Source organism: Pteronotus mesoamericanus, unplaced genomic scaffold (genome assembly GCF_021234165.1).
Source record: "Pteronotus mesoamericanus isolate MK-2021 breed Mesoamerican mustached bat unplaced genomic scaffold, CSHL_Meso_final contig_105, whole genome shotgun sequence".
Classification (NCBI taxonomy): Eukaryota; Metazoa; Chordata; class Mammalia; order Chiroptera; family Mormoopidae; genus Pteronotus; species Pteronotus mesoamericanus.
The window spans coordinates 8486166-8774523 of record NW_026555006.1 but is presented as its reverse complement, the minus strand read 5'-3'; the positions used below and the strand labels follow the sequence as shown (position 1 = coordinate 8774523).

At 41.7% G+C, this 288358-nt stretch overlaps 1 pseudogene; it reads left to right on the top strand.

Annotated features, from left to right (window-relative positions):
- Nucleotides 1-90018: 90018 nt before the first annotated feature.
- LOC129069371 (40S ribosomal protein S18-like) lies at nt 90019-287187 on the top strand (annotated as a pseudogene).
- Nucleotides 287188-288358: the final 1171 nt, after the last annotated feature.

The following is a 288358-nucleotide window of genomic DNA, read 5'->3' as shown; positions in this document are numbered from 1 at the left end:
TCCCTTCCCACTCGTAGCCTTTTCAGTGCATCACTGGGTAACATGCGAGTGAGTAGAAAAGTACTGATTTTACCCTGTATTCACCTGAAGCACCTGGTGACCTCCTTCCCCACCTCCCACCCTAAACCCTTTCACACTTTGAATTGTTGTCACCCTGGAATCAACCCTGTTCTTATTTCTATGCTTTTTCATATTGTTCTGTTTCTCACATCTCTGATGGAGACCTCCTTGTTGTTTAAAACCCAGCTCAAGAAGCCCTTTTGCCCCAGAGTTGGTAGTTTCTTTCTTTGTTCAACTGTTCCTTTAATATTCCTCCTTTTATTGTTTACCCAGCTATATATAAAGGCATGTTTACTTTTCTCCCTTACTAGAATGGACTCTCTGGGCGAAGGAGTTATAGGCTGTTTTCTTCTTCATCATCAGTATCTAGCAGATGTTTTTCACATAGCAGGCATTCAGGACCCATTTGCTGAATGGTTGCACAAATGAGCACCTGAGCTCCTAAGGCAATGTTCTGGCCAAGGTATATGGACTCAGGGCAGCCACTGCTCTGATGGCTTTTGAGGTCATTTTATTTTCTTCTGTAGAAATTATCAAGAAAATGGATCCTTTTTGGTTGACTTAGAAGTGCTTAGCAAAAGCTATGGTCTTCGTGTTCGAGATCTGGCGGCACTCACCTTGGGCCTTGCAGCCTTGTTTCGTACAGGAAGGGAGGCCTCCTAACCCAGCTCCCTCTTTGTCTTAACTTTCTAGATCCTTGTATTTTACCTGAAGGCAAATTCAATGTCTTGGAGAGTGTGAGTCCAGGAGCAAATCCCTTTGGGCATCGGGCCACATCTCATCTGTGCTCCTTTTCCTGTTTTAGCCTGTCATGGAGGTACTTTGGCTAAAGTACTGCTCTGGGGGGAGAAATTGTGAATGGAGAATAGAAAAGAGCTATGAAAGTACTTTGCTCAGACCAAGGGGACAGCTTCTTAACTGCTGAATTCTTTCATTTCATCATTGCTTTTGGGTTCTGTAGGATCTTAGAGGCTATGAGTGTAAGACCTGGGCCCTTAGAAGTCTGGGGGTGGATGCTATGGTCTGAATGTTTATCCCTTCCCAAAATTCATGCTGAAATCTTAATCCCCAAAGGTGATGGCATTAGTAGGTGGGGCTTTTGGAAGGTGCTTAAGCCGTGAGAGTTCCACCCTCATGAATGAGATTAGTACTATTATAAAAGGCTCCAGAGAGTTTCCTAGCCCCTTCCACCACGTGAGGACTCAAAGAGGAGTCCGAGACCCTGAAGAGAACCCTCACCCAATCATACTTGCACCCTGATCTTGGACTTTCATCCTCCAGAACAGTGAGAAATAAGTTTGTTGTTTATGAACTACCTAGTCCGTGACATGTTATAACAGCCAATAGGGATTAAGACACAGGTTGGGGCTTAGGGGGGATGGGAGTGTGGGGGGCATAGTAGAAAACCCATGGGCCCTAGAGCCAGACATATTTGAGTTGAAATCTTGGCTGTACAACTTCCTGGTCATTAAGCATGGGTAAGTTTATTAACCTCTCTGAGGTTCTCTTTTTTCATCTGTAAAATGGGGCTGCCACCACTTATTTTGCAGTGATACCTAAGACTGAGAGGTGGCACGATTATAATGCCTGACTCACAGAAAGCCTTCAATAAATGGAAGCTATTTGATCATTGTCTCTCTCCCACTTGTTTTTGAGCAACCATAAAAATATGCCCTGAAGAATATTATAACCTTGCTTTGTGGCTGAAGGCATTGCCAATGAACGGTTGACTTAGAACCACTATAAAAGGAGTTGTTGCTGCTTCAATTACCCTTTGTGTTAGCTACCTTGATTTCAAAAATGAAAGTGTGGCATTTGATGATGAAAACCCTATTTATCAGTAAAAGCCTGCAAAATAGTAGTGGGGGCAGGGTGAGGAAGGGAGCAGAGAAGCAGGCTTTGTGAAAACTCTCTTTGGTACAGATCACCTCCTACCTTGTAGCAGGGTGTGTGTGCATATGCACAGCTGTTGGTTTCAACATGCTATAGTCAACCTAAGGTTCCACGGGTGCTGTTTTGCCCTGGGGAACTACGTGAGCTGTGTCAGGTTGATAGTTCAGGGCATGAGTATGACTCTTGTCAAATTTGGGATTCGAATCCCCGTATGAACCCAGTTTAATATTCAGGAAATGTGTTGAGAGCAGCTGCTGTCAGGGTGACTTTCACCACGTGTAGACAGTTGATGGCTTCCTTCAAGCGATGAGTCTCTCCTAAAGCCTTAAAAATAGCACCCTTCCCCTATCACCACCTATTTGGAAGACAGAGGGGAAAAAAGTCTTTCCTCATCTCCTGTCGCCCAAATTATTTGATGTAATCAGCACCTGTGTTCTTCCTCCTCCGAGAAGGCAGCTGCTGTTAGATTCTCTTATTCAACAAAGCCAAAGTGGGGAAGGATTGAGGGTGGGAGGCGGGGGTGGGTGGGGCAGGGGAAAGTGGTGGCAGGAAAATAGAGACAACTGTACTTGAACAATAAAAAAGTTAATTAAAAAAGAAGTCTCTTATTCACATCCATTTCATAAAACTCGTAACCCTGGATGCTTACGATTTTTTGACCAGAGAGAGAGAAAGTAAATAAGTAGGCGAATAGACAATATACTTTTAGTCAGTGAAGAAAATGAAAGAGGTGATATAATGGGGAGGGATGGCATGGGGGCTGCTGCTGTCTAGGGTGCTCGAGGAAGCACTCTTTGTTGGGGGACATTTGAGCGGAGCCCTAAATGAAGAGAAGCAGCAGCCCTGTGAGGAAGTGGGAGGAGGAGTATTTCAGGCAGCGGAACACCTGGCCCCTTGAGGCAGGAGAGAACGTGGTCCATTCGATGATCTGAAGGAAGGTTAGTAATCGAAGGGTTCAGCACAGGGGAGAAAAGGTAGCAAATGAAGTCAGAGAGGCAGGAGGGCCAAATCACGTAGGACCTGGAAGGCCCTAATAGAGAGTTCAAAATTTATTCTAAAGGAGTGGGAAACTGATGGCAGGTTTAAGCAGGGAAAGAGTATCATCTGATGTATGTTTTGAAAAGATCATCTGGCTGCCACGTAGAGACTATACTACGGGGCTGAGAGAGCAAAAGAAGAGACCGCGTGGGAGACAGGCCGTAGTCCCGGTGCTAGGCAATTGCAGTGGGATTAAGGACAGTGGTGAGGCTTTTTTTATGGATCTGATAACTCCACAATATTTTTCCCAGCTTCCTGAACTTTGAACTCTACTTGTCATTGGGAGCAAAAGCAATAGTGACTGGGCTTTCTTCAGCACTTAGAACTTTGCTTTGTTGCCTCCAGCTAAAATGGTTCTTAGTGAAAGACTATGGGCTTTGGAGAGAGATAGACCTGGACTGGAATCCTTTCTCCTACACTTATTAGATAGTTGACTGGGTAGCTTTTTAATTTAGTATCTCCAATCTTCAGTTTCTTCAGTTGCAAATTGGACTTAAAGTCTGCTTTTGGCCGGCTTATACTGAAGTGTCAAATGAGATGGTACTTGTGAAAATATCTAGCACATAGTAGGCTTTCAGTGAAAAGTTATTTGGCCTTGACTTTGAATCATCTCTGTCAACACTCCACCTTCCTAGACGGGAATCAGAGGCCGGATGTTTCTACTTAAGCTCCATTCCTCTGTCAGGTTAGCCCTTGTCAGCAAAGACAAACATAGCACTAGGAAGTGGTAGGTAGGCTTGATTTTCCATTTCCCTTCTTTCAAAACCCTGAATAACTTTGGTTAAGCCCCTGTCCCTCTCTTGGCCTCAATTCCTTGTCTGTAAAATGAGTAAACTGGGCTAGGTAGTAGATAGTATAATTATAGTAGATAGTGACATGACTTCATTTGCTGCCAACATTAACAGCAACCATCATGCATTAGGGAACACCCCCTGCGGGCTAGACAATGAGCTACATGCTGTATGCCTTACATACGTGTCATACATAACCTCTAAGATGGTCAGTAGAGGTGGTACTATCATTGCTCCCATTTTACAGATGAAAAGCCAAAGTAGAGAAGTGGAAGCATCATATCTTGCTAACAATAGCAACCAGGCTCTGTGCAATTCCATTCAACAAAACTCTTTGGGAGTTCCAAATGTGCCAGGTCCTGAGCACACCGTGCAGCTGCAGGCAGGAGCCGGGCCCTCAGAAAGCTCATGATTTAGAAGTCAGGGGAGCCATGCAAAAAGCTGGTTATTCTTGCATCTTCCTGCAGGAGGACATGTCACTGTGATGAGGATGTTTGCTGTGGCATCTCTTGGCATATGAAGCTAGTTTGGGCTGCTTCTGTGTTGCAGCACAATGTGGCCTTTCTGACTTGAGCAAGTACAAAAGGTCTCCATCTCCTGTCTGCGTTCTCACGCTCCACCCCGAGCTCCCGCCTCCTCACTGACTATTGCTTTGTTTCTGTTTCTGGTCTTTTGCAGTAGCACTTATTTCTTGTTCTTCACAATTTTTTTCTCCTATTTTTTTCCTGTGTTAATTATAGAAGGAAAGTTCAACTACATACAAGGAGCTCTGTGCAGAGGAGGCAGACTGAAGTAACAACAGAGGCCCTTGTCTCGCTTGGGCGTATGTGTGGACACTGTGCAAGGAGGTTGCAGGCTCTGTCTCTGAACTGGGAATCAGGGCACTTGGCTTCTCAGTTAATGCTCTGCTACTTACTGCTTGGTGACCCTGGGCATATCATCTACCCAAGCAGAACCTGAATTTCTTTCCTAGCTAGTTCTGCTAGCAATACTATTAGAATTGGAGTGCTTGGGTTTACTAGATTTACCACTCACTAGCTGTATGACCTGGTGCAAATCACTTAGCCTCAGGTTTTGTTTATGTAAAATGAGGACATACATGAGGACTGTTATGAAGATTAAGTTACGTAATCCATGCTTGGTGCCTGGCACAATGCCTGGTATATTATAAGCTCTATATAAATATTAGTTATTAGTAATGACCATGCTGGTTAACTGACTTAATGGGTGTAAAAACATTTTATAAACTGTAAAGCATTGTACAAATGTTAGTTATTATTTTGGTGATGATTGCTATTTTGAAATAAGAGAGAAAGGACTTTTGATAATCTTTACTTGCCAAGTCAGTTTTTTAAAAAAAATTTAGTTTTATATTTATCTCCCTCAATAACTCCCTATTAATATTATATGAACTCCTTCTAGGGCATTATTGTTCCAGAATCCAGGGCAGCAAAGGCCATCCTATGCCTTTATATACACAGAAATGGGAAATCAGCCAAAAGGCTGTGTAATTTCATTTTACCCTTTGCTTCTTGCATTGAACTTGGTAGTTCACATCTAAATGAACCGAGTGGCTGAGCTTTGAATTCTTCCATCAATAGCTCTAGCAAGCCAGTGTACATTGTGATTAAAATGAACCGACCCTCCTTAAAGAAAAAAAATGCAACTCAATGGAAGGAAGGAATTAAATAGAAAAAAAGCAGTATGGAGAAAAAAATACTCTGGCAAGATGCCATTCTATTTGTCATTAAAATCTGGTGATGTGAAAAGAAATACATATATAGCTATACAATACTATCAGGGGGGAAAAACCTGTGGTAGAAAAGATCTGGGTCATAGGACTCTAATCTTTTGTTTTGGACCTGGAGTCTTTCTTGAGGAAGGGAAAAAGTGAAACCCTTTGAATGCTGAAATTGAAAGAAAATAATAATAGCTTTTAGGACAGCTGTGTTATTTCACACTCTTCTTCTAGGTGGTTTTTGTGTTCCGTGGAAGAGGATTTTGACCTGCTGTATGTTGGATCCATAGAATAATAAGCACTGTTGTTGCCTGCCTTCTGTGCCCGGAACACGGTAGCCTCCATCCTCTAAGTCTGTGAAACAGTTCTGCAAACAGAGGTCTCAGGACTGCCCGACCAAATACCACCCTCAATGATGAAGAACTCCTGGCAATGAACGTTCCAGGAATGTCTCAGAAACAAAGCAGTTATCAACTGAGCTTGATTGAACACCTGCTGTTATCTGGTATGATCTTTTGAAACATTTCATCTGGTTTAAGACGCACTAGGGAATGGAGTGCTGGCCAGTTCCATATATATAGGTCATCTCTATTCTTGAGTGAATGCTGCTACTGCTTCTTCTTCTTCTTCTTTTTCTTCTTCTTCTTCTTGTTTTTTTTTTTTTTTTTTTAAGATTTTACTTATTTATTTTTAGACAGAGGGGAAGGGAGCAAGAAAGAGACAGAGAGAAACATCAATGTGCGGTTGCTTCTTGCATGCCCCTTACTGGGGGCCTGGCCTGCAACCCAGGCATGTGCCCTGACTAGAAATTGAACTAGTGACCCTTTGGTTCCCAGGCTGGTGCTCAATCCACTGAGCCACACCAGCCGGGGTGAGTGAATGCTTCTTTATGTACCTTCTTTTCCACTATAGATTATAATAACATGTTAGGGGCTATATCAAACAAATTCTACTCAGCAAAGCACTGTGTGGGTGGGGACTCTGCCAGGTGCTATGTTTTCTGTCCTGCCAGTAAAACAGTAGGTCTCAAACCTCAGTATGCTGTACAACAGGCGTGGCCAGACTGCAGGCTGTGGGCTGCATGCAGCCCAGGGTGGCTATGAATGCGGAATGCGGCCCGATACAAAATCGTAAATTTGCTTAAAACTTTTTTTTTTTGCTCATCAATTTTTGTTAGTGTTTGTGTATTTAAGGTGTGGCCCAAGACAACCCTTCTCCTTCCAGTGTGGCCCAGAGAAACCAAGTCTCCTGGAGGGCTTGTTATAGCTCAGATTGCTGGGCCCATGCCCAGAGTTTCTGACTCCGTTGGAGGCTGGTGTGAGAAGAGAAATGGCAATAATTTGAATTCCCAACAAGTTCCCAGGTGGTGCTGATGCTACAGGTCCAGGATCCCTTTGAGAACTACTGTCATAAAGAACTCATGGTACTTCTCAGGGTAAGAAGTACAGATGATGGACTCTAATAAAAATCAGACTATTAAGACAGAGACATAAAGAAAAGGCTCCGGCTGCGAGAAAAGGGAGCAATTTATGCACAGTGGGCAATCAGAAAAGGTGGAGAGAGGTGGGGGCCTGAGAAGGAGTCAGGCAGGCGGTAAAAGGTGCTGGAGCAAGTTTGAAAGAAAGCAGGTTAGGGGGACAGAAAAGATTCTATAAAGTGCCCTGCTCTGCCTTTCCTTTCCTGACCCAGGGGAATGAGAAGGAGCAAAGGGTTAGATCCAAGGAAATCTCTCCCTTTGTATTTAAAAGCTCCCATTTCTGCTCTTATGTGGGCCAGGAATGAGACTGCCATTTTAATGGCAGTGCCCATCTCCCCGAGATCAAGGAGGAAGAAACTCTATTTCCTGCAGAAACAAAAACACTGTCACTCAGCCCCCCAGGGAACCTCAAAGGAATTAAAAATGGAATTAACAGTTCATCTGGAAACCCTCTTTTTAAAAATCATATGCTTAGCTCACTGTTCCATGAAAACTGTTTCTGAAACACCAGCTTAATGCTCCTGGCATCATATTTCTGATTCCTCTGTCTGACTCAAGTACAAAGGGAAGCCTAGTGGCAGGGGGCTATGTGGGGCGTGGCTGGAGCTTGGCAGGGGAGATGAAGAGGGGTGAGGGCAGGACCCCTGCCCTGCTACGGGCAGGCCAGCTGGTGACGGGGGTGTCCATCCCCACCAGGGGAGGGAGCCAGCAGAGGAGGTTCCTGAAGGAATGGCTATGACATTGGCTTGTGAACGTTCGTTAAGATTCAGACAGGCAGAGAGGGGGAGAGGAATCAACATGTGCAAAGATATGGCGGTTGACAAGGGCCGGCCTGGGCTGAGAACTAAGTGGAGGTGTGTCTAACTGGAATTGTGTAAAATCAAGTAGGAAAGTCCACAGGGGAAAAAAGGTGGAACGCACTTTCTCTAGTTCAAAGGAATTGTCATTCTCTGAATGTGACATTAAATATATTACACATCTGCACCTTTGTGCATGTTGCTCCCTCTGCCTAAAATACCCTTCTGTACCATTCCAGCAACACTTTGCTACACTCCTATCATGGCTTTTATTTCCTTCTAGCATCGTACTTAACATTGGAATTATCTATCTGTCTCCTTCATTAATCACTTTTTCCTTCAATCATTTACTCATTTATTTAGCAAATACACATGGAAGACTTGACTGTATGCCAGAAATTCTGCTAGACTTTGGGAATATGAGACAAACAAACTAAACAAGGTCCTACTTCATAGATTCATAGGGCATTGGGAGAGATAAGTAGTAAATAGGAAGTACCAAAATGGGTTTATAATTAAAATTTGTCTCAGTGCTCCTGTGAACTCCTCAAGGGGAACAGTGGGGAAAGCAGGGGAGAGGCATCAGGTAAGAGGGAAGAGCATGAGCAAAGGGAAATAGCTTCACTTGGTCCATGGTACCTTCCTATTCCATGCTTTTAAGGATTATTTCATTCTTTTTTCACTATTGTGATATTGTTCAAGATGGCGGAGGGAGACAAATGCTGCAAACACCAGTCCTTTACAAACACATAGATACTTGATCATGACATTGGCTTTTGCAAGCTCTATTAAATATGACACTTTCCTTTGCTATCGATGCTAAGGTTATAGTTTTGACACCAGATTCCATTACAGAACACTTGAGAAAGCTAGAGAGTGTAATTCTTATCCATATTGATGTGGCATCTTAACCAAATGGTGAAGCAGATGGAGCTGCCCATTGTTAAATATTGAAAAAAAAGTGCATTAGATTTGTGGATTTATGATAAAGAGTGATGGTGGTGCCTTGGGAGAGACTCATCTCCCAGATGTTGAGAAATATGCCATTATAGAAGGAGTCTCTGTGTAAAAAACCTGGATACCCAATGATCCTCGAGAAAAAGGAAGATGATAAAAAGAACCCTATTATAAGAATTAGAAGATCTTTTTTATGATACAGTTTCCATTTACTCAGCATCCACTATGTACTGGCCACTTTATAGGTATTCGCTAATGTATACCATATCATCCCTGTAAATTAGTGTTATCACCATTTTATAGATAAGTTTGAATACAATTAAGTGTCACTTGCCCAAGGAAGGAGGGGTCTGGCCAGGTTCAAATCAGATTAAGCCTGATAGTGAAGCTTAGGCTTTTCACAGACTTCATATCATAGCTTAGTAAAGTGTCCAGTAAATGTCGTGAAATGACAAAACAAATAACATTTTTTACAAGATGATGTGCATAGGAGATGAATGGAGAGCTTTACATGTTCTGGCCTTTTTACCCAGAAAATGGGATGATGTGGAGACTGCTGGATCTATCGATGACTGGTTTTTACTGCAATGTCACTAGGGAAAAAGCCTAAAATTATTCACACTGTTGGTGGAGTTCAAAGGAAGATAAATGTACTCCTATAGAGAAATTCCAGCACAAGCACAAGTAACCATCGTTTCATCTGTCCACCCATACATCTATCCACACTTTCATTCCATTCCTCCTCCTGGCCATCCACCCATCTACCCACCCACCCACTCAACCATCCAACCTCTTCAGCATCTTCACATTCTTCTCTTCCTTTTTCTTTTGTACCATCACCACTCTGTTTACATTCTCATTCCTTCTTTTCTAAAGGCGTCTCTTAAATATTATCATCTTAAAGTATCTTCATCCTTCATTCTTTCCACCACCAGATTGAATACCTTGAAAGCATTGATTTTATTGTCTTACATTCCTTCTCAAGAACCTTCAATGGCTTCCCACTGTCCCTAGAATTAAGATCATGTGTCCCAACTTGACCCCAGGCTACTTCTCCCCAGCTTATTGCTCCATCACCACAGCCCACTTATTATTTCCTAAACTTGGCTCATGCTTCCCTGTTTCGGTGCCTTTCAAGCTGTTTCTCTTCCTGGGGATTCCCTGTTAGGCATCTTAGTCTGGTATGAGCTTTGAAGTCCAAGGGTCCTGGGTTAAAATGTTGGTCCTGCTACTTACTATCTATGTGACTATGGGATAGTTTCATATCTGTCTGAACTCAGTTTCTGCACCCATAAAATGTTGGTGGAGGAGATATTAATATCTACTGTATAAACTTACAGTAAGCATTAAAGGGAGACATGAAAAATGCATAGCTGTGGCTCTAACTGGTGTGGCTCAGTTGGATGTTATCCCCCAGAGCAAAAGGTCATCACGTTGATTCCCAGTTAGGGCACATGTCTGGGTTGCAGGTTCAGTCCATGCACAGGGCACATACAAGAGGCAACTGAACAAGGTTTCTTTCTCACATCAATGTTCCTCTCTCACATTGATGTTTCTCTTCCTGTCTTTCTCCCTCCCTTCCCCTCCTTCTAAATAACTAAATAAATAAAACCTTAAAAAAAAAAAGAAAATGCATAGTTGGTGTTCAAGAAATATTTGTTATTGGATAAATATAATTAGGCCAAATCTTTGCTCATATTCATTATTATGTTTTTTAATGAAATTTAATATTGTTTTTATGAGCAAAATATTTATTTTGGGGCCCTCTCTAGGTTAGACTTACAAGTAACTTGTAGATATCAGGCTATCACCTTCCCACAACCTCTGGCTCAAATGCATGCATTTGCATTGCTCAAGTGCAGTGCCTCTGGGGGCTGTTCATGTTGAAAATTATGGCAAGTCTAAGTGCAGTAGAACCTTCCTCATATCTGGTGCATTGTTCTTTGTTTGTAATACTTGGATGTGTAGCTTGCTACCATGGAGTAGAACTCTTGTCCAGATTCACTCTGATATTTTGTCTAAAGAAAAGAACATGCGGATGGAACAGGCTGGAAGCTTGGAGTTCTTTGGGTTATAGTTGAGGATCCAGCTTAGAGCAGGCACTGCACTAGGGCTGGCTAGAAGGAAGGGTAAATAGATGGGGAGATGGATGGGAGATGGATGGATGGATGGATGAATGGAGGGTGGATGCATAAATGGGCAGTGGATGGATGGATGAATTGTGAAGGATAAATATAGCCTTTGGGTTCATTTAAGAAGCCAAGAAGCTGGATAATGAGATGTGTGGTAGACTAAGAAGGAGGCCAACTTTTGTAACTTCTTTATATATGACCCTTGGCAAGTAAAGGTGTCTGAGGATCCCTTCTCTTATCTCTAAAAACAAAATACTTAGATAAGATGATCTATATGCTTCTGTTTCCACTTTGTTTGTCAGTTTATTTTGTTTATTAGATTACACATATAAGTGAGATCATATGGTATTTGTCATTCTGTGACTGGCTTATGTCAATTAGCATAATTTTCTCTGGGTCCATCCATACAGTTGCAAAAAAGGTAAGATTTTCTTCTTCTTTTTTTTTTTTATACAGCTGCATAGTATTCCATTGTGTAAATGTACCACAGCTTTTTTATCAACTCATTTACTGATGGGCACTTGGGTTATTTGCAGATCTTCGCTATTATATAATCAATGCTGCAAGGAACACAGGGTGCATATATTCTTTCAAATTAGTGTTTCAGGTTTCTTTGGATATATTCCCAGAAGTGGGGTCACTTGCTTAAAAGGCAGTTCCATTTTTAATTTTTGAGGTAACTCCATACTGTTTTCCACAGTGGTTGCACCAGTCTGCATTCCTACCAGCAATGTACTAGGATTCCCTTGTCTCTACATCCTTACCATCATTTGCCGTTTACTGACTTATTGACTAGCCATTCTGACCACTTTGAAGTGATATCTCATTACAGTTTTAATTTACATCTCTCTGATGATTAGTATGTTGAGCATTTTTCTATGTTTATTGGCCATTTGTATGTTCTCTTTGGGGAAGTGTCTATTCATGTACTTTGCCCATTTTTAAATTGGGTTGTTTGTCTTGGTGTTGAGTAATATAAGTTCTTTCTATATTTTGGAAATTAACCCCTCATCTGATACATCGTTGGCAAATATGTTCTCCCATTCAGTGGGTTCCCTTTTTATTTTGTTAATGGTTTCTTTGGCTGTGCAGAAGTTTTTAGTTTTATGTAGTCCAATTTGTTTATTTTTTCCTTTGTATCCTTTGCCTGAGGAAATATACCAGCAAAAATACTGCTACAGAGGCATGGCTACAGGGAACAGACTGACAGCTGTCAGAGGGGACGGGCGGCAGGGGATTGGGTGAAAGAAGGTGAAGGGATTAGGAAAAAACATGGATACATAACACATAAATACAGGCAACAGTGTGGAGCTAGCCAGAGGGAAAGTGGGGAGGAGGCTAGGTAGAGGTGCAGAAGGTGTGGAAAATGGGCATAGAAAAACACTTTGCCTGAGGTGGTGGGCACACGGTGCAGTATACAGATGATGTTTTATTGAGTTGTACACTTGAGGCCTGTATGATTTTGTGGACACATATCACACCAATAAATTCAATTAAAAATCTATATGACCTCTTATAAGATCATAGTCTGTAGTTCTACGACTCTGTGAAGTAGATGTAGATCAATATATGTATTTTTATCTGCTTTTAAAAATAGATATAGATATACAAGCATTCAGTTTTGCTGTTTTCTCAGAAATCAAAGGAGACAAACACACACAGCTCTGATTCTCACTTTTGTGCACCTGCCACCATTCTGCCCTATTTGTCCTATGTCACCTTTCCAAACCCTCATCAGCTCCTAGGGTCACAAAAATTCCATATTTGTTATCTGTAACTGCTTTACTAGAGGTAACTCAGACTTTAGAATCAGACAGATTTTAGAATCAAGTTCTGGATTCTCTACATATTTGTGATATCTGGCAAGTTACTTACTTCTCAGGCCTCCTTACCTGTCAAATGATATCACAAAATGCCTCACAGTAAGGACTAAAGAGAACAGTTTTGTCAGGAAGGTAATAGGTTTTTATAACTCTGATAAATGGAAAGTCCCCTTTACCCTCTGCTCTGTGCAGAGAAGCTAGTAGATGTTCAGAACGTACTTGTTGAGTCAAATGGATTTGAATTCCATCCAGCCTCTGGGTTTTACTTGCTTTGCAGCTAATGCTTTCAATCTATCACCAGCAGAGTAGAAAATGCAAATGTGAAACTTTGGAGATGGTTTCCACACATTATAAATCTGGTGTTTTGAGAGCATGGCTGTGAATAGCGAGCTCGGCTTTTATGTCATGTGGCCCAATATTAATGCTGCCCTGCATATTGGAAGGCCATCAGACACTGACCTCCATGGGGTCTGAGAGACAGTGGATGTTAGGCTAGTACTTGTGGGCGGGGGAGAGACATATGAAAATTACTCAGGCAGGACAGAGAGAGACCCAGCCCCAGGTGAACTACTTCTGAGTCACAATTGAAGTGTTAAGAGCTAAATGGGCAGTTAGTGGTGAGGACACCTTGCCCACCAGCAGTCTTCTTGTGTAGGCTGCTCATCTGCTTACCTCAGTTTCTACATTCTGGGGCACTGTTACCTAAGAATACTAAGTTCTAGATGACCTGCTCCTGAATGGATTAACCGAGAGTTGGGGTGTGTGTGTGCGTATGTGTGTGTGTGTGTGTGACATCAAGTACGCATGCTGCCTTGTTCTTCCTTTTCTTTGCTTTCAGCACTTCGTTGCAGTGGTCTGCGTATATCTGACCAGTGTCTGGCCATCCCGATGCTCCTGCTCTCCGACCCTGCACTTTACACATGAGCAAACTGAATCTGGGAGAATGGCCCAGGGTCATAGAGGGAGCTGGTGGCAGGGCTCAGGTTGCAACCCAGGGGTCCTGACTCCAAGACACAAATGTCCTCAGCTCATGACTATCTTTCAAAAGGGTTGGGTTAGAAACAGAAACATGCTGAAAGCACATTTTACCTGCCCCATGATATCTGCCCTGAAACCCTCAACACCATCTAAAATTTCTACATCATGTCATTTCTTTGGTTTAAGGCATCATTTCCCAAAGTATGCTCATCTGATGTTCTATAAAGCAAAAGGAGTTTGTGGCCAAAAAGAACTGGGAAACCTTGCAAAAATATGTTCCCCTTTTTATATTCCTAGTGCATGGTATGGTAGTTAGTCAAAGTGGGGCCCTGGTCAGCAAAGAAATTTCATTTAACTTTGTTTCTGAAATTGATTGCCCCACAGAAACTTACTTTCCCTGCCCCTTCACTTTTAACTCCTGGAAATACCTCACAGAACCAGTTTCATGGAATTCACTGTGATAAATGGTGCTTTAAGACATGGATAAGTATGGTTTGCTATAGAATGATGATAATGACTGCAGAACGTCAGTGTCCAGAGCTCTTTCACACTGATTATCCCTTTTGATACACAGCAGCCCAATCAGGGAGGTAATGTATTGTCCTCAACAGAAAACCAGACTTCGATGCTTGACAGGATTGAAGATGGGAAGTGAGATCGAGAGACAGGTTTTGGACAGCTCATTTCATGGTTCTCTATTCTTCCAGTCCTACTCTTCCAGTCCTCCTCTTCCTGGTATTGACCTTTAACAAATGGACAGCCTGAGATTTCTTCAGCAAAATGGGTTTATTTGTGAACAACAAAGAATTGCAATTAATGGCAAACCATATTCAAGTCCAGAGAAACAAGGGAGAGAAACGACCTTTTATGGACTTACGAGGTGCTGTTGGAAATGAAGAGTCCAGTAGAGGAAACTAATTTCAAAGTCCAGGGACTTTTCATTGACTGAGTTCTGGCAGTCTCCCATCACCTGAGCTGTTGCTGGGCAAGGGGGCATGTTTTCTTCCTACTGCTGAGGTAGTAGAGTAATGTTACTTCCTGCTGGAGATGGAAGGTGCTTCTCTTCTTGTTGGGGTTAATAGTGGGAATTGAGTGACAAGTATGTGAGATTTCTCTCTCCAGCCTCCTGACTCCAATTTAAATGAGGTTTCTGTTTATTAATTTTCATAATAGTAAGTCAGCTTCCTTAGTCCACCTCTACGGGTCAGCATTGTTTGTCTACTAGGCGTTGAGTCAATGGCAGACTGTCATTTTCCATCCTACCTCATTTGACAACAAAAGACAATGAGGCTCACAGAGGGAAAGTGATACGCCCAAGATCACGCAGCTAGAAGCAGAGATCCAAGGTTCCGAGAAGCCAGTTGAGGATGAGTGCCCTGTGTGTACTGGGGATGGGGAAATAAGCCTGGAAGGAAGTGCAGAGCATGAAGAAAAGGGGAAATGAAAGTCCCCAAGGATGAAATTGACAACGTTGTTTAGTGCCACCCCCACGGAGAGTAACTACCCTTACTGCTGCTACCAAGCTGGCTGTTCTTCTGCAGCACCTGGCTGCCAAGCATAGACGGGTCAAAGTAGAACACTTGGAAACTTGACAGAGTCGACAGACTACCTTGTAAGTTCCTCATTTGAACAGTAACTTCATCTGTTTGAAAAATAATTGAGAGTCTTGAGTAAGGTTAAAAGGTCTCTGAACAACTAAAAGAGATCGATCAACTAATTGCTAAATAAATGAATCAATGAAAGAAAAATGTATGAAACACCTACTGTACACAGGCCCTGCTGACAGACAGAAATAAGACAAAGTCCCCATCCTCAAGGACCTTAGAGCCAAAGATGAGAGAGAGAGAGATGTGTAGGCAAACAGAATGGGACCCTGTGACAGAAGTTAAATAAGAAAATTCAGACTGCCGTGGGGTCTCTGAGAAAAAGCGTCCAAACTGGACAAGTTAGACTAGGCATTAGGGTGGGAGCCCTGGAACCTACAATTCTTGGGTGGATTTTGGAAGGATGAATTAATCAAATAATAAAGAGAGTAAGTAAAAGAAACTCTGTAGAAAAGCATAGAGGTATAAAGTAGCAAGATTTTAACCAGACAAGGGTGTAAGATGCATGGAGGGGGGGAAAGCAAGAGTTGAGACTAAAAAGTAATCATACAACTAGACCAGAGAGATCCTGGGGTGCCAAACTAGGCTTTTTCCCAAACCATTAGCAGCTAGATGCTGAGAATCAAAGATGGAAGAAGGGGACAAAGAAGCATTTAGTGTTTAAGAAATAACAACTAATAATGATCTGTCAGTTTGTGTGTAAGCACAGATTTGCCCTGGAGAATATAAGCTCATGGGAAGATATAGAAGAAATTCTACTGAGAGCTTCAAATTGAGGGTCATGAATTTGAGCTAATATTATCTAGATTTCAAAGGGTAGGAAAATCAGATCTGATATTGGGTTATGTTAATTCACTCTAATTATGTCATCATTGAGGATAGGAACTGCTACTTGAGATTTCTCGCTGGCTGCAAACTCACCAGGAGAATTTAACAAGGAGTCTACTGGAGAGCCTCATTCATAATGTATCTCCGTCCTGGTTTGGTGTCCCACATTCTCAGAGCAACTCTGGATCCTGTATGTACTACCCTGTCAAGTAGTTACTGCTGGGGAGAAACCTGCAAGAAGCCTAGGTGCCTCTCCTAAAGGTGACATTGATAGATTAGGGTTATGCTTCTCATGTGGACTGCAAGATTTTCACAGATCCCTTCCTGTGTGAGAGTGAGAGGAGAAGACAATCCACTTTGTGAATGTGTGTGTACATGTGCATGTGTGTGCAAACATTTAAGTTCTACTCCCTTAGCAAATTTCAGTATTACAATAGCATTATCAACTATAGTCATTGTGTTATACATTCCATCATCAGATCTTATTCATTTGGAGCTGAAACTTTGCACACTTTTACTAACCTCTCCCTATTTCCCTTATCTCCCCACCCCCAATCCCTGGCAACCACTTTTCTACTCTCTCTGTCTCTTTTTTTAGATTCCATATATAAGTGATACCATGCAGTATTTATTTTCTCTGTCTCACTTATTTTACTTAGCATAATGCCCTCAAGCTCCATCCATGTCACAAATGGCAGGATTTTCTTCTTTCTTGTGACTGAACAATATCTCACTGTGTAAACAGATAGACAAATAAATGACATAGACAGAGACAGAGACAGAGACAGAGACAGAGACAGAGATATATATCACATCTCTTTATCCATTCATCTGTTGACAGACCCTTAGGTTGTTTCGTTACCTTGGTTGTTGTGAATAATGCTGCAATGAATGTGGGAGTTGCATGCATCTCTTTCATATCTTGTTTCTTGGACAGCCATGAGCAAAATAATGAAAGTGGGCCCCTATTTTACATCGTACACAACAATGAACTAAAACTGGATTGCAGACTAGAAAGTCAGACCTGCAACTGTAAAGCTCTTAGAAGAAAACTTAGGGGGTAAGCTCCATGCCATTGACCTTGGTAATGATTTTTTTGGGTTTGACACCAAAGCAAAACCAACAAAAGCAAGAATAGTCCATCTGTATTTAAAACCATGATTTTGAAAAAGATTGTCCTCTTCCACATGAGCAGTCATGAAACTGCTGTTTCACTTCCTCAGTGCTCTGTGAGGCTCCTGGGTTCCAACTGCACTCAAAGGACTTCTCTGGCCCCCAACCTGTGACAGGTCCTAAGGGACTGGCTTGTTTGGGGAGGCTCAGCAGTACGAAGAGGCTGATGTGTTGCCTCTTCATCTCCTGCAACTCTGACGGAAAGCTTGGCCCTGGTCTTGTGAAGGGGAGCAGCAGGGCAGCTATGCCAAGGGGCCGTTTGAGGCCTTTTTCTTCTGTGGGAAAAGACCAGGCTGAATTTGTTCTAGGACCATCTCAGTTTAATGTTTGAAAGCTCTTTTCATAGGGACACAGAACAGTGTAGGGTAGAAGGATCTTAGATAAACACGTTCAATCTCTTGTGAGCACCCCTGCTCCCTTCTTCTAGTCCCTCTGTAGAGACAGCCTCTCCCCTCCTCCTTCTTGGTGCCTGCGACAGAGATCTGAGATCGTTTACTGACCTCCCCCACAATCTGAGTTGGGAATACAGCGTTAAACCAGCCTCATCTCTCTGAATCCCTTCACCCCTATCGTGTTCCCACCCATTCAATGGACTGAGGACACCTGACCCACGTCCATCATGAAGATCAGTAGAAGGGAATGTACTTAAAGTCCTATGAACAGTGGCAAGTGATATATAAATATTAGAATGTTATTAGAATTATAATTGTGCTCTATTCATAGAGTGTTCTTAAAAGAATAAAGAAACTTATATAAACTAGGAATTGAAATAAGCTCAGGAAAATATACTGAATTTCAAATGGAACTAAATCAAAATTTCAAAATTGCACAGATTAAAAAACAAACAAGTAAGCAATGAATCCATGCATAGTAGTATTGAACCTCTCTTCTGTTTATTTCAAGACCATTCAATTTTCTCCCAAATGTACCTTGAGCAAGTTGATATGTCATTCAATACATGCCCCTATTAAAATCATTTTATACTACTTTTTAATTTTTATTTTTTTTTACCATATAAGTACATCAGAAAAATAAGAAAACCAGGTCCAAGTCCCCCTTGATTCAAATATAATAATAGTAGCAATAAGAAGAAGAAGAAGAAGGAGAAAACAATGACAGATGGCACCTAGTTGTCTCCCTCATATGATAGCAGTGACCATGTTCTTTCTAACTGCTTAGTATATTTTGAGCACATTGCTAATTACTTTATATGTATAATCTCACTTGATCTCACTCAAACTTCAGGTTAGTTAACTAGTGAGGACGATGCCATCATTACTCCTGTTTTACAGATAAGGAAAATAAAGCTCAGAGAAGCAAAGACACTTGCCTTAACATACACAGCAAACAAGCAGCAGGTCATATCTAACTCCACAGTACACAGTCTTAAACACCTATGCTAAACTGCTTCCCTGTATAAAATATGAGGAAACTCCAAGGAGAAGTCAAGTGTCCCATATTTAATCATTTGTCTAGTGATTCTTAATATCTAGTCTATTGCCTGTAATTAATCAAAAATATGCAAATTCAAAAGAGCAGCTATTCCAATATCATTCAGGTAGACATGTGTCCTGGCAAAGCATAATTGTCTAGACACAGGTAGCCCCTCATCTCTCTAATATGATACAGCTTCTCATTCATTACTGAAATACAGCTTGGAGTAGCTGCTGATGTTGATAATGATGACTCAACTTTTTAAACCATACAGGATAGGGACTTCTGGCCAAGATGGAGGTGTAGGTAAATACACTTTGCTTCCTCGCACAACCAAAAGAACAACAACAAATTTAAAAACAAAAACAACCAGAACTGCCAGAAGATCAAACTGTATGGAAGTTTGACAACCAAGGAGTTAAAGAAGAAACATTTATCCAGACTGGTAGGAGGGGCAGAGATGGCCAGCTGGGGCAGAGCAGACATACAGCAAGGCAGGGCAGCAGCTGGAGAACTGGGTAGGCAAGCCGGTGGCTGGCAGTCCCACATTTGCATGTGGATAAACCAGAAGAAAAAACAGGGTAGCAAGACAGACTGTCCAACCCAGGGTTCCAGCATGGGCAAAGAAATCCTCAAAACCTCTGGCTGTAAAAACCTGTGGGGATTGTGGTGGGGGAAACTCCCATGCTCACCAGATTGTTTGTTGGAGAGACCCACAGGTCCTAGAACATACACAAACCCACCCACCTGGGAATCAGCGCCAGAAGGGCCCAATTTGCTTGTGGGTATCAAGGGAAGTAATGGAAAGCCAACTGAGAGCTGAGCAAGTGGTATTGTTCCCTCTCTGACCCATCACCCACATACAGTGCCAAACGCAGTGACCTGGGTTGCCCCGCCCTGGTGAATACCTAAGGATCTGCCCCTTCCAATGTAACAGGTGCACCAAGACAAATAAATATGGCCCAAATGAAAGAACAGATCAAAACTCCAAAAAAAGAACTAAGCAACAAAGAGATAGCCAATCTATGAGATGCAGAGTTCAAAACACTGTTAATCAAGATGCTCACAGAAATGGTTGAGTATGATTGCAAAATGGAGGAAAAAGTGAAGGCTATGTAAAGTGAAATAAAGAAAAATATGCAGGGAACCAACAGTGAAGGGAAGTAAACCTGGGACTCAAATAAACAGTTTGGTGCAGAAGCAAGAAATAAACATTCAACCAGAACAGAATAAAGAAATAAGAATTCAGAAAAATGAGGAGAGGCTTAGGAACCTCTGGGACAACTTTAAATGTTCCAACATCTGAATCATAGGGGTGCCAGAAGGAGATGAAGAAGAGCAAGAAATTGAAAACTTTTGAAAAAATAATGAAAGAGAACTCCTCCAGTCTGGCAAAGGAAATAGACTTCTAGGAAATCCAGGAAGCTCAGAGAGTTCCAAAGCAGTTAAACCCAAGGAAGCACACAATGAAGCACATCATAATTAAGTTACCCAAGATTAAAGATAAGGAGAGAATCTTAAAAGCAGCAAGAGAAAAGGGGACAGTTACCTACAAAAGAGTTCCCATAGGGCTATCAGCTGATTTCTCAAAAAAACAAAACAAAACAAAAGAACAAAACTTATAGGCAAGAAAGGACTGGAAAGAAATATTCAAAATCATGAAAGGCAAGGACCTACATCCAAGATTACTTTATCCAGCAAAGCTCTCATTTAGAATGGAAAGACAGATAAAGTGCTTCCCAGATAAGGTCAAGTTCCAGGAGTTCATCATCACGGAGCTTTCATTATATGAAATGTCAAAGGGACTTATCTAAGAAAAAGAAAATCAGAACTATATGAACAGTAAAATGACAACAAACTCACAACTATAAACAACTGAACCTAAAACAAAAACAAAAGCAAAGTAAGCAAACAACTAGAACAGGAACAGCAATGGAGATTACATGGAGGGTTATCAGCAGGGAGAGGGAAGTGGGGAGAATGGGGGCAAAGGTACAAGGAATAAGCATAAATGGTAAGTGCAAAGTAGACAGGGGGAGGTTAAGAATAGTATAGGAAATAGAGAAGCCAAAGAACTTATATGTATGACCCATGAGCATGAACTAAGGGGGGATGGAAGGGAGTGGGGAATAAAGGGGAGAAAAAAAGTGGGACAACTATAATAACATAATCAATAAAATATACTTAAAAAACATACAGGATGGGACAAAAGTAGGTTTATAGTTGTGAGTATGTGAAAGAGTTTATTCTTGTATTTTCATTTATTAATTATTATTTTTCCATACAAACAACAGTAAACCTACTTTTGCCCCACCTGTATTTAGTACACAGGTGTGAGAATAACATATTGTAGAAAGAGTGTTATTTTCTTTAAGTTAACTTTTTGGAGTACTGGTGCTTACATCTTGTCATTTCTCATTTCTGTATGAGTTCATGAGTCTGAATAAATAAGGTCTTGTGGGTATTATATACAGGAATCTAAATACAGCAGGTCCTCAAATAATGTCACTTCATTCAATGTCAATTCATTGTAATGTTGATGAGAAACAGACAAACAAAAACAATCAATTGCTGGCCGGAGCCACTGTCAGTGTGGAGTTTGCACATTCTTCCCATGTTCATGCGGGTTTTCTCTAGGTGCTTTGGTTTCCTGCCGCATCTCAAAAGTGTGCATGTTAGGCGCACTGACGTGTCTCAGTTGTCCCGGGATGAGTGTGGGTGGGTGTGAGTGTGCTCTACAATGAAATGCGCACTCCTGTCCAGGGTGGGTTCCTGCCTTGTACTCTGAACTGCCAGGATGGGCTCTGATCACCTGTGACCCTGAACTGGAGTAAGTGGGTTGGAAAAAAATTATCTTACTTGTTTTTATTAATCTTTTAAATATACATATAACTCACACTTATTTCAATGTTTAATATTAGAAGTGTCTTGGGTCTTTATTTAGGAGTTTGTTAATGTTTTGTAACTAGAAATATGCTGTAGGAACTTAACTCTTATTTATTTCATTTAGCTTACAGGGAAATTGGCTTCATTAAACATCGTTTCGCTTAAAGTCACAATTTCCAAGAACCTTTTGATGGAGAGGAGTGAGAACTTACTGTACACATAACCTGAGAGCAACTGTTTTATTCCCTGTGCTGTTTATGTGCATCTCAAAGGTTATTGCTATAACAGGGCTACAGGATGATGCTGCATAAACACATACACACAGACATATATATATATATATATATATATATATATATATATATACACACACACACATCTATATACATATGTGCATATATTTACAGTAACAGAGATGCTGAAATGACATGTTACTATGAAAACCTAGATGTTTGCACTACATGTTTTAAAATAGTCTATGGCATTTCCATCATTCATATGATACTCGTGACACTGTCTTGCACCAGTGTTGGGCGTGTGTGTACTTGCAAGTGGCTTCATACAGGAAAGTGGGGAGAGAAAGGAGCTCAGCAGACCTGAGTACATACCCTGGTTCTACCCCTTACTAGCTGGGTCAGCTTGTTCAGTTTATTTGACTCCACTGAGCTCCTGTAAAGGAAGTTAATCATAATTTTGGAGAGGCTGCTTGTCCTGCATGAGGGCTGGAGCTACCATTCCATCCCCAGGAAAGAAACAGTAGAAGCAGAAAACTCCTGCTGTCTCTTCATTTCCTCCTTCATGCCTCCCAAAGGCCTGGGGGTGCCTTAGCTACTTCCTGAGTGTAAGTGAAGAAACTGGCCCAGAGTGTTCAGCTCTGTGCAGGAGTTCACTCTTGCATCCGCTGGATCATAGGACACCTGCATGCAGAAGGTCGCTCTTCAAGTGGAAAGTTGTCAGAAGCTTGACTCTGGTCACAGGCTGGCATTTTCTCCAGTCCACCTTCATCAGCAATAAAGCTGAGCGTTTACTCTCTATCTGGCTGACTTTAGTACAGATCTCTCTGCTGGTTCTGGACTTGGAGGTGTGGCAGGGAGTTGGTGATCACCTTTAGCACGCCAGTGTTCACAGGGCTAATGTGATGGTTCAAGTGAGGATGTGGATATTAGGAAACTAGCAGTGTGTTTCACATGGTAGATGTCTGGTGACGGCCAGACTTTGGCTTCCCTCTCCATGTATGACTGTTGACTGAACATGGCCCAACCTGCATCTTACAAATGACTCTCTGATTCCTCTCCCCAGTACTTAGCACAGGGTCTCAGATATGTGCTGAATAAGACTTTTAAGAGCCACAGGTGCTTAACACATCAATTAGTCAGATTTCTTCATTTTCCAGATAGGAACTTTGAGGACCAGAGACACTAAATACCTAACCTGAGACCCCACAGCTAGTAAGGGCACCTGGGCTCTTGTCATTCAGCACCAAATGATTTCACAGAACAAAGGAGAATGCTATCTTCTGTGGAGGGTAAATTACCAGGCTGTTAAAACCTCAGAGCTTTGTGACGGTAAAATGTTTCCATTTTGACAGAACAAGAGAGCTCCCAAAATACTTTTCTTTTGACCTACTTAGCTATTATACATCTCCCTCCCACCCCGCCCCCATCACATATTTCTTCTGCTTGGAAAATCCTATAATAGTTTATCATTCTAACTGTGGCTCTGGTTTTAAAGATGTTCTCAGGTGGAGCAGGGTCTTAAGAAAACATGGCCAGGAAGGCTCAGAGAGACAATAGGACCATATTATACTGTACTGTACCTTCCAGAATGTCTTGACATATCCTAGTCCACTTGGAGAAACACAGCTGAGGACAGTGGAAGAATGACAAGCACTTTTCCATCCTGCCAGAGTCCTTTCCCCATGAGCCTAACTGATATCATGGTGATTACTTGCCTTTGTGGTTACCAATCAAAGGCCAGCTTAAGAGAGTGACGATGGCCATATTGAGTGTGCACATTTCTTCCTATCCTGGAGTGAACTGTATTATAAATACATGGTCTCATTCACCTTAAGAATATCTCAAAAATTCAATAGAAAGACAGACATTTCTCATTTGTATACAAGAATGCAGACTGTATAGAAATCAAGAGATTTCAAGACATTCTAACTTCTGCCACTCACTGCAGTTGCATAGTCTTGGAATATTCTTTCCCTCCTTTCATTTCCTGGAAAGCTCCTATTCAGAACCACCCCCTTAATAAAACTTACTTCCTCCTTGGTGTTCTCATTGCAATCTCTGTATTATATCTGGTATAATATTTAAGTTGCTGTGCTTTGAATTAATGATTGATATGTTTCTCTTTCAGAAATGCTTTTGTCTTTCATAATGATCACAAAAACATTATCCTCCCCATTTTATAGAGAAAACATGGAGCTCAGAGAAGTTGCATGTCTTACGCAAGGTCACCTGGACCATAAGTGAGGGAGCCAATTATTGAACTCAGGGAGGTCAGCCTCAAAAACCCAGTTTCTCTACCATGGTGTGAAACTGCTGTTTTAATAACAAAGGATCCAGATGTGAGAAAGCTTTTTACCCTTAGCTAATTCCTAATACCAATAACTAATTACTAGCTCCCCTTAATAGAATGCTTTATGATTTACAGAGCACTTTTCCATCTACATCATCTTATTCGATCCGTATAAGAAAGCTGCAAGGTAGGATTGCTCTACTGTTCAAGTTTATTGCTTTACGGTTGAGAAATGTAGGCTCAAAGAAGGGACTTGCCAAAAGTCATCCAGCTATTTTGCAAGTTAGCAATTTGCAGGAAATTAAACCCCCATCTCCTAATTCCAAATCCCTTTGCCACGTTGCAACCATTAATTCAGGTCCACAGTCAGTTTAACATGCAATTGTGGCAGAATCTCCAAATAAATAAACTGTGCATAGTACTTAGGAGACCGAGACATTCTCATTTGCTTCCAAATGTCATGAGATTTTCTCCTCCTTTGACCAGGTGTGGTACAGTGAACAGTGCTGCACGGCTACGTCCAGTAAAAGAATCCCAGGCGTCAGAATGTGGTGAAGAACTTTTCTACTCAAGAGAGCAAGGAAAATGCTATCTTTTATTTATTTTCAATGTTTTTGTTTGTTTGCCAAGTGTGGTATCTTACAGGAAGCTTCTGACACGTCGTTAACTCATGGGGACAAAGCTGTGTCACACAATGCAGTCCTAGAGGATAGAAAGCTCACTGTGGCAGGACTCTGTTCTCAAGGAGCTTAGAATTGGCAGAGCAGGCAGATATGGACTGTTGATGATCATTCAAGGCAGGAAGCCCTCGTACTAAGAATCCTTACACTGGCAGTGCAAAGAAGGGGTGTTTTCTGATTGGGAAAATCAAGTATGTTTTGATAGAAAATTGAATCTTTGAGTTGAATCTTTAGGGACAAGTGATGTTTTTATTGATAGTAGGGGAAACTGAGAAAGAAAAATGGGAACATCATAAATACGATAGTTTCTCTTGGGCCTTGGGACTGTTAGATATCCCTGTTACAAACAGAACAGACATTTTGATAGAAGGCGATAGGAAATGAGGTCTGAAAAGTAGGTAGCACTTGAACACTGGGCTATTGTGTTTGGATGTGATCCTAGAGACAGTGGGAAACCATTCGAGGCCTGGAGTAAGGGGTGTGACCCTGCTCATGTTTTTCGAAGATCACCCTCACAGCTCTGATCCTATGGTGTTGATAATCATAACCTGACAAAGAACCTTGCCATTCAAAAATGGGGAACTAGAAGTGTTAGTTGATGAGCTGAAAAAAAAAAAAATCAAAGATCCCATTTTCCTACTTGTGTCAAGTCAAATAAATGGAGCCAGATAAACGTGAAAAAAAATCTAGATAGTAGCAAAATTGCCTGGAAGCAGAATGTTTTTCAAAGTCCCTAATGAGGTGTCAGTGAACCTAACGAGATGAAACTCTCTACCCTACACCTAGTTTTTCACGTTGTCCTTTTCATCCAGTCATAATTAAGTTGTGAAATTGGAATTATATCCTATCATTAAAGACGAGGCCAGCCCTGCCGGGCTCTTGCTTCTCTGAAGGAGGTAACTGTGAAAAGCACCCTCTCCCATTGCTGCTTCTTCCACTCAAGCTTGCCCTGATGCCGCTGCAGGCCACGGTGTCCTCCTTTTAGGGTTTGATTAAGAAGGGCCATGTGGCTCTTCTTCATTTATCTCTATAATGAATTCCGTCATTCTTAGTTAGGAATTATTAGGCTGCTGAAGTTGAAAGGCAAATGTCATAGGCTTTCTAGTGCCATTGGCTTGTCAGCAGAAGGAAAGGGTAGGCAAGGGGAGAGAAGCTTCCACCATGGGCCAGATACTGTGTGGAGCTCTCTAGATAGGTTGGGACCCCTTTGATTCCTTCAGTGTGTTACCATGAGAGGGAAGCAATATTCCCATTTGTATGGATATGGAAACTGAGGCTCATAGGAGTTGTAGGCCTAGGATAAGGTCTGCCAGGCTTATTCCAAACCCGTGCTTTTCCTTCTCCACTGTAATAAAAATAGTGACTAGATTTGTATACGGATAGGTCCACTGAGAGGAGCCTTAGAGCCACCAGTCACCTCTCAGTGAATGTCTTACAATGTCTCATACACTTTGCTAGGAGAATGCAAGGTAGATTATTTATTCCTGCTGGAACCCTTTGAAGGGGGATTATTTGCTGTTTTTTATGAATGAGCTATTCAATAATTGTGACTCAGAAAGTCTTGGTGATTTACCCCAGATCACACAGTTAAGAAGCACAGACTCCACCTCACTGCATTGCTTTGCAAGTTGAGATCTCTAGAGGATAAAATACCCAATCTTGAAGGGTGAGGCTAGTAAGGGACATTGCCAGTTCTAGGGCCAGCTAGCAGTATAAGCAAGATATTTGTAAGGCAGGCTCATTCCTTCTGAAACCTTGACATTCTGGAACATAGGGGTAGGGTGGAGAGAAAGAGAAGGAGAAGGGATCAGGGGCTGGCTCTGCACAAGGGCGCAGTAGCCCTGTGCAGATTCAGCCTGAAGTCCCAGAAGAGCATCTACAATAACTAAGTCACTAAATAAGTAAGAAGATCATGTCCCTTTCCCTGCAGGACTACTTAAATAAACTTACTGAGCAGCTTCATAAAGCAGTGGCTGGAAATGTGGCCGCCTCAGGAAGAGCCCTGCTGCGGATGCTCCCTTGTCCCGCTGCCAGGCCTGCCTGCCCGCCGCGGGGGCGGCTCCAGCCGTGCCTCTGCTCCAGCTTGCCTGTGGAACTGCTGCGGCCTCTCCAACAGCCTTGCTCGTGAGAACTCAGGCCTCCAGTCAGGCCCTGAGTCTCTCTGCTCTGTCCATCACAACTGGCCTGGCATAAAAATGCAAATGCAGGTCCACTCTCCCTATTTGAAACCTTAGGGGCCAGATGTTTGTCAGAAATTTAGAATGTTTTAGCTCTGAGCAAGGCGACGCGACATGTATATTACTTATTGTGTGACACCCCTGCCAGGCTTGGGACAGCACCCATAATCAAACACATTAATACTTCTGCAGCAAAATGTATAATAAATACATGTAGGATGAATAAACACTGTAAGTAGTGTTCTGTCAGTTCAGGGCAGTATGTACCACAAAATTAATTCAGATCGGCTTAGATTTGCTGCCTAAATGAGTGACAAACACACACGAACATGAACACATATACATACGTTCACACACAAAACTCGGTTTTCAGAGGTTTTTGGATTTTATATAATTTGGATAAGAAATTACAGATAAATATTTGTTCAATGCCTATTACCACTAAAAGAGTAATCCATATAGACTGAGTGCCCATTATATGCCAGGTACTGTGCTAAACAATATATAGATATTTACTACACAAAGCCTCAGAGCCTATGGTAAATATAATGTTATTATATGCATTTTGCATTGGGGAGGTATGCTGTGTGCTCAATAGCTGCTAGCCACATATAGCTATTTACATTTAAATTAAATTAATTTAAACTACTTTAAATTAAATAAAATTTAAAGTGGGTTGTTGCTTGTACTAGCAAGTGTGTGTGACTAGTATGTGGCTAATAGCTATGTACTGCAGCGGCTCTAGGGCCTAGGGCCTACCCTGTTGGGCATCACAGAACATTTCCTTCAGAGCAGAAAGTTCTATTGGACAATGCTGGTCTATGTGCTGTGGAGTGTAGTTGTTATGTGGATGGATTTGGGAGCTGTACTGCCCACTGCCACTGTGCCCTAGGTATGTGGCCTTGGCCAAGCTTCTTTACCTCTTGGCATCTCAGTTTTCTCATCTATAAAAATGGGATTAAAAAGAGTTCCTGCCTTATTTGTTGTTTTTGAGGATTAAATGAGTTAATGCTGTAAAGCACTCAGAACAGTGCCTGTCATAAAGTTATCACTTAATAACTATTCTATATTATGATTATTATTAAGATCGCGAAATCAAGGCACAGGAACATGTTTTAAACTCCACCTCCCAAGTTCTTGCTCTTGAGGTGAATGTGCTGCAGCCTCTCCAGACAAGTGTCTCATTCATCTCTGCTCCTGCATTGCTGAATGAATGATGAGAGGGTCAGAGAGAGGTGACCTGGGAGCCAGGAGCAAGGAACGGCTGTGCAATAGCCTGGTCTTTGCGGTCAGGCTCAGACGTAGAAACCCAGAGTGAACCATGGTTATTCTTTATTGATTCCTCAGCTCAAGAATTAATTTATATATTTTCGTTCTACTTTGTCCCATTTTTTTGTTTCTAATCTTAATTTTTAAAAATCAGCCATAACTAGGCTATTGTAAGGCATTGAACTTGCTGTCAGGACTATATATCTGAGGTAATATGTTGAAGCTTCATTGATTCTGTGTGACAGCGGTCGAAAGAGAAATAGAGTGGAGTGCTGCCTGGAAGTTACCCAGTGAGCCATTGGATCACTCTGGAGAGAGGTACCTGCCAGATGTGTTTGGATATCCATGTGAGCAACCCCCGACATGCAGCAACTACAGTGGCAGCATTTGCTGCAGGACCTCCAGGCTGTGGTTCAGTTTCAGTCCTGAACCAAACTTGGTAAACCATGGCATATTACTTAAGCTTGTTAAGCCTCAGTTCTGTCATTTGCAACATGGAGTAATAATACTGCCTTCTTCACATACTGTCATGAAGACCAAATGCAAAGTAGATTAACACTTTCATTTTTATTTTTTTAAATTTTATTTATTTTAGAAAGAGAGGAAGGGAGGGAGAAAGAGAGGGAGAGAACATCCAAGTGTGATTGCTTCTTGCGCAGCCCCTCCTGGGGACCTGGCCTACAACCTAAGCATGTGCCCTGGCTGGGAATCAAACCGCGACCCTTTGGTTCACAGGCCGGCACTCAATCCACTGAGCCACACCAGTCAGGGCAGATTTATAAAGCACTGAACACGCATAACTAACTTTCTAGGATAAGCAACACTTTTCTTCTGGTAGGAAGGGAAGCCTCTGAGATTTGGAAGAGACAAATAGTAATATCTAGTGTGTATTAACTGACATTGCTTTTTAAACATTAGTCATTTATGTCTTAGTAGCAAAAAAAATGCTGCAAGTAAATGTTATTGATATTCATTGGTGAACAAATCATCTTCATGAAGCAAATGAGTATACTCATATTGGCGCGATTGTGGGGAGGCTAACTAAAAAGAAGGCTTAGGAGGCCATTGGTGAAGGTATGATACTTTAGGTATCATGCATCTCCTTTATAAATTTTGAATTTTCATCAGTAAGAACAGTATCACAGGCTTCTAGTTTTCCTTTTATCGAACAATGAGAATTATGTCATCATCACTTCCTCCCATCCTCCTCCTCCCCGAGGAAACTCATGTTTATTTTAATACTCTTTTTCAGTTGTCACTTTATTCTTTCTTTATACAGTTTAAGAATTAAACATTAAACTACAGAATGATAGAACAGAAGGAAAGAGTAGAGACTAAAATCTAGTTTCTTTATTTAAAGATGAAGAAAATGAAAATCTAGGAAGAGCAAGAAGGATGCTCAGGGGCTAAAGATGAATCAGGGACTGAACCAAGACTAGAATTGCTGTTTCTGACTCACAGCCCATTCATCAAGCAAGTTCTAATAAAAAAAAAAATTATGTGGTGAGCACTGAAGCACATCAAGAGAGTTAGATTAGTCTGATGTATATTGCAAGAGCTTGATGTAGTCATCATGGGGATGGCCCTGCTAATGGGACCTAAAACTTGAGGCCCATAGCTACTGTATCAATTAGGAATGCGTAGTGCCAAATGATGGCTTCCAAATGATAGTGGCTTAAACAAATATAATTTTATATTCCATACCTAGAAAGAAGTCTAAATATAGGAAGTCGTTAGCGTTAGTTCAGTTTTTCAAAGGTGCCTCTAGAGACTTAGGCTTTTTCTATCTTTTCTACCTCTTGTTCACAAGATAACTGCCTCAGTGCCAGGCATCATATCACTGTCCAGGAGGAAAAAGGAGAAAAAGCTAAAGCTAAAGCTTCCCCAGAATCCTTTGGGCAGACTTCTACTTCCATTTAATTTTTTTAGAATAGTATCACCTGGCCTCATCTAACTTAAAGGGGGTTGGAGGGGGGCAGCACTTACCTTTCTAGCTCTTTCATTGTAATGGCATTGAAAAAACTTAACCATCAGTGGGGCACAGGCATAGACCAATCACAATGGTGTCCAACTGTGAGCAACTGGCACAATTTTAACAAGACATAAGATGGAATATTATCCATGACTATTATAAAATGTAATCAGGGAGAAGAGTGTTAAGAACTGGTGTTGAGTAAATCCCAGCAGTGCATGGTGCTATATAATGTTCTACACCAGGGTGAGCAAAGGGTCAATAGTAAATATTTTAGGCTTTATGGCTTTATGATCTCCTTGTGATTACTCAACTCTGCCATCATTGTGCACAAGCAGCCATAGACAATACATAAATGAACAAGCATGGCTATGTTCCAGCAAAACTTTATTTACAGCAACCGGCAGGAGGCCAGATTGAGCCTGTGGGGGGCAGTTCGCTAACCTTTCTTCTGCATTCATTTCCACATCAGGAATGTCCTGGCAATGAGACAATATTGCTCATTGGTTACTTCTGGATATCTCTCTCTGGGGGTATCCAAATAGGAACTGCCAACAATTTTCCATTTGGACTAGATAATCCTCCTTCCTGCCCTAATGAAGAGAGGCCATTCCTTTCTTCTTTGGGCTCTACATAACTCTACCATACACCTACTATGAATTATGACATGGAAAGTCAATTTATATCTTTCAGTTTGGGAGACACCTTCCTGTTTTTCCCAATTATTGTCATCTTGAGTAGTCATAATACTTGGGAGATTCCATAAAATAATAATTATGAAACTACTTTGTCAGTTCCAAAGTGGCTTATGAAAACTCCTAGTTAGAATAGCCTTCCTCTCTGCAGATGCTCCCATGCTTCAAGGACCTCCTATACTTTCCAGGGACTGTTCACATTGCCTGGCATTACATCTGCCCCAATTTGAGGGCAGCTTCTCTCTCCCTCTGCACACCATTTGCATGGGGAGTGCAATAATTCCCACAATAGCATCATTGGAGTGAACACTTCCTTTACAAGAACCTCCCAGGGAGTCCAGTACACAAACACATACCCACACTCACACACTCTCATTACACAGAAGTTTTGCCATTCTTGTCTCAGCCTGTGACAACAGACACGCTATGATGACAGAGTGGATGATGCAGAGAAAAAGCTAGGACTCCTAAGAATCAGATATTTCCTAAGTTTGGGTGTCAGTCATAGGCTAGCCAGTTATGTAGAGGAGTTTGGAAGGCATGCCGTTGCCTGGGCACCACGAGCCCGAGGATTGCCCCAACCAGTATCTTTTGCATCATTCCTAACATAGCCCCATCCCATGCATCTTTCAACCAATAAACAGCTTGGTCCTTTCTGACCAGAACCCTATCCACTCCTCACTAAGCTCTCACTTCTCCTCACTAAGCCCTCTTTGTTCTTCACTCTTAGTCTGGGCAATACTTCCTCCAGGAAGCATTCCCTGACTTCCTCTACCTGTTTCAGGTGCCCTTCTCTGTGCCAGGATGGATTCTCCAACGTCACTCACCTGGCTATACTAAAATTGCATGTTTGTCTGTTTCTCCCACCAGGCAGTGGGTCTGTGAGGTCAAGGAGTGTGTGTGTCTCACCTCCCTTTATGCCCAGCATGGTGACTGGCACTGGCACGTAAGTGGAAATCAGTCATCATTTTATCCATTCCTCCTCTTACAGACAGGAGTGTATTTCAGAGGAGTGGTTCTCCCTGTTTTTAAAAACTTCAAAGAATAATGTTCCAAGCCTTTTAGAGCTTTTTTTCTATGGCTCATCAGATGCAGATTACTCCACCTACTTGGACAGATCATGGCAGATTTTGGGAACATGTTTGTGTTGCTTCATATATCTCATTGGCTGGGGCGTTTTTAAGAAAAGTCATTCATTTCACGCATTCATTTACTCAGCCAACAATCATTAAGAGCCTACTCTGTGCCAGGAGCTGCATTAGGAACTGTGGATTCTGTAAATAATGATGTGGAAATAAAATTATCATCTATGTGCTATATTTGCCAGACATTTTTTCTAGGAACATATTAAAGGTTCTCTTTCATTGTCATTACACATCTGTGAGGTGCCTGCTGTGACTCTATTTTACAGGAGAGAAAACAGTCTCAGAAAAGTTTGGGATCAGACAGGTAGAAGTGGAAGTGTGTAATACATGGCCTCCATTTTCAAGAATCTCAATGCCTACTGGCAACAACATCCATTCATTCAGAAAGTATTTATTGAATGCCTCGTTTGTGTTTGGCACTGTTACAGATTCTTGGGATGCAGCTCTGAAGAAGGAAGACTAGGGCCCGGCTCTTAAGTAATTTCTATTCTTTCAGAAAGGAAGTTTGCAATAAATAAGTTACCATGTATGCAAGGGAAACACTGGAACCTGTGCATGAGTGACTGTGGGATGCAGGGACACTCCAGTTCAGAGCCGGGGATGGCCTTCTTAAGGAGAGGATGCTGGAACTGGGGCCTACAAGGGGACAAGTGATGTGAGGCTCTGATGACAGTGGGAATGATGGAGCGAAGTGGATAGATCCAGGATGGTACCAGAGAAACAAACCTTAGTGAGGTCAGAGCAGGCAGTGAGGTAACAAACAAGGCTTTCTGGGATCACAGAGGAAAGCACAGAACGGCATTTAATCATCCTCTGACCCAGGGTTTCCCAAACCATGTTCCAAGAAAATACCATGTCCCGTGGGATGTTGAAAGTTGTTCTTAGAAAGAAAGATCAAATTACTTTAGGATTAAAAAAAAAAAAAAGTCTGGGCAACGCTGCCTGCTGTGTTGCAGAGTGATCGTGAGGAAATAGTATATTCAAGGCCCTAGGAAACCCATTAGGAATGAAACCAATTTAACCTTAATGTAGGTTTTCTCCAGTTTATTTGATCCCAGAACTCCTTTTTCACAGAACTTCCATGGGGAAGGTTTGATGCGTGGGACAAGGTGATGTAGAACAGCATTCTTAGTTTATTCACAGGAAGATGGTGGCCCAGGGAAGGGAAATGACTTTCCCAAGATCACACAGCTTGTTAGAGACAGAACCTGGCAGAAATCATAGCTTCTCTGACTGAAGGCACGCTGCTTCTTCTTCCCCACGGTACCATCTGCATCTGCAGAGAAGCCTTGTGCTGTTGTGTGGTTATGGTCCTGAATGCAAATAACACACACCGCTACTTACTACATGAACAAAGCACTCTGCCCACATTCCTCCTTCCCAGAAGGGCCCTAACTCAAAAATAGTGAGGCACTGTTGCCTGGTCAAGCTTATAAATTCTTACCCTAATGAACAACAGAGTGTTGTAAAAACTGGAACAGACGTGGTGACCTGAGGGGTGGAGAAATATGTCTGTAAACTGTACTCTTCAGAAACATTTTAAATATCAATGGACTATATATGAGGTGATAATTAACATAGAATCTAGGCTCAGCAAAAAAAAAAAATAATAATAATATTTTAAGGAATCAGAAATGCAACCTTGTTGTTATTCTGGATAAGCTCCTGGGGACCTGTCCATTTCTGAAGGGGGAAAAATGGAGTGCTGCTGCGTTTCTGGCTGCAGGGCAAAGAACTGTGTTTCAGGGTCAGATTTCAATCCAGAATTTTCTATTTCCTAGCTGAGCAATTGTGTATGAGTTGCTCAACTTCTCTGGCCTCAATTTCTTACCTATGAGATAGAGATGGATACATCCTTGCAGGGCCAACAGAAAAAGTAAAACAAAGGATGTGTGTCAAGTACCAAGCATGCCTGACTCAAGCTTGGTGCTTGGTAAGTGAGAGCTTTTAGAATTATGCATGTAGTGTCTTCCTCCACACCAGAGCATTCTTGATGGCATTTATCCCAAATGACCTTGGTGTTCAGTATTTATGCACTTAAATTGGTGAGGATATTTTTGATTGCAACTGATAGAATCCTACTTTGCACTAACTTAGACCAAAGAAGTGTTGTTGAAAATACTAGGTCACATTATGTCATAATGGCATGAGCAGGGATGTAGTTAGACTTCAGGGACAACTGGAGCCCAAGGCTCAAACGAAGCCACACTTTTCTCTTTTACTCAACTCTGTGTCTTCATTCTCTATGACCAGCTTCCTGAGTGTGGAAGGAGAATGGCTGGCAACAATATTTGAGGGTGTGGTGTAAAGTTTTAACACCCAGGGAGATCCCCTGATTGGTTTAGTATGGGTCAGGTGCTCCGCCAGGACTAATCAACTGTAACCATGGTGAGTGAGCCTATGAGAACGTATTACCATCTATTCAGATCATGGTTAGAGTGGGAGAGAAGGATTGCTAGGGAGAAGAAATCATACATTGGAGCCATTGGGCAGAAAACATGTATAGATCTCCAATACCTCCCTTTTGAAACTAAGCTTTGTGGAAACTCTAGAGCACAGCTGATCATTTTGCTTGTTGCACTTCTATTCTACCTTCTTTTGTCAACAATACTCTCTTTGACCTTGGAGAACTACCCCACCCCTTCCCATGTGCTTTGCCTGTAAGTGTAACCCATTTTTTTTCTAGAATCTACTTTGTCATCAGCCTTTCTATGTCCCCACATTTTTGGCCTAGGTGAGCATCATTCAAGTTGGGTCAATTAGCTTTTTCCTGAGTGTTTGGTTCTTGAGAGGAGTGGCTCATGGATTAAAGCAGAATCATTTTGTTGACAGTCTTGAGTATATCCATGAGCTCTCTCTGCTTTTATTCCTAGAGCTCCATGGCTCTTACCCAACTTAAAAATCTGATTAATCAATTCTCTGATCTATGCTAGAGCTAAGTTATCTTCAAGGAAATCTGACTGCTTGTTTAAGTTAGCTGGAGTTGATTTCTGTTACAAAGATGCTTAGTAGATGCAGGTGGGGGCTGTAACAGTATACACATCAATATTCTTTATAATCATACAAATTTGGTATGGTACATAAATGCTCAAAAAAAGATGTGGTATGCTTGTTGACTGTATAAACTTCTTTCATTTCTTTTCAAATCTCCCATCTACTCCCTTCCAAGAAAATTTTAGGTCAAACCCAATATGTAAAACAATGAAAAGAGAAGGTGGGCTATTTGGGTTGAGGAGAGGCCAACCTTGAGTGTATCTCAGCCCAGAGCTGAGGTTCTTCAGTCTGACCACATGTCATGGCTTCTGTTGAATCCTGGGTATGTCCTCCTCCCTCAACCCAGAATCATTCTCTGTATCTCAAGCCTGTTCCATTTGGGGTCCCCAAAGACACCTTTCTCTAAAGTAGTATCTCTGCTTAAAAGTGTCTGTCAGTCTCATTCTCAGCTAAATGTTTTATATGTACTTGTCACTGGGGTATTTCGTACTATTTGGGGCATTCGTATGTCATTAAGCATAAGGCAGTCTAGGTTAATTGGAATTGTTATTTTTGGAATTGAAATTATTATTATTTTTTTATTAATTGAAGCTGTCCCCAGAATAAAACTGTCACATGCTTTGAAGTTCACAGCAGTGACTCTGAAGATTTAGCACACATTAAGAGGGCTGGATCTCAAGAAGATTTGGGGTTAGTTTGGCTCCAGTGGGTCCAGGAATCTGCATTTGTAAAATAGGGGGAATAACTGCACCAATATCATCACGTTGTTTTCATTCTTAAGTGCAGTGCTATACTTTAAGTTCTTTGCCTAGTGCATGTCTTTATCCTAAGGACTTGATAAGTAAACCATTATTACTTTTAGCTTTGTTGTGATGTAGCATTCAATAGGCTTCTCCAATACTGATTCAAGCAGATGTTGAAATCAACAAGCAACCCTAGGGGTGGTATCTCTTAATTCTGTCTCTTCCCCACTTCAACCCTATTAGTTTAAATTCACTATCATTTCACCTCTGTATCATTACCACAGCTCTTCCTACAACTGTTCTCCCTGACTTCAGTCTCCTTGTTAGAGTTCTCAAAAGAGCAGTGAGATTTGTTTTACTAAACATCAAGTCTGAGAGTATCTCCTTCTGCCAAAAATTCCCCCATGTCTCCCTTTGCTTTCAGAATGAAGTCTGAATTTCTCACCTGCTCTCTGCAGTCTGACTCATGAGTTCCTCTCTAACAGCACTGTCCTCTCTGTTTCATCTTTTGTTCAAATTAGTGCAGCTACCCTAAACAAACTGTGGGTCCCCCAAAGCCTCACACTCACTCCCCTACCAGGCTTTGTTAGCCCCCATTTTTCCTAGCCAAGGGCCCCTTAGGTTTCCTTTGGCTGTTATTCTGTAAACCCCTCTCTGACCCCCCAAAGGCTGGGTTAGATTACTTTTTATGTGCTGTTGTGGCATCCTATTTCTACTGTTATAGCACTTATCATGCTATATTGAAATTATCTGGGTACCTTTCTTTGTCTTGAGCTCCAGGAGTCAAAGACTAGCTCTTGAGCTCCAGGAGTCAAAGACTGTGTCTTTAACACCCTTTCATCTTTAAAGCCCAGCACAATGCCTAGCATATAGTAGGTGCAAGTGCTCAATAAATGCTCTAGAAGAAAGAAAAGAATGAAGGGAGGGAGGGAGGCTAGGAGGGAGGGAGGAAGGAGGGAAGGAAGGAAGGAAGGAAGGAAGGAAGGAAGGAAGGAAGGGAGGGGAGAGGGAAATGTATTTTACTTGGACCCTAGATAATGATAGAAGGTCCAAGACCCAGGATCCAGCTCTACAGGGAAAAGATCTTCTATGAGTTTAGTGAAGTCATGGTCTCAGCAAGACGGGTTAGTTCAAGACGGGGCCTCTGTCCTAGAAGTCACCCACAGCATAAGAGAAGGAGCATTGGATTTGATTATTAAAGTCACAATGTCAATGTTGCTCTGTCATTGAAAGCTCCATGAGTTTGCAAGACACTTTATTTTTCTGGGTCCTCAGTGTGTTCATCTTTAAAATAGAGCTGGTAATAACTATTCCAAGCAGTTTTGAGGATGAAATCAGCTATTTATTTAAAGTGTGGTTGTCTTGGCTAGGTTGTAATCTTCTTAAAAGCAGGATATTTGATGTGATTCATCTCTGTTTTCCAGTGCCAGGTACATTGAAAACACTAGATAAAGTTTTGCTGAATAAATAAATGAACTGAATAAACGGATTGCTGATTGAGTGAATAGATTAGGCAAGTCTGGAGCACTAGGATGCTCAGTAGGAAATGACAGAGAGGCCCAGAATAGCGTTGTTGGGGTGAGTTGCATGTATGCATTATTTTTTCCTCCTTCATGGGAAATTCCTTGAAGTGAGGACTCCTTCCTAACTCTCCCCAGCCACTCTGGGATGCCTTGCACAGCCTCAGTGTTTAAAAAATGCTTAGGTTCACTACATCGCTATTTTCCAATGGTGCAAGGTAAGTACATACTGGGATCCCCATTTTATAGATGAAGAAACTGAAGGTCAGAGGTATTTAAGTGAACTGCCCAAGTTTGTATGGCTGTCAAAGGTTAGAACCCGAGTCTTCTCACTCTTAATGCAGTGCTTTTTCCACCAGAGAGCCTGTCTTCTGCCTCTTAGCCTCCCCTGTCAACCATGTTTCTGTTGGGAAATGGTGCACCCAGCACACTGCAGGCCCTGAAGCAATTGCAGCCCTATGTTAATGAGCAGTAAAGAACTCCGGCAAAGAAGATCCTTCTGATGTGTGTTGATAAAAGTTTACAGATGGGGTCTTTTTTTTTTTTTTTTTTTTTAACAAAAGGAGACCAAATTTTAAAAGGCATTCAATTATTTTTAAGCCCCAGGGGTATTTAAAAATGAACACTGCTCAAAACGCTTGCACAAAAATCATACGTTAAGGGCGCAGGAGTGTTCCATGACCTTAACACTGTGCCTTCTTCAGCAGCCATCTTTTTCAGGGTTTGGTCTCACGGGGGAGTGCCGAAGCACAAAATTTATGGAGTCCTCAGAGTTTCTGTGGTCGCAAATCACAAGACTTTATCAAACAAAGAGGGAATCTTGCCTTAGAGGGTCAGAGCATACTTTTCAGACATAGCAATGGGAATACAAACAGGCCAATTCAATTTCTTGTAGGGTCATGGTTTGTAGCTTTATTGAATGTGCGACATTCCATTTCGAAAGTCCATAGGATGTTTTCACTTCAGAGAATAATTTCCACATCCCATTCGACACCAAGAAATGGGTAATTATTATATCACTTGGTAGTTATTTATCACAGTTTGAATGGAAATAAATGGCTTCAAAGTTAAATCATGCTACATAGTTACCTGTCTGCCCTATTAATCTTTCGTTTAATTTTCTTTATTTTAATGTGCATACCAATGTTTGCGACCTGTCTCATCTGTCTCCCTCATAATTCCTCCAGTGAATTTAAATATGTTAAGAAAAATTAAATAAATGGGTTAAAGGAAGGCTCGGGATTTGGGAAATGGGGGTATAGCTGAGAGCAGTAATTTATTTCTGGATTGGCTCTCTGGCTTCCCGTGGAACAGGAGCATACTGGAAATCAAAAAAAAAAAGGATTTTTTTACAATAGACCAGCTAGACTGGGAACGAGTGGTGATGACTGTTTTCTGGGTCCGAGGCTATCCACAATGCCCCTTTTAGCAGTTTTTCCCAGTGATTTCATTTCAACTAATAAAATCCACAAAATAGCACTGCTTTTCTCCCACTTCAAGGGCATGAAATCAGGCTTCCTCAGCCTCCCTGTTCCTGCCCTTGTCATCTACACTCTGAAAATCTAAAAGAAAAGGGCTTATCTACTCCAGTTGACAAATACCTGTTCAGGACTCACTGTGTGCTAGACATTGAGATATGGAGGTCCTTGTCCTGAGGGGTTCTGCAGTCCCGTGAGGGAGACCTCTCTGTTGCATTTCTCTCTCAGTGCCTCACATATTGATCTTGGATATGAGGAGATAGGCGATTGTCTGAGTGGTCTTTCGAGAATTCTTCTTAGGGAGAGGTGTGCTACATTGGGAATATTTCTAGGTAAGATTTCTTGAAGCAAAAGCTGATCCCTTTAAAGGGTCTGAAGGTGAGAACTGCCCAGCCTGGGATGTGGGAGGGATTTGTTTTTGCTCCCAAGTGGGAGGAAGAGTGAGAAGGTGAAGGGACCAAGACATTACCACGAGTATAAAAATGTGCAGCCAACTCACTAGGACTCAGCCTGTCATCGAATGGGGCCACAGGGAACGTGGACAAACAGACCGGCTCATGGAAGAACAGAAATGGGGTACAGGTTTGGGAGCATGAGGCAGGGTCCAAACTAGGGCAGAGGGGGTGAGGAGGGCATAGTTGAAGGGGACTCCAAGAACTCAGTAATGAAAGTAAGTAATATTTGAATGCAATGTTAAGAAAAAAATTACAGTTAATGCCAGACGTTCCATGATGAGCATATTATCAAAAATTGAAATGGTGACAAGATCAGTAACAGTGCTATGTGGAACCATATTGGAGCCTGCGGCAGAAGAGAAAATCAGGAATACTGATCTTTTTGTTATTTAATTTTCTCACATTTTTAAAAGTGTTTTTTGTAAGTAGTTTATTGGATCACAGCCACAGCCATTCATGTACATTATCTGTGGCTGCCTGTAAGCCCCAACACAGAATTTGGGTAGTTGTAACAGACTGTGTGGCCCAAAAAACCTAAACTGTTCATTTATACCCAGTTCTTTTACATAAAAGATTTGCCTACCTCCTGGACTATGTAGGTGATTATTGGGCTCCCTTCTGGTTCTGATATTTGAAGATTGTGTTTTTGGTTGATTTAATGAGTTATTTTTGATGCAAGATAGACCCTAGCTTTTAAAAGTATTTTACTTAATGTTTTGTAAACATCACATTTTGTATTAGATTCAATGAACTTTAATAGAAGGCCTACAGTGTATCAGCTGTCACATGAGGTCTTGGGTAGTAACATGGTGCTGGATCTACTGCTGACTAGGTATGTAGATTTGGGGAAGTAACTTAATTTTTGTTTGCCTCAATAGTATCCTTATCTCTAAATGAGGATTAAATAACTTAATACATGAAAAGCATTCAGAAGAGCATCTGCAAAGCAGTACGGACCGAGTAACATCTGCCACTGCTGATGTGTGTCAGGGCTGGAATGAACTCAGGAGTTAGAAGACCCAGGGGCCTTGCAAGCTTGGAGTAGATGCCCAGAACATGGAAAGCCAACGCTCAGCCACTGTAAGTGGAGGGCTGGTAGGCTGGGCTTTAGACATCTGGCTCCCCTCTTATATGCCCTTTGCATATAAACTCTTCTATCTACTCTTCTGTTTGGGAACCTGTTGGGATGGGGGGAGGATGCTTCTATGGTCTAAAAAAAAGCTTAACTCATTGATCCATTTATATTCACTATATGTACAGATGAAGAAACTAAATTACATAGAAAAAAGTGACTTGCCTTAAGTCATAGGCCAGGTTAGTGATAGGTTGGAATTAGAAAACAATCAACTAACAACTATTTGTTAGTTTAATAGGCACCAGGCATTATTCTGGGTCTTAAAATCAAAACATTATATAGGACCCTCCATGGTTCCTTATATTGAGCAGGCCTCTTACTCACAATTTTAAAGCCCCACCCTGCTGCCCCAGAAATGCCTGTGTTGTCCTTACTCTCTGACCTGAACTATTTACCTTGTTTCATCCTAAATACCTCTTCCCATACCATTGCTGGTCCCCTTAGCAACTGACCCAATGACAGGTGTTCTTGTTTGCAGCCATGCACAGACACAATACTCAGTGCTGCTCCCCCTACTTTCATCTCTCATTTCCCTCCTTGACCTCAGTTTTTCCTTCCCTTTGATGTTATTGCTTTGGATACCTTGTGCAAAGACCTTACTCCACTCTTTTGGTCTCTGCGGCCCTTGATTTTTAAGGGTCCTGGCCCAAATTCATTAACTCATTCATTCATTCATTCAACAAATATTTATTTTTTACCTTTTTGTGTCAGACATGTTCCAGGTATGGGGGCTATTTGCAGTGAACCAAACAGAGAAAAATCCCTGCCTTCACTTGAGCTTTCATCCAAGGGGGTGGTGACATTCAATAATCAAAATAAATTGGTAAAATGTAATATATGATAGATTGTTATAAATACCATGGGAATGGACAACAGTTTGGCAGTTCAGCAAAAAGTTAAACTTAGAATTACTGTATGATCCAGCAATTTCAGTTCTAGGTATACACTTGTATACCCAACTAAAATAGATACTTGTACACATATGTTCTTAGTAGCGTTATCACAATAGCCAAAAGGCTGAAACAAGTCAAATGAATAAACCAACCAACGAACCCACAATACACACACACACACACACACACACACACACACACACACACACTGGAATATTATTCAACCTTAAGAAGGAAGGAAACTCTAACACATGCCACAACATGGATAAACTTGGAAGACATTTTGTTAAGTAAAATAAACCAAATGCAAAAATGACAAATTTTGTATGATTCCACTTACATGAGATATCTAGAATAGGATAATTCATAAAAATAAAAAGTAGAATAGTGCTCTATAAGGGCCAAGGAGAAGGAAAGGGGATGACAGTTTAATGGGTATAGAATTTCTATTTGGGATAGCTAGGAAAGTTCTAGAAATGGATAGCGCTGACGATTTTCCAACATTGTGAATTACCTAATGCCACTGGATTGTATACTTAAAAAAGATTAAGGTAATAAATTTTACTAAGTGTATTTTACTACAATAAAAAAATGTATAATTTGCTACAGGAAATAATAAAGCTTTAAAGGGAGGTAGTGTTAGGGTGGTGGGGGGAAGGTTAATTTTAAAAGGAGGACCTGCTGAGAGATGACACCTAAGCAAAGACTGGGGGTCATGTGGCAGTCTGGGGCAAGCATGTCCCAGGAAAGCAGCCTCACCTGCATCCAGGGGCCAGTGTGGTAAAGACTGACCAGCATGGTCTGGGTGTAATCCAGAGTGTGAATCCCAGTTCCACACTTATTTTCTGCATGACCTTGCACAACAAACTTAATTTTTATGAGCCTCAATTTTCTAATTTTTACATTGGGGATTATAGTATCTATGTCAGTTGGTATTTTGAGGATTCAGTAGAACAATGCACAGGAGATTCCTCTGCACAGTGCCTGCCTCCAGGCTGATCTATAGTGGTGATGTGAGCCCAGCTGTATCTGGGTTTATAGCCAGCATCTTGTTCTCGTTTGTTTGTTGGTGCCTGTGCTGTATGGTTGTTAAGTATTTTGCTATCACCCCTGCCTGGCACATTGTAAATGTGGAATAAATAGTAATAACTTTTTTCCTCGCTCTTGATTTTGATTCAGGCAGTAATAAAATGTATGAAAGCACTCAACATAGTACTTGGCACACTGATGATAATCAATAAATGTTAGTTTTTATCATTCAGCACACTGGTCATTCTTCTGTTCATCAGAAATAAGATGTAATCCCTGTTCTCAAGATGCTAGTTACCTTACTGCCAGGAAGTCTAGGGAAATGTGCAAGTGAGGGATCACAGCATCCCCAGGGACTCCGTGAGGGAGAAGTAGCCAGGAGTGTGCAGGAAGGCCTGTCAGAGGTCCGGACTCTGGCGGAGCCTCTCGGCCCTGGCTGGGACTGGGGTAAGTGGTTAGGCAAGGGAGTAAGTACAGGTACTGCGATGGGACTGTGCTCCATGTCTGGAAAGGGAGAGCACAGCTATGGACAAGCATTGCTCAAATGGGACTTTACCAACCCTATTGGCACCTTTCTAGTATATTATGAAATACACATTTCCAAGGGGCCCATCTGGCAGTTGTGCTCGATCTCTCCCACGTCCTTCTCTGTAGTCTCTCCCTTTCCTTCTCCTCCCTGCCCTGTACCTTGAAAGGCTGCCCTGTATGGACCACATCAGCCAACTTCTGGTGCTCTGTGTTAGTTTTCTAGGGATGCCATAATAAAATACCACAGACTGGGTCGCTTAAACAACAGAAATTTATTTTCTCACAATTCTGGAACCTTGAAGTCTGAGATGAAAGCATTGGCAGGGTTGGTTTCTTCTGAGGCCCTCTCTTTTTAGCTTGTAGATTGTAGTCTTTTCCATGTCTTCACGTGGTCTTCCTTCAGTACATGTCTGTGTCCAAGTTTCCTCTTTATATAAAGACACCAATATTGGATTAGGGTCCATGCTAATGATCTCATTTTCACTTATTACTTCCTTAAAGACTATCCCCATATATATATACACTTACTGAGATACTGGGGGGTTAAGACTTCAACATGTAAATTTTAGGGAATACAATTTAGCCCATAACGCCCTTTGGCTTCTGGTTGGGTTTGGTCAATGGGGAGCACTGGGGATGGAGGAGAGTGAACTGGGATATTTATTCCCCTAGTTGCTCCTTTATGGTGTCACTGAGGACTAAAGGTTGGGGCCCTCTCTATATAGCACCTCTCCAACCAGGTCCTTTAGAAACCACTTTCTCCTCTTGTTCCTTCAGAGCTAAGGTGACTACGGAGTCCAGTATTCCTTGCCCTGATGATTTCCCCTTTACCTACCCTACACCTTTGCAAATAGACCTTTTCTTAGACTCTTCTCAAATTGCCCAATTTAAGTGTTCCATCTGTTTCCTGCTGGGACCCTGATTGTTGGGGGAGGGAAGAGCCACAGTGAGAAATATTTCCACTAATGTTTATGGTGAACTTTGTGAGCAGAGGAGGTGGCCTCTATGTATGCTCTTAGACCTTGTTTTCTGGGGCTTTTCGTGGTGCCCTCCACTCATTGCTTTGTCCACTTAAATCAGAGGCACTACTAAGTAGTGGGAGGAGCAGCTGTGTTTGAGTAGGAAAGATCTGGACTGAATAGCAGCTGCTTCCCTGAACATGGTATGATAGCGGACAGGTCCCTTTATCCCTGATCCTTTCATTTGCATGACGGTAAAGTGTAATAGAAACCTCAGAAAGAACTCATGGACTCAAACAACAGTGTGATGATTGTGGGGGGTGTGGAGGTGGAAGAGGGTATGGGGGGGATCAATGGTAATGGAAAAGCAATACAATAAAAAAATGAGCTATAAAAAATTTAAAAACAAACAAACAGATAGATTAATTAATTAAATTACATTAAATGAAAGAACAAATGTTCGTTACATGTTTCATTTTCTTGCCTAAGTAGAAAGAGTCCTTGGTGTCGCTTTGTTTTGGAAATACCTCTGAGAATCTTTACTGAGCAGAGGCGGCAAGGAAAGAGAGCCAGAGCGGGTGTGAGGAACGAGGCGGGTGACATAAAAGCTCCTGGCTGGGTGGCTTTCAAGTCATTCCTCTCTTCTCCACCCTGTCTCCCCATTTGCACAACAGACGTGGAGGCATATCCTGCTCCCCTTCCATCATGGCCATTGGGGTGTAGACATTGGTCACCTCTTCAGCCTCACCTGGTGCCTCTGTCCCTTCACCCTTGGAATACGGCCACACTGGCTTCTTGCTGATTCTTCCACATTTCTGCTCTTGACCTTGCCCCTATACTCATCTTCCTTCTCTCCTGGAGGCTCATCTCTCTCTCCACCTGGTGAACTCCTGCTTATCTTTCGGAACTTAATGTCAACAGTTTTTCCCCATCACGTGTTTTCAAACCTTCTGGAATTTCTACATGTCATTATTAGAATTGTGATTAAAGCAGTCACTTAAAATGAATGGTTTTACCTCTCTATTTTCCATTATAGTCAGGCACAGCATAACCATGTTTCAGTCAACAATGGACCACACATATGACAGTAGTCCCATGAGATTATAATAGAGCTAAAAAAATCCTATCTTTTAGTGACGTTCTAGCACAACGCATTACTCATGTGTTTGTTGTGGTGGTATAAACAAACCTACTGCACTACCAGTCATGGAAAAGTATCACATATTACAATTAATTATGTGTAGTACATAATACTTGACATGTATGTCGAGTTATGCTGGCTGCAACCTCACACATCTCACCTTTGCCATGTCTCTTGATTGCATCATTTTCTTTTGTGCTTGATTTAATGTTACATTGTTTTGTGCAGTAACATGCTGTCCAGGCTAATAGTCTAGGAACAGTGGGCTATACCATACAGCTTAGGTATGTAGTAGACTATACCCTCTAAGTTTGTGCAAGTGCACTCTGTGATGTTAATAAAATGAAATCTCCTAATGATGCATTTCTTAGAATGAATCCCTACTGGTCAGCAGTGCACCATCTTTGGAAGCTCCATGAGGGCAGGGGTTATGCCTTTCTTGTAATAGTCATGATAGTATAAAGGGCAGACAAGCTGGGTGCCTATTCAGCTCCAGTACTTACCAGCTATGTGATCCTGGGCATGTTATTTTCTGTGCCTCCATTTCCTCCCTTTTAAAATTGGGATAAGAACAGTATTTACTTTACAGGGTCATTGTGAATATTAAATATGCCAATGAATGTAAAGCACCCATTATAAGACCCGGCACACTAATGTTAGCAATTGCCACTGAATTCTCAGTTGGCCCTGAACAAACACCTATAGAATTTAAAGAGATTAAGAGTAGACTGTGCTACAATATACAGATGATGTATTATAGAATTGTGCACTTGAAGCCTATATAATTATATTAACCAATGTCACCCCAATCAATTCAATAATTTTTTTTAAAGAGTAGATTGTGGGACAAAGCTGAGGTGAGGCCTGCCTACCTCAGAGTAGTCTCTGTCCTTTGACAAATAGTTGCAGATTCACATGACAAGAAGGACTCCTTGGCAGCACTTATTATGCTAGGGGATGTGCCCTAGAACATTTCATAAATGCAATGGAGTCTCAGCACTGAGAAAAAATTTGGCCAGTCTTCTTGTGGTTGGGATTGCCAGATCCATCATTTGGAGAGTGATGGGGTTCACCTGTTTGTGAATGCAGCCGTAGACCCCCCAACATTTGGTACAAGGCAGCCTTGAAGTAAAGGTAGCAGAGAGGTTGGGCTGATTGACGTCTAGGCACAGCTAACTTGGGGAATGTTTGAAGACCGCAAATTCTTTTTATGTTATATATCTGCCTTTATGCTGTGACTAAAATTCAGGAGACTTAGTTTCTGGGTATGTATCCTGGTGGAAGTTGTCCAACCATCTAAATTTATGGTTTCTTTGTTTATTAAGTAGGGAGAAAAACACAGTATCACTGTCTTATTGATTACTTTTACACAGTGTCTAATGACCTCATTAACAGATGTGTAAATAAGTACATACACACACACACATGTTCTCACATCACAGCCGAAATAGCTGTTACCAAAGCACATGCATTAAATCTCATCTTCATTAGTCAGAGAAGTCTCTAAGACCATTACTTATGATCAATTTACACCTCCTTTGCAAACAATTATAATAATCCTGATTATCTGGTTTCTTGTTCTGAAACAAATTTGAATTTTGCAGGCATGGTGGACCAAAAGAAGGCAATGGAAAAGAGAAAAAACTATTGTAAACAGGGATACGAACCACACAGAACTGACATTAATTTTTAAATCCTGTAGTTTGGAGTCATTTTCTCTAAGGGCAAACATTCTTCAAAATCTCTTTGATGATACCATTGTTTTTTGTTTGTTTGTTTGTTTGTTTTAATCAAAATTATAAAACCAGAAGGATCCAAATGATGCTCTCTTGTCCAAAGCCCTTATTTTCTGGGCAGAAATTTAAGGTTCAGGGTAAGGAAGACACAAAACTAGTCTGCAGCTGCATCAGGGTTAGAGCCGCGATCCCCTGTTTTTCTGTCTTACTTTGCATTTATTGGTCAACACATACAGAGTAGACACCATTAAATGCCCAGATCTCTGCCGGACACAGAGCCTCTGACATCCAGGGACTTACAAACTGTCAGGAATCTTTCTCTACATGAATGTAACAGCTAAATTATTAACACCTTTTTAGGCATTTTTAGATATGATAATTGGTACCTTCCAGCTCAACTTCTGCTACATACATGCTGAGGACAGTGTGTTTGTTAAGATGTTTGCCTTGTGACCCAGATTCACAGCAATGTGTGTTAAGGGTAGGATACTTAAAAATACCAATCAGAAATACTTTGGTAAGTGCTTACTGTGTGTCCGACATTATTATGGGAATTTAGAGTGACAGGGAAAAGTAAGTGGACTGATATTGTTCCATCTCTCCAGGAAATGATAATACCCCTAGAAAAAAAATGGTGGGGGAAGGGGTCACCTCTGGGACAAGCTGACTGCCCTGTGGTAGAAAACGTAGCCTCAGAAATCTGCCCTGACCTGAAACCTGGCTTCTCTGTGACCTGTGGACACAGGCTTAACCTTTGTGAACCTCCTCTGTAAAATGGACATCATAATAATACCTACCTGTTAAGGTGATTGTGAGTACTTGATAGTTGTACTTAGAGCACTTCCTGGAACATAGTATATACTCAAGAAATATATGCTTTGGAGTGTCCAAGTCTGCAATAAAGACTAAGTATGCCCTATAGGTTTGCTTAATCACACATCATACCTTTACTGAGTGCCTGCTCTATGCCAGGCTCTGTGTTGGGTGATGAGAATTAGGAGGTCAATAAAGCAGACCACATCCTGAGACCATTTTTTGCCAAGAGCAGGGAATCAGCAAACTCCAGCCCTGGGGCCCAATCCTACCCAGGATGGTTTTCATAAATAAAGTCCTACCGGCAGAGCTGAGTGATTGCAGTGAGTCGGAGTGACTCCCAAAGCCTGAAATAATCACTGTTTGGCTCTTTACAGAAAAAGTCTGCTGACCTTCAGTCTTGAGAGTTGCTACTCAAAGTGTGGTCCTGGATCACAGCCTCAGCCTCATCTGGGGACAGTGATAGAAAAGCAAAATCACAGGCCCCACATCAGACATTATGAATTGGAATCTGCATTTTAATTCAGTCACTGAGTTCTTTGAATGCTCATTAAAGTTTAATAAGCACTGCACTGAAGGAAGTCAAAGACATCTAAATAAGTCACCTAGAAACAGTGAAAAATTGTTATGATAGACAAAGGTATAAGGGACCATTTCTTGAGCCATTACTTTGTGTCAGGGACTGGCCTAAATGTATTAGATACAATGCCCTATTTAGTCCTAACAGTGGTTGAGAAGAGGCTACTACTATTAACTTCAGTGGAAAAAACTTAGACATAAAGAGGCTAGGTGATTTCAACCAAGGCTTTTAGTTAGCAAAGGGCAGAGCTGGAGTTTGAACTCTGGTCTCCCAGGCTGCCAACGCTTTGCTCCACATCATCATGTTACTCTCCTTCCTAAAAGCAATACGACAGAGGGAATGAGGAGGGATTTCACAGAAAATCTTTCAGAGTTGACTCATTTCTTACATCACTCTGGGTCCAATCAGGAAAACAAAATTCACTCAACGAATGTGAAAACAGAGAAAATTTAATTCAGAGAATTGTCTATACTGTGATAAAGGAGCTGGACAGCCATCCAGAACTTGTGAGGCATTCTGTGATTAACGACAATAGGAAGCTGCTCCCACCCTTAGCCTGGGGGGACAGAGGGAGAGGGTGACTGACAGCCCTGGGGCTCAGCAGCCAGTCACCGGGAGGAAGCTGAGCCACAGTGGGTCCCTCCAGCAGGGCATCTAGCCACAGGGACACAGAGCTGCTGGAGGTGCTGCTCAAGGCTGAGCCTGAGGGGAGGAATGAGCGTCTCCTTCCTATGAGCATCTTCCTCCTGCCCTTGGTTTCCACACTATCTAGAAGCCAGCTCACATAGGAACTCAGAAAATATGGCCAGCAGGGAGCAGAATTCTGCAACAGAGAACAGAGCAGGCAAAGGGCAAGCAATGAACCTGAGAGCAAAGGGCCCAGGCGGAGCTGCAGTGCCCCGGAATTCCCTCCTCGTGCCAGGAGAAGGCCCCCGGCACTATCCTAGGTCCCTTCCCCAGAGTCTGAGGCAGCCTCTCAAAACTCTTTCCATGTCCCATATCTGTGTGCTTAGATTGCTGTTCTTGCACTTTGTCTTGTTTCCTTTTTTTTTTCCTTTTAGCCCCCTGGATGCACCCTTTATTTAAACTGTCATGTTTCCAAATCCCCTTCAGTCCCTCGCCACGGTCTTTAGCTGTTATAATTGCATATTCAGCTGCCTTTGGGTCAAAATCATCATACTTCTATGCCCAGCAACTAGATTCCTGGCTTTGGGCCTCCGTTTGTCCAGGAGCTCAAGCAGAAACTCTTGAGGGGCACTTGAGTGATGACAAACAGAGTTCTTTGGGCCAAAAAGCTGCACCAGATTTCGGCTGGCGAGGCAGCTGTGACATGGCGGGAAGAGCAGTGAGATGGGGTAAATAACAGGAAGCTGGAGGCAGATAAAGCTTAGGGTCTGTGCAGGGACTGCCTGGCACCCAAAAGGGAACTTTGTTCTGGTGGGGGCCACTGAGATATTTAAATAGAGATAAAATATACTTGTATTTGAATTATGCAGGTTTCACTCTGACTGCAGAATGGTTGTTGGATTAGAAGTTATGCTGGGAGTAGAGAGCCCAGGTAGACAGCAGTTACAGTAGCCTAGGGGAGGGGTGATAGTTGACAGGTCTGTGGCATTCAAGGGTGGAAGAGGAAGAGATGCATGTGAGGGACTGTCACAGGCAGTTAACGGGCTGCTACCCAAAACTATCCCCTTCCCTACTTCTTCTCACTGACAGAGACCTGATTTTACTTGGGTGCTTACCCTCCACTTAGACAGTACTACAGCAAGCGACCCTCCCCAGATCAAGAGTGACTCTCCATTAGTTCAGTCATGGCCACTGACTTCCCTTTACCAATGTTTTGATTAAAAAGGACATGTAATGCAGTTTTAGCCAATGAAAGGACCTGTCAGTTTGCTGGTGGCTGGAAGTGCAGGAATACTTCAAGGAAGGAGTTTCTTACTCTTAAAAAGAAATGAGCAAGGGGAAAGCCATCTTTTTTGCCTCTAGTTAGTTGTGACTGAGGGAAGAAACCACAGGAATTGTGGGGCCAGCTTAGGTCTATGATGAGCACAGCTGAAGGAGACAAGCCAACCCTCTGGGAATGAAAAGGATTTGCCTGGAAAGCCCCACTGAATCTCTTTACCCATTTCTGAAATTGTCCTACCTCCGGAAATCTGTGCTGCAAGACAATAAACCACTTAAAGTTTAAACTACTTTTAGCCTCCCCCCACCCCCGGCCATTTTTAAAAGTAACTCGCAGCCAAAAGCATCTTCACAGATATGAAAAAATTAGAAGGTAGACCTTGGGAGCTTGATTGGTTGTGGGAGGTAGGGAGAGAGATGACTATAAGATGAGTCATTAGTTCTGAGCTTGGGTAATTAGGTAGAGAATGGTGCTAGCTACGAAGATGGAAATCCTAGGAGTTGATTTTAGCAGAACAGTAAGGTAAAAACATGCATGTTTTGAGAAAACATAAGTTTGACTGGTATGTAGGCTATGTCTGGGGGATTACGGTGAACTGAGACTGACAGGGACAGTTGTGATCATATATGTTCAGTAATGATGGCGCACGGGTGGAGCTGGGGTCTGTTATTTATCATCTCTGTGCTTGGTCATGTTGCTTAACTTTTTGCCTCCATGCTTCAGTTCCTTAAATGAAATGGGGCTAACAGAATCTTCGCAAGGATGAAACACAATGTGTACACGAGCCAACCTCACAACAGTTATTACTTACTGGGGCACGCAGGAGAGCTCTGGGTGGTGACACGCTGAGGGCCACACCAGGTTGCAGGTGGCAGAACGACTGTGTCATGGTTGGAAGAGCAGAGGCTGGCGATGGGACGCTCAGGTCCACAGTCACCACTGAGGTTTAGGCCTGCGGTTGTCAAACATTCCGTAGCCTCTGAATCATTCATGCAAAAGAAAGCATATTTGAAAGAGTAAATAAGTAAAACTCATTTAAAAAAAAAAAAACAATAACAGCTGCTTAAAAGAAGAAACAGGGAAAGAAGCGCCCCAAACAATCTCTTCTCCTGCCCTTATCATAGCAACTCCTGAAGATGAGGGGAGTGTGTAGATCTCCGTGGGAAGCTGGTTGGAAGTTGCAGGCAGGAAGCACTGAGGACAGTGGCTGTGGAGAAGGGTGTAGCAGCACGTCAGATTCTCAGAAGGAGCACCTTTGAGGGAGGAGGGGTTAATAAATGTAACACTGAATCAACGCATTCAGCTAACATATTCGAGTCACTTACTAGGGAACTCCTACTCATCCTTCAGGATATATCTGAAATGTGCCTCCTCCAGGAAGGCTTTCTTGACCAGATCTCTAGTGTTCTTTCTCTGCACCCCCATCTGCCGGAGACATTACCTTCTTGTTAGCCTGTCTGTGCTCCTGATGCTGAGCTGGACTCTGTCTTATTTATCTGTGTAGAGCCCGCTATTGTGCCCAGCTCGGTACTTTATACTTGTCTAAATTGCCCCTCTAAGTGAGTAATGGGTGGCCTCATTGAGGGGCCAGCCAGAGGGTTCGGAAGTAGGAACAGGGGCCCAAGGACTTTAGTTAGGACTGGATACCCACTCCAAGAAAGTCGTAGTTTGGGTTAAGAGCAAAAGAAGGGGACATGGGAATGTGAATACTAAATTTAAACCCTAAAGAACAGGAACCTAGTGATAAATGAAAGAAAACAAGAGCCTGATAGAACTCGAAAGAAAGATGCAAAAAGTACTGTGTGTCCAAGATCCTGCAGACAGTAAGCATTACACTGGACTTCAAGCTAGGTCTCTGACCCCCAGGCATGAGGCCTCTCTTCCTGCCCCCTCTTTCTCCCTCTCCCCTTCCCTTTTCCTCCAGTGGCCTGCAGGAGAATGAGCATGTGGCTGCCTCTCCAAAAAAACTTGTTGATTGAGTGATTGAATGAAACCATTTCATCTTGATTATTTTTCTAGATTTCAGAGGCTTGTTTAAATGGTGTTTTTCTGATCCCACTTGGCATTTTAGCCACTCAACATGGGTGGGTTACACAGTGCTACACATCAACACCAGCACCTCTTCTCCTCCCCTGCCTTCCCCTTGCTGGTTCTTGGTGTCCAAGATCAAAGAGAAATACTGTTCAAACTGTAGATGAAGAAACAAGTCTGGCTACCTTTGATGTCAGGCAGCAGCGGTGTAATCTGCGCCCACGACCTGCTTTTACTGCCGATGTTTGCAGCTACAATATTGAGCCTACGTAATTGTTCCTCCAACCTTAATGCCACTAGTATTTTTTATTTAAGTATAAATTTTCATTTGGCTAGATAAACAGTTGTGGTGTGCCCTCAGTGGATGGTGGCTCTGAAATGCGGGGTGCTAGAGGTTTTCATGCAAACAGAGCGCAGGTAATCAGGAAGGCCTAACAAGAGGCCATTATGTAGAGAGCACCCTTCTTTAAACTGCCCCTTTTATTGGAATAGTGTAATTTCAGTTTCATAAATACTAAGAGGTTTACCGCTGGGCACTGGGGCTATCCATCTCATTCACCTTGGAAATTAAGGCTGCTGCCTTCCCTGCAATGTTTCTCTTTGTCTCTAATATCACTTTAGCTGCCTTTAGGAATCAAGCCAGGATGTAAAAAATTCAGACCATTTTATTTTTCACAAGGTCAGATTGCTCATGATTCCTGGTAGAGAACATGGAAAATCTTTTTATTGAGGGGCAGTGCTTCTCCTAATATATCTCTTCTTCCAGAAATAGTTGCATTTAAAGACATTAACTTAAAACCTTAATCTTTGCTCAACTAATAAGAGTAGTACAATAGCAATAACAGTGGCAGAAAATGCCATGTGCTCGTAAAAATATCAGACACAGTCCTAGGCGCTGCATGCACATTAGCTTATTTAACCCTGTAACAACTCTGCTCACCATTATTGTAGCTCTGCTTTGTGGAAGAGGATGCTGACTCAGAGAAATTAAACGCCTTTCCCCAAAATCACACAGTAAAAGAGAGGCAAAGCCAGTGTTGGAGCCCTCATTCTTCTGCTATGCTTCGGACTGTGTTGTTCCTAGGTTATGGTGGGCAAGGTAGTGTGGATTTTCACAAGTCAATAAATGATCAAGTCAAAAGCAATGGCATATGTGATAGGCGGTAAAGTAGGGGGCCCAGGCTCCATTTTGCTGAGTTGTGGTGTGCATTCATAGCACTTGAATGGTAAGTCATCCTGTGCCTCCTTCCTCTGCCAAGAATGTCCTCCCCATGGTGCAGTCCTTCTCTTCCTGCCCTGGGTTCCTTCTTGGGAGCCTTGCCTGATCCCATACACAGCCCCTCCCACGTGCTGTTACAGCTGCTTTTGCTAACATCTCTCCCGATGCTATCATGCTGTTTTGTAGCCTCGATGGCTCCACCAGGTGGTGGTGAGCTCCTGGAGGGCAGAGATGGTGTCTTATTTGACACCATATCCCAGTGCCTGATCTGTGCTTGCTGCATCAGTGTTGCTCAAAACATATTCCTTGGATAAATGGAGTGAAGAAATAAACAGATATGTGAATACTCTACTGTATCACCACTGAAAAAGTTCACTTTCTTTCCCACCACACCTGGTAGAGTGTAATTCTAGAATCACACATTTCCTAGAGTGGGTGTCTCTGGCAGCTCAACATTCCTACCTCGTGCCCATTTCCCAAAGGGCACTGTTCATGTATTTTTAACAGAACCCTTTGGGACCTAGGGTACAGGCACATTTTAGTCAGACGAATCCAAATGGAAGAGAAGGGTCTATATTTACTCAGCATCTGCTTTGTGTTAGGTTTTATGGGTATTCAGCCATCTACAAAAACTCATATTCATATTAACACCTATGTCTCACTTTTCCAGTGTCTTTCAAGATACTCTCCATAAATATTTTAAGGCAAAACTCTTGTTTAAACATACCTCAATCTTCTAAGGTTAGAGGGGAGAGATGTAAAATAAAGCCTTCTTGGAGAGAGGTTGGAATCCTCAATTTTGACTTCTGAGCTATGTGTCTTCCCTGTTTTAAACTGGCGTTTTCTATCCAGGAATCATGTTGAATTCACAGGTGATTCACCCAGCACATGTGAATGGCATTCATTGAGCCCCAGTGTCAGACAGAGCTCCGCCAGTCATGGGTTCTTTCCATCTTTCAGGTCTTTTTTAAAAAGCCTGTTTGGCAAAGCGACCTAACAGGCATATGATGAGAATTGATGAGTAAGCAGTAACACGACAGCGGTCCTTTATTTTCAGTTTCTGATTAATTGATCCGTGGTAAGTTTTCCTCTTAAAGTACTACTTCTTTACGTGTTATTGAGGAACCCAGGACTTGGAAAAGTTAGACACTTTGCCTAGAAGTTATGCATATGGCTAGGAAGTAATAGTGTGAACATTGGGACCAGCGATTATCTGATCCCAAAGCTCATACTCCCTATACTCTAGCTCCCTCCATCCCACAAGGACCTCACAGTGTAGAATGGTCGTATCTGGTGGGAGATGCCAGAGAGGAGCTAGATGCCAAGTGTTGTTGAAGTCCCAAGGGGAAAGGGGTAAAAAGTGAGTAATTTCTAAAGGAGAAGGCATTTTACTGAGCTTTGAAGAGTGAATAGAGGTTTGCTGGCCAGAGAACAAAGGGAAGGGAATTTCAAGCGGAAGGAACAGCAGAGGCAGAAGTACAGAGGCCTGGGAATGCATGCCACACTCAGGAACGGTGAGCAGTTCCAGGGAGCAGGAAGCGTAGCAGAGGACGGCTGGGGCAGTGGGGATAGAGGCGGAGGACAGCCGGCAGGGGGAGGACTGGAGAGACACTAGGACTAGAGCTTCAGAAGCTCAAAACTTTAATCATGGTTAATGAGCTGCCATAAAAGACTTCTCATCATCATGTCAAGTGGCTAGATGATGTCCTTCTCCCTCGGGCCTGACACTAATAGTGAAAATGCACCCATTGTGACAGCTGTACAAGAGAAAGAGTGTGAGCTGTGGAAATCCTTCAGCAGTGAGCTTTAGGTTGCTGCAGCTACATCCACAGGTAGGAGACTTCCCACCAAGAAATACTGCCTAAACAAAACAAACTGTATCTATACATATGGTTTGTTATGACACACACATGCACATGCATGTGCACACACACACACATCATGACAAACATCAGTGAAAGGTTCTGAGATGGAAATTTGATTCCGGGCAGCAGCATTATCAAGGGAGGTCAGACCACAGCATTCAGGAGCTCCACTAATGAATTCCTTTCCCAGACCCCCTGTTTGAAATGGAACATAATGAGAGTGATGATTCCACCCCATGCAGTGCAGACTTGGAAAATAATGCCTTATCATCTTCTAATTAAAAACACTTAAATACTTTAGTGGAAGTACATAACATACCCCAACAGGAAAAGTGGAGGAGGGTTGGAGGCATTAAGAGAAAATAATTTCATTTTGCTGGAAGATTTTAGCACTTTTTAAAGGAGACTGATTGTATTTAAAACATGAGGCTTTATATAGTGTTTTAAATTAAGAGAAATAAAACTGTCAAGATCACCTAGAGCCACTGGATCTCTTACCTTACACAGAAGGCAGCAGCTTCATGGTATTTGCCTTTTGTTACTGTTGAGAAGGAACCTCTAACCCAGAGGATCCTAGGACAGATCATGCAGGGTCTAGACGTCTGTCCTGTCAGCACGAGGGTCCACTATTCCGGAGTAAGAGGAATTTCTCAAGCCAACATCCCCTGTGAAAACAGATGCATTTATTTTTCCTCCTGATTAAGGACTATTCTTTTATTTCACTGGCTTTTACTAAATGCCTAATACACACAGTCTAGCAGAAATAATGCCATTGAGTATGTGGTTGGGAGGATACATGAATGTCTTGCACAAGATCGACAGCAATTTGAACATTTCACCTAAAATGTCACATAGTGTGGTTGAGTGTGATATCGTTTTGTTACAGAATTATATGCTTAATGATTTTGTAATAAAAGACCAGCTCATAAAGAAGGGATGTTATTTGTGCCAGATGCTGTACAATCCCAAGTGTATTCTACCCATCGGCCTTCAAAGGCAATCCCACAGTCATGTCACAAAATGCACCTATGCAGTTCACCTACTTGTGTGATGCTGCCCTGTGTTCATATGTGATTTTCCAAACATGTTTTCTCCGATGACATCATTTTCATTTATTCCACATTTTCTGTGATAATCCCGTATTTGTGCAACATATATGTGTGTGTGTCTATTATTTTTTTCTTTTCTTTTTTCTCTGAGGTACTGTTTATTTCTCCATTTTACAGAGAAGGGGGGCTGAGGCTTCGAGAAGCAGAAGATACTTGCCCAGGGCCCCACTGTCCAGGAACTGGTGAACATCGGGCTTAAACCGAGGTCTCTGTGCAAGGAAACATGAGCTTTTCCACTGCAAAGCATTAGCTACCACACACACTTAGAGGAGGGAATGGTTCCAGTCCCCAGCTTCTGTTTAAAGGCTGGAACTACATCACTCTTGTTGCAGCCAGATGTGCAGCGCTTTACCCTTACACATGGCTCATCAGTGGTTCACCTTTTAAAATAAGATTGTTTCCAAAAAACTCTGAAGGAATCTCCTTTCCTCCTTGAGGCCAAAAGAAAGACAGAGCCCTAGAAAGGAGACAGAGGAGCCCAGTGACATCTAGATGCATAGCAGGAGAGAAAGTAAGAGGAAGGAAGCTCCAAGCTTCAAAGAAAACTCTAGACTATGATTCTAAAGTAAAGAAACGATAACAATAATAAGAGTTACAACAGGTAATCTTTACTTATGCCAGGAACATCTCATTTGATCCTTTCAACAATCCTATGAGGTACAAACAATTATTCCCATTTTACAGATGAGGAAATTAAGGCTTAGAGTCTCAAGATTTAAACAAGCTATTTAAAGGTTTTAAAGATGCAATTTTTAAATAGATGATTTCGAGGCCCCCTCTGGCCCCTAGATCTCTCTGACCTCCTGCTGCCCCTTCTCTGGCCGTGGGAAACTTTTCACTCCCTCACAACACAGGGAGCAGTTAGCCTTTTCCAGGGCCTGCTCTTGCTGATCTCCCTCTTTGGAAAGTTTGGCTTAAACATATTTTCATGGCTTGCTTCCTTGCTTCATGCTGGTGTCCTCCCAGATGTCACCTCTTCAAGGAAAACTTCCCTGCCACTTCTGGTCACTCTTTATTCCCTTCTTGTCACTTGATTTAAATTTTTTAAAATTTATTGATTTTAGAGAGAGAGAGGAAGAGAGAGAGAGAGAGCTCGTGCAACATCAGTTTGTTTTTCCACTTATTTAAGCATTCATTGGTTTCTTCTTTTATGTGCCCTGACCAGGGATCGAACCTGAAACCTTGGTGTATCAGGACAATGCTGTAACCAACTGAGCAATCCAGCCAGGGCCGTATTTTTTTCTTTAGAGTAATTAACCTACCTCTCATTGTGTACTGTATCTGTTTTTTTTTGTTGTTGTTTGCCCCCTCGCTAGAACATAAATGCCATAAGCAAGCATTTTGCCTAGTTTATTTCATGATGCACCATAAAAGACTAGAATGGTACCTGTTATGTTTGTTGAATGATGATTTGTTAAATGCACAATTAAATGTTACTATAGGCTTATTGTATTTTAAGAACTTTTCACACAACTAAATTCACAAAATAAGGGCCAGGTCCTAAGTTTTCAACATTTACTCACTATCCTTTGCATTAGTCAACACTGACTGAGCATCTCCAACACCAGACTCTGTGAGGCATCCACAGTGAGACACAGCTCAGAGTTCAGAGTACGGAGTGTGGTGGAAGAGAAGACTCTGGAAAATGATGGAAGCATTAGGTGTTAGGGACCACCGGGTAATGAGGATCCCGGAGGAGGAAAATGTACAAGACCCAAGGTCTTGTACTGAGTAACTGAAATCTATTTTTTGTTCTTTAAGATGGGCTTGCTTATTTCACTGTTAAGAAAATAAAGGAATGAGCAGCTAATGTGCCTTTATTTTTTTGCACGAAATATCCCTCCTACGAAGGCTGGAAGGGGAAAGAGGTGTAAGGAATCCATGCGCCTCCACTCAGGGACCTGAGGAGAAGAAAACAGGCTCATGCTGGTTAATTGACACCCATGAACACTGCTTTTTGAAAACTACAACTTACAGCTTTGTTGAAGTGGGTTCATTTTCTCTTTTGAACCACTTGACTAGTTTGTACCAGAGAAGAGTAAATTTCAAACCCTTTGAAAGTCAGTCTTTCCGCAGTCTGCAGACTAGCCACAACAATAATAGGGCTCCCCAGTCCTTCGAGCTTTCAGATGATGGGTGGCTACATTCCTCGGCTTAGCTCACCAAGGCCTGGAGATTTGGCCCCTGAGTGCTATCCTGTCCCCTCTGCACAGATACCTGGGACCAGCTGTCCCCTGAATGAGCTGTGCCGTTTTTCTTCTTCAGTCATCTGCCCAGGACCTCCTTCTACCTGGACTACCTTTCCTTTCTTTTGCTTTTGGCTATCTCCCCACTCCACCGCATCATCTTTCAGAGGTTCAACACGGATGAAATCTCCTCCAGGAAGCTTTCCCTGCCTGCTTCCCATCCCACCTCTTCCCCTGCCTCTATTCCCACTTTTGGCCTCCCACAGCACCGTCAGAGTACCTTGGACATAGCAGTCTTCATGCTATAATTTGTCTGTGTGCTCATGTCTTCTCCATCACTAAACAGGGAGCTTTTTGAAGACAGGAATTTGGTAGGGTTTTTAATTTATTTTGTATTTATTTTAATCCCTGATTAAAATACCCACAAGCCCCTCTGGATGGGACATAAACACTCCACATTAGAATGAAAAACCAGGGAGACGGAACCTGCAGCATGGTGTGGCTGGGAGGCAGGAGAACACTGGATTCTGGTGATGGCCTGCTGCTGATGTGCTGTGTGACTATGGGCGAGTCATAGCCCTTCCATAGATTTCTCTTTTCTCCTCTGAAAAAGTGAGCCCATGGGCTGAGGGTAGCCTGGATCCTTTGCAGATTTGAAATACCCCAATTCTATAATCCTTCTCATGGCTTTCATGCTTTTTTCATGGCTTCAAACTTTGTATTGCCATTTCAGTGTCTTCCTGTAGTAAAAGATATGCTCCTTTACTGAGTCCTGAGCTAGGGATAGACATGCAACCCTCTGACCTCAGCAGGTAAACTTAGAAGTCTCCATCAGTCACATTTCTCAGAGGCAAGTGCATTCAAATGTGGAAAGAGAAAAGAGATGGGGTGTTATTTATGCACTGCATTTTAAAGCTCAAAAATGTAAAGTTTATCCATTATACTATATGTTCCTACCTATTTTCTCATTTAATTTTATCAGCATCCCTTGCAGGTAGCCAGGATGGGCAACGAGATAGCCATCAATGCCATTTACCAAAAACATCCCAGCTCTCTCTTCTTTCAAGAGCATAGTAGAAGCATGATTTCTGGGCTTCAGTGATTGGGGATAACATGCAACCAGTTTTCTCCAAGGACTTGTGAGCTTCCAGAAGTAATGTTTGTGAACTTCAACTGAGCATTTAAGTGCAGGTATCTGGCACATTGGGTTTTCTGTTTCCTCTGCCACGGTGGCCAGAAGTGTCCCAATCAGTGGCTATTCTATCAGCCTAGTCCTGGAGTGAAGCTAAGACAGAGAAGAATGCTCAAATGAACTGAGAGAGATATGGCATGAGAAAAAAAAAAAGAAAAAAAAAACTAACTTTGTTTTAAGTCACCGACATTTTGGTGCTTTTCTTACTGCCTCACAACTTAACATATCCTAGACTGACATAGGCATTAGCCCCATTTTTCACATGAGAAACTGAAGTTCAGTGAAGTAAAATACACAGACTTTCTTAAGGTCATAAAAATGTCATAAATACCCAAGCTGGTATTTGAACTCAGATCTTCTGACTCCACATTACTGATATTTTCCCTATACCACACTGCTGCCTTAATTAGCATTAAGTAATAAGCTTGGTACCATTTGAACCCATCTTATGGGTCCTGGTTTTCATGGTGGATCCTTGGAAGATAAAAAGGAATAGTGATAAGATCATAGGCTCTGGAGTTAAGCAGATAGGAGCTTGAGTCCTGGCTTTGCTCATAGTTGGGTGTCCTTGGTGTGTTGTTAGAATGTGGTCTCCTAGGTCTTCTGATTCAACTGGTACTGCAGAGTGGAAATTCTTAACAATAGGGAATACTTGCTGCTAATGAAATGATATCAAGCATCAGTGGCAGGATGGATAGATATTTTGGGGTGGGGTCTGTCTTCTCAAAATTCCTCAAATCAGAGAGGCTAAGTGACTTGCCTGGGGTCATATAAGTGACAGAGCCTCAATCCCAATCCCATAACTCTCTGATTCCTTCCAGTATGTCTCACTCTCCCCCAAGATATAACTAGCTCTGCTAAAACCCTACATCAGTAAAGAAGAAGAAGCACGGCCTGATTTCAATGCTTGACTTCAACATAGAGAGCCTTCCTGTTTCTGTTCTTGTTTGCCTTGGAGTGTCAAGTTGATGTACTCTTTGAATATTCCTCTTTTTTCTTGTACTCTGGCTTAGCATTGAGAACAGCAGGCATTGCCTTGGCAAGGTTACAGGATAAATTCACTGCTTTTAGGACATCTGCATCCAGCAAAACCTTTATTTTCTCTCCCTTGGGCATAATCGTGGAAAAACACATCTGTTATCCCGGGTGCTTACCTAGCTGGGCTTATTTTTCCTCCCTTGGATGGCAAAACATTTTGTTAAGATATGAGGAAAAGTTTACACACCCTCTAAAGTCACAGACCTCTTGTGTATTAAAAAAATACCCGAGAATCTTGATTGAGTCATAAAGTTTTATTGGAAAAAACGAGAGCACCACCTGTGTCCCAGAGTCCTTCAGTTCCAGGATGTCAAAGTCACTGAGAAGCTTTTGGTGTCTTTTCTGATTAAGTCACTGCAGGCAGTAGTTGGGAGTTTGACTGCACCCAGAAGACAGACTCTGCATTTCACAGATACCTGCCCCTGGACACATCTCCCTTCCTCTTTTCATTAGCTGAGCCACATTTACACGAAGATGCCTCCAATCTCATCCTCCCCAATGAAATTTCCAGTGCCTGGGGAAGAGAAAGAAAGACCAGGGTAAGAGTGAAAAACTCAGTTCTCATTCATTCATGCATTCATTCACCTCCTCTGTGCCAGGTGCTGTACTAGATACTGAGGACACGCTGTTAGTTCAGTCCCTGACCTCACTGAGGTTTTATATAGTGGAGATTTGGAATGCAATGAGACAATTATATGGTGTGATTGATTGATTACCTCATCATGCATTCAGCAATATTGAGTGCTGATCATAGGTCAAGCACTGTGTTAAGTGCTGAGAATATATATAGCAGTGAACAAAATAGACATATATCTCTGCCCTCATGAAGCTTACATTCTGATGATGTAGGCTGATGACAAATACTTATATGATGCAGTGGTGTGTGGTCATGGTGAACATTATGAGGCAAATGATGGTATAGTCAGTGGAGAGTGTGATGGATGGCAGGTGTTGTTTAGCCAGGGTGTCCTGGAAAGGACACCCACTGAGGAGCTGATGTCCAAGGGAAACTCAGTGATGATAGCAAGGCCACGGGACCAGAAGCCGGTGCCCTGCGGGGACCCCCTGACCCATGTCTGCTCATGACTTTGATCAAGCTAGTTGCCTTCACTGAGCCTTTTTCTCTTTGGATGAACCCTGAGGTTTAATGCTCTGCCTGCTCACTCCTCTGATCAGGGACATAGAAAGAGAAATTCCTGAATGAGCGGCCTTGCTGCTCCTACATGGGCCTGTGAATTGTTTTCATTCTCCTGTTCTCCAAAAGACCTAGACTAAATATAATCTTATAGCTTCAGTGGTGCCGATGAGAAATCACAGGCCCAGCTTTGAATCCTGCCACCAAAAAGCAGGTGTCTCAACTTCCCTGAGTCTGATTCCCTCTGTGCAATGGGGATAATGAGCAGAACATGTTTTCTTCTGGTTATAGTCAGGACTAAGTGAGCTCATGCATTTAATGTTCTCTAACGGGAGTTGCCCTGCATGAAGTGCTCTGGCACTGTGTTTACTATACTCATGTCACTATTGTGATATTTATTCATATTAAAAGTAACAGTAACACATGAGGAAGCCTCAACATATGTCTAGAATGTCATAGGGCCATGGCCTGTGTTGCTCAGTTGGTTGGGCATCATCCTGCAAACCAAAGGTTACCAGTTCAATTTCCAGTCAGGGCACATGCCTGGGTTGTGGGTTCTGTCCCTGGTTAGGGTGCACTGGAGAGGCAACCAAAGGATGTTTCTCTTTCACATTGGTGTTTCCCTCTCTTCTTTCCTTCCCCTCTTTCTAAAAATAAATAAATAAATAAAAATAGAATGTCATTGATACTCAGCAAATATTATTGCCCCTTTCTATCCTCCTCTTCTGTCTCACTTTCTTTCCTGTGATGCTTCCCTCTGTTCTATTTGATCCAGAGCCAAGGTTGCACAGAGCTGGCGTCTTAGGTTAGGCTCAAGGGAGAGAACACGGTGAAGAAACTCTTTAACTTCTTTCTTCTTGGAAACTTTCATTGCACTTCTATGAAACTCCTGGCTCTGTCCTAATCATTTTGCATATATATTAATGCATTTGATCTTTACTTTGACATTATCAAGTACATTTGTCAATTGTCCCCATGTTATAGTCATGGAAACCGAGGTACAGCAATATTAACTTCTCCTAGGTCATTGAGCTGATTAGTCAAGAGGATCTTCAGCCCAAGCCTCCAAAACAAGAATGGACTTAGGGACTCAAGACAGCAGTTCTTTAGAGAAAGAAGAAGAAGAAAATAGGTGGAAGTTCTCAGTGCTGTGTCTCTCCAAAGCCCGAAAGTGGCAGATGTGGTGCAGGGGTCAGCCGAACCCCAATATAAGGAGGAACCCCATGCTGGAGAGCATGTGGGAGAAGGGCACCCTCTGTCACTTGGTTCTGCTCACTTGCTTTGATTTACCTCTCTCCTTCCCTGGGGCTGACAAGCGTGTGCACAGACAGTTGTAAATTTCTAATCTCTGAGAAAGCTCTAGCTCTGCAGAAAGACAAAGTGAATCACTAAAGAGAAAAACTGGAGTTGCCTGTGTTTGAACTATCAGACTTTCAAGCATAGCAATGCTTGGAGCCCTGCACTACTTGTCTAAGAACTCCAGCATCAATAACTGCCAACTCTCTATACCCTGCCTTCTGAGAAGTAAGGTGGCCCCTGGGCCCCAAAAGAGAGGCTGAGTGTGGATTCCCAGGCATGGAAAGAGCATGAGGGCACTTGGTCCTCAGCCTTCGGAAGTTGTTGGTCTTTCCTGTCTCTTTTTCTTCTGGAAAAGCAGCTGGCTTTGAGAAATAGGAGGAGTGCTTAGTCAATAAGACTGCCGGCACACCCATTGATCTTTGGGGAGCTGAGGTCAGAAGAACAATTACACAACCTGGAATCCTTCCCCACCTTCCCCTCCTCTAGACCTGCTGGAATTACATAAGATTGTCAATGTAAGCTTTGTTCCCCTGGAATCTCCCTCTTGCCATTTCTCTCCTCCTATCCATCGCTGTCTCTGTCTTCTTCATTCTCATTATTTTCTTGACTCTCCCTCTTTTCTTCTCTTTTGTCCTCATCAAGGGAGTAATGAGCCCATTTGGTCAATTTCAAGGCCATTCCCTATCATGCTGTGGATCATCTATCAACTCGAGTGACCGCACTGTGCAGGGGAAAGTTCGAGGAATCAGACAGATGTGATTTCAAGCCTTGATTTTGGATTTATTTGCTTTGTGATCTTGGACAAATCATTCATCCTCTGTCTCTTCCTTTTTAAATTATGAGCAGAATCAGCATTTGTGTGTTTTGTGACTTTTCCATGGCAAGTGATCTGTAGGTGGTAATTATCACCATCCTTGTTGTTGGTGTTACTACTCTCTACAGAGAAGAGATACAAGTGAGGTCCCTTCCTGACTGCCTCAGCACCCCCAGACCTCAGCAATAATCATTGTTCCTTAAAGCTCTGCTTCTCAAGGCCTGAGCCAATAAGAGCAAAGCCAGATGGAATCTTAGGAGCTCTGTCTTCAGTAAAAAGATCTAGAAAAGTCAGATGTGCAGTTACCCAAAGTGAACATGGCTAAGGAGGAAATCTCCCCATCCTGCCATGAGAAGCATCGGGCTGCAGCTTCCCTATCTGACATCTTCATGTGCGTTCACTCTGACCACCTGGCTGCTCACAGTTCCTGGTTTCCCCTCCAGTTTCCTGCTGCAACGGGAGCCTGGCCAGGAAGCCCCAGCCTGGTGAGATCTCAGCTCCCTGCCAGCTCCAAATTCCAGAGCTCAGGGCCTCTTTCTTCTTTGGCGTGATATGCAGATGACACTATAAAAGCCTAGGGCTGGCCCAGTGTAGCTGTAGAAGTCCTGGCATTTGGCTTCTCAGCTTCCCCAGTGCCGCTCCATGAAAGGGGCCTCTGTCATCACCTTCCAAGGGTGATAAAGTCATTTGAAGGCATTGAGAGAGAGAAGGGAACAGGATTTATTCATAATTGTTGACATCAGCAGAATTGTCTTGGTGCAGTAGAGCTGTAAAGAGTGCTGGATTTGGAATCAGAAGACTTGGGTCTGAGTCATGGCTCTGTCGTTTACTAATTACAAAAACTTGGGCAAGCCTTTTAACTTCTTGAAGGACATTTTTCTACCACTAAATAACAATCGTTTAATATGGATGTATCCAGCAAAATTCTCAGTTATGCTGACTCCTTCCTTTATTAAAACATTCATATAGGAGTGAGAGATATTTGTCATGGATTTCTGCTCTGCCTGGAGAGACAGGTGTTTATCTGATGCCAATTACAATATAAAAGGAAGCATGGCATTAACGTTAGTGCAGGATTCCTGTGGGAGACTGCCTGGGTTCCAGTCTCAGACCTGCTTATTAACTATGACCTTGGGCAAGTTACCTAATGTCCATGCACGTCCATTTTCTCCTCTGTAAAATGAGGCTGGTGATATTAGTGTCTGCCTCATAGAGTTGTTCTGAGAATTATGAGAGCCAATAGACCTAAAACTCTTAGAACATTAACCATCACCGAACAGCCTTGGCCTCAGTGTAAGCTACTATTATACTGTGTCTAGCTCACCATAAACGACCTTAAATGTCTCCCTCATTGACAGACATTTTCTTTCTTTCACTCCCTGGACATATTTGATTGGAATATGGTGGTCTCTAGGGATAAGTGAAGCTGATTAGGGTCCCTTCCCTGGTAATTTGGGAATGAAACCAAGTAATGGTATGTGTGTGTGTGTGTGTGTGTGTGTGTGTGTGTGAGAGAGAGAGAGAGAGAGAGAGAGAGAGAGAGAGAGGAGGGGAGGTTGTGGAGAGAGAGAGATTTGTGACAAATGTACACAGGAAAAGAAGTAGGGGAGTGAGACCCACACAGAGAGATAGTGACAGGGACAGAGAGAGACAGTCAGCAATGCAGAGCTGGAGAGAGGAAAAGAGAGACTGAAGCCCACACACAGAGTGGGACACAAGTGAGAGGTAGTCAGGTAGCTTGCTAGGCCCTGGTTCTTGTGCCTTCCAGAAGCCCAGCTGCATTATGAACCTTTGGTTCCTGGGGATACTTCTGTGTCGTCATAACGGATCTCTCTGCATGAGTCGGGATAGGTTGATTTATGCTGCGGTAATGAACAGCCCAGAAATCACAGGGGTTTATGTGACACTGGTTCTGCTCATCCTGTGTGCTGACCTACATGCTCCCACAACAACTTTGGCAGTGATGTACCTGTGGCAAACATGCACTGGCTCTAAACCTTCCTCTTAGAAGTGACACAGGTTGCTTCTGCTCAGTTTCATTGGCCATGCAAGTCATGTGACCACACTTCCTTTACCATGTGTTAATAAGAGGTACCCAAACTAATTTGGAACATTTTCCAATAACTGCCACCCCCTCTTTTCTTTTCAATCCACCTTAAATTGCTTTCTGTTAAGAAAGCAAATGAACAAATAGTCCTACCAAGCAGAAATGATAAGAAAATAAATTTTTAGTTTGCTAGGTGATTGGATGCTAAGCTAGTTGGGGACAAGCTGTCAGTGCTTTTGGACCCAAGAAAAGGAGCAAACCAAAAGGGGATAGAATTATAGATACTGGATGAAAGAGGTAGTGCTTGAGCTGGGCTATGAGGAAGGCACCTTCATGATTCAGTTTTCAGAACTAAAAATTGCGCATAATGTGGTGGCCATTAGGGTCATGCTGGCTGGATTCTGCATCCTTGATTTGTGGGGACAAAGTGAGCTGATGGATGGCAAGCACCTAGCACATGACATGGCACTGACTAGCTGCTGAGGAAATGTTACTTGACTTTCCTTATCTCCTTATACTACAATCTTCTCTTTTCAGCTACTGCTGCTGCAAAGTTTTCTTCTTATTTTCCCTGGGGAATCTAAACACTTCATATTGGCAGTATCATTGAGAGCCATGTGATTGAAGGGTTTGCCATTTTACTGGAAAGACTAGTTTAATGGTTGGCATAAAGATCGTTGCCTTGGTGTTATAAGCCAACAGACTTGAGGCTCTGAGATACCATCTGTTTCTAAAAGCATTTTTTTTTTCCTGGAATCTTCCCTGAGACTATCATTTCTACTTAACTTTAGAGGTTTTTTTTTTAACCTATTAGTAGAAATATTGAGATATTATTTTTTATGGGTGGTAACCAGTAAAACTAAAGATAAAGAGATGTAGGTATGGAATAGTAACTGAAACCTGGCGAGATAGAGTTGTATTTCTAAAGCACAGCTCTGAAAGCAGCTCTCCTCTGCTCTAAAACTACCAGGGTCCCGATGATCAGTGTGAAGTTCAGTATAATTCCAGTAACATATCGCTTGATGTTTTGTATTTCTCCACTTTGTGCTTCTGCCCATATCATTACTTCAAGTGGTGCCTTCCCCCAACTAACATCAACTGGACAGAAAAATATTTAGAAGCCATTTGGTTGCAAGTAATAGAAAACCCAACTCAAAGACTTAATATTGGCTGATGTATTTAAGAAGTCCACAGGTGTGGGAGAACACAAGATGGGTTTAAACCTGGGGGTCATCAATATCACAAATGTATGCTCTTTCTGTCTCTTTCTTTTATTTGTTATGGAGCCAATTTTATCTCCTTGAGAGTTCAATATAGTTGATAATATCCCCATAGGCTACGTGTTTCTTTCTTCGCTTAGGGAGCAGAGTAATAGTTTTATTCATCCACTTCTGAACTAATTTCCAAGCCTCCTCTGACTAAACCTTTATAAATCAGTTGCTCACTCTGGATTACTCTGGCTAGTGTAATGGGTTGCACTGAATGCCTTTAGCCTGGATTATATGTGCATTCCTGAACAAATCACAGAGACAAGTTGACTTAGGCCAGTCACTCCTCCTATCCCCACCTCAAACCTTACCTGAGTTTCCTGCTTCAAAATTCCCTAGTTGGAATTTCCAAATCTGTAAGAAAGGACCCAAGGAAGTATGCACGCTGAGGCTGCAACCATCAATATATCTAATGCTCTCATCTCTTAGCCTTGTCTATATACTTAACAAATATTTATAGAGGACATGCTATGCTCTAGATACTGTCTTAAGCTTAAAGGAAGTCACAGTTACTGGAGTGGAATGACAAATACAGAACACTTTGAGTACCTATTCAGATGCTTCGAGCATGACCAGAGAAGAGGACCGGACACCCACTATGGAGTGTGGAGGTGGATGGGGTCAGAGAGGGCTTTCCAGGAGAGATGATGCTGAACTGAGTCTTGAGGGGAATATTGGATTTAATTAGGTGAGAATATAGGAAGACGGGGAAGGAAGGATGGTATTCCAGACACGGAGCACAGTGTATGTGAAGGCAGAGCAATGGGAGAAAGCATGCAGTTTGGAGAATGCAACAATTCAGTTTAGCACAAAGTCAAGAGCATGGAGTTTGACATTGGAATGCCTGGTTCTACCATTTAGTGGCCCTGGAATGGGTCAGTTACTTGACCACCCTGGACTTTAGTTTCCCTGTTACAAAATACATATAATAATAATAGAAACTACCTCATTCAGACCGTTACTAAGGACAAAATGAGTTATTATATGTGAAGTAGTTGGATAATGTTTATTATAGAAACACTGGAAAAGTGTTGGCAATTATTACCATGGCCCGGGCTGTGTGTATGTATGGGCACATGTGTTTACTATCTAAAAGAAACAAAATCTGGGAAGTGGCTGAGAAACCTGTGGAAATTTGATGTTATAAATAACATGCTTTTGCTTTCTCTTTGTTTCAGCCCTGGCATAAGTTAAAGGTCTGAGAACTATAAAGAATGTCATTGTTCTTTTCTAATTTGATGGTCTGGGCTGCTGAGTCAGGGATATTTTGCATGATCACATCAATGCTGTAATCTTATCATTGCTATAATCACTACTGCTTGGCAATTTCCTTAGCTCAAAAAATGAGTCAGAATTGTTTGTGCTTAAACGTTTGTGCTTCGTAATCAGACAGACCGATCTGGTTTGACTCTTGCCTTGTCATAGGTGTTTGAGTTCTCACACCAACTCTGTGAGCTAGTTCTTGTCACTCCCATTTTTTTCACATCAGGAAACTGAGATTTGGAGAAGTTAAGCCACACACCTGCTGTCATATAGATGGCAGGGCTGCACTCCAAGCCCAAGACTGTGGGAACCAGGAATTTTTACTTCTGTGGTTTTATTTTTTCTTTTTAATCTTTAAAATGGGATAATGACCATAACTACCTTCATATTAGTGTGAAGATAAAATGAGATAGTCTTGTGAACCAGTCAACATCATGACTGGCCCAGAAATAAATCTTTGATAAATCTGCACTGATGGTGATTGTGCTGCTGGTGATGATGATGATGACAACGTTTGCCTTTCTCATGTGTTGGTTAAGAATGATAATAACTAATGGGTATGAAAACAAATGAAGGGAGGGAGGTCCATTCATTGAGACTACTATGATAAAAATTCATAGTAATTAATTCAGTTAAAATTGCATAGCTCCAGCATTCACCATTCCTATTCCGCTATATTTTTTTTTTTCCTGGAGAACGTATCGCCATCTAACGTACTGTATTTTATTTACTTACCTTTTTATTTTTTCATGTTTACAACATAAGATTCATGAGGACAGACGCTACAGCCTCTTTTGTTCTTTTTTGGGTGTTCTCTACCCCTCCTAGGACAGTGCTTGGAAATAGTAAGTGCTCAATCAGTATGTGCAGAGTGAATGAATTAACTTGTAAATTAATAGATCAATTAATAATTAGAGAATGACATTTCAGGTTTCTCCCAGTTCTGAGTTCCTATGATTCTGTGGGTTTTCATGCATTTCTCAATCATTTCTACTTTTGAAGTTTAGGATAATGGGAAGATATCTGTCTCAGTTATTTTGCTGGCAAGGTCATAAGTACTTCATGAATCTCAAGCCTTGTGTAGTCATTATTGTACAGCCGCTGCGTAGAGCGTTATTCTCCCACGATTCATTTCTTAGACTCAGTAATGACTCCTGCCATATTTGGTTGTCATCACGTGTGTGTCACACATTAATGCCATATCCAAAAGCAGTAACATTGTGTTTCCTCAGCATAAACTCTTGTAGGAAAACTGCAGCTTCGGATCCTGCACTCTTCTGTTAGCAGGCGAGCAGCTGGGAGGCCACAGTCTTCTCACTTTCTCCTTTAATCTAGACAGAGTTCTTCTGAATTGTTTTCCATGGACTCCAGATCCTTCCCATCATACTGTGTGGTTTCCTGGGATAATGCAGGTCACATCAGAGATGTTTTCTCAACTGGATTAGTGACTGCCTTCACTTCTTAATGAATACACTGCAGAAGAGACCTTAGTTTTTTGTAAGCAAATGCAGATTCTTCTCATTACTTCCTGTCCTTCTGGCCACTTTTTGATAACACTTTGGGGAGTGCTCTTGTTCTTTTTGGCGTTTTTAGGGTTTTGTGCTACTCCCCACTCACACATCTCACGATGCCCCCGCTCAGGGCAGTCCCATTCTACCCGTGTCTTCGACTACCAGCTCCATCCTGATGATGTCTCCACAGCCCAGCCTCTCTCCTGGGCTGCCAGACTCTGGTTTTCATTGCAGGCTGGACATCTCCACCTGCAAGTCACGTGGTCTCATGCTCACAAGTCATCGTCTGTACCCTGAAGACTGCGTTCTCACCTCAGGGAATGGCAGCACCAACTGTCTAGTTGCAGAGGCCAGAAACCTGCATGTCATTTATGAGTTTTCTCTCCTTCTCACTCCCTTCCCACTTCTTGACCTCCAGTTGGTCTTCTAGAGCTGTGCCTTCAGCATCCTGGTGACTCATACATCTAGAGTTCTCTCATTTGCATATCTTAGTAACAGGTCCTCATCATATCTTGAATGTGTCTTTTAAACTCCTTTGCCTCCAGTCTTTACTTTCTCAGATTCACTCAGTTCACAGCAACAGGATGATTTTTCTAGAGTGCAGTTTCAACCATATCACTCTCCTTGTTGAAATTATCTGTGATTTCTGTTGGACTGAGTCTAAGCTTCTTTATCTGGCTTTGAGCTACCTCTCTGCCCTGTCTGCCACCATGACCCTTAGTTTCCTCATCTACAAATTACAAATATTAATCCCTTTCTTGTAGTGTCATAGTGAGGATCAAATGAGCTAATTCATGTAATATGTGTCATGTTTGCCAGCACAATGTCCGGTACATAGTAGGTGATTAATAAATGTTAATTATCTTCCTGCCTGTTCCTGAACCAAAAACCTGGCTTTCCTTTGCTGAAGCACAAGCTAACCGCCACCCCCCACCCCTTTCCATCTATGTGATGACAGATTGTCAAGTAATTAGGACAGCAAGCATTTGAAAGTGTGTCAGCTCCCTAATGGTTCAGTTTCTAAGCACCTGGCCTAGTACTAAGTAAGGCATGTACTTCTCTCCCAGCTACTATACTTCCCAAGAACCCTGAGCCTCTACCTGGGAAGGAGGGAAGAAAGGAAAAGGGAATTCCTGAGGTGCTGGTGCTGTAGGCAAGGTCAGCATCTTTCCATCTCTGCACAGGAGGCTTTTCGGTGGGTATTTGGTCTTGGAGGTTAATGAGAAAAGCATGAGTATTAGAATCAGAAGATGTGCCTTAGAGTCCTGGCTTACACCTTTATTACTATATGTATCTTGTACAAGTTACCTAACCTTTCTGAGCTTGTGTCCTCAGCTCTGAAATCGAGATCAGACTGTTCATCTAACTGGGTTCTTAGAAAGATCAAATTAAATAATGGATAAATTACGTAAGACATAATTTCAAGATGGAGATACTAAATATTGATATTAAGTTTGCTATGATGAATAGACTTTAGGGACATAAAGTTCCATTCTCATAGCAGACTTTCTTTTCCACCTACTGTCTGGATGAACTGGGTGAACCTGTTAACTATGATCTCTAAGTCTTAATATATTTATTTTTAAAATAGGGATAATTGCCCTTATGCTTCATAGGATGAGCTATATATACATTTTTGGTAAACTGTAAGGTAATAATGATAGTTATTATTGTTATTCATGTAATAGTGGTAGATGTAATTATTTATCTTTATTAAATCAGGAAATAAGTAATGTTCTGAGAAGATAGTACCCCATAGGAAGGTATAGGTAAGTGACTTAACTCTCTTTATTTCCTCAAATATAAAGTTAAGAGTGTGAGTTTGATGGGTACCTAAAACAGGGCCTGGTACACAGCAAGAGTCCAATAAATTGAAATAGTGTAAGTGCTTAATAAATACATGTTAGAGAAATTAATAAGTGAATGGAAAATGAAAGTTTTTTCATGAGGTTATATTGAAGTCTATATGGAATGAGAAAGTGCAGTATATACTATGGGGTGGGGCCGGTGTGAGGGAATAATATGATATAGCAGGACAGTTATATAGCAAGCTCAGCATTCTCCTGCCATTCCTGCCAGAGTAACCTCCTTCAGCCTGTCTCTGGGGGCCCTTCTAAGGCAGCACAGATGCACTCCCCCCACCCAGCCCTCAGGGGACAAGCCCAAGGCTGACTGTGAAGCCCAAGGAGATTGTGGTGTTGTGTGCGATACCAAGCAGAGTGACAGTAATAAACACATTGGCGGTGCCTTTACCTTGCTGCATTCCTACTCGTTTCATACAGTCCAGTTAGGAAGGACATCGAATCTAAAATCAGAGATTGATGATGATTTAATCTACTGTGTTCCTTTTTACGTTCTACAATGTTCAGAAATCTTTGCAGACATCTTTTTAAGCTTTGCTATGTTTCCGATAAATGGCAATTAAATGTCTCCTTTTTTATAAGTGCTAAATTAAAGAAATAAAATACTCCTGCATAGAATTGAAAAGCATTAGAGAATCTTATAACTCACACTCTTACAGACACAAGGATGCTTAGACAGGGGCTTCTACCACAGCCTCCCACCCAGTTCTTGGACCTCACCCTTGGAAGGTGATGCCTCTGTGTGTGTACTCTCAGAGATGAGACACTGCTATTTTATTTGGCCTCTCATCCGCTGAGTCGGTATTGGCCTGCACCGAATTTCACCTTCTGCTTCCAATGGTTGAGAATCGTGCTCTTGGCCCATCATCTCCTTTATTCATGCTGAGCTTGTCTTTAAATTCTTCTTGATATATTCTTGTTTGTGATAATAATATATAACATTTGTCGATATAAGGATTAATATGTGCCAGACTCTCTCCTAAATGCTTTATGTATGTTTTCATCCTCACCTGCAGCCCATGAGGATGGACCTTTCATTACCCCAGTTTTACCGATGAGATGGGTGTGGCCCAGCACACCTGGTGAACGGCACGGCTGGGGTCTGATTCTAGGGTACTGGCTGCAGAGTCTGCACTCCCAACCTCTAGTCCCTAATCCCCACTTTTTGTAATGTTACTAATAATATATTGTTAATAGTATTATCATGGATGCCACTTATTGATGGCTGGTAATTGCTGGAGTCTGCTAGATATTTTATATATATTAGTTCTCACCCTCACAAGAACTATGCAAGAAGATCTCATCATTTATAGGAAAGGCACCTGAGGGGTGAGAAGCCAGTGGTTACTGTGACCTCCCTCTTCTGCTTTATTGGCGAAGCCCCCATTCACACTTGCGTTCCACAACATTAGATGAGTATCAGGCATAGTGCTAGGCACTGAGATGTATGATGTTAGACAAGACAGAACACTCTCCTCATGATATTTATATTGTAGTAGGAAAATAAGCCATTATTTTCCACTAAACCACTGATTACACAATTGCTTATTTAGTTTACCTAGTGATGTTAATTACTCAGATAAGGAATTAACATTATATTCAGTGCAATGGAGAAAAAGTGAAGAGTATATAGAGAGGGGCTCCAAGATTGTGGGATGAGAAGGGATTAACTATTCAAAGGGGGAGAAGGATAGGGGAGGGAGCAGAGGGTACAGCGTGGGCAAATGCCCTGAGGTGGTATTGGGATAGAGGGGAGTTACCTGTAGGGCAAGGCTGGAGAAAGAGGTCCAGGGGCCAGGCCCTGCAGAGAGCCAGAAGGGCCAGATTAGAAGTTTAGCTTTTGAAATGGGGTCTTGGTGCCTGCCTCAGGGGGATCCCACCAACCTGTGACTATGTCTACTGCTCCCTCTGAGTAGGAAGGAGACCTCTTCACTCCACTCTAACCCTCTATATCAACACACTCTGTACAGTTTCTTTATAGCACAAATCAGAGTCTATCATGAGCTGGATTTGTTTATTGCTTGTTTTCCCTCACACCCTGCTCCTTTCACTAAAATACAAGATTCTTATTTGTCTCGAAGACACTTAACAAGTATCAGGTAAATGAATCTTGTATAATATCATGGTTAAAAGTTCACTCAGGTCCTGGCTGGTGTGGTTCAGTTGTTTGGAGCATTGTCTTATAAACTGAAAGGTTGTGGGTTTGATTCACCTTTCTACATTGCAGGTTTGGTCCCTCAACAGGGTGAGTACAAGAGATGACCAATCCACGTCTCTCTCATATCAATGTTTCTCTCCCCCTCTCTCTCTCCCTCCCTTCCCCTCTCTCTGAGGTCAACAAGCATGTCCCCATGTGAGGATAAAAAAAAAGTTCACTCAGCATTTGAAGCTAAACTTTCTGGGTTTAAATCCAGCCAGTGATCTTGCACAAGCTTTTAAATGCTGAAATCTACCAGAGCTTGGCCTACAGCATGCATAGCATGGAGTGAGTGCTCGACAAATGATTGACTCTTAGCAATAAAGAGTCAATCATTCACAGGGTTCTTGGGAGGATCAAATGAGAGAATGCATGCAAATTGCTTAGCACAGTGCCTAGCTCAGGGTAAGCACTCAATAAAATTATCTGTTGGCGTCAACAATGGTTCATGGTAAGTGACTGGAAAACAAGTCTCTGTCTTCAGCCTCAGCGTCCCCTGCAGCTCCAGGAAACGCAAGGAGCAGACTACAGGTGCAAAATACAGGCTGGCCAGTTGATGAGCAAACCTCCCTTCTCAGCTCTCTAGAATCAGTGGCCTGCCTTTACTCTGAGTTCTTCACACTGCCTGCCCAGCGCCAGCACTTCACACGTGCACTTCACAGAGGTGGTTTGAACCAAATTTCAGTGTCATCTCAATTCCTCAAGTGCAGTCTCCATGGCTGCTCCCAGCCCAGCAGTTTGAGGAAGGCGCTTCCAGATCTGGGAGCTGGCACACTGCAGCCTCCAAACACGTGCCATATTTTGTTGCCTTTCTCAGACAGATTGTGGGTTGCGTGTTCATTAATTAAGATGAGAGTAATTGGTCCCAGCAAATAGTCTGCACATCAGCTTGCAAATTGTGTGCACAACGAGGCCCCATGGTTCTTTCTCTCCCATCTCATATCCCTGTTGCTGGTTCTTTGGCTCCTGACTGTTTCTCTAAGTCCCCAGGCTCTCGTTTTACTGTAACATTTGAAGAGTAAAGGGAGAGTAGGATTCAAAATGGAATTTCCTTGGCTTATTGGAAGTCTTTTCATGCCCAGAGAGGAAAGAAATAATAAACCCCCTCATCTGTGTGTAATACTTTCTGATTTTTAAAAAATGCCTTCACATATGCAATTTCATTTATTCTTTACTTCATCACTGGAAAGCAGCCATCATTATTGCTAAATGTGTGAAGAACTCAGGCCATGGAGTTCAAGTCATCTCTTCCACTTAGTAGTTATGGAAAGGACAACTTGCTTGGGCTTTTCATGTGTCACTTTCTCATTGTCAAATAGCATATAATTTAGGACTTGCTTCACAGGATTAAATTGTGGATTGCATGAGATATGCGGGGAAAGCACAAAGTGCACATAGTGGGCTCTCAAGGCTTTTATTGTAAAGATACCTATTTTACACATGGGAACTAAAGACTGAGATGTCCAGTTACTTGGCCAAGATCTCTAGCTTGTAATTGGTTTGACAAAAGTTTAGATTTCAAGTTCTCTGATTCCTAAACAGACACTTAATGCTAGCTACTACTATAGGCTGAGTGTGGGCTAAGTAGGGTCTGGCCTTTACACTGAACTTTGATGACAGTTCTTCTGGTCTACAGGGTGCTCTCTGAGAGGCTGTTATGTGCAAGGAGCCTGGCTCCAGTGAAACATTTCCTCTGGTTTTCCCCATAATGGGATTAACTAGCAGCCATTGAAGGGATGTCATTTTCCCCCCTCACATGTTGAGATGACTTGTACCCTTCCCCAAATATTGTACCCCAAGGCCATTTTAACATGCTGTGATTTACAGCATTGTGACCCCAGAGTAGCCAAAAGGCTCTGCTGCTCGCCTTACTTTCTGTAATTATTTTGTTATTTTCTATCCCTAAAATAACCTGTTTGCTTCCAATAGAATAGGCCTCTTTTGACATTCTGGATCAAGGACCAGAGTCTTTCTGAGGGTGGGGACCAACCATGTTGTCCACCCCACTGCTAGACAGTGCCCATCACTGCGCTTATCACACAGTAATCCCTCAATTGGTACTTGTAGCATGGATGAATGGGCCAATCAGCTGATTAATAAATCAAAGTTATGAGCTTCTATGCTCAGATGTTGGATTCTGGCCTTCTCCAGGCTATTCAGAATGGCCCATTTATTCCCACATGCAACTGTCTCTTTTTGAGTGCTGTCCTGACATTTTTTGCAAATGACTCACCCAGATCCTGATGCAGGTTCTTCTGGGCTCATCCATGGGAAGGTGGGCATAATGTATGATGTCTACCCATCTTGAGGTTATAGGTTGATAAGGGCTGGGAGACTTACTCGAAGTAGAAAGCCACCAGGCTGCCTAGGCAGCCCTCTGTTATATGCCCCACCTGACCAAGTATCAGGGCTGGGGTTCCTGGCACCATACTGAGTGTATCTACCATGAGAGACAGAACTTGGGACCTTGGCTTGGCTTCCCAGGTGTTAACTCTGCATCTTTGGATGTTGTTAAGGGGCAGAGTGGCATGGTGAAAGGTGTGTCTTTTAAAGAAGAATCTAAGATAGCTGCGTGGAAGGTCTTTGAAGCAAGGATGCCTGCCAAAGGCCAGTGGAAGACTAGCAGGAGGCCAGCACCTTCTCTGGAAGCCCTTCTGGACCTTGCATAGGATCTCCCCATTTGAAAGTGACTGAGAGCCCCATGAAAAACCATGTAGTAGAGAAGAAAGCCCTGGACATGAACTCATAAGATGTGAGTTCACTAGGCCTGTGAACTTTGACAAGCTCTGTAGCTATTGGAGTCTAATCTATCCAAAGGAGACAAGATATCCCTGCCCTGGGTTACTGTGTTGTATTGTAGTAAAGCCTGAACAAGATGACTGCTCAGGAAGAATTCTGAGAAGGGCAACTTATGCTACGCGAGATGAATTGTTACTATAGGAGAAGCTGGCAACTATATATAGGATTTTTTAATACCGAAAATGTTTCTCTGGATGAAATGGCTTCTTATTCTGAGGACAAAAATGAGTTCAAGCCCAAGGCTAGTCATTAAATCAGTAAAACAATTTTTCTTCTGTTGGTCTCAGTTTCCTTACTATTAGAAGTGGAAGTCAGATAAAATGGCCTTTAAATTTTTACTAGGGGCATGTGAGGATACTAAGTTTGGTTAATTTATGGCTAGCAAATTTGCTATGTAGAAGAGAGGTCTCTCCCTATCTTGGGGAAAGAAAATCACATTTACTAATTCTGAACTGCTTTTTGCCAAGTACTTAGCTCCCCTACTCACTTAACTGTCATATGGCCCTGTGAAACAGGCTTTATTATCCCCCGCTCCACTGAGGAAGAATTGGCCTCACAGAAGCGGATGGGTTAAATTGCCTGACATCCCCACACCCCCAAATTCATGTGTTGAAACCTAACATCTCCTACCTCAGAGTGTGACCTTATTTGGGAATAGGTCATTGCAGATGTAATTAGTTAAGATGAGGTCATTAGTATGGGCCCTAATCCAATATGACTGGTGTCCTTATATAAAGAGAGGATTTGGACATGCGCATCCAGACACACACACGCACGCACACACCTGGAGACTGCCTTATGAAGACAAAAGCAGAGATCATGGTGATGTTTCTACATGCTCAGAAATATAAAGGTTTGTCAGCTAACTAGGGAAGAGGCAGGGAGCAGATTTACCCTCATGTGCCTCCTAATGAACCAACCCTGCAGAAACCTTGACCTAGGATTTCTAGCCTCCAGAACTATGAGACACAAAATGCTACTGTTTAAACCACTCAGCTTTGGTACTTTGTTATGGCAACTCTAGGAAACTAAAACAGAGATGCTGAAGGTTGCAGAGCTAGTATTGAAATCAGGATCTGTTTTATTTCAAAGCCTGTGGACTTGTCCTTGCGTACACCCTCCATAGACTGCACTATCAAACCCATGCATGTGAAGGAATGGGGCCAGTGAGGATGTTATGGACTTAATCTCAGACCCTGAGCATCCTCTTCCTGCAGCCCCCACTGGTCCTCTGCTCGGCCTAAGGAAAAGGATGGAATCACTGTGGATCCAAGGTGCTTCCTCGTTCCTCTGCCTTCTTGCTGGCAGCACTGGAGGAAGCGGCCTACCCCTGGCTTGGCTGGCTTCCCTGAACAGTGCAGCCTCCTACAGTTAGAATGCGGCATCCTTCTGCTGAGGAACAAGATGCCCCACTTTGGAATGTGATGTCACAGCCAGGAGGGGTTGTGCCAACAAAGGTAATCAGGGAGAAGCCGCTTAGGCTAATATTGCCTTTTGTCTAATAGCCCTTGTGTGGCTCCTGGCTGAGGCAGCTGAGTGAGAATTGACAGTATACCCCAGGATTTAGGAGCAAGCCCTTATGAAACCTGAGACAAGCTTCCTATTGGAGGTCCAGAAGAGGCACTTGGTCAGGGGACTCCCATAAGCCTCACAGCAGGTGGGGAAAGGGTAGCATAGGACGGAACCTAGATTTGCGGGGAAAAAAACAGTTCAGTCTACCTCCTGTGAGTTTTCTTGACTACTTACACAGAACACCACTTCTGACACTTCTGGTCACCAGCTATGTCACATTCACAGGTGTAGGGCTCAGTTACGCAAGATTGCTTCCACACCAGTTCAGGTGCCAATCACAGGTTACCCACAACTTCTGTTCAACTTGGCTACAAATTTGAGGTTCCCATGACCCCTTATCACTGAGTTCAATTAATTTACTAAAGTGGCTCACAGAACTCAGGGGAACACTTACATTTACCAGTTTATTAGAGGACATGATAAAGTATACAGATGAACAGCTAGATGAAAAGATACATAGGATGAAGTTTGGGAGGGTCCTGAGCATAGACACTCAAAGGATCAGGGTACATCACCCACGACCCCAGTATGTGGATATGTTCACCCACCTGGAAGTTCTCAGAACCCTCTTCTTTGGGATTTTATGGAGGCTTCATTGCTTAGGCATGATTGATCATCAACTCCATTTCTAGCTCCTCTTCCCTCTCTGGAGGATGAGGATGAGGCAGAACGTTCCAAGCTTCCAACCATGGCTTGGTTGTTCTAGTGACCAGCTCCCATCCAGAAACCATCCAGGAGCTTACCCAGAGTCCCCTCATCAGAACAAAAGACAGTCTTATCACCCAGTAAATTCCAAGGGACTTACAACTGAGTGTCAGGGATCAAGGTCAATGACCAGGTATTAGATCAAGAAGTGCTCTTAGGAAATAACATAGGTTTTAGGAACTGGAGACAGAGACATGTTATATATATATAAATGTGTGTGTGTATATATATATATTAGAGAGAGAGTTTCTGTCTGGAAAAAGTCCAACCACTGTTAATATAACAAGAATGGTTTGTGCAACATCAATGTAATGTGGCAGCCAAGGAGAACGGACTGAAATGTGTGTGTGTGAACAATGATGACTTCACTGTACTAGTTAGTGGGGATGGTAGATGCCCTTGTGTGAGTATGGGTACTGTGTGGCCATCACATTAGAAAGGACTGAGTGAGTAGAACAATGAATCTGCATCAAATTTTATGTTAAGCTTGAACATTCCTCTGTGCAAACTATTTGGATGATTCAGAAGGCTGCAGTTATGGACAACTGGTGATTGGCAGCTTCATCATGACAACACACCTGCTCATGCATTATATCTTGTGCAGTTTTTTGGTGAAATATCAAATTACCCAGGTGACTCTGTTCCCCTACAGTCCATATTTGGTGCCCTGCAACTCCTGAGTTTTCCCTAAACTCAAATCACCTTTGAAAGGGAAGAAATTTCAGACTGTCGATGAAATTCAGGAAAACACAACAGGGCAACTGATGGTGATTGGGAAAACTGTGTGAGGTCCCAAAATGCCTACTTTGAAGGGACTGAGGCATTATTATCATATGTACAATGTTTCTTGTATTGTATCTTCTTCAATAAATGTCTCTGTTTTCCTGTCATGTGGTTGGATACTTTCTGGACACACCTGTGTGTATGTGTGTGTGTGTATGTGTGTGTGTGTTTCCTTCCTATGATCTCGCAGGCCCTCAGAAGGAGATCGTCCCCACCATGCACATCCCTAAACCCTCTCATCCGGCAGCTTTACCCAGCCCCTCTCTGCCCAGGGTAGAAAATGGGCTCAGAGAAGTGAAGTATGTTTTCTAAGGTTACACGGCAAGAAGCAGAAAACCTAGGATTAAAAACTGCTTTGTCTACAGTAGTTGTTATGTTTTTTTTCTCAGCAGCACAGACCATAATACAGAGAAGCAGTGGGTGTGAGTCTGGCTCTCTGCCTGCATCTCAGCTTAGAGAGCTGGCCAAGGATGGAGGTAGGTCTCAACACCCTGTGGGAGATAGTTTAAACTTTGTTTTTCTTTTCAAATCCCAGGTGTAACCATGTGTTTTAGCAGGTGAGCCTGCTCCCGGCTGACAGAAGAAGTCCAGGCTCCTTAACCTGCACTTAATCTAGCTCTTAGCTCCTTTACACCCTTCCTTCTCCCTCTGCCACATTCCCCCATGGCAGAGCCCACTTCCTCTGATCTGTGTTATCCCAACTTCTGTGCTCAGGCTGGTCTTTCTCCTGGCTTGGCATGTCTTCCCCTGCATTACATAGAAGTCCTTCTCAGGTGTCCAAAATCCTTCTCCCTGGTGCAGCTTTGGCAGACTCTCCTGTGAAGTTCTGTCCCAGTTCTCAGTGTGGCGATGGCAGCACGCATAGCCCAGGGACTGTGAGCGTGAGCTCTGGAGCCAGGCTGCCTGGGATTGGAGCCTTTCTCTCCTCCTAGCTGCATAACCTTGGGGAAATTGCTTGACCTCACACTAACTTTACTTTTTCATCTGTGAAATGGGGATGGTGATGAGGGTCTATTCCGTTGGGTTATTGGAAGGATTAAAAATGACACGCATGTACGACTAATTGAAAAACAAAATTTTTCATTAAAAATTTCAATTAAATAAATGGTAAGCTTATAAAGGGCTCCATTTAATACCTTGGGTTATTATTAATTCTTCCTTGCTTCAATGGCCTGTTAGAACATGTGTTCCTTAAAGGCAAGAACTATGTCTTACTTGTCTCTGTATCTCCTATACTTTCTAATGCAGGACCTGGTGCCTGTTTGATGAATATTTGTTAAACAAATAAACAAATACATATATAAATAAAAGGAGATAACTAGATGTTCAGTGGCACTGCCTTGTGTGTATCCAGCATCAACGACGTGATAACAACATTAATAACAGAATTAGCTCATGTTCATTGAGTGGTTATTATGTGTCATGCATTGTTTTAACTCTTTGGCCTGTTAACTCATTCAGTTGTCTTTATAACCCTTTGAAGTAGTTAGAATAATTTTCATTGTCATATTACAGATAAAAAACTAAGCACCTGGGGTTTCACTGACTTCCCTGTGGCTGCACAGCTCGAGCGTAGCAGAGCTGGACTCAGCCTGGGCTGCCTGGCTCCCGCATCCCTGCTCACAGCCGCTCCATTGCTCTGGTTCCGGGGAAGCAGAGGAAGATCCTGAAACAGCACCCTGTGCTGGGAAACAGGGTGGAGTGAGGGAGGCAGGATGGGGCAGGGCTGTGTCTGGAGCAAGCAGGTGGCCCTGGTAAGTTCCTCACTTTTCTTTGCAGGTCAGTCTAACTGTCTTAAAGGAAATGCAATAGAGCAGGTGGCCATCAGGCTGTAGGTGTGGTCCTACCTGAGGACAGGAGGATGGAGAAGAGGACGCCTTCCTTTTGTTTTGTGTTGCATTCCTAGTGTCTAGTGGGATGCTTGGCACAGAGTATGTATTTAATATGTAACAGTTGAATGAATGCAGAAGGATTCAGGAATTCCAAGACTCAGTAGCATGCACAGGTATCCAATTTCCATTTATGCTACTGTACACCACTTCTCATCTGTGTGCCAGAAAGCCCAGGTTAAGGGAGAGGGGGCTTGGCCCATGTTTACGTGATGAGATTTTGCCTGTCCGAGAAGCCTGTCTCCCATTATCGGTTCACGCAGCAGTCATTCTGAGCCCTGCGCTTCTGGAGCCCCGGCAGGCGGCACTGCTGTGAATGATGAGGCCCCCGCATGGTCTCAGTGGCTAGCAAATATTAACACTTTGAATCAATTGCACCTTCTTGATGACTGGGAAAGCTGTTCAGAGGCCAGCAGAGAGTTATTGCGCCACGCAACAGTCGAGTGTGGGTGATAGAGTAGGAGCGGGCAGCATAAATGAGTTTAAAGCAAAGATGGATTTGCACTTGGAAACTGAAATCATATGGTGGACTTGAGGGTAGAATTGCAAAGTACACCTGGAAGAATGCCAAGAATAATGCAGATGGGCCACTCGCTGTCTCAGCCCATGTTTCCTGTCGTGGCCAACTGTAAAGTGCGAAAATTAATAGTGCCTACCTCATAGGCTAGTAAGGAGAAGTACATGAGTTAATACAAATAAAGTACTTAGATCAGTGCTGCATAGGTTGTAAGCACTCAATGAGCATTAGCATTAATATGTTCTTGGTACCATGAATAAAACTAAGATAAGAGGCTGAGTCTTACTGTCCTCCCCAACTTCATAGTGTATCAACAACCATACTGTTGTGCAATGTGATGAATACCATGGCAGCGCAAATACAGGGCAACTCAGAGAAGGGGTTTCCCTAAGCTGGACTTGGAGAGTCAGGGGAGACCTCATAGACGAAGTGGCACCATGGAAGAAATAAACAAGCAGAAGGTGGCAGGACAGTGGAGAGGATGCTCCTACGCAGAGGGTATAAGCAGCACATGTAAAGACCTAGAAGTAAGAGTCTGCCATTGTAGGAACTCAGAATTCCACCTAGCAAAATACCACACACGGAGTGGCTTAAAACAATAGAAATGTGTTCTCTCGCAGTTCCAGTGATTAGGTATCTAAAACCAAGGTGTTGATAGGCCCTGCTCTCTCTGAAGATTTTAGGGAAGTGCCCTTAATTGCCTTTTCCTGGCTTCTGGTGGTGGCCACCAATCCTGAGCTTCTTTGGCTTGTAGCTGCATTGCTCCAGTTTCCGCTTTGTTCTTCACATATCTGTCTTCCCTCTGTGTGTGTCTGTTTTCTCTTCTTACAAGTCATCAGTCATTGGATTAGGGCCCATCCTTATCCACCAGGACCTCATTTTCACTTAACAAATTTCATTTGCAAGAGCCCTATTTCCCAAAAAGGTCTCTTTCTGAGGTTCTGGGTAAACATGAATTTTTAAGGGATACTATTCAACCCAGCACTGTGGGGGTAGCCAAAGGGAGTGGAAATGAATGAGAATAAAAAAAGAAAAAGACAGGAGCCAGACTATGAAAAGGTTAATAATAAATAGTAATTATAAAGCCTCATTCATGAACACCACAATGTATCTTCAAGTACTGTGGTAAGCAGTTTACACATATAACGTGTAGACTCCCTTTGAAGGAGGGAGAATTAGGCTGACTGAGGCCAGAGGGAAAAAGCAGAGCTCCAAGTTCATAAAGTATATCATCAGTCAGGGTCCCAGCAGAAAACAGATGGCAAGCTTGGTTTAGGATAATGCGGGGAGTGTTTAATGAAGGGACTGATTATGGAAGTAGGATCAAGGAATAGGGAAATCACAAGAACTAGCACAGGGCACCAGGCTGTCACAGAGGTCTGAAAGATGTAGGTGAGGGAGCAAGCACTAGGATCCAGAGCCGGGACACTGTGTGAAGAAGGCCACCTTGAGATGGGCTATGACCTTTGACGAAGGAAGGTGACCAGCCCACGGTGGTCACTACCAGAGAGGGAGGGATCCACGAAAGTCAATACCCTGGCTTGATTCCCTCTTCCCTCTGGTCTCTCATTGAGACCTTATTGGCCTGCCCCAACTGGAAGCCAGAGGACAAGAGCACCTATTGGTGTAGTCCCTGTATAGCAGCTTCATGGGGCACTGAGCTGAGTGGAGAGGACTGGAGAGGCAGACAGACATTTTGCGCTGGGACATTGGTGAAAACACGGTGCCAGAAAATAGGCAAATTACAGTGTGATGAGAAAGACGGTAAAAGCTTACATTTCAAATGAGCAAGGGATCTAGAGTGAGGAAGGCTTACATTCAGATCACTAACTCACTCCATCCTCCAAGCAGCTGTGCGACTGTGGGCATATGCCCCGCATGGGGTTTCCAAGGTGATTATACACACCAGTGCAACTGAAGTGCCTGCACAGTGCATGGGATGTTCAATGAATACTCTCTTAGCATCCACCAGTGTTGGTATTCTTATGAACAGCACCAGACAGCAGTCTTTTGCCTTGGGGCCTCTCTTGAAGGTCTGTGGCAAGTCCCTCCACAGAGCACTAATGCATTAATTTGTACATGGATCCACTGAACGTGTACTTGTGAGTATCTGCTGTGTGCCTATCCCTGGCTGACGTTGCAGACCAAACAAACAAGCTTCTCTTCCCACATGGAGCTTACATTCTGTTGAGGAAAACAGACAATACGCAAAGAAAACTAGGACAATAGACTGTCCAGAAATGCTCAGTGCTGTGGATAGGAACGATGCAGAGAAAGGGTGCGGGGGGTGGTTCTTGGGATGGGGTTGCAAGTGGAAATATGGTAACAGGAAGGACCACTGAGGAGGTGGCATTGAACAAAGATCTGAGTGGAGTTGAAGGAGGAAGCCAGGGGGCGGAAGGACAAGGGCAGAGACGCTGGGGCTGCAACACCCCGGAACATCTGAGAAGCGGCACAGTTGTGACGCTGGGAGAAGTGAGTGGGAGGAGGTCCGACAGGCCACAGGAGCCAGGCATGCAGAGCCCAAGGTCTTTAAAGGACTGCTCCGCAAGACTGCACCGCAGTAGATTCTACGACCCCGGACATCTCACATTAACGCTGTTCCCCCATCTGTAAAATGGGGATAACAATCCCTATTTTGTTTATCTGTTGGTGGTGGTAAGGGTCCAGTGAAAAGATAGGCTGTGATATTATATTGAAAATAATTATTAGGCGAGATAATGTTTTTATTGCTGGGTGATTTTGCTTTAGGCCACCTGCCGCTGACAGGAAAGACGGCCCCTGCTCTCGAGGATGTGGCCGTGCTGGACCATTGCTTGACAGCGGGTTGTCATCTCCTTTACACAGAAACGCGTCTTCTTCTTTTGCCTCTTCAACTCCGGGGCCTGGTTTTTAAAACAGCAGTTTCTTCCCCACTGTGTTTCATGCCCCAAACCTCCTCAGTGGAATTACAGACCAGTAATTCATGGAGGCCCGTTATTTATCCTATATGCAATAAAGACTTTCTGTAGGTTATAGGAAATAAATGTGCTTTTTACTGTCATCTGCGGTTCTTATTAAACTTATCCCATCGGTGGGGAAATATCTTTGTGGTACCAAGCAGTTTTATGTCCAGACGGCCAATGAGCTGATAATGGGTTTTATGTCTGGCTGTAACTAGCGGCATTGCAGGCAGCTATTCCGTCATTGCAGTCAGGACTTGTGGGGTTCTCAGCCCACAGCGTGTAAATACTTCTCATTAATGTGGTGGTCTGCGCTTGAAAAGAGAGAAGCTGGTGTCCCTATGCATATCAGCTTTTGGAAATATGGAATCGGAGAGGCTGTAATGCAGCTGAAACCTGAACCAAGGATAAATGGCAAGAGATTATGAAAAAGGATGGAGTAGTAGAAATAACACTTTGTACTAGGGGAGCCTTTAAGCCATGAGTGATTTTTTACAGACCTGCTCTGTTACTTCGCTGGGTAGGGGAGTAGAAAGAGCCAAGACAACTAAAATTTATTGATAATTATTCTGTGCACCAAGCACTTTACATATACCATGTTTTTTGATCTATCAGAAAATCCTGATGGAAATGATATTGTAACCTCCATTTTATAAATACTATGAAAGGAAATTCAGGACTAAGGACTTACAATTGATACATAACTAAGCCAGGGTTGAAACACAGGTTAGCAACATTGAGTCAGACAGACCAGCTTCTCATTCCCAGAAAGCTTTGTAACACTTAGAGTCTTCATTTGTGAAGTTGAAATGATAATGCCCCACCTGTTGGTTTGTGGCACAAAGGACCAGCCAGGTGCTGGTGTGTAGTTCATGTTTAGCAAGAAGAAAGCCCTGACTTCTGGTTCCAGCTTTATTCTTCCTTACTACCTTCTCTCTCTTTCTTCCCTTCAGTGTTACATATAAGTGAATATAACCCATAGGCAATAGTGTGGGGCGATGGCTTGGGTGACATGATGGGAAATAAGATCCAAAGCTAGGTGTTATCAGTAGAAAGTATGGATGACACTATGGGAGTCTGGGCTCTGTTTAGAATCACAGTGTTGGGTTAGCTTGCAGAGTGATTTCATAGAAAGTTATTGAAATAAAAATGTAGAAATTAGTTTTTTTAATCACAATTGGGAAAAAGAAGAGGAAAGTGAGTCAATAGTCATTGGTACCTACCATGTGGCAACTGCTTGCATATACTACCCTTAATCATATTTGGAAGAGAATGTAAGATCCATGAGGGCTGGAATTTTGGTCTGTTTTTGTTTACCACGGTATCTGTGGCACCTATGCCAACATGTGCCGTGGAGTAGATGTTCAGTAAATATTTGCTGAATGGACTGTGGCTATATAAGTAACAGCATAGCACCGGGCAAAACCTATCAGCCAAAGCCACTGAGCAACTTATGAAGATAAAGCAATCTGGTTGATTCTATCTATTAGTCCACTAAATATTGCTTGTATTACTCCCCTTCTCTCTATCATAATACTGCATATCACATTTAAAACCCCATTGCATTTCACCTTTATTCCTGCTGTAGCCTTCGCTTTATTCTCTACATCACAACTAATCCTATGTCTTACTATATATCCAGAAAGATTTTTTGAAATACAATAATGTCACTCTTCTGTTTAATATTTGTCAATAGCTCCCTGCCTTCCGAATGTCAGTCTAAACTCTTTCATGATCACAAGAGCTTGCTGGGCCTGGCCCACTAATCTCCATAGCCCCATGGGTCTCCTCTTTCTGTTCTGGACTGAACTATTTTTAGGTCCTCGAATGAGCCACACTCTTTCCTGTCTCAGGGCCTTTGCATATATTCTTTCATCTGCTTAGAAATGCCCTATCCACCCTCCACAGCTCTCTAACAATCCCTTGTCTAGGTGATCTCTATATAATGTTATAGTCTCTATTTAATATCTCACCAAGGGGCCTTGCTTGAAATCCACCTCATAAAGTTCCCACCTTTATGATTCCATAGTGCCCTGCATGTCCTCTTTTTAGACATTAATAATTTTTAAATACTAGTTTTCCCCACCAGGCTTAAAGCCTCATGGGGGAAGAGATAGACTATATCTCATTTACTCCTGTATATATTTTACCTCTTACAATACCTGGCATATGATATGTGCTCAATAAATATATATTGAATAAATAGCCATCATTCGATATTAAAGTAACCTGCAAAGCCAGAGTCATTCCCATTTTCAGATAAAGAAACTGAAGTCCAAAGAGATTAAATTTCAAACTCAAGATAGCCCAGCAAAGGACATATTTGAGTCAAATCCAAATCTGACTCCAAAATCCATGTTTTTTCCTTTATTCCAAAATGAATTGTTCCAGAAAAATCAAACATTCTGCTTACTAGAAAGTTACAACATATGTCATATGCTTGGTAACAATTTACAAAGCATCAAAATACACCAGACACAATCAGTTCTGATGACTCAGAAGGCCCCGCAGAGCCTTTCAGAGTGGCTGCTGAATGAGCATGATTATCATTAGAAAGGAGGGTAAAGTAGTTCAGGTTATTTATGTTTCTTTTTTTCTAAGTAGTCTTTGACTTTCAACTCAGATGATCTAGTTTACTTCCTGGTCTAAGACCTTGTCAGGAGAATAGCCTATAGTTCTCACATATATAGAATGGCATGAGAGTCTTCCATTCATCCTACCATGACTTAGTTCATTTCCATCCCCTTCACTATCTATGTTTCAGATTTGGATATATGATAACTGTTAGAAGGTCACCCAAGCTGAGGGCATCATTGCGCCCATCCCACCCATTCTGTGAGATGCCAGTCATTCATACATCCACCAGAGGGCAGCAGCAGCAGAAAAGGCAGCCTCCCCCAGGCTACCTCCACACCACGCAGACCAACATGGGAGCCACAGGCCACACATTGAGCACTTGGCCTAGTGCCACATGTTGAAACAATATTTGGTAATATTTGGTTAAAGAAAATACAGTTTTAAAAAATTTTTACTGTTTGACTCAAATGTGGCTACTAAAAATTTTAAGATTACGTACATGGCTCACATTCATGGCCTACATTATATTTCTATTGGATAACATTGCTTGATGTAATTGATAGAATAATAAAACAGAATTTTCAAAATTACTAAGATTAGAACACAGCTTCAGTCTATAAATATTTTACACAGATATTGTGATGTGATAAGAATTAGAAGGAATTTGGAGCTCATCTAGCATGTCTTTATTTTGTAGCTAAAACTGAGGTGCAGAGAGATGAAGCAACTTTGCCCAAGGTCAGTCAGTAAGTGACAGCGTTGGGCTTTGAACCTCGGCCACCAATCAGTTTCCTTTCTTTAATGAGTAGTCCACAGAAAACAGGTACCATGGGACTTAGAACATATCCCTGGGAGCCTCCTACTTTTCTGTCCCCAGAACCAGAGGCTGGCATGTGGCAGGGACATTTTTGGTTTTTATTCAAAGCCTACTTGGTTTGAGATGCTTTATAATACTGCACAAAAGATACAAAGATAAGTAATACTCAGGTTCTGTTCTTTAGAAATTCACACTGTAGTAGAGAAGATACCAGATGCATAGTAACTGGTTAAAATAATAAAACAGAGGTACGGTGGAAAGCTAGTATGGAAATATATTCAACCTCACTAGTAATTGAAAAATGCAAATAAAAACGATGATGTTTCATTGTTTAACTTATTCATATTCTTCCTAGTTTCAGAGGGATTTAAAGTAGTTCATAATCCTATGTTAGGAAAAAAAAATCAATAGAAAATAGAATTGATTGGAAAAAATATGGAAAAACAAAACAGTATGTTTTTTGTGAACATGTCTAATGGGGGACAAGGCTTTAGCCTGGGTAAGTGGTTTGGACTACATGAACTTTTCAGTTACCATAGTGTACTTTACCCCAGTTTGCTTGGCTTTAGAAAAAAAATTATATGCCATTGGATATTTACACTGGGCAAAACATTTATCTTCATGTAGTTTAAGAAAACTCAAAATTCCCTGGCTTTTCTTCAGTATCAACAAGAGAAAATTCCTCTGGAGAAGAAACCAAGTCTTATTTTGAGAACAGTGTCTTCCATGAGACTTCACACAATAAAGATTCAACTCAATAGAGCTTTGCTGAATATAAGGAGGGGCCCACATTATACTGTGTCAGTTATGGGTCCATGTGCTTTACAAGCCTCTTTGTACTTGAGGTCATTTACTAATCCCAAAATTCTGAGAATCTCAGTCTCAATTTGCAAATAAGGAACAGAAGCTCCAAAGGTTAAGAAACATAGTTCAAGTCCCTCTCTCCCAGGTAAGAGAGCTGAGATTTGAATCCATAATGTATCTGGTTCTAAACCTTGTGTCCCTGTCATGTGAAGGAATAGAAGAATAAAGGGAAAGAGAGAGAATGCCAAGGAGAGAGAGAGAGAGAGAGAGAGAGAGAGAGAGAGAGAGAGAAGGGTAGAGAAAAACAAAGATGGGAGAAAAGGAAGGGGTGAGTGAATATAAATTAAAAGACTTTTGGCCCATAGTCTAAGAAGAAAGACAAAGAGAAGGGTCAGTTTCCCTGGAGAAAATGAATCCTGGCAATTTAGAGAGAAATTTTTTTGATGGCAGATGAGGGACTCAGCCACTATTGAAGGCTTGGTTCTCCGAAGTTCCCCCAGGGTGGCCTTTTGTCTTGCCTCCTCATTATTGTGGGAACAATCTGCATGGCCAGTAATGAGGGAATCTTAATGCCTGCAGTCTCAGGAGTCAGTAATGGCCTTGCACATGAGTCTCTGGTCACAGGTTCAGGCCTGGATGCTGTGGAGTGAGCCATGGGGAGCTGCCAACTGTCCCCCTGGACTGATAGTCCATGAGCCCTTACCCCCGCAGCAGGACAGTAATGAGAAGGTGAGGCCCACTCTGCAGGTCCCTGCCAACAGATCTTTGGGGCGGGGGTGCGGCTTCCCTGACGGTAAGCACAGCCTGCGCTGACCCTGGCCAGCCTCCCCTCCTCACAGTGCTCTAGGTCTGCCTGCCGGGACGACTTCTGCCAGCATTTGGCTCCTCCCAAACTTCTGCTCCTAACAAAAGTGTATGTAAATTATTAGAAAGCCAGGGAGCTCTGGCTTTACATCTGTAACATCATTTATAGTTTCCAATTGTATGTTTCCATCTGTGAGACTATACTGTATGGCAGAAAGAGCAAAGACTTTGGAGTCAGAGTTTTAACCTTAGCATCTTTCTCTATTAACTATGTGACGTTGAGCACATAACTTCATGTCTATGAACCTTGGTTCCTCATATGACATGAGGAATAATAATACCAGTCTCATAGGTTTGTCTGGATTTTTTGTTATTAATAATCATAGCTCACATGGGGTTCTATGTGTTGGGTTCTGTGCTAATAGCATCATACATATTATTAATAATCTTCACAACTCTACGTGTAGATATTGCTTATCCTTAACATACAGCAGTGGAAACTGAGGCTGAGATTGACTTAGCATTATACCTGCCAGACCTGGGACCTGAAGCCTAGGCTCTCTGACAAGGTTTGTAACCTTAACCAGTATGCTACTGAAATTATGAATTAAAACACCAAGGGCAAGAGCCTGACAGAGAATACATTGTCAGTAATATTTGTTATTTTTCTTCCCCCTTTTTCCTCTTTGGCTAATATGTCAGTTAGAATTCAGTCAGAAAATAGGACTCTTTCTAGGTATTTCAAAGAGGGGCGATCAATACAGGCGCTGGCTGCATGGGTATTAGAAGAGCTGAGAAGCCAAAGGAGGACACGGAAGCCAGCCAGAGACCAGTGATGGGAGAAAGCCATTGTATTCTTTAGGCTGGAGGGAGAAGGTGCACCACCAAATCCCAAAGACCAGGGCCACCTTCAGAATCTAGAAATACAGGGGAGCCACTGAGAGAAGCCAGCCTTCCTGGAGATGCGTTCCACAGTCAGGAGATTTAGGGGTAGAAATATCCTGGCTTCTTTTCTCCTCCTATCCTCCAGTCACCCCACAGTGCCTTAAATTGGTCACCCGCGCTCAGAAACTGCAGAGCGAAGGAACTTGCGACATACTGTGTCCTGCAAGCTTGACAGAGAAGGATTGAGAAGATTCCTGAAATCCAATAGGCAGGTGCCTGGGACATGTAACAACCCTGTGAAAGAGGTGGGTTGACATTATCCTATTTGACTCTGCCAAGTATTCAAACCATGGCAAAATAATGATCTCATTTTACAGACAAGGAAAGTGAAGGCCAGGCATTAAGCAGTCCCCGAGATCCAAAGAGGGAATGATTAATCGTGTGGGATTCAAGACAAGCGTCAGGCTGAGGGGGGCTTTGAGGATATCACGAGTAGGGTTTCATCAGATGGCTCTGCTTAGAAGCGCACTGCAGGCAGTGGGAGTAAGAGAGGTAAAGATATGAATCCATACGTTGAAGGGTTTGGTCTGTACAGTCCCTGAGTTTCCTGCCATCTCTAAGTGCTTTTTGTTTTCACCTTAAAATTCTATTGGAAATTGAAGAGCTATGTAGTCCATATTGTTTTCGTAGTACCTTAAGGGAACCACTTTCAATACTCAGTTATATCCCTGGACCCCTGCTTACACTGGCTTTGTGATATCCTTTCGGGTCGATGGAGAAATTGAGAACATAGATGTTGAAACTGTTACGAAGGTTTGCCCAAAAGGGACAGAGAATTTTGGTTTCTCGTTTGACCTCTTCCTGCCAATGTGCTAATACTAGCGTTTTGGTGATCCGTTTCTTCTAGGATATGTCATCGGGACATTTGATCCACATTTTTCCATTATACCCTCCTTTGTCCTGAGTTTGATGGATCAACTATGCTATTGATGTTACAGGCCACATTTTAGCTGTTACAATGCTACACCCTATCTCTTGGAATAGTGCCTCTAGTTTCTCCTCGTTCCAATCATCACCCCACACCCCATGGATGGACTGCCTTTTTTTGAAATGCAAATCTTATTGTAACAAAGCCTTCCTCATCCTCATTTAAAATCCTTCCCTCAGTCGTGCCCCATGCCTTCAAGATAACGCTAAACTCTTTAGAATATCTTGGGTTCCCCTTACATCTCCAAATTCCCTGTCCTTGAACTCTGATGTTCAGGTATATTGAACTACTGACCATGCTATCTCATACTTCCATGTGAGTACACTTCGCACATGCTGTAAAATATCCTTTCCCAGCTTGTCACTGGCAATTTTATCATTCAGTGTTTGTAGTTGGGGTCTGTACAACCTTCGTGAGGGCCCGGCACACAATAGAAGCTGGTAGATAATAGCTATTGGGGGAGGGAGGTGCTATTGCTTTGTCTTATTCATTTCTGCTTTCCTAGCACCTAATACAATGTGTGGCACACAGCAGGTGTCAGATAAATGTTGAATGTTTGAAAACTTGGAAATTTAGAAATAAAAATAAAACAAAACATTTTAAAAGTCTTCTTAAATATGACACAGTTAAAAGACTGTTCTTAATTCAGACCTGCCTCAGCACCCGGTAGGAGCGTGCTTCCCACACAGTTGGTAAGAGGTGCAATAGTGCCTTTGTCATTGGGGCATTACGGGAGCCAGTGTCTCCTTATGCATGCATGGCCCTGTCACAGTAATGTACCACCTTTGCTCCTCAGCCCAGCAGCCACCTGTGACAGGGCTCCAGGTTCACAAGCAAACCATCTTCTTGGGGCAGAGCTAACCTGACCCAGGACAGAAAATAAGAAAGAGCCTTGGCAAATGACAGTAAATATTTGTGCTTCTACTGTTTATCAGCCATCCAAAGGTCCAGCCATGTGGGCTTTTAAACTGCCTCAGCTGGGATATTGTTGTGAGACACAAGCCTCTTTGTTTGCAGAGGGGCCTGGGGGACCACCCAGCAGTCAGTCCTCAGCATCCTCTTGTCCCTCTGTCTCGGCCAGGGAGTGGCTCACTGACCAGAGCCCTCGTTCCCCTCAAGCTCCGGGGCAGTGTCTGTGTCCTACACAGAGCACACCATGAAACCGGCCCACTCGAGGAAGCTAGTTGCCAGCCCCAGGGCATTGTCACAAAGTCCCTTCTTTCTGGGTAGTGTCCGGTGGTGTTAGGGGTCCACACTCTGCAGCTGGACTGCCTGGGCTGGAACCTATGCTCTGCACCCCTCAGTGCCCCAGGTTTTGCAGCTGCAGTGTGGGGATGATCTATTCTAGATTTAAGAGTAGTCTGGGTGCTAGGGTTTTAAATGGGTATAGATGGTGATACTCTCTACAGCTGTGCCTGATGTGCAATAAGCACCATATAAGTTTGGCTCTTATTAGTCATCCCACAAACATATGCTGAGAGCCTGCTATACATATGACAAGTGTTGTTCTAGATGCCATGTAGAGAAACAGATGAAAAGAGGGGCTTCCATCCTCAATGATTTCAGGATGCATGGAGTGAGAGACAAGTAAGCAAATGGTGGCAATAGAGTTTGATGACTGTACACTGCAGGCTTGCACAGGACCACCCGAGAAGAACATCTGCCCTGAATCATCTGGGAGGTCACTGAACGCTTCACAGAGGAGAAGACACCAGAGCTAATTCTTAAAGGGGCAGCAGGAGTTTGGCAAAAGGATTTGTAGGAGAGAATATTCCAAAAAGGTAGTAGTGTATGTGCAAAGATTCAGAGCTAGGGCCCAGTGGATCTGTAATATGTCACTAGTGCCTAGGGATGAGAAAGCAGAAACAGGGGTGGTGTTAGTGTCAGGCAAGGGCCAGTCATTGGGCCTCAGACATAACTTTCAGGAGCCTGGACACAGTTTCTGTGGGTAACAAGGACTCCGTGAGCGTTGTGAGATTCAGAGAAAGAAGAGAGAATTGTGATGGATATTTCTAGTTGCACGGTGAGTTATGTTTGTTTTTAAGAGAAATAAATGAATAAATCAAAACCGAAACTTTCATGAGATGGGTGTTAGACCTGATTTTCAATATATTTAAATAGAATATTGGCTCATGAGCTAATAATTCTCTTTGGGCATGTGGTATATTTTTAACTCTATGATTCTTCTGACCAACGCTCTCAATCTAAAGGAAACTCATTTAGTCTGAAGGTTCTGCACCAATTACATAGTTTTATAAGGTCAAAATAAAAGTTGGGAGTCATTTTATCTTCATCTGTACTAGTAGAAATTACAGAATCCAGCTGCTTTAATGAGAAAAAGCACCAGGAAGGGAGAAGTGAAAATAGAAGTGTCAGCACCATCGGCGATTTCTCTGCGTCAGGATGCTGGAAGGCGAGGCCAGCGTTGGGCTGTGAAGCCCTTTGACAACGCTGTCTCTATCTCCCAACAAGTTACCAGAGCTTCAAGAGGAATGGACTTGAAACACAACATCCTTCCACCCTTATTAAGATTTAATCCTGCTTTCAACAGGATTGCAATTGTTATTAAATTAGATTTTTTTCTTCTTTCTTAAACAGGATTTAACTTTTGCTTTCCCGACATCATAATCAACATGGAACAGACACAAAGGGGAAATTCTGTGACCATTGGCAATGTGGGCCTATACTTAACATGTAGCATGTGAAGTTATTAAAATGGAAATTAATTCTCTTTATTACAATCGTGCCCTATCAATTAATTTGGTTGGAGGTGCTTATGAATATGCAATTATCCCTGCTGGCTGCCCGCCCCTTATTCTATGTGTGTTGAAATCATTGGTAAAGTGATAGGTAGAATTTTGGCTAGTTTTTCTAGCACAGCTCCTCTTTGCTCCCTAACCATACTGATGATAATGGTGATAACTAAGAGTTACTGACTTCTTTCTAAGTGCCAAGCACTGTTCTAAGCACTTCACATTCATAGCCTCATTTAATCCTCACAGAACACTTCTGAGATGGTTATTTTTATTATCTCTATACAACGCAGAGGAAGATGAGGCGCACAGAGATGAAAGCAGCGTCCCCGGTCCCGCAGGCATCCCGACTCCAAACTCTGTGCTCTTCACCACTGTGCTATCCTGCCTCTTAGAGGTCCCAGGGAAGGGACTGAGACAGGGCATGAGTAGGCTGAGAGAGGGTGGTGGGGAGCTGGGATGGGATAGAGGGCTCTGAGTAGGGAGCGTGTGTTTTATCAGACAGGTTTTATTATTATCATATGGCAAGGCCAAGAGATCAGAAGAAGACTGTCCTTGATAGTCTGGTACTCACAGACCCCAATAAGGGAGGACATACCATGTCACAGGGGCCATTCGGGAAGCTCCAGGCTTGGTCAGAAAGGGCATTTGGGGGTGGGGAGAAAGCATGCGCAAGAGCCTTTATTGTGGTTTCCGTGGGAAGGAAGGAGAGATTTAGGATTGGCTACTTTAAATTATTTCAGCAGGCCCTAGGGCATAGAGGCTGTCTTTAGTTGTCTGGTACCTGGCCATGGGGTGATTAAGGAAGGTAGCTTGTAGCCTGGAGAGTAAGAGGTTGGGGGTATGAGATCTGGGCTGGCTGGGAGGAGAGTCCCTGCAGTATCAAGACTCCAGATGTTAAAGCCTCAGAAATGCCAAAAATACAAAACATGGTTAATAGAGCAAAGACTCAGTGAGGGGTGGAGTGGGAGGCCCCCAGAGAGTGCCCAGGCTGGGAAGGAGGTAAGCAAGGTGGGGGTACAGGTTGGCCTGTAAGAAAGGACTGACTCTACAGTCATCTTTGTGAGGCCTGGTCAGGGGCAGGGAATTGGAGATGTGGAAATTAAACTTCAAAGTATATTCAGGTCTTTTGATATTATCTGTAATGCATATTTAACTTCATATAGTTATTAAACTTTCAGGTGGGGAGGAGGTTATGGCTCACCTTTTCAGCTTGACATTTCCGTCTTGGGAATGGAGACTCCAACTTGATCAAGCTTACACATACAATCTACAGATTCTTTTTTTCTTAATTGAATTTATTGGGGTTACGCTGGTTAATAAAATTAAATAGGTTTCAAGTATACAATCCTGTAACACATCATCTGTATATTCTAATTTGTATTCGCCACCCAAAGTCAAGCCTCTTTCCAGCACCGTTCATCCCCCCGTTACCCTTTCCTACCTTCCCCCACCCCGCTTTCCCTCTGGTAATCATCATGCGGTTCTAGATCTGTGTCTATAATATTTTTTGCTTAATGCCTTCACCTATCTCACCGGCCCCTCAGGCCCCCTCCCCTCTGACAGCTGTCAGTCTGTTCTTTGTATCTATGAGTCTGTTTCTATTGCGTTTATTTTGTTCATGCAGATTCTGCTGTGGGACTCGCTCTCCCAGGATGGAAGGGCCCTGGTTTACACCCTGTTTATAAATGCTGGCTCCTCAATAATGTCCACTCAGGTTAAGTCTCTCTTCTAGGGCTGTTTGCAAACTATGGTTTTGATAAGAGGGAGCCCGTTAAACCAAGTGAGAGGAAACCTGGGTGAGGGAATCAGGGTCATGGCTTTGGTTTTCATTGTTGCTGGATCCCCATGGGGGAGGAGGGCCAGTAGCTCAAAAATCAAATCACCTTTTTGACAAAAAGCCTGCAGGACCAGGAGGTCTCAGATCAGCTATAAAGTGATGTCACTGAGTTTCTTCTTTGGAATGCAAAGCAATAATTTCTGGGCTTTGTGTTACTAGAACAATTATAATCTAGAAACATTTGATCCTTTTCTCTATGTATTTTTCTTCTGATTTTCCCATTTTTATTTTGGGATCTGGCAAACTAGAATTAGAAACATTCACTGATTCGGAGAAGCTCTTGTATTCATTTTCTATTATTGTCTAGCAATTACTCCAAAACTTAAATGTAACAACACTTAATATCTCACAATTTCTGTAGATCAGGAATCTGAGGGTGGCTTAGCTGGGTTCTTCCTGTTCTGGGTTCTGGGCTCTGGCTCAGGTTGCAATATTATTCAGGTCTGCAGTCATCCCTGGGTTTGACAGGGGCGGGATGCATTTGCAAGCTTATTCTGTGGTTATTGACAGGATTTAGTTTCTGGCAGGCAGTGGGGCTGAGGGCTCCGTTCCTCCAGCCGTTGGCTGTAGGCTGCCCCCAGTTCCTTACCGCGTGGGCCTCACCATAGCGCAGTGCACAGATACAGCAGCTGGCTTCATCAGTGCTAGCGGGGAAGAGAACCAGAGGCTAGAGGAGGTCACCCTTTTTTGGAAATGAGTCGTCAGAGCCACTTTCTATCACCTTTGTGGTATTTTTGTTCGTTAGAAGCAAATTAGTAGGCCCAGACTGCACTCAAGGGTAAGAATTCACAGAGGCACAAGTACCGGGAGGCAGAGATTGTAGTGGCCATTTAAGAATTTACACTGTCAATACTCCTTCCAGCCATTTTTGAGTCCTCAAATTTCACCCCATCCCTAGACTTCACACTGCCATGTGAGGGTTATAATGAGGGTGACTGTGTGTCCCAGTTTGCCTGGAATAGGCCCAGGCCCTGAGTGGGATATTGTGATTAAAGGGAAAAGTCACTCTAAATGTAAAATAACAACGCTGTGACTATAAAAATGTCAGTAGAAATTTTCTTCATTTTTATAAGGTAGAAATGGTTTGCTTAAGAAAATGTAACTTTGTCACTCTTAATTAATTTATTCAACAAATATTTATAGAGTGCTTTCCAGATGCTGTGGCTACAAAGTAGAATAAAAATATACTCCCTGTCCTTAAAGAAGTCAGCAGCACTGTGTAAGAATTATGAGAGAGGCCAACCTAAATTGTTGTGGAGAAGAGGTGGTGATCCTTGGATTTTTCTGAAGGATGAATAGATGTTAGCTGGATGAAGAATGTTTAAATCACATTTCTAACAGGAAACAGAGGGCTCATTCATTCATTCATTCATTCAAAATAGGAGTATTTATTTGAAGGAGTATTTATTTCCAAAAGTGAAAGCATAAGGAAACCGGAAGGAATGGAGTGGATCTGTGGTGTTCGGTTGATACCATCCAGGCCCCGGGAGATGAGAGGGCACTGTAGCTCCCAGAATCTGGAAAGGGAAAGTGTTCTGTAGCTTTGGTCTCCTTGAGAGGAAAGGATCTTCCATGGAGGGACACAGCCCGCTCTTGCGAACCTTGTAGGAAAGAGCTAACAGAACATATACTCTGACCTCACTCCCACTTTTCTTGTCATCCCTGCCAAACCCAGCTGGAAACCAGAGGACCTGGGACAGAGGCGCTCTGGCCCAGAGAGGTGAGCCTCCAGGGACACAGAGCTGAGTGGAAAGGTTGAAGCTGGGTCTGGAGGGGCACCTAGAAGCTGTCTGGCACAATGGAGTCAGCCAAACGCATTCCAGAGAAAGGGACAACCGTGAATTGGGGGAGATGTAAAATGTCCTGATGACTTTGGACTGACAAATGTCACCTGAAACAAGAGGAAAGGAGGAGCAGAGGCCAGAGAAGCAGGCAAGGGTCAGATCATGGAATCTCTCTGGGTCTTTTGCAACATTGTTCCTAATGGACCACATCCAAGTCTGCACCCAGCCTGTGCTCAGATGGCAGGTCTGTAACATACATCTGATGACATCATCCCCAGTTAGGCTGTGCAAAAGAGTTTGACTTCTACGCTGAAGATGGTAGAAGAATTTTTAGCAGGACAAGTGTGATCTCTGTGTTAGATAGAGACAGGGAGGCTGGGAGGGGAAGGGTGGATTGATTGGAGGGGGCTGGTTCAAATTCCAGCTCTGCTTCTACTGCCTTACGACCTTTCATAAGTCCTTTAAAAGCTCTATATCCTGGTTGGTAAGCATAGCTGGCAACTCCTGCTGTGTAAACATGAGGATTCGATGAGATAGACATTTTAGAAGACACAAAATGATCAAAATAAGGCATTAGTACACAGTTCAACAATTGTTTTTAGCAGAATAGGAATGAGAAGACAGTTAGAACTTTAGGTACCACCTACATGCCATGCATTGTACTTTCTTTTACATGTAATATCCACTTCATGCAATAGTCCCTGAGATAGCTATTACTTCATTTTACATAAGAGGAAACAGAGGCCTATTTTGATTACCGATTACCTGCACACACTGTGCCTGGGGATAGGAAGGTGAGTAAGAAATAATCCTGGTCTTCAGGTGATTATAATTATGGACACTTAGTCATGTAGATCTGTGCTCCTTACATTGTAATAGGCATGCGAATAACCCATCTGGCATCTTGTTAACATTCTGACTCACTGGTTCTAGAGTCAGGCAGGAAATTCTGCATTCTTCACTTTCTCTTGGGGTATCCAAAATATGTTGATGCTGCTGGCCTGTGGACAATATTTTGAGAAGTACACTTTATAAAATTAGATTCAGAGTTTAGAGGGTCAGATTCACACACTTTTATCAGTATTTGCAGCCATGACACATTGAAGCAGAGGGAAGATCTTTTACAGCGATTCCAACTTTAGGAAGTGCGGGAAGTACAAAGGGAATACCATGTGTTCTAATATCTGCCTGAATAGCAGCTACTAAGGCCAGACATTTTGCTTTAGAATTTAAACCTTCCCTTGTTTGGGCTGAGCAGGATATTGTTTTTTTGCCCCTTGGATATATCCCATTATGAGCTTTGATCAAAGCAAACCTTTCCCTTTGAGGCTTAGGGCACATGTTAATGGCTTTGTTACTGGCATGTATCTGCATATATTTGCAAAGCAATTCAGCTGCTTCCAGGGGTAGGAGAGGTGGGGGCTGGTGGCTGAGCTTGGAATTTAAGCATCTCTGTAAAGAGTGGTCCATAGCATTTCCTCTTAAAGGAAATCCAGCAGCAGAGAGCTGGTGCAGTCCTGGGGAGGAGGGAACTGAGAACTTAGTTTCCAACTGCTGAGTATTCACAGCTCCTCATTGGAGATCTTTGTCAGGGGGCGTTTGCCCACTCCAGGTCCTGCTGCCCCTTTCCCCATCCATTTTGCCCATTGCTGCCCAAGTCTCTTCATAAAGCATTTCTTCCAACAGGTCACTCTCCCACTGAAAGTCTTCCGCATGTTCACCTTTATCTATGGGAGAAAGCAAATCTTAACAGCACACCCAAACCCCTCCCTAAGTAACCAGGCCCCATGTATGGCCCAGCCTCCCCTCTACTCCTCCCTTAGATCTCCGTGCTCTAGTCAAACTGAAGCATTTCTTGTTTTCTCTAAGCCTTTGAGACTTTGTTTATGTCATTACTTCCATGAGATGCCTTCTCTTGACTTTCCTCGCTCATGTTCAAATTCTGTCCATCCTTCAAAATGCAGCTCAAATCCTAGCATTTTATTTTTAACTTTATTATTGCTTGAATTCTTTATTTTTTTATGTGTACAATTATCACAGGTCATTGCATGTCTTGAAGGGCTGTCCAGGCCTAGTCATACAAGGGCGGAACCCCCCCCAAAAATGAAATTTATTTATTAAAAAATTATGTATTTATTCTTACATGTTTAAACTTCAGTCACTGTCAACGTACTCTCCATTTGATGCAATACACCTATCGAGAGATTTTTCAACTGCTCAGAACAGTTTTTGAACTCACTGATTTTGACGTCTTTTAGTACTTCTGCCATTTTTTGTTTCACTGTTTGGACATCAGCAAAACATTTCCCTTTGAGGACTTTTTTCATCCAGGAATAAAAAGAAGCGTCACTTGGGTGAGATTGTGTGAGTAGGGAGGGTCGGGCACAGGGGTTATGCCATTTTTTGGTCAAAAACTGCTGAATACTCAGCATGGTGAGGCCAGGGGCACTCATAAATCGCCCATCATGAAATGGGCAAACACATTGAAAGAGTTTAAAAAAAAATTCACCGAAGCTGAATATAACCTCTTACAACAACGCCAACTGGTGCACTGATACAGATGAGTTCCTGGAACACTCACCTAGCAGGAGGAAGCCTGTACTACAAAGGGCCCACCTTCCAGAAGATAATTCTGTTTTGGGGAATATATATATATACGAGTTCTTCAAAAACCTTTGAACGAGTGCATGAATGAAGGAATGAAAGATAAGACAGATGGCTTCTGAACCGTGATTTATGACAACATATTTTTCCAGTGTATTCATTCTTTCAGTGCATGTCTGTCGCGCTCGCACTCTGTCGCAGGCACAAGGCCTGGCAGTACAAAGGTGAGAGACCCCTGGCCTCCCAGGGGCTCTTCTGGGGGTGGGGCCATCTCATGTTCTTTGTTTAATTAAGTTGGCTACACTCCAACTAGTTGCTTAATAATAAATGATTTGAAAAATCTGAAAACATCTGATATTTTTACAGATCAGTGACCTGTTAGATGAACAGGCTAAATCTTGTTTAATCTGTGCTTCTGTTCATCAAAGCAGTCGTTTGGTGTGGAGTGTGACAGCAAATTGGATTGTACTTTCATTGTACTGTTTGCCTCCCATCTTAAAAATAAAAATGGTATATATTTATGGTAAAAACCTTAGAACTAGTAAAAATGAATAAAAACCACTCAATTTCACAAAAGATAAAACAATGGTTGTTAACATTTGGCATATTTCCTTTCAATGTTTTGTTCCTGTTTTTAGGAATACTTACACACAAACACAGTTTGAACCATGTTTTGTTCTTTTTTAATCCTCACCTGAGGATATGTTTATTGATTTTAGGGAGAGAGGGAGGGAGAGAAACATCAATGTGAGAGAGAAACATTGATCAGTTGCTTCCCATACATGCCCTGACTCAGGATTGAACCCACAACCTAGGTAGGTGCCCTGATCAGGAATTGTACCCACATCTTTTGGTGGGTTGGATGATGCTCCAACCAACTGAGCCACCTGGCCAGGGCTTGGACCATACTTTTTGTATCCTGGTTTTACATTTTTTTTACTCACAATTGCACTTTTAGCATTTTTACATGTTAAAAATAATTTTTAATTAAATTGACATTTTATTGCATGGATATATCATAATTTTTAAACCAATTCTCCATTATTTTAGAAATTGCACACAATTATACTATGCATCAGTATTTTTATGCATCAATATTTTTACCGATCTGATCATTTTATTATCTACCTTCAAGTAGAATTTGTATATTAAAGGATATGAGCATTTTTGAGTCCTTTCTTTTCCTCTTTAGTGATTCTTTATATTAGAGATGGTTAATTCTTCCAATCTTATTTGGATGAGTCTGGCCTCAATTATTAAATACCCTTTTGTAATTAACACAGAGCCTTGGGCTCCAAGCCCCCTCCCTCATTAAGGCACAGCAAGTAGCCTCAAAATGGTTTTTGAGACAATACTCCCATTCATCAACATCTGCACTGCTGGCTAATGCTGCTGTTGATTTTTTTTTTTTTTTTTTTGGTGGTCCTGGATGGTAGATTTTTGTAACAGCAACTGTAAGTGGACTTGACATCAGATACACTATTTTTAGTGCATCCAACATTCATTTTGATCTTTCAACTAAAACATATTGTACTTCTTTTGCTTTTAGCACCCCAGAAGAGTAAATCCCACTGAGGCTGTGTTGAATTAAATTGAATCACCAGCTTCTCATTGCTTGCTGGGATGAGGGCTGCCCAAACATGGATGTCTCAAGGCCCTGATTCTCATCTTGGTTTAGTATTCTCTCAGCTTTGTAGAATATAACTACTGCAAATAACAAGAATCAATTATCTATTTTGTGGGTTGCTGCGTGTAAGAGGTTTAGAGTAGGCATTATTGTTATTGTGACTCAGAGAAGTTAAAGAAATTGTTAGAGACTTAGAGAAGTTAAATAAGTTGCTGAAAGTCATACAACTTAGAAGAAGAGCAAAGATAATAATTCATATTTTCCTGATACCAGAGCCCCCATTCTTAATCTTGACATTAGAGAGTCATAAATTCTGGGGGATTTTATAGATGGGTAGAACACCAACAGCAATAACAAAAAAAAATGGAAAAGGACATAGAGTTGTCAACCTATTTACCCAGGCAAGGACATTAAAGAAAAAAGTTGGCATTGACTATCATCATTATTTTATCAAGAAAAGTAATCTTAATATCATAAAAGTGTGAAGCGCTTAACCTCAGAGTTTTAGAAATCCAAACCATTCAACTTTATGAAAACCTTACAACATTGTCTTTCTTTTATTCATTTCACCCAGAACAGGGCTGTCTTTGCCACAGATAAGTAGCCTTTGGTGACCACAGCTCTGTACTTTAAGTTATTTCCCCTGATGTAGGTCTCAGCTTTGTCATACATCCAGGGCAGAGAATTGGGTCAAATGGTATCTAAGATCACCTTTCAGTTCCAAGGGTGGTTTTAGAGTTTGGCCCATTTCTCCTTCCAGCCTGAGACAAAGAGGAGTCCAGCCTCATGTGCATTAGCTGTCAAGTCAGCAGCTGCTGCTCTCTCAATCTTGCCCTTGACAGAAGCAGACACCTTGCAATTGACCTCCAGGAAAAGAATGAATGCTTAGTGGTGGCAAATAAGTTGTTTTAACTATTGGGAAACAGCTCACACATAAATCTCCTGTGGATCTATATTCCTTAAGGAAATTCATCAAGGAAGGGAGGCAACTCATGGAAGACAGGGCATAACTCTCTGGCTCTGTCTCTACCCCCACCTCCCAGGTGGATACCCTTTAGAAATGGAAAGGGCCCATGAGGTAAGTTAGCTTGAGGACCCTCCCACTTTTCACTCACCCATGAAATAGGCATCTTCCATTGTCCCAGCCTGGACTCACTTGCTAATACATGGATAAATTAATAAACATAAGAATAATAAGGAAGAGCTAGTAACAAGTACAGGTTATTAATGTGAATATGATACATTTGGAAGATGTATTAAATTCTTAGCATACTTAACCTTCACAACCCTGTGAGGTCATACCATCATCATCCTCACTTACAGATGAAGAAAGGGAGAATCTGAAAAAAGTAACTTGACCCATCATATCACTAGTAAGTATTATAGGAGAGGTGTGAATTGAGCCCAGATGTGTCTCCCCAAAGCCCCCGCTTCTAACCAATACACTGTGCTGTCAGGCCTACCCCATGTGCACTCTTTTCTTATCATTTGCAACTAAATATTCAGCTTTTTTATTTCTCCCTTTTGGTCACCATGTAAGAAAATAGCCTGATTCAGAGCTTTGGCCACACAGACATGAAGGAGAGACCTCTGCTTTCAAGAACTTCCCATTCTATAAGGGAGACATGCGTACGAGTGGCCATGATATAAAGCAGTCTGTAAGGGAGGCATTAGAGAGGTTGCATGAATAACATGCCATTTGAGCCAACACTTGGAGGATGAGTATGAGGACCAGGTGGAGGTGAGAACAGGAGCAATGCATGGTGTGAGAAAGGGACCCATGCAATCTTTGTGGTGGTTGAACCATGAGACGTATGTGGGTGGTTCTGGTGCAAGATGACACTGCAGTTATCCAAGGGTCATATTTTGGAGACACTTGAGTGCCATTCAAAGGACATTGGATTTTACAAATCAAGTAGGCAATGGGGAGACTCTGAAAGTGTTTGGACCTAAGAGAAATCTTATCAGAGATGAATTCTGCATAAATATATCCAAAATGTATGGTCCTAGGCCTTATGTAATATCTCTCTAGATCATCTGCATTTAACAGGAGATGAAAGAGAAACCAAATCTATGTCCTGGAGGTGACGGAATTTCAGACTCCAGGTCAGAGCCATGGTTCCTAGTTCCTTCAATGGAAACACTTAAGTGGGTGGTCCCCAAATGTGGATAGGCAGTTGAAGTGCTGGGAAGATCCTTAGATATCCAGATTTCTAGGTGCTGCCCGCTCATGGTCCTGATTCAGAAGATCTGGCCTTGGGCCTGGGAATCAATGTCTTTAAAGCTGACCAGCTGATTCTAATAACAATGATTTATATGACTACTTCTCATGGATGCACTGAAAATACTTCTAGCAATGTGAGAAATTTTATTAAAAGAGGATTATCTCTGAAGCCCCCAAAAGGGTTTATATTGCTATTGCTGTACATTAGTCAGGGTTATCCAGAGAAAAAGAACCCGTAGGAAAAACATACACATACCCCCTATTGGTTTTGTTTTATATATGTGTGTATATATATTATATTTCTACATATTTACACATAAATATATGTTTTTAAATTTATGTTATATAAAGAGATTTATTATAAATCTTGACTCACACAGTCATGGGAGCTAATGAGTCTTGAGTTCTGCAGTAGGCAAGCTGGAGACCCAGGAGAACCAAGTGTAGATCCAGTCCAAAAGCTGGCAGACTTCGACCCCAGAAGAGCCGATGCTTTAGTTTAAGTCTGAAAGCAGGAAAAACAAAACAAAACAAAACAAAACATGTCAAACCTAAATTCAGTCAAGCAAAAAGAAAGCCTCTCTTAATCAGCCCTTCTGTTCTACACAGGCCTTACAGCTGATTGAATGAGGCCCACCCATATTAAGGAGGGCAAAATCTGTATTATTCAGTCCACCAATTCAAATGTTAATTTCATCCTGAAATACCCTCACAGACACACCTGATATAGATGTTTATAGTAACATCTATTGCACAGGACACAAAGAGATAAGCTAATCTGTCCAGGGACTCAGAGCAAGTGACAGGGCCAACTCAAACCCACGGCTTCTTTTATCATCTTTCCACAGTATGACACTGGTTCATTGGATATTAATTACTGGCAAAGGCATGCAGGCCGTCACAATGGCTTCCCTGACCATCAGCAATTTTCTGACCTTATGGCTACATCTATTGTTGTCTCTGCATATTGGAGAGGCACAAATTAACAAGTGAAAACCAAGAGATACGCTTGTACTTAATGCTGCTAACAAGCAGCATAATTACAAGAGAACTGAGAGTGTTGCTTGACAAACAAATGGAAAACTCTCATGCCAGCCTCAAGTATAAACTATACAGCAGTAGACAAAGAAAGTCTGGATTTGACAGTTATGGGATAACAACCTTGAAATATGTCTACACTCTGTGAGGGGGCTTTGGAAGTTTGTCTTTTGGACTTGGTTAGAGACCATGCTAATGAACTAACTTCATGCTCATATTTTTGTGGGACCCATCTATATTTCTTTTAAGACCAAGTTTTGCCACAATTGAGAAAACTGCTTAGTTAGGTGTGAGGTTCTAGTCCATTTATGTGCTTGATATAGTTAAACCTGTCCAATTAATCAGAAGTCATTAGATTAATATATAGTTGTTTGTCTCATAACATTCTCACAAACTTCTATGAATAGACTTATATAAATTATGCTTTATATTTGTTATACTTCATAATTCTTTTAGTTGACAACTGTTTATTGAATGGTAAGCTTTACTAATGACTAGAGTTGCAGAGACAAACTATAGTCCCTGCCAGCTAGGAACTCACCATTTTATGCTGTATTTCTCAGCTCTGCTGCATATTAGACCACCGAAGAGCATTTAAGAAATGCTGATGCCTAAGTCCTAACCCAGAGATCCTGATTTCCTTGGTCTGTAATGGAGCCCAGGAATCAGTATATTTTAAAGGCTTCCCAGATGACCGTAACATGCAGGGCTCAGTTCTGGTAGGGAAACAATTGTAATACCAGATAAAGTGTACTGTAGTAAATACAGGATGAGAGAGAGATGTTCCCCGCTGTGGGGCAAGGGTGTCGAATTCTTCCAGGGAGGACCTGGGAAGGTCTTACTGGAGCTTTTATTTACATTTGAGGGTATCCGAAAGGGTTATTTTTTATTTCTAATACAAATATTATTATTGTCTTATTTGGGTTGCATCTTGGAGAATGGTGGACATGAAGGAAAGGGGTAAAGAAGGCCAGGCAGTGTATGCCAAGGCACGCGGGAAAAAGCTATCAGTGTCTATAGAGAACTTGGAGTTGTTTAGTTCAGCTGAAGTATTGAGCGCATGGATTATCATTAATTTTTTCACGCAAGCAATGCTTATTGTATATCTATGCTGTGAGAGTCATAATGTTAAATACTGTCAGGGATTCAGAAATAAGACAAAAGAGATCCTACCCCGAACAAACTCAGGCTCTTTGAGGAAACACGAACGACGATGGTGGTGGAGGTGGCCATGAGATAATGCCGGCAATATGGTAACCAGAGCTTAAAATGGACACTTGCCTAGGTACTAAGATATAAAAGAAATAAGATTCCAAAGTGAAGTGCCAAATTAGATTGCGCAGACGTTTAGAGGAAATGGCCTAAGGTTGAGAGAGTGGAAAGGATGGAGCCGAGGGATGGGATTTCCTTGAAGAATGTTCTTTGCAGAGCCCCCTCTGAGCACAAGGGCGGAGGGGTGAGAGCAGTGGTCTACCTCCTGGCCTCACACCGGTGACAGGTAAAGGATCTACCTCCCCCCTCCATCCCAGAGAGAACAGCCTGTGGTGGGAGCTCAGAGAACTGGGTTCTAATCTCCTTTCTCCCCAGAGGGGAGGGGTCAGCAAACTTATTTTGTTCAAGGGCCAGGTAGTAAATTGGGCTTTGCGGGAGGCATATTATCTCTGCTATATACTCTTTGATTCTTTCCATCTTTTAAAAATGTAAAAACCATTTTTAGCTTTGTGGGCTGTAGTTTGCTGACCGTTGATCTAGAAGAGAAAGAGCTTGAACCTTTGGGTAGGAAGCCCGAAAACAAAGATGAGGAAGGATCCACCAGCTCCCGCCTAGAAGAGAGAGGTACAGGCAGGGTGGCCATGTAATTCATTACCCAAACAAGGATGCCTGGGAGAGTGCAAGAAGGCACTGATAACCAAGTAATTTAAGGAATAATAGAGCTGGGGCAATAGGACTAAACCAAGACTGCCAGACAAACTGGGAAGTGTGTTCAGTTCACCTAGTATATGGACAAAGGAGCAGCAAGCCAGAAGTCTCCTGAGATGGGGGCCTTCAAACTCTGCTGCCCAACATAGTAGTCGCCAGCCACATGTGGCTGTTGGGTACCCGAAACTTGGAATTCATATTGATATGTGTTGGACGTGTGAAATATACCTGAGTTTCATATTAAAGACTTAGTATGAAAAAGAGAGTATAAAATATCTCATTAATATTTTCTATAGATTGCACAATATTTTAGATAGGTTTAATAAAATATTTTTTCAATTAAGTCAGCTGTTTTATTTACTTTTTTATATATGCCTACTAGAAAGTTAAAAATGATATAGGAGGATCCCCTTTGTAGGCCACTGTATATTTCTATGGGACAGTGTTGCTCTAAAGAGTCCTCAGAATTGCTCACTAGACCAAGAGGAAGCCTGAAGCATTTGCATGATCCAGAGACCCTCAAGCCAGTTTGACTTACTAAGGCAAATACAAGTAAGACCATTCCTACCTCTTCTCTCTCCTTCTTCCTCAGCTGCCAGTCCTGGTTGGGGAAGGCCAGAGAGGGGGAGGGGGCAAGAAACAATATTTAGCTCACAGGCAGAGGCAGATCAGAGAAATAAATCAAAGGGAGCTTCAGCCAGCCATACCCAATCCCTTTCCCTCTGTGAGTCCCCATCCTAAAATGGCCAGAACTGAGAGATGTGAGATCGGCACTAAATCATGGTCAGACTTTGATTTATCCCTGGGACTGGACATTCTCATTTCAGAATTGAAACTGCATTCGTGACTTACAGATCCTGTAGCTGTTTGTTACCTATGAGTAAGCAGGAAGGTCATGGAATTTTAATCTAAGGGCAGGGGGAGACTACCCCACTGAATATATTTATTTTCTATGCTATTATTTATTTCTTAAGTTTTTATTATGACCATTTTAAAGCATGCATTAAGGTAGAGAAAATAGTACAATAAACCCATTTGCCCTTTACCTAGTTTAAACAGTCTCAACATTTTTCCCGTTTTATTTTATCTATTATCTTTCTTTGAGAAGTGGGGGAAGGGACTCAAGTATTTTAAAGCAAATCACAGACATGATATTATAATACTTAGAAATATTTAAGTGTATAAAGGGAAAAGATTTTGCTTTTAATATAACTGATTTTATTTTAAGGGGACAGAAGGACATTAAAAAGTAAGTATTTAAATATATCATGAGCCATAACTGGTAGCATATTGGTATAGATATTAATAACAGTAATAGACAAACTGCAGGGAGCGTAGAGTCCTGTCCTCTTTTTGAAGCTCATGGAGTCCCTGCAGAGCTGCGACTCAAACCCAGTTCACTCTCACAAGACACAAGCTTGCTTATTTGAATCTCACCTGGACAGATTTGAATTTGGCTTCCAGGGGGCCTCAGCTGAGTCTCTTACATCTTCAAGGCATCCTGTTTACATTTCTGTTCTGCAAGCTGAGAATCAAAGAGGAGCTCCATGAATATAATTGCACCAGTGGATTAAGTTTGGAGGTCTGCATGGGGCAATTGTTTGGCCCTTAATGTCTAGAGAGCCTGTGAATAATGCTTCAGGAAAAGGTCAAGAGCAGGCAGACCCTCAAGCCCTCAGGAGATTTGAGGTTAGAGACTTGGCTTCTGAGGAAGGGTTTATTAAAGGCTTTGTGCATTGGTGGACTCACTGTTTGTTCCTCAGAGAGGGAAGCTAATTGCCTCAACTCTCTAGTAAGATGAACCTTCTGCCAATCTCTTGGAAGCCATCTTTCCCAGACTCTCAGGGGAGAAAGAAGACAACCTAGACCACCTGCCCTATGCCCCTGGTCCCCAGCTGCTGGTTCTACACAGATTCTGAGCACGATGAGAGCCTCACCTCCTGACTCCACATTGCCTCAATTTCATTGGATGCTTCATATGGCTTAGAATCCATCCAGATCATGCTCTGTTGTCCTTTCAGATCCACTGCTCCCTGCTTTCATCTTACCTTATTTTCTGATCATCCCACTGTACCTACTCCTATGTTTCCTCCAGACTTCCATTCTCTTAGTCCAGTTCTGCTCTGACAATACAAGTTTCATATCTGTCACCATCCTCTGTTTTGGTCTTTTGGCTACATTTCATGTTTTTCCCATTTTTGCAGCTATGGCTATCATATGCTCATATCCCTCTATTTCTCCACTTGATCCCTTGGGGTCCCATCTATTCTTATCAGTAGGAATTTCCTTATCCCCTTTTAGAAGTTTTCTGCCCAATAGTTTTATCTGCAATATCTGGAGCTCTATACTGGCTCTACCACTTGCCAGCCATGTGAACTTAACTCTTACCAATTACTTAACTCTCTAATCTCCAATTTCCTCATCCATAAAACAGTGATAACATAGTAACTACCTCATAGGATGGAGCACCAATCTATGAAGAACATTTAGAGCAGTGATTAGCACACAGTAAACGGTCATGTAGGTTATGGGCATGCTCGGCTCTTGTACCTAATGCATGACAACCACAGTAGGAAGATTAGGCCTAGAAGGACCTCCAGCCTACATGATTCACTGGGTTCAAGCTATTCTTTCCTATAAGCCTTCAAGCTATGGATTTGAACTTGGGCCCCAAGTTTAAATGATGTTTTTCCTATGGTAACTTCAGTTCTGCAACACTTGCTTTGTTGGTTAGCATCATTTAGGAACTAAAAGGGTCTTGGTCTTTTTCTTCTCCAGAGACCCCATGACTTTAGCAGTTTTACCCAATTTCTCAGCCATGCTGTCTGGCTATCTTGGGAGAGGAAGGCTTTGTCTACAGTGCCTGCTATACTCTTTCCCTGGGAGGAGCCATTCGCGGAGGTTCTGTTCTAAGTTGAGGTTGTTCATTGGTTGGAAATATAGCTGGAATTTCTTTTAAATAAATAGTGATGCAGATGAAGATGATGATGAGTTTGTCTCATGAAGCATTCTGTTACACAAACTTCCTTACATGGAGACATAGTCTCTGTCCTCAGTTTATTTTCTAGTGAGGAAGCTCAAATGTATTCAAAGTTCCCTACAAGGATTCTAGAGATAATGGCTATAAAAAAGCAGAAGAAGGAGTAATTTTAGGTAATCAGTGGCCATGGCTTCATGTAGAAGTGGTACTTAAGCACTTTCTTGAATATATCCAGTAGAAAAGAGGGAGCTCATTAATAAGCAGAGTAGCCCAGCTCATGTTGCCTAGGAGTACAGGTGGATATTTCCTACACTATTGAATTAAATTTCACATTGCTCATGTTATCTCCTGGGATTATGAAGTATCAGTGCAGAGTAATAATTCTTTGGGTCTAGTGGGTCATCAGATGAATGGCATGATGATAGCAGTTGTGGTAGGTAGGTTGTGGACTCTTCTGAATTTGAGAAAGATTTTTTTTTTTCTTGGCAAAAAGATAGTTGTAAGAAATGTATTTGAAAAAATAAATTAATTAATTAAAAAAAAAGAAAAAGATCACACGTTGCAGCTTCTTAGTGGGGGTGCTTAGTGATATTTGCTTTGTGTTAGTCCCCTTGCAGTGACAAGGTTACAGAATCATTGACTCTCAGATTGGAAGAGACTTCAGAGTCCAGCGATTCCGGATCTATTCCAGGGCAGTGGTCCTCCTTATAGCATCCCTAACTGCTGCTTGATTAGTCCCAATGATGAAAAGCCCTCTACTTAGTAGGGATATTTCTGAAGTGATACTATAGGAAAAATATTGGTGTAAGTATCAGACAGACCTGGGTTCAAATTCACCTTATTAGTATAGGACATTGGACAAGTCATATCCTGTTGGGTCTCGGGTTTCTCATCTATAAAATGGAGAAAACAATGTCTACCTCATGGGGTGGCTATAAATATGAAATAACATAAGAAATATCTCTGACCTAGTGACTAGCTTACAGGAGGTAATGAATAAATGACAATTAATAGCAGGTAGACAATACATGTTAACTTATTCTCTTCTTCCTGTGCTAAATATTTTCTTGTCTTCTGGGGTTGAAAAATGGACCACATTACCGATGACATAAAAGTTGTTAATAAGGTCATAAACACAAAAGCACAATTTTATTTCCTTTCTATTTTCTAAATTTAAAACCTAATGGTATAGCTTTGAAGTCATGGGCATTTATTCCAGCAGTGAATGGGAACTCTATAGCTGGCCAAAGGAACGTTCCTATAATTTAAAAATAAATAAAATATGAATGGCCCCAGTGGTCTGAATCACCCTTCATATTTTGACATCAAAATGTCCTGAGCCATTTTAGCATCTCAGAATATTAGAGCTGGTAGTCATCTTAGAGGTTATTATACATAGGCCATTCATTTTAGAGATGAAGAAACTGAGGCCTAGGAAAATTAAATGAGTAGTTCAAGGTCATGCAATGAGTTTGTGGTGAAGCTGAGATTTAAATATACATCCCCTAATTCAAAATGCCATGGCCTTTCCATTGTATCATGTTGCCTATCTCTAGAATAGTAAAATTTTCAAATGACACCTTCATCTTACTACCTAAACTCCAAGGCAATTATTAAACAACTGGATTTTTTTTTCTACTTTCTTTTACCTTCTTTATGCATGGTCCCTTACCCTGAACCCTGCCCACAAGGATTTGGCAACACAGTATTGCTTTGAGTTTCTCAGACAAGAAAGACTATCAAGGGTCTGGAGGAGGGAGAAATGGCAGCGTGGTCTTGGAAACTTGAAGCGATTATGAAAACAATTAACACCTTTTGTTTCCAGAAAAGCAATTAATAAGGATTTAAATAGAGATTGAAGGTCAAATGAAATGAGCACTAACATGTTTGCCAAGATACATTGACTCAGATATACTGGGACATGTTTTCATCTCTTAGAGAAACAAACAACAATACGTAAGTAAGGCTTCAAACTCAGTGTCATTTAACCAAGGCAACATGAGACCTTGCTAGTCTTGTGTGCGATGCAGTAAAAATGAGCTTGTTGAAAAATGTTTAAAGGGTATCTCCATTTCCTTTCAGACCCAGTGAGGTGGTGGGGGATTGGGATAGCAATTAGAAATGATGATGAAGACCCTATTGAAATTTGTTCTTTGAGCATGTATTTACCTGCACTGTGCCAGACGTTGGGTTAGGTATCAGGAATCATACCATTCTCATTCATTTAGTCATTCGACATGTGTTATGTGTCTGTGAGATGCTTGAGACAAGATCCTGTGCTCCTTAACCATTTTTTATGCCTTTATTTATTCATGCCATAAATACTTCAGCATCCTCTGTGTGCTTGGAGCTGTGCGAAGCAGTGCACATAGGGTATTTTTGGTTTTCTGGATAAGATTGTAAGAAAGAAGAATCTATTCACTTAAGCCATGTTTACCCTGGCTGTAACCTCCTCACTGCCACCACACCTAGAAGAAAGTGGCCCTGGTAATACCATCAACTGGATTTGAAACGAGTTCCTACCCTGCCGCAGGCTTAGTATCCCAAATTGGAATTTGTGACTGGCTTATTCCAGCTCACAGCACTGCCTTGCCTGCTCTCTAAACTCTCTTCTCATTCCCCAGCTTTGTCTCCCTCAGTTGACTGAACTCTTCGAGAGTGAAGACTCGGTCTTGTTCATCTCAGTGTCCCCTCCTAGGACCTACCTGGTAGATTGCATACGATTCTTCCCTCTCCTTTATTTCTCTTATCCTCCTAACCTTCCCTGGTTCTTTCCCTTCGTCTCTGTCTTTTTTCTTTTTCTCCCTTCCTGCCTTCCTTCTCACCTTTTGTTCTCTTTTTCTATTCCTTCTCTCTTTACGTCTTATCCTAAAATCAATCACTTGGTCTCATTCACTATACTGGGATCTATAGTACTTGCCCTTTCAGAACTTACAGGCTCACAAAGGAGACAGCCATGTACATAAAAAATGTCTAGTACTGACTGATGAGTAGTTGGTGGAAGTTAGACTTGGTATAACAGCAGAAAGATGGACTCAAACCTGATATTGGGCATGTGGGCAAAGTTTGTCATAGAAGAAAGTACCAACAGTGAGGGTCTGCCAGACAAAAAAAATACTGGGGTGTGGTGAGAAAGGGTGGGCCTGAGCAGGGAGCACCACAAAGTGCTCCAAAAGTGCATTATAGCTGGAATCTCTATACCCATTGTCCCTGGTCCTGTAGATGCCAAGTCAGCTGGCTCCCAGGCCCTTTCTTGTAGCTATACCTTTAAGCTAACTGGCCTCTGGGCAAATGCCCATTTTGAGTCCCTGGCTTTAGTGGCCAGTGATTTCATACTAAATATATCGTTAAAATGGACATCCTTGAAGGAAAGTGAAAGTGGCAAAAGTCTACTGCCTGCTATAGCCTGGAAAGGGAACACAGGTCTGTGAGAGGGGCTAGGGAAGCAGGGCTTGTTACTAGGCAACAAGGCCCAAAGTTTGGGAACTCAGAGCTCTCTAAGATCTGTGGACATTACCACATGCTAGAACCAGAGTTGCTGGCAGCTGGAGAGTATCCCCAGCTACAGAAGGGAAGCCAGAAAGGGGAAGAGAATGAGATGGGATGGAGAAAGGGAGGGAGGGAAAGAGGGAGGCAGACAGAGGGAAGGAATACCGACACTCAGAATTGGAGGAAAAGGCACAGACACTATGATCAGAGTCTTTCCTTTGAATTCCAGCTATACACTCAGTAGCTGTCATTTTCTGAGTCTTGGTTTTGTCATCTGAAAACTGGCCTAATGATGTCTACCCAAACATTATTATGGGGAGTAAACAAGATAAGTTACATTGGGGTGCCAAGCACAGTGTCTGGCTATTTGTTGTCCTATAAATGGGAGTCTTTTAAGTTTTAGAGAAACTGGTAGGCACAGATGTTGGCTATTACTTGGGTATCTGGCAGGGGGTAGGGATGGAACACCTGACAAAAATGGGGGGGAGCCCCAAACTTGGGGAACCTGGTGAAGTAAGCAGGTTAGGGAGACGTATGGCATGAGACAGGGACTGCTCATGGTGGTAAGAGTACTGTCAACGAACCACTTGACAATAATCAGAATGGGGTTTGAAGATGGGAACCAGAACGGTGACGTGGTAAAGTGCTTAAACTCTGAAGCCTGAAGAAGGAAACTGGGGCTCATGTCCTAACTCTAGTGCTTGCCGGGCATAAGGTGTTACTTAATCTCTCTTGAGTTTCTTCACCTGTAATCTGGGGATCATTACTACTTAAGACAGTGATAATTAAAGGTAATATGCCTGTGAAGCAGTTAGCAGAGTGTTTGGAACAGAGAAGGCAAGAGGCCCTGAGGAGGGTTGGGCCGTGTCTGCACTGGGCTGAGCCTCCTAAGCTACAGAGAGCATCTCAATGTACCCTCCTCTTGCTGGCCTCGCCTTGAGGGGCTGCCAGAGCCCAGCTTGGGGTTGGCAGTTTCCATGGCCACAGGAGGGACAATGGCAGCCACTCACTGAGCCCCACCTCAGGTATGCCATCCCCTTCCTGCTTCACAAACTGCATTGCCTTCCACCGGGTCGGCAGGTAAGTAGCTTAATCCCAGTTTAGAAGTGAGGCAGAGGCAAGGGGAGATTTGGGAACGTAAGCCAAAGCTGCCCTGACAGGATTTAGGTCCAGTTCTTCCCAGCTCTAGGTCTACCTTCCTTTAATCAACCTCCTACCTCCGAGTTGGCAGAGTGATAAGGAATACGGCAGGACAGAAGCAGGCAGAGCATGACTTTGGAAAGAGCGTCTTGCTGAGAACCCCCAGCGCCCTACATCCCTCTCCACACCTACCACTTGTGTGTTTGTTGTTTTCTGGGAGAAAGCCCTGCCAGGGCATAGGTGGAATTCTTGTTTGGCAGAGAGCTGAGAGTCACTGATTTCTAACATGGGTGTTTTAACAGCCTGTGCCTGATTGCACAGCTCTTGTGCTGATGAGACGTTTGTCACGGGCTTTTTGCCAAAGTGAGATCCAAGTGTCATCCTGCGTACTCACTGATCAAGAATTCCCAAAATGACAATGTGGTTCAGAATGCACCCTGGTGCAAGGATGGAAGTAGAAAGGAGTAGGTGGAGGGCCTGGGCTTTGATGTGGGGACAGATCTGCCTCCCATTCTGGTGCTGCCATCATGTGCCACTGTGACCACAGCAAGTGATTCAGTCTTTCTTAGCCTCAATTTGTTTATCTATGAATGAGAGAGAATAATATCTGCGCTCAGGTCTGCCTTCAAGATGAGAACTCTCCCTGCAAAGTGCCTCATGCAGAACCTGGCACACAGGAAGTCCTGAGTAATAGCAGATACCAGCTATTATTTATTGTATACATTATAAATCTTTAAGCTCTGTGAGGGCAGGGACTGCATTTGCTTTCTGCATTTTTATAGTGTCATTTCCTGGTATTGTGTCTGGTAAATAGTTCTGGATGGATGGGTTGAGAAATATTTTACAGGTAGGATTGATGGAACATGGTGGCTGGTTGACTAATGACCACAGAGGCATAAAAATGCCTCGGGGGAGCTGGTTTAGTTAGAGCAGCTTAAGGTGATGGTGCTACTTGATAAGTGGAGAAACAGGCCTAGAGATGGATGTGGGGAAGATGAGATCAGCTTTGAATATGTTGAATCAGATATGCCTGTGGGACATCAAGGAGATGTCAGTTAACAGATACATAAAAGTGCGTATATGGGGTTCATTAGAGTGGGGAGTCAGTAATGTAGTTTAACTTTGGGACGTCACCCTTGTTTCACTGAAGAAACCATGAGCTGCAAATAACAGAGCACACTGACCCAGAATGACAAAGTAGGAATGGCCAAACTGGCCTAGGAGCTCCATCCAGCCCACTGCCTGTTTTTGCGTATCGTGCTTTATTGGAACACAGTTGCACCTATTTATTCATGTATTGTCACAGCTGCTTTTATGTTACAAGGGCAGAGTCACTGTTTTTGAGACTGTATGACCAACAGAGCCTAAAATATTTACTCTTTATCCCTTTACAGAAAAGAAAAGAAAAGAAGAAAAACTGAGCTCTGATGTGAAAAATAAAGTCTTATACTATCTCATTAAATGACACCACTTGAGGTCAGGTTGTTCCCTTGGTTTAAGAGTGTGATGGGGGCCCAGCGTCCTGCCGTCTCCCTGACTCAGTGTCCACCTCAGTGCCCAGTTTCCATCTCACACTCCATCCTCCTGCACTGGCTTTGCCTCAGACTGTCTCTCTTCATCACTGCAAGATGACAGCAGCACCCCCCTGCATTACAGCAAAAAAATGACACATCCTGGTGTTGAGGAAGGGCTGTATCTCTTTCTCGTGTCCTTTTTGTGGAAGTCCCCCATCTTCTCCTCATGTCTCTTGCTCTAGCATTTAACCTCAGGCCCATTCCCTTGCAAGGGAAATGGGATTAACAGATTGGCCAAGGCCAGGGATGCTTAATGCTAGCCATGCTTTAGAATGACCCTTGAGACTTCTAAAAAGAGAACCTGTATGAGGCACAGATACTGGGCTTTTAAAAAGCATCCTGGGTGATTTGAAGGTGCAACGAAGATGGAGTGAACACTGAGTTGGACAAATCATTTGGGAGAGGAGTAGATGTTGGGAACACAAACGTCATGGCCAACACAATCTCCATGGAGAAAACATAGAGGCTGGGTCCTTGCTCAGGCCATGCTTGTCAGGGGCCTTCTTGCCGGCTGGGCTGGACTATACAAGATGTTTGCCTGGTCACAGCATAATCAGAAGTATAAATTGTGACCAAGAAGGAAAGCCGGACTTTAGAGCTAAGACACATTAAATATGAGGTCTGGGGGACAACATGGAAAAAGGAAGTAAGAAAATGAACCAAAAATGTGAAGAGGTAAGAAGGGGGTAAAGAGGGTGGAGGTGACATGTGCAGGGGAAGGGGTGTGAACAATAGGGGGGCCAACGACCAGATGTGGTGGACTGTGGGCTCTGAAGAGGAAAGACAGTTGTTCTGCAGAGTGACAGGGGAGGTGCTGGACCAGAATGGCCAGGACACGTGTTCCTGCCGCAGGCCCATGGGCTCCATTTTGCATTGGTCAGGCCCGCTGCCTCCTGTTCCCTCTCGGTTGACTCGGGCTCTCTTGCTGGATTCACAAAAGGAGCCTGCAGCTTTGCTAATTAAAAAACATCAAATTCACAATAGGTTGATGAAGGCAAGCTTAGCACAGGCTCTGGGCAAAGGCTGTGAAGAAGCTCAAGTTGTTCTCTAGTGACCATGACTTCCCTGCTCCATGTCCCTTTCACGTCTCTATCCTTTTTTTTTGTTGTTCCCTTCTTTCTTGGGGGCTAGATGTTCCCCTGCTAGCCTCTATGTTCTCTCCCTTCCTTGTTCAGTCAAGCAAATCGATTCCCTCAGTTCATTGACATCCATTCAGTCATTCATTAAACAAACATTTATAAAACGTTCTCTGTACCTGGTACCAACCTGCTCTACTCCTGAGGCACAGGGATGGAAGACCTCTAAATCTGCTGTCAGGAGACTCATGTGGAATGGACAAAGATAGATCTATAAACAAGAGATAGATCTATCTCTTTTTAATTCTAATTTATGGGGACAAGATATGATTGCAGTATGATCTTTCAAGTTCTAAAACTAAGCAGAGGGCTGGAAGAGCCAGGGCCCAGGAGTCTCATCTGCACCTGCCATCTTGGTCTGGCACAGGGCAAACCGCCCAGCTGCAGGAATTTAGCCTCCCCTTCTGCCAAAGAAACAGCAAGGACTGCTTAGACTCACCCATAGAGACCCCTAGGAAATTAATATCCATAATGTTTGAGTGTCTACAAAATTGTGTAACCTTACACAAAGACAGAGGTATTGGAAGTATTTTATTATTCTTCCCCTTCCTGGGTAGAAACAAACTTATTAAACCTTAAGAATCCAGTTTGGAAGCTCAAACTCTCCTTTTACAAAATGTAACAGGAATAATATGAGCCTTGAGTCAAATAGTCAGAGCTGTGTTCAAAAGCTGGTTTTCCTTATTTGTTGCTGTATGTTTCTCAGCAAGTTACTTAACATCTCCAAGCTTTAGTTTCCCTGTTGGAGCAACAGCAGTAACACAGTAATATCTGCTTACCGGGCTGTTATGAGGAATAAGTGAAGTTACACACGTGTTTAGCATTTATTGAGTCTGGAGCCCTGACTCATAGTAAGCATTCAGAAAACGATGGCTATTATTATTATTAATTGTATTATTATCAGTGGTAATTATCAGTGGTGTGTGGGTAAGTTTTTACAATACAGTCTTCTTGCCAAAAGAAAAAAAAAATGGAAAAGCACGATTTCCAGATTTGTTGATTTCTGTAGTGCAGCGCTCCCTGCATGGCTGATTTCAAGTTAACACGACATCACTGAAGAAAGATTTGGGAAGCAACATGCACCGTTGAGCTGGTGTATGCTGCGTGAGCCGGTGTGAGCCAGCTCCAGCACACCATTGATTGTTATTAATATTATTCATGTAAGATTGAGGCAATGGGGCAGAAGCAAGGAGCAGCTGTGGGCTGGAAACAACCATCCAGATGTATGGGAAGGAGTCTTACCCTGATAGTGCCTGACATTGACTGTCTGATAGACTCTTTGCTAGGGGTGATCACTTCTGTCTTAGTTGAGGAATCAATATACGTTTGCAGGGTTGTTATTATTATAAGGAGGAAAACCAAGAAAAACTCCACTGTCTTTTGTGGAGTGTGTGGCTCAGGCCAGGACAATTCTTGTCTCTCTCGGGAACAGCCTGAATCTCTCCTTGTTCAGCAATCCGCCACTCATCAGAGAGGTTGTGCTTGCTGTCTCTCTGTACAGGCATACCTCAGAGATATTGCGAGTTCAGTTCCAGACCCCCACAATTAAGTAAGCATTGTAATTAAGTGAGCTGTAATCTTTTTGCTGGTGTAGGGTCCTGCCCTCAATTTGCACAAAACATAACATCTGTGAAGCTCAATAAAGTAAAGTTCAGTAAAACAAAGCATGCCTGTACTTGGGATCTCAACTGCCTTTCTTGGGTAAAATGAATGATGGTAACCATACTACTTTAGATCACTTTGGAGTTTTCATACCCATTTTTTTATTTGATCCTCATGGCAGGGAACTCTGATTTCCATGTTAGAGTAAAGGAAACAGATCTCTATTAGTTAGGGTAATTTAGCAAACGCTGCTGTAACAAATAACCCTAAAACCCCAGTTGCTTAACACAACAAATGTTTATTTCTCACATCACAGCCTGAAGTGGGTTCAGGGAATCTCCAAGGGGTGACTCTGGGTGTTCCATTGCCCAGAATCTAGGTGCAAGACCCCAGACTATAAGGAATCTTGGAGGAGGTAGTCTTCTTATGTACTCAGGAGGAGGAACAGTAAGCCTCTAGTCAGTCTACACCCCAGGAGATCAGTGATGAGACAGGTTAAGGGGCCAGAAGCTTGTGTGGTATATTCCCCTTCCAGGACTCACTCCAAATCTTCTCATACCACCTGCCGTATCTCTCTCTTGCTGCTTGTTGGGAAGACCTAGCAGAAGATGATAAACAGGGCCCAGGGATGGCAGAGGTACAATGTGGAAGAGGCTGAGTCCCTGTCACCTCCTGGAGCAGAGCCTTCCAACACACTTCAGGTTGTGATGTCAAAAATCAGCCTTTGCTGTTTTGAGCATTTGAGATTTGAGGGTTGTTTCAGCAGCTATATTAATTATGACAATCTTTGAGCTCTGGACCTACTCAGAAGCAAGCAGGCAAGTAAATATATGATGTCTGTCCAGAAGGTATCCCAGCCATGTAATATGAAAAATAGAGGCATTTATTGAAGAAGATACAATACAAGATACGTTGTACATAGGACAATGATGCCTCACTCTCTTTCAAAGTAGGCACTTTGGGACCTCACACAGTTCTCCCAGTCTCCATCAGCTGCCCTGTTGTATTTCCTGAATCTCATTGATGGTCTGAAATCTCCTCCCTTTCAATGGTGATTTTAATTTTGGGAAAAGCCAGAGTTGCAGGGTGCGAAATCTGGGCTATAGGGGCCTTGAGTCACCTGGGTAATTTGATGTTTTGCCGAAAAACTGCATGAGATGTGATACATGAGCAGGCTTGTTGTCATGATGAAGCTGCCAATCACCAGTTGTCCATAGCTGAAGCCTTCTGAATCATTTGAACAGTTTCCATGGAGGGATGGTCAAGCGTAATGCAAAATTTGGTTAAGATTCATTCCTCTACTCCCTCAGTCATTTTGAATGCAGCATCTACACAGTACACATGCTCACTCAATGACACCTTCTGCCCCTACTAGTACAGTGACACGTCATTGTTCACGCATGCACATTCCAGTCCACTCTTCTTGGCTCCCAGGTTACATCGATGTCATGCAAACTGTTCTTGTTATTAACAATGGCTGGACTTTCTCTGGACAGACCTTGTAAACATTGATATATTTGTTAAAAATACATTTGTGTGCTCAATAAAACAGTTTTAGGAGGAGGTAAAGGAAAAAGGGTTAAAATAAGAAATAAATCATTGTTTGGGCCATTACCTAAATATTTATGTTCTAAAGGGAAAAGAGAGAGGAGATCAGAAAAAAAAATCACTAAATATTCAGGCTTATAAGTAGAAAGATTTGAGTTTGCATCTTGAATGTCATTAAACTATGTGACCTTAAGCAAATTACTTAACCACTCTGTGCCTCAGCTGCCTCATAAAATGAGGATGGTAATGGCTACCTCAAAGGCTAAGGATGTAAAGATTAAATGAGATGATGTTGGGCCTTGATTTAAAATGAGGTGTTTAGACGAGCTAATCACTTGGACTCCTTCCAGATCTCACAGTTTAATTTATAAAGTGCAGAATAAAGGTTTCTGCACAGGCTAAAGCAAGAACATTGATTTACCTCCCAGGGTTAGTTGAACCTGGTAGAGATTATTTTCCCTACTCCCTTTTGCATTATCCCTCAGAGGCTAGGAAGCTGGCTCAGGCCCATAGGTGATCATAAAGCGAAGGCCCGGTGAGTTTTCTACTAAATGTAAGAGACCGGGGAGACTTCGCATATCTAGCCATTGGGTTGAACACTGCCTCTGGGAGCCACAGTTACCACTTATGTAAAAATAGAGAGGCCATAACCTCATGAGAATTAAATGGGAAGGGAATTTGCAAGAAAACATCTAACAGCTGAATGGCAAATCATTCAGTTAGTAGTGGTTGCCTGAAAAGCCCTGTTGAGAAAGGTCTTGTGGTTTCCCCGTCCCGGGCTGGGTGTGAGATGGAGGAGGGGCACTAATCGTTCAGGAATGTCTGCAGTAGCAGTGGGAGGGCGGTGGGAGCCCATGCGCCGCTGTGTTTCTGAGGCCTCTGCAGAGCTAGGATATGATGAAACATCAGCAAATGTTAGTTGAGTCGAGTGGAATTTGAATACAGTCATTGTGTCTCTCTCAATTTTTAAGCAAATAATTGAAGTGTAATATAAAGAAACTGAAATGGGATATGGGGAAATTAACATGGAAATCACATTGCAGGCACTTGACAAAACTAATTAAACTGGGAAATGCAGCTAGATTTTTTTTTTTTTTTGGTGCATAAACATTCTTCTTCTCTTGCAACAAGGGGGTAAAACCGACAAGTGTTCAAATTATGCTTTTATGTGTGTGTTCTTCCAAGCATGTGTGGTGCTTTGAAGAAGGTTCTGTTGTGTTTGTAGCAAGAGACTCTGTAATTGCTCTGAGAATTCCTGGAATTTTTCAGATGTGTGTATTTTTTTCCTGAGGTAAGGCAAAACATAATGCTTCTTTCTGTAATAGTAATAAAAAATAATACAGCTGCTTCCTAATCAAGCGTGTGGCCTTAAGCCTTGGTATTTTCATCTCTAAGGTGGGACTCATCCTGCCTACATTAGAGGGTTGTTATGAGGATTACATGAGCGAATGGATGTGGTGGCGCTTATGATTGATTCAGGACTGTACATACATTTCAGATACGAGTTATTAACAGAGTGAAGCACTGGGGACATGTGCCAGACAGCCAAAGCCGGAGTCCCAGGCCTGCCACGGACTGGCTGTGTGTAGTCCCCCTCACCTCTCTCTCTCTGCTACCTTCTCTGGAAAATGGAGGAACTAGAGTAGCAGCTACCTCCTAGGGTTGTAAAGAAATTACAAGAATTAATAAATACCAAACAATGCCTGCTACATAGTATGTGCTCAATGGATGCTACATCGTACATGCTCAACCAGTCCTAGCAGTCATCGTTATCGTGATTATTAAGAGTGAGGGATTGTAATTTAATTCACTGAACTTCTGAGTTCCTTGGAAATATCATGTGCTATTCTGGGTGCTCCAGCGACGTCAAAGACAAGTAGAGCATACTGTTAACACTTAGGAAGTATATATAATAGTGGAAACAGAGAACAAGTGTACCAAAAACTTATTATTTTAAAGAAATGTTCTTAAACTTTTCCTGTGAAAAGGGAATAGAGCTTTTTATACTATCAGATTTTCACATGCATTGTCTCATTTTATCCTAACAGCCATATATTGTGTAAACAGTCATATATCCTATAAGATCGGTAGAATGAGCCCCAATGATGTATGACCTGTGAAATGCCCTTATTTCTGCATTCCTCTGACAGTATGTAGTGAATAACAAAAATGAAGTTGGAACATTGTTTGTTATTCACCTGGATACTTCTGAAGTGTTCCACAGCATACACATTGAGAATCACCACCAATTTAAATGGCTAGTGGGAGGCAGTAGTAATATGTTGGAAAGAGCACTAGATTTAGGATAACAATGTCTTTCTACTTTCTAGGGCCACGATCTTTGACTTTATCTCGTCAAATTCTTGGGATCTTAGTGTTCTTTTCTATAAAGTAGGATAATGCTATATAGCTATCAGAGTTGTTCTGGAGTTAAAATGAGAGAATATTTGTGTACATTTCTAGCTGGAGCTCATGTTAGTACAGGTGTGTGTGTAGTTTCTGGAATACGTGTGCGTACATTAACACATAATGGGTATTGTTTAAATGTTTTCATTAATTGTCCTGATATGCAATGCTTAACCTGACCAACCCCATGATTGTGAGTCTTCAGAACAATGTAAATCATTAAGTACCACAATAGAGCTATAATGAAATCAGGTGTTTGTGTTCAGGGTTGCTGAGTGGATGCATTCAAGAACTGGGACTTGAATTCAGGTCTTCTGATCCCAGATGCTGTGCTGGGACTTGAATATATTTAACAAAGGGATTGGATTTTAGTCATATTGATATGTCTCAGATTGGTAAAAAACTAAAAATGTCTTGAAGTTTACTACAAGTAGAAGATGGAACCAATTTTCTTTTACCTTAATGAAAATGCTTTTTACAATATCAAAAGTTCTGCAGTCTGATCTCACACTTCATTTCTAGCCTTATTTTTGTGTTTTTTCATTTACACCCTGAACTACTTTAACTTTCCTGAACATTATCCATGCTTCCCAACTTCCAGGTAAAAGATTGTTCCCTATCCTATAACTGTTCTTTCTAATGTTAATCAATATATGCCTAACCCCTTTAAGAGTTACGCCAATTCCTTGCTTCTCTAGAGATTTTTCTCCAACACCTCCATTGCTCAAGTTGGTCATATTTTCTTTCCTCTAAGTTTCGATAATGCTTTTTACACTTGATGTTTTTTTTTTATCCTCATCCAAGAACATACTTAACTGATTTGTTTTGTTTTGTTGTTTTAGAGAGAGGGGGAGGGAAAGAGAGAGCAAAACATCTATCTATTGCTTCTCACAAGTGCTCCAACCAGGGAAGGAGCCTGCAACCCAGGCACGTGCCTGACCAGGAATCAAACCCACAGCCCCTCAGATTACAAGAAGAAGCTCCAACCCACCGAGCCACACTGGCCAGGGCTATTCATTTGTTTTTAAAGCAGTTTTTACCTTATCCTTGTATTATAATTATTTATCACACGATTCGTAACTCCTAAGCTTTAGTAATTTGGAGTTGAAAGGACCCTGGACTTAGGAGTGTGGCAGTTCTGCATTTGAATCCACTACTTCTTAGCTGTGTGATCTTGGGCAAGTCAGACTTTCTGAGTTTCTGATTTCTTATCAGCAAATGGAGGTAATATCTCCTTCTTAGGGTGCCAGGGTTACTGAGACTTCTCTGCACAGTTTCTGACACATGGGAGGTACTCGATACATTAGGGATTCTTTTTCTCTTCTTCCCTCTCCTGAAGAATAATTCTTTTGTAGGTGACTTCCTTAAGTCCCATACACAGTCTTGACACACAGTATGTGCTCAATGCCTGTTTACGTAATATAAAGTAATATAATTTATTTGATTGTAAACAAAAAGAATTGATGAACAGATACATGAAAGAATAGAATATGGCTCCCAAAAAATAAAAAAAGAAACTTAAACTTTAAATGTCCATTGTCCATGTAATTGGTATTTGATTGTACTGTCTATTTTACTGTTTCTCTTTTGGATCCATCCTGGGGAAAGAGCACCTCCCAGATCCTCACTGCTTCTAGTCCTCCTTCAGCTGTCTCTTTCCTTCAAGTGAGTCTCTGAAGACACCACCCTGCTCTGTCTTGAGTACACTGGCTGGGATATGCTAAAGGCAGGCTCTCTCCGGGAAAGGTAATGACGGACATGAATGACATGACTTCCGTTGCTGAGCCCTGCCAACACCGCCTGCCCTTGTGCGGCAAACACCGAACATGCCGCTGACACGCTGAACTTAAACAAGTTCTGTTGCTTACGCACTGAATTAAATCCACATCTGTGGCTGTTATAGTGGGAAAAAAAGATTAATAAAGTACATGTTGAAGCTTGAAAGAATAATTAGCGGGATGTTATATGTTTTGGCTGCAAAGCCGTCTCCACACTTAGCAGAAAGCAGAACCTTTCTTCTAATCCTTCTGAGGATGAAGGATTGGCTCAAACTAAATTGGTTTTCTTTGTGCATCTTGAGTTTTTTTAATGTTATCATTTTTAAAAATTATTATTTTCCAAATTTCAAGTAAGCTTTTAATCAGCCTCTTTGTGGGATCTCGTTGTTTCTGGATTTGCCATCACTCCGTCACACGATTAGCTGCCGCTGGGGCCCTGATAAAGGAAAGCACTTGAATTGTGGGCTGCAAAGAGCTTAAATCAGACATCTTTCACAGGGTGCATTCCATTGCTATCAGGGCTGCGATGGTGGCTGCTACCAGCCCAGCTTGCTGAGACGTGGAGTGAGTTATTGGTGTACATAATAAACTAACATCTGTACAGTGCATCTCAGAATGGGTGTCAGGGAAGCTGGAAGACAAAGCAGGATGGCATCATTAGGGCCAGATTTAAGACTCCAATTTGTGTAGCATTTGCATAACAATGCACAAGGGCAACTATTCACTGCTTTCTTTCAGGATTCACATGTTTCACCTTCACAAGAACATTCCTGAGGGAGGGGGTGCAGAGAAAAGGTGCTTGCAAAAGGGATGCAAGGGCCCAAGCCTCCTTTCTGAAGGCGCTGGATTTGAGGGGTAGAAAAGGATGCCCCTGTCTCCTGGACCTCCCGAGCTTCCTACACAGTCTCCCTGGTGGTAGTCATGGGGTCTCTGGGACCCGTTTGGACCCACACCTTCTCTTCTATCCTTGAGTCAGCATCCAGGCATCTTTTCCAACCAACAAACATTTATTAAGTATTTTAGGGCCAAGTAAAAGCCTTGGGGTTCCTTGAAGTACAGATAGGAACCCATGTACTGCCTTGGCCACTTTTTACTGTTGGCCCTTTGCTAAGCTGGTTCACCTTTGTGAGTTGAAATCCCAGTTTTGCAAAAGGGATGCTAATAATATACATGCAGGAGTTAGCAGTCACTGAGTGCTGATTCTGAGAAGCAAAATGCTAGCATATTTGGTCCTCACAACAATCCTCTAAAGTTCATGCTTCTTTCTTTCTTTTTCCTTTTTTTTTTTTAAACATATGAAGAAATTGAGGCACAGAGGAATAACTTGCCAAGTCACTTGACATCTAGGTGCCAAAGCCAGGGTGTTTCAGTGTCTTCTTACCTCACATGACAGAAACTCATCAGTGTCACATGTTAACACTGACCACCTGTGAGTGTCAGGCCTGGCACCAGGTGCTGGGGATTCAGCAGTGAACAGAAGCAGAAAGGGCCCCTGGCTTCATGGGACTCCTGTGGGCTTAAGTGAATAAAACTGATGAAGATAGTCTCCAAAATCTCTAACGTGCTGATCCCATGTTCCCTGCTACTATTTTGCCACTACAGTGTTACTTGGGGAGAACACAGGCTTCGGAACCAGGCAGACTTGGTTTTAAATTTTGATGCTGTCACCTACTTACTGTGTGTACTTGGGCAAGTCTCTTAACATCTCTGAACCTTAATTTTCTTGTGGAAAAAAATAGAAACAATAAGTACCCATACTTCGAAGAGTTGTCATGAGAATTAAGTTATATCACAATAAACAGGACACAGATTTCTGAGCATAATGGACTGCTACAAGATAATTTCGAAAAAATGGTAGATATTGTTATTAGTCAACTAATAGAGCTGGCCTACAGCCCAGCGCCTGTGACCTGAGAAATCAAAAGGGATCTGGCTACTTATGTCTTACTCAGTATTTTTATCTCTCCTTGGATCTTGACACATTGTTTTTTTGTTTTCTGTTTTACCAAGGCCATGCACACAGAACCCCCCCTGGCCACAGCCAGCTGTCTGGGCATCCAGACTGAGGATCCCCATGAGGATGTAACATGTTTGCTGGTTTCTCTTCAAAGCAGCCTTGCTTGACGTTTCTGTAGTAGCAGAATCACCATGTCCTCTGGCCACACACTTATGAGGCCCTCAGCAATGTTAAGGGATGGGCCCCGTATGTGCTGCATGACAATGATCTTCTCTGCCACCAGACACCAGCCCCGGGCTCTGAGTCTCAAACTCTGGCCTTTGGGGAGACTCATGTATTTCTGCATTGCCTGTCATGCCTCCCCCTGACCCTGTTCCTCTCAACACCTATATCATCCTCAACAGGTTACCAAGTTATGGGCGCCAGAGATTTTATTGGGATGATGAAAATGTTCTGAAACTGATTTAGGATGACGGTTACACAACTGGGCAGCTTGGCTAATCATTGAGCTGTGCAATTGAAATGGATGCGTTCTTCATATAGAATATATGCTGCAATGAAGTTACAAACAAAAGTGGGACATGCATGTAGGGACGCAGAAACTCACGCTAACCCGACAAAATTCTCAGTTTCCTCATCTGGAGAACAGGGATTCCTTGTAACAAATGGCTCCCTTGTGGCTGAGAAGGCTGTGACATAAATTCTGTTGTCAGTGGGAGGAAAGGTAATTGTGTTAGTAAAGAAAAAAAAAAGGGGGTGGGGGAGTTGGTGTGTGAATGTGTTTATTTTGCTGTCCTCCAGAGGGAGGCTGGTGTTAGGTTTGAAATGCATGTGCGTTTTTTAAAGGACCTTTTTTGAGCACCTCTCTGAGGCAGGCCTTCCTCCGGACAACACTGTGAAATGATAGTAACAGAGCAGCCTAGGTGAGTAGGTTTGGGATGCTCACTGCGCTCCAGGCACTATGTAAACATTTTCTAAGGGCAATCTCATTCACTTCTCAAACAACTCTCTCAGGATTGTTCTACTCTTTCATAGATGGAGAAACAGAGACTCAGAGGTGAAGTGGTGACACCTGATTAGGAGGAAGCAGAGACAGCCCTCCCAGGACTGTTTCCCCGCCCTAGGTCCCTGGGGGGTCTCACAAGGGCGCCTATCAGAAATGCAGATTTTTCAGGCCCCGCCACTGCTACCAGATCAGAAGCTCACAGAGTGGTGCCTAGGAGTCTGCTGTGCGCTCCAGTTTGAGAAGCACTGCCTTAGCCATGCTGTTTGTCTGGCCCTGCACCCAGGACTCTGCCACCAGGCCACCAGCTACAGGAAGCCATGGTGAGAGCCGCTCCGGAGGGGAGTGGGTGCCCGTTCCCTGGAGCATCCTGATGCGGCTGTGCCTGTGCCCCAAGAGCAGGTCCTGTTCAGGCTGTAAGATGGCAGCACTGCCTTAAAAACCAGATGAGTCCTACATGAAACCGTTTATAAAAATCAACTTGATGGTAGGAAGAGTTGACCGGCTGCAGGGTCAGACCATCCATGGGTGGGAAAAATAATGGTAGTATTCATCTAGGGCTCATGGCGAACCAGGCACTATTCTAAGAACTCTATATGCATTATTTGAGTTAATCGTCCTAACAGCTGTATATGGACAGTACCATTATTGCCCCCATTAAAGAGATGAGGACACAGGAAAAGCGAGGCTCAGTAGCTTACTTAGCTTGTTAGCGGCAGAACCGAGGAGTGAAGTTCAGCAGCCTGACTCCCTCGGCTGCACTGTCTCTGCCCTGAGCACTGTCCCCGCTGGTGGAAGTTGCCTGGGCTGCTGCAATGACATCTCAGTTGTTTCCTCCTTTGTGCTCTCTGCGAAGACCCTCATCCCTTATTTATAAGAAGCCCTATAGAGAAAGTACTGAGCCACCTCCTTCTTACCATGTGTCCTGATGAATACCAGCTACATTTTCCCCTGGATGGAGGCCAGGGACTCTTGAGCTTCCAATGATATGTGGGACAGTGTCCCCAGCCCCAGCCTGCCTGCTGCATTTGAATCTCAGTTCTGCCGCCAACTAGGTGCGTGACTCTGGCCAGGGCACTTAGCCTCAATTTCTACAAGGAGGAAATATAGTAGTATTTGTATAAATATGCATTCATATACCCATACTTATGTATACTATATGAAAAATAATGCGTATGATGATTGACCTCCCTGGGGTGGCTGGGAAGAATGAGTGTAAGGGCATGAGTGAGAGGGCCTTTCAGAAAACTCTGAATCACTCCACTGCCTGAAGTGTTACTTCCCGTCTCTGCCTGTTTCTCCCGGCTTCTTGGTTCTGATTCCTTTTGTTGCTCCTCTGCCTCGTCATGGGTCTGTTATCTCAGTCTCAAAAGCAGAGTTCCGGATGGCCTAGCACTAGGTTTGGGATGAATTACATATGCTAATTTGTTTCCCCAGTCTTCTGACCCCGCCTCCCATCTTTCAGCCTTGAGCTGGGGGTGGCCAAGGAGGCAGAGGCTGGCGGAGAGGAGAAATGGATTCCACACTTAGAACCAGGCAGAGCAGAACTGGACAGGGACTCTAAGAAGGGGCTGTGTCACTTTCTGCTTTCTGCTTGTAAACTTCAGAACCAACAGGTGCTCAAAGCAGTCGTCTGACAGTGATGACCAGCAACATTTCCCACGTGGCCACCCTGCCCAGGAAGCATCCACACGTGCCAGTCAGAAGGCAATGACCCAGCGGACTTTCAATCTCAGTTGAAGGCCCTGACATGGACCCAGGGTGCAGGAGGGACAGGTTGAAGGCTGAAGCCAGCACACACAGAGCAGAGCAGGCCTGAGCTACACAGGTGTCATTTATATAAGAAAAAGGGTCCTAACCAGTTGGATTAATGAGAAATTTCCTCATGTGAATCATATTTTAGAAGGAAGTAGGGGATTGCCTGTTTAAAGAAATCCTTGAGCACTTTGGCTAAATGAGGAATTGTCTGGTAAAATGAAGTCTCTCCCTTCTTAAAATATGAATTTTAAATTATACGCATTAATAATGCCTATAATTTAAAATTATTTAAAATTATTTATATTTAAAAGTATTTAATTAAAAAAATTAAAATTTAGAAATCCAACTTTCATAAAATTGAAGGTCAGCTATCTAAAACATGTCAGCAAAGAGAAGCCATCAAAATCAGGTTTCTTCTTTTTTTAAAATGATATTTTATTTCTTTATTTTTAGATTGAGGAAGAGAGGGAGAGAAACATCAATGTTTGGTTGTCTCTCACATGCTCCCTACTGGGGACCTGGCCTGCAGCCCAAGCATGTGCTCAGACTGGGAATCAAACTGGTGACCCTTTGGTTTGCAGGCTGGCACTCAACTACTGAGTCACACCAATCAGGGCAAAATCAGGTTTACTCTTTGGGGCTTCTTTTTGCATGAATCAGAGGCAGTACCGCTTCCCCAAGGGGCAGTACTCCCTTTCCAAAATCATGCATCCTCACACCTGCTGAAAACAAAGGAGAGGTATGGTTCTTAAAAAGAGTCCCTTTCTTAGAAGGTGAAGTGCTGGCTAAGGCTTAACTGAGACAGAAAGTGAGGTGGATGGAAAGAGCGAGTGAGCGGCATGGTAAAGGTTTTGGATAGCTGAGGGTGCAAGGAGGGGACAGGGAGAGAAATTAGGGAAACAAAGAGAAAAGGGGGAAGGGGTTAAGAGAAGAAAAAAGTAAGAAAATAGGAAGATTGAGAAATTGGGGAGAAGATAGGGAGAACAAAGAAAGGATAATGAGGGGGAAAAAAGATACCTGAGAGAGAAGAAAGGTAGGAGAGAAAGAGATTGCCTGGAGGCATGGAGGAAAAAGGCCAGGCAGCAAGAGGAGAGGAATGAGGAAGTTTGAAAGGAAACAGGAGCAGAGAGAAGCATTGACAGAGAAAAAAGAGGCTGAGAAGTGAGAGATGGGGCAGGCAGAGAGAGGAGAGAAAGACAGCAGAGCTGGAGCTCATGCTGGGAAAGAAAATATTAAAGGCATTTGGGAAGGTGACAAACGTCTATATGTTAATATGCTGAAATAAATATCAGCTGCAAGTTACAAATCACATTCATCGGCTGTTACAGTCTGGTAATTGTCCATACAGATATTTTCTTTCTGGTTCCAGACCCTGCCTTATCAGGGGACAACATGCTTTTGAAATGCCACATTATTTTGTAAGTACATTTCACGTCCAAAAGTTCCACTAAGTATGATATACTGAAGACTTATTTAGTTTCCATTCTGCGTAGCTCCCAGGCTCCAGCACAATGATTTTAAAATGACCATTTTGATCACCAGTTTCCTGACATCCAAGGGTAGGACAGACCTTCCCACTGACTGTTCTCCAAATTAGTCATTTAGCCTCCCTCCCTCCCTCCCTTCCTCCCTCTCCCCTTCTTTTTTTCCTCTCTCTTTCTCAAGATTTCCTTTTTTCTTTCTTCCCTGCTCCCCCCTGTTTCTTTCTCTCTTCTCTCCCTCACCTTTCTCCCCTTTTAAGTGTCTTTTCACAAGGCAGCATAACATCGAACACTAGGGTTTCTCAACCTAGGCACTACTGACATGTGAGGCTGCTTAATTCTTTGTTGAGGGTGGCTGTTTCGTGCAACGGATGGTTAGCAACATCCCTCCCTGGTCTCTATTCGTTAGATGCCAGTAGTACCTTCATCCCCAAGTAGTGACAATCAAAAAGGCATCTGCCTGGAAACAAGATCACCCCTAGTTGAGAAAGACCCTATTCTGTCCTCAGACCTGAGCGCCAATCCCACTCCCACCACTTCCTGGCTGTCAGACTTGCAGGTGCATCAGAATGGCCTGTAGGGCTTATTGGACACAGAATGCTTCCCCCACTGCTGGAGCTTTTGGTGCAGTTGGTCTGGGCATTCATAACACATCCCCAGATGCCATTGTTACTGCTGGCCCTGGACCACACTTTGAGAACCCTTCCTCTAAACTTGCTGATCTTTAGTATCTTCATCTAAATATAGAGTTAACAAGACTTCCTCTCTGGAAGGCTTCCTCTATTCTGCAGATTAAGAGAAATATGTATGTAGACACCCCGCACAGGGTTCTGGACTGTGGTAGGCGATAAATAAATGGTAGCTCATAAAGGAAGTCCTCTTAAAGGAGGGTTGGTCTTTGACAGGAACTGTGAGGATTAAAAATGTATATGAATATATTAACCGCAGCACACAAATGCCACCATTTTTTAGAAAAGCAGTTCGATGGCTTTTTAGTTACAAAGTATGTGTGCTTATTCATGTCTCTCCCAGTGGTATCAGCCCCCTGCGGTAATGGAAGATAAAGGAAGGAAGCCGGCATAATACCTTAGATCCTGGGAATCTAAAACTGATACACACGCACGCATACTTGTTAATATGCCTGAGCATTAAATCTGTTACTAATGTCCAAAGAGAAGGAGCGTCTGTGGGTATTGTTGCCTAAAAACCCTCTAATATCTTCTCCCCAGCTGAAAGGGAATTAACATTTATCTTGCATCCACTGTGTGCCAGGCAATATGCCATTTTATATGCACATGGACATTTATTCCTCAAACTGTCTTAGAAAGTCTTATCCGTATTTGTCACATGAAGAAACTGGGGCTCACAGAGAGGTTAAGTAATTTGCCTGGTGCCAAGCAGCCAGTACATGCAGTGCCAGAGTTGCACCCCTGTTCCATGCAATTTTGACTTCTATACTTGCCCACTGCTGCATGGTGCTGGCAAGTGCTGTAGGCTCAGATAAGCACCTTGCTGTTCAGAATGCCCTGAGCTCAGTGCATTGAAACTCTGTTTACATGTCTGTTTCTCTAGTTAGAATTTTTGTTCCCTGTTTGAGAGCAGTGGGTCTATTCTCTGTCATCCTGGAACCTAGCATAGTGAATTGTACATGATTGGCACTTGGTGCTGGTAGGGCAAATGCATGAATAAAGAACTGTCCCCATTAATCGGTCAGGAGACATCACTGAAGCAACATCAGATTGCATGTTGGGAGTTCTGGGTTCTGGTCTGTTTTCCACAAGTTTATTGTGTAGCCTTAGTGAAGAAGTCATTGTTATGGACGGAATTGTGTCCCCTAAAATTCACATGTTGAAGCCCTAACCCTTAATGTGACTGTATTTGGAGAGAGGGTCTTTAGATAATTACAGTTAAATAACTTTGAGGGTAAGGCCCTAATCCTATAGGACTGATGGCCTTATAACATAACATGAGGAAGAGAGACAGAAATGCATACCTTTCTTTGTGCACAGAGGGAGGAAAAAAAATAGGCTATGTGGGGACACAGTGAGAAAGTGGCCACCTGCAAACTAGGAAGAGAAATGGCATTGCTAATGCCTTGATCTAGGATTTTAGCCAGTAGAACTGTGAGAAATTACATTTTTGTTCTTTAAACTACCCAGTCTACAGCATTTTGTTATGGTAGCTTGAGCAGACTAATACACTCCTGCAACCACATTTTCATCATCTGCGGAACAAGCATGATTTAGATTAGATTAATTCCTTCCAAAGAGTTTCTACATAATGCCAGTTTTTGGCACAATGTTAATTGGTATGCTTTCATAAAAGAGTTCTGTGGTTAAAAGAGTTGAGAAAACCCTAAATTTCCTATCTTCTTCCTGAAAATCTAAGAACATATATAAGGTTATAATAAATTCTACAGCAGAGCCCTGACTGGTATGGCTCAGTTGGTTAGGTGACATGCCACAAAGAGAAAAGTCAATGTTTTGACTGCTGGTCAGGGCACATGCCTGGGCTGCGGCCTGGTCCCCTGTTGAGGCACATACGAGAGGCAACCAATTGATGTTTTACTCATATCAATGTTTCTCTCCCTCTCTGTCTCCCTCCCTTTCCCTCTCTCTAAAGATAAATAAATAATATCTTTAAAAAATTCTACAGCAGAAACAACAATAAAAAAAAAACAATAAGAAAACCCTTTTAACTTGTTTATCTGAAGTTTTCAACCTTACTAGGTGGTAATATATTCTTCCCCCAATCCCATCTTCTTTTCTTGTTTTTAATAGATGAAAGAATTAAGTTTCAATCAGATTGAAAAGCCTCCACCAGACACATGACCGATAGGTGACAAGCTCAAATTCAGGTTTGACTTTCTCAAAAACTCAGGCTCTTTTCTCTCTCTCTCTCTCTCTCTCTCTCTCTATATATATATATATATATATATTCTAATTTAGAGCATCCAGCCCAAATGCTTCTCCATGCAAATTTGGAGCAAATGGGCAGAGTATTAATAATAATGTTTGTTAATATTTATTGAGCATTTAGTATATTCTAGGCACTGTTCTAAGTGCTTTAAACATATTAAGTCATTTGAAATTCACAAATAGTAAGGGGATTAGTATTTCAGCTTTACAGCTGAAGAAACTGAGGTGCCAGGTGTTCAAGTTGTTAAGTTCTTCAAAGTCACATACAAGGCTGGAAGAGATGGAATCAAGAACTGAACCCAGCGCCACCTGCCTCCAGGTCCTACACTGTCCTGTACCTATATATCTTTATACTATATGGCCTCTGGCAGTGTACACAGCCTTGGCAGAAGTAGCATGGAGAAATTATAAAGAGTCAACTCAAAATAGGGAAAAACTTTCTAAGGGAGTTTACAAAGTGCTTTCACTCCCTTCCTACCCTTATTCTTCATAAGAGACAGAATAGAGGGTTTACCAAAGATACTACTATATTTTGTTTCTCTTCTGGCCCCAATCATATTTAATACAATGATCTGTGCCAGATGTATTCAGCTCTGTATTCAACCTACCTAGCATGATGCCTGGAACACAAAATACAGTTGGAGCTGTCCAACTGAACTGGAAACCGATGAACTTCACCTCACAGCAGCAATGAGGTCCTTGTCTAGAAACTAAATGAGATCTAAATGGTCATGATTCTGCATTCAGTCAGATTCTTCTGCTGGTTGGAAATGCCAGCTTTCCCCCTGTCCTCTGCCCCCAGCCCTGTTAACACTCCCCAGCCCTCACCCTCAACTCAGCATTACTTCTCTCAGTTGTGTTGCATTAAGCTAATCACTGGGGGTATTCCCCCTCTCAATTCTGATCCTTTGGACCCTTCAGAGTCAGCAATAACACTTTTCTCCCCAAGAACAGCATGGCTCTAAAACAAATATTTAAGGAAGAGAAAACTCTAACAACCCACTACTTAAAGAAAGGGTCAAAAATACTTATATGCATGCTGGCCAGTGTTGTTCATTTGGTTGGAGCATTGTCCCATAAACCAAAAGATTATGGGTTCAATTTTCAGTCAGGGCACATGCCCAGGTTACAGGTTGGATCTCTGGTTGGGGTGCATATGAAAAGCCAGCTGATTGATGTTTCTCTCTCACATCGATGTTTCTCCCTCTCTCTCCCCCACCTTCTCCACCTTCCTCTCTCTCTAAAAGCAATAAAAGATATGTCCTCAGGTGAAGATAAAAAAATAAAATAAAAAAATACTTACATGTTAAATACTGAGAGACTCATATACATTATTTGTTCCAACATGTGGTAAGACGGAATCCCAGTGAAGTGGATGATTGGCTGAAGTTTGTGCATACATGGAATAGGAGTAGAGTTTTCTTGAATCTCAGATTTATAGTTTCCCACTCTTCTGTGTTTTTTGTCACAATTAGGATTAAGATGTTGTCAGAAAGGTCTGACATTTATGAAAACAGCTTAGGTCAGCCAGAAAAGACCAATGTATGGGCTCATGCGTGACAGTCATAATTTTGAGAAAAGATGAGGAACCTGAATTTCAACCCAACAGATGAGTTAAGTTTCCAATATTTGGTATCCTCAGGAAACAGGGCTTACAGTTCCCTCCACTGCACTAATGGAATACACATTATTATTTATGGGATTAATCCTGACTTATCATTTATCAAACATCTACTATGTGCTAAGAGTAGCACTAGGTTTTTAAAAAATACATAATCTCATTTAATCCTCAACATAGCTCTGAATGGGAGATGTAATTATCCTCATTTTTCAAATGAAGGAAGTAGGGCAGGGAGAAACTCAATGACTTTGCCAAGGTCATGCAACTGAGTTATAGTCAAATCCCAGAGTCTATCCCATGTTGTCCATGTGCTGGTCTGCTTGGGCTTCTATACCCCTTTTCTTTCTGAAAAATCTGAGACTCTTAATAACAGTTTGAAGACACCTGCTGGCCTCAATTTCAAGTCTTTAAACTTTCAAAGTTTTCAAGGTTATACTATAACAGCCTTGTCCTGTTCCCTAGAGGGCCTCGATCTTGATAACTGCAAGTTAGGGTTTGTTTGAATAATCTATTAATGTGGAGAAAATTACCTTCTCATTATGAAGCATTCTGTGTCACTTTAATACTAATTACTCTAACTGTATTTATTGAAGATTAATGACTGAGCAATATTTTATTAATAACTAACTGGCATTTATTATTGCATAAATAATAAATAGAGTGCCTCATTAAATATAAATGCATTTTTTATTTGGGCATCTTCATTGAAAATGTTGCCAAAAATTTTTGCATTGATTAAAAATCTCATTAAAAGGGTTAGCTAATCTTGCCTTTGTGTCCCCTCCCATCCCCACCCGCCAAAAAGAGTCCCTGACAATTTCTGCACAATAGGTAGACTTGGGGGATGATTCATCAGCCTGTCAGGAGAAGCCCCTTTAACAATGCGTGACTGCTATGAATTCTGGTTGCCATGAGAACCTTAACTTTTTGCTCTTCTCTCGTTTTTGTTATGTTTACGTTTTTTAACCCTCACCCAGTGCTAGGAGGTTCCTGCATTTACAACAAGCTTGAATACCTATAAGTAGCTCGTGGCCTCAGAGGAAGAGAAAAGTACTGTTGAAATGATCTTGCCTCTAATTTACAGCCAAGGAAACAGAGATCCAGAGAGGCACGGTAACTCGCTTCACACTACACAGCTCTCAGCAAGGCAAGGCCCAGTGCCGGTCCCCTGACCACAGTATTCTTTCCACTGCACCACACTGCTCCACTCAGGTAGTTCTTTTAGCATATTCTCGATTTGTGTGAAGGGTCTCATTCATCTCTCTCTCTCTCTCTCTCTCTCTCTCTCTGTCTCTGTCTCTCCTGAGTTCTTTCTGTTTTTCTTTCTTTAAAAAAAATCACTAAAAAACCCAAATGCCCCAAAGCTGCCTCACCTTGTTTAGTGACATTAAAATTTTCTAGGCTGAAAGCCCCACCCCCCACCAACTGCATCACCCGTCCCCACCCTAAGAATCTATAGATGTGCCTAAGGGGTGCTCACCTACTGGTGCTCATAAAACTGGTGTCATATCTGCCTCCTTTCTCGCCTGTCCTGACCCCCCTCCCCTTGGTAACGCTCCAGTTTCGAGCCCTCTGAGGGAGCCTCCGTACTGCCACCACAGTCATGCCCATGAGAAGGCCATGCTGACTCCCTGCGCCCCCCAGATCTGTGCTTCCTAGCTGCGATCTGCAGAGGAGTGAGGCCCTGCACCCCAGCTCCTGCAGCGCTCTGTGTGCCTGGGACCCACGGCAGTGCAGCTAGTGTTCCAGCCTCACGGTCTCTTATGGACACAACAGCTTCATCTTCTGGCCTCACTTCCACGCCCATATGGCCTGCAGCCCAGATGGGGCATAAAGTGGAGGACAGGCTCATCCTCTCCCACTCCTCTTCACCTCAAGGTGTCTGGTCTCAGATTTCTTCCTCTTTCAAGAAAACGTGAAAGTCCTCGTACATGTTATCCAGATAAATGGATGACCAGAGGAATCTCCAGCCCATCACTTCTGCATACAGATGAACTGTGCCTCAGTTTTGTCTCAGCTGGGACACTGTGTTCTATGTACGCTCTCGTCCCTTTGCCCTGTACCATTTGCTGTAAGCCTTGCCTTAAGAGGCCCTGCAGCCTCCGCTGTGACTGTGTTAGCTTACACCTGGGATTAAAGCATGCCTCCTATAGCAGTAGGCTTGCCTGTGTGCCCCAACACTGTGATTTTTTTTAAAGGGCAGAGATTGTTTTTTGTTTTGTTTTTATTTTTATAATTTAAATTCAGCAACTTCAACACTTAGCCCAGGCCCTGACACATAGCAGGACTTCCGGTGATGCTGGTTAAATATTATCAAGTGAATGACTAAATGCCTGTTTCTACTGGGGTTCAGAGTGCAGGAACCAGTCCAGCTTGGCTTTCTTTAGCCTATAGAATGGGCTAAGCCTTTGAATAAAGGTCTAGTCCAATTTCCAGCTTGAACCATCACAGTGAGCTCTAAAACGTGACATTTGCATCTATTTCACTAAGACTCTTGCACTCTATAATTCCCCCCCAACCCCCACCAATCCTGTAACAATAGAAGTCCTCATTCCACTAAAACTGTGTCATTTCTTTAGCGTTTTGAGGGTTAGAAACTAGGACAAGACTATCAGCCAAATGCAGCGGGTACCAATGTACTGGCGGTATATCTTATCAGATATTCAAGAATGCAGCAAGAAATGTCACAGGGAGCTTCTGACAAAAATATTTAATTAATAGCAACAGCTACAGAAATGAATAACAGCATCCAGGCAATTACAGTGTTCAATAAAGCAGCTCTCCGAGGATGGGGCGGCAGCAGATTACTGACTGATGGACTGCATTTAAATATGTTAGCTGCTCATTGGAAAGACCCCGTGGGTCCTTCCCCTCCAGGACATGGCCAACAATAGTATTATTATTGTATGTGCTTTTTTAAAAAAATGGAGTAACAAATTGAATTATCTGGGAGAGAGGTCAGAGATTTCCGACCCTCTGAAATATTCATCAATTTTTTGACGCTGCCATAGAATATTGGGAGCAACTGGAGGCACAGTGAAAAGTACCAAACTGTGTTGTGTTTCAGGGTAAAAGTGTTCATAAAATGTTAATTGAGGGTCAATGGGGGAAACTTAAGGCTCCAGCCTTGGCTATATGATCTGGGATAAGTTACATTACTTCTGTAAACCGGTGGTGGAGGGATACTCTTGGTATAGGGTAGCAGTTCAAAACCTGGCTGTTTCTTCTCTCTTCTGTACCTTCCTCAGAGCTGGGGAGGTGGGATTTGATTTCCTGACCACTGAGGGGTCCATGGTAGGGAAATCGACACAGCTGACTTAAATGGGATCAATCTGGCGAGAAGAACTCAACAACTAGAAATACGGTAAAAATGACATTATAAGGATCCAAGGGGAGCCTAAAAATTTCACTTAAGACTCAGAGATGCATTATTGCAAGGCTAACACAATGACCAGAGCATGTGTCCTACAGGGAATAGAGCCAACCACCAACCATTTTATGTCTAAATTTTGCATTCCATGGGACACATTATTGTGGGATATTATTCTAAAGGAACTCACAACTGGTGGGAGTCCTAGAAAGTAGCTGGCACCCGGAGACTGCAGGGCCCTGCCTGTCACTGTGACTTAAAGCAGCACATCAACACTTGGGAGACTGGTGACTCTTGCACGGTAAGGACATGGACCCAGAGTATCCATAAATCGTCTTTACATTGAGCATGTTCCTTTGTGTCTATGTCACCTGCTCAGCTGTGAGTTCTTATCTACTCATTCAACAAATATCTAATGGGAAAACTATTGTATGCCAATCAAAATACTAGGCACTAGGGATATGGTGGTGAGTAAGTAATGATCTAGCAGGAATGACTGACATTAAACACAAAACTGCACAAATAATTAAACATGTCATCAGAACCATGAAGGAAAAGTAATGCAGGCTGCAGAGCACGTAACAGGCAAGGGCTGAGCCTTTATCTCCACCAACCTGCTCCATGACTCTGTAGTAGGTGCTCAGTGAGTACTTGTTGACCTCAATTAAATGGAACTAAACAGTGAAGTTCCCCAGTTGTCTGTAAGAAAGTACTGTACGAGAGCACTATTTACTCTCTTATAGACATAATTCTAAAAGTTATGTGGGTCATGACTGAAATCAGATTCTAAATAAGACATTATAAAAGAAATATAGAAAATGGGCTAGAAGTATATACCCTCACAGTAGAAAGAATCATCTGCTTGATGTCAGTTTGACAGCGAGGGAAGTAACAAACTACAATAAGCAGACACAGGACCTCTGAGCATAGTAGGGTTAGGCCACTTAGTATATGTCAAACATGCCTATATATCATGGTAGCTTCTAAGTGCTTCTCCCAGAACACAGAATTTCATATTCACAATGAAACCCCACTAGCTGAAACTGCTTGGGTTGGTTTGAAAGCATATGGCAATGAACATAGCAAGTTTTGTTCTCTCCCAGGTCTCACCGGTTACTCTTCATGTGGTTTCGTGTAAGATACCCAGTCCCTCTGAGCCTCGGTTCTTCATCTGTGGGAATAGACTTCCCAGTTATGGCCCAAGGGGTGGTGAGAGATAAATGCAGTGGCATATGTGAATGTACTTTGTGCACAATAAAACTTAAGTCCTATTGCTCCAATCCAGACCAATCCTCTGAACTTCAGATTTGGACTTCTACTGCCTTCTGCCCAGTTTCAAATGGATGCCTCCCAAGTATCTCATATTACCATATTCAAAACAGATTCCTGAGTTTCCACCCACAGTGAGTTTTACTCAGCCTTTCCCACTATAGTCTGCTTACCTAGCTCATGATTCTTTCCTGTCCCTCATATCCCATATCCAGTCTACCAGCCTCATCCAAGCTGCTTTCTTGAATCTGTTGCTCTTTCCATCTCCTTTGCCCCCACCTCTATTCAAGACACCTAGACTGCTTCCCTTGGCCATGGCAATTGCACCCTAAATGGCCTCTCTGTTCCCCCTCTTGTCTCTTCCACCTAGTCTTTACAATCACCAAGAAGACCTTTTAAAAACAAAATCCATTTATGTCATGCCTGTGCTCAAAAACCTCCAATGAGTTTTCATTACACTTGAAAGAAAATCTAAACTCCATGCCAAGGCCTCTGAGGTGCTATGGAATCAGGCCCCTGCCTGCCTCCTCTCAGCTGGTCCCCCACTCCCTCCCTGCACTCACCTGGCTCCACCTGCAACTTCAACCTGCCGGGCTCACACCTAACTACGTAGGACTTCTGCACTGTCAAAGGGGAGTCGAACACTCTTTTGGGACAGGTTAGGACAAGTAGCAGGAGAATCCATCCATAAGAACATGTCCCCTCCCTGGGAACCACGACTCTCCTCCTTACCAGGGAAATTATTCGAGGGCAAATCCTTGAACTCAGATGCTGGTTCTCACCGCTCCCTCTTGGCCATGCTGAGAAGCACAGGGTGCAAAATATTCTCTTCATTAGCCTTGGGCAGTGGAATTATACTTTCACTGCATCTTTATCTGCATGGCCTAATTTATTTTTCAATGATTTTGTTTTCCTTTTTTGGTGTAAGCTTTATTTCGAACTATTAGATATCCGTACAGGAAAGTGCACAAAGCCTATCTATAGAACAGAGTGTATTTTCTCAGAGGGACACGCCCTTGTAACCAGCAGCCAGATTAAGAAGTGGAGCTTTCCTGGCACTCCTGAAGTCCTGTCCTGACCTGCCAGTCAACACTCCACCGAGGTAACCACAATGCTATCTTATAACAACATGGATTAAGTGTGCCTGTCTTATATATATAGAATCATACAGTATGTACTCTTTCAAGCCTGGCACTTTTCACTCAACATCACTATATTACTTTTATAATCAGAAAAAAAGGCTATTCCCACTCTGTAAAAGGGACAGCAATCAAGCACAGAAAGCTCAGGCTGACTTCTTATAGATTCTTTTTCTGCATTGTGTCCCTGTGTTTCTTCACTGGCAGGTCTCTGCCTGGGATGGCCTCCTGGATTTTGCCTTTCCAGCTCTTGGGCATCTGAGTCTCCTGTTAGCCATCAGCTCCTCTAGAGAGCTTTCTCTGGCCTCTAGAGTCTGGTCCTGTGCCTCTCTTCTCTGGGACCCCCTCCCACTTTTGCTGTCACAGAGCTGCTCACACTGTAGTGCCCTGCCTGTTACAAGTCCACCTTGCCCACGATGGATAACTTAGGGGCAGGAGCATATTTTATTCTATATCCCCAGCACAATACCTAGTGAAGGGTGTATATTAGTCAATGCTTGTTGAACTTAATTTGTTGAATTAAAGCATGATAGCAATGGTATTTGCAAGACCAACTCAAATACAGAAGTCCACTCATATCTTATGTAACTGGAAAAGTTATTGATGGTCAATACTTTAGAGAATTCTTCAACTCTCATTGGAGGTAAGACAATACTTCATTTTGAGTTTCTGCTTCTTTTAATTTCTTGCGGGCCAGCAGAACTGAAAATGAATTAGTCAATCCCACATATTGTTTTAATATGTGTGTATGTGCTAAGCACTTTGCTAGCCATGAGAAATTTAGGGCAAGGAGTGAGGGAAGGTGACAAAACCTGCTTTACAGAACTGTTATAAGAATTGAAGACAGCTTCAGAGAGAACGTGTGCTTGCCCACAGTAGACACCCCGCTAATGCTACTTCTCTTCTCCTTCCCCTCCCATAGCAGGTGTGGCCTGGAATAGTGCTATGACCTTGGAGTCCAAAGAGCCTGGTGTGAGGCCTGGCTACATATCTGAGCACCGTAAACCCTGATGCATGCACCCAATAGGAATAACTGGACCGCCCATTTCTCTTGAGAATTCCTGCTGGGATTGCCTGGCCAGAGTCCACAGACTCTGGCACTGTTTCTGGATCCTTCCTCTGGGACCTGATTATATGGGGCCATGACATTGCTGCCCCTTAGCTCCCATACTATCCTCTGCCTTCTCCCTTGATGCTGTTCCATCATCAGTCTGGACCTCTCAGGAGAGGCATCAGGTCTTGGGGACAAAACACACATTTCATGCTTAGAAAGACTTGTGTTAAAGTCCTTCCTCCACCCCTTAAGGCTGGGTGCCCTTCAGTGAGTAGATGAACCTTCCTAAAATCAGTTTCCTCCTTTGTAAATAAGCCTCTGTGTATAGGCCTACTAGACTTGTTGTGAGGACCGGAACAATGTATGTGTGTAAGAAATTTAGAGTTAAACCAGGAAAGGGCATGACAGATGGATGTCGTTATGCTTTGGGGAAAATTATACAAAGGTGGACTTTGGTAGTAGTAAGGAAACATCTGTGGGATTGAATCCCATTTCTGTCATTTACCAGCTATGCCATTAGGGGCAGGTCACTTATCATCTCTAAATCTACCTTGTAGGGTGGTTGTAAAGGTAAATGTGATGACATATGTATGCAATAAGAGTTTAATAATTGCTGGTGTCCCATCAGCATCATCATTATTTTGGACTCATGTGACGTCCCAGTTTACCATCACCCTCAGACACTGGCTCCTGGGAGCTGATGGCACTTCTGCCAGTCTGACCAGCTCCCCATTCTCCCCATTCCTGACCTTGCCTTCCTCCCTTTGGCACTTTCTCATCATTGTGCTCTCAGGGTGCACTGTAGCCTAGCTTGGCTGAATTATGACAGTTAAGGTTGCAAATAACAAATAGAAGTCCTAGCACATCATGGAGAAATGGTGCGTGATTTGTCTCATTCCACCAATACTTTGACTTTTGAAGGGGAAGATAGTAGGGGTGGAGGATGCAAATGATAGTAAAAAACCTCAGAAATTAATGAGGTAATCGGTGAGCACATTTCCATCCAAATGAGCTGGGGTCATGTTCCTGGGAAGGAATGACAAAGAGGAATAGCAGATTGAACAAGCTCAAAGTGGAGATCAAGCAAACAGGCTGAATAAATCAACGTCCAGTTGAGTCTTATTTGTGGCAATTACTTCTCTGAGCCTCCAGTCCCCAGTGCCCCATGTGTGGGCTTACAGATGCTCATTTAGCAGCCCCAGGTTTGACATCTTAATGTGCTCCTTCCCACGTTAAAAATGGATATCTGCTTCAAAATTCATATATATTGTTAGTGGTTCCATCAAAACCTTTCTGTTCAAAGAAATGGAGAGAGAAAAAGGTCAGAGATGAAGGCGTCCTGGTGTGGTGAAAGGACAACTACCTAGGAGTCGTGACACTGAGCCTGTAGTCCTGGCTTCATTCTAGTGTAGCTGTGTGACCAAGGGTAGGTCATGCTGCTTGTCTGAGTCCAAAGAACAAGAGATTTAATTACTCCTTTTTGTCATTTGTTTCTCATATGCTTGACAAAATGCTTCCTGCTAATGACAAAGCGAAGAAGGCATGTTGGGAGGTACCCCAAGGGTGTGAAGGCTCTAGCCAGAGAAAGGCTAAGAGAATGATGACAGGTCAGGTGCTGTTACTTATACTAACACATTTAGTCCTTGTGTCTACTCTATGAGGTATTAGCATTGTTATCCCATTGTTTATACAGGGGGAAACTGAGCCCTAGAGAATTTAAATAACTTGCCCAAGTTACTAATTAGTAAGTAGCAGAGCTAAGATTTGGAGCCAGGCCCCTCTGACTACAGAGGCTGTGTTTTCCTCCCAGAGGGAAGGCCTGGGGACTTCAGCAACCTCTGAAAATGCACCTTTGAGTTGACAAAACCAGGCTCCTGTGAAGTGTGGAGGTAGAAGGGCCCAGAACAGAGCCTGTTGAGGTCCGCTTTGCTTCTCAGCTGCCCTCAGCAGAAGCCAATATTGGAAATGCCTGGTAATTCTGAAAGTACTTATATTTATTTCACTTTGTGAGGAGGCTCCAGAGTGCTTTGGCTGTTAAGCGATTGGAAGTCTCGGGAGTGCTGACTGCCTGTGGTCCCCAACTCCATGTCTCTCAGTTCCCCTCCATCACACCGTTGACTTTTCCACCAGGAAACTTGTGGGCTCTATCAGCCCAATCAGCATCGTGCTTTGCCTGAATTGCAATCGTAAGAGGTAAAAGGCCCAGGGGATACACTTCATTAGAGGCCAAGGAGGGCTTGAGGGGAAAATGAGTGTTGGTGGCAGGAACCTGTCCTAGCTCTGTGTGTGGGGCTCCTCCCAAGAGGAAGGAACTCAAGTTTCTTGAGTACCAGCCATGTGCCAGGAATTTTACATACATAGTCATCTATAATCCTCAGACCTCCTACATGAGATGCATTTCATTGGAAGGAAATGAAGCTCAGAGGTTAAGTGACTTGCCCAAGATGACATAGTCATAGACGTGTGTGAGGATTCAGAACTAGAACCCGGGTTTGTGTGATTGTAAGTGCTCTGTATTTTGTGCCCTGGTGTCCCGCCTCTCCTGCAGTGACCTCAAGGCTCTTCTTCCCTGGCAAGCTCAGTCTGGATGGAAGCAAGCTTTTGGTTTTCTCGCCACTCTGTCTGTACTGCTGAAACAGACCGGTCATCTCACTCCAGTGGTCTTCACCCCTCCAGGCACCTTCCTTTTTAACACAGATGAGCCTCTTCTGCATGCGACTGGACTTTTAAGCACTCTCCTGGCCCCAAGCTCAGTGGGGCAATCCAATTGTCAGTTTTCCCTCATATTAGCTACTTAATGGCAATCAAGAAGGAAAGGATGAGTGACTCCTACCCACCAGATGCTCCAGGCGTGCAGTTGCATCCCAAGTATACTCACCTTTGTGGCCTTCCCCACCCCGTTAGTAACCTCAGTGTTTTTCTGTACAGAAATTGCTCCACTTTCAAGGGGACACTTCACTTCACTCCCTTTCCCTCCCCTAACTCCTCCACTGACAATTAAAACTTCTCTGGGCACCAGCAGAGGCAGGCAGGCATCTAAACGGTAATTAGTGCTATCTCACTAAAAACGTGGTGGTAAAGGCATAGACATCTCTTTTTCTGAGCTGAGTACCCTTAGCTTTGGATATCTATTAAGGTGCTTATCACACTCTGCCATGTATCATTCACTTGTTTGTTCATTCATTCATTTATTCATTTACTTGAAAAGGTTCCCTAGTACGGTGGAAGGAGCATATGCCTTTACTTTAGACATTCCTCAAATTTGAATCCTGGGGTTCTTGGTTCTTCTACTTGACTGATCTTCTATCATCTCTATAACTAGGAAACTAATACCATCCTCAAAACGTTGGGGTGAGGGTGAATGAGATCATGACAGTGAAATGCATCATGTAAAAGGTAAAACAACACAACCAACCACATGACTATGAGTGACACCATTACAGAAAATGGCATCCAGATATGTCTGTGGGTTGGGTGGAATTGTCTCTACTGGGCATGGAGCTGGAGCTCCCATTACCTGAAGAGCAGCGTAAAAAGAGCTGACTGTTAAGTGCAGTTCCAGGGGAACTTCTGATGGAAGACCCAGAAAGAAATATATAGTTCTAGTCACAAAACAAATTATGACACAGCTATCCAATAAAAGCAATATTGAACGATTTGTGCATGGGACCTGGAGTTAGAAAACTTAACATAGAATCTCAGTTCTACCCTCTACCCTTACCAACTGAATGACCTTGAACGATTTATGTAAACTCTCTAACCCCCAGTATCCTTATCTAGGAGTTAGGGATAATAACATTAACTCTCCTGGGTATTTGGGTGAGGATTAAGTAAGATAATGCATGTAAATCCCCATGTCCAGCATGTAGTAACTATTCAATAAATGGTAGTTAATTACAATGCGAATAAGGGTCATAGTTGCTAAAAAGACCTTCAGAGGTGTCAGGCTCCCTGTGGAAAGCCATGGAGGGGACAGAGCTTTGGAGTCAGCCTCAGGAGGTGGCTTTGGAAGAGAGCACCCTGATTCTGCTGTGTCTCAAATGGGAACTTTCAAAACTGGGGAGTCTCACCTCTGTGTGCCCTGCTCCCCACTAGAAGAGAATTGAAGCAGCAGAGATCGTGGCCTTCAGTCAGGGAGACAGGAGAACAAACAGGGTGCGTGCCAGCGAGGCAGGGGACCCTTCCCTTCCTCATTCCTGTGGTTCTCAGGCTGTGGGTGAGCTGAAAGCAATCACAATACAGTGCGGTGAGTCCTCTGCTGGTCTTTGTGTCAAGTGTGAAGGGCACCGCCTGGCAATAAACATGATCCACTGGGTGTCAATTTGAACAAATTGGTTAATCTCTGAGCCTCCGTTTCTTCGCTTATTAAAAACAAAAGGGTAACAGTGCTTACCTTACAGGGTTATTAGTATACAACATGCTGATCCCCCTGGGTTGTGGACAGCATTTGAGCTTCTATGTGTGTGGCTGAAGAACACTGGCCCCAGGTCTTTTCATATTTTCCCCTTTGGTCAGTGAACAACTCTGCCCAGGGGAATGTTGACTTCTTCCTCCAAGTACTAATAAATCCCAGGATAGCTAATACTCACAGCTATTTTTTTCTCTTTTCCTTTTTCAAGAGTCTACTATGGATAAAGAACCACACCAGAAAATTTATATATTTTTTCTCCTTGAATCCTCACATCAGCCATTCATTCACCCATTCTTTTAAAATTATTAGTTTCTATCTAAGATTCTTATTAAGTACATACTATGTTCCAGGCACAGTGGTAGGTAATAGAATATAGAGATAAATATCACATATTCCCTGCCTTCAAGAAATACCACCTTGTACAGGAATTTAGCTAGCAAACACAAAATTTATAATATGGATGTCATTGTTTCCATGATCCAGATAAAGAAACAAAGGCTTAGGCAGGTATAAAGATACCAAAGCAGGTTTTCAATCCAATTCCTACTATGCATCCTTTAACTCTGCCCTGAAAGCTGTGGTTTCCAAAGTTGCTTTGTTGAACTCTATGCTTTCCAAGTTAGACAGTTGCATTTGGGAAAGAAAGGAGAAGGAAAGAGAGGGTACACAAAGAGCAGAGAAATGCAATTTAACCAACTCTCAGACCCTTTTAACAACTGGCCTTCATGCTTTTTGCTGAATCTATTGAACTAATAGCATATTGGGGTGCCCAAATTATTAACATATAGTTGGGAAATGTGTTTCTCAGATGCAAAATAAAACACCTTGTCTCCCAACTCTAAAATCTCATTGAATGAGCTAATTCACCTACTGCTTAATTTGCTAGAAGCCCTATGCGTAATTAGGCTGCTGACATCTTCCAAAATTATATTCTTAATTGTGGCATTCTTGTGCATCACAATGAAGCTGCCCAGCCTTCCTCCTAGACTGCCTTTCTCCTCCCCCTGCCAGAGCTCCAGCTCCCTGCAGAAGAAAGGAGTGAGTTTTACATTTTGCACACTTACTATCATGAACATAATTAGTGAGAAATATTAATTAGAAACACAAGACCACCCTGGAGATCCAGCAGAATATATGGAGCAATGGATTTGGCTGCTTTCATTTTTGTTTTCCCTTAAGCTCGTCCTGAGCCCTGAAATCCTGCAGCAGCTCTTTTACCAGGGCAAGCTTCTATTTCTTGATATTGTTTGCAACAATTTATAAGTGCTTACTGGAGCGGTGCTGTCTTGCTTTGGCTTGTAACCCACAACACAATATTTCACTCTTGAGATGTTACATCCATTTGTCATAGTAAACGTGTGTGTGCATGTGTATATGTGTGTGTGCTTGTGTGTGTATATGTACGCGCGTGTGTTTATACTCTGGGAAAGAGCAGCATTTTCCTTATATAAATAACAGTATTCTGGGGAAAATGTACAATGAGCCATTTCCCAGAGAACCACTGCAAACACATTTTGGGCTCACTGTAGATAGACTCTCTAATTGCTTCGAATTTACTTTAGTACTTTACTGGGGATTACTTTGTGGTGATTATGAAAGAATAAGGAGGCTTCTGCAAGGAGAACTTAGAAAGAAAATGCTTAAGAGACATTCTATTTTCAGGTTTCTATGTGAGTGAGCCTCCAGCTGCTGATGAGTGACAGTGACATCCCTTCTACCAGATCGGTGGGGCTGGGGTCCCCCTTGGCGACTCTTATTTTGGTGTGACAAGTTCAACTGTGCCCTGGCTGCCCTGCTCTTCCATTGCCTGGGAACCTCTGTTGCTCTTACTTCCTGGCTGCTGGAGAGCTGTTTAGCATTCATGGCTGTACTTGGGAAGGCAGTTCTGTGCCCAGGCTGCATTCTCTTCGGCTCTGCCCGGTGTGCTCATTGGTCGCCTGGGATTCCCGTCATTCAATGCCCTCAATACGCTGGCTGGATTTCTCCCCCTGAATCTTTCCGTTGGCTTTAAATAAGCAGATTACTCCTACGTTTGGGAAGAGACCCTTTCAGGGTCTCACTCCATTGCAAGCTTTCTGTGTGGGCTTGGCCATGGCATCTGAGCGCTTCAGGATTCTGTTTTTATTTAATATGCTAAGGGGCAAGGCTTCTCTCAGCTACAGATTGGAGTGGATGTGTGCATCTTAGGTGTCAGAAATCTGACTCAGAAAGATAGAGCATTTGAAGGCTTATTTCTCCCTGTTTTGCCTTCCTCAGGAGGAAAGGCCAATGACCTAATTGAGTAATGAGAACGGACAAGAGGCCTCGGGGTGCGCTGTAAGAACAGGGATTTGGATTCAAACAGACCTGGCTGCAAGCCAGCTCCACAACGGAAGAGCTCCGTGGCCTGGGGCCCCTCCCCCTCTCTGAGCCTCCGTTCCCTCTTTACAAAGCAGGACCGTAATGCCTGCTTTATGGAAATTAAATGAGAAAATACTGGTGAAAGTTATGAACACAATGCCTGGCATACATAGGCTCTCAAGGAAGGTTAATTATCTGGTGTTCCGTTCCATCCTCTTTGAAGTGAGGATGTGCCCGAATTGAAATCATAAAACAGAAAACCAGGAACAGAAGGCAATGAATGAGTATAAGGAAAAAAGGGGGAGCCATCTAACTTAATGATAGTAGAGAAGTTTGCTCTCCCGAAGGCAGCTTAGGAAAGATGAGTTGCATACCTTCCTCCTTGTCTGCGGCAGGGTTTTTAAAAGACACTGAATGAAACCACAACTATAATACTAACCACTGTTTATTGAGTCAGGCATTGGGCTTGTTAAGTGATGTACATACACCACGTCTAATCTTGACACCAGTTTGCTGTTGCATTTTGTAAAGAAATAGTCACAAAGTCAGATATCTAAGAAGGAAAAGAATCCAGGTTTGAATTGTTTGATTCTATATCCACAATTCTTGTTTTACATCTGTCAAATATAGGCTAGAAAAGTACAGTGGTCTTTTAAATGAACAACACAGCTGACCCTTTTGCTTAATCTCGGTGCTTTTCCTAAAATAGCGTCTGGTCTAAATGGTGATTCACCTTTGCATCCTCAACCTCTGGTACATGGTAACTGCCCTCTTAAATGCTGAATAACTAAATAAAAACAAGGGTAAGTCTAATTTAAGTTAATCACCAAAATAAACTCACACCTCACCCGAGGAAAGAGCCAAACTGTATAGCCTAGACTTTATTACTCAGCTCAGCTCCCTGGTAGATAGAACACAGCACCATGTCTAGGGCTCAGGGGCAAGAAATGAAGGTTGACTTCCTATCACAGAAGAAAGAGGAGTTTCTGTAAACCACAATATTTGGAATTGGATTTTTACTTGCATGTCAGAGTTGGCTGTCACAGAGGGACACCGGAGAACTTTCAAAGAGCAGGTGGTAGAACTTGAATCATATCTTTCTCTGTGCTCAGACCTCACAGACCCATGGCAGCCAACATGAAGTTAGTCAGGAGCCTTTCTTTGTGGACCTGTGTTCCTATCATCAAAATCCTGTTGACAGTGGATCCACATGCACTTTGTGGGAAGCGGTTCCATAAAGGCCAGTGCAGAATGGGCTCTCAGAGTGACATTTTTTTTTTCTTGCCAACCAGTTGGGACATTTTAAAGTAAAAAAGAAAAGTAAGTGAGACAAGGGAGATGAAAGTCATCTTTATCGAAGAGTATTCTGTCCAAAGCAGCACCCTGGGCATCTTTAGTAAAATAAGTCATGTAATCTTTGCCAAGAACCCATGACATACATTGTCCCCATTTTACAGATGAGGACATTACTGTCTGTTCAATCAATAAAGCTCATTGGCTGAGTATTGAATTCATGTCAGGGGACACCAGAGATGAAGGAGAATTATAACGTGATTTTTGCCATATTTTTCAGGGTATTGGTGATTCTGTTTGGGTGGGGATGGGTGCACACAGACAAAAATATATATAAAGCCAAGAAATTGAAGAATTACAGCCCTCTGCACACACATACATAGTCTCATCATTAAGGTATAACTTTTGCTAGCAGTAAGAGTAACTTTTTCCAGCATTTTTCTATGATTTTAAATTTTTATTAGATTATTACCATACACAAAATTTCGAATCCTGTTTTTTCACTGATCATTAGTTCATTTTCCATATTATTAATTTAAGCCCTGTAAACATAATGTTTAATAACTGTATAATATTGTAACCAATGGCTGTCTCTTATAATTATTCTTCCCCTTCTTTTTCTCCTCCTCCTTCTGCTGCTGGTACTTCTTATTTATAGTTTATCTTTATTGAGAGTTTGCAATGTGTTAGACTCTGAGTTAAATTCTTCCCTGTAAAATCTCATTCAATCCTCATAATAACTCTATGGAGTAGGTTCTTCTATTATCCCTTTATAGAGACAAATATAGAGATGAGGAATCTAATGCACAGAAAGGTTAACTAATTTACCTATGATAACACAACTTGTTAAGAAGTAGTGATGGTTTTTGTTTTTCTCTGATTCTAGAGCCGAAGTTCTTAATCACTACCGTGTTTTTATTGTCAGGCACTTAGGTTGATTCCAATTCTCCCCTGTAATATCATATTGTATATCTATGTGAATGTGTGTGTAGTTACTTTTGATTAGTTCTTTAAAAGAGATTCACAGAAAAGAAATGACTAAGTAAAAGGGTGTGAATATTTTTCAGACTCTTAATATATACAGGCAAATTGCTTTCTGAAAGTTCTATCAACTTACATTTTTGCCACCGATGTATGAGAGTGCTCATTTTATCACACATTTGTTCTAAGTGAAAAGTGAAACAAAAGAAGTGAATGATCATCTATGACTAACAGTTCACACATGTTACAATATCTGAGAGTTCCAGAGCTCCTGGTTAGAACAGGTCTATGAGGGTCTTGGGGAAGGCAGAGAGAAATGCAGCCTAGGATGGGGGTGAGAATATGTGTTAAAAACCTTTAGGATCAGGCTATTTGGGTTTGATACCCCTCTCTACCAATTGCTAAGTGTCAGCTCTGAGATTTCAGTCTCCCTGTTTAACTTAATTCATTTATTCCAATTGTAGGGTGGGGGGCATGGGTAGAATGGGGATTATGAGAGGCTTTGGAAAAATGGGATTGTTCAGTTAGGCTTTAGATATTGGGGTAGGATTTCAGTTGGTGAGGAGATAACAGAAGGGCGTTCTGGTTAGAGGTAATTCCTGAATCCATGGCTTGCTTGGGACATTGGGAGCAATGAATACTCACAGAATGGGGCAGTAGCTCGAGTTGGCATGGCAAGCATGGATAGGACATGGAGAACCTTAAATATGATTCCAAGGAGTTTGAAATTGATTTATAGATAATGAGACTCAGTCAGAGTTTGCTTCTGAGGTGAGTGGCCTGATCAGGTTTGTGTGTTTAGGAGACAGCTCTGAAGAAACAGGAAACCAGAGAATAAAAAATGGACATAGAGGCACTAGTCAGGTAAGGTCAAAATAATCAAGGCAAGATGAACAAGTCCAAACTTTTAGTTCAGAGAATAAGGTGACTGTGGCTCTAAGAGAAGTACATACATTTTAGGGGGAGCCCAGCAGGGGAATTAGTCAATTTCAACTTACAACAGGAGTCAAGGGAAAGAGTTTAGAGAACTAAAGTGTATCAAGTGGACACACAACCATCCTGCAAGGAGGGTAATTTTATCCCCATTTTTCAGGTGAGTGAAATGACACTCAGGTGAGTCAATCAACCTGTCAATGTTATGTGGATAGAGAGTGAAAATGTCGATGTTAAAGCCAAATCCCAACCCATTCCACTACCTGTCAAGGATCTTAGAAGAGGTGGCCTTTTAGTGGAGCCTTAAAGAAGACATGGTGTTTCTTCAGATGGACAATGATGGATGAAGAAAATTCCAGGCAGGGAAAACAACCTGGTGAGAGTTTGTCAAGACCTACTTTCAGAGATAAGTATACACTAGCATTAGTACTCAGTTGCTAATTGCTTATCCTGTATCAAGTCTTAATGCTTAACACTTATTGAATCTTTCAGTTTTGTCTACAGCTTACATGTAGGTAATTACTATCATGCACACTTTAGAGATGATCACACTGAAGACATGATTTGCCCAAGTTCATGCAGCTAGTGACTGGCAGAGCCAGCATTCTCCTCAGATGTCCTGGTTCCTGAGCTCTTAAGCACTTTGCAGCATGGCCTCTTATGTACAGTGTGGAAGCTAGAAGCCACTCTCCCCTGGCCCCAAAGTGGAAGAACTCTGGAGTAAATCTATTATTTCTTCCTCTGAAGAGGATATAAATGGCTTTGATGAGGATAGAGATCAACCAGGAAGACCTGGATATCACTCTATTTTTTTTTTAAATGAGAGTGACCATCATGACAGCTGTCATCTCTTGAACTATCCCATTGGCCAGGCACTGTATAGGATCCTCCATAGATCTTCTGTCCTGGGCAGCCCCTGCTGGGTGGGTTGCACCAGGGGAATAATGACTGGCTAGGGCATAGGACACTGGTGTGGAAATGGAAGGAGAGATAAGCATTGTAGATCATGCTGAAGAATGTAGATCTTGTCTTTAGGGCAGTGGGAATCCAAGGAAGGCTCTGAAGTCAGTGATGGACAAAATCCTCATGAGAATTCAAACTGTATCTCAGCTGATTGTTTAGCAAAGGAAAGGGAAACTGATTTAGGGAGTGTTAGGAGACCATAGGCAGCAGATTGGGGTAATCCAGATTACTTAGTAAGGGTCTAGACTAAAAGTGTGGCAATGGGAATGGGGAAAAGGGGGCAAATTAAAAAATAATGATAGACTCAATAGGACTTGGTATCTAGTTGCCTGTGAAGAGCACAGGAAATAGGATCAGGGATGGTACCTATTTTGTTTTATCTTACTGGGATCTACAGATTACTTATCTCCTTGCTTGTCTGGAAAACTGTTATCTTTATAAAGAAAGTGTATCTAATGTTGGGGCCAGGAGCAATACACCTTTTTTTTTCTTTTCTCTGCAGAGAAAGCTTAAATTGCCAGTGATACTCACAAATAATAAAAATCCAGATTCCTCTCACTTCTCCCTGCTTAACGAGAAAAATTATTTTGCTCATAACTTTGATGAGCTTGATGTCTTTTCGGAATCATCCCAAGCACACAAACTGCCCAGGCACTGGGGAAATTATTAATATTTTACTGGTGGACTAGGTTGAGCAAACATAATAAAAATGGGCTCGGTGTCATTGCATGCTGGAAAAGCAGATGGCAGTCGGAAGCAAAGCTGCATCCGGCAGTTTGAAATTTCAAATTACATCAATTTGAAGCTTTGCTCATGCCTCAGGCAAGATTTCCCCTCAAATGAAGGAGACAAGGGAGGTGAACCCTTTATTCCTGGGCTGGTTTGGCAGTGGCTGCTGGATGGTGTCCTGCTTTGTACGATGCTGGGTGGCCCCAGAGCAGGAAAGGAGATGGGTTAGTTTTGTCCCAAGTTTCAGAGTATAATCTGGGAATGAAAAACCAGAGAGAAGTCCCTAGCTCTCTAGGATCTCATCAGCCCTAGCTTTCTATTCTTGCAAATTCTGTTCTCTTGGCCTTAGATAAACTTTCCCTTTTTATTCCTCCCTTTCAACCTAGGTAACTTCTATCCTTTAGGACACAAATCATGCACTGCTTGCTTCAATTTACCTATGACTTTGTTAACCTGGCAAAGTCTCCTGCCCTCCTTTCTGTATGTCTTCCACTGTGCTGCCTTCTTTCATAATACTTACCATGTTGGACTGCAAGATACACTTTGGTGATTGGAGGCTGTGAGCTCTTTAGAGCTGGGACTGGGCCTATCTTCAGCACACTGATTAGTACCTAGAACATAGTAGGCACTTAATAAATGGTAGTTTTTTTATAATAATATTACTGGATAAAGATCAGCTTATGCTATATTTGTGTATGCAGTGTATGGAATAAACACAGTGAAAGGGCGGGTATGTAAATCTGTACATGATGTCGAGTATAAAATATGTGTGTGAAAAGAATGTAGGTTTTGGGTATGGACATATATACAGGGAATTTGCACATTGGTTAAGTGTTTAAGTCAGCTAAAATTCTAGCTATCTATCAAATTACAAGAGGATCTTTTTCAAAATATAAATTCTGAGTCCCCACTGCCTGGAAATTCATGGAATTGGTATTTTTAAAAGATCTTCACATGTGATTTGGATTGCCAACCAAGATTGTCAGCCATTCATTAAATTGATAAATATTTACTGGTTTCCCAGTGTACGCTAGCAATGTTGTAGACCCTGGAGACCTACTGGTAAACTAGACACAGTCTCTGCACTTGTGGTACTTGTATTTGTGGAGGGAGGGGAGATAAAAGAATCAAATAAATTGATGACTACCCAGAAGACTTTAAAATAGTACTGTGGTTAAGAAAATAAAATAGGACTTCCAATCAAGGTAGAGGTGTAGGTATACATGCTTCACCTCCTTGCACAACTACAAAAAGAATTACAACTAAATTTCAAAACAAATAACACCAAGAACTGTCAGAAAATCAAACTGTATGGAGGTCTAACAACCAAGGATTTAAAGAAGCCACGATCATCCAGATATGTAGGAGAGGCAGAGATGCAGAGACTGGGCAGAGAGGCGAGGAGACATGGTATGGTGCAGAGAGGTGGCAGCAGCAGTGAAATGGGCACAGGTGGTCCCACATTCACCTGTCATAGATAAAAATTGGGAGGGATACCTTGGGAGCAAGTGAGACCAGCCCCAGGTCAGACCTCGCAGCCCAGGGTTTCATTACTTCTAGCTATAAAAAGCAGTGGGTGTAGGGGCAGTGGAAGACACTGCCAGATTTTCATGAAACTTCACTTAAAGGGCCCACACTACCTTAAAACATACACAAACCCATGCATCCTGGGATTCAACACCAGAGCAACAGCTGGAAGGGCACCAGTTGTATACAGGGAGTGGGTAAAGTGACTGGAAATGGGGCAAGTGCTGAGCAAACCCCCAGAAGCCAGGAAGTGGCATAGTCCCCTCTCTGAGCCCCCTCCCACCTCTCACAGAGCCACAAAGTGGTGAAGCGGGTTGCCCCACCCTGGCAATTACCTAAGGCTCTGCCCTACAAAATTTATGAATGCCTTTTACATGAAGTCAGAGTAGCTCTACCTAACTGCAATTTGGCAGTGAGGCTGCCAAATTGAGGAGACAAAGAAATATGGCCCAAATGAAAGAACAGAGCAAAGCCCCAGGAAAAGAACTAAGTGAAATGGGGATAGCCAACCTATCATGTGCAGAGTTCAAAACTGGTGATCAATATGCTTAAAGAACTCATTGAGAAGGACAACAACATAAAGGAAGAAATGAAGGTTACATTAAGTGAAATAAGTAAAAATCTACAGGGAAACAACAGTTAAGGGAAGGAAGCTGGGGTTCAAGTCAACAATTTGGAACATAAGGAAAAAATAAACATTCAACCAGAACAGAAAGAAGAAATGAGAATTCAAAAAAATGAGGAGAGTATAAGAAGATTCTGGGACATCTCCAAATGTGCCATCTGAATCACAGGGATGCCAGAAGGAGAACAGGAAGGACAAGAAATTGAAAACTTATTTGAAAAAATAGCCCTGGCTAGTGTGGCTCGGTGGATTGAGCACTGACCTGTAATTTTGTAAAAAAAAAAAAAATTTTGGGAGGATTTAAAGTAAGGGGGAAAAATGATCCCACTGAGGATTTTAAAAGACCATTTTGGGTTGCTTGGAGAAATCGAGCCAAAGGGTCACTGGTTCGATTCCCAGTCAGGCCACATGCCTGGATTTTTGGCCCAGGTCCCCAGTTGGGAGCATGTGAGAGGCAATTGATCAATGTATCTGTCACACATTGATGTTTCTCTCCCTCTCTTTCACCTTCCCTTCCCTTTGCTCTATAAATAAATAAAATCTTTAAAAGAAAGAAAAAATAATGAAAGAAAACTTCCCTAATTTGATGAAGGAAATAGATATACAAGTCCAGGAAGCACAGAGTCCCAGACAAGTTGGGCCCAAAGAGTACTGCACTAAGACACATCATAATTAGTGGGATGAGTGGAGGGGAGTAAAAGGGAAAAAATGAGACAACTGTAATAGAATAGACATGATTTATAAATTTAAAAAAATTTTAAAAGATTTAATTAAAAAATAAATGCATAGAAAAGGAAAAAAAAAGATACATCATAATTAAAATGTCACAGGTTAAAGATAAAGAGAGAATCTTAAAAGCAAGAAAAAAGCAGAGAGTTACCTACAAAGGAGTTCCCGTAAGACTGTCTGCTGATTTCTCAAAAGGAACTTTGCAGGCAAGAAGAGACTGGCCAGAAGTATTTAAGTAATGAAAAGCAAGGACCTACAACCTAGATTACTCTATCCAGCAAAGATATCATTTAGAAGGGAAGGACAGGTGAAGTGCTTCCCAGACAAGATAAAGCTAACAGAGTTCATCATCACCAAGTCATTATTACATGAAAAGTTAAAGGAACTTATTTAAGGAAAAGAAGAAGATCAAAACCATTCATATTAAAAAGGCAACAAATTCACAACTACCAAGTGAATCTTAAAAAAAAAACACTAAGCAAACAACAAGAACAGGAACAGAATCACAGATATGGAGATCATTTGCAGGGTTATCAGCTGGGATGGGGCAGGGGAAGAATAGGGGAAAACGTGCAGGGATTAAAAAAGCATAAATGGTAGGTACAAAATAGACAGGAGGATGTTAAGGATAAGATAGTACAGGAAATGGAGAAGCCAAAGAACTTATATGCACAACCCATAGACAAAACTAAGGGGGGAATTGCTGGAGGGAAGGGGAGTATCAAGCAGAGGTGGCAAAAAGGGGAAAATTGGGACAACTGTAATAACATAATCAATAGAGTATACTTAAAAAATCAATAAATAAAATTTAAAAAATTGTCACAGGAATATAAAGTATAACATAAGAATTATAGTCAATAATATTTTATTGGGTTGGCCAAAAAGTCTGTATGATTTTCTCCATAAAATAAAAGACACATTTTTCATTTTACCAATAACCTTATTGATTTGGATATTTTGAGCATCTTGGTTATTTCCTACATGGTATAGCATCTATTTTTCTCAATTAATGTCTTGATTTGATCACTACCAACTTCAACTGGTCTACCCAACTGTGCCTTTCTTGAAATAATAAAGCATGATATGCCAATAATATTGTGTATTTTCTTCCACTTTCAATATTTAAATGGTACTCAAATATTCACAAATTTTGATAAGGTTTTTTTTAAGAAATGCACTTTGATTTGACAGCTGTCACAATACAATCTAACAAAATTGTTTCAAATGAAATTAAAGACACCTAAGCACTACTAAATCTATTTTATGGGACAAAAAACCAGACAAACTTTTTGGCCAACCCAATAATAACTGTGGATGGTGTCAGATGGGTATTGGAAATATCATGGGGAACACTTTGTAAAGTATATGACCACTATGCTGTGCACCTGAAACTAATACACAGTAATACTGAATGTACACTGTAATTAAAACAAAAAGAAAATAAAGTAGGTAATAGTATAGGTAATAGTTGGGGTGGTCAGGAAAATTCTCTTTGAGGTTGGGACATTTGGGCTGAGATCTAAAGGATGTGAAAGGAACAGTGAAATGAATACCTGGGGAAGAGACTTTGAAGTAGTAGGAAATGTGAATGCAATGCCCCTGAGCTAGAAATGAGCTTGGCATATTTCATGAGCTAAAAGAGGCCAGTGTGTCTGGACCATGAAAAATGAAGATATAAGTTAGAATAAATGAAGCCAGAGAGAATGGCAGAGAGGTCAGATCATACAGGCTGTTGAGAAACAATTTTGGGAGGTTTTAAAGTAAGGGGGTAAAATGATCCCACTGAGGATTTTCAAAGAACATTTTGGATTGCTTGGAGAAATTATTGTAGGGATGCAAGAATGGTAGCGGAGAGACTGGTGGCTAGTCTAATGGTCTGGGAAGGAGGCAGTAATGACTTGGAGGACAATGGTAGCAGGGGAGGTGGAGAGAACGGACTGTGGAAAGTTTGGAGATAGAGCTGGCAGGACTTCTTCATGGCCTATGTAGGATTTGAGGAAAAAAGAGAAACTGAAGATAACACTTAGGTATTGGAACAACTAGATGGGGCGTGATGTCATTTTGCAGAATACATGTAAGGAGGATATTTGGGGAAATGTGTTTATTTTGGATTAGGCTTTGTGCATTTAAAGTTGATGTCCATTTGATATGCCTGCACAATGTGCATGTGTAGAATATATATTTAGGAAAGATATATGGTCATCATTTCCTGCGGCTGCTGCAACAAATTGTGACAAACTTCGTGGCTTAAAACAACAGAAATTTATTCTCTCAATGGTGTTTGTGGGTAAAAGTCTGAAATCAGTTTCACTGAATGGAAATCAAAGTGTTGGCAGGGCCATGCTCCCTCTGGAGCCATCAGGGGGGAATCTGTTTCTTGTCTCTTCCAGCTTCCTGTGGCTGCTGGCATTCCTTGGCTTGGGGCCACACCACTCTAGGCTTCAAGGCCAGCAACTTCAAATCTCTCTCTGCTCTGTCTTAACATCATCTTCTCCGTGTCTCTGTGTGTGTGGGTATGTGTGAGAAATCCCTCTGCCTCCCTCATATGAGGATTTATGTGATTGCAGCATTTAAGGCCCACATGGATAACCAGAATAATCTCTCCATATGATGATACCAACTTAATCACATTGGCTAAGACCCTTTTTGCAAATAAAGGCAACATTTGCAGGTTCCTAGGATGAGGACCTGTGTACAATGAAGTATACAGATTATAGGTCAGTGGTGGCATGTATATGTGTGCACACACTCTGGTCACATGTATACCTGGATTTCTAGGGCTATATATATGTGAATGTGAGGACCTCTTTGTGTGGGGTGTACCTCTCCTCTGTCCCCAAAGGAAGACACTCTGCTAGTCACATGGACGATGCTGATAAAGTGTTTAAAAACAACATAGGTCTTTCTTGCTTACCCTGCAACTCCAGGTTAGCATTAGATTCTGAGGCCATCCCAAGAAGAGTTCTCCTGTTTTGATTATATAACTGGTTACATTCATATCATTTGGGTTGTCTATTTTAGTTTTGAAAATGTTTTAGGTTTGTTTCCCAATGTCTATAAGTTTATGATGCTCCCCTTCAACGTAAAAAGTGATGTGCCCTCCCCCTACTTACCATGAGAATAGTTGTATCGGCTTAGTGTCCATTGACTGAGAACTGCACACTAACAAAAAACTAATATAAATTTGCTTATGCTTTGAACAAATATTTATTTTATTAATTAACCTCTGTTATCTACCCACACTTAAAAATGCTGCTTTATGGATGTACATGGCATTGTCTTTTAGGTGATAGGTAGTATTTGGTGTGTATATAAATCCACGACACTTTAAAATAACTCAAAAAACCCTTGGGGAATCTGCATTCACAGCTTTGGAGATATTATAGATTATTTGGAGATAAAATGAGATTCACAGACTAGTGTTCCACACAATGAATTGACAAGCAGGTGTGTCTGCATTGGCCAGCAGATTATTATTACTGCATAATTAAGACATAATGCCTTTGGTAGGACCTGTACTTTCCCATGAGTTCTAGTTTTACCACTCACAATTTTACTAAACCTGCATGCCCCACACCTTTACAACCCAGTTGGCCCTGGAAAATATTTGATTTGTGATCCCTGATATAAATGCAGCTATCTACAATTGCTAAAGTACATTGATATCTCTGACCTCATTTTAGCTTCATAATCTCCACCACCACCCTGTGATGGAGATGAGATAATATCATTTCTATCTTAAAGATAAGTTAATTGAGACTCAGTAATTTTAACAATTTACCCCGTGTCCCCCAGCTGGTAAGTGGAATTACTGTGGCTGGAATCTAAGTCCCCTGAGTCTTAGAAAGATACTTTTTCCTCTCGCAGTACACTGTCTTCCTTACAATTTGCCTGAACTCCAGGTAAGCCAGATATTACTGTCAGTGGATAGCCATCAAAATCAGATCTGAGGAAATAGTAGTAAATAACTGACCTTCAACAAAAGCAAGGGAAGAAAGCTGCTTATTTCAGTTCAAGATACTGAAAAGTGGTGATAGGTAATATACAAGAAAGCAGATAATGGAGTTTGTAAACAATAGAGCAATTCTCTCCAAGCTAAGGAAAAAGCAGAGGTTGTTGAAGGCAGAGAGCAAACAGTAGAAACAATACAACTGAAGAAGCCAGAAGATCAAAACCTTGACTTGTGCCTGAATAAAGCCACTTCTCAGAGTATCTGTTCTGTTTTGTCTTGTTTTTTTTCATCTTTAAATGGGGTTGCTCACTCACATAATACCCATTTCCTTGTATTGCCATCATGAGGATTAAACTGAATCATTGAGCCAAAAATGTTCTGCAAATAATACAATGAATAATAACTCTGTGATCTGAAGCCCAGGAGGCTTTCAGATAAGTATTTTTTTTTCTCCATGGGGAATTAATATTTAATCTATGTGGTCATTGAAGTTTTTTTTTTGTTTCTCATAAACTATTGGGGGATTATTATTAAGCCCTGGATCTCTGTGGCACACCTTAAGACACAAATAAGTTGAAACTTATACAGTGAGTTTCCATAAAGACCACTGGTCCAGACATCTAATACATTCAAGTTCCTGATGGATAAAATACTGCAAATGTTTACATTAGGTAGTTAGATTCTGGGAGGTTGAATTTGAAACTAAGTAAATATCTTAGTCTGTTGGAACTGCTGTAACAAAGTACCACAGAATGGATGGCTTAAACAACAAACATTTATTTCTCACAGTTCTTGAGGCTGGTAAGTTCAAGATCAAGGCAGTGGTAGATTCATTGTCTGGTGACAGCTCACTTCCTGGTTCATAGAAGGTTCATCTTGCTGTGTCCTCACATGTATGAAGGAGTGAGAAAGCTCTCTGTGATCTCTTATATGAGTACTAATCTGATTTATGTGTGCATGGCCCTCATGTGCTAATCACCTCTTAAAGATCCCACCTTTAGTTACCATCACGTGAGGATGGGGCTTCAACATATGAGTTTTGGGGGACACATCATGCAGTCTATAGTAGTGACTATGGTCTGTATTTCTTGCTCATGTTGAGTAAGAACCAGCTTTTTCCAGCATCTTCTGGGTAGTTTATTTATCAGTTTTAGCTAACATGCTCTCCAAAGGTGACAGGTCTCCTCAAGTGCCACACATATATCGTTTCTCATGCTCTGGTTTCTAGATTTGATTGTGGATTCAGATCATCTCAATGAAATCGCTGAGGAACATGGTGAAATCTGTATGTTTCACAGGTTTATGAGTAATGCCACTAAGCTAAACCTCTGAAGGAGAGAGTCATGGAGGCTGTGATGTTCTCTGCTCATGTTTTTCTGACTGCTTCTGAAGCAAAGCTCTCTCACCTCTAGTTGGGATCTATTTTTCTTTGCACTAAGGATTTATTGACTCTTAACCCCCCAGAGCACAAAACAGATCTAAAATGTAAAGGTAGTAAACCCCCATTTTTTCTGAATCCAACTAGACAGAAAAAGGTGACTAAGAAAGAATTTTGCTCTCAGAGGTGCTCTATGACGGTTGTTGATTTGATTGCAAGAATTAAATGAGACAACATATTTTTACGTACCTTATAACCTTATAAGTAAAGAAGCAGTTTCTAACCTATCTTAGACTCAGGGCTCTATTTAATGTTAAGAAACTTTGTAATGCATGTTTATAGTTATACTTTGATATCTCTTAGATGAGAAAAGACATGATAGTATAAGCTACAATCTGTAATAGTGTCAACAATAAAAATACAAATGAATAAATAAAATAAAAAAATAAATACAAGCTACAATGAATAACAGAGGATTATTTTAAAATGAACTCAGATGTTAAGTGAATACAAATATCACATAAAGAAACACGCATTAACATTTATGGAGCTGCATGCATACATTTGAAAAATTTTAATTGATATATTGCCAACACATTATATTTTCAATTTACAGACAATATTTGATGGGTATACAGATTTGTGAAATCCCTTTAAAATTTTTATAACTCTCCTGAGCTCTGTTGCCCACTGGTTGAGAAATACCAAATTCTTAAATTATTTTAGATTTTAGATTATTTGTGATTAGGTAACCAGATTTTTTCCCATTTATTCCTCAGTTATCCCAGATAAATAAAAATTGTGAAAAAAGTCTAAGAATTTATAAGTGTCACTTTTTGGCCTCTGGTCACCCAACAACTCAAAGATATACAAATGACAACACATGGCATTTGAAGGGGTTTTTAAGATGTGAAGTGTTATGATGAAGTGGAAGAATTTGGAAAGACTGAGGTTCATGAATGCTTGGGTTCCATTGCTTCCACTCTTTGTATCTTTGAGGAAATTAACTTTCTAAATCTCAATTTCCTGATTTGCAATTTGGGCATATAAATACCCACTTTACAGCAGTGTTGTGAAGCTCAGCATATGATAGGCATTTGACAAATAGAAGCTATATTTTAACTCAGTCCCCTTTTTACAAATAAGAAAATTAAGGGTCAGAAAGATTGAGACTTTAAGGACACAAAGACACACTAGTTTGTGGCAGTGCAAAGCAAAGACTGCTTGACTCATGCGCCTGTGTTCTAACACAATTCTAAAATTTATACTTTCTTCTTCCCACCCTTAAAATATTAATGCCAAATTTCTAGGCTGGAATTGGCAGTGGGCCAACAGAAAGAGGTTTGTTTTTGAAAGAGACAAGAGAAAAACTCACAGCATCTTTCACCCAGATTCTCACAATGGTTTCCAGTAAGTGCTACTTTATCCCAAGAACTCAGATGGTGTATTTCTGCTTCCCCTTCCTTCCCTGACTCTGCTAGCATTTGGAAAGCCCTGTGGTCCACAGCTAATTAAAGAGGGATGGAAGAAAATTATACCTCTGTTAATGCCGTTGTTTTAATCTACTTCAAAAGCTTAACAGGAAGGCAACAAGCAGTGGACTAAGGGAGTTCTCTCTGACAGAGAGGGCACAGGAGACTCTAGAATGATTTCTATGAATCCACTATTATTTCATTAAGTGACTTTTATACTTTCTATTGTTACGTATTCTCTCTCTCTCTCTCTCTCTCTCTCACTCTCACACACACACACACACACACACACACACTCTTTCAGATAATCGTCTAGGATTCTCTGAGTTTTAGGAAAGCAGGAAGCCCCAAAAGAGAATAAAATACCATCTATATCATGTATTTGTTATGTCCTGCAACATGTTTTTTGCTCTCATTTCATCATTTAATCCCCACAAAAAAAGTGCCCCATTTTATATAATACCAAAAACTTGTGAAGTTAAGATCCCATAGCTAATTAGTGTCAGAGCTAAGGTTCAGAACCATATTTTTATCATCATCATTATAACCAGTTATTATAATTATCATTCACCATCTTCATTAAAATGCCTAACATTTATTAAGCATTTACTATGGCTTGTGCCCTCTTCTAGGTACATTGCATATATTAATTTATTTAAATACACTTTATATGTACCTCAACAGTTTATTTCTCATAAAAATCCTTAAAGTAGGTATTATTATCATCCCCAAATTTTCCCAAGGTGATGCAGCTGATGGCCCAATTAGTGTAATTCCAGAAGCTGCACTTGTAGCTACACTGCTTTGTCTGAATCCAAACTAAATGCTTTCCAGCTCTATACCTCACATGACCAAGGCTTTCAGGACCAGGATGTCTTTCCAGAGCCTCATGGAAACAAGAAAGCACATCTCCTGGAGAGTATGACCCAATTCGAGTATACCTAGGTTAAATTCCCCCCAGCTATTGTAACAGCATACATTGCAGCCTTGACTGTGGATAAATAGTAAGTACACTGTTCAGAATCAAACAGGTGAGCAGTAGTAGGTTTTCTGGTTTCCTTGTTGTTTAAATGTGGTCTGCACCTAAAGCGGTGCTAATTAACAGGAAACGGGCAAGGCGTGAAGTCAGCACCTTGGACAGTGCAAGGATAGCAATTGGCCCTGTTCTGAAGGTGAAACTTTAAAAGATCTTGATATTTCTTGCCCTAGACTCAAAAGAGTGATGATTAAACTTTTGTTTGTATATAGTAACCTAAAATAACAACATTGCATTATTTCTCATGATTTTGTGGGTTGGCTGGGCAGTTCCTTTGCTGGTTTTCCTGGGCTCATTCATGCAACTGCATTCAGCTGCAGGTTTAGCTGAGCTGAAAGGTTCAAGTTGGCTTCAATCACATGGTTTGTAGTTGGTGCCGGATGCTGGCTGGGCTGCCTCATTTTCTTTCTATGGGTTATCCCACTGTAAGCCACACCAGCTTCCTTACCTGGTAGTTATAGGGCAACATTCTTCTCCTGAGACCTAGTCCACAGAACTCACAAAAAGTCAGTTCTACCACATTCTAATGCTCCAAACAAATGTCAAGGAGTCAGAAAATAGACTCCATTACAGTGAAACAAGCTGAAAAATATTTGTAGCCATATTTAATTAATCACAGCCTTCTTAAAATAACTGGTCAAGCTATATCATAATGAGAAGTAGCAAAGTTTTTCCCTGACATTCAATGCAATCCTACCTTAACTCATTCTCCATATAACACTGCTGAATTTTGTTTGTACCTCTTGTTATTATACTAATCTATTGTGCACTGAATAAGCAATTATTGAAGATTATGTGTGAGACAGGCACAGTGCCAGTTTTCTAAATTCACATTAGCTTATCAAGTTATTACAAGAATCTATCAGATTTTATCATTCCCCTCAACCTTCATTTAAAGGTGAAATCACTGAATCTCAGAAAGATGAATAAATTTTCCTCAATATGCAGTCAGCACATGGCAGCCTTCCACTTTAGTAGTTTATTTATCATTGACACTTAATCTGCTGCATTGCAGTTCTCCATTTACATACCTACCTCCCCTATAGATTGTGATCTCCCTGAGGTCAAGACTGTGTATTTCTCCTTTGTGCATTACCAGAGCATTGAATTCTGCTAGAGATGATTTGCAGGTTTTCAGTAAATGTTGGATGGAGAGATGAATTGACTTCCAAACTATGGATGTTATATCCTTTCCTGATGAGTGTCTCCAGTTTCTGTTACTTGAGCCCATGTGGCTGAGAATATCATTGGACATAATAAACATTTATCAAAAGCTTATTAGATCCCAAAAACTGTTAGTAATTTTTTACATATTTATTTCATGTATTCTCACCACTTAATGAGATAGGTACGCTCATCTTGGTTTTAATATGAGGAGCCAAGGGGTTAGAGAAGATGATTACATTGCCCAAGGTGATATACCTGCTAGGAAACAGAGCAGAACTTGAACTCAGGACTGTCTGAATCCTAAAATCATATGCTTGATGACTGAATTCTTCAATTCACCCAGCCCTGTTGCCATTCTGTATTCTTTTCTGGAAGAAAAGTTTACAGGTTCATGTGAAAGGAAACTTACGTGAGACAAAACCTCCCCATCCTCTAATGATAGAAAGAAATTCAAAACTCTCCATGTTCTGGCTCCAAACTACTTTTTTGGCCTTATTTCCTACTCAGCATATCTATAGATTCAATATTGCTATGATATTACTCACCTTCCCTACGATGTGGCCCCTGTGATCACATCTCTGCCTTCGCTGATAATGATCCCTCCATTCTTCATACACTGGAAGTATTCTTAGTCTACATGGCCAGCTACAGTTACTCTTCTTTGGTAAAAAAACATTGAAAAAAATTCTTTAGTTGCCATTAACAACCTATTGTCAATGTTTCTCCAGAAAATAATGTATATCTTTAATTTAACCTGATTCCACCCCAGCTCACTATTTACATGACTGTCTTCCACTAGACTGCAAAATTCTTTCATCTCTTTTTTCCAATAGGTTTGACATTACTGCTCTGTCCCAGGCACTATCCTATAGCCTAGGACTGTGGAAGTAACTAAGACATCAACCCTACTCTCAGGAATTTACAGTGGTCAGCATAGAAAAACCATTTACACATTAAGTGAATAAATGAAGGAGCTCTCCTAGGGAAGAAGCCAGGGGTATAAAAAATTACAATATCAAAACTATACTAGAAGTGTGTGCTGTGTCTCCACTGTAAATATTCAGAAAATGTTCATTCATTTATCTATTCTCTATAACAAGATAAGCCTGGGTTCACATCCTGTTCTTTCTCTCTCAGTAACTTTGAGCCAATCAGTTTAACTTTTTGAGGCTTAGTTATCAAATCTGTGAAATAGCCAATAATACTGACCTCATAGGATTTCTGTGAATATTAAATACAAAACAAATGCCTATAATAAGAACTCAATATATTTTAGCATTCTAAACTTCTCCCTAACTTAATTCCAGAAAGAATGTGTCTCAATTCAAAATACATTGTTGGGCTCTGGCCTGGTGGTTCCATTTGTTCGAGTGTCATCCCATACAGCAAAAGGTTGCAGGTTTGATCCCTGATCAGGGCATGTATAGGAGGCAACTGATGGATGTTTTTCTCTCTCATTTCAATGTTTCTCTCTCTCTCTTCCACCCTACTCCATAATATCCCTCTCCCCTCTTTCTCTCTCTCTCTCTCCCTCTCCCTCTCCCTTCCTTTCTCTCTAAAATCAATAAACATATCCTCAGGTGAGGATTACAAAAATACATTGCTGGGTGGATGGATAGATGAGTGAATGAATGAGGCAAGATGAGTGGAGTAAAATTCCAGGCCACAAGACAAGAAAGCATCAGGTCCCTTCTTAGGGGCTGTGAGCCACCAAAGCCTTGGAAAATATCCTCTCCTACTACCCCTCCCCGCTCCCCAAAGGCCATGTGATGGCTCCTCCCCTTCACAGGGGGCCCAAACAGCTTGTTTTTCTCCTCTTTGTGTGTTGGGAATATGTGATTTTACTGTCAGCATGGTGCTTCTAATGAAAGGCAAGTGGTGTCCAATGTGACTTGGAAAAAAAATGTACAAACAACAACAAAATTATATGTTCTTTTTTCCTGTAGTGTTCGCTGGGAGAATATGTGACTTGTTTGCTGTCAATACGGCTTATAATGACATGGTGCACAGAAGCCCTGCCAAATGTGTGCGGCATTCATTATACACATGTATTAAATGTAATGCGATATGAGTTTGGTGGCAGAGCAGATGAGAGCTGCCCTGGGGCTAATTTGGAGTTACGGCACCTCTTCCCATGTATGATGAAGGGGGAGACGGGAAGTGGGCAGCAGCATGGGCGCGTAGCAGGATGTTGAGAATATTCAGGACTGATTCTGGGCTAGAAAAGAAGAATCTTAGAACTCAAAGGGTCCTTGAAGACATATCTTTTTTTTTTTAGCAACAACAATAAAAAATTGCTAATAATCAATTCTTGAGTCCCAACTAGTTACCAGGCTTGTAAAAGCCCCTGGAAATAAGGTGCTTTACCAGCCTTCAAGAAGTTCTCAAGTTAGTAGTACAAAGAAAAGTAGAGAGAGAATGCAAATATGCCCTGATAAATGGTATACTAGCTATGGGCTAAGAGTAATATAGAACTACAGAGGAGGGTATCTAAACCAGCCTAATGTCACTTCCTTTGAGAAGTTTTCCCTTATCCCTCATGTATGACCAGGTCACCCTGCTGTATGCTCTCATGACACTCTGGGCTTTTTTTTCATGACATTTGGTCATGGTCTAAAACTAGTTGTGTGTGTGTGATAATTTCATCAATGTCTCTCTAGACTAAGCTCCATGGAGGCAGGACCTCATTGACTGTGCTTACCTTATGTCTCCAGCATCTGGCACAGTTTCTGGCACTTAGTTCATGCTCCAATAATATTTGCAGTTGAATGAATGGATAATTGGATACTGTTGTATATGAGGTTAATCTTGAAGGACATGGAAGGAATCAGCCAGGTAAATGGGTGAAGGTAAAGGTGAGCCAAAGGTAGGGGCATGCAGCATGTGTAAAGGTATATAAAATTACAGAAGTGAAAATGTGCAGGATGAAATTGAGGGAAAATCAGTAAAAGTGAACTGTTGGGATTCTGAACTGTGTCATTCACATTTTCTCTAGTCAGGCAAAAACTTGCATGAGAGGCCAAACCTCGTTGGTAGTGTCTGTGAGAAAACACACAGGAAACCCTGGGCTCTTGGTGCAAACATAATTTAGGAGGCAGATGGGAGATGAGCTGGGGAGAAAAGGCACCACTGTGGCTGTTAAATCAAACCATGTTCAAAGGAGAGTGTAGTTGAAGAATGTTTAAGAAATTCTTCTCTAAATGGTGAGAAGATAATAGGAAGGGGCATATCCATTGCCTAGTTGATGAAGCTTATTGAATGAAAGGGCTCCAATGGAAAAAACTTGTTATGAATGAAACGTTCTTATTAAACATACATTCCTACCCTTGGAAATAAAAGAGGAGTAATATTAACAATGGCTAATGTTTTTTGAGTAGTCATTATATACCAGCAAGATACAGTGATAATTAGCTTCCATTCAGTTCAATATTGAATGTGCAATCACATTCAATATTCACAACACCATAAGGTAGGCACTATAAAGACCCCACTTAAAGATGACATAAGTAGAAGGAGACCTAGTGAGGTTAAGTAGCTTGCTCAAGGTCATCTAACTGAGCAGAGGCATAGCCGTGATTTAAATTGAGATCAGTTGACTTCTGAATCTACTTATTTAACTACCATTTTGCTGAACCACGATTTAAGACAGCCATGACAGGCTGAGTCCCTTGTTGTCTGGACTTAATTTTAAGCACACTTGGCTCCCTCATCCTATGAACTCAACATTAAATAAAGAACCTGTCTTATCTATCTATTGACTTTCCAGTAAAATGGGTTGGGTCCTAGTGCCAGTTCTTTATGGACTTTGGATGTACTTGCTGTCATAACAACTCTCATGAATTTGGAGATTTGCAAATCTTTTAGGAAATGATTCTTGGATATATTCAGCATGATAGGAGGGTGATGGATTCAGCTGACCGGACTTGATGCTGGGGGGTGTGAGTCACATCATGGGAAGTCTGATGTGTCACAAGGGGGCTGACCCAATGGGTACTTTTAAAAAAGGAGGAAATTGAAAACTTCAAAGGTTAAGGGCTTTCTACAGTACTTTGTAAAAATTATGTGTATACACACACACACACATATAGACGCGCATATGTAACATAATTATGTATGAGGGACCCCAGCCTGCAAAGTCCCCTGATTTGCCACAGATGGAAGAATGAGTCATTACAGACACCGTTTGCCTGTCAAGGAAAGGGGAAGGTGATTCCCTCTAGTGTGGAATGCTCCAAGCCCCTGTGCTCAATGGCTTTTTTTGAGAGGGTTAGAAGCAGGGGACAGGTAGCAAGAATGTATACGTAAGCTAATTACATCAGTAACTTAAGCTTACAGAGAATAGATGATGTTTAAAGAAGACAATGGCAGGAACACACCAAATTGCTTGAGTCTGAGATGAGTAAACATTATGGTGCCAGATGAGATTTGGGTTAGTGTTTAGGAATTTTGTACATTTCCCTCCCAGCCTTGAGCTGATTGTCTATATAAGATTAACAGAGCTTGAGGGAGAAGCAAAGCTTGCTTCAAGGAGTATAATTTACTTGTAGGCCTGATTTTCCCCGGGAACCCTCAGAGTTTTTATCAGGTCCTGCCTATCAACCGCATTACCAGTGTTCCGACCAAGTCTTATGGGGCTTCTCCCAGGCCCCAGCAAGCACGGGACTACAGTCGCCGATACCACTCAAGGTGGCGCCGTACAAGTATGCACACTTAATATGTACAATATGTCTGCACATACAGGGGTGGGCAAAAGTAGGTTGACAGTTGTAATACAAATAAGTAATACAATAATTAATAATACAAAATAAACTATGTTTCATGTACTCACAACTGTAAATCTACTTTTGCCCACCCCAGTATTATATATACACACATACACTATATACACATATTCATATATTTTCATAATTAAAGATAAATATACATATAGAAATATTTACCTTAAATTATATCAGCTAATAATATCGAACTCTTATGTACCTTTTATGCTATGCCTTTGCATGCATTATGTCATTTAATCTTCATAACAACTTGAAGAAGAAATGTTATCATTTTTATTTTTCAATGAGGAAAACAAGACTCAGAGAAGTTAGGCCACTTGCCAAGGCTACAGTGTCACTTACTAGCTAAGCCCCTATTTCTTCCGCCTGTCTAGCTCCTCCAGGACTGTTCCATTAACAGCCATGTGATTCTCTCTCTCCTGCCTCCCTCTACCTGTTCACTGGTAGCTCCACAAACAGGTTCCTCTATGGGCTGGCTCCTCTGCAAGTCTCCAACGGTAAAAGCTGGAGTCCATTCACATGTGTCTTCATGGCTGAGCCCTGGCCCACATCACCACCTTGAATGTTGGTGTTGTAAGTGAAGGAATGCATTCCCTCAGGATACTGGATGTTAAATGATAGTGCTGGGCTAGAACCAGACTTCCTAAGCAGAGCATGAAGGATCTCTGTTCAGCTTTCAAAATTCTCTGTTCTCTGAAATCTAACGTTTACAGCCAGTTCCTCATTTTGAGTGAGTCATCAGACACTGTCCTGGGGCATCTTTTTACAGTACTCTCTGAATATTTAACATGGGCATGGATTCCTCTTTTTGTGAGTTTGCTTCTCTCTCTTACTGGCCCATAGGCTCCTCAGGAGCTTAAGGGAGATAAAGGGATTTATATTTGTTCAGCTTGTAAAGCATGCCAAGCACCACATCAAGGCCATCACATGCATGAGTTTATTTATCTTCAAGACAATTCTTAGAAACAGTTATTTTCTGCCTTTACAGGGTATCCAATCTGGGCTCAGAGAGTAATATAATCTGACTGCTAACACACAGCAATCACAGGCAGAACTGGGATTTAAACCTTGGTCTTTCTGCCGCCAAATTTCATGACGTGGGCACTGACTTTCTCACCTTACCCTAATTGCCACATGGCCCGGGCTTCCCCTGCCAGAGACACCAGCCCTCCCCCCTCTCCCACATGCTCCCCCTGGTCCAGGACCCAATGGCAGTGAGCCCGGCAGAGTGGAGGGCTGCAGCAAACATGCGCTCTGGCATCTCAGAATGCGGCGCAAGGTATGCCAGCAAGGGGAAGAACAGTTGGTGAACAGTTGGTGAATGGATATTTTTATGCAAGGGTTGCCTAGAGAAAGGGGGGGAAAAGAGTGAAAAACTGTTTATAAAGAAGCCACAATTGATAAGGTCTTTGTTAGCTTTTTGGATTTAGATTTTCAAGTCCATTGCTTTGTGTTTGAAAAGGAACAGAAAGGTCCCTGAGGAGCCAAGCTCCCCAGCTTCCAAAGCGTGAAGGCATTTAGGAAACCCGTCCAAGGCTGAGTGTGTTGAGGATTTTAATTATTTCAGCAAGGAGCTCAAAGATGCTCCAAATTCCTGCAGACAGCTTCTCTTCTGGATCGTTTACATCATGGCGTGTCAGTGTGCTGTCTTAAGACACACTTATAATCTAAGTTATAAGATGACAAAGAGTAAAAAAAAAAAAAAAAAAAAAAAAGGACGAGAGAGCACCATGCCTGCAATATCTGGGAGAACTGTAGCTACTTTAATCCCTTGCCTACCATTGTATATCTTTCTCTGGGCCTCAGTGTTCCCTTCTGTAAAATGGGAGTACTTTTATCCATCAAAATGTGTTATTGTGAGGATATAAAATATGCCCATGAAACATTAAAACCATTTTGAAATAATAATTTTTTTACTGTTGTTCAAGTACAGTTGTCTCCATTTTCCCACCACCACTTCCCCCCTCTACTCACCCCCACCTCCCACCCTCAATCCTGCCCCCCTTTGGCTTTGTCCATGGGTCCTTTATAAATGTTCCTTGATGATCCATCCCCTTCTTTCTGCCATTATCCTCCTCCTTCCTCCCCTATGGTTACTGTCACTATGTTCTTTATTCCAACGTCTCTGGTTATATTTTGGTTGCTTGTTTGTTTTGTTGGTTAGGTTCCACTTAAAGGTGAGATCAAATGGCATTTGTCTTTCACTGCACTATTTTTTAAATAAAGGCTTCCTCTCCCCTTATCTCCTTTTGTACATAAATTTATTCTGCCTGCAATTTATAATACTTATAATAATAATAACAGCTACAATTTGTCCAGTGCTTAGAATATACCAGAACCATATTTTGATATAGCTGACCCTTGCAATGGCTCTGTGAGGGAGGTCCCATTCTTCAGCTGAAGTGGGAACTCAGAAAAGTTAAGTAGTATAACCCAGGTCGGTAAGAAACTGCCTTAACACTCAAAAGTGGAGTGGAGTGGTTCCCTGGAGTGGAGAGGTTTGTCTGGAGTGTGAGCGCGAACCACTCTGCCATGTTCCAGGAGCCCCAGAGTCACCCAGAGAACTGACACAGGGATAGGTATTCTGTTATAGGTTGAATTGTATTCTCCCCTCCTCCAAAGATGTTGGAAGTTCTAACTACCAGTACCTCAGAATACGACCTTATTTGGAAATGGATTTCACAGAGTAATAGAAATAAGATGAGGCCATACCAGAGTGTGCCCTAATTCAGTGTGACTGGTGTCCTTATAGAAAGGGGATAGTTGGACACAGACAAATATATAGGAAGGGAAGAGGCACAGGAAGAAGACAGCCATCTACCAGGGAAGGAGAGAGGCCTGGAACAGATCTTTTCCCCCAGAGACCTCAAAAGGAATCAACCCTGCTATGACCTTGATCTCAGACTTTTAGTCTCCAGAACTTTGAGACAATAAAAATCTGTTGTTTAAGCCAGTCAGTGGGTGGCACTTTGTTATGGTAGCCATAGCAAATTAATACATATTCTGGACCCCTCTTCTGGATAAGACACCAGAGGATGGGGAAATTAAGGTGACTTGCTCCAGTTGGTAAGTGGGATTGCTGAGATTTGTACCCCATTCTCCCTTCCACTCCTGTATGTGGACTGCTGGAAAGAAAGCTCTTTGGGAGCTGGAATTCCTCTTGGCTTTGTTTACTGCTGTGTGTCCAGCATTTATGAGGTCTATCAGCAAAAAATCCAACCCTTATTAATATAATGAGAATGGTCTGCACAACATTGATGTAACCTGGCAGCCAAGGAGAGTGAACTGGGATGAACATGTGTGAATAAAGATGACTTTGCTGTACTAGTCACTGGGGTTGGTAGGCGCCATTGGGTGAGCATGTGAACTGTGTGGCTATCACATTCAAAAGGACTGAGTGAGCAGAGCAGTGAGTTTGCATCAAATCTTGCATTAAACTTGAATATTCCTGTGCAGAAACTATTCAGATGATTCAGAAGGCTGCAGCTATGGGCAACTGGTGATTGGCAGCTTCATCACAACAATGCACCTGTTCATGCATCATGTCTCATGCAAAGTTTTTTGTAAAACTTCAGATCACCCAGATGACTCAGTTCCCCTACAGCCCAGATTTTGTGCCCTGCAACTTCTGGCTTTACCAAAATGAAAATCACCTTTGAAAGGGAAGAGATTTCAGACTATTGATGAGATTCAGGAAAATACAATGAGACAGCTGGTGGCTATTGGGAGAACTGTGTGAGGTCCCAAGGTGCTTCCTTTGAAGGGGACTGAGGCATCATTGTCCTATGTACAATGTTTTTTTGTATCTTGTATCTTCTTTAGTAAACATCTCTATTTTTCATATCCCATGGCTGGATAACTTTTAGACAGACCTCGTATATCATTTCATAAACTAATACTTGTTAAAGGAGGGAATGGATGCCTTTCTACCAACTTATCAAGAGCATCACCACTAGGATAAGATGATTAAAAACAATGAAAAGTAAAGGGGGGGGGCAAATCACATTGGAACAAGAGATTCAGCAATGCATAGTAATTGTTACAACAAGGCGTTTCACTTCTTATATTCAAATACTTTTTAGTCAGACACAGTTATGAAAAAATTTTCATACAAACTCATTGGAAGTCTTGTTATACAGAATGTCAGGTACAAAACTCCAAGGCCTTAATTATTACTTATATTTAGAGACCATTGAGTCACCTACCTTCCTTCCTCTGATTTTTGCCCATGAAGCAGTGTAATTAGATGTTTTCTTTTCGGCTTCATCTACCACTCCTTGGTTCTCCTTTACTGATTTTTTTTTTCTGATTCTTTTTCCAGAAAAACATTCTGCTTTTCTCCATCTAGACTCACTCCTTTGGTAGCCCCATTCTGTCTTGTGGCTTTAAATGCTATCTCTGTGTTGATAATACCCAAATTTATATCACTTGCCTAGACTTCTACACTGAACTCCAGACTTGTACATCCAAGAATTTTGATCAAACTTCATCTGAGTGAGGCTTACCTCATTTTTTATGGTTACAAGAAGGTAAATGTGCTGCAATCTTTATCCTGTCTGTTTTTCTGAACTTCATGGTACACTGGTTATCTTTTCTCAACTAAATCATTTCTTGGCCATTCTCTACTCTGTACCTCCCCAGGAGACTGACCTATATGAACTGCATCAGTGGGCCCTGGTGCCCTAAGGATGAAGTGGGGAGGGAGGAGAGTTAGGTCAAGGTATGTTTTTCTCTTGTTCCCTCCCAGTGAAGTCACCTTGCACTGACTGTGTTCCAGAAGTCACTAATCCTTTAGTGGGGCTACTCTATAAAACACCCTCTTATTTAAGGTTCTGATAAGGATCTCTCCCAACTCTTCCATTCTAGCTGGGGGTATTAACCTCCACTATTATTAGGTCTGGGTTACTGTCCCATCCAGTGGGGTTTCCTTACCTTGCATGCACGTCTATTAGTAGTCCTGAAGTTGTTCTCATTTGAATGTTTCACCAGTTTCTTGCTGGGACCTTGACAGATATGCCTTGTGATGTATAAATGTTCTCCTATTTTATTACATTTTACCTGTGGTGATCAGACCTGATATATTCCCCTCCTTTGCTACAATAGATTTTTTTTTCTGATCAATAATAATCAACTGAAGCCAAACTTACCCATCTAGTAATCTTAAATTAGACAATGGTCAAGTTCCTTAATTTCCTGGTATTTCACTGTCCACCAGACCTAGTACATTTTAAAATGGGATTTATATGGTTGATATAGATTGATGCATAGTAGACACATAGCAAATACTAATTAATAATTCTTTTTCCTTCACCTTGGTGTGTATTTTTCTAGTTTCTTTTTCCTACTTCATTTTGATTAATGCAATACCTTAATCTTCAGTGGAGCTTGTGGAGTAGCACAGTGTGTAATTTGCAGTTGGATAATTTCCTCATCAGTGGGAGTTGCTCTGCTGCTAATTTGGGCTGTATCCTCTATTTTAGTCCTTTGTCTCATTTGTAAAGAGCATACTGTATTGTTCCAACTTCCACACTTTTTTTTTTATGAGATTGTACATCGTGACTGAAATTGAGACTAGAAAATCTATTCTACCCTAAGAGTTGTCGATTGCAAGGCATGTATGCAAAAAGGCACTATCATTAGGGAAAATCTAAATGTACCAATTTCTGAGTACAGGGGTCTTACTCTGCTCTGGGGTATAGCGTTGATTTGCATTCATTGGAGGTACTTTGGAAAGAACTGAACAAAAATCAGGTTAACTGGCACCTCAGCTGCCTGACCTTCAGGGGCTTGAGTCCAGTTCATAATAAGCAATGGTCCATGGACCTGCTCATGGGGATAGTTTAGACCGAGGTGTCTCAGGTGAGGCAAGAGAGGTTAAATCAGGAGGGAGAAGACCAGCCATAAAACTCAACACAAACAGCACATCAAAATGGATAAAAGCTGGAATATTGAGTGCCAGAGTTCAAGCTAGAGGTGGGTATAGACCAGATTGTATATCCCAAACTAGAGACCATAAACAATATCTTCAAACATAGAAGAGGTAGTGGCAAAATAAAGTGTGGCTATAAGCCAAGATCTATTTGGGAATATATTGTATACACATATTGTAAACACACAGTCATTGTGCCTCTCTAAGGGAAGGATTTGTGTGGTTCTACCAAGTTAAAGACTGAAAGTGGGATTTTTTTTTTCCTATGAGCCCTAGGAATCATTTCAGTTAACAGACACTAATGATACCTGCCCTGTCTGTCACCCAGGCCTATTATAAGGTCAAAATGGGACACTAGGTGGGAAAGCACTTTATAAACCACAAAGCACTACACAAAAGCAAGGATCCAGCAGATACTTCTCCATATAAAACTGAACTCTTCTCTAAGAAGTCACATCTCTGGTCAATTGGAATCAGACTCATTCCAAACTCCATCTCCATGAGGGGTGTATTAATCAAGACAGAAACTATACTCAAAGGAATTTAAGCCAAAAAAAAAAAAAAAACAAAAACAGTCAAGTGGAATGAACTGCAGGAAAGTAGGTTTGTGGTTGGGCTTTCAAGACAACAGCAACTTGGTCTTCAAACATAAACCAACCTTGTTTCATGTGAACTCCCTACTTCTTCCTATGGTTCTGCTGCATTGGGCTCCTATCATAGGCCAACTTTCTCCTTGAGGATGAAACATGGTCACTGCCACTCCCAGACCTGCCACTTTCCAGCATTACTGCCCAGAAAAAACGGGCCCTTTTCCCTTAGTTCCATTTCAGAAAATCCCAAGAGGATTTGTGCTGGCTTGGATCACATACCCATTCTATGACTAGGGCTAGGGGTACTGTAATTGGTACTTCTACATGTTTCAGGTCAAGGAAGAAGCTGTTCCTCAGCTATTCCTGGAAGGGAAGGTGCTAGAGGACAGAAAAATAGATGACCACCACAGGCATCTAATTAACACTACATCCTGTGCACTTGGTTTTGATTACCAGGACATCTGGACATTTTAGGATGGACCCCCTCCACTATTAGAAGTACCTCTGGAAGAAGATTGATTGATAGTGAATTAGTCAGAGTCCTGGCGGGGAACATGGTGTACTCAGAAGGGAGAGCTCAAGAGGCTTTTGAGAAGGGACTACTTACAGAGGTGTGAGAAGGGTTAAGAAAAACCAAAACGGAATGGTAAAATATCCAAAGGTTATCACCAGTGGGAAGCAATTTCTGTTCCTTAGCCTTTAAAGGAAAGGATGGGGGTGGGTTATCCGAACTCACTGAGGTATGTAGCCAGAGGAGAGGACCTGCAGACAGGAGCTCTGGCCTTCCTAAAGGGATCCTGCCCTGCAACTGGCAGACAAATAGGGAGGGAGCTGGAGTACAACAGCCTTTACCCTCTTCCACCTGCCTGTCTCATGCTATGCCTCTCATTGGCTGATCCTAACTAGAAGTCGGAAGTCAAGGTGGTCAGCTTAATGCAGTTTTTAACATTTTGATTCCCAGGGACAGAGCAAGGTGGAAAAGGATGAAAAGGTGATCTGGAAGGGAGAAGGAAGGACATGCAGCAAAAGGGTACATCTGCTCTCTTTGGCTTAAAAGTATCCCAGTATTTTAGGGCTAGAGGGGGACTTAAGCCCATTCAGATCAGAAATCACAAACTTATATACATCTAGCTTTTAATTATGTTTTGCATGGCTGACACAGCTTTAAAGCCAAAAACCAAAAAAAGTTAACAATAGTCAAAAATAAAAGAAACTGACAGTGACCAGAGGGGGAGAGGGGGAGAAAATGGGGGAAAGAAGGGGAAAGGTGAGGTTAAGGAGCATGTATAAAGGACCCATGGAGAAAGCCAACAGTGAGAGGGGGTGAGGATTGAATGTGGGAGGTGGGGTAGGTAGGGCAGGGGAGAGTAATGAGGGAGAAGTGGGGACAACTGTAATTGAACAACAATAAAAATGTTTTAAAAATCTCAACATTAACATTCTTAAGTTGAGGATGTACTTTTTAGTTTCCCACAGTCATCATCATTCCCTGTGCTCTAATACCTGCCACTGTATACACTGACGTCTCCTAAAGTATTTGATTTGAGGACCTGTGATTAGAAAAGTCACCCTTCTTCGTTTTTTCAGATGAATAAACCAGGCCTAGAAAGGAAAACTTGTTTGCTCATGGTTGTTTAGCATTGGTGGGAATTCTGTTTGTACAGACAGAATTAGAAATATGTGAATAGGAGGAACAGATAAGAGTTATTAGTTTCCACCTTTACACATGGGAGCTGTTGTCATTTGAAGCAAGGATTACGCGAGGATTCCATGTGCTCTGTGCGGTCCCAGGAGATGGGACTAGAACAATGGGAGAGTGATTATGGCCAGTGAATGTCAGGGCTCACGGCTTTTCAGTGTGGACTAGAGTATGTCTATTCATCCTCATTTCCCATCTGTGCAGATGGTCCAATAACAGAAAGTGAACTGCCCCTCAATGAGGATGCATTGGTCTCTGTCCCTGGAGCCCTCCTCCTGTTCTGAGTGGAGCTGATGCTGAGTTGAATTGGAATGAGAAAAATGTGTCTTCTTGGCTCTTTTTCCTGGATTATCTTTAATTTTATTCCATTCTCTCTGAGTGGCCTGTGGATGTGGTGGCTTTATTTTACCCTCAACACAGAATCTCTACTCTTCCTCCTATCAGGAATCTAGAAGAGAAATGTTATCTCTTTGCCTTTATCTATTCCTCTCAGATACTTACCCACTTTTCCACTTAGATTAGTCTCTTCTCTGTTTCTGCACATGTTAGGCTTCTTTCTATCTCCACCTATAGTCTCAAGGTGTGGTTAGTTAGGATATTGGTTTAGTTGTAATAATGGAGCTCAAACAGCAGTTACTTAACAAGAAGGAAGATGCATTGCTTTCTCTTGTAAAATTGGAGCTGTGGGGCTGTCCACATGGGTAGGGTAGTTGTGTTCCCAAATTCACCAGGAACACGGTTCCTTTTGTCCTATTGCTACATCATCCCCCCATTGTCTGCATGATCAAAGATGACTCTTCTTTACCACATCCCCATGCCAGTTTTCACAAAGAGGGAAGAAGACATGCAGAACAAAGTCATCTTAGGAAGTGACCTACAATACTTCATGCCTCATCCCATCATTCAGAACTTACTCATGTAGTCATGCCTGGTGACAAAGAAGGCTACAAGTAGCTTCTAGTTATACAGCCACAGCCCGAGTTAAATGAAGGCGAAGGTGTATTAGTAAAAGAAGGAAGGAAGGAATGGATGTTGGGAGCCTGGTAGCACATACATGTTGTATTTTCTAGCCAGAATGTTCTCCTTTTGCTTCCTATGAAACAAATACTCATTGTCTTTTAGATACCAGTATAAATCTTCCTTCTCTTAAAGCTTTCCCAAGAAAACCATTCTGGAAGACTGTCTTTAGTATTTGCTAAGAGGACCAGGCTGAATGTTGTGCCTGTGCCCGAGGAGTACATGAAGAGTTGGTTCAAATGCTAACCCCACCATCACTACCTTTGTTGTTTTTCAGGCATCTACCAAGTACCAGGTGCTGTGCTGTGTTATAAGCATCACCCCATTCAGTTATTGCAGTTGCCGTATGAATTATACTGTTGTCCACTTGCTACATGAGAAAACTAATACTATATGAAGTCACTCTTCCAAAACTCTCCAGCTAGGAAGTGCCAGATTCAGAATTCAAACACAAAAACCTTCTGGCTCCAAGGTTTATTGCTCCTTTGATCACATTGCAACTTCTCCTGTAAAGCATAAAGAGCTTTATGGGAGAAAGCTTCACAGAACTGAAACAACTGGGTAACTCAATGTTGAAATGGTGATCAGGCTCGCAGTCTGAAGAAGACACACAAGGTAAAAATATCCAGCCAATTTATCCATTGTGCTAATTGGATTTCCAAAGGGAGCGTACTGCATTTTTTAAAAAATGAATCAGGCTACTCTTTCTTCATGATATGTTTTAAGAAAGTAATACAGAGGACTTATTTCTCCCTCCTGTTTTTATTCTTCCTTGATTCCTCCCATGATTTTCTCTTGAAGGGAAGGAGCAGATTGAAAACTGTGGTTATATATGTAACCATTAAAATAGATGCTCTGCCTATAAAAATGAACTTGTGCCAGGATATAATAAATTACGTGCTAATATGCCAGCTCCCCAGTCTGCAGGGAAATTACACTCATTCTGATCAGAGTAGCATAATTCCAAGCCTCTCTATTTGTTTGTTCCTTAACTCAGCACAGCTGAGGACTTTATCTACAGTCAATCTAGCAAGCCTCCTTGAGTAGCACAAGGTGCCTGGTTGTGAACTAAGAACTGTAGATGAATAGTGGAGAAAATATAGGCCTTGCCGTCAAGGAGGTATAAGTACAGGGAAAGAACAAAAAGAGGGAAACAAGTGACATAATGCCATGAGATTTGTCCAGCCGGTGACATGTGTTCAAAATGCAGTTGGTTTAAAGGAGACAGGTTTACCTCTGAACTAAAATGAGGTTAGGCAATATCTGAGCTGAACTTTGAGACTATGAGCTAATCAAGTACAGGTGAGAACATTCCAGGCAGAGGGAACATAATATGCAAAGACAAAGAGGCATGAAACACACTGTATATTTTGGGAAACATAAGCAGACCAAGAATTTTGCAGTATACATTGATCATGTCTATTTAAGTGCCTTATTTGGTGGGTGACAGATTGGAATGAGGGGGTTTAAGTAAGAAAGTGATCACATTTGTGTTTTAGAAATATCCCTGCTGGCAACATCAGAAGGGCTTGGAGAAATCAGGAAGGCCTGTTAGAAAGCAGTTGCAATGATCAAAGATGAGTGATACAAGGTGTGCAATGTGTGGAAAGTAAAGCTGGACAGGGAGAACAGATGATGTTTATTGAGGATTTACTATGTGTGCCAGGCACTGTTCTGTGCTGTTTGGTATGGTAACTTTTTTCATCCTCAGAGCACTCCAAGGAGGTAGATGTTATTATTGTCCTTGTTTTACAAATAAGAAAACTTAGGTATTCTACCCAGCTAAAAAATGGTAGAATCAGGATTTGAACCCAGTTTAGCCTCATAGGCTTTCTTTTAAGCACTGAAAGGAGATGCTTTAATATGCTTTTCTTGTTGAAATGTTTCTCTTTGAAGGGCATAAGATAAGCTGTCTGGAAGTGAATTAGGAAAAGGGAGGTCAGAACCTCCCTGCACTTGACTAGCTCAATAACCTTGAAAACATGGTAATCCATATCCTTATTTTTGATATGGAGCTGATCCTGTGCACCTCACAGGATTATTCTGAGGCTATAAGGCATAGTATACATGCAGTGACAACCACAGTGTCTGAAACTTAGAATACAGTTCTCAACTACTAGTTTCTTTTCCCTTCTCTCCCCTTAGAGGATACTGGCACTTTTATAATTCTTATTAAAGTTTTTTTTAATCAAGGTGAAGATTCTTAGAATGCTGAAGATAAATGAACTACAGCTACCTCAAACAACACAGATGAATCTGGGAAAAATGAATGCTGGGTGAGAAAAGTAATTCTCAGAACACCATGTATGGTATGATTCCATTTTTATAAAGCACAAAAAAACACAACCATATCTAAATAATATATTATGCAGGGATATGTGCATATGTGGTAAATTTTTTTTAAAAGAAAAAGATTGCTTAACACAGCATTAAGGATAAGGATTGCTGCTGGAGAAGAAGGTAGGGAAGCAGGCTAAGGGGTGGCATGTAGTTGGTGCAATGGTGAGGGTGTGTTGGTGGTGAGCACAGGGGTGTTTATTTTAATATTATTAATCTTTTGTAGGTATAAAGCTTTACATGTATTATATTAAAACATAAAAGCAGAGGGAAATATATTCAAGGAGGGTAGATTAGGTTTTAGGCCTGGATTGGTTCAGGACCCAAACAAGGACCCAAGGCTCTGTCTCTTGGCTCTGCTTCCTCTAGGTTAACATCTTCCTTACTCTGGACAATGGTGGCTCTCCTCACAGTCTCAGACTCAGATAGTTCTAGCACCCAATCCTGCCAAAGAGAAAGCATCTACTTCCTCATCTGCTGAAGTGAAGGACTCAGAACTGAACGTCCTCTGCCTCAAATGGCCTGCTGTGTCATGTCCAGTGCTGGAGTCAATCCCTGAGGCTTAGGATTGATAGACTCATCCTGGGTTGTATGCTGTATTCATGTGGCCTGGGCTGGCACATTGGTTGAGAATATGGGAAACTCTGGCTCCTCCAAAGCCAAACTGGAATGTTAATGCCACACCAGTGAGTAGATGTCAACAGTAAAAACAGCAAACACCCATAGGAACTGTTTAAAAATACCTTTATTATTATTATTATTATTATTATTATACAAACAATGCATGTTTATTACAGTTATTTTTTAAAGTTTAGAAAAGTCTAAAGATGAAAATAACAGTCATCAGTAACCTTACAATTCTGAGAAAGACCGGGGTTAAAGTTTGGACCTGTTTCCTTCTAGTTCTTTCTCTATGTGTTTTGTTGAATTGGTGATTGTGAATTCAATTATGTAAACCTTTTTTATTTCACTTAATAAATGCATCATTACTATTTTCAACAGACTATTGAAACTTTTTGTGAAAATTTCATTCATTTAGTTTTTACTCAATAGCTACTATTGAGCTGCTGTTCAGTGTTTGAAATACTGAAATGATTGCCCCAGTTCTTGCCTTCAAGCTAAGCAAATTAATGGTCTACTACTGAATAAGCAGTTATGGGGAAAATATATACGCAACATTATTACAAAACCATCTAACAGGGCCTCCTACCCCAACAAGGGCTCCAGAACTATGTGTGGGCTCAGTCTCTAAGGAAGTATAGGATTTGGGGGAGGTTAGGCAGCAGGTGAGAGGAAAGGTTGTAGAGTAGAGAAGGATCGAGGCAAAGGGCCCAGCACAATCAAGGGCATAAAGGTGAGAGGCACCACAGAGTTTCTTGAACCCATGGTATAAGGCACAGAGTAAAGAGAGACACGGCTGGAGAGGAGGGTATCAGAAAGCCTTGCACTCCCTGTGGGAAAAGCTAGACTTTTCTCAGGGAGGCCATAGCTTAGTCTAGTTTGGGAATGTGATCTATGTTTCTGCTCAGGCCACATCATGACCATAATTGCCTTTCTTCCAGACCCTCTGTAAGCCTATCAGCATCTTACACATTCTTCAAGGCAAAACAATGAGCTGCCCACTCCATAAAGCCTCCTTCACCCCCTAAAGGGAAGCTAATTCCCTCCATCCTCCACAGGCATTAGCCTCTCCCTCACCTGCCACCATGGGCACTTTAGTGGTGTATGGGCATTCTTGTGTGCTCTGTTCTAGATTGTCCTCCCTAGATGGAGGGCACACTGAGGGCCTTGTGTAAGTCATCTGTGTGTTCCAGACACATCTGGCACATGGAGTGTGAGTCAGTCAAACACCATGGAATTCAACTCTATACCAGTGGTCTTCAGAGAGATTTTTTCTCTCCATGGGATATTTTGCAAGGTCTGGAAAACATCTTTCGTTGTCATGATTGGTGAGGGAATTGCTAGTGGGCATCTAGAAGGTAGACCCAGGGATGCTGCTGAACATCCTACAATGTACAAGGTGACCCCTACAACAAAGAAATACCCAGTCTAAAATGTCAATAGTGCTGAGGTTGAGAAACCCTGAATATGCTGACTAAAGCATAAGGGTTACTAAGTGGGTTATCAGAGGTTCTCATTTCTTGTCTGGGCTCTGTGGGTTTTCCTAGGAGACTGCAGGCAGGTGTGTTCTCCGTGAGTGTCAGGGTTGTCATCTGTAGGAAGTCTAGTATAAAGACCGTATGCATTGGAGTCAGATGAAGCTGAGCTCAACTTTCCACTTAACTCTTTACCATTTCACAGGGCAAGTTATTTTTTATGCTGTTGTTCCCTCTTTTGTAAATAGGGATTAAGGTGCCTATTTTGGAAAAGTAGGAGGGATTGAAATAATTTATGTAAACCAAGACCCATAGGACTTGACACGTGAAAGATGCTGCATCATGAGCATTGCTATAACATGACTACGTTACTATCAATGGAGTAAAGGGCTTGGAAATGGAATTCTAAGGACTTTTCTAGCTCTCATAACCTAGGACTCCTCGATCTGTTTTCTCCACATGTAAATGCTAAACGTTTTCAACTCAGCTGCCATAAAAGTGGCGGCCAGGCATGTGTATCAGATGGGGTCCCAGCAAGTAACATATGGCACATTCAAACTGGAAAGCTTGAAGGAATTTTATTAAAGGGATTATCATGAAGGTATGGACAATGTTTAGGGAAACCAACAGGGATAATGCAGGACCTCTGGGCTATACCCCGTATGTCTGAAAGGGTAAGGAGAGAGACACTTACCAGAATCCAGAAAAGGTAGATCTGTGGAGAGGGCCCCCTTACGGGAGCTGCAGTGAACCTTAATGAAGAGAGCCAGGTAATAAATATCAGACTTTATCCTCTTCCTCCTCTTCCGTTTCCTGATGATGCCTCCCATTATTTGAATCCAACAGGAAGCCAGAAAGCAAAAAGTCTGTTGGTGTAGCCTTGCCATCAATTTCCCAGGCCATGGATGCTGGTAACAAGCAAATCTAAAAAGTCAAAGAAACTATCAATAACAGCATAGTCTTAGAGTTTGTGGAGTAAGTAGCAGCAGTCTGGGGTTGGGACACCAGGCCTGCCATCAGAGTCAACATGTTAGTCCTCTGGCTCTTCTCAGGGGAGACAGAGCACCACATGTGCTGTCTGCCCCACCCTGAGTGTATCCACCCTCCACCTTTCCCCACCAAGACTCGGTTCTGAAAAAGGCTTCTGCAACTTTTTTGAGTCTTAGGGAATCTCTAGATTGGGAGGTGGAAAACAGTTGAGGGTATTTTGGGAAACAACATGACTTGGTAGAACCCTGGTGACCAGGGTCCCATTTCTGGCTTTATCTCTTGCTGGGACTCGGTTTCTTTACCAGTAAAATGGGGTAGCAGCCCCTAGTTTACAAATTTGACTTGTGGATTAGAAGTACATGAAAAAAATGTAGTTCAGCCCGGGCCAGTGTGGCTCAGTTTGTTGGAACGTTGTTCTGTAACCAAAAGGTTGTGGGCTCTATTTTGGTTAAGGTACATACATACCTAGGTTATGGGTTTGATCCCCAGTCTGGGTACCAATCCCTGGTCCAGGATGTACAGGAAGCAGCTGATTGGTGCCTCTTTCTCTCCCTTCCTTTCTCTCTAAAGGCAATTAAAAAATGTCCTTGGGTGAGAATGAAAAAAAAAAATGTAATCCGGTGCTTAGCACCTTGTGATGCTCGCTAACACCATTTCATTTAATGAGCAGTTGCTGAGTGCCAACTTTGTGCTGGGCCTTGGAATAAAAGCATGATGACTAATGTAATGTCCCAAACTTTAAAGAAATCACAGTCCAGAATAAGAGTTTCTATCCTGGGACCAATAGGTAGGTTTTGGAGAGTCCATAAACCTCTTAAAATCAAATGCAGAAGTGTGTATATATGTAAATATGCAATTTTCCTAGAAAGATTTCATTGGATTCTCCAAGTTAAGAATCACTGAGGGAGCAAATTTGAGGAGAATTCCTAAAAAAGTGCAAGGTTATATACCTCTGATTCAATAGAAAAACAATGTAAAAAAAAAGAACCCAGAAGGTATTCAGTGTAGAGAAAATACTACTAGAGGGTGACTCCATAAGAACCTCTTTGTGGCTCTGCATGGGAAAATTTGGTCTACAGGATAGACATTGCAAGAAGGAGATGTCAACTCCATACAATAGCTTTAATAATCAAATTTCTCAGAAAATGGATTGGGAGGGACTGGAGAAGATGCTGAAAGATCAGTTATAGGGCATCCTGTATTAGAATACGTAACCTATAAAGTCTCTTTCAGCTCTCAGATTTTAATATCTCACCAGGATCAAGGGTAAAGATGTTGGGGACCGTGGTGGAGAGAGAAGTATGCATTTCTATGTGTCCATACTTGCTCTGCCTTCTGTATGGGGCAGCATGATTCAATGATTAAGTGAGATGTTGTTATGACCTGAGAGTGAATCACTAGACCACTGGCCAGGTACAGGAAGACAGATGAAATAACACTTTTTGGAGTGTATTGCCGTGTTCATTGGTGTGTCCACATGGAAAAGTTGTTTCCACCAACACGAGCAGATGCTATTAGACTCAAGCCAACTTGATAACCTTGGCTCTGACCAAGGCTATGAACAATGAAAGCTTCTGTTCCCCTAGTTCCAAGGAGTAGGGACAATGATAAGTCAAACTTTAAAACACTGTTATGTAAGAAATTTTAAGTTGCAGGTGATGTTATTGATTTATTTATTCATTGGATATTTATTGAGCACATATTAGGTGGCAGAAACCGTACCAATCATTAAGACACAGGCCTGGATGTGGGTGAAGGATCAAGTTAACATTAATTAAATGAAAGACACTTAATAATCATTATCTGATTTAATCAGGATTAAACCTTGCAAGCTGGATATCATCTTCATCTTACATTTAGAGCAAACAGTTAAGTGACTTATCCAAGGGTTTGAATATGTTGAGTGTTTTGCTTTTAGATTTAAGGTCAAGGTGGAATCACTCCAAAACCTGTGCTTTTCTCTACATCGAAGTCTGTTCCCTTAAGATGACTACAGCATTGTGTCAGGAACACACAAGTAAAGAAACCCCTTTGGGACTATGTGTAGTGTAGTAATGGGGGGTTGGGAGAACATTGCTGAATGCATGCTGAAGAGCCAGCCAGTTCTACAAGACTTGCTTGAGAAGCTACTGCTTGAGCTGAACTCAAAAGGAAGCATAGACACAGATAAGATGGAGACCAGGAGACTAAAGTAGGGAATTCCAAGCCCAAGCAACAGGGTACCAGGAAAGCCATGGGAAGGGCCATCTCAGTTTGAGGAAAGACAAAACCAATCTGGTAAGGATGGGATTTGGCTGTGGGATTTGAAGGTGGGAGAGTCAGGTGGGAAGAGATTATGAACACTGAGTGCCCTGGCTTGCAATATGAACTGTAATCTTAATCAATAGGAAGTCTGAGAAGATGGCCAGCATTTGTCTGACATGCTCAATTTGTCTTTTAGAGAGAATTACTTTCTCCATTTTAGAGTGGTGGATATGGAGTCCTGCATTACTGCCATCTCTATCCTCTCCTCAGGCAGGAGCAGGCTGAGTCCCTATCAGCCTTGTTCTTTCCACGGCAGAACTCTCATTGGCCCTTCCTCTCATTCTGTATGTCTCTTTATAAATCAGGAGAAAATGCCCCGGGCCCAAGCATGGCTCTCTTGTTACCATAAATCGCGGGTGTGAGTATGGTGGATGATAGATTTAGGTAATTGCATAATATAAAACTGCTCTTGCCTTTCTCAAGTCTAAAGAATTGTTATCTGTGTATCTCCTTCTGCAATTTATGGCCATTCTGGAAGATGGGGAGTATTTTCACAGTCATTGCCTATAAATTATGTGCTTTTCCACTGGTGAAAATGCCCGATGGTTAATGACTATTATTTCTATTTCTATAGGCTGTACTCATATATACATAATAAATATAGGCATGTTGGATGATGAGAGCCAATTTATCATGCCTCCTTATTTAGAGGGCAGGGCCAATGGGGGTCAGGGGCAGAGGCAGGGGCAGAGTTTGTGCTTCTCTGAATAGGTTCTTCCCATGTGATACAGGCCTCTTCCAATGTAGCGCCAGGAACCCTTTGCCCTCCAACATGTACCAGACTATTATAAATCAGTTCAGCTGTAACAGCTCAAATACAAATTGCTTGTGTTGATTTTTACCACATAATTGACTGTGCAATTGGGTTTACTCTTGCGTTATACCTTCTTTGTTTCTTGATTCTTAATCACAGTATTATTTCTAAGAAGAAGACAATGACTTATAATTTAATGTCTCCAGCTCTTTTTTGGTGCTATATAGGTATAGTGGAAGACATAACTTTTTTAATCAGGCGTTAGGTTTTCATTTTGGTCCCCGATCAGCCCTTTATTAGCTGTGTGACCTCCAGCAAGTTACTGTATACCTTTGAATCACCACCTCCTCATCTGTGTAATGAGGATGGCCGTAATCTTTGGCTTCACATTGTTATAAGAATTAAATGACTTGCATAGTGCCTGATACTTTATAGATTCTCAGTAGATATTTAATGGATTAATTCATTAATGAGCCATGATTGCAGGCTATTTATAGCTTAATATATAATGCATCATGTTAGGGGCACAGCTAAACCCAAAGTACAATAACTCAAGTGAGACAGAACTTTGTCTCTCACCAAAGCAGAGTAAACAGACCATCTAATAAAGGTGAGTTTCCCTGTCCTATGTCAACCATGGTCCTGATCCTTCCATATTATTGCTCAGCCATTCCCCAGGGTAATGTTCTCTTCTGAATGGCTGAAGTTGTCTCAACAATACAACATCTATGAGGTTCCAGCTCATGGGGAAAAGAGAGAGGAAGTGGAAGGCAAGCAGCTTTTTAAAAAAGAATTATGCACATACATCATTCTGCTTCTTTGCTGGAACTTAGTCTCATGATCATACTGAACAGCAACTTGCCTGGGCAATGGAGTCTTCTGTTGGGTGGCCATATTCCCATTTGACTTGGGAGATCATATTAGTAAACACAAGAGAAAAAGGGATATGGAGGCTGGTTTACGTTCTATAATCCATGTACTTACCAACATTTCCATTTGAAGGTCAGCTTAACTCTATTTGAAGACAGAGTGCTTGCTACCTTATATAATTAGTTGTAGTTTCACATGCATTTATCTTATCTCTTCTCTAGAGTAAAACCTTCTTGGTGGTTTGGACTGTATTCCTTTTGGGGTATATTCCCAAGCTAAGCATAGGATGTGACCCATTGTAGCTGCTCAGTGTTTGTTGACTGACTGACTGATTGATTATAGCGTGCCCTGGAATGGCATACTGTAATCAATCTAAGTGGCTTGTGAGGAATGATAGGAACTTGGGTCTACCCTGCATTTAGAGCAAAGCTGGCCCAGGGGATCCTGGTAACCAACCAGCTCCTACTTCAGTGGTTATATATTGAACATCTGGGTAATATCTGTCCACTTTATTACCTCATCTGCCCAGAAAAACAAAAACAAAAATGATAACACTTGGCCTATTCCATTTTTCAGATAAGAAAACTGAGGTTTTAAGTCATTAAGTGACTTGCTTAAAGTTAGCGAGAGAGTCATTGCATTACCGAAGTCGCTATCCAGTTCTCCAAACTCATCAGTACCCTTTTCACCACCCCATTAGATTTCTTACACCAGATAAAAATAATATCAATAAAGCAAATGTCTTGCTCTTCATAATTTCTACTGTGTTTCACACCCATGGTCCTATTTAATATTTGTAACAGCTGTTGGAGTTAGTATTGTTATTAATATCTCTCTTTAACAGATGAAGAAACAGAGACCCAAAGAGGTAATAAAATATTTTCTACCAGTAAGTGAAATGCTAGAACCTAGGCTCAATTATTTGTATCCCAATCTTGCTGGGCCTTTGCTCTGCAGATAAAGTGATAAATACCAAAGCACATTGTAAAGGGTAGCATCTCTGAGTCAGGCACTGTTATTGATGTATTATTGTCAGGAGACCCACACCAGCACTTGAGTCCACAACTTGGGAAACCTGCAGTATATTTTAATTATAGCCACTTGATAATCCTTGGGTATTGTGGCAGGGGGCAGAGGGGAAGCTGTCCTATGTCATGCCTAAGTGTCCTGAAGGAGGGGATTGCTCCAGGTCCATGAATATTCATTGTTACGTTAAACAACAAACTGCATTTTCTTCCACTCACACTAATCAAATGTGCACTGAATTGCTGCAACTTTACAGTCACTTTAAACAGGTGAATCATAAGCACACATTAGTCATCTCTGCTAGGATTTTCTCTCCTTATCATGTGATGGTTCTAGTAACTAAAAATAACACTCCAGAAATGAAAAGCTACCATTTCTTTGCAGGAGGCTGGCAGGCAACTATTTACAGGGTGCCTCGCACTGTCCTAAGGGCTTCGTGAATTGGGCATTGCAAGAACTCAGTCCATTTATTCATTTGTCCTTGATTTTCACATTAAATGGAGTGGGATGGGGAAGAACATAACTTGGATAGGACTTTGCTACTCAAATGCGGTCCTTGGAGCATGGCATGGAGGTCACCTGGGAGCTTGTTAGAAAGGAAGAATCTTGGGCTCTACTCCAGACCCACAGAATCAGAATCTGGCTGTTAACCAAGTTTCAGGTGAGCCCTTTGCTCATTAAGTTGAAGAAGCACTGGGCTGAGAGACTGCAGTTCTCATTCTATTCTCTGTCCCTCACTGGCTGGGTAACCTGGGCAAGGAACTTAACCTCTCTGGGCCTCTGTGGCTGCCTTTCCATTAAAGTGAGAGAATAAGGCACAGACTCAACAGTTCTGAGTTGCGTTTCAAGGAGATGGTTTCCAACACAAATTCAGTGCAGCAAATATCAGCAAAAGCTACCCCTTCCTTTGAATTGTTAAAACCTCTACTTTTTGGAATTTACTCATTCAAGAAATTATCTATTGAGTATCCGCATGCAGCAGGCAGCATGACCCTCAACCTCCTGAAATTTGCTCCCCTAGACTTAGAAGGACCTGCCTCCTTCAAAGAAATCAAGCTCAGAATCTCCAAAGTTTGTTTAGACAAACTCCCACGTGTGGATTCAATAAGGTGAGTCACTAAGTATTTTCTGGACTTTTACTTCCTTCTATGGTCATTTCAATATTTGTTTTTATCATTACTTCTGTAGGATGGGTCTTTGGTATAAATAATAGTAATATTCCAACATTAAGCAATGCTGTGTTAGATTCACATAAGGTAGACAAAGTTTCTTGAAATCTGTTGTGAAGCTGCTTGTTCATCCAACATTTACAGAGGCCCTAATGTGCTCCCTAGACCCAGTGCTAGGGGGACAGGACAGAGCACTGGTAAGACAAAGCCTGGCCGCAAATCAGGTCTAGCCCCGCTATTTACCAGACACATGCTGGGGCATGCTCCTTGGCCTCACATCTTGTTTTCCACATCTGTAAAAGTGGGGAACAGCAGAAATTTGCTCAGCACCCTTAAGGCTGCTGCCGTGCTATTGAGCAGCCTATTGGGGAGACAAGTCCAGGTTTTGGGCAAGGCTTGGATTCTGCGTTCCCTGATCTGCGCTGTCCAAGTTTCCTAGAAGAAATGACTTCTAGGCTGAGACCCTAAGAACAAGGAAAAATTGGCTAGACGAAGATGAAAGTACAGAGCAGATGGAATAGAAAGGAGAATTTTTCTGGAAAGATGAATAGTACCTCAAGGTTGGGTTTTTATTTGGCACTTATAAATTTTCCTCTGTAAATTGTTCAAAGGTATTAAATGCAATTTAACTTCAGGGCCACCTTTTAAAAACATATATTTTATTGATTATGCTATTACAGTTTTTCCAGTTTTTCCCCCTTTGCCCCCCTCCGCCTGGTATCCCCTTCCCTCCAGCCATACCCCGACTTAGTGCATGTCCATGGGTCATGCCTGTAAGTTAAAAATGAGAGAGAATGTGGTGAGTCGAGTTAGGCTGAACAAGTCTCAATATACTCATACATCTGGCTCGTTAGGTAGTTCTTAGGGCATTCTCTGTCATGGGCTGAATGTTTATGTCCCCCACACCAAACTCATAAGTTGAACGTCTCTGAGTGCTGGCCCTTGTCCTGTAATTTCTCCAGATCACCTCCCATTTTCTTCCCTCCATCCTCCTCTCTGCCTCCCCACCTGTCCCAGGGGACACTGCAGGTGCTGTAGTTGTTGATGGTCTACTGTAGACATACAACCCTAGTGCAGCCTCCACCTTTGCTCATGAGCACAGTTTTGCCATCTGTTTTCTCATACAAGGGGGAAGCTAGCTAAGAGACTCCAAGCTGGACTGGCTTGGCAGGCATAACCGATCAAATTGATTTCAGGCTGCCCCCACCTCTCACCCCCTTCCCAAGCAACCCAAGACACAGATCAGCTGGGGACAATAAGGCAGCTCACGCCTGAGCTCCTCCCCTGTGTGGCTGCATTACCACATAGTTCCAAGATTAGTAGTATTTATTTTCTATAAATATTTATGAAGCATAAACCATGTGCCAGACCCAATTTCAAGCACAGGAGTATGGAGACACACAAGACAAGGCATCTACTCTCTTGGGACTTACACTGTAGTCAAGTAAGGTAGCAATTAAGAAATAAAAAAAAGAAAAAATTACTAACTCAAAACAGTACCAAATAGGGACAATGGGCCAGTGTGGCTCACTTGGTTGTGGTGAGTTCAGACCCCCGGTCAGGGTGTGTATGAGGCAACCAATCAATGTTTCTCTCTCACATTGTTGTTTCTCTCCCTCCCTCACTTCTTCTCTCTCCTCTCTCTAAAAATCAGTAAGTATGTCTGCAGGTGAGGATAAAACAATAGTGGTCATGAATAAATGAGAGAGGACGATGCAGCAGGGAGCAAGCTGAGGGACTAGTTAGCATTAATCAGGGAGGCCATTTCTGAGAACTTATTTGGGCCAAGACTACAAACAGGAGGGACTGCCATGTGAAAACTTAGGGGGAGTGCATCAGAGACAGGGGAAAGCTAGAGCGAGGGGCCTGAGGCAGGAACAAGCCTGGCTGTATCATAGAAGAGAGGGAAGGCCCTGTGGCTGGAGCAAAGGGGCTCCACAGCAGAGCGGAGGGGTCAAGCGAGGATGGACAGGTCAACAGAGCCCCAAACATGGTGACATTTTAGGTCCTTGAAAAGAGTCTGCATTTAATTATTGAAGCAACTGGAAACCATTGATAGGTTCCAAGCAAGTGGGTAACATGATGTACTTTATATGTTTAAAAGTAAAAAGGATGATAATGAGATAAAGGGGCAGAGGAGAAGCAGGAAGAGTGGTTGGGGACTACATCATTGACTAGGCAAGAATGGATGGTGGCTTGGACTGGGAGAGGCAGAGGAGAGGGTTAATTCAGACTATAGTCTGAGTTAAATGTGACTGAGGCCCAGGCTCCAACCAATGGTCATAGAAGGGAGCTCAATTAGCAAACATGAGATATGGCTTGAGAGAGCCTTCCACGCATGGGGCTGATTACTTAAGGGCTTCAGTCTTTGGAATAGCTTGCCAGTAGGGTTTTCTATTTTACTATACAGTTGCCTTGGTGATCCTCCAAATATGTGCCCATTTTCTAGATAAGAAAGCCAAGGTTCAGGATGATCAAGGTCACACTTCAGATCTGAAGATATGAAACCTGAATTTAAAAGCAGGTCTTTCAATGACTGAGCCCATCCTTTTCTTTTTACATCTTTGATTAACCTTATGCTCATCCACTGCAAAAACAGAAATCTATTTTAAGTTTCCTACTCCACATGCTGAGTCAGAGCTTGTCCCCAACATTTTCAGCAGCCATGGACCACCCCCCACCCCCCAGTACAGAATCTGTCTAGGGAAGTGTTTATGTGGTTCTTTTTCTTTTTCTTTTTTTTTTAAGGGACCAAAGATCAACTCTTTATTTATTTATTTTTAATTTATTCATTTTTTCAACTACATTTGTCTCTGCCTTCCCCCCACCACTTTCCCTTGCCCCCTCCCTTTCTCCTACCCTCCCTCAACTCTACCCCTTTGGTTTTGTCCATGAGTCCTTGCTATATGTTGCTTGACTTTCCCCTTCCCGTCCTTTTCTTCTGCCCCCGCCTCCCTCCTCCCCTCTTGTCTCTGTTGGTTTCTTTTCCTTTCAGTGTTGCTGGTCTAATTTTCCTTGCATCTTTGTATTGTTGGTTAGGTTCCACTTATAGGTGAGATCATATAGTATTTGTCATTTAAATAAGCCCCCTGGCTTATTTTGCTTAGCATAATGCTCCCTAGTTCCATCCATGCTGTCGCGAAGTTTAGTAGTTCTTTTTTTCTTTCTGCTGCATAGTATTCCATTGTGTAAAGGTACCATAGTTTTTTGATCCAATCATATACTGATGGGCATTTAGGTTGCTTCCAGCACTTGGCTATTGTAAATTGTGCTGCTATGAACTCTGGGGTGCATAGGTTCTTTTGAATTGGCATTTTGGGATTCTTAGGGTATAGTCCCAGCAGGGGAATCACTGGATCAAAAGGCAATTCCATTTTTAGCTTTTTGAGGAAATTCCACACTGCTTTCCACAATGGCTGCACCAGTCTGCATTCCCACCAGCAGTGTACTAGGGTTCCCTTTTCTCCACAGCCTCGCCAGCACCTGTTGTTTGTTGATCTGTTTACGATGGCCATTCTGACTGGTGTGAGGTGGTACCTAATGGTGGTTTTGATCTGCATTTCTCTGATGGCTAGTGATGCTGAGCATCCTTTCAAATGCCTCTGGGCCCTCTGTATCTCTTCTTTGGAAAAGCATCTGCCCAGGTCCTTTGCCCATTTTTTGATTGGATCGTTTGTCTTCTTAGAGTGGAGTTGAGTATTTTTCTTTCTCATGGTGATCCTGACTCTGACTCCTTAATGCCCTTGGTAGTTACCTAACCATTTTGTGACTTGTTTTCCTCATCTGTAAAATAGGAATACTATTCATTATAAATGCAGGCATTAGAAATATTAATGTAGTTCCCCAGCACTGAGTTGGTATTGAATAAATGTTGGTTCTTCTGCCCCGCTCCTGACATTATGTGTAGACATTCACTACCCCTGCAGTAGCACTCATTTTCATTTGTTAATAATCTCAAATGAAGACAGCATTAAACAACCATCATGATAATATTTGACATTTCCTGAGCACTGGGTCATGGACTGTGGTGAATGTTTTAGTTATTGCCTCAATTAAGCCTCCCAAGAGCTCCATGATGCATATATTAGGGTTACTATGCCCATTTTACAGATGCAGAAAGTAAGGTTCAGCAAGATAACACAATTTACCGGAACTTATACAGCTGGAACATGCACAAGTCCCTCGGACTCCAGAACAGATGCTCCTAACCACTCATTCCTCCTGTCTCCCCTGCGACACTACCTGTGCTGTTACAAATGCCAGGTTGTCGCTCTGATTATCCTCTGCAGCAGACATGAGACGGCATTGGGCCTGAAGCTGGTGGCAGGAGATGTATGTCTCAATTAGGGCTTGAGTTTAACTTCCAGAGAAGGAACAGGAGATGGAGTCTCAGAGGCTGCTAAGTGAATGAAATTGAAACAGCCAGAAATGACTTGCCCTAGGGGAGACAGACTCATTGCTTCCCAGATCACAGAAATTTTGCTTCATCTTTCAGCAGAGCGCTGAGCCAGCAAAGCCGTACCCCTGCCTTACCGTTTGCTCAGATGGAAACTTTAAAGAGGCTTGGCAATTTGAGTTAAATGCAGAGGGAAGGATCCATGGCACAATGTCTTCCATCTCAGGCTGACCCTGTGGCATTGGGACAGGGAAAGCCCATGTCCTGAGTGTGGGTCTTAGTGTTCAGATCCTGGTCCCCATCATTTACTAGCCTGGGAAAATCAGATTCTTTGTCCATGAAAAATGACATTCCATACTGACTCAGCAGAGTTGTAGAGAAGATTAAAGTATATCAGCAAAGTGCTTGATACTTTGCATATAGCAATCACTCAGTACGTGCTAGTTACTGTGGGTTATGCATATAAGGAGCTTGGGAGGGTCCCTGGAACAGAAGCATATTACATCAGCTATACTTTTTGACATTGACAGAATGTGACTTTTCTTCGTTAATCCTCTAGTTTACCAGACATCCAAAAATAAGGTTACAACTAGAGATATAACTCCTTGGAAAATTCTGTGGCTCATAGATATTTCATTTAAATTATTTTCAGATGACTTTAAGTCTTAAAAATCTGTTTCTCACAATGAGATGCACACCCACCAAAATGGCTAAAATTAAGACTGAAAACACCAAATGTTGACAAGCATATGGAGCTACTACTGCACTCATGCATCATGAGTAAGAGTGTAATGTGGTACAGACACTTTGAAAAAGAGTCTGTTAGTTTCTTATAAAACTGAAGGTAGACCTAACCTATGACTCAGAAGACCTGCAATTTGCTGCTGACCAAAGGGAAGCAAAATAACATCTGTAGAAGATTTTTACAAGAATATTTATAGCAGACTTGTTCATTCTAGCCAAAAACTAGGAATAGCCAGGTGTCCATCAATGAGATAATGGATAAACAAACAGTGGTGTATTTATACAAATGAATACTTGTCAGCAATAAAAAGGAACACTTATTGATACACACAATATCATGGGTGAATCTCATTATGCTAAGTGAAAGGAACTTTATATAAAAGAGTATATACTGTATGATCCCATTTATATGAAGGTCAAAACAGGCAAAAACCTATCTTGAAAAAAATACAAAGTAGTTGTTTTTGAAGCTTGAGCAGAAATGGGTTTCTGGGGTGATGGCACTATTTCATATATCTTGATAAGGGCTTTGGTTATAATGTATATATATGCCAAAATTTAGGGAGAAGTTCATGTATGATTTGTATATTGCATTTTATCTTTTACCTCAAAAATAAAAGTGGAAATAAATGTCAAACACTGGTTAATAATATTCATGCTGAAATATTCAGGGAGAAAGTATACAGATGTCTATAACTTAATTTAAAATGGATCAAAAATAAGATAAATTGATGGATAGACATGTTACAGGGATGGATAGATATGTTATATATGGTAATAAATATAATAAAAATTTAAGTGGTAGGTATATGGGTGTTCATTATAAAATTATTCTCTATGTTTGAAAGTTTGCATAATATCAGGGAAAAAGCAAAAAAAATTTCTTAAACTTTCTAGTACCTTAAAAAAGGTACTAGCCTTTTAAATACAGAGATAATTCTAATAGTCATTTTAGAAGTCTAAACATATACACTGTTTTAAGGAATGTACTTTTTAGTTTTGTTGTTTTTGAAAAGAAGGGCAAGGGTCAAGTCAAGAAACATGTATGAAGGACCCATGGACAAAGCCAAAGTGAGGAAGGGTTGTGGGTGGGAGATGGTGGGAAGTAGGGCAGGGGAAAGTGTTGGCGGAAAAATGGAAACACATGTATTTGAACAATTTTTAAAAAAAGGAAAAGAAAAGAAAAAGGAAAAGTTAGTAAGCCCTGACTTATAGGTTACTTAAGATTAGAATGAAATGTGCTTTGGTGAAAGAACTGAGTTGATAGTTAGCAGTCTTGTGTCCTAGTGCAACTGGAGAATTTTTAAAGACTTTATTTATTTAGAATTTATTGGGGTGACATTGGTTAATAAAATTATATAGGTTTCAGGTGTACAATTTTATAATACATCATCTGTATATTGTATTGTGTGTTCACCACCCCATGTTAAAGACTTCATTTTTTTTTAGAGCAGGTTTATATTCATAGCAAAATTGAAGAAAAGTTATAGAGATTTTCCATACTCTTCCTGTTTCTACAGATGCATAGTCACCCCCATTATCAACATCCCCTACCAGAATGGTATATTTATTACAATTGATGAACCTATATTGACCCTTCATTATCACGTAAAATCTATAGTTTACAGTAGGGTTCTCTCCTGGTGTTGTATATTCTGTGGGTTTGGGCAAATGTATAATGGCATGCTTCTACCACTATAGTATCATACAGAGTAGTTTCACTGCACTAGAGAAGTTTTTGCCTCTAATTTGCTCCTGTTGGATGAGGAGGTGACATTGGTAGCTGTGGATCATTCCTCAAGCCAATGGTTACTATTCACTTACCCATGTGTATAGTCAATGAAGGAGACTGAGGCTGAAGTTGTCACCCCATGGGGCAGCTGTCCTCTATCTCCAGATCTCAGGCTTCCCAGGAGAGAATGCTGTTGTAGAGCTGGGGAAAGGTGCCTTCTTTATGTAGACAAAGAGAGTTAGCAAGCTCTCCAGGTATAACAAGGGAACTGTCCTCAGTGTAGAACTTACTGCGAGCTTCATTTAATGGCCTCAAGGTGGTCATCATCAGCCACATTTCACAGATGAGGAGACTGGAGATCAGAGAGGTTAATTCATTTGCCTGTAGTCGCACAACTACATAGTAGCAGAGATGAGACTTGAACTCAGCTTGCCTGGTTTCCAAGCTTGTGACCTCTTATTAAGGCTGCTGGGAAGTGAGATGTCTTCTGGGGGACTTGAAATCTAGAATGCATTTTTCCTGAGAAATTATATATCAAAGGTGATTTGGTATAATGAAAATTGTTCCTTTATCCTTAGGGCATTTTGTTTTTGCTTTTGTTCTTGAATTTGGGGCTAAATGGGATTCCATAAATTGCCTTGTATGGCATTATTTTGAGAAGAGTTAGTTTACGAAGATTTCAGCCCATGACTTATAAACTTTTGGGATAAGCTTTCATCTGTAACAGTCATATCTGATGCTCACACATGGCTTTGCCATTTGCAAAGTTCCTTCATGTCTGTGTTGCTGTGTGAGCTTCGTAGCCACTTTGCAAGACAGAGAAAATGAGGATAGCATCATCATATTCATTTCATAAATGCCAAGGAGACAGAAGAGAGGTACAGAAATTTGCCCAAGTCCACACAGAGCCAAAGGCAGAGCCAAGGTGAGAATCTAAGCCCCCTGACACCTAGTTTGGTGTCTCTCATACCTCACTCACTTTTTGTTCCACTTTGGCTCCAGGGCTCTACGCCCAGGCTAATTTACATGTGTAATCTTGTAAGTTCTTGGTAGGTGATCAATATATAATGTCCAATTACAGTTTTGATAAAGTACAATTTCAGTTTTGATGCAACGGAAGGAATAATCTTGATTGGATCATAATAATTGTGCCTTTCACAGCAGAGCTCTGAGAGTTTTATGGGCATGGAGAAACAATCTATCCTCACAGTGGACCAGTGTGCCTGGGAACTTCCATTGTCCTCTCCATTCTGTAGAGGAGGAAGGAACATAAACAGATTTGGTCCAGGGTCACCCGTACCCAGGCCGTCAATCACACCATCTTGGTGGCAGAGCAAGGAGCAGAACCGTGACTGCCGTGTAACTATCCATGAGAATATGCTCCAGCTACCACATTGTGTAATGTATTTTTTAATACCCCAAAGAGTTCTTGTCAAAGAGCAGAAATGGACATCCTAAACAACAGCCTTGAAACTTAGCAGCAAACCCCATGTCCAAAGTCAAAGGAAATCAGGGTAGGCCCTAGAGAAAACTGAGTCCTCTCTATATCATCAGTCTTTGAGCATTTCTAATTTATTTTAATTTGTGAAGGGTTACAACTTTGCCTTTGACATCTAGTCAAGCCTGACATTAACTTACTTTGTGACCTTAATTGATCCTTGCCTGGAGAAATTGTGAGTATTTTTCAAGTATGAAAGTCTTAAAGCAAGAATTGTGTCCTGTTCTCTGTGACCCCAGTGTCCAGGCTAGTTCCTGACACATAAATGAGGCTTGATGAATGTGGAGTGAGTGAATAAAAATGGCACAGCCCCTTTGCTTAGGACAAGCAATGTTACCATAAATCCTGTACATTCCTTGCATGTGTTTCTAGTATGACCCATTTCATGCTGGAAACGGTGGTTGTTAATCATCCTAGAGATCTGTCAGGATATAGTCACTGGCTCCAAAAGAGTCTCATGACATAGAAGGCCAAGACTTCCTCTGTTACTCCAGAAGTCTGAACAATGACTAATGGGCAAAGTTAGAAAGTGGCAGTGGGACTCAACTCAAGCCATGCTTTTCTAATCGTGACAGGTCCTTAAGGGTCAACTTTTAAAGTAGAGAGTGAAAGATTTTGATGAGAGACAGAACCACTAGTCACTAGAGGAGAAATTAAGTTGTTGACCACTGAGTTCCTTTCGCAATTCTGTGTTTCTCAATCTACTTTTTTAAATGGAAAGGGCACAGCTATTGGTCTTAGAGAGTGTTGCTTTGAATCCTGTTCTGAAAGGTATTAATCCTGTGACTTTAGGTAAATTTAATCCTGGTACCACTGATAATAATGTTCATAATAAAAATGATAATATGATAACTGGCATTTATGGAGGGGCTATATATGTCAAGTGCTTTGTTAACTTTTTTTAACCTTACATTAACTTACTGAATCCATTTGAAGGAGGGCCAATTATTACTATTTGACAGATGAGTAAACTGAGGCATAGAGCATTTAGTAACTAATCTGAGGTCCCCCATTGAGAAGGTAGCAGATCCAGTGATTCACATGTCTGGTCTGACTCTAGTTAGAGTTCTCATTCAGCAAAACTGTCTCTCAGTTTATTAGACTGTAAAATTGATGTTATAATACCTTATCATTTTTACAGGGTACTTATAAACTTGAAATTAGATTGTTTCGAATCGTCTGCCTCTTCCATCAGCCAGTCAGATACTTGAAGTGCATGGTTTATCTGGATACCATTCAAAGTGGCTGATTCATACACAGTGCTCATGAGCTGTTTTCTGAATAAATACACAAATTAATTAGGAGAATAATAAGAGACTGCTTTATGAAGAGTCAAGGTGCTCTCCTAATATTACTAATTTGTTTTTTGATATTTCACATTGTTTAACAGGTTTTGAACTTGCCAGGTGGCCATTGAAAGAAAGGTGCTTGTTAGTCCAGTGACTTTAATGCCCAAATGTTTGTCTGTTATGAGTGTTCTTGCTAATTCTTCTCACTTCATTTGGATTACATTTGATTTGTATTTGCATGAAATTTGGAAGTGAAAATTATGGCCTGTGTTTGCACTTTCTCCATTCCTACTAAAATTATGTTTCCATGTTGTGGAGGCATTTATTATTAATGCTATGTATTATTTATTAGTGCTATTTCTGGTAGAAGGAGGAACCAAAAGTGTTTAACACTTAACAAAATCCTCATAATAGCCCCGTGAGGTTTATGTTTTAGCCTGTTATACACAGGATGACTTGTGAGACTCAGATTCATTTACTACTATTATTTATTCATCCATTTACATTCCTTCAGCATATCTCAGGGAGTGTAGGAGGGCCCCACATATGACATCACATCAGACTCGCTCTGTCCTATAATAATTTGGTGGAGAACACTGCGAGTTCCATGAGAGAGATGTTTTTACCATGTCTAATGAATTGTTAATTGTCAGTTGTAGATCCAGGACCACAACCATAACTGTGCTTGACATTTGTCACTACTGATGCCCTTAAGTCATGGATGCTTAAATGGAGAGGTGTGGTTTGCCAACCTGATGCCATCAACCTGGTTGTCTCAGGAGCTGGCTTCTTGGTGTTTGATCACACATGGCCAATCTGTTTAGCCTATGCACATCACACTCATCACTGTATGCAAAGCCGACACAAGTTTAGACCTCTGTTTCTCTTGGTCTTCCCATTCCACTCTTTATAGACAGAAGAATCATGTGGAAAGCTTCAGGAGGTGGCAACTTATTGGACATGGGGTTACTCTAGGGTTTCAGCCTGAGTCTTTGCATTCTGTCCTTGATTTCTAAATTAGATTCTCTGTTTCCATTCAGACAAGGAAGGGAGGAAGGGAGGAAGGAAGGAATGGAGGAAGGGAGGGAGGAAAGAAAAGGAAGAAAAGTTGTATAGTCAAAAGGAAATTTAGGAATATAAAGATAAACAGGGTCCTTAAAAGTTCTGAGAACTTTTATCATACTTGTGGGCACCATATATTTTTGCAAGGGGTTTATCATGATATGCATTTCTCAGTTTCCTTGTCCATGGATATGTTTTTCATGGAACAAATATAAACCTCTCATGGGATGGGGGTTCTTCAGAGCAAAGCTGCTCTAGAAGTTTAGGCTCTCAATCTTGTGCACTCTACTCAGCTTTGGCTTTCTTTGTTTTAATTTCTTTCTCCTCTCTTGTACAGTAATTCCCAAACCCTTCCCTCTCTCTTTCCCTTTCTCCCTCCATCTTTCCCTCCTTCCCATCAACATAATGGCAAGCCTATATTATCTGATTAGTGGAGGAGGTTAGTATTACCCATTGACCCTGTCATGGCTGGGAATCTAACTGGTCCATCTTTTTCCATCAGGTATTCTGCTGAACACCTGTCTTATGAGATGAAACACACAAATTCTGAAGGGAAAGAATGTGAAAAATAGGTCCATTGGCACTTCAAGAAGCAGAGGGAAATTTTTTTACCCTGGGGTTCTTTCTTTGTGGAGGAGCAAGTATTAGTATCCCACAGACCACACTTTAGGAAAACCTTTCTGACACTTTGAAATACTGAAAAGGATGCCCCTGTATCACAACCTTTAGAGACCACCAGAGGCCTGGGAATACTGGGCTGGAAGAAGTAAGTCATTACTACCATTTGAGGGTCTGTTTAATATCATAGGGTGTAACTGGGCAAGATCAAGAGTTCAGGTCTCCTTTTCTGTTCCAGCTCTCATTTTATTACACTAATAAGTGGTCCTACTGAAGCCAGCAGGCATTTATTGGTGATTCCATGTACCTACCATTGTGCTTGGTGCTGAGAATGATGTTGAAATTTGCTCTCTAATGGGGAGGAGGATGACACTACACAAACCAATGAACAAATCAGTGCCAGGTGGGCATAGTGCCATGTAGAACTACTAAGCAAGATGAGGGCATAGAGTGATACAGGTCTGTTTTATAGAGGTAAGGAAGGAAGGGGTAGGGTGATCTTTAAGGAAGTAAGAGCCAACTGATGGATTGATTTGGGAAGTATCTTCTGGGCTAAGGAAAAGGCAGGTGCAAAAGTGGGAGAGGGTTCAGGGAACACCATGGGGCCAGTGTGGCTGGAGCAGAATGAGCAAGAGGAGTGAACTCGGAGATGGGGTCCAAGGGGAGGCTGGGGCTTTAGGGCCCCTGGTGGGGACATTTGTGCTATTTGGGAGTTTTGAGCACAGAATTAACCTGATTTGACTTACGTTTTAAGAAAGGTTCAGCTGGGCCTCTCTCTCTGTGGGCAAGAGACTTTGGGAGGTGAGAATAGAAGCCTGGAGATCAGAGGTCTGAGTGAGACGACTGTGAATCAGCCCCGAGTGGCGGGAGGAATCAGGTTCTGGATCTCTGTGAAACGTTCAGCAGGTGGGAGGTACTGATCATTGGAAGTGAGAGAACCGAGAGACAGGGCAGCTCTGAGGCTCGCCCCTGTGGCAGGGGGCAGGGGCAGTTTTTGAGACAAGGGGAGCGATATGCTTTTGCCCCTTAGGACCTAATGTCTAGGTAGAAAGTCAGCATTTTTATGGTGATTTTATTTATTGTGCTATAAAAGGAGCCCATATTCTTGTATAAAGAACATTTAAAGCAGTATAATGTATTTAATTAATTTCCTTCTGAAGGACCTTAAGGTTGTTTCCAGTGTTTTTAAATTACTAATGATATAGTGATGAATAATATCTTTGAATGTGTATTATACACGTGTGGAAGTAGATACGTAAATTCCTAGAAGTAGAACTTGTGGCTTAAAAGGAATGTGCATATTTGAATGTTAGTAGAAGAAGATGGGCCATTATGTCCTTCCAAATGCCAGTTTATAGCCCAGCAATAATGCATGATGGTACCTGTCCAGGCGAAAAGCCTTTGTGGTAATAATGAAACTAATGGTAACTGGCATGTGTGTGTTGCTTTGTATTAGCCACAGTACCTTGATGTCTATCATTTATTTAGTCACTAAAACAACTTTAGAAAGTAGATATTTTGTATTCTAGTTCCATACACAAGGATATGGAAACTTGGAGAGATTGACTGACCATTTGGCAGCTAATGAATAGTGGAACTGGGATTTGAACTCCAGCCTCTCAGGTGTCAGAGCCCAGAATGACTCCAACTTACTCTTGCAGAAAAGGGCTTCCCTAAGCCTATGCTTAGAGTTCTCTCTCCTACAGTGGACTCCCTGTCCTTGGAAATATCCAGACAGTGGCTGGATAAGACCTTGTCAAGAATGTTGTAGAGGGCATGATAGCCCCAGCAGGAGGGTCAGACCAAATGATCTGCAAGGTCCCCTTTTGTGCCAGAAGTTCATGGACTAAGCTAGCTCTCCTCTCAGCCTTAATAGTTGTATCGATAAAATGAAAATAATATTGCCTGCCTCTAACTACATCGGAATGTCATAAAGGTAAATCAGATAGTACACCCAAAGCACTTAGAGCAACTTAAGAAAAATAAACTCTATAAATCTGTGTTAGGCTGGGAGGAGGGTGGCTGTAATGATGTGGAGCTGTTCAGTCCACTTGGCCTCCCCTGGGCTTGGATTAGGAATAAGTTGCCTCAAATGGACGTAAGTGCAAATACATACAAGCACATACATGTGCTTATTCACACACACACACACTGGACTACTTCTTTTAACTCATGGGTGCATGACATAAAGTTTCACAGACTTTTACTTTTTTATTTTTTACTTCTCTTTGCATCTGTAACAATGGAACAAATTTAACCATCTCATTGGGTTGCTGTGAGGACTATATCTGATAACCTGTATAAATTGCCATGCCCCTAGAAAATATATATATTTCAAAAGTAGCTAAATTTTTATTTTTAAGAAGACTCTCCCTAATGTGACATCTAGCTTAGTCTCTAAATTCACTCCAAGCTTTGCCATCACAAACTTTGGTTTATTATCTCCTGTGAACATCACAACAACGCTGCAAGTTAAGCATTATTTATTACCTCCTTTTTCAGATGAACAGATGCCAAAGCTCAGAGAGGTAAAGTTTCTCTGTTAAGATCATCCAGCAAAAAGGGGTAGAGTAAGGATTAGAACCAGGTTATCTGTTTGTTGCCCCTTTCACTTGCTTTGCCAGCACCTGCCCTATGATGCTGTATCTGTATATATATGGAAGTGTCCATTTCTACAAGCTCCATGAAACTGTGGAGCTACTTGAGGGCAAGGATGGCAACTTTATTTTTATATCCCTGGCTCTTAACACAGGGCTTCAGCCACAGTGCTGCAGGTGGAAAAGAACTCCCAATATTGAATGTTGATTATGTCAGGCATGCTCTGAATGTTTTGAACTTTATCCCTCCCAACAACAGGAGGTGGTCCCATCATTATTTCCCAGCAGTGGAAATCGAGATTTAGGGGGCACAGGGACATGTCCAGGGGCACAGAGTGAATGGAAGAACCCAGGATCCAAACTGAGGTCTATCTTCCTCCAAGGCCTAGAGTCTTGAAAATATACCATTACCCCCATCCCAACTCCTCATGTAATTAGCATAAAATCTGAAGTATAATTTCTTTTTGTAGACAGAATTCTATTGGAACACAGCCGCTCCATTTGTTTATATATTTTCTATGGCTCCTTTCTTTATTTTTAATTTTTATTTATGTTTGTTTTTAAAAACAGGTTTATTGAGATATAATTCATACGCCATAATTTACCTATTAAAAGTATAAATCCAATTTCTAAAACATTGTGTCTTTGAGGACAGACACCTCCATCCAAGACTGGCCTACCCTGCACAGAGGGATGAATACCCTGGGCCCTCAGATCTGGCCGCAAGTCTGGGTCTGACTCATGCTTACTCAGTGGGAAGGAGGGGAACGCAGGAGGGAATGGAGGCATAGGGCAGATGCATATAGAGCAAAGTGCTCAGCCTGGCCTGACTGGTGGGGGACCACTCCTTCTAGGGACGACCAGGAAGCAGTAGAGCATGGTGGTTACTGGTGCTCATGTGTGGGTTATGTTGTTACGTTGCCTGATTCCTTGCCCTATTTAACCTGTCTGTGCCACTTTTCTCATCTGTAAGATGGGGCTTATTATTATTTTCACATAGGGTTATTTTGAGAATGAAATGAACTGCATTTTTCAAAGCCCTAAGACTATTGCCTAGTACATAGTGAGTACTCCAGACACATTAATTGCTATGATTACACATTAAGAAATACTGGTTGGAACTAGAATATGAAAGGAATTGGATGCTAGGCAGTGAAAATCATCCTCGGTGTTGTAATTCTTAGTTTTTGGACCGGATGAAATCTGGGATTTGGAGAGGTTAACCTGTGTTAAAATGTATTAAAGTAGCAGAAAAACTGGAGTCAAGAGACCAGGGAAGGGGCCGCTGCCAAGGTCTTTATGGTAATTTCATTGTCTGGGAGAGAGGAGGGCCAGCCTAGGAGACTACACTGGGCTTTGTCAATGCCTGGCAGCTCGCCTGCTCCCAGGCACTGGATTGGCTGTTATGGCCCACGTTGCCCTGTCAGGGAGCACTTTTGCCTATTACTCTATAGGAAGTAGGAGTCATTTTCTCTCACCTGGCTGGGAGAGTGTCTATCTTTATGGAGCAGTGAGGAAGAAGGCCTGGGGTCTCAGCCCAGCGTTGCCAGCTGAAGAACAAGCAATTGACTGGCAGCATCGTCCCTACCAAGCAGCTCAGCTGAGCAGGGCTCTATTTTTAAGGACGTCAAAGGGCTCACCTAAAAACCTCCTCCTGGGAGACAGCCTAACAACATGTGATTATGCTGTTTCTGGGTAATGGTAGGCTCCAGGCTGGGCTGCAAAGGCAGTCTCTCCCAAGATTAACTCCTGCCACACTTGCCATCCTCCCTTTTCCTCCCGTGACAATAATTGTACAGTCTGTTGGGAATTGGACTCTAAGGGCTCTGAGCTGATGGGCTGCTTGGTTCCTTTTTCCCCTCTGTGTCATGCACATACCCAAGCCTTTAATATCCTGTGGGTGGGCTCGCTCTGACTTTGCCTCTCTCTCTGAGCTGGGCTTTGGTTAAATGTGATGCCCAATAACTTCAAGGGATCAAATGCTTTCAAGAAATATTTCTCCTAAGAAGATGAGCTGGGGGAAATTGAAAGCAAAGCTGCCAGCTTTGATGTCTTAAGTATGAAATTTCAGTGGCTTACCAGCTGCCAAGCTCTGGTTTTCATGCAGACGGGGTAAGACTTACGGAAATGATCACATCCTATGCCCTATGGGTGAAAAAAACCCAGGGGAGTACAGGTCAGAGATCCTGACCTGGCGCTTTCAACTGGCTTGGTCAATCTGCTAAACATCTCTTTTAAGACATAGTAATTTGGTTTGGTATTTTTCCCATTGCAATGTACATACTTATTATCAGAAATTTGGAAAATCTTAAAGAATGCAAAGTAATAATTTTGCCATTCCCCAAAGAGAAATATTGTGGTCTATTTTCTTTTAGTTCTTTTTCTCTGATTAAAAAAAATGTGATATATTAGCTTTTTTGTTTATTTACCTTACTTTATATCTATCTGCATGCTTCTCTAACTTAACTATATCATTGTCCTTGTTTTTTGTTTATATGATTAGTTGCTTTTATTTTTGTTTTTGCCCAACCACAATGGTAATATACATTTTTCAAGTTACTGCAAAATCTCTGCAATTTGCATGAATACTTACTCATTGGGCCAGGGATTCCCCAAAACAAGGGAGCATGAAGAACTTGTAAAAATGTGGGGGTAGTGTCTAGGAAACTAAATTTTAACAAACATTCCAGGTGATTTTTGAGGCATGTGGCTAACGGGCCAAACTTTGAGGAACACTTATATCAGGCTAAATATTTGGTTATATTGCTTGATTGAGTGGATTTTTCATATGCTTACCCATTTTCATCATAGTGGGTATTTAGGTCATTTATAGTTTTTCATTAAGTGTAAACAGTGCCACAGTGAACATCTTTGACCATTCATTTATTCATTTATTTAGCTGGCATTTTTTGAGCACCTGTACAAGGTAAGAATTTTTCCAGGTGCTGCAAGAGGCCAGTGATCAGAAAGACATTTATTGTTTCTGCTCTTATTGGCTTTTGCCTAATGAAGAGAAGGGCAAACAAAATCACAAAATTATAGTATTGTGATTTGTGATGAATGCTATGAAGGAAAAAAAATGGTATAGGGAGGCACGTCATTTAAATTCAAAGACCAGGAAAACCTCTATGAGGAGCTGACATGTAAGTGGGGCTTGAAGGAAGAAGAGTTAGCCTAGGTCCCTTTTAAGATTTGCAGAAGTAGAATTATTGGGTTCAAGGGCACTGACTTTTAAAACAGCCTTTTTAATCTCCCCTCTCCCTCAGGTTTCAATGTCCACATTCAAATGCATAGAATGCACATTGGTCAGGGTCCAGTCTGGAGAAGACAGAACACATTTGGCATTTTATACTGATGAAGCTTAATCTAGGGGATTAGTTATAAAACTCTTTGAAAGTCTGAAAGAAAAAAAACAGAAAGATGAGGTAGGTCAGAGAGCAGTAAGTATAAGAAGCAGGTATACAGGCACTGAGTGGACATAGGGAAAGCTGGGGTGTTCCCAGTGCCTGGTGGTTCGCTCCTGCTACACCGCACTGCCGGGGACTGGGGAACCAGCCTGCTCTGGAATCAATGAGAAGGGCTTACCTGGAGGGTACCACGTGGCTTGTGCTGGGATGTCCAGGTGCTGGGCTGCCGAGGAGGGTCACTGGCTGGTGATGAGAATCCTGTGCTAATACCACACGGCTGTTGTTGGGGTTCCAGGGGTGGGCACCACCTGGCTGGTGCTGAGATTGTGGAGAGGCTGCTAAGGTCTGGCCCTGGGACCCAGGAAGAGGCTTTGCACTGTAAGGGGAGAAACTGCTAAAAGATGTCAGAGATCCTAGCTGTCCACTGCTGCTGAAAGGATGCTGGCAGAACCTGGAAGCAGGAAGCAAGTTCTTTCTCCTTTCTTCCTGTCCTTAACAGCATCCTACAAGATCTCCCAATTGACAAAGCCTAATCAAAAGTCACCAGCAAGAGAATATGGGAAATGCAAACTTTGAGGTCCCTGGAAGAAAAGGGCAGAAATGGGAACAGAATAACAAGGCATATGACCCCCATACAAAGATAGAAGACATCCTTTTCCCTGTCCCGCTTTGCTCCTGGGGATATTGGACCAGCTTACTGGTTATTCATTCACTAGTTCTTCTATCCTCAAAATATTATTTATTTTTTAAGTGTATATGTATAAATCTGACACTAAATGATCAAAGTCAACACTGTAAAAGCTGATTGTGTGTAGGGATGATGTTTAAATGGATGGTGAATGAGTGACTCATAGATATTGCTAGATATTGCTAAGAATCTGGTACAATGCTAAGTGCCTGCATTCATTTTCTAAACCAAGCCTCACATCTACCCCTATAAGTAGGCAATCTCATCCCCCACTTGGCAATGAAAGTGAAGCTCCAAGGAGTGAACTGACTTGCTTACCAAGACAAAAACCCAGGTCTGTTTGTCTCTGTAGCTGCTATTGCTTTAGGAACTTCTGCAATATAGGCCAACACCTAAAGGCCATTCTTCAATGATCCTCAGATGCAGTGGAGAGCAGCTTGTGGAACATACCTGAGTTTCCATGAGGGATTCTTGGTGGTAACATAGAAGCTAATTGCCCCTGGAAGTCCAGCGGAAGTGACAGCCTTGCCATTTGTGGTCACGATGTGGCTCCAGGCTCCTGTCTGAAAACCCTCTCCTGACCTTTTCCTAACACTTGGCATTTTAGTGTTCCCTTGATTACAGATCACTTACATGCAACACACAGTTGACTATTTGTTAAAATGGAAAGTGGCGAGGAAAAAAAGAAGAAAAGAAAGGACATGCTTTGCCAGAGCAGTACTATGGAACAGTTGTTCCCTAGGTATTCATCTCAGTATGTCTAAACACCTATAATTAAACCAGCTTTGGAGCAGTGCCTCCTGGATAGGGTGGAAGAATCAATTCTGCAGCATTTGGATCTTGTTCTTTATATACACTGCTCAGCAGTGAAGATGTTCAAAAAAAAGACCAGATGCTGTGACTCAAGAATGCAATTACCCACCTATCAGGGTGAATGGATGATGGTCTGGTCTTGAGGACATCCAAGCTCAGGGTAGCAAAGGGCGAAAGACAAGTGATGAATCTGGTGACCTCCAGTTCTCTCTGTTTCCCAGCCTCGTTTCCTCACCGGGAGGGTCCCCCCGCCCCCAACCTGGTTGAAAAAATTGCTAGGTAACTTCCTGTTAAACAGCTAATTAATGGGAACTCAAGTCAGCTGTCCTATTTGTGAGACTGAAGTAGGCAGAGACACTGCTCATCTGAAAAAATAAGTTGGGATGAAGCTGCATCTTCTGTATAAATATTTGAGCACAGCTGTCAGACGCCAGCACCAGCCAATGCGATCTGCCTTCACATGAATCACTGAAATGACCCGAACCTTCCGTCGAGTTGATTGTAGCTAATGTGTGCCATATAATCTCATATGCGCAGAATGTCTTGTGAACCACACACACTATCAAGATACAGTTTTAATTAACATTTGCTTTTTAGATAATATACGCAATTTATTTTGGCAAGAGTTCATTGAATGTAAAATCTACATAATTAAGATACTAAACCTGCAATATTTTATTTTCTTTGCAGTGTTTTTTGCTAAATGACATGGATTCAGTAACAGTTATTACCCAGTAGATAGCTACAATGGGCAATCACGATTTTATACTTTCTTCTTTTTTTTTCATGCTTCTCTAACCAAAAGGATACAAAGGATTACAGTCAATTTTGTTCACTTTTTAAGACTCAGGGATATCAGACCTTTTTCTTAGTTCAATTTGACACTAAAAAATAAAGCCAAGAAAATGCATTTGTGATTCTCTTGCACAAAATTAATATTATTTTATGAGTTTGTTTTACTAAGTTTTTCACCATCACGATGGGACTCTGGGGCACAGTCACCTGAGAAGGGGCATGCTGGAAGAGATCTCAAAGATCCTCAAGGTAACTGACCCCTCACTTCATGGAGGCAGCCACAGCCACTGAGTCTCGGGGTGAAAATGTGACTTGCCCAAGGTCATACAATACAATGGAACTGAGACCAAGACTAAAACCCTTGACTAGCTTGGCTCATATTGTACTGTCCCAGCTGGTTCCCTTTAAGAAACATTTGCCTCTACCCACTAGGAGCCTCTTTGTCCCTCATCATCTCTGTCTTCTAAACTTGGAAATACCTCTGTATCATGTAAAATAGGCATGCTTTTAAAAAAAGTGGAAAATAGACCTGATTCCCAAAACACTTCCCTACTATGAAGAGCATCACAATGGCCGAATCCCAATTGCTTTGTTCTTTGAGATAATCCATATAATTGGGTCAGAGGGCTAATGACTTGGCTTCAGGAATCCAAGCCGTATGCCTCCATGATTGGCAGCCAGCTGCGTGCCCGCAATGAGAGCTGTTCCTGATGGAAGTCCATGGCCTCAGCTGAGGGAAGCGGCAGCCAGACCAAAGCTGGGAGCGAGAAACTGGAACGGCCCCTGGTTACGAGGCCATTTTCTATAGCCTCCCTCCACCCCTTCCAATCTGCTCGGTTTCTGAGCTGCCAAGTTCTTCTCAGACAGGCCCTTGACAAGGCCCTTTCCTGAAGACCCCGACGCACTCGGGATGTGGTAGGCAGCGATCGCGCCGGTGTCAGTCTCTTCCCTCGGATCTGTAGTAAGCTTCTAATTAGTGTCAGTAATTGCCGGAGGAGAGGATAGCTGGCTGCCCATCAGCCAGCCCCCTCCCTTCTTCCCGGCTCCCTCCTCTCCAGCATTGAGCAATAAATCTATATCGGTTAAATCGGCTGTTGGGCTGCTGGTTGAAAAGGACGTCGGTGGAGTCATGTCAGGTTAATGGGTTTAGCTAATGTATGGGCATAAGGATGAGTGACTCGATCAGGCATCCTAGCCAAAGGTGGGAGGGTGTGGAAGTCTGAGAGAGTCACCAGAGCAGAGAGCTCCCAGGTACCCCCTTCTGAGGGAGGCCTTGGTCTCCTGGGAGCGATGTCCCTAAACATCCGTTTCTTGAGCAACTCTCTTAAAAGAAGAAGAAAATAGTGCTTTATCTCTGTGAGCCACCTGTCAACAGATGGCGGGGAGGAATAGAGAGCTTGGATTTCATGCAGACCCAGTGGCCATACTGCCACTAACAGCCGTCACCTGGGGCATAGGATAAACACCAAGTCTCAGCTTTCTCCTCACTACAACGGGTGGTCCGGAGGTTGAAATGAGCTAATACACATACCATGCTCAGTGCAATTCTTGGTACAAAAACACTGTTCTTAAAATGAGCACTTACTAAATCTTACGGATTAGGTTAGAATATGAGCCACGCCAGGCACCTGGGAGCTTGTGCTAGTGAGTTTCAGGATACTCGCTTAGATCCTGGAGGGCACTTGCCGTCTGAGGAGGAGATGTGAGGGGTCTGATTGTCCCCTGGTCAGTTCTCTCTTCACCACCCCTCTCCTGTGTTTCTGGCACGGTACGTGAGGGAGACGTGAAGGAACCGTGGCCACCAGATAGCAATGCCATGCACAGCCTCCTGCACCTGCGCCCGTGCACCAAGCACGAGTACCCAGTGTGGTAGGACGGAGAGCCCTGCTTGTGCCCTGGTGAAGCATTCTGAGAGTACTGCAGAGCCTCCACTATTTGGATACAGAATATCCAATGATATGGAGCAGTTGTGCTTTTGCCTTATATGCATGTACTGTATTTATAAAATAAAGCTCTGTGTGTGTGTGTGTGTGTGTGTGTGTGTGTGTGTGTTTTCACCTTTCTCCTCCCAGAGATCGAGGTATTCTCTTTGCCTACAATATTCATTTGCTTAGCAAATATATAATGTATATTAGATTCTTATTTATACTATATGTTTGCTAAGAAAGTATGTATTGCCAACGTGCATACACATCTATTCACTTATTCATTTGATAAATATTTATTAAGCACCAAGTGAATTGTAGGATTTTAGAGCTAGAAGGGACTTATGCAGTCATCCTATTCATGGCTCTCACTTTAGAGAAGAGGAACCTGGGATCTTAACTTGGCAAGGCACACACTCCTCCTGGGTACCCTCCTCCCTAGTCTTCACTCAGAGTCCACAATCCATCAATATTATCACTCTAGTAAAAGGTCTCTCTACCGTCTGTCCTACTGTGCTGCCCAGAACATAATTCTGGATAGTCTGGCTGTCTTTCCTTCTGTCTGGCACTACAGCAGCTACACAAAGCTGAATAAAAGCACTCAGCCAGGCAGCCTGATTGCACCTCATGACAATAAACTTGCACCTCAGGGAGCATGGCAGAGTAGTTAAACAGCTAAGCTACATTGCCTGGGTTTGTATACTAGTGCTGCCAGGTCCTAGTTTTGGGACCATGGACAAGTTACATAACCTCCCTGTGCCTTACTTTTTTTTTTTTTTTTTTTCATGTAAGATAAAGGTAATAATCTTTACCTCATAGGGTTGTTTTGAGGATTAAAGAATTAAAAATATGTAAGGCAGTGCCTGACTCCATATAGGTATGTGTTCATCATTATTGTTGGACACACTACATTGTTGTGCAAACCCCTCGACATACATAATGACTGCTGGGTCTCCAACCATTCAAACCACATTCCAGGCAGCAGTCAAGGCAAGGGGGCTTCTGCCTGCTGAGTCAGCTCTTTTGAGGATCCTCTTTGATGGTTCTCACAACACTTCTGTTTACAGAATCTGGCTTCATGGACATACTTAGCTGTAAGAGAGACTTAGAAATACGGTTTTATTCCCAATAGTATTGTGCCCCAGTGGGGATGCTATTACTGAGGGAGAAGGGAGAGTGGAATATTTTCAGGCAACGGCGGACTCTATTATATCCGCACACCCAAATTTAATGGGCTCTTCTCAGCCCTTCTCTCACTTAACTGCCCAAGGCCATTTTGCCCACCCTTCTACATGCACTTGCCTATCTTGGCTTCTCCCATACCGCACCCTCCTAGTTTTCCTCTTACTTCTCTAGCCACTGTCTTGTTTATCAGTTTCGTTGGCTTCTCCTTCTCTTCCAAACCTCTTTATGTTAGGAAGCCCCAGTTTTACTACTGACCCTTCCTCTCTCCTCCAGCTACACTCACTTGCATGGTGACGAATACCTAACTCATGTGGTAAACTCTGCACTCATACTACCATCACCTCCTCTCCACTTGTATATTGAATAACCATCTCAATATTCACATTTTTAAAGCATAACTCTTGATTTCCCATCATATCTGTTTCTCTTCTCACCTTCCCCAACTTGGCTCATGGACCCCCCATCAATCTGCATGAAGTCCAACACTCTAGAAACCGGTCTTGATGACTCCTTACCTTCCAATATCCCCCATTCCCAATTGCAGCCCCACAATAATTTTTAAATCTGTCCAACTCTTCCTACCTTGTCTATTACTGCTCTAGTCCCAGTCAGCAGCATCCCTCACCTTGACTGCTATGACTCCCTCCTAATGAATCTATTTCCATGTTTTCTCCTGCAGTAGATCATAGTGGGTTAGTGCAAGGACTCTGGAGCCAGACTGTCTGTGCTCAAATCTTAGCTCCAACGTATATTAGCTATCTGCCTGAGACAAGTTTATTACTCTTTCTTTCATCTCAATTTCTTCATCTATAAAATGAGAATAATAATGACTCTATTTCATATGGTTACTGTGAACACTAAATGAGTTACTATACAGGGTGGGGCAAAAGTAGGCTTACAGTTGTGATTATGCAAAACAGTTTATTCTTATATTATTTATTAATTATTGTATATTATTTTCCATATGAACAACTGTAAACCTACTTTGGCTCCACTGTGTATATCAGTATGCAGAGCAAACTCTGGAGCATAATAAGAATAATCAATAAATGTTAGCTTATTATCATTAGCTGTTATGACCATACATTTTTCATGGAACAATCAGAATAATCTTTAAAAACATAAATTAAATACTATCATTCCTGTGCTTAAGACTCTCCGGTGATTTCCTGTTTCAGCTGCAATGAAATTCTCACACCACGTTACCATGGTATGGAAGTTACGATGGCCAAACTTCCTACATTACCTAGCCCTTGGCTCCTCCCATCTCTGCTCTTGGCTCTGTAACTCACTATCCTTATCTCTGCCTGCTTTATTTTAATTCCTTTAATATTGCCCCTGTTTCTTCCTCTGCCTGGAATGTTCTTCCCTTCCTCCAGCCATTCGTAGGGCTGACTTCTCTTTTTCCAGATCTCAGCTCAATTAACTCCCCTTTGAAAGGCCCACCATGACCATGGGGCCTAAAGGAGTCTCCCTGCTCTTGTGATTAATTCTCTCCCTTCATTTTCCATGGTACTTACTACAAAGTTCAGTTTTCTTTTTGGTTTGTTTGAATCTTTTACAGTCTCTACTAGAGTACTGGATTTCTGAGAGCACAGGTCTCACTTAGCTTGTACAATCATGGATCCCAGAACAGGGATGGCACGTAGAAAGTATTCACAAACCAGCCTGTGAATGAAAGAAAAGATGACCCTTGAGCATGATTTTAAAGAATAAATAGCAGTTTCAGATGTACAAGGAGAGGCAAGGATTTGGGGCAAAGAGAATAGCATTTGCAAATGTATTCAGAGATGAAACAAACTAGTGATTTGTTACTTAAAAAGTATCATAGTGTCCTGTTGCCCTCTGGCTGGTGTGGCTCAGTTGGTTGGAACGTTGTCTTGTACACCAAAAGGTTGGGGGTTCAATTCCCAGTCATGGCACATACCTAGGTTGTGGGTTCGTTCTCCAGTCGGGGTGTATATGAGAGTCAAACAATCAATGTTTCTCTCTCACTCTCTGCCCTACCTTCCTCTCTAAAATCAATAAGCATATTTTTTTAAAAAATTTAAGGTGTGATGTACTCTTCAGACCAGAAGCATCAGCCTGGGAGCTTGTTAGAAATGCGGAGTCTTAGTCCTCAGCCCAGACCCACTGAATCAGAATTTGCATTTTAAGAAGACTCATAGGTGATTCCTTTGAGAAGCACTCGAGTAGTGTGTTCAGGGAACTGGAAATAGCCATCATGACTGGAGCATAAAGTACAAAAGGAATGTATCATCTAGGATATAAATTCAGCTGCATGTAGCAGATCCAGGATCATAGTGGCTTAAAATCACCAGATAAATGTATTCACATCACATGTAAAAGTCCAAGCAAATATGACTGCTTTTTTGCTGAGTTTCTCAGGGGTCTGACGCATTCTAAGTAGTCTGGAAAGGTGAATTTTCCTTCCCTGTCCTGTGATAAAGATTGAGATTCTGAGCTGCCACTTTGGGCTTGGTTGAAGTCACTCTTCCTGGGCTGCATCCCACAATAACCAGTGAGCATCTACTACCTGACAGACAACTTGCTGGGGGCTGCAAACACAGCATTAAGAAGATGTAATCCCATCCCTCAAGGAACTCAGAATGAAAATTGGCATTGGGATCTGTGTGACCTCTCAGGAATAAAAAGTCAGCAGGGGACAGGAGGGGTCAGGAAATGAAGCCTTTAACTAAACAGATGATGTTGGGGAGAAAGAATGGGGAGGGAGCTAGAAGACTTACCATTTTCTCCTTTAAGATATTCAAGTGAAAAGAATAATGATAGCAATGAATTCTAACACGCTGAATAATACAAAACATCCATGAGTCTAAAGTGATACTAAAAATTGAAGACGGAAAGCTATTTTTACAGGAGAGACCAACTGATGCATGAGGAATGGTAGAATTAAAAAATTACTATTTTGCAACCACTGATATAATAATTGATTTAGGTAGGCATGATTAACAGATACTTAAAACATTACATTAAAAGTTGTTTGGCATAAGGATATTCATATGCTCTTATATAGCATCCCACAGAGTACTGATTAATTACACAGGAAAAAGGTACTATTACAACAAAGAAATCTAGTGAACACCATATTAATCATATGATAAGCTTAATGTCACCCATGATGGGGCTAATTGGGAATCATGTGACTCAAATTGAGGATCATTCTGAAGAACAACTGGCATATGCGGTTCAAAAGTGTCAATGCCAAGAAAAAAAAATTGGCTGAGGATCAGTTTTACATTATTAGCTAACAAGAAATGACAATTTAATGCAACACATGATTTTTTTTTATTTTTTTTAATCCTTACTGGAGGACATTCCTTCCTTGCTTAGAGAGAAAGAGAAACATTGATGTGAAAGAGAAACATCAATCAGTTGCCTTCTGATACGCTCCCTGCCCAGGAATTGAATCTGTAACCTGGGTATGTGACCTGATCAGGAACTGAATCCATGACCTTTCATTCTACAAGATGACGCTTCAAAGAACTGAGCCACACTGGCCAGGGCAACACAATTCTTGATGTACTCCTACATGAGAAAAAAATATTGAAAGATTATTGGGACACTTGAGGACATCTGAATACAGACTGCATATTAGAGAACAGTTCTCTAATGTACTGAGTTGTATCATAATATTGTGCTTATTCAGGAATGTGTCCTTGTTCTAGAAGATAGGTGCTAAAGAATTTAGGGTTAAAGAGTCATGATGTTGTCCTGGCTCATGTGGCTCAGTGGATTGAGCGCTGGCCTATGAAAAAAAAGGTCGCCTGTTTGATTCCCAGTCAGGGCACATGCTTAGGTTGTGGGCCAGGTCCCCAGTTGAGGGTGCATGAGAGGAACCACACACTGATGTTTCCCTCATTTTCTCCCTCCCTTTCCCTATCTTTAAAAATAAATAAATACAATATTTAAAAAAGAAAGAGTCATGATGTTGATGTTGCCAACTTACTCTCAAGTGGTTTAAGTAAAAAAAAAAAAATATACAGGAAAAGAGGTAAGACAAATGAGGCAAAATATTAAAAGTTGGTGAATGTAGGTAAAGGGTAGTATTCAGGTGTTAACTGTGTTATAATTGTGATTTTTAAATAGGTTTAAATTTTGTTTTAAATAAATAGTGTTTTACTATCCCTAGTGGTTGATCCTATACAGACCAAGTTTTATGTATATAATGGATTCCCCCAAATTCACATCATTACTGGTGATGTTGGCTTTCGTTCTTGAGTTTGGCAAAGAAAGAATTCAGAGCCAAGAACTCTACCACAAGAGGTTGCTCATTTAGCATGCAAAGCAAAAGTACACTTGAGGATATTTGAATGGGCTGCTTAGAGAGCTGCTTTGGCCTTTTAGAAAGAAAGTCACAGAGGCAGAAGAATTGAGGCACCTGGGCTGCATGGACTCGGGAAACAAGTTAACAGAGACAAAAGAAGGTCCCTTGGAGACAGGGTCAGCCCAGGACAAGTTGTTGCTGCTGTGCTGGCTGAAAGTCTCATGGGGACCTTAGAACTTAGGAGAAAGAAAGCAAAGTTACATACCTGAAGAGAGAAGGTACACTCATGAGAAAGTGAGAGAGAGAGAGAAGAGAGAGAGAGAGAGAGAGAGAGAGAGCATGAACATGAGCACACTGTGTCCTTTGTCTTAAGGTATTTACCTGTTTTCTAAAGGCAGAAATTTTAGGGGAGCTGTAAGGGGAGGATCTCAATAGAATATTCTTCAACTTTGCAGGTATGTCCTTTTATTTGCTGATTCATCAAAATTAGCATATGGGATCAGAGTCATGGTCTCTTCTGACTGGTCAAGGCTAGGGTAGGGGGTCATTGGTCATTGCAACTGACCAAGGGTCAGGACCAATGCAATGGTCCTGATGCATCCATAGTGTCACTTTGTCTGGTTTTGCTGCTTTTCTGCACCTGGAGCTGAAACACCACTGAGGCCTAGGTGTTATCTCTAGTTTAAAACTGTCTCTGTGGTCAAAAGACCCGAGGCTTTGTTCCTCAGATTGATGCTGATCAGAACCTCATTGTTTTGAGGGCTTAAGGCTTAAGGGAGTTGTCATGCAAGGGAGATGAGGCAGGTTTGAATCAGCTGTTTGTCTCAGTTTCCCCACTGCACTTGCCAAGGAATTTTCTTAGCTTCTCACTCTCCTGCCTCAACATCATTTGGCATTCAGTTGAGTCTGGCTACTGGTCCATCAACCTGAACCCCAGGAAATGAGGTTGGCCCTGAGCAGAAGGAACAGGGGGAGCTGGGGTTTTTGCAGCTTGAGGTTTAGCCTGTCTGATTCATACTCACGTCCTCTGCCTTCTCTTGGAGTGTCTGAACTACAAAGCTATGAACACAGTGCCTGACAGACTGAGAAGCACTACTGATGAAAGACTGCTTTCCTTTTAACCAAAAATTTGAGACCTAAAACTGCCTACTGTGCCTAGATTTCTTCCCTGCTGACTAGGGAAGGCCTGGGAAAGAGGAGCAGACATGAGGCTGGGATGGGATTCTGGGGTTTTATTTGCTGGGGTGGGAATGTCAGTGTGGGTATGGGAGATAAAGATGAGATGAAATTATAATTGTGAAAGTTGGGGAAGGGTGGATTTAAAAGAACAGTTTTAGTCACAGATGGTTGAAGAGAAATACAGAGAACAGGCCCCAGCACCTCGTCTTCCTAGCTGATTGCAGGGAGGGGGAGCTCGCTAATGAATGCATTGATTTCCCAGCTCCTCAGAACAATAGCAAATGCTTTTTGCAGTTATCAATCGGGATCCCACAGCGGGTGTGGGGGATGGAAGGTGCTGGCTATTCTAAGTTTATCTTTGGGGGTTAGGTGAATACAGGGAGAATTTTAAAAGCAAGGACACATAATTGTAGGAAGAGAACTGGACTAGCGGGTCCCAACTTGACTCTCAGCCTTGTTACTCCACAGCTTAACCTCCTTAAAAATTAGAATAATAATTTTCCTTCCTATTGATCACGTGAGAACTAAACAGAATAGTTAGTACATAAAAAGCACTTTGTCTTTAAAGTACCTTGTCTTATTGTCTGTCGTTTATTCAGAAAGTATTTATTAAGCACCTACTATACACAAGGGCTGTGCTAAGTTCAAGGAACATACAATGAAGTAGAAAGTATTCTTCCTGCCCCAAAGGAACTGGTAATCTAGCAAGGAAGAGGGGTATTGACCAAGTGATCACAAATCACTTGGCACTGAGATACACCAACTGCTAGTGGGAGCATAAAACAGGCTGACCTAGGAAGTCAGGAAGGCCTTCTGAAGGAAGGAATATCATAACGGAGACTTATCATAAATAGTAATATTACTATCCATCCCCATGGAGCAGGGTCAGGGGCCTCAATGCTGACCTTGGTTGACCAGATGGACAAAGATCTGAAACCTTGTGAAGATTTCTTCACTGAGAAGAGGCAAGCCAGTGTGTCCTCAGAGTGACCCCTACAGTCTTGCTAAAGTTGCCCAGCCTTGTCTGCTGTGCAAACTCCCTGGGGACTGGCTGACATCCTAGAGCAGAGCATTGTTTATTTTTTGGAGGCTGACACCTTGATAACAAAGCTCAAGTTTTCTAAAAATGGTCAGATAATTTCTATCCCCACTCCCAAATAATGGCAGGAGGGGATGGGGGTCTTCTCCAGGGACATGTAACACCCTGCATTGCACAGCTCTCCCTGAGAGACTGCCTGCCTGCCTCCCACTAGCCCAGCGCCTGCCGTTTTTCCCTAATGCTTCTGCCATGAGCCTGTGCTCAGTGGCACTTGGGATATTTAACCCCAGTCCTAGCTCAGCACTACCTTTTATAAAACCACCCTTGAGAAACAGGACTTCTAGAAGCTGGCATGATAGTCTACGATAGAAAGCATGTTTCAGGGAGGCAGCATGTCTGCATTTGATTCCATTGGGAATGTATTTTGTGAGCAGCCACTGAGAGAAACTCAGTGCTGCACATGGGGTGTCCAGAGGTAAATAAACTAATCAAGTCAGGGAGCAAGATCATGAAACAAACACTGTGCATTGTGCGAGAGTTAAAATAAAGGTCAAATGAAAGTATCATGAGGGTTCTGCAGAATCTTTTTTGCCTGCCATTCACTCCTTGGGCGGTTTATGCAGATCAGCATGTAATTGCCATTTGATGGTTTCTGGTTCCTTCCTCAGGTGGAAGAGGTGGTGGTGGCGGTGGCCTGTGTATGTGAGTGCTTTGGGGTGCTGGGAGTCAAATCCAGTGACACCTAACGCACCTTCAACTGCTGTGCCTGTTGCGTTGTTACGCCTTCATCTGCCCTGACCATTCACCAGTCTGTAACACAGGTATAAACACGGGTTGTGTTCTTCGGAGAGGTATTTCCTGAGTACCACAAAGTGAGAGAATTTTCTAAGGACTTCCACATCTGACAATAGAATTACATCATACACTTTTCATTTTGCCTTCAGGATCCAGAAGCAATTCCCATCTCCGTTGGTTTAGAACACATAAACTTCACACACAGATGAAATTAGGAAATAGCTTCTATTTCATGAGGAAATTTTTTTTAATCAAGCACTCTTTGTTGGAGACTTCATAAAGAAAGGAAGGAATAAAATCCCCGCATTTATAAGAAACTGCTGGTATCCTTGAATATCTTCCCCACAAGCAGGGAAATCTGGTATTAAAAAGTTGAATTTTCTGCTTATGAAAGAACCCATTTGTTGATAACATGGATGAATAAAACCATTATGCAAATGTTATTTAAGTTAAAACAAAAAGCTCTACCCTTATTTCCGGTCTCGGGGACAAATTTTATCCCCGATGGGCACGGAATAGGTGGGGAAGAGTTTGAGTGTTTTTTTTTTCTGAGTTAGTATATACACAAAAAATGTAGATACATACCAGGAATATCAAAGGTCAAATGGTTATATGTTCTAAGCTCCTTATGTGTATTAACTCACTTAATCCCACAACAATCTTGTAAGTGAGCATCCTATGAGCATCCTTGTTTCACAAGTGTGGAAACAGGGAAGACAAGTAAATTACTGGGGATCATAAAACTGAGAAGTGGTGGTCCCAGGATTTGAACACAGTCCACAGAGCTTTAAGGTCTACAGACTTAACCACTGTATGTGCTGCTTGGCATTATTTTTCTTTTAATTAAATCTCAGTCCAGAGTCTCCCATATATGATATAAAATCTTCATCAAAAAGTTGCCTATTATATACATGGGACCTCACTATTATTTCCTAAAACTTCATGTGAATCTTAATTACCTTAAAAATTTTCTTTTAAGGCAAGTTGACTAGCACCATAATGTCTATAAACAGTTTCTTATGTACAAGTGAAGTAAAAATTAAGGTACAAAATGACCAATTTTGGAGTTACTGTTACTTTGTAAATGTAAAAAAAAAAATTATGGAATTATTCCAGCTGTTGGCTGTAGTAGGCATGAAAACGAGATGGGTTGACGTCCCAGTCACACTCTGTCTTAGGAAAGCCCCTTGTTTGAGCCTCAGTTTCCTAACTATGTAAAATATGATAGCGATGCCTACTCCACCACATTGTTAGGAAAAGGCAGGTTTGAAGTCAGGTTTGTGTGATTCCCAAGTTGCTTGCTTGTGGGCCCCACGGTGCCACCCTAAATGCCAGGCAATAGGGGCCACCTGCAGGGAAGAGAGCCTAATGGGGCACGTCTGTAGTCCCCTGCCTGGTATCCCTTCTGCCCCTTTCTGCAAGCATTCTGGGAATCATTTTTTTTTTCCTGCAGGACAAGTCCTCAGATTGTCACATCACCTCCACTGGAATTGAAACCTGTGCTCTTCCTTGTTCAACCTGCTTTCTTTTCCAGTCCCCAATGAACTGAATTTGAAGTTTGAAAATCTCTTTGAGACCTGCTTTTGCTGTGTAACTTCTGGGGAGCCACTTCCCCAGCTGGGTGTTGGGTTTCCCGTGCATAACAGGATGTTGCTCATCTACAAGGTGCCCAAAGCCCTACCTCCTCTACTGTTTCTCTGTTCTGTACAAAGGGTAAGAAATGGCTCCTCCATCTGCCTATGTAATCCCAAAGCTGCACTCTCTTGCCGTTTCTATATCTATTCCTCTAAAAAATATTGGCCCCAGGGAAGAGGGGGGTGCAGTTATGAGGCCGCCGTGTCTGTGGAAGGGGACTGGCAGGGCAGCCCAACCCCAGAAGATGTGAGGTTTCTGTCATGAAGGCATGCGGCAGCCAAGGAAATCAAGATGCTGTAATTGGAGAGACTCAGTGCTGCTAAACTGAAAATTTTGTGAAATCAATTGAGAGAAAAATCAATATGGGATTTTTTTTTTCCACAATAAAAAGACAAGATTCCCACACAATTAAGAATCAGGCCGCAGTTTCCACATACTGCCTGTCATGTTCTCTTGTTTCTGTGCCACAACTGTTCATCAGAAATAATTAAACATTTTCCCATGGGCAACAATTACTTGCTTAAAATATTATGAGTAAGGAGAATACATTTATAATTACCTAACCTTTCTGAAGGTGAAAATATATATTATCCTTTGAAAGAGCAGAAAAAGGAGTTCCTGGATATACCGGCACGCTGTACTGTATCGCTCCTGATTACACTAATTGCCTTAAGGAATGGAACAATACTTTTTTACACACTCAAACCTTCTCTTTCATTTTATATAACTTTTAGGCATCAAATGATGGTTTCTCTTTCTTGTTGCTTTTGTAAGTCATTAAATAGCCAGGCTGTAGCTATTAGGATGCCAGACAGCATCTCGGGTTGGCCCAGTGCTGTACTATAATGAGAGGGGCAATGTCTCTCTTTCCTTTGGAGTTGGTTGCATTGTTAGCCACATACCATGAGCCCAGTGTGTCAGGCTTTTGCTAATTTTTTGATTTTTCCTTAAACACACACACAATGAGAAATCAAAATAATAATCACAACAGTAAACAATGATTGAGTGCTCAGGTCCTGTTGGGCACTTCTAAGTGCATTTATGTATGCTGTCTCATTTAATACTCAACAATTCCATGAGGCAACTTACTGTTAACACTCCCATTTTACAGGGGAGAGAACTGAGACCCAGAGACAGTAAGCAATTTACCCAGTGTTGCATAGCTCATAAGTGGTGAAGCTGGGGTTTAGTCCAAAGTCTGTCCCTTTAACCACTACACCATCTCTCAAATTTGTCTATCAAGTCATTTTGGCCTGATACTTTCTGTTAACTGGCACAGAATTTATTTCCTATATTAATCAAAAAGTTGACTGCAATTATGCTTTATGATAAAACTCTTCCTCCTCACCCCCCGCTAATTTTTTTGGCCTTAATGCTAGTTTTCAAGTCTACAAGCATGTAATAATAATAACAGTAATGGTAGCAGCATTAATAATAGCAATTGCCATTTACTGAGTATATATCCTGAGCTGAGCATTTAACTTAGGATCTTTACTCTGTGCCCCATATACATGATAACGAGGCAGGGTAGATTATATCGTGCTTGGTTTACACATGGGAAAACTGAGACCCAGAAGGTGGGTCTCATGGGTCAGTGACATGACCAAGGCCACACGGCTAGTAAGGTATAAAGCAGGGGCTTCAAGGGATGTGCCCGTCTCACTCTGCCAGCTTTATCCCATGAATTGTGTGCCAGGCACTGTCCTTGGTTCTGGCAATACCATGGTGAATTAGGTCTTGTCCCTGCTGCCACCCAAGAGCTTGGTGTGTTCATACACCCACCAGGTTTGGGGGTCAGTAGTTGGTGTAGTTACCTGCCCACTCTCCTCTAAAATGCGCTTTACCTTATTTTAGGTAACTCTTTCACAGGATCTAAAGTTATAGAAAATTTTGTTGAGGTTCCGAGGAGTCTTTAAAAAAAAAAGCAGTATGCATCCTTGTGTTTGCATATATCATTTGTATGAGGATATTGTCTCAGAACTCAGTTCCTATCTCTGATCTTGTTTCTTTTCTTGACTCCATAATAGCAGGTAGTGACGCTTAGTATCCAGTATCAGCTCACCATTAGAACTAGATTACTTGATGACAGGAATTATGCTACAACAAATTTTAAAATGTGGGGCCTCCTTCTCGTTGCGTACAGTTACTTCTTATTTTGCAAATTCTCTGGAGGCAATAGTACAGCGGCTAAAGCCACAGCCCTGGAGCCAGACTGCCTGGTTTCAAGACTCAGTTTCCACGCTTACCAGCTGTGTGACCGTGGGCAAATCACTTACCCTTTCTGTGCCTTGGCTGCCTCATTTATCAAACTAGGATTCTAAAATTATGGTGTCTACCTCATATGTCTGTCATGTGGATTGAAAGAGTAAAAATGTATCACTGCTTAGCACGACAGTGCTTTGTGCCTGGACACTGTGTAAGTGTTGGCCGTTGTTATTGACAGTTATTCCTAGACTTAAATTTCATGTATAATTTGGAAAAATAAAGTATTTTTAAGGAAAAAAACAGTGTTTCACTATCTATGTTTATTCAGCTCTGAAAGGGTCACTATGTTATTTCAATCTTTCCTTTTGGGAATAATAGATATCCACCTTGTTAAAGATACTTCCCATGTTAGCCTTCCCTAGACTTTTATAGCAAGCTGGAGTTCTGCATTGTAGCAACTTGCTGCAATTAGCCCAGACCCATTTACTTATGTTGACTTTACACAGTGTGATGCAATGGATTATGTGAACAGGCTGTAAAGTTTTAATTGGTGGAGCTGAAAAACCTCTCCTCGCTCCCTACTCCCCCACTCTCAAGCCATTAGATGTTTCACATTGCACATTACACAGTAAAATTAACTCAGACTAAGCCTTTCCTTTTGTTGTGGCCCCTTACAAACCTTTCTCCACAGGGCAGTCAGAGTGATCTTTTTCAAATGCAAATCAGATGTGAGGTTTTTCTGCGGAAACCTGTTGCATTCAGCGTACACTCTAGACTTTCCCTGTGAACAAGGCCTACCTCACGCCAATGCTTCAGACACCCTGGCCTCTTCTAGGTTCCTAAAACATGTTAAGCCTCTTCCAAGACCAGAGTGTTTATGTGTGTGTTTTCCTCCATCTGGAATATTCTTTTCTGGCTCTTCATAAGGTAGGCATTTTCTCATTCTCAGGGGCTCAGTTTAAGATACCTCTTCCTTAGAGAGGCCTATATAACCCCCCTACCTAAAATGAGCACCACCCTCCCCCCTTATTCTCTCTTTTAGCACATTGTTTATTTTTTAGTAGAACATATACATAATTATAATGTATAATTATCTCTTTACTTTATATGTTCATCTGTGCCTTGCCGGCCTTTCCCGCTAGGCTGCAGACTTCCTTGGGTCAGGGACTAGGTCTGTCTGGCTCTCACTGTGTCCTGAGTGTCTGGCACAGAGAATCCGAGGGAAAAGTACAAGTACTCCAAAAATGCAGGGGTTGATTGAGTTGCCTCTGGAATGTATAGAATTAAACTCTACAATGGATTTTGGCTCCTGCTTTAAATGTCATTTGCTAATTCACTTAACTTCTCTCTTTTTTTCCCCTAGAAAATAAGACCAGCCCCTGACTACACTGTTAAGTGAGCTATGATATTTATTTTATACTTTCTTTGTGCTCCTGAATTGGAGAGGCACAAATTCCCAGTGGTCCCAGAGTTTTCCATATTTATTCCTGAAGCATCACATGCTATCAAGGGGCTTAGGATCCTTTGTGAAAGAAAACGGAGACTCTGTGGAGACTAAATAAAGGAGTGGTTCTCAAAGTGTGGTCCTCAGAGCAGCAGCATCATTATCACCTGGGAGCTTGTTAGAAATCCAAGTTTTCATGAGCCCCCCTAACCTACTGAAGCCAGTTCTTGGGCAGGGCCCAGGAATCAGTGTTTTAACAAGCCCTCCATGTGATCCTGGTATAACTGATGTTTGAAAACCACTGCAGTAAAGAAATCTTTGTCAGAGAGGGATGGGAAAGGTAATAAGTTCTAGGAATATTTATGCAGTTCAGTAGTTTGGAAATATATAATTAACATCTACTACTATATGCCAGAAATGGCCAGGGTGCCTAACATTCAGAGTCATACCACAAAGGGTCCCGGTTCCAAGAAATTCGCCATCTAATTGGGAAAGAAGAGCAAGTAAGCAGTTTATTGTAATATGTGTTGTGCACCGGAATAGGGAAAGCAAAAAGATCTTAGGAAGCACAGGCAGTACTCTTGGAGAGTTGAGAGTCTTTGAGAGTCACGTAGGGCACAGGTTAAAGAAAAGTGTGGATTCCAGAGACAACTGGCCCGAGTTTAAGCCAACCTCCACTCTTCACCAGTTATGTGACCCTGAGTAAAGTACTTAAGCGGCTGTGCTTCGTTTTCCTCTCTACAGAATAAAAGTGATAATACTAACAGCAACCTACTTTGTAGGGTTGTTATGCTGATTACACGAGTTAATAAATGTAAAGCACTTAGAACAATGCCTGGTTCAATGTGAGCACTCAGTAAGTATAAAGTGATATTATTACCATCATCTGATTGCAAGCAAAGACTCTCAGATGCACCTAATTCATTAGGGTGGATGAATGAGGGGCGGTTATTTAGGGGAGGTTTCCACTGCAGCCGATAGCAGATCTTGCCACTCAAAGGGTGGTCCCTGCACCAGCAACGCCAGCATCATTTAGGGGCTTTTTGGGAATCTCAGGTCCCCCTCCAAACCTACTGAATCAGAACCTGCATTTTAACAAGATCCTCAGGTACTTCTTTTGAGTAAATTTTAAAAATTGAGACACAGTATTGTAGAATAGTGTTCCCGAGCCCTGGCTGCACATATCTGAAGAGAGAACTTACAGGCCAAGGCAGTGCAGGTTTGCATTGTAGGGCTGTAGAACGTGAGGCAGGAAGTGGTGGGAGAGGAGAGGAGGTATAGACAGGCCAAGGCTGAACCTCATCCATCGGCAAGTTTGCTGTGGCCAAGCCAGGCTGCGGTCCGATTTTGCGAAAGCGCAACATGGCAGCCATGTGAAGGCTAGACTTTGGAGGTGAGGAAGTGGAGGAGGATGTTAAAACTGCCATGAAAGAAAAGATGATACTGGGAGGCAGTAAAAGTAAAGAGGAGGAGATGAACTTGAAGATTATTAAAAGATGACTCAGGCTAGCAGCACTAAACATGGGAAATGAGGAAGACAGAAGAGTCAAGTGTAACTCAGGCTTTGCACTTAGGTGACTAAGTTAAACAAGCCGCTATCCAGAAATTACCCTTCATAACTCCTCTCAGTGGTTTCTCTCTGGTGTGGTTTCCTAAACACTGCCGAATGCAGAATCTTCTATCCTTACCCTCACTCAGGGGTGTCTTGCAACACCTTCGAGCATTTGGTGTTACTTCTGCCATCTGAGGAGTTGGGGACAAAATGACTTACCAGATCTCAGGAATGATGGTGGTGGTCTTCCATTTTTGTCTGCTGTCTCCAATCAGCTGTTCAATTATAACAACACTTCAGTTTCCTAGCTCCCTGCCAGAATGAGCCATTCCATGCAAGCAAGGTCTGCAGGCACCTGAGGGCCAATCGTTTGTGTGTGGAAAATTTTTACATAGTATTGTACTGTTTTTGAGGATATATTTTAATGCATTTGTTTTCAAACTTCTTAAAAAGCAATGGGAACATTTTTTAAAGTAAAATCAGAGGAGGGAAATATTTAAAACAATAAAGTGAGTTACTTTAGTTAAAGAAGGAGTGGGCGAAGCCTCTGGCACTTGGTATCCAAGTCATCCATCATTTATTTCCTGAGAGTCCTCCATGGACCTGCCAAGCGATTTGAAAATCTTTGTTTTAAAATGAATTTAAACTCTACTAATTCCTTAAATAGAATAATCAAGTGAAATTGTTTACAACTGGGGGCTTTGTCATAAGTATCATTATTATGATATGATTGAGTTAGTACAAATAACTTTCATTGCAAGTGACAGAAATCCAACTCTAACAGAAGCAAAATTGAGTTTATTGGCACATGGAGTACTTGTTGTGGAGATTAGGCACAGTTGTATCAAGGTGCTAAAATGATGTCATAAGGATTCAAGCCTCTCTCTCCATCTATTGATTCTACTTTTCTTGGTTTCTAACTGTGTCAACATTTACTCATATTCACTTCTGCCAAAAGGAGTTCTATGTTTGCAGCAAACAGAATAATTTTGGCAGTCTCAGGTCTTGGCACAGAGGGCCTCTCCCTTAATGTCCATACATCAGTTCTTGTGAAAGGAATTTTAATTCCCCTGACTGAGTCACATGACTACCTTTAAGGCCAGTTCCTCTAGAATACCATAGCATGGGCCAGCTAGATTCTGCATAGGCTAAAGCAACAGACGTTTACTATAGTTGCTGCAGGCTCCTTGTAAAAGATACTGAATTCATACTTTGTGCTGGGCACTGGGGCAGAGACCAAAGATGAAACACAGAAAAGCACTCAGAATTGAGCATGCAGATGCAAAGGTATTAGGCAACAACCACAGACGAATATACTTGATGAGTTGTGATGAGTTATCCAAGGGGGGCTCACAAAATATTCTGAGAGAAATGCTCATTGACTGAATAGACAAGCAGTTACTTGTTTCTGAGGAAATCAGGAAAGACTTCACAGAAGAGGTGATATTTGATGGCATTTGCCTTGTGGAGAAGGAGAAAAAAATATCTTAGGCAGACACAACAGAGCATTGAAAAGTATGGAGGTGCGAGAGGCTGGGGCAGTCAGAAAAGCTGGGGTCGCAGGCCTGGCCGCAGAAATGACTCTCTTTCCTCAATTTATCTACACAGCCTGCCCTAGTCACCCCTCCCTCCTGTTGTCCCCCTCCCCCTAAGAGTGGCATTGCCCTCTCAAAGGCTGGAGAGAGGGCGTGCATGTCCATGGCTGCTGCCCAGCCTTCCTCCTCCAGATCAGACCTGCCCTGGCCCAATCGGCAAGATCCTCAGGACGGCACCATCCCCTGCTCTAATTACCACTTACCCTCTTCCCCCTCCCCACCATGAGATCCACCCCACTCTTCTACTCTCTCTTTTCTTTCTTGTGTTCTGTTTTTCCAGTTGTTGCTTCCACACGTGTCAGCCTTGTTATGACAAGAAAGACCACCACTTTTAAGACCATCAGCCAATCACTTCTTTACCCCGGTGATTTTTTTAGAACCTAGGCTACACATTACCGTAGGCTGGGGAGCTTGCAAAAAAATTGCAATGTGAAGTCTCCGCCCCCAGAGACTGTCATTCACTAGGTTTGGTGGAGCCTGAGCTGCAGCAATTGTAATGCTCCCCTGGTGACTGCAATGCGCGGCTGGGAGAACCCCTGCTTCACTCTATGTGCAGAGCACCTCGTGCACCCGCCGTGGCTTCGGAACCTTCTCACCGAGGCCTGTCCATGGCTTCCCTGCCTGGGGGTCCTGAGCTGCTTCACAGCCTGTGATGGCAGAAGGCTGGTCACTTGACAGCCACCAAGACTTTGCTGTAGTCAAGTTTAATGAGATATTCCCCAGCTTGTTACACTGTTGTTTTGTTCATAAAAATTATGTTTTAGCCCTCCAGACATCTAATTTTGCAAATCAGTGTCAGGTACAAAAAAGATCCTGTCACTTGAGAGCAGGGCACTCAGTAATTTTAAAGGTCAGAGACCCACATGGAAATTAGCTTTCTGCTACATTGACTTAAACACACAACAGAAAATGTGGTCTTCTGGCACACTGGCCATTTATGTATAAATAAATTAGCCCAATAGATCTACTGATAACCAGTATCCCAAGTCCTACCCACTGATGATCATGGTAGTATGGTAGAAAAACACTGGTAAATACACAAAGGTTTTCTGTTTTAAAGACATTGTGATAATAGCTCTCATTTATGGGGTGTCTACTTTATGGCAGGAACTAAACTGTGAGTTATTTAGTTCACCTCAAATCCTCACAACAACCCTGCAAGAAGGAAAATCCAGGCTCATAAAAAGAAGAGAACAGTTACTAGACCACCTGAGCACAAGCACTCCCGACTCTATACCACACAACCCCGTGTCATCCATGACAACAATATGCAGGGAGCATGTGGCGGGTGGGGGGCCAAGGCACCCAGGGGCAGGGCTCCCCCAGGGTAGAAGAACCACACTGAGTATTATTTCCTTTTTAAAGAGCATTGCTAATTTAACAGGTGAATACAATGGCTCAGGCTAATTTTTTCAGATGTTTGTTCCGATTAATTTCCTTATTTTTGAATGATCTGACTCAAATGCATTGTATGGGGGGTAATTAAAAGACAAGGATGGGTTGTTTTGTTTCTTTGAACTATTAAGCTGGGAAAGGGGGAGTCATAAGCTTTTGAACACTGATTTTAATATTTAGCCACATACCAGTTATCAAGGTAGAGAAATACAAATTCCCAGTCACCTACACCAAAAGATTACAAAGCACATTTTGTTTCTTTTTTTCAGTTGGTCAAAACTGTCTCCTAGCTGTTTTGCATCTGGGACGAAAACTGAGCTCACTTAACAAAATGTCTGTTTTGATAAATCGAGAACAAAACAACCAAAACTAATGACTTCCACAAAGGAAGGTGCCCTGGGAAATATAATACAGAATAGTGGAATCAGGGGCTTGTTTACTATGATTCTGTGTATCCATCTGATGGGGAGTATAAATAGTTTCTTTACACAAAGGGACCCAGGGAATAGTGAATCAGGGAATAATTGACTTGTCTTGGAATGTTTGTGAATGTGCATTTTTATCTGATGGCAAATATGCTGTTGGCCTTTGAGTCCATCACCCATCATAAAATTTCCTCAGCCTCACATGTACTAAGATATTGTGCCCACCGCTGTCCCCAAAGAAAACATTTCAAATTAGCATTAATCAGCCAGTGTCATATTTTGGGGCTCTACAGTGAAAGCCGCCTACTGCAGCCGAATGCCATTTAGCAGGCACGAAGTGATTTGCAATATAATTTAAATGAAGAGTTGGGCTTCCTTTCCCATTTAGAACATACCAGTATGGAAAACTGATTGTCAGCCATTCTGGTGATGAGCATCAACTTGGCTATTCACTCAGAAAATGAAGTTTCCTGAGACACCAGCACATTTAATTTAATTCCTTTTTCCCTGTGAAGTTAACTTCGGCTTGTTAAATACAATGACTATCCAAACCACAGAAAAACCAACACCATTAATTTTAATGCTCATAACATAATGGAAGGAGATTATATTCATTTGGGATTTTTTTTCCCCTTTTAATAGAATGTTTACTTGCCCCTGCCCTTCTGAGTTAATTATTATTTTCCGTTCATAATGCTCTGCTTATATCTGAGTGTTATTTCTTATGGAGTGGTGATGCTATCATTTTGCAATGTCTATCACTAAAACATCAATGGCGTGGCAACATGGCGAGTACATGTGGCTGATGGGAAGGCCATGGGTCCTTGACAGAACACTTTCCTCTATTTTTATAAAACATTTAGTTTTAGTTGAGTTTCTTTTCTAAGCTTTGATTGGGATTGAATGACTTTTCAGTGAATTACATAGTAGTGAGCTAAGAATTGGTAACTTTTCCTCTCTTCTCAGGGTATTTATTCAGTTAATAGACACAGTGAGCACCCAACGTATGTTAGTGGTGTGCTAATGTATTAGGGATTAAAAATAATTAAGACATCATCCCCATCCTCAGAGAGCTCAAAGTTCTGAGCAGGAATTATAACAAGGAATTGCAGCCCAGTGAGATGAATGGTACAAGAGAACTGGGCATAAAATAATAGAGGGGATGATAGAGCTTTCCCTGGAGATGGAGCAGGAGATGCTGGAGAAAGATCCTGGAGACAGAGACGTAGGCCTTAACTTCTTTGAGTTGGAAGTGAAATGATGGGTGAATGTCAGAAAAGGTGGTACAGGCAGAGGGGACAGGGATGCAAAGTTGTGAAGCTCTTTATTGGAAAACCTATACTATTTAAATAACAATATAAGCTGACATTTCAATACTATTTGCCATACATTGTTTCAAATTCTTATACCTGCAAACTCAGTTAAGCCTTATAATGACTCTTCAAAGTACATATTATCAGCATTCCCATCTCCAAATTAAAATCAATGCCTGGAGATATTAGGTAACTTGCCAAATTTCACACTGCTGTAGGATCAGGACCAAGACTGGAACTCAGGTTCTTTGACTTCAAAGCCTACATATTTAAATATTATGCTCACAGCCTCTTTGCCCTTTGAAGTCTTCCATCCAGCTGTGCAGAAAAGACCTGCAAATAGTGACTGACATTCATGACTACATCTAAGGGGGGGTAATAACAGTACCTACCATTAGTGGAGGGGATTAACTGAGGTAGAAAATATATCAAGTGCTTAGAACAGTGCCTGGTCTGTGCTAAAACATTTGTTAACTACTGGTGTTATGATGAGTAATGTTGTAAAAGCAGTAGAGTCCAATAATACTTAGGAATTCAATAGTATTTGGGAATTCAAACCACTGAGGGGTAGTTTACTGCAGAGGGCTTTGGTCAAGAAGCACTTTGTGTAGTGGATAGCATCTGATACTGACCTACCTAGCTTGCTTAATGGTAGAATTCCTACAGATAAAGCTTAGGGGAGTATTTCAGCAAGAGGGAGTAAAATGCAGAAATGCAAGTGGGCTGCAAAAATCCATCATGTTTAAGAAAAGTAAATTATACTAATCTGATGAAAGCATAGGGTCTGTAAAAACAAGTGTGGGGAATAAGATCAAATAGGAAGAAATTCTTTACAGCTAATGATATTTATTACTTAATTGTTGTAAACATTTGGGGGGGTTATAGGCTCATTTTTTTTCCATTTGAAAAAATGAGATTCAGAAATTATGTAACTTGCCTAAGGTTATCCAGCTAAAGAGTGGTAGAACTTGGACTTGAACCCAGTCTATGTTACTTAAAGTGCCATTTTCATTAGATCATACCACACATTCATTTTTGTTGCTCTAACCATTCTAATTCATCACCAACATTTATAGAATAATTTTTACAGTGAAAGAGGTAAAAAAAAAAAAAAGAAAAATGTGTCAATGTGTTCCTAGAGTTCTGCTTATCAATCACTATAGCCCAACATTTTCCCAGTTAATAGCCTGTGTCTACTTCCATTAAAATGGAAAGACCTGGTCCCTCTGATTTCCTGTATACACACCCCCTTCTAAGGTTTCTTATTTCTGTGTACCTGTTACAACATATACCATAGATAACTTCCCACCTTCTGGAATAAGAGCAAATGGTTAAGAGTCTGGACTTTCAAGAACTACCAGGTCCAGGGTTAGAATCCCAGCTCTGCCCTTCATAGCTGTGGCCATGAACAAGATTCTTAAACTCTCTACTTCTATTTCCTTATCTGTTTAATGATGATAATAATAGTCCCTACATGAGCGGGTTGCTGCTAGGAATAAATAGATTATATGTAGAGACTAAAAACTGTACTTAAAATTCTGTGATCGTTCATTAAATATTAGCATTATGATTGCCATTATTTTGTCTTCTATCTCATGTCTCTCCAAATGAAGAATTGTGATTGGCCCTGCTGGTGAGCACACGGGAACGTTACCCTTCCATATATTGCTGAAGATAGTGTAAAATTGTACAGCGTTTGGTGATGGTCATTTGACAGTATCTATCAAAATTTAAAAGATGTTCCTTTTATCCAGTAATTCCACTTCTAAGTATCTATCTTATAGATAGATTCACTCAAGTGAAAAAATATATAATTTGTACCTTTTGAATTTTTTAGCCAGTGTATGTATAACCTAGTCCAAATTCTAAAGATTGATGAATGTTTTATGCTTATGCGGCGTTTTCTTCCTCCGCATTGTCCTGCACAATGCCAGGTACAGAGGCACACAAATTCTTTTTTGTTCAGCGCGGCACAACTCTTATGATCTCTGTGACTCAGGCCATCTCCATGCATCACATGCTCTTCAGGATGGTGCTTCATCCTGAGCCACTCACTCCAAACTCCACTGTGACAACTGTGTACTTCATCCTCCTTTCTCCTTCATTGGCTTGCATTCAAAACTGACATATACTTCTCTCATTGCAGCTATATCCTTGGCTTCTCTCAATGACGATTCCTGACTCGTGGCCCTGGCAAACTTGGGAAAACAGTATCCAATTTCCTCAGTCCAGACTTCAAGACCAGCCTTTCCCCAGCATCACTCCTGCCCAGCCTGGACATATTGACCAGACCATTTTCTACAACACATGTAAGTAAAATGCTTGGTTCTTTTATGAGAATAGCTCATATCATCCCCTCTCCCCACTCTGCACCTTCCACTTTTGAGCATGATTTTGTATCTCTCACAAGCGCTTCTATTCTCTCACTTTCTGGAACTAACTGCTTCTCCTATACTAGTTAATACTCTCAGGTTCATTATTTGTTTAATCACAGACGTATTCAAGGAGGTGGTAGCCAGTAGAATCTGAGAACTGAAAGGCATGAGTCTTTGTTCTCCTGTGTGGTTCCATTCAGGGTTACTTGTCTCTGACTGAGATTGGAGACTAAATGGATTAGAATAAAACCAATTTAAGGGAAAAAAGAAATATTCACAGACGCAAATAGAGATTCTTGCTATCTTGGCTGCCTAAGATCTGCAGGCCTCACCAAGGAATTTAAAAAGTAATGTTTCTTATCATAAGTGACAGAAATATGCTGCTTTCTGCATCAATAGATATGAAGATTAAAGGGCCTGACCGTATTAAACAATTTTGCACAGCACCAGGCACTTTGGGCTCTGCTCTCTGCCTTATTACCCTTCATCTTGTGGCTATTTCAGGCCCAATTTAAGAATACAATGCAGTCTGGCTTTGCAAATTGACGTCCTTTAATTTAAACTGTCTTGTGGGAGAATTAAGAAATTATGGAACAATTATTCGCCCTCAGTTGAAAGCTGGATGGCATCCTGAGATCCTTGTACATTAGCCATTTGAATTGATTAAGTCACATAATTGAATTACACCTTTGCCCCCATAATATCCTGTGGCAAATGTGTCAGTCTCTTGTGTTGGGAAATGCCGCCATAAAAATGAAGTAGGAGTTGGCGTTGGATAGTGAACTGGGTGTCAAAGAAAACATCAGAGCAGAGTGGGCTGACACTTTGAGGTTTTGTGTGCGAGGCTGATTAGCAGAGCAAGAGTTCCATATGGAATTTAGAGGGAAATTCACAGATCCAGACAGTATACATGCTATGCAGAGGTGTGCATCCTTCCCCAGGCTCCCTTCCCATTGTTCAGTGTTCAGCTCAAGTGTCTGCAGCTCTTTCTCAAAGCCTTCTTTAACACTCCTCCACGAACAAAAATGCTGGGTTTATGGTACCTCCCTTTGCCCTACATGGTTTCCCGTATACACATCAGTTGTAACACCTCCCCCATGATGACGTCTCTACCAGGCATTGTGGATGAGCTAGGAACCATGTCCAAGTCACCTAGGATGGTTGACTATGACCACTGAGCACTAGCTCAATAAGTGCTTGTCAAATGAGGATTTACTTGTAAATCTCAATAGGTTAGTTTCTAAGCTCAATTTTCTTTTGTGGAATGGAAATCAGAAGGAGGCAGAATCTGTTAGGAATTTTGAAAGCTTCACTCTTTTTTAATCATTGATTCAGATCTTTTATTTTTTAGTTTTATTCTTTCCTAGAAAATTCTTAGGGAAATGCATAAAAGTAAACATTAAGGTGAATCAAGACAAAATACTATAACAGTTTTTCTACACTTATTGTTTGTTTGTATATGTCTTTCCTTTGGTATTCCAAAAAGGAATTGCAGAAGAGTAGAGGTTATTTAAATTGTGAGGAATAAGCTGTCTTTATTACCTCATGTGCAGCTTCATATGAGAATATATATCTAGTAATATAGAAATGGTCATAACCATGACCATGATTAGGGCATGATAAAAAGTGTAGATTGTTTATTCATAGAGAAACATACAGTTTCTCAGAAAGCTTCATTCTTAAGTAGGGGTTTTTGCCCCATTTACATCCTTAAACCATTTTGTCAAAGATTTATTAAGCACCAACTTTAATTAACATTTTTTCAGCATCTATTGTATACAAAAGCTAGGGTATTACATAAAAAGCTAGGTGCTAAGGGACAAAAAAAAAAAAAAGTAGCCAAACATATCTCCTGTTTCTTAGAGGAGCTGAAACTCCAACTGGAGAATGGGGATGTCCACACAGGAAATAGACCTGGTGTCTGAAAGAGCAGGCAGGAGGCTGATGCATCATCCTGGACTATGAGAAGGGGCTATGGTACATTCCATTTCACTCCTCTCTGAAGTCTGTACTGCTGGTCTGTGCTGGCCCCACCTCCTCCCACATCACCCATTGGGAACCCAGCAGAGAAGAAAACTCTTAGACTAACATCCTGTGGTCAGGCTGGATGTGTGCCTTTCATTTGAAAATTCTTCCAAAGGAGAGAGATTTTAAAGCACTGCTCTCCCCCTTAACCGACCCCAGCTTCCAACTTTCCACCATACTGTGAAGCCTTCTGAATCTTGGAATTCTTTGTCTCTTCTGTGTGGCATGAGAATTCCTGTCTCTTTTTAAAAGCTCTTTACCTTTTCTTTACCTTTATCAAAGAATGCTCTTGGAGCTTTAAAACCCAACTATAGCTATCTTCCTGAATATTTCTGTGTGGAAAGGATTAATCAAGTCTGTCAAACACTGAGCCGTAAAACCTTTAATATTTCTAAAAGGTTTAAAGCTGGCATATTTATCACACGCATCATTGAGAATAATCCCTTTTTTTAATAAAAAATAAATAAACACTCACTGTAAAATATTGTGGTGATGAGCACAGTGGGTGAAAGGCTCATGCAGGGGCCCCATTGTGATAGGGGAAGAGAGATTCTGGCAAAATCTTTCTCTGACACCACTCTCCTAGAAGCCAGCCAGCCAGCCATCTATCACACATCTATTTATTTGTATGAATGTTTTATATTGTGGCACTTTAGATTCTTGGTGCTGAAAAGGAAAGGGAAGTAGGAGAAAGAGACTAATTTTTGTTGAGTGCCTTCTAGGTATTGTGTCTCCATGCTTGAAGTGGGTTTTCGCGTTTTAATTTTCACAATAATCCTTCATAGTAGGCACTATCACCGCTGATTTATTGACAAGGGAAACGAAGATTCAAAAAGTGAAGCAATTTTCTCAAGATCACATAAATATTCATTTGCAAATCCAGAACTTGACTGTAAGCCTATCCAGTGCTTTCACTCTGTTTATGTGGCAAGTGCCTCACAAATGCTTAACACAATGTAGGTACCCACGGAAGGGTTGCCAGTGTTGTCACGACTGTTAGCATTAAGCTTTCTGGGCATTCTCAGTGAAAGGTCTTTAGTCTATGGACAGGGAGATAGCAGAGATTTTGGGGCATGAGCCTCAGGGTCTGAGATGTATGTTTTAAGCTGTTTAACCCAGCAGTGGTGTTAGTGCTCCCTGATTAGGGAGAGAGTTACTCATTCAGACTTTTTTTCATTAATATAGCTAATACAAACACAGTATTTCATTATTTACAAAGTGCTTTCACAGGCACAGCCTAGTTTAGTGAACTCTGCAGCCTTGTGAAGTAATATCAGAACTACTGCCATTTTACAGATGGGGGTACTGAGGCCCAGAGACGTGACAGACAAGGCCTGCCCAGATCATTCAGCCAGAAGCAACCGAGCTGATGCTAAGACTCTTCTTCTCATGTCAAGCCCACAATCGTTTTGCTGTGCTATAATATTTTTAATTATTCCCAAGAACTCAAAAAATAAACTTTTGAAACTTGAAAAGACCTTAGACACCCACCAGCCTTGTTTCCCAGAGTCGACAGCTGCAACCCAGAAACTATGAACAGTTGTCACAGAGGCCCATGCATCTTCCAGTGATGACAGAGGGAGGATGGATTCGTTTGCACGGGGACAGGTGGTTAGACTCCAGGGCTACAAACCACAGTTAAAACCAGGGAAGGCTGCACAGAGGCGATGATTCTTAGTGATGTCCTCAGAGGAGGAGAAGGATTTTAATAGAGGGAAAAGATTCAACAAGTGATACTAAAATGGAAGAAAGGAATGATTGCATGGCAAAATGACAACATGGTGTTCCCCTGGGCGGGGGCCCTTCAAGGAAGCTCAAGTTTGTTGTGTCAATATAATTAGCGGTGTAATTGCATTCCCAGGCTGCCTCCATGGCGCTGCCCACGTGTGTAATTAACCCCCCCCCAGCCCCCCCGCCAGCCTGGCGGTGTCTTCTGCACGCCTCCACTTTTGCTCCAGCTTTGCCTCGGAACAAGCAACCAAAAGAAGGGGCCTAAGGTTGGGAAGCTTGGCAATTTCACACCCACTTTTTCTATGGTCGTACCTCTCCGTGTTTACCAAATGCACTGGGAGAGAAAAAGATAAAAGACTTAGAATGAGGAACTGCTTTCTGTTCCCAGTTTACTGTGAAGACAACGGGGCCCATTTCTGGAACTCTGGGTGGGCGAGATGTTTCCCCAGTTTACATTTAGCAAACTGTAATTAGCGTCAGTAGGAGAAGAGAAACGACTGTGTTGGGGAACACCACTTTCCTCTGCACAACAGCCTCTGTTGTAAAGGGCGGTCTCCAGCATTGGGTTTTTCTTATGGGGAGGCAGTGTACAGATGCCATATGTAGTTGAAATGGGCTTGTCCTGAGGGTGAAGAGCTTGCGTGCAGTAGTGGGCAGGGACCAGCTGACGATCCTTTGCAGATGGCAGGGTAAACCTTGCTTAAGTATCAGCCAGTTGGAATCACAAGGCTCTTGTGTGGTTTCCTTTATCCCATAAACATACACGAGCCCAGGCTCAGGTAAGCCTTGCTGTCTGCTGAACACTGTTAGGTGCTACGGGCTCTGTGAAAAGCCATGCTGGTCAAAGGCAGATTCATAGGTGGATACACGAAGAGCCAGCTGAGGCTTTTTGATTTGGGGACCATTGAGTAAATCGACACTCCCTATATTAGTTAGGATAAGTAATGGTGTTTGCCTTAATCAACAACCCCTCCCAACCTAAGATTTAACACGATAAAGGTGTATTGTGGTTCTTAATGCAATCATTCAATAACTCAGATTTTTTAATATCTTATTTGTGTCACCATCATCTTTAATAAATGGCTTCTAAGGTCTCTGAAGGAGAGAAAAAGGAGGGAAGGTCATGCTTGGGAGATTTTTAGAGGCCTTTTCTGGAAGTGGTGTACATTCCTTCCACTCATATTCTGTTGGCCAAAATCAGTTATCTGCCCCCAACTTAATTCTAAGAGGACAGGGAAATATAGCTCAACCATGTGCCCAGCCTAGGTAAACACATTCGTGTCTTGACCTGATCCCTTCAATTCAGTTTCTATTCAAACAAATGCAAAATTACCTAAAAAAACTGACCTTCACTACCACTTTGAGGGGACCTTCTAGGAGAAATGATTTTCCAATGTAGAACTGAACAATACTGGTGAGAATTTAATTTATAGAAATTATTCAGAAGAGCCTGAAATGACTTCATAGCTTTTGACTTCAGAACCCCTTTTTTAGTATTTCACCCTAAAAAGAGAAATTACAAAGATTTGTGAACAAACAGGTTTATTTCCACATTAGTCTCAATTTTGAAAAAGGCAAACAACCTAAATTTCCTAAAAATGAGGGTAATGTTTTACAAAGTTTTCCACATTAAGATAATGTACTCATTAAATAAAATGTTTATAAATAATTTTTATTTTGTTTTATTGCTTTTTAATCTTAAAATGCAAATTGTTTAAAAACATTTTTTTTTGTTCAATAACAGTTGTCTCCATTTTCCCACCACCACTTTCCCCTGCCCACCCACCCCCACCTCCCACCCTCAATCCTACCTCCCTTTTGCTTTGTCCATGGGTCCTTTATAAATGTTCCTTGACTTGACGCTTCTCCTTCTTTCCCTCATTATCCCTCTTTCCCCTCCTCTCTGGTTACTGTCAGTTACTGTCAGTTCTTTATTTCAGTGTCTTCGGTAGCATTTTGCTTGCTTGTTTGTTTTGTTGTTAGGTTCCACTTATAGGTGAGATCTTATGGTATTTGTCTTTCACTGACTGGCTTATTTTAATTAGCATAATGCTCTCCAGTTAGTTCCATCCACATTGTTGCAAAGGGTAGGAGTTCCTTCTTTCTTTCTGCTGCGTAGTATTCTATTGTGTAAATGTACCATGGTTCTTTGATCTACTCATTTACTAATGAGTACTTAGGTTGCTTCCAGCACTTGGCTATCGTAAATTGTGCTGCCATGAACATTAAGGTGCATAGGTTCTTTTGAATTGGTGTTTTAGGATTCTTAGGGTATAAGTCCAACAGTGGAATCACTGGGTCAGAAGGCAGTTTCATTTTTGTTTTTTGGAGGAAATCCCACACTGCTTTCCACAGTGGCTTCACCGGTCTGCATCCCCACCAACAGTGCACTAGGGTTCCCTATTCTCCACAGCCTCGTCGACACATTTTGTTTGTTGATTTGTTTATGGTGGGCGCTCTGATTGGTGGGAAGTGGTATCTCACTGTGGTTCTAATTTGCATCTCTCTGATGACTAGTAATGCTGAGCATTCTTTCATATGTCTCTAGGCCCTGTGTATGTCCTCCTTGGAGAAGTGTCTGTTTAGGTCATTTGCCCATTTTTTAATTGGATTGTTTGTCTTTCTGGAGTGGAGTCATGTGAATTCTTTGTATATTTTGGAGATCAAACCCTTGTCCAAGGTATCATTAGCAAATATATTTTCCCATACATTTGGTTCCCCTTTCATTCGGCTGATGTTTTCTTTAGCCATGCAGAAGCTTTTTATTTTGAAGAATCCCATTTGTTTATTCTTTCCTTTATGTCCCTTGCTCTAGGGGACATATCAGTGAAAATATTGCTGCATGGAATATCTCAGACTTTCCTACCTATGTTCTCCTCTAGGACTTTTATGGTGTCATGACTTATATTTAAGTCTATAAAGAATTTTTAATATTTTAATGGCATGTACACATGAAGATAGGCCTCAGAACTTCATATACAACACCATTCTGATTTTGTTGCAAACCTATGTTTAGGTATGTAGACATAGCCACCTGAAAAAGGCTAAAGACAATGCATCAAGATATTAGGGATAAGGAGGGTTTTCATTTCCCTCTTTATATTTTTCTTCTAAATCTGATATTATGATGAGTATGTAAAGCTTTTGCCAATATAAAAAATAAATCAATTAAAATGTTAAAAACTGTGAAGTAGAAGAAGGAATAGCTTTGGATCAGGACTTACTCAGGTGGAGGAGAATGGTCCCAAATATCTCAGGAGGGAGACAGTCAAAGGATGTGTCCTAGAACTATGTTTAAGTCCAGAGAGAGAACTGTGGGCTGGAGACCAGGGGATAGTATAAAGGTCAGGCTTTATACAGAGATTTTCCTCTCCTGGGCTAGAAAGCACAAACCTCAACTTTAACTGGCTTTCAGAATGGGAAAAATGAATGGATTTTAAAATTCAAGATGAGGGCAATGAGTTCAAGCCCTGGCTCCACTAGCCATGTGGATTTGGGCATGTGTCCTCTCTACTACGAACCTCGTTTTAAAGTTGGAAATGATACCTTCTTTAATGTATTGCTGTGATGTTGAATGTGATCATATTTTCAAATATTTGGTGCTCACACAAGGCAAGTAGGCCCGACGGGTTAAAATATGAAAGGCTTTAACAGTTGGATCTATGAACATAGTCTCTATGAATAACTAGAAACAAGGTAAGGATGGATTGTTGTGTGCTGTTACTGACAGTGTTGGACAACACCTTTTATTAACTGTGGTTTTATTAACATCTGTGGAAATAGAAGAGACAGAATCCAGCCTGCTTCTTAGAAGCTTGGGACAGTTATCTGTAACACTGCGGAAGCTAAAGCCTGATACCTTCCACTATGCTCAAAGGGGTGCACTTTGGGATAAAGCCCCTTCCTCATTGCAAATTTTCATGATCCTCTTCAGCCTTCACTCCCCAGCTCCATTCCTACCCCCACCAAACTGTCACCAGGAGCAGCTGGAGCTTTAACCCAGAGGAGTCTCTATTGTTATGACCCTCACCTGAAATTTACCGTGGAAAAAATATCTTCCATTTTTTCTTTGTATGTTCAGCTTGATATCCAAGTAATCAAAGCCCACTCTATGTCCAGCCTGCATGTCAACTTGAAGGGGAAAGTCAGCCCCAGAAGCTGTGACTTCACATCTGTCTTAGCTCAAGCTGCTATAATAGAAACATCATAGACAGGGTGTCTTAAACAACAAACTTTTATTTCCCAAATCTGGGAAGTCCAAATCAATGTGCTAGCTCATCCAGAGCCTGATGAGGGTTTATTCCCTGGTTTGTGGGTAGTCATCTTCTCCTCAGATGGCAGTGAGAACAGAGAGGAAGCCCGCTTTCCTCTCTCTCCTTACAAGGGCACTAATCCCATTTCTGAGAGCTCTACCCTCATGACCTAATTATCTCCCACAGCCCCCACCTCCTAAAACCATCACATTAGGGATTAGGATTTCAACATATGAATTTTAGGAGGACACAAACATGCGATCCATATCAACATCCCGGCTGCTTGAGCAAGTGGTCTCGAACCATCTCCTCAATTCCATCAGAAGACAGTCTCAACAAATCATCATAGCCATCACTTCAAGTAATGAACCCATCTACATTCCAGATGTTGTGCCCAAGTATTGTCATGCCCAGTACATCTGGCTCTTTCATCGTACTGTGTTTTTTCCATCAAAAAGAGTTTTGTTTTTCTCCTCTGCTGCCTGCTTCCCCCCTTAACCCCTGGTACATCTTTATTTATGTGGCTGCTAAACTGAGCAAAGATGGGAAGGAAGTTCCTGGGAAGGTGCTGCTGGGTGTTATTTTGGTTGTCTATACCATTTCTCTGCCCAGTTGAAGAAGATAGATTTGCTGATGACTCTGCAGTGTCCTTGAAATACAGACTAAAGCTCTTCAGCTTAATTTAAATAGTGCTCAGTGGCTTCTAAGAGAAAAGAGCATGAAAGGAAATTGCTCTGTTTGCAGCTTAGAGATTCCCCCAAATTCCAGAATGGTCTCTGATTTATGCTGCCAAGAAGCCTGTTGCTGATTATGCTGGATGCCCCCTAAATTAATGAGGGCTGGACTTGGAGTTGACAACAATCGCTGAGTCTCTGGAGCAGAAAATGCAACACTAATACATATGTTTCAGAAATGCTCTTTTGTCTACACGTTTGGAGGACAAAGTGCTGATGAGGATCAATTTCATATTGACTTTAAATTTTTCAGTTGACCCAGAGCTCTTTTTATTAAGCAACGTGCACAAAAACATTTCATCCCAAACCAACTTGATGGCTCGGAGAATTCCCTTTAGAATATGGCAACCTGGGTAGAATTTAGAAAGGCAATACCATCATGTATTCTTTTATTCATCCTTTAATAAACATTTATTGAGCACCTGCTATGTGCTCAGTTCTGGAAACTAAGCTAGGCTAGGAGCAAGACGGAATCTGCCCTCAAGAAATCTAACTTCTAATAAGCTCAACAGACACATCAATGAACAGTCTTGGCCTAGTGCAAAATATTTTGTTAGACATAAGTGCAGGGTATGTGGAAGCCCCAAGAAAGGACTCAGAGGTATCCTATGCACTTGGTAAGTACTTAGCTCTTGTTGAATGAATGAAAGAAAGGAAGGAAGGAAGGAAGGAAGAAAGAGAGAAAGAAAGAAAGAGAGAAAGAAAGAAAGAAAGAAAGAAAGAAAGAAAGAAAGAAAGAAAGAAAGAAAGAAAGAAAAGAAAAAATATTCCTTGACCTAAGATTTGAAGGGAAGTGAAACTTGGCTAAACTGAAAAGAAGGTTTAAAGGGCACTCAGGCTGAAGAAAACAGCATGTGCAAAGACAGAAAAGTGTAATGTTTTAAATGTAGCCCAAGAGTGAAGGGAGGCAGATGCAGGCTCCAGGTAGTCAAGAACCAGACATGAGGACCTTGGGTGTTAAGCCACCACCTGTGTAAACAGACACACTCATAGAAGGCAGAGTGGACCCAAGGGAGCTTGCACCCCTTTAGAAGGCAGGTCTCAATACACAGCGAATGACCGCCTGGACACATTTTTTTGTTCGTTGGGACTGGAGATCACACACAAAGGCAGTAGTTACACATGGGCTTACCTCCTTTGGACACTTCCCTGAAGAGGCAGCCCAGTAGAACCGAAGTGCCTGCTGTGACAAAGACCTAGTTTCAAGCCCTGATCCCACCACCCTAAACTGAGCAGATCCTCCTGCTTGCTACAAACCAGGCTACATCTTCAGTTTTGTATGAATGTTGGGCAACACAGTGTGAAATCTTCCTTTATGTACTGTCCTCTGCACTTTTCTGTGCTCATCTTTTCTTTCCCACATTCTTAGTTCCTATCTTTGTTTGTTGGTGTTGCAGTTTTGTTTTGTTTTGTTCTGATCTTGTTTGAATCCCGAAGCCAGTCTGAGAAAACGTAGGCATCCTTCTTCTGAGCATGTTCCTCTGGGAATTTCACAGGTTAGAAATTCTGTCATGCTCCCCTGAACTTGACTCAATGGCTGCAGTGGCCTGGCTGATTTATGGCTGTTTCTTCCCATGTTTGATCTTAGCAAACAGACAGCTGTGATGTAGCGGCTTCATTCTACTCACCTGCTGGCATCTTCGTGTTTGGATCTAATAGCTTGTTAACTGCTCTGAGGACAGGCACTGCCCTTCCTGGCTACCATTGAGAATGGTCTCTATGGTAACCACATCACATGGGAACCATGCTCATTCTTCAAGGCTTTCCTTCTCCATTTTTCTCTGGTGGCTTCTGGGTAACCTGTAATGGTTGGAGCCCTGCCTCACCCTGCCAGGAAGCCACTGCTGATTTAAAGCCTCTCGAAGGAACTTAACAAGACACACTGCTTTCCTCTGGCCTTGTTGCTTATTCTACATTGCACTTGGTCCAGGCCTGCAGGGAGCTGTCGTTTCTCCTTTATCATTTTTCTTTTTGGCATTCCCCAGGTATTGCTCTCAGTCTCTATCTGAAAGCTTTGACAAGGTTTCTGCAGATCTCTCTGCTCATTAATGTCTTGGAACAATCCCTCCTGAATCCTGGCATTCGATATATTCTTTATTTCCCTTTCTCTAGTCATTCACTCATCTCTTCAGAAGTGACTCCCAAGCTTTCTTCTCTCCATCTGTACCAAAGAGATTTGTGTCAAAGAGACTCATGTAGACACTTCAGATATAATACCTGAAGAAAGAACCGATTTATGTGTGATAGGACTCTAGAGTGTTTGGTCTGCTCGTTGCATTCAGGGCCCAACAATGAAACTACAGATAATGCAAACATTTATGTAGAATTTATTATATGTCAGGCATTTTGGTAAGCACCTTACAAGTTCACAACTATTCCATTTTAAAGATAAGAAAAGTGAGAGACAGGGAGCTAAGGAACATGCCTTAGGGCCCCCAGCTGTTAAACAGCAGATCTAGGACTTGAACTCCGGCCCCAGAATCCATGCTCTTCCTCACCATACTAAAACATGGGAAGTAATGTTTTCTATGTACATGTGTGCTGGCTAGCAGGAATGGCTTGTTTCTGCAAGGTGAAATACCATCTATAATACCAGGATTAAATGCCAGCTACTTTGTGAAACCACCCACCTTCCTCCATGGTCAAAATAAGTTCTTTTTTTTTTCATTCATCAAACATCAAAATATAGTGGTTATAGCCCATTCATTTATCCATTCAATGAGATTTTATTAAATGTCTCAGTGTTCTGTGCTATATGCAGTGGCTACAGTGGTGAGCAAAGGACAGGCATACGCTGCTTTCACCCAACTTGCTTTTGCAAAAGAGAAAAATAAACCAGAAGATACACAGACAGAAAGACAGTCAGAGATAGCTTGATACATATACATTCCTGTAAACTATATCCATATTTACATATCCCTATAAATATCTATATTGATATATCCCTGTAAATATATTTATCTATCCATGGGTCAGTCAGTCCATTCACATGAGAGTTTATTGTAATTCATTTCTCCTGCCTACTTATATGATAAAGCTCACCTTCTTAGCCTCACAGTGAAGATCCTCCATGCTCTGTCCTCAGATACTTTTCCTGGCTTATCTCCTACCAGTTCTTGCCTCCCATTGCCCAGCTGCCCACTCCAGACCCCATCTCCCAGAAAATGTTTCCTCATTGGAAACCATCCAAGAACCATGCTTTAGTTCAACCTTTTCTTCTCTGCCTCAAGCACCTTTTTCACATTTCTCTTCTCACATTTCTCCTTACTTGGGCCCTTTCCAAAGGCCTACAATGCTAAGTTTGAACTGTCCATTTACATGTTCATTCTCTTGACTAGCACTGTGAACCCCTCGAAGTAAAAAAAAAACAAAACAAAACAGGCTTTCTTTCTTGTTGCATTCTAAGAATCTAGCACAGCATCTGGTATAGACAAGACTATTATTATTACTATTAATATTAATGATAACTTTTAAAGCATCTGATTGCAATTGCTACCTGACATGCTGCTAACTATTTCAGCTATTTAATTTTATTTTTCCATCATAAGCATTTTATGGTGTAGGTTATTATATAGATATACTTATTAACTCATTTAAGGATGAGAAGTTAAGACTTAGCGAGTGTGCATCACCTGCCCCAGATCACACACCCCCTCAACAGCAGAGCCTGATGAGCTCCCACAAGGACTTGCTGCAGGAATGCGAGAGCAGAGCCTGTCTGCTCTTTGCTCATCACTGTTGCCACGGCACGTAGCGTAGTGTCACTGGAGGTGTTTGATACAATCCTGTGACTATTCTTTAGCTATTAGCACTTTGCTGTCGATAGCCTGAAGATACGTAGTCGCACACACAGAGAAGTGGAAAAGCACACCAGAGGAGAAATTCTATGAAATTCTAACAAGATGACCACTGGCTGCAAGCTGTGTGTTTTTATTGTTTGTAGGAGGTGGCTTTTGGCTTAGGTGAAGTTCCTGGCACATCCAAAACAGCCTTTTAGATATTTGTCGGTAAGAAAGGTCTGCCTCTGAAGTCAGTAAAACCTGTTTAAATTTCACCCTTGCCTTGGCTTCTCTGTGACTTTGGGCCACATAGTGAATCCCCCTGAAATTCAACAAAGCGATTAATGAGTAGGTTCTAGAATCAGAAGGCCTGAGTTTAAATAACCGAATCTAAGCTTACTCGCTGTGTGTTCATGAGAAAGACACTTAACTTCTCTGTTTCTCACCTGTCAAATGAGTATAAAATAGCATTCTCCCCATAAAGTTGATGTGACAATTACACAAATTAATTTATTTGAGGCATTTAAAATAGCACCTGATACCCAAGAAACTATTATTAACTCTTAGGTACTTGTATCAATTTCAGAAGGGTATAGTGAGAATGAAATGCTTACTACATCCTGGAAGCACCTAGCCTTCTAAAACTTAGACCCAGCTTCACCACCGCCACTTTCTATCGGTTAGAGTCACAGGGCGAGCCCAGATACAGGGGCTGTGGAGGGGACCAAGCAGGCGTGTAAGTGCAGTAGGGGTAGTTTATCAGGAGTCACGAAGGAACAGCCTGCTGCAGCGTTCGTAGCAGAGATGACTTGGGCTGCAGACCTGGGTTGCTGTTAGTGGCTGGCAAGCAGGCAAAATAGCTCTCAGTAATTTCACCCATAGCCACTCGTATATTCTATTCTTATAAGAGCCCTCAGGCCTTCCCCTCAAAACCTGTTCCTCATTTTCTATAACATTCTAACCATGCATTAATGTAGGCTTTCTAAGACCACAAGAAATCAGAAGAATGCTTGAGAGATGAAACTCTTCTAGAGAGAGCAACAAAAAAGGAAAAATATGACAAAATACAAACATGAGCAGTTATAGTAACATGAAAATAATTCTCAAATGGTGAGCGAATGAGGGCATTTAAAACAGACTGTCATACATACAACATGTATATTGTGCGCATATGCTGTTCCTGTTGGCAGAAGCTGGATCACGATTACAGACTCTAACCCTCCATCCCCTTCATCAGGGATGACGCAGAGGGGTCGTGTTGTTTCTCCCCCAGCAGGGGTATGTCTCATTCATGCGGAGTTTCCACGACCGACAGTTTGTAGGTATTATCAGCCATTTATTGGATGGTTTGCTGTTTGCAGGCACTACGCTAAATGCTTTTCACGTATCATGAGACCCCACTTTACAATTTATAAATCCTTTGCACCAATGTCCACTCTTTTATCTTCATCAGGGTTACCCTTTTACATAGGAGAAGATTGAGATGGGATGATGGGAGTTTGCTCAAGTGGCAAAGTTGGGATGCACACTCATATGGCTCTGTCTCCTAGTCCAGTGTTTTTTATTTCTTCTGACATCCCAGGTTATAGTGATCTCTCTCCAAATCATTACTCATGTAGCACATTTACTGTGCTAGGTGCCTACAGGGTCTTGGGCCAGCCTCTGCCTCATACTCAATGATTTTCCTCTTACTATGCACTATGCATTTTTGTAGGTACAATATAATTTATTTTCACAATAGCCATGTGAAGCAGGGACTCGCCCATATTCTATGTAAGAAAACTGAGCTCAGAGAGGTTGAATGAACTTCCTGAACTCCTCCACTTGGAAAGCACCAGCGCCACGATTCAAACACAAGTCTGTGTGATGCCTAGGCGTAGGGTCTTCCCGTCCTGTCCCAACGCTCCTCCATTTTCCACCTACATAACGGCCTCTCAGCCGTCCTCCAGTCATCTTCCCTTCGTGTGGGACTCAGACCTCTTTGCAGTCCCAAGTTCAGAGCCTAGATCTGAGACTGAAGTTGTGTCAGCACTCACAGGCAGGGCCAGAGTTTTCTACCACAAACACCTAGGCATCCACATAGGTGGAAGCTGACATTCACCAGGGGCCTGCTGTATCCACCTGGTGTGGAACATGCCGTGCATGTGCACTAATCCACCTCATCTCCATATCAATCTTACAAGGTAGATACTATTGCCCCGTTCTCTAGAGGAGGAAACAGACACTTAGAAAGAAGTACCTTTCCCCAAATCATCCAGTCTGCCTGACTCCAAAGTGCCATTTACTCCCTCAGGCTGCCTCAGAGAGGGTTTGAATTATGCAGAACATTATCTGGAAAGACTTCACAAGAAAGATGAAGTCCAAGCTTTGCACCTTGGAAAACTTATCATACAGCTAAGATGAGTATACTGAGAACCAATGAGCATTTTATTATAGTTATGATTAGGTTTCCATGTACTTCTCAAATCAGATGTGTAAATATAATCAAAAACATTCCTCTCTGCAGCCCAGATCTCCAGCAGGTTCCACCCAGCATTCCTTGTTCTGAGGAAAGATAATAAATTAGCTCTAATTAGCTTCCCGCACACTGAAACAAGTTTCTCCAGTTACCACTTTGCAAACAGGAAAGAGAAGCTCTGCTGGACTTCTCAGGAAAGTGGTCTGTTGGGGGATGGAGGTTGCTGGCCCAGCACGTAACTTTCAGATCTGGTTTACTTTGTGTGACTGCGAACAAGCTATTTGTCCTGGCCTTTGGTTTTTCCCTCTGTAAAATGAGAAGCTCAGACTCTATTCTTTTTCCTATTACAAGCAAGAGTCCATGACTCTACTGTCTGGAGAATTTCCCAGCCTGAAGCCCCAACTTCACTTGTGCATACAGTGGAGTTATTGAATGTCCAATCTTTACCAGGCTTTGACCTCGAAGCTGGGGATGTAACAATGAGTAACAAATGGTCTCTGCCTTTAAAGAACTCTCAGTCTAGTAGAGAGAATGATAATAACCTCTGCCTATTCCTATGTGCCAGGGACTTGGCTATGCCCTTCAAATATGTTCTCTCATCTAATTCCCACAAGAGACCATTGAGGTAGTACTATTGTTATCTTCATTTTAGTGATGGGGAAATAGTCTCAGAGAGATTAACTCATTTTTCTACCATTTTTCTGTTTGTAAACGATGGGACTAGTATTTCAATTCTGATCTCTTAGCCACTGGGTTATGTTATTTCTATTATGTTATTTGGAAAGTGTTGGATGCCATGAAAGAAACAGACGGCAGGTCATAGGGAGATAGGCTCCATGTGGGTGACCAGGGATGGCTTTAGTTAGAGTGATGCTTGAACAGAATTCTGAAGGAAAGACAGGATTTTAATACATCAAGGTAGAGGATGAAAAACATTTGAGATGGAAGAGACAACACATAGAGGAAGAAAAGAAAAACACTGGGCATGAGCGAAAACATACGTTGTATGAATGAAGCCCAGTGGAGCATAAGACCGGGTTCTATGCCACATTCTCTCAATGACGTATTGTTATTGAGGGCCTACTATGTGTCAAGCACAGTTATGGCCACTGAGAATAGCACAGTAAACAATATAAACTCCAATACTCTAGTGCAGTGGCTCTTGACCAGGAATAATTTTGTCTCCCAGGTGACATTTGGCAGTGGCTGGAGATAGTTTGGTTGTGACAGCCGAGGTAGTGCTCCCAGCTTCTAGTGAGTAGAAGCCAAGGGTGCTGCAAAATATCCTGCAATTCACAGGAGAGTCCCCCACAACAAATCATAATTTGGTCCTTTTAAAATGTCAATAGCTCTTGTGGAAACTTGTCAAAGCTGGGGCCGGCTCCCAGGGAACCTTGCAGGCCAGGCTGAAGAAGTTGTCTATGCCTTTTCCAGATCAGGAGGCCTCATCCAACCAAAATGTAACAGGATTGACAACTGCAAACCATTGTTGTTGCAAATGACCTCCTGGCACAGAAGAAATCAGTCCAGTTGCCTCAGCTATTTTATTACAGGCCTGGGATGACCTGAAAAATGCAATTCTACCACCTCTGGTTCAGAATGACTCAGGGCTGATGAGAATATACAGCCCACCAAAAGGGAATGTTAGGTGGCTTCTTCCTTCTTAATCAAATTAAGGAAACAGTGCCTCTGCAGAAACTGCACAGCTGAGGAATTTATTACAAACTCTGTAATCACACGGTTCTCCCATGAAAAGGAAATAGACTAAACCATCTCTAACCCTCTTTACTCTGAGCATCTCAAACTACTGGAGCTGGACAGAGCCCGTTTATTAAGTTAAGCAATATTTACTGGGTCTAGCCTGTGAGTATCTACATGGCAGAACTTAACTGCCTTTTTCAATGAAAGTCTACTTTTCATGATTATCTGAAACACTCCAGTGCTATTTCATGCTGGTCAAGAAGAAAATAGGGATTCAGTTGTGTCTTTGAGGAACCTTCAGATACCAGTTCAAGAAAGACAAGAGATTATTAGTGCAGTCCAAGGCAGGCAGCTAGAAAGAGCACTGGCTTTGCAAGCTGGCATGCCTACTTGGACACCTGCTTTGCCTTTGGCTGTGCAGCCTTGAGCACGTTATTTACCTAACTTCTCTGAACCCCCATCCCTTTATCTAGAAAAATGGAGAGCCAAATACTTCCTAGGATTGTTATTAGAATAATTGTGAGGAAATGACATAAAGGACCCTACTTGGCCCAGCACAAGCCCTCAGTCAATTACAGCTGAGGAAGTCAGGTCGTTTCCCACCCAAATCGGGCTGCAGGGATGTGGGATACGACAAAACACAGGCTGCAGTTGAGGGTCAGTTATTTTTCTTGTTAAGGGTAGAAGAGAGGGGAGATTTCTTGTGGTCTGGAGGCTTCTTAGCAATTCCTATAGTTCAGGCCAAGACTCTGGGTCCAGGCAGGGGCTGGCAGGTAAGCTGCCGGCCGGGTCAGAGGGAATAAGAGGGAAAATCAATTAAAAGGGCCTTTCAGGGAATGAGGGGTGGCATATGCCCAGGGTTAATCCCAATGGGAGACCTGTATTTCCATAACAGGCGAGGCCTTTTCTTTAACCCATTGGCACTGCAAGTTGGAGTTTTCCCGGGTGAAGTCCATTACTGGCAATGGGTGTGCGCGTGTGATTAATGACCCTGGTTACGGGCCGGTTAGCAACGGAGAGCTCCATCCATCTCACTTCATGGAAGCATCACACACCATTTATTGTCCGCAGCCAGGATGTGTTCCTTTGCAATTAGGTAAATGCCTTCTGTTGGAGTAGATGTGGTCATTCCTCCATTAGTGCCCCCATGCCTCCACCCCACACCCATCGCAAGGGGAAGGAAGGGAAGAAAGTGGGGATAGGAGATGGGGAAGGGAGAAGCCAAAGGGAAACAGAGATGGTGATTGTGTTGGGTGCTATTTCATGACCTTGAATAGATGAGGCCCGAGAGCTGAGCTTTTCCCTGCTCTCAGCTGCCTCCTTTCAAAGGGACATTCACTCCAGGGAGCCTATAAATATCACAGCTCTCAAATCCATCCAAGGGAAAGAAGGAAGGGCGCTGCACGTTAGATGAATTCTGCGCTCATTCCTGTTGCAAACAGAAACCCTCATGACTAATTGTTTCAAATAACAACACTGATTCACGGGGCTCTTCCTCTGTGTCAGGCATTGTGCAGCCCTCTTGAGAGCCCTACCGCTCATGCCCCGTTGCTATGTCCAACTTCCCATCAGGGACACCGAAGTGTAAAGAGGAGAAGTAACGTCTGTGTTCAACAGTGAGGAAATAGCCAAGCCCAGTCCCACAGTCTCACTCTGGAGCTGCACACTTCACCGCTGCGCAGTTCTGTCTCATTCACAGAACAAGGGCCAGCACCTAGAGAATGACAAACCACAGATCCATATTTCTTTAACCGAGCCCACCGTAGGCAAAGAAAGAGAGAATGTTAATTTATGCCACTGTTGTTTATTGAACCCCCACTCTGGCCAGACAGTGTGTGAGTCCTGAAAATATAATAGCAAGTAGGATAAACGATTAGGGAATTCACCCTCTACCTGTGAGGAGGAATGGTAACAGTAACAACAACGGACTCTTGTTGTCTTTTATTGTACACCTTGCACTGTACCAGGTAATTAACAAACATAGTCTCATTTAATCTTCATAGTAACCACTGAAGAATGCATTATAATTATGCATATTTTGCAAATGAGGAAATAGTAGTAAGCAAAGTTGAAATAACCTGGCCAAGTTTTAAGGTCACTAATCAGTAGAGACCTGTACTTTGAAAGTTCACTGTCTGACCCGAGCCTGTGCTTTTAGAAACTGATCAGAGAATTACAAATGTGTCAAAAGGTCTTGAGAGCTTGGTGAAGAGCAAAAGGAGGTATGAAGATGAGGAGCACTTAGAATGAGAGGAATTGGCCTAGTCTGAGCTGGGAGGAGAGAGCCAGAGCGGAAAGGAACCACATGAAATTTGGACGCGGGAGAAAAGGAGGAGGAGGGAGTTTATCATACCCAGTGAACCTTGAAAAGCATGTGCATTTTTTAGGCATTTAGAGGCCAGTGTAGCTGGAGCAGGTTGGCATGATGTGAAGCTGGGTATGTGGGTCAGGAGCCACCATACAGAGGACCTAGTAGATTGGGTTAAAGATATTTGAATTTATCCAATGGACCTTAAGCGAAGAATGGGGAGAATGTGTTAGAGACAGCTAGTTATCCATCAAAAATATGTGGTCCTCATTCCATAATGTGGGCTTGTTTCTGGGGCAACTGTCTAAAGAAGGACTTCCTTTCCTACCTTACCCTCTTACTTTCAAGATGTAGACACTTGATTATTTCTTGCCAAGGAATATGAATGGAAGTGATATATATCACTCCCAGGCTGGGGGTTGGAAAAGGTAGGTATGCCTTCTCTGGGATATTTTTATATTTCCACTTCCTAGAAGGAGACAGCTCTGAGACATGAGGTGGTAGCAGGTGGAAGGAGCCAGGGTCTCTGACCCACCACGTGGCTGGCACACAGCTCCACGCGGATGGCATGTCTTTGTGAATGAGAAGTAAACATCTACAGGCTTAATGACATGTTGAACTTTATTTGTGACAGTAGCTAGCATTAGGATAACTAACTAAAGGGACATTATTTATATTTTAAAGGGACCACTCTGACGTGGTCTAAAGAATGGAGGGGAGCAAGAGGAGATTCAGGAAGACCCATGGTCCAGGCGAGAAGTGATGATAGCATGGACCATTCCAAGGATTCAGCTAGCTATGTGCTCACCGCAAGAATTCTTTAAATCCTCCATTCAGATGGTACAGTAAACAGAGGGAGTGACTTGGAAAAAAAGTCAAGTTCTCTATTTCTGGACCTCTTCCAGGTGTTTTATCTTTATGTAGCACTTTCATGGGTTACATGAAAATTATACTATAAGAAACAACAGCAAAACACTGTTTCATTAGAAACAAGCAAGGTAGAAATTACAGGGCAGATAATTGTAGTAAAATAATTTATCCCAAATCCTACTCCTGGAGACTTCACAGACCTGTGCACCCTGCCTTTGTCACTGGCTGTTTCCAAGCTCAGGGTTGAAAGTCAGACCTGGTGGTTCTGAGTCCTTTCCCCAGCTCGTTGTTACCTCTGTTTGTTTTGTTTGTTTGTTTGTTTGGGTTTTTGTGGGCAACTTAGCCACAGTTTCAATTTCTTCAGCTGCGAAATGAGACTAACACTAGCACTTGCCTCATGGTGTTATAAGAATGAACACTCTTGGTCAAGGTCATGGTGCATAGGAAAGACTCATACATGGAAATAATTATTATGTTGTTGTTATCACTTATTTTTAATCCCCACCATTGCACTGCGTTCCTTCTCAACAGCCCTTATACCTTCTTCTCCAAACTGATCTCCTTTCTCACTCTCCACATGGCTTGCCCTTACTCATTTCCACTGAAATTGCTCCTCAGACGCCTTCACAGATGACCAGGAGCCCCTGCATTGCCACTGCCCCCCTGCCCTGCTTTACTTTCCCTCCCAGCGCACAGCACCTCCTGACATCACACGGCCCTTGTTTATTATTATGTATTGATGTTCCATCTCATTTCGCTAGAATGAGAGTTCTATGAGAGCAGGGATCTTATCTCTCCTTCACAGCTGTATCTCCAGCATCTGGAATGGTGTCTGCCATGGAGTAGGAGCCTGGTGCACATGGGGTGAATAAACAGAAGAATAAATGATGATTTTATCACACACTAGGTTCCAAGTCCTGGCTTTACTTCAGATCTTACTGTTTCTTTTTTTTAAATCTGGGATGTAGTGGATCATTTATCACTCCGAAGCCTGTGTACAAATTTTATTCTTTTTCTCTTCTCTAAAAGCAACCTCCACATATCTAGTTTCTAATCTGCTTCCACATTAACTTTTTGCTTAAGATAGAGGGTTTGTAGCCTTCCCAGAGAGGGTGACGGATCCTATCTTCAATGCCCCACAGTTTCCTAGACTATTCTTTGCTGGGGCTGTAGAGTATACATGCTGCCACACTATCCAAGTTGTCAAAGTCTACAGATTAGAATTATGGCTCAGAAACTGGACTGCACCCTGGCTGGTGTGGCTTAGAGGATTGGGCATCATCCCACAAAATAAAAGGTCGCTGGTTGGATTCCTGATCAAGGCACTGCCTAGATTGTGGACCAGGTTCCCAGTTGGGGGCATGTGAGAAGCAACCGATCAATGTTTCCCTCACACATCAATGTTTTTCTCTTTCTCCCTCCCTTCTCATCCCTCTAAAAAAAGGAATAAGTAAAATCTTAAAATAAAAAAAAAAAGAAAAGAAAACTGGACTGGACCACAGATCCATCTTATTACATGGTCACATGCTTTCACCAGGATTTTCCACAGTTTTGTTGAGGTATAATTAATGCAATATATGTACATATATGTTATATATAATATCTGATATACTATATAACATATATGTACATACACACATATTTAAAGTGTACAACTTAATGTGTTTTGACATATGCATACTCCTGTGAAACCATCAACGCAATTAAGAAAATGAACATTTCCATCATACCCCAAAGTTGCTTTATGCTCTTTTATAATCTAGCCCCCTTCTCTATGTCCTCCCTCCCCAGCAAACACGTACAACCCCCTACCCAGGCAACCACAGGTGTGCTTTCTGTCACTTCAGTTACTTTGCACTTTCTCAAATTTTGTATAAATGGAAACTTACATCATAAAAATCTCTGGATTCTTTCTCTCAACATAATTTTTTTTGACATTCATCCATACTGTTAAGTATAATAGATTCTTTTTATTGCTGATTAGTATTCCATTATATGTCAAATTCTATTTTCCTGGAGCATTTCTAGGTGTTGTACCTTAGGTGTATATCACAACTAGTTTATCCTTTCTCCTGTTGGCCACTTGGGCAGTTTCTGGTTTGGGGCTGTAACAGAGTTGCTATGAGCATTTGTATACAAGTCTTTGTATAAACATATGTTTTCATTTTCCCTGGGTAAATGCCCAGAAGTGGGATTGCAGGTTGTATAATAGGTATATGTTTAACTTTTACATTGCTGAATTCTTTTCCAAAATGGTTCTACCATTTCATATTCTTACCAACAGTGTATGAGAGTTTCAGTTGTTCCCTTTCTTCTTGCTAACCCTTGGTGTGCTTGGTCTAATCCCCTAATCTCCTCAGTCTAGTGGGTTATAGTGGTATTTATCTTGCTTTTAACTTGTAACTCCCTAATAAACCAATGATTTCTCAGCATGTTTCCATGACTTTATGATTTTTATATTTTCTTTGGTGGAGTACCCATTTTTATGGGATTATCTTACTTTTAAGTTATAAGCATTTCTAGATATATTCCAGATACTAGTTCTTTATCAGATAAAAATTTTGCAAATATTTTCTTCTAGCCTGTGACTCGCCTTTTCAATTTCCTGTCCAAGCTCCCTGAGTGGAGTAGTTTTGTTGCATTTCCCTCCATAGCCCTAGGAACTAGAACATAACAATCTTACACATTGAAAGAGTTCAGTAAATTTTAGTTCTGCAAATGAGATAAACTCATCTGTAAATACTTTAAGCCAAGCACATGAAAGGTGACTTTGTTTCCTCAATGCAGCATCCTATAAAATAAAGATAATATCACCTAATTCAGGGGATTAGTGTCAGAATTGAATATGAATAGATTCCTTACATCAACATTAGACATAGAGTAAGAGTTTAATAATTTTTTTTGCATTATTTTATTCTGTGATCCTAGGGAATGGAAGTGGAGCCAAAGGTTTGAAACCATAGAGAAGTAGATGGTGTCAGTACAGTAGACATAGTGAAGTATTTCCTATTGCTGTCCAGTAAATGGAATAAAATAGGCTGCCATATAAGCTGCTGAACTTACTATCACTGGGAGCATTTAAACATAAAGAAAGAACCGTTTGATCAGGTTCTAGAAGAAATGATTGCTACTTTGAGAAAATACTGAATTTCTTGTGTCTTTCCTCCTTCTAAAAAATGTTTGGCGTCTTGTAGGAAATAACAACAGCAATATATTATTTTTAATATACTATATTTTATACTATACAAATTGTGATATATAATACAGGGTGAGGCAAAAGTAGGTTAACATTTGTATAGAAAATAATACAATAATTAATTAGTAATACAAGAATAATAGCATGCTACTCAGTTTCCATGAGTTTGAATGTTTTCGAGTTTTTTCCTTGAGGTTGGTTTCTAGTTTCAAGACCTTGTGGTCTGTGAAAACGCTTGTTATGATTTCAATTTTCTTGAATTTGTTGAGGCTTGCTTTGTGTCCTATCATGTGGTCTGTCTTTGAAAATGTTCCATGTTCATTCGAAAAGAGTGTGTATTTTGCTTCTTTGGGAAAAAGGCTCTATATATCAATTAAATCCATTTAATTTAATATGTTGTTCAGTTCACAGTATCCTTGTTGATGTTTTCTTTGGAAGTCCTATCTATTGTTGACAGTGGGGTGTTAAAATTCCCTACTATCAGTGTTGCTGTCTATATCTTTCTTGAAGTCCTGCAAGATTTCTCTTATATATTTGGGTGCTCTTATGTTGGGTGCATATAGGTTTACAATGTTTATGTCTTCTTGATGAATTCTTCCTTTGAGTATTATGAAATGTCCTTCTGGGTCTCTTTTTATGGCTTTTGTTTTGAAATCTGTTTTTGTCTGATAAAAGTATTGCTACCCCAGCATTTTTTTCCTGTCCATTTGCTTGGAATATTTTTTTTCCATCCTTTTACTTTCAGTCTGTGTAGGTCCTTTGTTCTGAGGTGGGTCTCTTGTAGGCAGTATATGTACAGGTCATGTTTTCTTAGTCATTCAGCTACCCTATGTCTTTTGATTGGAGCATTAAGCCCATTTACATTTAAAGTTATTATTGATACATACTTATTCATTTTTCCCTTTGTACCTGTGTTCCTCTCCTTCTCACTCTTTTTATTCATCTTCTTAAAGCAGTCCCTTTAGCATATCTTGCAGTGCTGGTTTGGGGAAGGTATATTACAAGGATGTCCGCTTTCACCACTTCTATTCAACATAGTATTGGAAGTCCTAGCCACAGTGATCAGACAAGATAAAGAAATAAAAGGCATCCAAATTGGAAAAGAGGAAGTAAAACTGTCATTGTTTGCAAATGACATGATAGTATACATAGAAAACCCTTTAGAATCCACCAAAAAAAAAAATACTCCACATAATAATTGAATTTGGCAAAACAGCAGTATACAAAGTCAATATTCAGAAATCAAAAGCATTTTTGTACAGCAACAATGAAATATCAGAATTAGAAATCAGGAAAAATTTCTAATAGCAACAATAAAAATAAAGTACCTAGGAATAAACCTAATCAAGGAGTAAAAGACCTGTACTCAGAAAACTATACAACACTGAAGAAAGAAATTAAGGAAAACATAAATAAATGGAAGCATTTACCGTGTTCATGGACTGGAAGAATTAACATCATCAAAATGTCCATACTCCCCAAAGCAATTTATAGATTCAATGCAATCCCTGTTAAAATACCAATGACATATTTCAAAGATATCGAACACACATTCAAAAATTTATATGGAACCATAAACAACCCCGAATAGCTGCAGCATTCTGAGAAAGAAGAACAAAGTAGGAGGGATCACAATACCTGACATTAAGCTATATTACAAGGCCACTGTAATCAAAACAGTCTCGTACTGTTTTAGATCAATGGAACAGAACAGAGAGCCCAGAAATAAACCCATGCCTCTATGGTCAATATTCAACAAAGGGGGCAGCAGCAGAAAAAGGAGTGAAAAATAGCCTCTCAACAAATGGTTTTGGGAGATCTGAACAGCTACATGTAAAAAAAATGAAATTCAACGAACTTACACCATACACAAAAATAAACTCAGATGGATAAAAGACTTAAATATAAGTTGCAACACCATAAAAGTCCTAGAGGAGAACATAGACAGAAAACTCTCAGATACTCCATGCAGCAATATATACACCGATCTGTCCCCTAGAGCAAGGGACATAAAGGAAAGAATAAACAAATGGGATTCTTCAAAATAAAAAGCTTCTGCATGGCTAAAGAAAACATCAGCTGAATGAAAGGGGAACCAAATGTATGGGAAAATATATTTGCTAATGATACCTTGGACAAGGGTTTGATCTCTAAAATATATAAAGAACTCACATGACTCCACTCCAGGAAGACAAACAATCCAATTTAAAAATGGGCAAAGGACCTCAACACATACTTCTCCAAGGAGGACATACACAGGGCCCAGAGACATATGAAGGGATGCTCAGCATCACTAGCCATCAGAGAGATGCAAATTAGAGCCATAGTGAGATACTACTTCCCACCGGTCAGGGTGGCTGCCATAAACAAATCAACAAACAACAGGTACTGACAAGGTTGTGGAGAAAAGCGAACCCTAGTACACTGTTGGTGGGAATGCAGACTGGTGAAGCCACTGTGGAAAACAGTTTGGGATTTCCTCAAAAAACTAAAAATGGAACTGCCTTTTGACCCTGAAATTTCACTGCTGGGATTATATCCTAAGAATCCTGAAACACCAATTCAAAAGAACCTATGCACCCCAATGTTCATAGCAGCACAATTTACAATAGCCAAGTATTGGAAGCAGTTTAAGTGCCCATCAATAAATGAGTGGATCATAAAACTATGGTACATTTACGCAATGGAATACTACATAGCAGAAAGAAAGAAGAAACTCCTACCCTTCACGACAGCATGGATGGAACTGGAGAACATTATGCTAAGCAAAATAAGGCAGGCAGTGAAAGACAAATACCATATGATCTCACCTGTAAGTGGAACCTAATCAACAAAACAAGAAAGAAAAATGTAATCAGCAACATTGAAAGAAAAAACAAACCGACAATAACCATAGGCGAGGACGGAGGCGGGTGATGGGGAAAAGAAGGAGAAGGGTCAAGTCAAGGAACATGTATAAAGGACCCATGGACAAAGCCAAAGTGGGGAAGGACTAAGGGTGGGAGGTGGGGGTAGGTGGGGCAGGGGAAAGTGGTGGCAGGAAAATGGAGACAACTGTACTTGAACAATAAAATAATAAATTAAAAAATATAATAATACAAGAATAAACTCTGTTTTATGTATTCACTACTTTTCCCTTCCTTGAGTATTGTATATACTATACAATATATCAGAAATTCTTAATATGGAGGGTATATGATTTTGGTAAGCACTTATAAAGTATCAATCATCACAACAACCACCGAAGGTAAGTGATTATCATCTGTATTTCAGAGATGAGAAAAATGAGTTCAGAGGTGGTAGATAACTTGCCCAATAACTCACAGGTTGGGGGAGCCAGGCCTTGAGTACAGGTATGTTTCTGAGTTAAATACATGCTTGCAACTCAGGTACTCTGCGGCTACTGTCCTTATGTTCAGTCATAGTCTAGGGACAAATATTGCTGGAACTAACAGTTCTCCCACACCTTGTATCCCCACATTTGCCCCACTCCCTCTGCAGTATATCTCTGAGTCAGTGGAATACATATTTAGGTTTTGGTCCACAGCTTTAGGACTCCCCTGCTTTTGGCTCAGCAGGTCAACCATGAAGTGGCCAAAGACCAGGGCAGCCGTGCCTGAGGTCAGCTACCTGGTGTGCTCTCCCCCAAGCACTCTCAGCTGGATCTCGGCTTCCTGGGAATGACATTCACTGTCTCCAGTTGGAACAGGACTTGGACATGCTTTTCTTTCTGGCATATGGAGTGTTTGTTTGTTTTGGAAGTCTTCAGAAGTGCCAGCTTTCTCATCACACGGCAGTGGGGAATGTCCCCATTTGGTGCCTGTCCATCCAGCACATAATATTTATGTTGTCATTACAAAGCTGTTGGACCCTTGGATCCTAATCATCTAAAGAAACTTCTGTGGCTTTTAAACACCAGGCCCAGTCTTCTGACAACAGGTGCCTGCCTCACCGGCGTCCTGATCACTGGCTCCTACTGGCAATATAACCAGGACAATGTTTACCAGATTGTGCCAAAAAGATGTTACCTAGCAACCAGCAGGAACACTTGGGATGTGTTCTCATGTCCTAATACTATGCAATTCTTTAAGCATCTTGGATTTAATGGAGAATAAAAGCATGCAACAAGGAAGACGTGAGAGAACAACTTTGAAGTCAGACATGCTTGTGCGACACTGACTCTGTGACTATGAACTTGGGCAACTTCACTAAGCTCTCTGAGCCTCACTTTTCTAAAGAAAATGGAGAACAATAATAGTACCCACTTCAGGCTCATGCTGTGAACATAACACATGAGTGTAATCTATGAAATACAAGGGATAATATCTTGTATTAAGTAGATATTCATTACATGTTAGTTCCCTTTAAAATATTTTTCCTGTGCTTATTTGATAAAAATACAAATCTAAACCTCTGAAGTATCTAGTTCCCTCTATGCTATATTAGTAAATCACAGCATCTTTAAGTATATCTCTTAATTTTTCTTTGATTTACTTTTCTTATCCAAAATATGGTGACAATAATAAATGTTATGGAGCCAATTTGAAATTAGGGCTATGATAAAATTCTGGAAATCAGAATATAAAAACGAGAACTGATTAAATTTATTGCTGATATTATTTTTAGCTGAGGGAGGTTAGCAATACTGGAGTCTAACTAGAGACCTTTGTCTAAAAGTCTTTTTTTTTCCAGTTTTCACCCTGGTATTCATATTGGTGAAACAGGTATTTGAAATCATGTTAAAGCCTGTTTACCTACCCCTCTCCCTTTTGCAATTTAATTTCTATGTTCGTTTCAGTTAATTTATTCCATCTCTGATACCAAGAAATCCAAGGCAGATAAAAGGGTTCAAGGGGATGTAATTGTACTAGTTACACTATATAAACCAAGAACAGAATGACCCAAAGGAGAGAGATGAATTCTGTAGCATCATGCAAAGTTATCTGCTTTTGAAGTGAAGTAGACATAGGTTGAAGTCCTCCTGGCCTATCGTAAGCCTCGGTTTTCTCATATGTAAAATGGGTAGAATACAACTTATCTTGCAGGTTTGTTGATAATATGAGGACAATGAATATAAATTGCCTATTAAGGTGCCTCAATATAGGATATATATTCATATAACATAAATAATAGCAATATAACTACAATTGGGAAGGAAAGCAAAGCCCAAGTAGGAATTTGCAAATGTTTGGTCTGAGCAGCAACTATGAACCATTAATAGGAAATAAAGGTAAGGAATCAAGAGGTAAGGTGATCAGAGATAAATAATTTGGAGTCCAGGCCAGGACATAAGTTCATGTTTTGGCAACCTAGCTAAAAGGTACAGAATAGGCCAGATATCTCGGCCACTTCGGGAAGCTCTGTTCTTATTCTTTGCCTTTATAGGCCATCACTTTCTCCCTGAGGACTTGAATGACAACCCCCCTGCAGAAGTGCTTCATAGAAAATAGGTTGTTAGAAAGAGGGGAGACAGGAATGCTCCTGGCACAGGGTTCTGACCAATGTCAAGGGTGCATTTTGCACTTGGAATCATGACTCCTGAATGTCAGGGAGTGAGATTTCCCTTAAGAGTTGCCCATGTGACTAAGTACCCCTTAGGTTAGCAGAGTGAACTGTTTCCTGAACTTCAGTTTCTTCTTAATTAGGTAAATCTCAACACATCTAAGATGACTTTTGGCCATTGTCTTGCTGAATTCCTACCTCAGGGAGCCCCATTCGAAGGAGTTGCTGGAAGCAAAGAGAAAGTGTTTGAAATTAATTGTACCAGTCAGTCAATCCTGTTTCCCAGCTTCCATGCTGGGCTAGATGCTGCGACCAGCCTCTGAAATGCACCTGTCTGGCAAGGGTTAGGTCCAACAACTAGGAGGTGGAGATCTGTGCCAGTGAATAACAACGAAGAGAATGGCGTTCTTCTGTTCAATCTGAGTATTCATTATCTATCACCTGCCCACCCCACAGAGCTCAGGGAAATCATGGAGCTTGAGACCAACAGTGCATACAGGTGCCTTTGCAGAGGCTGGTCGAAGGTAAGTGGTGTGGAGTTCATCTGTCTGCTCTGTTAGTTGTCTTTTCAGTGTCAGGTAGACTGTTGAGTACTCTATTGTAATGGAAATTCTTTAACCTACTAGGAAGTGTAGGGTATGCTATTTAACACATTGGGCCATAAATTCCTAATATTTTAAATAGAGATGTAAACAAATAATTCCTAAGGTTCTCTTAGATTTTAAAAGATACTTATACTTCTAAATGAAATACCTGTCACTCAGACTTGAATAGGTGGCCCAGTGATAGATCTTGACATTTCCACAATAGCAACCCAGGCTCAACTCCCTAGTAATGCAGTATGTTTCATTTGTTCTGCTTGATTCTGAAGTGTAGCATGATCACCTGTTAACAGACTTAGGATCTTGTTCTTGTCCTGTCACTAATTAGCTATGTGTGGGTAAGTCGCTTCCCTGCTCTGGCCTTCAGTTTCCCCATTGATGAAATAAAAACCTTGAACCAGATAATTTCTAAAGTCATTTCCTGCATGAACATCTGTGACTTCATATTTCTAAAATTGCAATAATTTTTAAATAATTGTATCTTGACAAGTGATCTTAACTTTATCAAATCTTAAACATTTCTTTCTAAAGCCCAAGCCCAGCCTCAACCCCCGCCTGTCTCCTACCTGACTTCATACCTCTCTTTTTCCATTACTTGTTCTGTCGTCCTCCAAAATGGCTCTTCTCTAGGTAACTCCAAACCTTTTTATATGTATTGTGATCTAATATTCCTTTCTGAAAGCTTCTGACATGTCCATCATCACAATCAGCTATATAAAAGTTTTCTTCATGTTGGCCTGCCCTTATTAGAATGAGGGAAGAAAGAGATTGTAATTAATTATACTCTATTATTTTTTAATCTGTTTCACAAAAAGAATAAGATATGATCCCAGCCCTCAGGTAGCAATCACACTAAGTATAGCATAACAAATGTTAAGATTCACACATTCAAAAATATTTATTGAACATATATTATGTGTCATTCACTTTTCTGGGTTCTGAGGAAACTGCAGAGAATAAAACATAATATTCTCTATCCTCATGGATCATTCTGGAGGAAGGAAATAGACTGAAAAAATAAATATGTAAAAAATGCTTATGTGTATCAGATGATAATAAATGTAATAAATGCTTTGGAGAAAAATAAAGCAGGGACAGATGCTTGGGCAGAGGAGAGGCTGGGGTTTCCTCATTGCCCATAAAGCTGAATGGTGATTAAGATCTATGGTTGACCAATGGCCTTGAGTCCTGGGCTTATTTTTATGTATGTGATATTATTCTTGATGACCTCAAACAAAATGGCAGTGGTGAGGTAATGAATTATGGAGGAGGGAGAAGCGGGATCCACGGGGGAGCCATCTCTATTTTCCTGCCAATGGTGATATGAGGGCTGGTGAAGAGGTGATGGAATCCCACAAGTCCCTGGAATCACTCCTGAGTTTTACCAGTTGAGAGAAGAGGGAAACATGAGGAGCTGTGGAAATAAATATGGAAGGATTTGGAGCACAGGAGGGAGGAGGCAATTGGGAAGGAGTCCTCAAAGTAAAAGGCAGCAAAGGAGATAGCCATCCATTTATGGGGTATCAGGGAAAGACACATTCTGCTGGCCAAAGGGAGCAGTACCTATAAAGACCTGTAGATGTGAAGGCATCTGGCAGGTTTAAAGAACTGCAAGTGGTTCACCTTGGCAGGAACCCAAGAGACAAATTGGAGTCAAGAGCTACAAGTGGAGAGAGGTAGACTGCCACCATGAAGGAATTTGCATGTCATGCTAAGATTATAGCTTTCATACCTCCAGCAGGGGGGAAATATTCCAAGAAGACTGTAGTGACCAAATCTTATGTTTCGGAAAGATTCTTCTAGTGTCTACATTTTTTAGGCAAAAAGGCTCATTGGAAGGAAAGAAATACTTTAACCAGAAGCAAGGGAAGGGGATAGTAGTTAAGGAGAGGTGGAGACTATCCCAGCGACATCCAATACCATCCCAGTCCTCTTCTCCTCAGCTGCCCAGCAGCTATTCCGAGACATGCCTGGGGTCTGCTATCCACCAGGGAAAAACTTCCAGTTACTAGGGTCAGCCTGTCACAGAGGTTTGCACCCATATTCAAAGTTTCAACAGCTGGCTATGGATCATGGCGCTCTACTGTCTCTTCACTGTCCTATTGTCCTCTCATGATAAAATCAACATCCAACTGAACAGGTGTTGCTAATGGTAGTAGAGACTAGGAGAATCAGAAAAGAACAACTTCAAGGCTGAAATAATAACGTTTTAATTGGAAATCTACTGTGAAGAGGCTAACCTATGTAGATATATGCAAATCCTATGCAAATACACATGTGGTCTTCTAACTATTGTCAGAACCTTGATTTGACCCATGGGAATTCTTAATGGTAGATGCTAGCTTTCAGCTGAAGCTAACGGCTGTTGATGAACAATTCTAGGTTTTACCTATGTTTAAACCATAATTAAGAAATATATTGATGGCAACCTGAACTTAATTAGCTTAATTGAATGTTGGAATTGATTGGGTCTTGAGAGAGTCTCATCTGTGAAACTAAACCTTGGGGAGTTTGCAGGGGGTGGAAGGAAAACCAAACTTAAAAGCACCTAGCAGAAATAAAAAGGAATGTGCGTGGGGCCACTGAGAGCATTATTAAAGGGAAAAGATTTTTATCAGAGTTGAAAGAGGAATGCTTAAATTTCAAGTCACGCATAGCCGTTCTAGGTCAGGCCACTCAGATAGATGGGAACAAAAACTGATGTTGGGAGGCAAGTTTGTGTGAGATTCAGCAGGAAAAGGAGGCATCGTTGTGTGGGAGTGTGGCAGTGTATCTCAAGGAATACACAGTTGCATCAGACTGGTGGGGACCAGGCCAAAACACCCAGGCTGGGTCAATGGGCTCCACCCAAAACCCTTAGATCACATTCTAGCACCTGGTGAGGGGCCAGGGTGCCTCATGGTTAAAAATAAAGGATTTCAGCTATCATGACCTCTTCTTTCCTCTTTATTAAGAACTAATCATGTAAGCTATTAGTAACTTTTTTACTAATTATGTGAAAAAGTTACATTTTATAATAAATGCCCTAATTTTTCCGTTTAAAAGCAACTATATTATATCTGGAGTTAGGCAATCCTGAGATTAACTCCCAGATCTGTCCCTTGTACAGTGTGACTATGGCACCCCTGGATTCAGTTTCTTTTCCAGATTTGGTAGTACCTGTCCAATCCAGTGTTGGATTAGAAAGGAGCTAAACCCTTGTGGTGCTGACTAATCCTTGCCTCATGTTCCCTTGAGCCCATGGTTTCTGAGTGTTTGAGCTGAAGTGCAAGCTCAAGTTGTTTTCCTGTTAGACCTCTCTGCCTTCATCCTCTCAGATGGTCTCAAGCATCCAGTCCCAAGTTTTACCTGCATGAGAAGCAAGCCCATTTTCAAGAGAATAACAGCTCAGATTTACAATATTGCAGAAAGAGAACCCCCATTTTCTAGAGGATTCAAACATTCCCTTGAGACAACATTTAACTTTCCAGGAATATATTCAGACATGACCTCCAATCTTGATTTGGCATTTTCTTCCTTCAGATGTAAGGATTACATCTGGGATGAACGCTCCTGGGATGTCCATGCTCTGTCTGTTAAGTCTCAACGTCATGGGCATCTCCTCTGCAAAACTGAGATCATCTAGTCAACTCCCTCAACCCCCCACACACCCACTGCCATCCCTGCCACCTCCACTTCCACCACCCCACCCTGCCCATGACCAGCACATGCAGCTTCAGATCCAACATTAGGTCTTAGACTTACCTTGATTTGGGGCAGCGCAGAACCACCTTAGAAGTTTCCTTCAACCTTAGGTTGTTTTGCTACTTGTCTGGCTTAGAGACTCCTGATCACTTCTGCATTGTCTTGTATTTGAGTCATTGTTTTTGGTAACTTGTGTGGTATAACAGCCCCTTCAGACTGGCTTGGGCCTCTTAACATGTTTCACCCTCCCTGCTGCCCCACTCCGGCTTCATCAGGTTAAGACTCACGAAGAACAAATGATCTATCAAGATGACCCAGGCCCGCACACGCAAACATATGACCACATAGATCAACCATAGATATATGATACCAAAATTCTATATCAAACCTTTGCAAATCTATATCATCCACTTATGTAGAAGGCATTATCGGGACCAAATGTGATTTATATTGGACTACAGGGATAATGATATTAATATACTGCCTATTATCAGCAATTCCAAAGAACACTCCATGGTCATCTTGATAGATCACTTGTTCTTACTCATGCGCGCGTACACACACACACATACACACACACACAGGTTCTATCTTGATCAGGTGTTGGTGTCATTATGTCTAGATTTACTGCATTATGTTCTCATCATTTGGACTATGCTTTCCGTCCCTTCCAATTTTTTGAGGTGTTCATTATAGTCTGGAATATGATCATTTAGAATGGTCAGTGTCCTAGTTTGCTTTTAAAATGGCATGCATTCTTCTTCGGGGTAATTTAACATAATAGATGAAAGGGAAGACTCCAGAGAGAATTCCCTTAGTTTAGAAGCAGCCTTCATCTTTATGGCAATGTATCTGTTATAATCTTGGGTAAATATACCTCCTTGTGCTTCAGTTTTCTTAACTTTAATACAGGGATGATAATTTCCTAACTCATTGGGTCATTGCGAGGATTAAATGAGCTGATAGTACATGTAAATATTTAGAACAGTGCCTGGAACATTTTAAGTCCCATACTCAAGTTAGTTGTTAGCAATTGTTTTGAGATGCATGTATAACTTAATGATAGTATTCTATTTTTTATTATTTTGGTTTTTGTTAAGGTCAAGAAGGTTATTAATCACCATCTCCTTATATTTCTGGGAGTTTTTGATTCATGTATTTTGCCATTAGAGAAAAGTATTTCTCATTCCTTTATTGTAAAATGAGCCTTTTATCAATATAATCTAACCTTCTTTGTCCCATGCAATGCTTTTCACCGTGCATTCTACTTTGAAATGTTGCCAATTTCTGCTTTCCTTTTGTTTGCTTTGTATGTTTGATAAATATTAGCCCAACTTCTCTCCCTTTTCTTTCTGTATTTTTCTAACTGCTCATCTCTTGTAAGTAGCTTATAGTTGAATTTTGCTTTTAACGCAATCTGAAAGACTTTATCTTTTACTGGGGCAACTTAAGCCATTTATATTTACTGTCATAACTAGTATGTTTGGTCTTATTCCTGTCTTTTTGTTTTATGCTTTCTCTTCTTTACACTTTCTTGGGCTTGCTTTGTTTCCTGTCTTTTTCTATATGAGCTATTTTATCTTGGTACTTTTTTTCTTTTAGTGATTTAAAAGCGGAATATCTGTTTTTAGCCAGTTCTGGATGAATCTAAAAAAAATGATCCCTGAGCTACACTAGTGACAGAAGTGTAATGGTGGGAGAGCAGCCGGGCCAGTGCGTGTGGAAGTCAATAAGATCTGTGTCAAACCTTGGGGGAATAGTGACGGCCGTTCCCGAGCCCCTGTGCCTCAGCTCTATAAAACCCAAGCTCCTTAGCTCTGTGTGGCAGTCCTGTGCTACACACCTGGGTCCAAGCCAACCTCTCCAGCCCTGTCTCCTACCAGCCTGAGCTATGTACTGTGTGCTGCAGGCATATCAAACTGCAAACCGTTCCCCAAACCAGACAGATTTTTAAACCTCTCCCCACCTTGACTCGGGCCGTTTCCTCTTGCTTGAAAAAAGCCCCTTCAAGGCCTAATGCAGTAAGTGTGTGGTGTGGGGCGGGGGAGTATTCTCTTCTACTGCCCCATTCTTCTGTAGATAAAATTACACAGTAGGACTCATTGTCCAAACCTACCTGACTTTGACTTCCAGCTCTGCTCTTTGTAGCTCTGTGTGCCCTGCGTAAAAATTTTGACTTAGAGCCAAAGTTCCCTCATTTGTACAACATAGATACTGACATTATATCTCCCTTAGAGTAAGGAGTGAATGAGATAATGAAATAAGCATAAGAAATGCTTACCAGAGTCCTTGGCCTGACTAGGTATTCAATATTTTTTTAATAAATGCACAAAGGAGGGAATAAATACAGAAGGGAGGAAATGAAGGGTTGATTTTTAGATATGTACAATACACATTTTAAAAATCAAGGTAAGTGATATATTATATGCTTCAAAACAGCTAACACTCATAAATCTGGCCACCACTGCTGGCTCATTTTCCATGCACCGCCCTCACACACCCTGTATCTCTGGGGCAGAACGGAGGCATGTGGTCCACAAAGCATTCTCATGCAGGCGTCATCTTCATTTATATTGCCTGCCTTGTGAAAGCCCCCCAGGCCTAGGGTGAATTTATTAAAGTGGAGTCTATTTATTCAATTTATTAAACAGGAATATTTGAAGGGTTTTCATTTAGAAGATTTATTCTGCTTGGCTCTAGAAGGCAGGCCTAAGTTTGCGGAGTAGAAGTTATAAGAGGGAAGGTTTTAGCTCAACCAAAGATATAACAAAAGGTTTGTTGAAAGGGGATGTGTGTAATGTGCATGTTCGTTCCTTTGACATGTATTCATCAATCTGTTTGTCAATCAGGAGCCAGAGAAGAAAAAACTACTTCTTATTTTTTTTAAGATTGTATTTATTTTTAGATAGAGGGAAAGAGATACTTTTAGATAGAGAAAAAGAGGGAGAAAAACATTGATCGGTTGCCTCTCTCCCACCCCCAGCAGGGGACATGGCCCACATCCCAGGCATGTGTCCTGACTGGGAATTGAACCAGTGACCTTTCCGTTCTCAAGCCAGCGCTCAACCCATTGAGCCACACCAGCCAGGGTGAAAACTACCTTTTATATAGTTCCTTCTCTGTCTGGGACACTGTGGTAGCCTCTCCCACTTACTATTTATTGTGAAAGGAAACATAGTGACATGACCAAGCTGAACCACAGCCAACATATGATTGAGTCTGGCTTAAACTCAAATCTCTCCATTCTCTGCACAACTTGCTCTCTTTCCACTTGACTGTGCTGTCTGCCAAAACAGATAGAAGATCAGATCTGCATGACCACCAGAAATTGGATGCAAGACTGAAAAATCCATCAACCCACTTCCCTCCCCCTACCCCCTTCATTCTTTCTCCTTCACCTTCCTCCTGCCTATCTATCCATCTCTGCCAGCCTTCACATCAGCCCCAATATGCCGTATAAATTAGACACTTCTCAGTTCTAAACATCACATTGTGGGTGCTGTCAGACCACTTCTCAAAATTACTGCTCATCACAGGGATTTGCTTTCATCACAAGGCCTTACATGTAAGTGGTTTCCTCATTCAGATTTCAGCTGGAGGTGCCGTGGCAGCCCCCAAGAAGGAGACCTAAAGCAGAAAAGTAGGTCTTCCCAATGATATCCCAGGGAGGGGGAAACAGCCAGGGCCCCGGGAGGAAGCAGAGTTAATCTCAGATGGTTTTGACGGAGATACTTTAACGCAGGGATCACTTGCAGAACTGTAGACACAGTTCAGATCCACGTGGACCACATAAGGGTAGTGAGGCATCCAAGGAGTCAACTGTAGGAAACTATTTCCACTTGCAGAGTGAACGGAACAAAAGTCGGAAATGATGTTATCTGAGAAGGTGGAAGTCTGGGCTCTGGAAGAACAGCTGGCCCAGCCCTACATTGCTGGATGGGCAGAGCTTCTGCAAAAGAGGTTCTAAAGCAGAGAGGGAGAGGGGAGGAAATTCCCTGCCTCCCTTTCTCACTGCCCTGTAATCTCATGCCAGAACTTCCCATTGGCAAAACCCAGCTGACAGCCAAAAGGCAAAGGAGACCACATAAAGCCCTTCACAGGCATCAGTTTCCCAGGCCACAAAAAAGGGCAGAAAAGGATGGAGAATGAACAGGGCAGGGACCACACAGAAAACATCCAGTGAACAAGGAGAGACTGGGTCATGGGCTGAACTGAGGGGGAGCCCACACTGAATCAGCACAGTGGAGGCTCTCTGCGCTTCACTGGGGCCACCTTTCAGAAAGGAAGGGGTTATAGAATTCTGTAACGATTTCTTTTGGAGGCATTTCTCATCTATCCACACTGCAGCCCCTGCCAAATGCCAGGCTGGCTTCAGTGTGTCGGGGTCTCTTGAAGGATCTCTCCTGGATGTTAAAGATTCATCATTCATTCACCAGAGATTTACTCTGTGCCATACTTTATTTTTTAATACTAGGAGTACAAAGATGAAAAAGATATGACTCCTGCCCTTTTGCATGTCACTGTACACTAAGGGAAACAGATATGGGAATCAATTATTTCAACATGTTAGATGTAAAATAAAAGTATTAACACGGGTCTGTGGGATTGCAGGTAGCAGGCGTAGCCCTCCCTGAGAGAATTTATGAAGATGATGCTTGGATCTTAAAGGATGGATTGGAGTTTTATTGTGGCAGAAGTGGGCAGTACCCTTCCTAGAAGACAGCATGACAAATGCTATGTTATATAAGATTGAAAAGAGATGGTGTGTGTAGAGAACAGCTAGGAAGTAATTATGGCTGAAGCAATGGGCAGAGGTTGTATAATAGGTTTGGGGATGGAGAGCTTCCTGGGAAGGTCAAACCTGGTCAAATTCTTGTTTCTTCCGATACACCAGGTCAGGAGGAAGTGTTTCCAAAAAGGTCAAGCATTGCCATCCCTGCCTGTTCTCTCCCACTGCCTTCTACAGGAAAGCAAAAGGGAAGGATGTCCCAGGGCCCAGTGTATTCAGCTGTGTAGGGAGAAGAGCTTAAAGGCCTGTTGCGGGAGCTCCTATGTGAGCAGAGCACAAAGCTAGTCTCTTTTAGCTGATCTTTCTCCAAAGCTTTCTGTGTGGAGTTTTTTCTTTTTGTTTTGTTTTTGGAAAATACCAGTAAAGGACATGACTCTGCCTTTAGGTAATTTCTCAAGTGGCAAATTTTGGAAGGCTTCCTGGTAGAGAAAATTTTTTAACTAATGTCTAAGTATAGAAGGAAGGAAACCAGCAATTTTTGAGGCTCTCTGCTATGTGACAGAAAATACACTGGATGCTTTTTATGTTGTCTTACATAAGCCTTCTTGTAATCCTTTGAGGTGGGTGTTAGTAGTCCCATTGTTCAGATAGGAAACTGAGGTTCAGAAAAATGACTTGTCCAAGATCAGCCATGTAAATGATAACCAAAGCTGAATTAACAATTGACTGGACATGACTCCCCAGTCTACATTCTTAGCATTGGCTACGTTTGCCAATGTAGACCACACGCAGAAGGATTAGGGCAGAAAGAGGCCTTCTTCTGTAAAGGATGCCTTCCACTTAGCAAGGTTGTTGGGAGGACATAATGCAATAAAATACCACCTTGTTTCACATTTCTGTGCCTTCACATATGCTGATCTCACAGCCTGGAATGTCCTTCATTGCATCCTCCCAGCTCCCCATTGCTTTTATTGCCTATGTTTTGACTTTATCTTTCTAAACTTATCTTAGATCATCCTTCCATTAGGAAGCCTTGCACTGTCACATAGTATTGGATGTACCTCGACTGTTTGTTTCCCCCGCCATCCCCACACTGAACTCTCTTCTCGCTCTTCCATGTGGCTTCAGTTGAATGGACACCTGTCTCTCTGAGAGAGCCCTAGCGTGGTGGGTGCTTCATAAGAGATACTTTCCTTTTTTTTTCTTTTCTCCTTTTTCTCTGGAGGCAGCAGACATTTTGAATAAAAACTTAAGTCAAACAGGAAAACAATTATTTTATTTGAAATGAGCCTCTTCTACGAAGCCTCATAGCAAGGAAGGCTTTTTTCCATGAAGGGGGTGAGCCCTGAGATGCTGTTCTTTTTCTGAGCTGACTCTGCACAACAGCTCTCAGGGTCCCCTTAACCCAACGTGGAACGGCTGGGGCCCTGCTGCTCCCGGTGACTGCCTGCTACCTGGTAAGATGCATGGGCTCTTCCACTTATGGGATCTGGGCAGGGCTAACTGATGGATTGACAAGAGCACAGTGGCACACAAAGTAACAGTAAAACAGAATGATAATGCATTTCCTAATGGCCTCCTTCACAGCTGTGTACACTGATTTAATCTTTGCAAAGCACTCTATTGTTTATGAGGCCTCTGGGTACAATTTTATGCCTGACTGAAGAGGTTGCTAATAGCTGCCATATTTGTGTTTAAGGACCTGCAAAGGATTAAACGAAGTATTTTAGAGCAATGAGCCATAATAAACTAATAATATATTACAAATAATAAATGTTTTTAGCCAATAATTGACTATACATCTAGTGAACTTTAAATGACAAAAATACTAATTATAAATGCAGTTTTTCCCTGTATCCTTCCATCAGAATGGAAAAATCAGAGAATAGGCGATCTGAGGCACTTCAGATCATTGGGGAGCGCAGCATGGACACTGAACCTCTATTGGTGTTATGGCTGGGATTGCCAAAGTCACTTAGTGAAATGCTTGGTTTAATTTCCATCTGGTTGGGAGAGAGCAAGAGTCTGAGGACTAAGCCACCCACTTAAGTCTGTGGGCTTTTTTTTTTTTTTTTAACTTAACTCATTTCCATGCTCAAGCTTTCCAGGGCTTGGTGTGCATTTAGGAAAATTTCTAGAGAAATCCCCCAGAGGATCTTGGAAATAAGGGCTGAGCCTTGAGAAAAGGAGTTTGTGCTTTCAGGAGCCTCTGTACTAAGTCGGTTCATTTATTTATTTATTTTTTATGAGACACCTGAGACACAGAGAGATGGAGTATTTTGCTCAAGGTATATCACAGTTGTTAAATGGCAGAGCTGCAATGTCAACTGCAGAATTTACAGCCCATGCTGTTTTCACCAAATCTTATTATGTCTCTTTTCTGAGTTTTTTGTGGGACATCAAAGGGAGGTGCTTTCCTCTTAACACTTTGGAAGAATATATTTCTCTATCTTCTCCATTTCTCAATCATGCCAGTTATTCTACTCCTCTAAGTGGGCAATATACTTTCTAAATTTTAGATCATGTTTTTTAAAAACTCAAGATTAAGATGAAAATTACTCATAAAAGTATCCAAATAAAATACTGTCAATTTTCTGTGTGCATTTTCTTTAAGGATTATATTCTGTGTAAAGATAACAAAATAATGGGATTATATTTTATGATTCTTTGGTATCCTAATTTTTTTTTTTAAAAAATAGCATTATTTGAAGTCATTGATGTTCCCTGAAATTTTTTATTTTATAATTACATAGTATTCAATGTTATATAGTTCTTACTGATGAACATTTAGGCTGTTTCCTTTTTTTTTTTTTTTGCCTTATCATTAAAAATTTAATAAATGTTGAGTCTAGCATAGTACATGGCACCTAATAGACACCCATGTTTTGTATAAATGAGCAGATCAATTTTTGCATGCATTATTGATCCATTTCTTTTGAAAAAATTTCCCAAAGTAAGAGTTTCCAGATCAAGTTACCTAAATATTACCAGACTCTTGATTATATTCTCAAATTGCTTTCTAAAAGGACAATACCAGTTCCTAGTACTGGAATTCATAAATCCTGGAACCTATTTTTTTAAGATAATTATTAATATGCTTATACTTATCTTCCTTACTGTTATATATTAAAGGAAATGCAGTTACCAAGACTCATCCCTGAGAAATTCACTATTAGGTAAAAATATATATATACACACAACACTTACTGATGATTTAGCATACAGTGGGTACTTTTCTAAGTACTTTACTTATTTTCATACTTTTATTTTCTCAATAATCCCATAAGCAGGTTCTGAAACTCTGAGATGTTTGTAAAGTTGCCCAAGGTATTATGATGGGGCCTACCCTCTATTTCATAGTTAATTGTTACAGGTATGAATGAAACACTCAGATAAAAAGTTAGTTATGATATAGTAAGGTGAGTGTTACGGTAAAAGAATGTAAGCAAATCAAAAGAACACAGAGGAGTCTGAAGAGTTCAATAAATGATTCATGGAGAATATTAAAGGATAAATTGGAGTTTGCTAGAAAGACAAAATGCAAACACATAGTAGGCAATAAGAACAACAAATACCAAACACGGACTATAGAAAGCAGCCAAGGGAGAGAAAAACAAGGATGGCAGGGAGAAAGCAGACTTGGACAGTCAGGGAGCTACAAGTAATAAAGGAAGGAAATAATAGTTAAGGTTCTAGGCTCAAGAGTGTCAGGACCATGGTTCACGTCCAGCTCTTGCAGTCATCAGATGTTTGTGTGATGCTTAACGTGACAAAATATGTAAACGCTTAACAGAGTGCCTGACACAGAGTGGATACTCAGTGAGTGTTCACTGGTCCTGATGGTGGTAGACATGACCTAATTTGGAATGGGGGATATTTTAGGACAGGAATCCCTAAGATCCCAAAATATGGTCATCTACCCACTCTGTATACATTTAAGGTTTGATCTGATTTGGCACAAAGAGTAACTATGTTTTAGGCCAAAGGAAAACAACCTGGTCAAACAGAATGATGTGAGAACATGACACAAGGGTAGAGAGATGAACATATTGGAAACGTTCTGCCTACAAAAAGGAGGTCTGGGGGCACTTCGGTGAAAAAAATCAATGAAAAACACTTGGCCCCATATTCATACTAGTACCCACTGAATAGAGAACGGTTACTGCCTGGAAAGTGGATGTGGAATGAAGGTAAGGGGCGGCCAAAACAGAGCTCTCTCTGGTAAAGAGATTAATGCTACTAGTTTGGACTAGGGTGGTGGCAGTGAACATGGATTTGAAAAACATTTAGGAAGTAGATTTTTTTTAATTCTCACCCAAGGATATGTTTTTATTGATTTAAGAGATAGAGAGAAACATAGATGTAAGAGAGAAACATTGATCAGTTAGTTGCCTCCTGCACACGCCCCAACTGGGGATCAAACCCACAACCCAGGTGTGTGCCTGACTAGGGATTGAACCCACAACTTTGTGGTGTACAAGGCAACACTCTAACCAGGAGGTAGATTTTTGATTTTAAGAAGAACTTAAGGAAAGCAGTGAAGGAGAGGGAGGAGCCAGGGGTCATTCCTAGGTTTCTGGCTTGAGGAACTAGATAAATGGAGATGCTTTTTCTGAGATAAGGACACTGGAAGCAGATCATGTTCTGAGGACTATAATCAAGTATTCAGTTTGTTGGATGAATAATGAAACTTTTTCTTATATATCAGGACATATTTCTGGCTTTTCTCTTTTAGTAGGGAGATGGGAATGTTGTAGGAGGAAGGTATGGAAGGCTTTCAAATAGAGAAAAAGACAAGATCTCTGTTAGCTATTATGTGTGGCAATAACCCTCGCTGTGTTTATTGCCCATTTAATAGAGTGTACATTATAACCCACGGTGATAATCAAGAGATGGGGGATACCAAATGAGATGCAGAGATACCATAGGTGGGAAATTTATTTCACTGCAGAAAGATTCTCATGTATGAAAATGGATTCTGGTTAAATTTCAGTCCCTGTCTCCTTCCATCTCTCCTTCCCTCATCCCCAAAAGAGTGAGCACAGATATTTTTGGAGCCAGAGTAATTGGAGGCAGAGAACATTTTGAAAAGATGGATACCATAGGAGAGATAGTAAAATAGGATAAGGTACGACTTAATCAAGGGGTTGTAGAGTCAGTTATTTTACCTGAAAGGGACTGACATACTAAGTATTGAAAGTCATCTTTGCTGCCATCTTCCTTGCAAGAATATAGGCATGGAGCCCTTCAGACCAATGGTCAAAACCCTTTTTTCCCAAAATTAGCTATATTACATTTTGATGAGTTTCTCCACTTTCCTAGTTTTAGTTTGCTCATCTGTGAAATAAGACCATAATAACTTCTTCACAGAGGTACTGTAAAGATTAAATGAGAAAACATTCATTAGACATCAAACACAGCCTTGGAAATACAGTAAATGTTCATTCTTTCCCTTTTCTCCCCACTGTTTACTTTCCCTACTTTACAGATTCAGTCATTGGCATGACTGGCCTTGAGTTGGGTTGTGAATGAGCATCATGAAAATGGGAAGTCCTAATATTTGGGATTACTAATCATCCCTTTATCTTGAGGCCTTGATCCAAATGGGTAGAGCGCCTATGTCAGTAAAGGGTCAGGGTGGCTGCTAACTGATGTCATAGGACTTTGATAGTCCAGGCAGCCCTCCCAGCAATCCTTAGAAGCTTGGCTGCTTTCAGGTGTCTTGGAAATAGCAGCATCTGGTGGCTGCCTGAGCAGTAACCCGGCTGCAGGCTTCAGGGGGAACAAATCACAGCATCTGTGTTTCTCCAGCAAAACAGCAGGGCTATTAAAATAGCTCTTAGGCATGATCTATCACTGCACTGTCTCCCTCGTTTGCACAGGCTGTAACTGGAAAAGTGAGAGTCTGGAGACAGCCCGATGTATTGGAGCAGAAGAAAGGGAATTTGGAGGCTTGGGCTCATGTCCGGGCTTTGCCAACCATTTACTGGGTGGCGTTGGGCAAGTCACTTGAACTCTCTAGGCCTCCCTTTTATGATCATAAAGTCCCCAGAGGCATTCTATGGTTTATAAAGACAATTGCCACTTGGGAAGTAGGTAGGATTAATAACAGAAGGCTTTTTTTGATAAAAGACATTGGAAAAATTGTTCAATTTCTCTATGATACAGTTTCCTAATCTCAAATCAGGAATGATGATAGCTTCCGTAGAGGCGGTTTATGAAAATGGACTGAGATGCTGATTATACAATTCTAGACATGTTTCCTTGCATATAACAAACACTTAGGAAATGTCAGATTCCTTTCTGCCCTAGTTCACAATGTTGTCTAATATCAGCGCTGAGCTATGGGGCCACTGCTGTCTAATCTGAGCATGGAATCTAAAATCATGTGAACAATGACTGTTATCAAATGTGATATACCTATTATTCCCAACCTACACTCTAGCATATTAAATTTTTATAGGTGCTGCTACACATATTGATCCATTCACCAAAGAATGCCCCTCCTTCAGTCACTCTTTGTGGTTGGACACAAATAGTTCTCCTTCATGAAATTTTGAACCCTCTCTAAGGAGATCTGGTGGCTCTTTTAGTGAAATTAAAGTCAGACCCCTCAAGTTTAGCAAATGATGGAGTGACTGTGTTATCCTGTTACCCAAGTATACTTCTGTTGTCCACGTGTGAGGACACGGGGTTGGCCTCGGCATTGGAAGACATTCATGGCCACCTCTCTGTATCTTCTGCTTCTTTGTGTATGCTCCCTTTGTATCTTCGTATAAATAGCCAGTGCCTGACACATAGGAGGTACTAATGAATGTCTTGAAAATGAATGAAATGAAATACATATCTAATTCCATAATAATTATTCATTGATCATCTCCTATGTTCAAGAAGGCAGTCAACATAAATTTTCTCTTTATAACATTTAGTTATTTCTTTTATTTTAAAATGAGGTTATTTGATTCCTTTTAGTGGGATGATGGGAGAATAGGCATCATTTGCCTATTCTTAAGCTCCATCTTGTACTTCAAACCAGCATTCCTTACCTCACTGTGATATTGTAGATAAAACTGTGGATTTACTGCAATCTGAAATCACTGAATCACTATTACAGTGTTTATTATTATATTTGTAGTTGCTTAATGCTACTTTATATTTCCACATTTTGTGGTTTAATACATTAGACTACAAAATATTCAAATTCATCTTCTGTTTGGGATTTTAAATAGGTTAATAGGATGCAAATATAAGACGCATTTTTGCATTCTGTTACAAATATTGTACAGAGATATTGCTATGCTGTTTGGGCAAAATGTAATGAAATGTAATTTAATATGATACTTTCAAGCACATTAGATTGTTCCTGAGGGCTTTATGGCCGTGGTCCTAAACTGTGTTAAACCATAGCTAAAACAAGTCTGAATAAAATGAGTTTCTTTCCTCATTTTACTGGCCTCTCCTAGTTTGATGACTTTTTGTCACCATGCCAAATGATGTTTTAGGTTTCATGTGCTGAGACTAGGCTAGAAATGAGTTTGAAAATATTCAGCTCTCCTCATGAGAATATATTGCTGTTTCTACTTTTAGCCTGCTCCTCAATTCACCAACCATTCTATTTATTTATTAATTCACCAAACTTATTCATGTATTTATTCCACTCTGCGTCTTGCTCTATGCTCCCACCATTAATCTTTCTGTTTCCCCAGATGTAAGCATATGTGGTCCAGGGCAACCTGCTTAACTGGAGCCTAAGACAGTGCCTGGCTGTTTGAATGTGCTGAATGCATGAGGACAACAAGTGTGGCTGCCAGTTTTCTCTTTTATATAGTGAAGCTTCCTCCATTATGAGGTTGAAATGAAATGCAATCTATAAAGTACATGATATAATGTAAGACATGCAGCACTTAACCTTCATAGGAAAAATCCATAAATGAACTCATTTCCAAATCTATAAAATAGGAACTAAATACCTACTCATAGGTTTGTTTTCAGAATTAAATAATAGGCCAATAGCACCTAGAAGAGTACCTGGCATGTATACAGTAAGTGTATACTTCGATCTCTTTTCTAAAGAAAGATAATATGGTTCCCCACCCAGAAAACACAACAGTAGTAACCAAACAGACTCACTGGGGATTAGATTTATAAATATCCTTTGAATATCCTGGAAAAGGACTATGAGCATAGAGACTTTCTTAGGCCCCAGCCATTGCTGCTTAGAAAGTCCTTTCCAGGCTCACTCAGTTTCCTTTTCATGCCACCACAATAGAGCTTCCTCCTTCCAGCCTGAGCTCACATGACTAAAGGGTAAAGCATGTAATATCAGGATTCATGGGGGAAGGAGGAGGAGAGGGAGTTTTCGTGGCTCTTTATCCCTTTCTCCCAACCCCACAATGAAACCATAAGGCTGGGTTTGTATGGACCACAGCCCATCTGTAGCCTCTGCCCTATTAGACTCCCTCCCTTTTAAAAATGCCCAGTTGTCTGAGCCCAGTTCCCTCTGAAATACAGACAAATCTACCCTAGTCCATTTGAGTAACAAAAGACTCAGGAGAGAAGAGTGAAACCACTTTGATTCCCTCTATCGTTTCCCTCTTCGCCCCTCCACAGACTGAATCCTCTCCATTGACTGCACATCTGCATTTCAGCAGGCAAGCTGCAGTTATTCAATGACAGCATGCCCTGATTTCCACCATGGAAGGCCCAGGGCTGGCTGAGGTGAACCAATTGTGGCCATCCTCTGTCAGCAATGCTAGAAAGAAGCATGTGACTTAAAATCACATAGCAAAGGAGAGCATAGTTATTTACCATTCTCATAAGTCATTCAAAATGCTGCGCCAAGATCTGCCCCACGAAGTTTCTGCCTACAGAAACTTTCTGAAGACTTCTCTTTCCTGACACCTCAGTAAGGTCCCATTTATGCTCTTACAATGACCTTATGACAAGAATGGTTATCCAGTGGTGTGGTTGTCACTTAATTTTTTTTTTTTTTCATTTACTGGCTCAGGTTTTAAAGTTTGGAAGAGAGGTGAGAGGCAGCCCTGTGAAAGTCCTGCTCTTCTGTTCCCCACCCTCCCTTCACCTAGTTAACTTGACTTGTCCTTTAGACATCAGCTCAAATGTCACTTCCACAGGGAAGTCTTCTCTGACTAGGGAAGTCAAACTAGACTGTTGTAGCCTGATATGTCTTATGGTGCTTTGTCTTTTTATTTCAGATCACAGTTTATTTTATACATTTATGTATGTATATGACATATCTATATACATATGTAGGTGTTTGTGTATATATACACACACATATAATATATACACATGACTTATTATTGTATGTATGTATAGGTGTGTATATATATTTTATTTATATGTGTGTATATATAATTTATTATTGTATGTTTGTCCTATTGTGTGATTAATGTGTGTCCTCCCCACTGGAATATGTTTTGTTGTCCAGCACAAAGTGCAATCCCTGGTACAGAGAGTAAGTGCTTGATGAGTACTTACTGAATGAATGTTTGTAGACATAAGGGATATATGGTCAGAATAAAGTAAAAGAAAGTGGTCAAAAGGTCCAAACTTCAATAAGTTCTGATGATATAATATATAGCATGGTTATATAGTTAACGTACTCTGTCATATATTTGAAAGTTCTGAGAAGATAGGTCTTAGAAGTACTCATCAAGAGAAATAAGTAATTGTAATTATGTGTTGTAATGGAAGTTGGCCAAACTTATTGTGGTAACCATTTCACAACATATCCACATATTGAATCATCATTTTATATACCTAAAACTAATACAATGTTATACGTTAATTATATCTCACAAAACTGAGAGAAATATAAAAAAAAGTTTTTTAAATCTAAAAATAGAAAAATATTTACTCTTTGGTTAAGCTGAACAATTTGTTATCGCCTGTTAATGAGGCAGTGTTTCAGGAGTACCCAAGACCATCCACACATCCAGTGATTCACAGAAGGGGCTCACAACACTCAACAGCTAGTCAGTCATACTCACAGCTGAGGTCTGTTCCAGAGCTACAGTAAGAATATACAGCTAGATCAGTAAGTGAGAAACCTAAGTGGAGTCTGGAGGCATTCATGTTCAGACTTCCTAATTTCTCTCCCTCCCATAAGGGGTCATGCAGAATGCACTCTACCCGCAATGGTGAAAAACACAGCACCATCTGTAAGAAGTTTCTGGCCCGAGGACACCCATTTAACACTTAGTGCCTGGGGAAGCACATTTGACACTTAGTGCCTACGGTTTTTATTAGGGGTTGATCATACCTGCACTCTTTCCAACAAGTACAAAAATTCAAGTTTTCAAAAAAGAAAACAGGTGTTCAGCATGAACTATATGTTTGTGTAAATAATCTAGGTACTTTGAACCAGTCTTATCTTGTAGGGAGCATTTGAAGAGCCAAGTTTTCTGTCATCAGCCAAGGACCAATCTTGCAAGGAAGTCCTTTTAAAGGGCAGCAGCCTCAGACTTGGATGTTCTTCCTTACACAGAGGACTGCATTTAATTTTTTGATGTGTGTGGGGAGACACATATACTCATATACATGAGTGTACACTAGCCAGTAACTGGGTGAGAGAGGCTGCTTAGTGAAGTAGGTAAAATGGCTAACTCTGGCATCAAACTACTTGGATTTATATCCTAGCTATACTTGATATGTTGCCTTGAGCAAATTTCTTGATCTATACTCTTTACTTATGTGTAAATATGGGAAAAGTACTAGACCTATCTCACAGTGTTGTTGCAGAGATTGAATGAGATCAAGCTCTTATTCAACAGTGCTGGATAGAGAGGAAGCACACATTAACTGTTGGATAGTGTCATCATTATTATTCAGGGGCCTTTGGATACTTAATGGTCTTTTTTAGTTATTGATTTTAGAAAGGGGAGAGGTTGGGGGAGTGAAGGTGGAGGGGAGAGAGAGAGAGAGAGGCAGGCATTGTTTTGTTGTTCCACTTACTGATGCATTCATTTGTTGACTCTTTTACATGCCCTAATCAGGGACTGAACCCACAACCTTAGCACATTGGGGTGACACTCCAACCAATCAAGCTTTAATAGTCTTTCTTAGTTCAGTACGTGTAGGCTGAGTGGCTGAATGCATCTGCAAGTGACAAGCACCTGAGTTCTAATTCTGTTTCCACCTGTCACTTAAAACATAATAATGGCTGGTTAGTTCTTCCCCCAGGTTCAGTTTCCTCATCTTCACAGTTAAGACAGCAATTTTTGACCAGTTCTCTTAGCAGAGCACGAGAGGGAGCAGAGTGTCATGTGGGAAACATTGAACTTGTGGAGTCAGATAAAACTGGTCATCTCTTTCTGTACCTCAGTCTCCCAACCAGGAAAGTGAGGTTATAGACATAGTATCATGCTTCTTAAGTGTTAGTTCTTGTTATTATTAGCATTGAAGTTATGTCCAAATGAGGTCATGGACGTGGCATGTTCTGCATTTACCCATGTAAGGGATTACGGTATTACCAGACAAAGCAATCTGGGGCTGTAGTTGTTGTACTTTAAATAAGTCTTACCAAGTATTTATAAACCTTCATTCAGCTAGAGTGGGAATCTGTAGGTGGAAGAAGTCAGGCTGAGCAAAGAGATGTCAGAGAGAGGGGGAGAGAACATTGTGCCCCCGCAAGTGAGACTGTGAGTTTCTCTGTCCTAGAAATTTCCTTTTTATATTGAATCCTTGGCATCTAGCACAGTGTCTATTACCCAGCAAGAAACTCTCAGTAAATGAATCCTATCAGCTGAAAGTATTATTACTCATGAGAGAAACATTGATTGTCTACTACCTACCAAGCACTTTGTGTATTATCTTTTTGCAGTGTCATAACTGTCTTACAAGGTCGATATTATTCTGCTCATCTATTGCAGATGAGAAAACTCAGGGCCTGTGAGCTGAAAGTCAGAAAGCAAATAAGGAACAGGACCAGATCCAAGCTCAGCTCTGTGAGGCTCCAAAGTCACAATACACTTTCAGCCACCGCATGCTCAACTGTCTTATTATTTTATACCTGGTTTATCTTAAGTGGACTTCTTTAATTTTTAATAAAATTGCTGGTCAGTAATCAAACACCATCTCATAATTCACTTTTAAAGTTTTCATAATGCACCTTGGCAGGAGAAGAAGCAGCCTCAGAGCAGACATTGCCAGGGGACCTCTTCTCTGTCATTTAAGGCTGTTACCCAAACAAGGTTATTCCTTGAAGGGAGGGGGGTTGGGTGAAAAATGAAAGATTTATTAAATTATCCAAAAGAGCGCTCTACTAGGCTTCCTTAGCATGTGCTTTCAAGGTGATAGATTAACTGAAATAAAATTATTGAATTGAGAAGCCGTTCATTAACAAGGGGATTTCAGGAAACCAGAATGATTTTGATAATATTTCTGCCAGAGCTGCCAATTAAATGAAAGTTAAGTGTTCTTCACAATATTTAAACCTCTGGTTTGTCATCCTTTCCTCTCAGCCTCCTTTCCAATAGTCCAAAAACTTATAATTTAGAACTTCTGACATCATTGGAAAGTTAATTAGTTTTTCTTAGACTTCACCTGCTTTATTTTATAACCACTGTTTTCATAGCTCTTTCTCCCTGATTGTCACTTATGTCACAAGTACGATACATTTTTCTCTTTGTCTTTCCCTGCTGTCAGTTGAAATCTGAGATGCGATGCGTTAGCCGTCAGTCTCTGCCTGCACACACTGCTGCATCCGTTTTTCTCATCTCACTTTTTTTCCCTTTGACTTGATGCCAATACCTCAATCAACAGGCTTTTGTTGAGCATGTGCATGCTATCACTGGAACAGGGGAACACAGGAAGAAGAAATGAAGGCTCAGCTTTGACCCCCAAGTTGCTGGCTGGCAGGGAGATTAGAAAGAAGTGCAATAGCTTCCACAGGAGGCGTAAATGCTGCTGCAGCTGTATCTCCAGTGATTCCTGAGAAGTTCCAGCACATTTGTGAGTACTCAACACCAATATTGATGGGCAGTGGAAAATAACCTTTGCCATCACTACGGTTAGGGGTATGGGACAAAGATATGCTCATGTGGTGGTTGAGGAAAGCAGACATCGACCTCACCAAGAGGGCAGGGGAGCTCACAGAGGATGAAGTGGAATGGATGATCACCATTATGCAGAACCCACACCCATAGAAGATTCCAGACTGCTTCGTGGACAGACAGAAGGATGTGAAGATAGGAAATACAGCCGAGTCCTGGCCAATGGGCTGAACAACAAGCTTTGTGAAAGCCTGGAGTGGCTGAAGAAAATTTGGGTCCACAGAGGGCTGAGGCACTTCTCGGGTCTTTGTGTTCGAGGCCAGCACACCAAGACCACAGGTCGCCAGGGTCACGCTGTGCATGTGTTCACAAAAAATAAATCTGTAGGTCTTGTCTGTTAATAAATAGTTGATACACCCCCCCCCCAAAAAAAAACGACATGCAACAGAAGACAAGCTATAAAAATGTACACCCAGAATGGTTATATGGTATTATGAAAAAGCACGAGTTTTAAAATCAAGTGGCCACTGATCTACCATTTCTGAAAGGCGGGAACATTTGCCAATATATTTATATATTTTTTATCCTCATCCGAGGACATTTTTCACTGCAGAGAGAGAGAGAGAGAAAGGTGGGGGGGGGGGTGTGGAGACGGGAGGGAGAGGGAAAGAGGGATCGTTTGGCTGTTTTCTCATACGTGCCTCTATTGACGATCAAACCCACAACTGGACTAAGTGCCCAACCATGAATTGAACCTGCCACCTTTCAGTCTAAAGCACAATGCTCCAACCAAGTGAGCCACACCAACCAGGGCCATTTACCAATATTACACCTCTCTGAGCCTCAGTTTCCTCCTCTGTACAATGAGGATAATCACATCCATATCTTTGGAGTGTTGTAACAAATAAGGAGGTAATGCAAGTAGGGCTGGCTTAGGACCTAGCCCACAGCAACCTCTCAGGACTTGTCAGTTACCCTCCCTTCCTTGCTCCCAACCTAGTGCCACCTGTGATACCTACAGGGAGAGAAAAGGGAGTGCAGAGGAAAAGCAAGTTTTGCGTCTTCCAGGGAAATCAGGAAAGGTGGAAGTCTTGCCTCTGAACTAGACATTGAAATATTAGTAAGACTCTAGTAGTAGTAATAACAATAATTTGAGGAAAAGGAAGAGAAAAAAGAATAGCTACTAATTATTGAACAGTCAATGTTGTTTGGCACTATACTATATACTTTAAATAGAAGATAATTTATTTCCCCCCAATAAAATTTGATGAGATGGATGCCATTATTTTCCCCATTTAAAAAAATAAGAAATATGTCTGCAAAATTTCATTGCCTGAGGCCTAAGCAGCATGGATGAAATTCAAGCACAAGTATGTTGAGCTGCAAAAGTAGGGTTGGGCCACATTTGTATTCTCCTAGGCACAGAAACCCCTCTTCTTGTCTTTTTTCTTCCTTCCTGACCACTAGGCCCTGGGTGATTTTCTGTAGTAGTGAGATCCCTCAACAGTGGCTGGAGCCATCCTTTCATTCTGATGTGTATTTGATGTCCTACAGGAGAAGGGCAGGCTGTGA